Source organism: Channa argus, chromosome 8, assembly GCF_033026475.1.
Source record: "Channa argus isolate prfri chromosome 8, Channa argus male v1.0, whole genome shotgun sequence".
NCBI classification, from domain to species: Eukaryota; Metazoa; Chordata; class Actinopteri; order Anabantiformes; family Channidae; genus Channa; species Channa argus.
In genome coordinates, this window is record NC_090204.1 from 16,402,573 (window position 1) to 16,610,279 (window position 207,707).

A 207,707-nucleotide genomic window follows, 5' to 3' on the forward strand; every position below is an offset into this window, starting at 1 on the left:
TTAATTCTAAGTAATAATGTTATCTACAAGCTCAACTGTCCCTTCCCCTTCATGTGACAGACTTTATTTCATTTTGTTGTGGTAGTGTTTCTCAGATTAACAACTGATTACGATCATTCCAATATTTAACACAATACAAAAGATTTCTATGTGGTAACAATTCTCTGTGATAAACATCACGTCTATCTTCAGCATGAATCATAAATGCTGAACACGGAGTCAGTGTGAGAAGTAGGGGAAAGTTCAGACTCATTCCTGACGACAAAATCCAACAAACACACACATACACGCACACACAAACACACACCCAGACACAAGGCACGTGGTGTACTGATGAGGTACAGATGACGTGCAAATCACTGACACACACACATGCCTTTGATATATTCTACCCACAAAGCATTTCAAGGGAATATTTATCTTATTTTGTTTTTTAGCAGCCAGTGTAATGAATAAGTTGTAGCATTTGTAAGTCTTTTAAATATCCAGCTCCCACTTAATGTTATGTTAGGAACATGTACATTTCTAAACTTTTTTTTAATTAAACCAGGTAAAACCAGAGATCATTTTATCTCTCTTTTCATATTCACTTGGCCAAGAAGCAAGTTAAAAAATCTTTATTAAAAAAAAATTAATCAGTGAATACAGTTGTTAAATACAGTTAAAAGTAGATAAAACTATATCTCAGCAAATTTCAACAAAAAGAAAAAATTTCAACAAAATTGTTTATTTGGTTAATGTTTGATTCTAGTCACTTAGTGACACCCTGTTGTTATGGTGTAAAACAAAATACTAATAATGGCTCAACGTTTTAGAAACTAAAACTGAAAGAAAACATCTGCCTTGAGTGATTTATTGTTCTGATTCATTGCAGAAATTATTTAATGTGTAATAACTCAAAATGAAACCAGATGACCAAAGAGGAACTTTATTTGCATAGCATTTTACAGAGTTACAAAGTACAGTAAGATAAGTAAAACAAACATTGACACACATCTAAAATATTAACCAGGACACCTGATTTCATATGTCTATGTTCCTAATATAGCTTCATGACATTTACAGCTTCAGGTCTTTCATATATTTTTTAACCCTGCCATAGTCTGAGCTCTTGAATCATTTTGACATCATGAGACTGAAATGGGAACACTGGTAGTTCCCGATGACCTGCACGTCTCTATGAACAGGCTGGTGTTCTGCACGTACTCTGTAACATCCTGCACTCAGCTGACACGAGGCAGAGCATTGTGTCTGAAGCTCTTTCCAGAATCAGCTGGATGAGGCAGGTTTCCCTGCTCGCTCTGATGAATCAGAACACGTTGTTCAACTTGGGGATTGTGTTTGGGCATGAAAGCTGGCATGTCTTGATTTCTGAAAGTGGGAATAAATTTGTGAATATAATGCTAAGATCTGCCGAACAGCTCTCACAAGCCTAAAGACATTGGAGAATCTGATTTAAATGTTTGGCTACAGTTAACTTGAGAATTAAATCTACAGACCCACGATGTCTTGTATATGAAACAGGCAGTTTTCTTTTTTAGATTCCCCCCTACAAACTTGAAATTTTCTTGCTTCTGAGGGAGCTCCACTCGCTTCAAATGCCACCTACCTTGGACCACCAAATATAAAGAAATGCCCTCAATGTGTTTCTCTCATATTGTCTTCACAAGAACATAATTCTTCAGCCATTGCTGTTACTGCCAAAGTAATATCTTCACGACGTTGTATTCACATCTTTTCCCCAAAAGCTAATGGGAGTGTAAAGAAATGCTCAATCCCATTAGATATGATGAATACCATACTAAACCTCTGGAAATTTTAAATATGACCATAAATTGTTTGTAGCTTAATTTGCTCCATAAACATATCAAATAAGAAATAAACACTGAAGAAAACGACATCTTTACTCGTTGAATTTGTAATGTTTTTTTCTCTTCATCCTCATCCTGTCATCCTGGTTAGTGCCTGCATAAGAACTGCATTAAATGACCCATAAATGTAAACAGAGGCTGGTTGTGGTAATTTCTTTGCACACAGCATTTCTTAACAAAAACCACGTACAGTATTATCTAAATAGTATTTTCCCGTGAAATATTATAGATTTTCCCATTGTAGTAGTAGTTGAACTACAAAACTCAAATTTAGGGAAAGGTGCAAACAAAACGTCATGTTGTTTTGATTCTGTATGAACTTCTATCATCTGACACTGACTCGCATCAATCAAACATAATGATAATATTCCTTAAACATTGTCATTAAATGCCAAGCTATGTGTTGCTATCTGCAGATTACGGGAATAGGAAGTTTTCATCCCCTGACTCATTTGGAAACAATCCGGCATTGTTTATAAACCTTGAGGGCACTGTAACAGTGTAGATTATACCAACTCAACATGTCTGATCTGCACATGTACAGTACATGAGCTTCCACAGTCTGGAGGGGGTGGATGGTGTTTTTAGGCACCACTGGGTTAGTGTGTGAAAGGTGAGGGTGTTATCACGTGCATGGTGTGTTGCATCAGTCTCCAAGGAGACGGAAATAATCTGCCACTTTGCTTTGCATGCACAGCTGGAGAGCGAGATGACATGCTGGGAAATGGGAAAAGGTGACAGAAACATCCAGAAGTGAAATTATTTTTAACTTATGTCGTGATTTTTTTTTATAACACTGTTTTTTATTTGAGGTGACTGGTAATTACTACACAAAGACGAGCCACTCACCCAAAACCATGGGCATAACTAAAATTTCAAAAATAAAATATGTTTAATTAAAAAAACAGACACAGAACTTGTTATGGCATTTAAAGTAGCTTTTTGGTTTCAACCGTACAGATGTTAAAGCTAATCATCTCACGTGTGTTTGGTTAGATGTTGGCCAGCAGCCTGGATTAGCTTGTTCGTCTTTGCTATAGACCTCCACTGAAACTAATAAAACACATCAGCCAGACACATCTCTCCACTGGGTGACGTATTACTTCGTTATAAATGGGGTTGACATAAATATTGTCCCAACTTAATTACAGTTAATTGTAGAGTAAAACAAGAAATTATTTGCTTTCTGGCAGTAAACTGTATTAGAAGATTGGAATTTTCATTATTAAGTTTGCATCTCTATACATGCACTTTTAATATAACTTACTCCAGAACGTAACTTAATAACAGTTTATAATGAAACATATTTTTTCATTTCTATATAAATGCAAACTTTTTTGCCCACCTATCTTGACAATGTGCAATTAGGCTTAATCAAGAAAATAACGGTGCATAATGCACATTAAAACCACAATTTAGTAGTTTTTGCACAGAATAAAAAAATTTAACACATTACTTACTGACTCAGTTCATAAAGTAAACAAGAAAAAAAAGTGTAGATATTGAAATTTTATCAAATGCATTTTAGCATATTTTAATCACTATATTTTACCTACAATGTTTATTTAAACAGTGGATGTAATGCCCTCCAGTTTTGGCTCAGCTCCTGTGCTTTTTAACATTTAGGGGAGGCTGTTTAGTCCATTTGGCAGAGGAGAGAAGTGTGTGAAAGGTAGCGCTTTAAAGCTTCATACGCTGAAGCCACGGGGGATTCATTAAAAGCAGCTGTTTATACACAATTCAAAGGTTGATACTCCATCCATTCACTTCCATCACACTGACCTTTTACCCATATTCCACACAGCATCTGTATCCTTGTGTTCCCTCTCGCTTTGGGATCTGCTGCCCCTTTTTTTTTTTTTTTTTTTTTTTGCTATGCATTTTTGCAGCGTGCACTTTAACCTAGAAAAAGTTTTTTCTCTTGTGGTATCCACCCTGTGATCAAAGAGAGTAACCAATGTGTAGGCATGTCAGTCAGAGGCCGGTTGTGTGTTGTCTAAGTAAACTACTGTTTTTATGAGTGTTATTGAGCTTTCAGGGCTACTGTAAAGCACTTGGTATGTATAGTTTTAGGTGAACGAATACATTCCAAAATCAGTTTCCCAATGTTTCAAAATGTTCTTCAGTCAAATGATCTTCAGGGTTAAAATATTCAGTTTTATTTATAGGTCCCCATCATTAGTGCTACTGGACTAATTATGATTTCAATAATAGTGTGAAGTTTGAAATGTTCTTGCAGTCTCTACGATATAGTCTATGATTCATGCTTTATCAGGTCGATCTTCACTTGCTGCTCGCTGACCGCTCACATTTCTGTTTATAATATTTTGAATGTAATGTGCCTTTTTTTTTAGGTAAATGGGTAATGGGACTCAACGGCATCCGTCTGTCCATCACTTTGGTCCAGACTGAAATATCTCATCTGCTACTGCAGAGTTTTGACCTTAAACTAGCCCTCACGGTGGGGTTGTGCTTAAAATAATCAAAATGTTTTGACTCCTGAAGGTGGTTGGAAAAGGCAGCTGTCATAGCGCAGATGTGAACCGTGCACATTTTTGGACCATCTTTCCTGGAAAGATGAAAAGTGACAGAAATAGCTGTGTGTTGAATAACAACAAGGCCATTCGATGTCCTTCTCACACCTCACTGATAATGGTGTGAAGTGGGCGTAAGCATTGGATTGTTGATTTTTGTAAACCAAAATGTTCGGATGCAACCCTCTGAGTTCTAATACTGGCTCATTGAACACCCGACCAGCACTTCAGTAGTGGGAGTACACTGACATGTTTAGTCTTAGTCTTTGAGCAGTTGCCAGTGTTCAGCTTAAGCATCTAGATGTTTTGTTTCTGTTCCCCATTCAAATGAACTGTGGGATTTTTTAGACCAGAGGTTTTGTTTGTGTCAAGAAAATTGCTTAATGCACTTTCACATTGTGCCTCCCAGTGTGACATCTCGCCCTTACATCATGTCTCAACATGAATGTGTGGAAGCAGCCAGACTCTGTGATTCTCCTCTAGGTCAGAGGTCTGTGTTGGTGCAAAGGGCTTCAGGTTCACCACCTAAACTCATCCCATTCTTTATGGGACTCTGATATTTGCCCACCACATCAGTAAACACAATAAAAAAATTCACTGAACATGTCTAAAATTAAATGCTTCACCTTTTAAAATCTTATAGCTAGTTAGCACATTACAAAAATGAAACAAAGTGCAACAGATAATCTGTCTAAACACCTTTTAAACTTACAATTTCTCAGTGCCCGTTGCATTGAATATAAATAACTTGCCGACCTCTGATCTATTTCTGAAAATAAAACCCTGGTTGACCTTTTTTTGTTAACCTCTGTTTCAGTGCAGACGTCTGTTTACTCACGTGGGGCTTCTGGGGTTCACTGTACCTTCCATCCCATTACTTAACGCTCTCCTCTGCCATGACCTGTGCTGTGAGAGCGGTCATGTTGCACTCCCACACACTTCACCTTTTACCCAGAAACCAGAGGGAAAGCCCTGGGTGTGTAAAAATCAAGAGAAAATGCTCACACACTCAACACACATGGCTGGATCCTGGATTTTCACTCGGTCATTGCGGTTGTTATTTTTACAGTTGCATGGTTGAGAATGGACGTGATCAGTGGAGATTAATCAGAATTCTAGTGCCTTCTAGAGTTATAGAGTGATTCTCTAAGTCTTATTTTGTTGATTTTGTTGTCAGAGTGTTGTTCATCTTAATATTGCTTTCACATGATACTTTTCATCCCCCTCCAATTTCTACCGGGCTTGGACCGGGACTGCACAGCTGGGGATGGGATGCTGTTGGGGGTTCAGTGTCTTGACCAGAGACACTTCGACATATAGCTGGCGCCGGGGATTGAACCACTGACCCTGTGTGTAATCGCTGAATAAGCATCAGCTCTAAAACTCTCTCTACTGTTTGTTTCCTGTTTCCAAGCAAATCTCAATTCTGTTAATGATTGTAACCATGTGATCCTCCCAAACAGTCTTTACCTAAACCCACCAAACCGGACTATTCTACAACTGTAACCACACACATTTCTGTTGCCATGATGATGCAGGTGTGATTTGCGAGGCAGCTACTGCCACTGTAGGTCAAATTCAACTGGTAGAACAAACAACCTACTATATATACGCGACTATCCCACATTTACATTACCTTGAGTAACCCTGTGCAATCATCTATTTCCATATTCCTCTGTAGGACAAAAAGCAGACACTGCCCGTTTTATATTGAAAACTTAATCAGCGATTTATTTTTAGTGTTTAAAAACTACAGCCACATGGAATAAAACCAACTGTGTGTTGCAGACTGTAGCTTTAATTGTCCTGCAATTTATTATGTGCTGAAACACTTAAAAAATTATTAAATAAAAATAAGTAATTAAGTCTTTTATCAAGAAAATATATCTTTTTTAATTATCATTAACCTGTCATTTAAATGAGTTGCTACAGTGCTACTGTATAAATGTCACCTTTGGCTCTCCCCAGCTCTGCAGTGCTGGTCCAAACCTGGTAAAAATTAGGGAGGGTTGTATCAGGAAGGGCATCCGGCATAAAAACTGTGCCAAATCACATGCAGACAATGATCTGCTGTGGTGACCCTGAACTCATGGGATAAAAAATAAATAAATAAAAGAAAAATTAAAAAAAATTATATATATATATATATATATATACAGTATACACTACAGTAAAGGTTTTTCACATTAGTAAGAAAAACTATCAACAGATTCACAAATTATGAATGTAATAAGTATTTGCATCCATTTTATACCTGTATAAACTTGTATAAGCTCTTTTACCTTGTTTAATGAACAGTACAGATGTGTTTACCATTTACTAATTACGACTTCTTCCTGATTCACTCCTCCTGGCCTTCCCTGAAAGAAAACATGTTTTGCTGCCAGCGTCTCTGGACTTTGATGTGTACTCGAAGCTGACGTACAGGTATCCTCCTACCTCCATCCTGTCAGTGCCACTCACTGTTCAGCAGAGAAATTACTTTAAGTTATTATTCTGATAAAGAACTGCCAGTTTGGGGCCTCCAACTTTGTTTTTGATTGGCCTGTACTGTAAAATCCAATTTATTATTATTATTATTATTTTTGTCCTTTCGGCTTATCCCGTGAGTTCAGGGTCGCCACAGCGGATCATTGTCCGCATGTTGATTTGGCACAGTTTTTATGCCGAATGCCCTTCCTGACGCAACCCTCCCCAATTTCTATCGGGCTTGTAAATCCAATAGTAATCCTAATTTAGATTTTTTATTTAACTTTACTCAGTTATCAACAATATGCACTTCTTACTAATTGTCATCAAGTTAGAGTTAATTGCAGGGTGAAACCCCTTTTCACACATTGTTTTTGAGTGAAGCTAACTTTAAACAATCAAGTACAGTGGCAACAAATGAGACAGTGACACTATTTAACCAGTGGGAGGAAGCAATTCACAAATAGGTGTTTAAGCTGCTGGCTAAAACTTTTAGTATTAGCAAGTATTACCAGAGTCATGAAGGTAAGTATTAATGGGGTCAAAGCATCCTGGTGCAGTTGACCACTGACTATTTTTGTAGTCTTGGAAAATCCTCTGATGACATTTGCTAAGCACAGATGGAGGACGTTATTTTTGAGTGAAATATATTTCCCATTTATGCAGTACAGTGTGAAAATGTTACACTATATTGGTACTGATCTGACCACAATATACTTACAGCTAATTGAAAAAATTAGTTCCTAGATGGAAAGGCTGGGAGGGTGAGGGTCTAAATCACAGTGCAGTTAAATTGACTATAGGAAATTACATGTTAGTTGGCCCAACTTTAAAAGCTTTGTTTGAAATAATAATTCTGAGTACTCAATACTGAGTAGGAGTAAAGTTTGAGTAAATAAGTACAATTTTAAGTACTTTACACTGTTTATTTAGTTGTGTAATCTAAAAAGTGTACTACACGTAACAATTAGTAAGTAGAAAGACAATTCCTATTCTAGTTTACTTGGTTTTTCAAATAATAAATGAATAAAATGTTTGAAAATATAACAAAAAGAATTAAATCAGTCAAACAAGTAAATCAAAAGTATTATAAAAAAGACTAGTTAATTCATTACAAGAACTCATCAGTTTCTTTTCTACAGTTTTTCTACACAAATCATCAATACTTTTTGCCTGGAACATGCAGCTTTAGCCTTGTGATTTAAAAACAGTACCTGTCAGGTGTAATTAAGTAAATTAATCACTGCATCCCCAGCAGTTTGGTTGGATATTAAGGTGTGTCTAATGTAGCCTCGAGCTGATAGAGGCTACTACTAACTGCACAACTCTATTTAAAAGAAACTTTAGAGCATTTATCAGATGTAACAGACAGCCCTCAAGGTGAGACTATGACAGCATTTGCTGTTCTGTATATGGGTACAAAGTTGAGATGGCAAGCCAATGTTGAGCCTGCAGCATGCTCGCAGTGGAAGGAACATCAAAAGTACTCATTATTTGATTCACACAAATACAGCAGAGAAACAGTGGAGCTGTTTTTGTTTGTTATGTGTAAATAAGCATAAGTGTCAAAGTGTGGGGCCAAAAAACTTGTATACTGTATAAATTACGCTGACACAAATGCAATGTCCCGTCGTTGCTCGATACAGGGTCAACAATAGTCACATTGAAGCTTCCCCCAACCCCACACCTCAACCATATCCAAACAGACCCCAGATTATTAAGGAAAAAGGTGAATGTAATGTACGGTAATTGTTTAAATTTGTATGAAAATCCTATACACTACTTGTGAAATAACCAATCACATCAATATAAAACATTAGTAAGTCAGACAGCAGCCAGAAGGTTAATTTCCTGGCTTTGTCCACGTTTCCATTTTAAATAAAAAAAAATCTCAGTCTTGGGAGTAATGACTCACACTGAGAACAACGTTCACATCTGCTGACCTCTTCCTCTGGTGAGGTCAGCAGGGTGTTCAGCCCCCGTGATGCACTGGTAGGATTTAGGTGATTGTTGCATCACAACAACACATTGCACCAATATTTATATATGTTCTGAACATTAGAGAGCAATAGTGTTTATTGAAAGAGTTGAAATTACACAGAATGAACATGAATTTATACAGGCAACTACGGGTTGTGGATGTGCTGATAAACATTTCTAGTTCTAGGGGTGACTATGGCGCAGGAAGATAAAGCGGTTGTCCACGAATCTCACAGTTGTTGGTTCATGTGACCCGGCTCCTCCGGTCACATGTTGAAGCAAGCAACTAAGTTGCTCCAGGTAAGTGTTGGCCAGCTGCATAGCAGCTCCCCCATCCGTGCGTGTGTGTGTGTGTGTGTGATTGTGAGTGTGAATGGGTGAATAAGAAACAGTGTAAAGCGCTTCAGAACATTTAGTTTTAATTAAATAAAACTCAAATCACTGACATCAAATCAGGCTAGTGTAAGCTTTGGTTCAAAACTGTAACTGACTCCAGGAAAATGTTTCTCAGTGAGGAAGCTTTGGGAGGATGAGCGTGTGTTCATGTGTTCATGTGTCTCGGGTCTGATGAAACTTTCTGTGTGACCTTCTATGCTGGAAGTCAGGCTGACCTGGAGGAAAAACAAGCTTTAAGAGTTTTTTTTTTTTGGCTGCCTTCATCTGTATGCTCCATCAGAAACCTCTCTCCCCAGGCAAACTGATTTGATCTGGACTGTCAATGGGAGGAAAACAGCCTCACATAATCTCAGGGTCAGCTCAGGGTCATCAGCCATCTCCCAACAGCAGCAAGACACCAGGAGCAAAAACATTTCACATATTAAAGTGCCACAAGACGTAGAAAGAAACATCTACTCAAGATGCAATACTCTGTAAATGTATTATTATAAAGCAAAATAAAATACCCATAATACTGAGCACTACACATCTGCAATTTACTCTGTGACATAAGGAAGAAAAATATTTTAATTGTTACTTATTAAAGGTTTGGGGGATCAACTGTTCTGTTGTTCAAAATAATCAAAACAAAATCTGAAATTTCCATTGTGCCCGTAAAAAAACATGTAAGCTAAGACTAACTACTTTGTTAAAATGTTTTCAAACAATAAATTGTATTGTTTAAATGGTTTGCTTAGGTTTAGTATGAAGAAATAATACTTAACCCTGTATTTGGTCTGAAAAATAAAAATAAATGGACACATTTGGAGACATATAGTTTTAATTCATGCAAATGTATTTTTATTATTTTTCTGTCATATTTTAGATAAGTGCTCGGAATTGAAATGGAAATTCTATTTTCTTTTAGAAATGCTTGTTTCTAAGTTAAAATTGTAGTGTCTTCTGTTTGTTTCCATTAATAAACACCTGCTTTTAAAATGTCTTTAGATTTACATATTTGCATTATGTATTTGCATTTTAAACCACTCTAACCCTCCTAACCCACCCTAACCTTATTCTAACCTACCTGGAGCCAGCAGAACAGTGTTTAAACATTCAGTACAAAATTAACCCCGATTTTGAGTTAAATTTGTTCTCTTTAGCTCTCTTTGTCTAGAGGGAAATAACTGGTTCCGTTAAATTAACCAGCCAGGCCAACAGCTGTCTGCTATGTGAAAGAAAAACTATTAGAGCAAAGCATAAGGATCAAAACACACTAAGGTCAGGTGTTTATTTTCTGGGTTTGTCTGAAACACCTGCTTCAATTGTTATTGGGACCACAGATGTGGTTCAGTAGGGGCCTAATCCACTTCCTGGTTGATTCCTTGGGCTGCTATCACAAGCCCAACCTTGATATGGTCACATGATTGGATGTGGAGTGTTTTAGGAAAAAAATGGTTTTGTGTTAAAATTACTGAAGTGCCAACATTAACAAATGGTTTGAAATTACACTGAATTTCCGATAATAAAGGATCACATCATAGGGTTTGTGATGCTCACAAGAATGATGTCACTGTGTTTTAGCCCGGTATTTTTGCAAGGATTCTTTATGGGGAAAATGCCTTTTAGCCAGTGTGCATCACATGATGAATGTGGTGGTTTACCTCACTGTCCAGTGCTGATTCTGCCTAATCATAACACATTAGGAGCGTGCGTTGTTTGGCTGACTGGTTGGTGCAGGATGACAAACACTGACAATTGCCGTTTATTGGGCTGATAACATATGAAACAACTCTTTAGGAGTGACTTTTATATTATGTGCTGTTATTGCATCCATTGTTAATGTATAAAGATGAATTTAATGCCACTTCAACAATTTAGGTCCAGCCTGCAGAGAAGTGAAATCATCTGTCATTCTCCAAGCTTTGACCTCTGACCCCACAAATGCGTACACACCTCTGTGGACATTTTTAGGCAATGAAAATGATTCTCAAGGATCTCCACAAAGCCAGTTTCCCAGGCTCACAGAGCAGCAACGTGTTTGGTATTGATAAGTATCTGTTTCTCCAGGGTGGGTCGGTTTGACTGCCGAGAGATATAAACTGATGAACCCATCACTCTTCCTGTCCTGCATCTGTAGCTATATGTGATGTTGACTTAGATTTTTGCTTGCCTTGTAACTCACTTGTAAGTCGCTTTGGATAAAAGCGTCTGCTAAATGACTAAATGTAAATGTAAATGTTTTAACAGTGTCATGTAGATCATTAATTTAATTCATACATCAATGTTCTGTCGTTCCTGCTGGGACACGGTGACCTGCCAACTCCTGCATTGTTCCCTCTGGTCACAGGAGAGCCAAGACTTCCTGTAAAACCGCTGCATACGTAAACACAGTGTCAGTGTGGCTTCCCTTCATGTAAAACAGGACCTGTAACTCACATTTAAAACAAAGATTTGATGTGAAGTCTGAATCACAAACTCATACTTTCCTCTGGAAATGTAGCAGGAATTAGCAACTAAAAAGCTGAGATAAAGTCAGATAAAGATTTTAAGATACAGTATGTCACTTGTGTGGCTTAAAGGTTCTTTTAACCAACCCAGGGGAATTAGAGAGATGCGACTGAACCAATTTTAGCACAAGATTACCAAATTAATAATAATAATAATAATAATAATAATAATAATAATAATAATAATGGACTTCCCATTTAGATTGGGTTTTATTGTGTTACAGGGTGTACTGGTGGTAAACAGAACCAAAAAGTAGTACAACAACAAGAGGAACTCAATGTCAACTTAACTCAACAACATTGCATGGGTTTCCTCAGCATATACCGTAGTGTGGTTATCTTTGGAGTCATGTAAAAAAAAGTTCAAATTAATCTTTCTGAAAGGCATCACTGATTAAAACTCTATATTGAAATGTTTGGACAAGATGGTAAACGTGAATTCAGCTTTTTTATACTGTTATGCTGTTTCCAAGGTCAAGAGGGAAATAGAGAGAGAAAGAAAAAGAAAGAAACATTTGGTTTCATAGCAACAGATAAAAACCAGGTTCTGGACATCATACGCAGTTGTTGTTAGTTATTTTTTCTAGAACAGATTTTGTTAAAACAAATCTGGTTAAACATGTATGTTTACATGCATGATTACACTCATTGATTACAGCTTCTCATGTCACATGTATGAAATTACAACCCAACCTAAAACTTTACAGTGCACATTTATTTCCTGTAACATTTGTGACAATTTTTGTAGTTTTATTAGTTTTGCTGTATTTTACTGTTACATGAATTACTAAAAAGGTAATAATGTGATTTAATAGTGGTTTTTGTCACCCTTTACCAGGTTGCTGTAACCATAAACTTTCTATCCACACTAGTTTTTATTTTATTACTGCTGTACATTTCTAGTTATTTAAACCTTTTGAGTTATGTGTTGTAAAAGGTTGGTCTTAGATTAGGTTTATTATTAGCCCTAATAGTAGTTATTAGTTTTTATACACGACAGCACCCTCAGCTGCTGGATGGCAGATAATGCAGTTTGTGAGGCTTTACTTTTGTACTGTTTTATTTCCATAAGAAGAAATGGGGGCGGTAGTGGCTCAGTTGGTAGAGTGGCCGCCTACCGACATTTGCGTGCGCGCCCCCGCTCTTCCCGACCACATGTCGAAGTGTCCCGGGGCGCAAGACACTGAACCCTCAAGAGTCCATCCCCATCCCGGTAGAACTTGCGGAGGGTTGCGTCAGGAAGGGCATCCGGGGTAAAAGCTGAGTCAAATCAACATGCGGACAAAGGATCCGCGGTGGCGACGCTGAAACTCACAGAAAAAGCTGAAAGCACAAAAAAAAAAAAATCCATAAGAAAAATCTACCTCTGTCATTATGACCCCAGCTGGATCACAAACAGCTGTTGTTAAAGGCCATAAGCTGTTGTTTAGGCCTTAAAGTTTAGGTATAAATAAGTCATTTATTAAATAATATCAGTTTTTAGAAAAGTAAATGATCACCTTTGGCCTGACCTTCATTGTTGTTGTTTTTTAAATAAATAGTTTCTATTGTGCTTTAGTACAATTTTGACTAGCTACGACAATATTTTACACGTCACTCATCTTCATTTATATCACAGTTTTATCTACTATTTATTGAGTATATTCTACTACCACTGAGTGCTTACAACTGAGTATAATTTACTGCAGAATAAGTATGTTCATCTGTCATGTTATTCAATTTACTCAAGTCTTAAAGTAGTAAGTATATATTAAGAACTGTATGGATGCAGCTCACAATTGCTGAAACGACTTCTTATCAATAAATACTTTACAAAACACTATTTTCCTTTTAATACTACATTGATAATAGTGATACAAATATTATTTTGTATTTTATTCACATGTTTACTAGCAAATAAAACTGGCTAATATTCAAACTGTTAGTATTTTTTCATCTTTGCCTAAAAATGTCCAAACTGTAGAATTTGTGGCGAAAAAGATGTAAAGATGTATTAGGGTTTCTTGTCAGTTTGGCGCCATTTGACCAAACCGGTGCACGCCTTCCGGGTTTCCGGCTCTAGATCTCGTTCCTAATTGGAGGATACAGCTGTCCATCATCGAACCCTTGGCGTGACCAACAGCAAACTAAAGAAAGCTGCAAGAGATCAGGACGAAGTTACCGGAACACGACAGGACCGACCTTTAAAATAAAAGTGCATTCGGGCGGGGTCAAAGAAAAGCGTCGCTAATAAAATCTGAAACAATTTTCATTCAGTTTTCCAAAGAAAAAAACCGAGGACCATTGATACTTTACCTCATTGCACTGCTAACTGCATTTCACAGCACGCTGTTAATATTGACATGCACGCACCCCTAATGCATCCCTAAAGTGTTCTCTCCATTTAATTACAGTAATTAAAAAGAGGCACAATACTACTACGATATTAAGAGATGCAATGGGTTTACAACTATACACACATTTATTACGAATAGATGTCAACCACTTGTGTTTGTGGGACTATAATTTCTAAAAAGAAAACAGAAATAGAAAAAAGATATATCTAAGTTGGAGTTTTATTTTGAAAGCCAAAACCGGAAACGCAATGTAAACATTAATTACTTTGGTAATTTAGTCTAACGAGGTAGGTGTTTTGTTTTTTTAAACCTCCTCCCAAAGTTTTCCTACCTTCTCCGAAAGTCATGACAAGTCTCAGTGTGACTGGACGGAGAGAAGCCAGAAGGTAAGAATAAACAGCCCGAGGGACTGATTTACACGCACGATACCGATACGCCTGAATGATCGGATTATTGCCGGTCTGATCGATCAAACGCCGTGGGTTTTAGTTAGGAGCTGGTCCACAGTGTTTTATTAACAACAGCCAATGTTATTGTCTCTGCAGCGCCTGCAAGAAGGATTTGTTGAGCTTTTATAACACTTTCAAAAACCGCGTTTTGACGCACAGAATTTAAATGCTCCTGTTAACGGGCTTTTAGTGTCTTGCTGTCTAGAGTCTTTCGAATTTATCTGACGATGTTTTAAACCTCTGCGATTATTGCCCCTAAAAGAGACTTATAGTTTCTATTCTTTAAAAAAGTTATTAAAGATAATTGTCGTCTTGTCATGTATTTAGGGTTTACTTGATGTAAAATTGACACTGACACAGCTGCATGTTCTATGTGCATTTGTAGGGCTTTTCCCAGTCCAATCTGGCCTAATAAATATTAGTTTTTGTCTGTGAAAAACTAGTCAAAGCTACTAAAAGCTTATTAAGCTGTGATGTGCTGGGTAGGAAAATATTTTGTAATCTATAAAAGATTTTGATTTCCCAGGAGCTTTTGTATCTTAGCTGCTGAACTATTTAGGAGACATACAATAAACCAAATATTGAGCTTCTTAGATTTTGCTCTTCAGTTTTAAATACATCCCACAAAGTCTCAAAAGCAAAATTAGTTCCCGTTTTAAAAAGCATGTTAAAGTTGAGTTGTGCCTTTTTTTTTTTTTTTTTTTTTGGGTTTTTATCCTTTTAAAAGTGCATTTTAATTTATTGAGCTTTTCCTACTGTATCTCTCCTCTTCTGTTTTCTTTTTCCTGTAAAGCAGTTTATGGCTTCTGTTTGCCTCATAAACAAAGCATGTTTGCTCACTATTTATTTAATTATTTGTACAGACCTAGAAAAAGGCTTTTTTTAGATGCTGTTGTGGGTGAGGCTGCTACATGGGACGGAAATCCCCCTGACCTCCTCCATTGTGTGAAGTGTTGAACTCATCCGCACCCCCCTCTAGCTGCTCTCTGTTATTACGCTGTGCATCATCTCAGTCCCCTCACTTTTCCAGTGCAGGGATTTTAATCTGTTGAGGTTCACACGTTGAGTCATTCCCAGCGAGGCGACTCTCAGCAGACGTGTCACTGCAGCTGCTGGTCATGTTTCATCCGATTGATTCTGACCTGAATTTTAAGTACAATTTGGTGATTGTGAAAAAAGTGATTATGTGATGCAAAATGTAAACAATATTTTTGGTTTGGTAAAGGCTGTACGTATCAAAAAGGACCTGTAAAATAAAATAAATAAAAAAAGGGGAAACCCCCTTCAGAAGAAGCAGAAAAATCTGATTAATTTAAGCTCCCCTTCCAAAAGGTGTGAGGATTATGGGAAATGCAGGAAATCACAACTTTACGTTGTGAGACCCCTTGAATACATTTAACATGTATTGATGTATTTAGATTGATGAACTCTGAGGATCTGGTGGCTGCTTGGGGGTTGTGTCACTTTAAAGGGGGCTGCTGATTTAAAAATATCAGCCTTATAACCAGTAATATTATCTGCTGTGTGGGAGGACATTGCAGAACTTGTGGTACAGACTACACCAGTGCAGTGGCCCTAGGAATTACTTTCTTTAGTGGATGATCCTGCAGCTAACAGTTTACTGTACGTCCTGTGCAATGCAGGAAGTAGAGTGTTCTTCACAGTCCTTTTCTAGTTTTAGCTTTAACTGGAGCCATTTAGTAATCCTAATTCAAAAGTTTCAGTTGCTTAATCTTAACCATACTTCAATCATAGTTGTTCCAATCATCGTCTATATGTTATTAGCAATAATGTCTTTGCACCGTGGAGTCTAGCAATTGCACACTTGAGAGTTTATAATCACAGTCAAGCCTTATGTTTTATTTCTTTATTTGTGGCATTTCTGCTAAAGATCTGAAAGCGTTTTGATTTGAATTATGTTTTGCAGGTAATCTTCTGTACAGAACGTGTAGGTACCAAATGTAAAGTGAGCATACTTTCAAAAATCATTCCACAAATACATTCAATTTATCAGATAACATAATTTGAAGTGTGGAAAAGAGAAAACAAAATTAAAGCAGACTAATATTTGTGTGATCACCCTTTGCCTTCAAAACACCAGTTTAAAGGTAAGATACACTACAATTAGCCATCTTTGAGAAACTGCCACAGTTCTCGGGTAGATTTAGGCTATCTCAGGGTCTTTTGTTTGTTTAGGCTCCAGAGATCAGGGCTTTGTAAGCGCCAAACCATCTGTTGCAGGATTCCTTGTTCCTCCTTTTATCAGAAGATTGTTCTGTGGGAATCTGGCTTTGTGTTTGGGATTGTTGTCATGTTACAGAATGAACCTTGGCCCCATCAGACACCTCACTGATGATGGATAAGATTTTTAAACAATCAAAGGCTTTAAATTGTTTACACGTGCAGTTTATGGATGGGAAGTTTAAAAAAAAAATACAGAAAACTATCTTATATCTTAAGATAACTATGTAATCTTGAACCCTAAATATCTCCTGAATTGACAGATACAGGACGTCCTACTGTACAGTGGTGAGAAGAATGAGAGTGATGCAGGTGATGAGTCAACCATTGTGTTAAATCCTCCTTTAAATTTGTATTAAGCTCATAACAACGTTCTGTAGCTCCCTCAGGGGAAATGTCTTTCTGCAACAGGACTCTTGCGTTTAACTTACTGCAGTCCCCTCAAAAATAGATCTAGATGAACAGGTCTGTAAGTTTAGTTAGAAGTGTCAGGAGGTTAGTGTAACACTCTTCTCACTACTGAAATCGATATAAGTGCTGTTTTTTTCCACATATGATCCCTTCGTATTTCATTGTTACCTTGTTTCTGCCTTTAACACTTTGACAACAGCTGATAAATTCAGGGTGGATTTAATTCAGGTCAGTCCTCCTGCTCACGAATCCCGCAGCTTGATAAAATACATGCTGTCATATATTTAGCTCAATAACAAGCGGTTTTAATTTTAGCACCTTGAGGCCACGAGTTACTCGATGCAGTGCAGTGACAGGATCCAGCGGGCAAATCCCAGGCTGGACTCATCAGTGTTCCAGATCCGTTCTGCAGCTCTCTGACTGTGCTGAGCAAACCCGATTAATGAAATGAACCATGCTCTAAGCAGTTAAAGTTTCCTCACTGGATTCTTTTTTGTTTAATTTGGTTTTTTGTAAGTTTCCTCTTATGTCTGTTTGAAGTAGTATTGATTGGAGAGTACTGCTGCTTGTGGTAAATTTTGTCTGAAGACTTTTCTGTCATGTTTACACGCACTTCAGAAAACTGGTTATTTGCATTTGTATGCAGCAGAGGAGTAATGTGACATCTCCTTGAAGTGCAGAAAGACATAAGATGCTGATTCCTGATTTTATATTTTCAAATTCTCTGGTGGTGAGCGTCATAGATTTGGCAGCAAAGTGGAGAAAAGATGAGTACAGTAGGTAGATGGACCATGGAGCTCCTTAAAACGGCCCTAGTGCAACCAGGAAAAATCTACCTGTGGACACCAGGTTTCTCTCATCCCCTTCTCCTAATTAAAGGAACGAGATTTCCCATTTACATGGCACTTAGGACGTAGTCAGTATAAATTGAGGTGTGGGTTTTTCTTGTAAGTTATTTTAAGATTTAAAATTGGTATTTGCTTGTTTATTGTGTGTCCCTGCTAGGGGCTACAGATAGAAATTGATCACTGACTAAATCTATTGCAAGCCATCTGGTCTCATTTTATGATATTAATGTCTTGTTCCCTTAATGTCCCTTTTTACATAAACATTAATGTAAACACATGTTGATTGGGTCTGACCGTTGAAATTGGGGGGGAAAAAACCTATATGTGCGGAGCTGGAGATAGAATAGCTGTTACTAGTAAACACATGATATTGTTAAGACTAATTACAAGCAGCTGAGTGTGGAATACCATTCATATCAGTCTGTGATGGGACTTTCTGTCACCAGCGACGTCTCACACTACCTATCAGTGCTGAGTCTGACAGTGAGTGCAATGCTGTATCAGTGAAGTACTCTTCAGTGTCTAAGTTCAGCTGTAACACTTCCAGATAAAGGTAGAATTGTTTATTGGTTTCAGGAGTGATCTTGAGTCCAACTGTATTTGATCTATTTTTAAAACTGGTTACAGAACAGTTTTTCAAAGATTATCGTATCTCTGTATCTATATAATAATCGTCTGCTCTGAGAAAGTCGCTGTGGTTTGTTTACCATTGAACATTCGTCCCTTTTTTGTGTCTGTGGCAGCAATTGGTTTAAAGTGTTAGGCCCTCGTGGAACCCGAAAGTAGGAGGCTTTTGTTATAATTAGCAAGCACCCAGGCTTTGAAAATGGAAATTGCCACTTTGTGTTTCATGGCAGGTTCTCCGATTGGTTTCCCAAAGTGCTCCTAAGAACACGAGAAGCTAAAAAATAAATTGATTTCCTTTTTTTTTTTTTCCGTTGCTTTGTTTCAAAGGTCACATACAGTTATTTTAAAGCAAATGCTCGAGAACTGGTTTCAAGGTGGACAAAAATATCTTACAATTTATAGCAACAAAGCAGAATATCATCGACAGAAGTTATACACACATTTCATAGTATAACAAAGCAGTTATGAGGGACGTGGTGTTTTTTTTGTTGTCTTTTCTAGATATCTTCAGGAATTAATAGTTTGCTTTTGTTGTTTGTTCATTTTATTCTCAGAATCATTAATTTAAAAACTCATGCTTGCTTTTTGACCCAACTCTCTCCAGATTAAGTTTGAACTCTATTTTGTGGTACAAATTTTTACATCCTTCAACATTTAAAGAATTCTAGTTTAACTTTATCATGTTTAATTAGGTTTTGTGTCCATGTTGCTTATTTTCATCAACTCATTCCTCTTGGCTTCTGAATAAATACAACCCATTGTGATCTTTGTCTTTTGACATAATTTAATTCTTTCCTGTTGTTGATTTATTTTGTTGGATTGCAGCAAAACTAATTCTCATGAAGGAATTAGATGTTCCAGTTTGATCAGGAAAAAGTGTGTTGGTTGTTCGTGACAATCTAATTACTTTATTTTTATTTTTTATAAATGTGAGTATCCTATAAAAGATGATGAGAATCTGGAGACGGTGGATAATTAATGAATTACCCTCTTGTTGTGCAGGTTATCTTCTGATATCTGTAATGAAGAAGGAATAACATTCAAGGGTCATCTCTCTGAATCTATCTACAGTCAAGTTTTGCTTCAGGCTCTGGTCTCTGCATCTCAAACTGTGAGGACACATTCTTTGAGGACGGTGGTGAAACATAATAAGTAGTTTAGTAAAGAATAAAATGTAAAAATCTCTTTAAAAAGACCAAAACCAAAGTGTAGTAGTTGGTTTTTCTCTAGTCAGCCCCCATTTATTCCTACTGAAAAAGGTTACAAATATACACTTTCCCAAACAGCTTGCCATTCTTGGGTTTAGTAACTGTTACTCAAACTGGGCTACATGGTGCATTTTGTGGACTAATTCCTGCTATAGCGTGATACACATTTGTTGCTCCTCAAAGTATTTATGGCAGCGTTTATTTATCCTAACACAGAGATTGGTAACTCATAATCTTGGATTCTCGGTTTTCATCTTTTTGTTGGCTGTGATGACAGTAAGAAAGTACAGAAAATGGCCTCCTTAACCTTTTAAATGTTTCTTCTTACTGTAAATGATGTAACATCACTTTTGTCTTTATCAGAGCCAGTGCCCTCTGAAAGTGAAATGACTGGGAACAAAGAGGGACAGTGATATGAATGACTACCATTGAATCCTACCACTGTGGTCCAGTCAGACGCTGCTATCTGCACTGTCTGAGAAACGCACTAAAAATACCAACGTTAAGTCGAGTGCTGGCAGGGCTTGGGAAAACAGTCACTAATCAAACTGAGTGCACTAACATCAGGGTGGGACCAAAATAACCAAACACTGCTGAGTTTGGCACCGTCTGGTAAAATTGTTTACTCCTCCTGAGACTCTGTCAAGTAAGCGACCATCAATAACAAGTTGTAATCACTGAGCCTAAAAGGGCAACTGAACCGGTCAGAATGGCTGACTAGAGGTTTGGGGACCAAAAGGTTCCAAAATGGCCGCTTCTGTTTTTGGAGACGCAAACCGCAACTGCTTTTGAAAACACTTGCTGTATGCCACAAAACCTTTTTGAATGTAGTTTTCATTTTTAGAGACTTTTGTGCATCACTGAGAAAGCAGAAGTTGGTTTGTGCTTGTATTTGAACGTTATCTGAATCAGTTTCGAGATTTGTCTCCGTTAGTGCCTAGTGTCACTGAGGCTGAAGTGGAATGAGCAAGGTGGACTGTCAGCATAGGTTTTTGTAACTTATCATGATTATTATTTCAAAAAAATTTCCCACAATTTAAAACTTTCAGTAAACATAAGGGTTTTGCATTTCGGTCTACTCTTATCTGCATAGTCACCTTTTTAATTATTTCTTTATTTTTTTTTAATCCTTTAATTAAACATACATGCAGATCTCAAACCAAATCCATCAAAATTAAAACACAACGTACAACTCTTCCACAATGTGCCAGACTTTGTTAAGCAAATGTTTCAGCTCTTTCCATTACAAATGGGAAATATTATCCTATAATGCCTATTCATGTAATTTAACTGTAGTGAGGATGGTTGTCCACAGTAAACAACGCCAAAGGTCCAAAATGTCTGCTCAATGTATCATGGTAATAATTTTGGTCCCAGGGACCAGCCCTATCACAAAGACTGCTTCTGTTCACTGGTTCAAAATGAACCAAACAGTGAGTTGCCTGTGGAACAGCACCCCTGCTCTATGAAGTCACAGAGGAAAATATGGCTCCACTACCATGTTCAATCCCCACTGCAGCTAAAAATTTCTTTTTATGATCATTACATTCCTTTCAATTTTACAGCATTTTCACGTTTCCTTCTTATCTTTTTTTCAATATTGATTTGTACAGTTTTCTATTCATAACTAATTTCCTGTAAAACCTCTTTATAAATGGTTTATAAGCCAATGTTAAGTATAATTTTAAGCTTCAGATTGTGAGAAGTCTTGTTTGCTAATTAATTAATTAATTTATTTATTTTCCGGGGCATCAGAAAATATATGGTCCATTGAAGGACCTACTTAATGAGGCGAAATCTACAGGAGAAACATGAACTATACCATTGGTTATAGCTTTTTGTCCCTTTTTTAAAAGTTGCTTTTTTAGACAGTGGTAAAAAAGACTGAGCAGATGATTAAAAATGGCAAAAACAGATTTACAGATAGTAAACCCTAGAGACAGAATACATTTAATCAGCAGTAAGAGAAATGGGGTGAGAAAAAAAGTCTCCTGTGCAGTTTGGGAAAATCACAAGACTGTCCTGGAGTCCACAATAACATCAGTACAGTCAATTAGGCTTTGTCATGCTTGGCAGACATCAAACTGCATCTCAGTGTGACTTAAGAGTGACTCGAACCTGAGAGTCTAACAGAATCACTATGTTATGGAAAACTGAATTAGAGCCCACAAACATGTATTTTCCACAAGACTTCTCCATGGTGATGAAGGTGTGTTTCTCATTCGCTGCCTTGTCATTACCCCGACTCCCTCCATCAGAAAGATGCTGAACTGGCATAATTTCCACCAGTAAAGGAATTGACATGATAATAGACACACATTTCAGAAAACAGCACAGGCTGACATCTGGTCTTGTTATGAGTTATGAGAATCAAACATCTGGAGTCCCCAGTTGCTACTGTTGTTGAATACCAATGGGTCACATCCTCTTAAACACAGATCTGCAGACCAGATATGTAGGTCAACTCTGAGAAGCTCTTATATTTGCCAAAGGCTGGTTTATTTGTTTGGATAGAAAACACAAACAACTTATCTGATTAGAGGAAATGGAAATGAGAGAAAAGAGGAACTAATTTGTACAGTTGCGATGGAAAAACATAGCTAAACCAAAAATGTTTAGTTTTTCATGTTTGGAGAAACAGGCCTGGAGAGTTTGCCTCACTGGCAAAAACAGGGTGTGTTTGGTCCTAAATGCAACGTGACATCAGAGCTGGAAACTGGCTAATTGGCTAAAACTCGATTTGTGAGCCCTGCTTTGTTTTAGGGAGGGGCAGCCAGCTGTCAGACATGGGACCACTACGGCCTCAGCTGACTGCTGCTGGAATATGAACTGTGTGCAGTTTGAAAAGCTTACAGCTTGCAAACTGATGCCAACATCTTTGTCTCCAGAAAGAAAGTTATGATGTCGCTATTCCAAGAATTCATTCATGTCCAGTCAGGTCTTGTGTGGTTGTCAATGTTTGACTGTTTATTGGATGAAAAACCACAGTGCAGTTTTCCAAAGAAACTGTTACTGTCTTCCTTCACCCTCAAAGAGAAAAACTGCTCTGAAGTACTTCAACAGTTTACTTATTGGCTGTTTTGTCCTTGTTGTGGCTGGATTCTGCTTGTTGTATTTATGCTCCACCCAAAATGGGCTCTTGTTGCTTGGGAGGTTAAGTTGGTGGATCCACAAAACGACTGCAAGGAGTCTTACTAAAATTAGAAATGAAAGATGAATATTAGTAGATAAAGTTTTGACAGATCAGAACTTTTTTGCTGGAATCCTGTGGCATGGAAATAGTCAGGTTTAGCTTTTTGTACTGTACACAGCGATGATCAACACAAGCAAATAAAGGACAGCTGAGAGCAATAATTTAAATGTTGCTCTTTCTGTTGCCTTTGATCAGAAGGAGAAGATGAACCCAGCAGAGCTCAGCCAGAAACAACTCGTGCTACAAATAGCTTTGTGAGAGGCGTGTGGCATAAACAATGCGAAGATCATGCACATGTGCATTTGACTCTTTACTTCAAGGGCTGTAACAAGTGAGGGTCTGAGCCTTTGGAAATCTCTTTCTGAAACATGCTATGGCCACTTTTTTCCACGAGGAAGAAACATGGCAGCCAGTGCAGCAGTGGGACTCACTGATGGTCTGTGGCACCAGTAAAAAAAGCTAAATTAGGCTGAAATTTGATGGACATTAGAAAAAACAACTTTTTTAAAATAATTGAACGATAGAAAATGGCCCTCTATAAAATGACAGCTTTACTAATTTGAAGCTTTTCGGGAAACGACACAGATTTCCTAAGTATTTAACGTGACAGACTGTTTTGAGTCTGAGCATCGAACAGATCCACTGTGGGAGCTGACAGACTTCATCTTAAACCTCACTGAACTGTGGACTTTCTCAGCAACTTTATTGAATTTGACATTTTGGACCAGTCCACAAAAAGCATGGAGTGCAGGGGGGGCTGGAGTGGAGAGAAACAACGAGGCCTCACAAAACATTTCAAAGACAGCATTTCCACCAACGACACATAATGGCTCATTGTGGACGCTGACTGTGCGTGATTGTGCTTGAAGAATCTGGAAGGAAGAGGGAGGGGAGGCAGGACGCATGTGATGTTTGAAGTCAACATGATTGTGATTAAAAAAAAAACATTAGTTTTTATTTAATGATGTGACGTTAGTGTGTGTGATTTATTATGGAGGCAGGAAAAGGCGTAGTGGCAGAATCCTGTATGTAGAGGTTAAAAAGTTAAATACCTGAGGTCACGCCAAAAGTGATAACATGTTAATTAACCTGTAGAGCATCACGTGATGTCGACCTCAGTGTTTTTGTTGAATGCCACAGTGTTTTGAGTGTTTGTTCAGCTCTCAGTCTTTGCTTGTCTTCTCTCTAGTGTTTTCCTGCTGTCTTCAGGAAGCAGCTTTCAGGAAGGCGAGATGGGTTTCCTGGCAGAACCCTCCTCCCCTCACAGTTCCTATTGGGAGACAATGGGAGGTCTAGTACAGGGGCATTGAGGGGAGTGCATGTGTGTGTATGTGGTGATGAGGGGGATTTATTGGGGGGAGTAGTGGGCTTCCCTTCAGGAAACTACAGATTTATTCCGGCAGCAGAGAGGCCCTCCAATGAATGTGTATCTGTGTGGGTGTACTGTTTTGTTTGTGTGGCTATTAGGCCCAAATTTCCTGACCAAGATAAAGACATGAAACACATCTATTCCTCGCCTCTACAAGAGATGAAGTCTTATGAGTAGGTTTTGGGTTTGAGATTAACTGAGGAGAGTTAAAGGATTTGAAAGGGGACAGTTGCGTCCAGTTTGATCTGTGGTTAAAAGTTAGAAAAAGCACTTACATGTCAATGTTACCTTAACGTCCATTTGGGGAGGCTGTGGCTTGGTAGCAACTGCCTAGGAATCCCAGGTTTGGTGATTTTGTCTTGTACCTGGACTAGACCCTACAGCCTCTGTAGACGTGCCATCACTTACAGTATTAGAAGCTGCCCATTAACAATTTCCACATGGGGTTCAATAAAGCTATCAGTTATTTATTTAGTAGCTGATCTGAACTTTTCATCATATCACATGATCAAATGCTTTGTGTTGTTACCAGTGCACCTCAAGGAGAGTCTGTTTTATCATCATCATATTATCAAAAACACGTCATTAGTCAGTTTAGTATATTTCAAATAATCAGAAATTATTCTCTATAAGTGTACATGCTGAATCTGAAAGTTGGTTTTTTTACCATAGGATGGAAAACAGTTAAATCTGTCGTTAAATGCTGACAAAAAACCCAGTAAGACCTTAAAGATTAAAATAGGAATTATGGCAAAAGCATGGAACAGGGAATTAAAACAGTGAAGGTCATCACAAGTATAATGTTCCCTGTGTGTATGTGGGCATGGTATGCATGTAGGCATGGAGGCCTGTGCTTGTGGTTTGTATCTTAGTGTTTCTGAATGGGTTTTTTTTTCTTCCTCATGCAAAGCATTCAGACAGGGAAGATGGCTGTCAGTGAGAGGATGCTGGCTTTCACTCCTTGACAGTCAGTTTGTGCCTCTTTCTTTCTCTCTCTCTCTGGCTTCCCATCACTGGAAACGGGTGGCGTTGGGGATGAGGTCACTGTTTCAAAACATGGCCTCGAGCCTCAAACCAGCACAACATTTCCTCTTTCATGATGCAGCCTGAGTGCAGGATGGCCTGATGTTCCCTTCTTTATTAATAACACATCTGTGAGTCTATGCCAGGACAATTCCTCTATTTGTCTCATGTTTCTGGTGAGCCAGAGAAGGAAAACTGTATCAACTGTGCTTCATTGTACATTTTTTTTTTCTTTTTTAGGAACTGGTTTAGGTCACAAGAGTAATTATCCATCTGTTTTTTTTTTTAAATAGAAATCTGTACATTGCTTTCAAATCTGCCTGCAATATTTCAACAGCTCTAGGTGATGTTTATTCAATTTCTGATGCCAAAGACAACTCTTATTACTGTGTTTTGAATTTAAAGTAAGACACTTTCTTGGTTTGCAGGTCTGCTTTTTTTGCCAGTTATTTCCAAAGCAGCTTGAGTCAGTACACTTAAAGAAGAATAATTGTGATTTATTAGAACTCCGACATTTTTTTGTATTTTTGGCCATCGTAATAACTTTCCTATAGGACTGGAAATCTTTTTAAGAACTCACATCCTAAAACTTTGTTTTAACCAAAGCAACCAGAGGCTAAATTAAGTTTCTGCATGACATTTCCAGTTGTTAAAAGAGCTGCTTATTATTCTACATAAGAAAATCTAACTTTTGGAGATCTTTTTGTATGCTGTGGTGCTGTACACATGCTTGTTATAACCCAAATTAGTTATATATATTAGTTATGTTATAGGTATAGCTATAAGCTATAGCTATTAGTTATTAGTTATATTATTAGTTATGAGTTATATAACTCTAGACAGACTGAAAAGATTCAAGGCTTCAGTAAAAACTCCTATGGTTTCTGTTTGTGATGTAAAGTGGTCAAGCATATTAGAAATTCTACTAGTAACTACTTTTAATGTGAAGGTGCTCCTTTACATTAAAAGCATTCTATTTCTTAAAAATAATTCTCACATTTTGATGCAGCTATGTGAAATGCAATCTGTTGTCACTGAAAATTGCATAGATATGATTGGAGAAAAACACTGGCACAATGTTTTAGCATGTTTTGAAAATTTGGTAGTTTTAATGATTACCAGGAGGAAGTACAGTCAGTACTTAGGAGAAATAACAGACTGTGAGGCTGTGGTGTGATAAAATGCTGTAACTGGAAAATTGCAATCTGCAATGTCACAGCTAGATGCCAGTGATTCTTAAACACTGCACCTTTTAATTTGTTAGATCAGGGAAGAGTGTCTTTGCAAAAAACAAAACAATAACAGAAACACGGGTAGATGGATGATGTCTATATTTAAAAAAACTTCCACATTAGCTGAGCTTTTCTGGAACCCAAATGATCAATATTAATTATTTTATGATTTTACTGTTTGTGTACATGCCTCCTTCCTCCACATGTTGTGATGTTTAATCTGGCTGCATTGTGTATATCTGACCCCCTTTGTATGTTACACACTTCCTGCAGTTGCACCATATTAGATCTTAGTTATTACAGTGATAATTTTTCAATTCAATTTTATTTATATAGCACCAAATCACATAAAACATCTCAATTTACATAGTAATGTCAAGACCCTGCAAAATTTGAAAAAGAACCCAACAAATCTAACTTTAGCAAGCACAAGGCGACATCCGAAAGGCAAACGTCCTTTTATTCCACCTCTTTTTGCAGAGCTCTTTGTTTATTTTACACTTATGTGACAAACCTTTAAGATCGGGTTTGTAGAACTTAAAATTTACTCTGTGGCTGAAAACTGTAATGAGATGAAACTGTAGTTTTGGGTTCAAAAGAAACCCAGATTCTATCCCCGGATGAACAGATGTTTAAAGCTGTTTAGCTGCTCTGTAGAACAATGCCGTCTGTCTGTTCACAATAGGACCCAGTTAATGTTCACTAAATTAAGGTGGAATGCCCACAATGACTGAAACATTGTCTTTGTCTGACTGCAGGGTCATGTGACTGTGTGTGGACTCATGCTTAAGTAAATTAGATTTCTGGATGTTTGTGGAAGTATCTGCACTCAACTGTTACTATTTATGCAGATTCTGCAAGTTTTTACTTGTGTGCTATTGTCATTGTGTGTTGGAGTGTCTATGCACTTATGCATGTGTTTACGAATATTTTTATAATTGCCATTGTCATCACAACCACGGCACACAGTTTGTAGGTTTGTGTTTTTTGCAGGATTATGTGTGAGAGAAAGAGACTTGACAGTGTGGCTTTAAGTTGGTCAGGTGTACTGCAGAGAGCAGGAATGCAGCTTATCACTGCAGTCTGTAATTTACTGTGTCATCAAATCCCAGAGAAAAACAGCAACACTTGGGACAAGTGGAGGGAAGGTGTGTGTGTGTGTGTGTGTGTGTGTGTGGCTTCAGTTTAATAAATGAAGCTCTAAATAAATGTATTTTTAAATGCAGCAGTTCATGCAGTGTGTCTCATGCAGCTTCCATTTTTTTTAAACTGAGAAACCAACTTTAATTTGTTTCTGTAACATGAAGTGATACAATATATAGCACAGTAAAAATACACAGACAGGAAAAAATAGGCAAAAACATCCCGTCTTCTACCCGTAAAGATCCTGTAGTTCAGTTCCATCCACTGTTGAAGTTGACATCTTTGAAACAGGATGGCCTGAGAAAAGAAAGTTAATGTTTGGACAGTAAAGTAAAGGTCATGATTTAATGGTATTAAAATAGTTTCATCAGTGGCATTTGGATTTAGTACCAACATTTTTGTGAGAGAATTGTTTTTTGTTTTCTTTTTTTTTTCTTCCTGTTTTGAGAAAGGCCTGAGTGCAGGGTCTACACAGAAAAAGCCTATCAGCTGCCTTTTTTGGACATTCCATTTTTCCTTGTTTGTTGACATGAGCAGGTAGAGAGCAGACAGGAAACATGGAGTATAACATGCAGCAGAGGCCCCCCAGTCGGACTGGAATCCAGGACGCTATGGTTATGTGGAATCTGTTCTAACCGTTCAGCCATCAGGGGTGTCTGATACACTTCCATTTGAATTAATCCAGCTGTCTACACCACCCACGTCAAGCCTATTTTTATGCCTCACGTCTATTTTCTCAGCCACAAAAGTACTTCTACAGAAAACAGAAATGCACCAAGTAAACACAGTTGAAACTAATGATCTAGCTTCTCCTACAAAAGTACTACTACACCTACACACACATGCACAGATGCTGGACGTAGAATAAATAACCAAATGATGTGTGTTCCTTAAACTTTAAAAAAAAAGTTTTCATGATCAGATAAAAACAAAGAGATATATATATATATATATATATATATATATATATATATATATATATATATATATATATATATATATATATATATATATATATATATATATATATATATATATATATATATATATATATATATATATAGATAGAGAGATAGATAGAGAGATAGATAGAGAGATAGATAGAGAGATAGATAGAGAGATAGATATAGATAGATATAGATAGATAGATAGATAGATAGATAGAGATATAGATATATAGATAGAGAGATAGATAGAGATAGAGATAGATATAGATAGATATAGATATAGATAGATAGATAGATAGATAGATAGATAGATATATATAAAAAACCCACTGGGAATACTTTTTATTTTCTGTTGAAGTAGTAGTAGTTTACTTCTATCCTTATGTTTCTTTAGGCTCATCTCTGTGGTCTTTGTAAACAAAGTACTTCCAATGTGTAACTGAACCTGGTACAGACATGAACACAAGTCTCACGTAAGGTTCCCAAAGATCACATTAAATGCATCTTTACAGCGTGTCTTGGTAAAACTTCATTAGGTGTTACTAATAAAATATAATTGATATAGTGGCCACAGTAAGTTCTAAAACAGTGCTAAAGAGTCAAAATTGTAGATGTGTAGAAAACACATTTCTTCATAAAAACTTTTCTATTTAAAAGGTACATACTTGGTTAGTCGAGCTCTGTTGTAACTATATTCAGAGCTGTGAGTTTATATTGTGTATGATGCCATGGGTCTTCATCCTGTGTCTTCATTTTGAAGAAGAATGAAACAAAATAAAAGAAAATGGAAGGTACAAAGTTTTGATACAGTGTTAAACAGTTTGGCAAAGGTGAGTGTAATCAAAACTAACTGTAGCAAACAATGAGATGTCATTTAGCAAACAACAGACAAGAGCTCAGACAAGGAGCTTAAAGAAACTAAAATCAGGTCTGTTTTGACATCACACAGGCAGGATTAGACATTATGACTAGTAGTGAACCATGTGACTTGTTTATGAATTTTGTTCAGCTTGTCTTTAATCCTAAAAAAAACCCCAATGCAAAAACTCCAACTACTTCCCCTCTGCTTTCTATCAAAGTAAACACAAATGTGAGATCCTTGAAAATCCTCTTAGCATTTGTGTGGCTTGTGTCCGTTTGGTGGAGATGCTGCAGTATCTTGTTTCCTCTGGTTTCACCAGTGAGTAGCAATACTGAGGAGAAACAGATCTGTGTGACATGAAGAGACTGAGCAGAAACCTCATCAGTTACAGAAGATTCTTTTTTTTATCCATTTCCACCACATATTTTAGTGAACCCATTGATCATAAAAGTGCAGAATAGAAATTGTGCTGCCTGTATGTGTGGTGTTCTCTGTCAAAATAAACATCTGCTGCAGTCTGAGCTGGGTTAATGTGTGTATGTTTTCATAGGTTATCAGTAGTCAGTCAGCTCGAAGGACGACCAGCGTGTTGCAACAGCATGTGTTAATGTAGGAATGTGCCTCAGGCTGCTGGAAAACACATCTGTGTGTTACAGGAAGTCTGGGTATGAAATTACATTTATCTGAGTGTTGTGTGTATGCTTTGGGACGATGTGCAGTTACTGTATTTGTTACTAGATGTTTACAGATTTCAAAAACAGTGTAACTGTTACATGGGTCTAGTACTTTTACTTCCACAGAACTGGCTTTATATGGCTCCCTTTGCGAGCAGCGCCTATATTTTTCTTTGTAAACACACATCTGTTATAGTGTAATTTATATTGGTACGGGTGGATGCACGGTGTCACAGTTTATGGCGGTGTTGGGGCTTTTCCATACCCTCTTTAAAGTATGTGTGTGGGTTCCAAAACAAACACCTTTTCCCATAAGCCTGAGGGGTCACAGTTCTGACATGTCAGACACGAGTTACAGAAGCTAGTGGATCAGAGGCTTAACTGGAAGTGAAGTTAAGACTTTTGGCCCTTTTTATAACAGACTTCTTATAGGGGGACAACACACCTTTCTTTGAGAATAATTTATGGTTCTCTTTATTGTTAAATTGGAAACATACCCTGATGTCTACAGAAGATTATTCCAGCATTGTTTAAAAAAAAAAAAAAAGTCAGATCTTTCCAGACTAGATTAAACTAAGATTAAACCTTCGGGAAACCAATTAACACCGACCTTCTAATTGAAAGCACCACCCCAGATTAATACTGTATGGTAAACTTCACACAAAGGCAAATATACAGTAAACTTTATACACACAGCAAGTTGTAGTCAGGGTCAACACAAGCCTCAAGAACAGCTTTAGTGCTTGGTGACAGTCTCCCAACTGTGTCAATCTACTAGAAGCACATTATTTTTCAAATGTGTTGGCTTGTTCAACTTTAACAAACTCTTCAGTGACTGTTAGTCCTGTCATTACTTTTCGCGTAATTTTGTATTTGCAATAGTATAATTTCTCTGTCTCTCCCTTTCTCACAGGGCTGTGTGGAACAGGGAGGAGGAACCAGCCTGAACTCTAGCTACATGAGTCGTTCACTTAGAAGCTGAGAGAGGTAGACTTTCTCTTAAGACACCATTCATCAATTCACAGCCCTTTCTGCCCACACAGTATGTGAACGTGTCTTTGGGCAGGACACTAAATTCATGGTTGCTTCTGGAGGTCACAGGTGTGTGTGTATGTGTGTGTTTAGGAATGAGTAGCAACATTGTAAATTGCTTTGTCTGGTAAGGTAGAAAAGTGCTACATTAAGTGCAGACCATTTACTATTTGTCATAGTACTTATGTACAATGGTGGCAGCCAAAGATGATATGTCACCTTTCTGGCATCTATGACTATAAAACAACACATACAGTAGATAAAACTTCATAATTACATGTGGATCACATAATCTGATTAGATTTAGATGGCTTTGGGCAAATGTCTGCATATTATTAGGCCAGACACTTAAAGATAACAAGTTCAAATTGATAACCAGATGTGCTGGTAAGAATCTTTGCTGGTTTATCATCCACTTAGATTATTCAAGGAAAGTGACTGTTCTCGTTAATATGATAACTCAAGAACAATGACCTACAGATTAGGAAAGTATGTACTGTAGTTACACCACAGAAACACCATATGTGTTAAGTGATATTATTATTACCCTTCAACATGCCCTGCTGCACAAAATTCAATGTTATAATAAAAAAGCTTTTGCTTTTTTAGTTTTTATTTTTTACTTTTAATCTACCAGTACTATAAATGTTGTTTAATTGTGGTTGGGCGACAGGGTTTCTCAGTAATAATGGGCTTTATAATGGATATCCAGGTCCTGCAGAGTTTTCTATTTTATGTTAGAGAGTTTTGCTAAGTCTCAGCTCTTTCGTGCTGTACAGGATGTGTTTTATGTTTCCTGCCTGTTGGGAATGTACAGCACAGAAAGCAAGTTGTTAACAGGAGCAGTGATACAGCTACTGTGGCTAAACTGAAAAAGCCTCAATTTACGCTGAGACATTTTGACCTGATTGTGAAGATCTCTGGCCAAGTTTGGAGTTTTAAAACCTGAGTTGTATTTTGATTATAGACTTTTATAAACCCAACTATAAAAATTTACTACACTTTTGCAGTTGTAAAATGTTAAATTGTTTCCTTAGTTTTTTTCACTTTGTATTTGTTTTTCTTTCTGTCAGTAAACTAACAGTATGAGTTGAGGACAAATTGGATTTTACAATGAAACAGTATGTACAGAAGGTTTAAAGTTGCTGAGAAGAATTCTAGGATTTTTAGTAGAGCTTGGTGGTGTAATACTATTGTTAATGGAGCAGCTGTCTTGTGGTTTCTAACAATATTAAAAACCACAATGGTCTTGGTTATCAACTTTGTCCCGTTTCCATTGACTGCTATCTTCATTGTGTGCCACAGGTTTATACACACACACACATTCACATTCATAACATAAATCTCGACAACTCTCTGTGACATTTAATGACTAGATCCTCTTTATATTTTATAGAAAGAACCCCATACACACACTGAGCTGTTCATGATGTTGAGCTGAATGTCAACATTTCTCGAAAGGGAAAAGCGAACAAGATCCATTTAACAAAACATCTTTATCTCGGAAACAAGGCAGTTCTCCATTAGAATTGAGTCACATGCTGTCACACGTGCCAACAAGCCAAAAGAAAATAAGCCTCTTCACTTCAGGCTTTTCTGCACATTGTAGCAAGTTTATAACGCTTATAAAAAAGCATCTACTATGTCTGCCATTAAAGTTAGAGCATGGAGCCATTTAGGTTGTTTTTGTTGCTTGTTGTGTAAAGCTGTCTGTAATTAGCAAAAATGTGCTGATGAGGAGCATGTGATGTTGATGCTTACAGAAGATTTAAGTCAAAACATGTGGTGCTGCATAACAGTAGACAAATAATTGACTTCCAGCAATGTTTTTTCCCCAAATTGTAACTTTTACCATCCCCTTGTTTTATGTATATTTATGACACAATGCATTTTTCTTTATCCAGGTGTTGATTTAAACCTGTGTGGTTGCTGAAAGCTCCTGGTCCTGAAAAATGACTCAATCGGTGCAAGTTAACCCAAAGCTGCCTGGTAAGAAACTGCATGAAGATGGCATTGTTTTCGTCTTTCCACCTCATCTCCCTGTCTATCTGGGAATAGTGTAGAAAGTTGCTGTAATTGCAACTGTTGCAATAAGTCAAAGAATTTGTTTTAACCTGCCAGCTGTAGGTCTGATAGTATCACAAAAGCTGTTATCTGTCTGAAAAAGGATTTAATGTCTGTCTGTATTTTTACATTGCTTGTACTGGGAACAAAACTATTTAATCATGGCACACTGCATCTATTAGCATGTAGAGAATGTGGGGTTATGTTGCCATCTTGTGTAGGATGCACTGAACCTGGTATGGTGGGTACAGTGAATTGCCTTCTTACCTTTTGTTTTGATACAAAATTGTTAAATTATTCACATTTGATGGAGGTTGAGCAAAGGGAGAACATCACACGAGTACCATTATGTTGGTTCTGCAGCAGTCTTTTTACCACAAGCAGCACTATAAAGAAAAGATTTAAGAATGGATCCCCATTGTGTTTGTGCTTTTGCCTACAAGAATGCACTTACCCACTCAATGATAGTTGGTGCCTGTAATGTCTAATGAAAGCTACAGCAAAGGCACTGACGATCACTGGACGCTGGTTAACATGGATGTAAATAATTGCATTGTCAATATAATATAGCAGGTATTTCCAAAATAGGAAAAAAATTTAACATGTTTATTCCTTTTTAATTTATTCATTCAGGATCCTTTGACTGAGTGGAAACTTTCCACTGGAGCTCTTTGATCATATTCACATAGTTACACACAATCACACCTTAAAGTTGCCCAGTACAGCCGCAGTCTGATCTGCTGGTTACTGAGCAGTTGGGCTTTGCTAAATGCACCACAATTGTGTTGACAAGCACACTTCCTAAATAATTGGCTAACCATTTCACACGTTAGTGTGTGTGCATTCAGAAGAAACGATGCATTCACAAACCTTTCACTGTAAATAAAATTGCTTGTGTCATTTACTAAGCATGGCCTTGTTTGCATGTTTTTTTCCTTCAGATCTGGGTTCTCCATTCATCTATTCCAGTCAGGATGAGGCTGAACCACCTGGCTCCTACTCTGTCCAGACTCCATATGGTTTCCAGCTTGATCTGGACTTTCTCAAATATGTAGAAGAGATCGAAAGTGGGCACAATCTCCGTCGGGCACCTGTGAACTCCCGCCGCTCTGGGAGAGGGGTCAAACTCTCCCAAAGGAGTCCAAGTGTGGGAGGACGTACCAGTGGCTGGACATCTACAGAATCTCTGGCATCCCCAGCGAGTGAAGATGGCAGAGCTCCTCCACTCCCACCACCACGCAATCGCCTTGGGTCTGCACCTTGTGAAGGATTCTCTCTTTCCCCTGTGACCATCCTCACTGCTCCTCCACTGTCTGCTGCAGCTAAAGTGCCACCGCCTCCACCACAGCGCAACCCTAGAGTTGAGCGGACTCTTCTGGAAACGAGCCGGAGGCTACAGCAGGAACAATCTCACCAACACCAGAATGGTGGGCGTTTCCAGCTCGCAGATCCTCCCAAACAGCTCTTATCTTCTGCATCTACTCAGCCTCTACAGGGTAGCTGGACTAAACCCAGCCCTCAGTGCTCTGGCCGCAGCACACCAGCTGCTGGCACTGCAGTCACTCCTGTCCCACCCAGCCAGCTGCAGACTGTTAGAGAACAGATGGCTACAGCCTTGAAGCAGCTGAAGGAGATGGAAGAGAAGGTAAAGGGTGTTCCTGCTCTTGAGAAAGAGGTGGCAAAGCTTCGTGCAGAGAAAGACATGCTCCTGTTAGCACTGCAGGAGAAGAATGTAGCGATGGAGGTAACCAAGCAGAAGCAACAGTCTACAGAGTCTTCCACCCAAACTACAGAGACTCTTCAAACCCAAATGGACCACTTTATCCAAGGTCAACTGACTTCACCAACCTCACCTGGTCAAAAAGTCCTTGCAAAATCCACTGAGCTCAAAAGGCTGACAGAGAAATTTGAGGCTAAAGGGGAGAAAGCCCCAGAAAATTTAAAGCTTGTAGCAAAAGCTCCAGAGAAAGTTTCGGTTGTTGAGAAGAAATCAGTGGCTGTTGGGGACGACATGCCCGTGGACTCTGTTGTATTCTACTACAGCCAGGGTGTAAAAGATGCCTCTGAAGGCACTGAAGTGAATGTTTGTGAGAGAGGTACAGGAACTGAGGCCCGTAATCTCCATGAGGAGGGGGTACAGGCCAAAGTGGTGACAAGAGAAGCTGAAGTTTGGGTCATGGAGTCACTCCTTGGGCTGACCAGCGAGGCACAGCAGGAGATTGACACCTTACAGGACACCATTAAATTCCAGCAGGAGTCCATTGTTGTTCTAGAGGAGCGTCTGAGTATGGCTGACAAAGACCTGGAAGTACTTAGAGCTCAAATTAAGGAGAAACTCTCCAAAGTCACACGTGAGAAGTCGGTACTCGCAAAACCAGACACAGCAAATGCCCAGGTAGAGACATTGAATTCTCTGTTAAAGCATGCTGCTGTTTTGTGCCATCCAGAGGTGAGCGATGCATGTGTAGGTGAGGCTGTAACAGCAGGTCAGATGGAACAGGGCACGCAGACTGATGCTGTAGAAAAAACAGCAGAACCAGTTACTGTTACACTGGTCAGCACTGGGTGTCAATGGGAGAACCTATTTGTGGAAAAGGAACAGAAAGCCACAGTACCAAAGAAAAGACAGTTGATAGTCACTGAATACAAGTTCTCTCCAGAAGAAGAGTTGCTCAGTACAGCTGAGAAAAGGGGAGACCAAGAAGAGAAGACTCCAGCTGGCAACACCAAGACAGGTGAGAACAAACATGCTTAGGACATCATGCCCCCCAAAATACATTTGTGCCCAAATTAAAACAAAAGTAATTGTTTCATTGGTGTGAAAACAAATACATCACTTTTAAGAGCAATCTCTGGAAACATTTTATATTGAAAGTAATAGAGAGTACACACATTCCCCTTCAGCTAGCACTTCATTCAGGTTCTTCATTTTCAAGAAACTTAAAAGAAAGGCACAGGAAAGTCTTGCCTAAAGACAATGTAATGTGGTACTACTTTTTGTCAAAATAAAAAGAACTAATTTACAACCAAAAAGTATACCGTTTGTGGTTTCCAGTGTAGCTATTGAAAATCAAGATAGTTGGAACCTACAAAACATCATTCCCATAAAACTTTGTAACACATTTTTTCATTCAAAAAGGTAAAAATCCCCGCTCCAAAAAAGGTTCATTATTTTATAAGCAGTTGTAGTACAAATAAAAAAAATTTCATGTTTTTCTCTTATGTCTCCTTCATGGCACTAGGTATGCTGAAGTCAATCATGAAGAGGAAGGATGGGAGTAACTCAGGCGAGAATCGCACTGCTGGCAAAAAGAGCCTGCAGTTTGTTGGGATTCTAAATGGAGGGTGGGTAATATGAAACCTAATCTTGACTTTCACTGCTGTCAAAATATCTATCAGTGGGACAAAGATTGTAAACAACAGACTGACCAGTTAATACTTCATTCACAAACAAATTAGAAACAAACACTTTTCCTCACCAATTGCAGTCTTTCCAGTAAAAAAAGGTTGCTTAAAATTTGACATGCACAAACTGTGAATCTGTGCCTCCCAGGTATGAATCTACATCAAGTGAGGAAGATGATGAGGAAGATGGGAGTTCTACTGAAGAAAGTGGAGAAGGCGAGTGCTTGGACAGCACAGAGGAAGATGAGGCAGCTCTGGAGGAAGAAACTTCTGAGGAGGAGAGAAACGTTAACCTGGATGAAAGTGACACTGATGAGGAGACTCTGAGAGCTACAACTTATTCATCTGATGCTGTGAAAGAGAAGTAGGTTGCTCAAGTAGGAGAGACTATTTTGAATAGTTGCTGTAGTGATTAGTGTGTGTGTGTGTGTGCTGAAAAACTTTAACTAACTACATAAACTTTAAAAAGGTATTTTGTTTAACCTCAAATGTACGTTTTTGTCTCAGATTTGAATTGAGCTCAAAAATGCGTGAAGCATGTCTCATTCTGAAGAACCACCTGAACGATGACATCAAAACATTGAAGAGTAAGGAAGTGGTGCGTCCATGCATGTTTTTTTTTTTTTTTTTTAAATCATCTCTAAATTGTGCAAATTTCATATTCCTAAAAACAACAGTTTTGTGAAATTAAATTAGAAGAAACATGTAGGACTGTAGGTTATTGTTTGGGGAAACATCAATGACAAACAATAGGAGCTTCATGTAACAATAATAGGAGCTTCATGTAACAATAATAGGAGCTGGGATTTCGGAAGGGCAGAGGAACTGAATCAGATGGTTAAAAACTTCCCCTAACATTTAAGGGAATGTCAGTATACCAACCTGAGAAATACCGATCGTATTTTAAAAAATGTAACATACACACAGCTTCAAATTAGGTATATGTATAATATTACAATCACTCATGGAGCCAGTGAAGTTTTGTTTTTTTTCTCAGGTATTCACATCGTATATTTAAAATTATATGACCTTACCTTCAGCTCTCCAGCACCCACACTGTCCAACTTGAGTGGTTCCGAATCTCCAGCGCAAAAATGGCTCAACCTTCACGGGTCTCTGACTACCTGATGGCGTTCTCCGAGGTGTCATCAGCGCTGCTGGAGCACGTGGTCAACATGACTGACGGCAATGGCAACACAGCTCTCCACTACAGTGTCTCCCATTCCAACTTCAGTGTAGTTGGGCTACTGCTGGATACAGGTTAGTGATAAAGAATAAACTAACCAACCAAACTGAGTTTAAACCTAACCTCTGGGTTGACAAACCCCAAGAGGGGAAACTTAGACTTTCAGTTTCAGTCGAAAATATCAATTACTTAGATATTACAGATTGTAAACTACAAATACCATGGGGTATTTGTAGTTTATAGTTTATAATTTTTGTCCACCCTCTTTATAGCAATAACACCTGATTAACACCTCTCTGTATAATGCAGTACAGTTAAATAGCACCACAAACTGCATCTTCCAAAATGACCAACAGCTAAATAAATGTCTTAGTCAATGCTTAAAACAGTTTTAATAAGTTACCTCTTATACAAGTCCAGTGATAAGTTAAACTTTCATTTTACTGCATTAGTTTTAGTTAATCCATGTATTTATATACAGGAAACAATGTGCTTTGTATATCTGTGGATTACTGAAATACACAGTAGTAAAAGCATGATATCTGCAGGCATGTGCAATGTCAACAAGCAGAACAAGGCGGGCTACACGGCCATCATGCTGGCTGCTCTCTCTACTGTGAAGGAAGAGGGGGACATGACTGTGGTCAAGAAGCTCTTCAGTCAGGGAAACGTCAACGCCAGGGCCAGCCAGGCAAGTCATTGTGTGTCCATTAGCTTATGGCATATGCTTGTAAATGTAACTTAGTTACATTTACAATCTTTGTTTTGTACAGCATTTTTCCACAAAGAATAAAAATGGCGAAGGTCGTCCCACTTTTTAAAGCAGATGATAAAAACAATCATTGTCATTACTCAGGAATAAATTACTGAGGGAGAGTCATTATGGGTTTTCAATGAACAGATCCAAGAGTATTTGTTGATTTAAAGAAAACATTTTATACTATATTAGTAGTTTTAAATTGTTTAAGCAGTTATTTAGATAACAGAAAAGAATATGTAAAGTTTGATGGCAGTACATCCGAGTGTAAGAAACGTATCACAGACATTGCATTTAGTTTTGTTTGCAGAGGACACAATTTTAGACATATTCAGGACATATTTTAAACTATTTAACTGATAGCCTCGTAAACGAAATGAAAAAGCTGCTTTGAACATAACGATCTGTAACTGAATGTGAGCGAAATAAAGATTTTCGGTCTTATTATAGGTCAGTGAGTGTATTGGTTTATTTTATGTTTTAGTTGCTGTGTGGAAGTATAGGGTAATATTTCCTTGAGTATACATAAGGTGGATACAAACGAACATACTAACATCTTGTTCATAAAATCTGTATTAATAAAACTTGGGGACAATTGAATTTAAGACACTGTTATAATTTTAGATTTCTAATTCTTCTCTACCTTTGCAGGCAGGCCAAACTGCACTGATGCTAGCTGTTAGCCATGGGCGTCAGGAGATGGTGCGGGCACTGCTTGAGTGTGGCGCTGATGTCAATCTGCAAGATGACGAAGGATCCACTGCTCTGATGTGTGCAAGTGAACATGGCCGAGCTGAGATTGTCAAAATGCTTCTGGAACAGCCTGGCTGTGACATATCCATTGTAGATAACGTAGGTTATTTATATTTTAACTGATGCACTTAATGACAGATGTTAATACTCAAGCTAAATGCTGAAAATATATTTACTCATCTGAAATTAATCTAATTCTGTGCTCAGAAAATGGGGAAACTGCTCCTCTTTTTTTGCTTTCTGTAATTCGTAAACTGCATGTGCTTTAAAATGATTTTACAGTCAGGTTTGGATGCTTGAACAGAGGCCATGCAGACAGATAGTTGAGCTTTCACATCTGTGCCAGAATGAGTTCGTCATTCGGTCTGAATTCCTGGTCTCCTGGATTGTGTTTGAGTGCAGCACAGCTGGGTTGGGGGGTGGGAAAATATTTTAAAAAGCCCCCAGCTCCTCTATTCTCACTGTAAAAACAAGACAAAACCATGACTGTAAAACACAGTGGATAAATAGATTAAAAACTGCCACTAAACTATTTTATCAAGTAGAGGTGTAGATATTTTGTCCATTTGAAGCTTATTTCTTTGGTTTGGCAAGTCATATGAATGATTTAACATACGCTGGGATCATTACTTTTTATTAAGGTCAACCTATTGTTATGTGCATCTCTTTTGTTTTTTGTCTTTGTTCTCACCAAATAAGACTTTTTAGTATCATTTAGATCCTATGTTTGGAAGTATTTCCCAGTACCTTAGAGCTAAACTGAGCAAAGAGAAGCGAACATGAGGAACAGATTTATGAAGGCTTCAACAAATGCAGATCAAATGCAATTTTTTATTTTTTTTTTTTAAGGCTTGATGATTCTTGTAATGTTTGTTTACATGTGCAATTATGCGTAACCCTACATGTTTAATGTAATAGCAAGGAAAGATCAGTCAAGATACATGGTAAGGACTGACACAGGCATAGTCTTTGGATTGAGTTTCAGGGCCAATTACCTCACCACCTTCTTTTTGCCCAGCTCCTGACTTTCTGTTTGTCCACTTCTGTCTGCAGGATGGGAGCAATGCACTGTCAATTGCACTGGAAGCATCTCACAACGACACAGCCGTGTTGCTCTATGCCCATATGAACTATGCCAAGTCCCAGACTGCTGTGGTGAGTGAGTTTGACCTCACAATTCTTCCTCTATGTGCCAATAGAGACAAGAATTGAATTCACCTAAAAAGTGACAATCTGGATTTTCTGAATAGATGGTCTAATCTTGATGTGTCACTTGAATAACTGTGCTATTATTCTGTTCATTCTTTAAAATAAACGTAAAAGCGTGCATTAAAAACCAAAACATTCGCATAAATGGCAAAAAGAGTAAAACAATTTTTTCACATAATATTTAAATGCCCATTCAACTAGTACCAACTTTATAATAACTTTCTTCTGATAACAAAATAAAGTGTGAAAGTATGCATCCCCCCTTAATAAACCTAGAAGGTATGCATGTTAATATGTCCAATCAGGTGTCTGATATTTAAAGAAAATACTTTAAATTACAGCCCTTATGTTGTACTTTCGGTGTAACTACAGGTAACAAAGGGGTTTAGATTTATACATTTGATGAAATAAATAGCAATTATGCTTTTTTTTTATTGCTTCAAAGCACGGAAAACAAAATTACTTTAGTATTCTTAACAACTTATTGATAAATAAATATTACATAATAGGTGTGATAGGTTTAAAGTTTCTTCCCCTTTTATCTGTAGTTAGTAGTTACACCGTCAGTACAACAAATAAGGGCTGTAATTTTAAAGTGGAGCTTCTTACCCTGTTATTTGTAGTTACACTGCAGTTATTTGCACTTATCAGGTAATACTGAACAAATACCCCATAACTGCAAATATTTCCATCTTGTTACTCAGTTATTTCTCAAAGTTTGCTTATTGTTATCAAGTAACAACATATGTATCCATAGGTACTGTGGAGGTACACCTTTTGTTATTATTAAGTACATAGTCACTGTACTTACCCTGTAATTTGCAAGTGGGTAGATTGCTAGGGGCGGTCTTGAAGAAAAAAAACATCTGCAATACTCGGATCAAGAAAAAAAGCTTTGAAAAGACCTCAAAATGAAATCTGTAAACCCCCATTAAGCTGGAGAGGGATATAAAAACATTTCAAAGCATTTAGGGTGGGGATAAAAGCGCTTTACCAACTGTGAAAACCATAAACCAGAAATGAAAGAAACGTGGACATACTATGAGTCTTCAAAAAAGTGGAAGACCAAGAAAAACAACTGAAGGAAATGATAGGAAAAGCACACAGAAAGCCGTTGCATGCTCCGCCTCATACAGCAGCAGGCTTGGAGTATGTTAAAAGGCATATGAACAAGATTTGGAACAGTTTTAGAATAAGATTACTTGGTCTGATGAGACCAAAGTTGAAGTATTTGAGGAGAGTAACATCATTCCCACAGTCTGACACGGTGGAGGCTCTCTGCTATGTTAGAGAACATAAAAGGGATTAGAGAACATTTCATAAAGGCGGATGCAAACTCTTGCAATGATACATTTCCATTTTTTTTTACATTTCTTAACACTTCTGTTACTACTGGTGATGAAAGGAGAGTTGTATCAGCCGAATGTGCATTAAATATGTTAGTGGAAAAATTATTTTGCACTCAACTAGAGAACCAAAGCAATACCCACCTAATGGCAAGTGCAGTTTTGTTTCTGATGCTGACTTTCTTGGTGCTATTTTGAGGGGGGAAAAAACAAGTATTGGAGTTAAGAGTTCACTTGTAGTAAGCGCTGCTGCCTCAAAACTAGAAGGTCCCAGGTTTAAATCCATTTGCTGGCTCTGGCCTTTCGGTTTGGAGTTTGCATTTTTTTCCCCATGCTTACGTAGGTTTCCTCCCACAGCTTAAAGACATGAATGGTAGGTTAATTGGTGACAGGCAACCATTCACATGGTTATCTGTGTTGGCCCAGAGACAGACTGGCGACCTGTCCAGGGTGGACCCTGCCTCTTGCCCAAAGACAGCTGGGATGGGCTCCAGCCCCCTGTGACCCTGAATAGGATACGCACCCACAATAATAGATATAGATGGATTGATGGAGTTCACCATGTAGTTGACATGCAATCAATTTTAGAGTCACAAGGTTAAAGATTTGAGACTAGCAGCTTTAAGCCTGCTGAAAGTGCAGGTGACAATCAAACTTACAGTGAACAGTGACTTTTTTAAAATTTATTTTTAATGGGTAGGGTTAGTTCTACTGGAGGTCTAAGCTCTAGTTTGGTTGGGGGAAGCACTGACTAAAAGTGCACTGCTGCCCCCTTTAGGTATTTTCAAATTCCTGTAGGTTGTGATGTGTATTTTAAGCCATGATGTGCCAGTGTGGAAGCCATATTTTAAACCTAACTATTTAAACCTACTATTAAGATTTTTTTCCATTTAAAATGTAAACACAGTACCGTAAAAATCAATCTGCACACTAATGAGAAGCAAAAACTGATGTATTTTGAAATGATGTTTTACCTGTATATAGAAAACTGAACCTAATTTAAGTCCAATAAAGTGTTTGAGTCATCTTAGAAGTTCTGTGCTATTCATCTCTGCATGTTATTTTCCTCCTGTCTATAATGTGGAAATTCTGTTGACAATTTTTGTTAGGGGGGCTCCCCCCCAAATTAATGTAGTTTCCAGTATACCAACAACTGTAATTATTAATGGAAAATGGAACCTATGAGCTTTGTAAAGTTGGGAAATATAATGGAAATATTAAACTGGATTAAATTGTACACTTGTAAATGATGAAGGGGGTACTTGCTCTATTACACTTAAACAAGTGGCCTAACTTTTTTTTTTTTTTTTTTTTAAATAACCTAACCGTGTACCTACATTATGTCTTTTAGGGGAGTCCAAAGGCCCAGCAGCAAAGGCCCACAAGTCCACAAAAGCCTTGGTTAACAGACTGACAATCATGGCTGCTCCCTGAGGCAAAGACCAGGAAAAGTAACTGGATATGAGCTGTAAAAAGCTCCACTGAAAGATTGAAATCTATGTATTTATATATTGCCATATGCCCTGCATTTATAAGTACTGTTAATATGAGAATATTATTTTTCCATAAACCTGAATGGTTATATACTTGACTAATATAAGCTCCTGCCATGTCTAAATTAAGTTTCCAGTGCTTGTTTTTTCTGTGATGGGAGGTGATACCTTACATTAATTATTTGCACTTCACTAATATTTTACTGTTAAAAACAGCACACACCTGTTGTATACGATGCACAAAATGTAAGCCATTTAAGCCCACGTGTCAAGACCCGTCTTTTATACAGTAAATGTAGGAAATTAGCTTTCCACACTGGCACATTTTGGCTACTTTACCTCCAGGCCTAAATCAGAAATGTTGTGCGCAGTGGACTTTAAACACAGATGGTGTGCTGCCCTCTATTCTACCTTTTCTGTCCTGTCTTGGTTAATTGATCTGTGAAACTCTTCAACTTGTGCACTAATTGGTCTGTTGGTCTGTGCATATATATATATATATATATATATACACATATACATACACACACACACACACACACACACACACATATACACACACACACTGTATATTCATGTTCTTAAATAAAATCTACATAAAAATTAATGGAAACTCTTTTTCTGTTTTCTTTTTTCTGTTTCACTAATCCTCCAAGTATTTTCCTTAGGAACCCTTGTTTAGCCTCCATGTCTTCCATGGCATGGTAGGTGGACAATAGTGAAAGTGTGGGTAAAAGGAGTTAAGAAAATGGTCATGATTTCTACAACCCACTACAATTAATTAGATCTAGTAACAACCAACCAGGGTGGAAAAGATTAACTAAATTATTGTGCCAGAAGGCTCCATTAGAGAAAAGTAACAAAACAAAAAACAAAACAGCAATGTTCCAAGAAATCTATACTATTAGTTATTTTAATACAATCAATAAAACAAGTAGAAAACCAGCCTCACAATAAGTGTGATAATATCAATCTATAATAATGTGTCTACAGAGCACTGTTTTTTCTTTATAAGGTAATGGTAATGAACATGATAACGAACATAATCTTGAAAGATCTAAGACTTATGAAGAATATAACTTTGAAAGCCCAGGTACTTTATTGCTCTGTGTGCAATTCTGTTCCATTGTAAAGCATTTTATTCTTGGTCAGTTTTTGTCCCCCACTTTGTACTACAACATATAACCAGCAGAGCGAAAACAGCCCAACTCAATTTTTATAGTATGTGGGGACTTTAACAAAGCAAAACTAAGCCACAAAACGCTTAAATACAGACAGAACAGAAACTGCCTCAACATAGACAATCATACACTGGGTCATTGTCATACTGCATTGAAAGATATTAATATAGCTCTGTTCCAAAAACAGCTTTGGGTCACTCAGATCATTGCATGGTTCATCTCCTGAGCTACAAGAAAAAACTAAAAACAGTGAATAAGCCTGTAGTAAATACTGTAAAGAGACCAGTGAAGCAAGAGCTGCAGGGTCACTTTGTGCACTTTGTTGAAGTTTTTCAAAGCTGCAGCTGAAAATCTAGATGAACTCACTGATATAGTAACATCACTCATCAGTTTTTGTGAATATATATGTGCCAACCAGGACCTATCACACACACAACAAGCCAGGGTTTGCAGCAAAACACAGATACCTTTGCCAGACCAAAGGGAAAGCTTTTATAAAATATGGAGAGACTCCAGAAATTCACTGACTGTGGTGTCCAAAAGGAACGAAACTAAAAACTTGAAAAACATTTATTTGCATGCAAAGATTCCTTGTCAATTTTGAGAACCTTGCAGGCCTTCTCCACCTGCTTAAGAGACATTAATTCATAACAATTTATTAATTAATGTAATTTAAGGATATTACCTTCTGGTTTATGATTATATTTAGTTCTGTGTAATAGTAATCCATATATTTTTAAATGGATTAAATGTCCACTAGTAGTGTCTACATTACCATGGAACATGTACTTGTGCATCTTTAGACAGGGTACCATATTGAGAACAAGATGAAGTTTACGTGTCCTTACAAAGTTTTTCACAATTGTAGACTAGATATCTTCAAGGAAAAAAAAATTACCACTGTTGTGAATAAGTCAAATAATGTTGTCATGAATTCTTCCACTATGTTCATTAGTAGTAACATTCATTATGGTTAATTTAAGTAAAACCAGATAAGAGCATTCCTCTGAAGCACAAGACAGTCAGCTGTATGGGGGTTTGACAAAAGAAAACATAAAAAACAAAACAAACACACTGTCAAACATGGGAATTGTGCTATGTATTAAAATACAGAAACATTAACTGAAGGTGACATGATATCAAACGGGACATTGCCCACCCACGTTCCTGAAAACAATTACAATATGAATTAGGTCATCAAATGCAACTCTGGCAGGCTTTCATATTTACCAGGCCACTAATTGTTACAAACTTCACACACACACCTCCCTCTTTTATTTATTGCATCATTTTGAGAATAATTTGCACTTTGCTGCTCATTTAGTTGTTTGCTGCTTGTTTAGTTCCTTTACTTATTTATATTCCTTTTCTTATTAAATTAAGTAAACTCACAGAAAACGGAAAGTTAGGAATACAGCAGCCATTTATTGTTATTAAACTTTTACTTATATATTAAATATATTGTTTTGTGAACCCTATATTGTATATTTAATCTTATTAAGAGAAAGGCATAGAACTACCTCTTGAATAAATATATTTGTGCTTCGGGTTTCAGAAAGTTGTTTCTAACGCATATATAACCAATGTGAGTCAGAAACCTGGTCCTGTCAGTGTTACAGCACTTGGCCTGCAGCCCTCATGAGTGAGTCTGGTGACTCTCACATTTGGTGAACACCATGTCAGGAACAAATTACAAATGTATACAATATTGGCTAGATTATTTGATTATGGTATCTCCTCCTGGTTTCTGATTGTTCGTAGAATAAAAAAAAAGCTCTTAATTCATTTTTTAAATTCTGTGCCTTTAAAGTGGCCATTTACCAAATAAAGTCAATGTGAGCAAAAAAACACATGCATGAAGAATTTACTTATGCATAATTAGTCATGGAAGCATTGTGACAGTCAGCAAGCTGAATGTAATGTGTGTCTAAACAGTACTAACTTTTAAGAATAATATATTAAGTTATGTCTTTTATGAATGTTAAACACAGCACTCATTCATTTATTCATTATTAAATAAAATAGGTCTCTGCTAGCTTTTAAATGACCCTTATGAGTAAAGTAATTGTGAGATTATGAGGCAGATTTCAAAACACAGAAGTACAGAAAAAATGTAACAGAGACAATGAAACAGATATAATGACACCATACAAAAAAAATCATTAATAAACTTGAGTATGACACAGACAAGCATTCTTCTGAATCACAAGACAGTCAGCAGGATGAAGGCCAGCCTTGTGTTAGACACTCAAATATGATATGTAAACATGAACTCAAACCTCTGGAATCAAAGTTAATATTCTGTACATCCATGTACTAGTCTGACCTCAACACCTAACCATCATATCACTACCTACATTGGAAAATAATGTGCTGTATTAAAGCATTCAAGCAAAAGTTGTATATGAACATAATATCCATTTTTTATCTATTGTAATAATAGTTTGAGTATGTGTTTTTAGACTATATCTGCAAATGATTTATAGATCTCTGTTTTAAAAAAAAAAAAAGTGAGTAGCTATCTTTTAAAGGATAATTACACACTCAAACTTTGCAAGAAGCGTGTCTCACAGCAGATTTTAAAAAATGCAAAAGAGCAACTACGAAAGGTTGTGTAGCCCCAGAGCATGACACTGTCCTGCAGTGGGTCAGGGGACATATGGGAGAACACAGAGCAGATAGGAAGTCTTGTGGAAATAACTGAGCAATTGTGTTATAATTACAAAAGAGCTAAGAGTTCAGCTGACTGAAAATGGACACTACAAATAGCCTTATGTTGGCATATTGTATACAATCATAAAACTGTCAAAGCAGAAACTGTCACAATGGAACCCATGAATTATAAACTCATCACAACACACCCCAAGAAATACAACTTTCCCATATCCCAGCTACTGCCAGCTACTTTGTATCTGTATGTGTGAACACAACATCAGTGACACACATTACAATACATCATTTAAGGCTTATGGTAAAATACTCCAGAGAAGAAAGGATAGAAAGGATAAATGTGCAAATCTTGTAGACACTTATAAAAGAAGGTGCAAGATTTGTGCTTAGTGAAAACCAAACTTGTCACTGTGGATCTTTACAGTGGAGGCACAGTGTATATAACATCAACCATGGCAATATTCCATCACCTAACATATAGTTTAATATATCTCCAATATTATTATTAGATTTTTTATGTTTCCAGCTGTGTACCCATTACCCTACTACTAAATACAACAAATGTAGACTTCTAAAGTGGCTCCAACTGTTTTACAGTGCTGCCTTTCAAAACCTCAAATATGAGCATGGGACTTCTAGGTATTCAAACTTAAATCACAGGATCAGTCAAGTGTTGCAACATGGCATTTCATGCAAAAAACATTAAATCAGTTTGTGTGGTAATTAGATACCTTGTCTGTGCGGAAAGATTAAATCTACTGAAGAACTCAAATGATAAAATTATTCACATGTAATTTTATCCTGCACTGCCGTCTTTAGCCTTCAGTAATGCTGTAGCCCCAAGGCCCATGTCAGGCTTTAAAAACCATGTGATGTTCTGATACCACTCAGCTAACAGCGTACCACTGGGACAGTTACACTGTATTCCATAGTGTCTATTTGCTAAACGCAGAGCTTCAGAGAGGCAGAATGGAGTATCACCATACTTCAGAGATGAAAGGAGTGGTTGCAGAATACCTGAACATGTGCATTGAGTCAGAGCACAATGGCTTGTGCAGAGCTGACAAGAACACTAAGGATGCTGAGGATGCAAACAAGCTATCTCGCATTGTGAAAGCCTATACCACAGTATTGAGTGAGCTCGGAGAAGATGTTGACCGAGAGGGACTTCTACGTACACCACTACGTGCAGCCAAAGCTATGCAGTTCCTCACAAAAGGCTACCAGGAAAAAACTCAAGGTGGGTAAAGTGTTTTCTTTTATCTTATTACTGACAAAAGTAGCACTAGCTTGTTCACTTATAAAACTCTGGCACCACATTATTACTGAAAGTAATTAATAGCCAACTTTTCAGGAAATTATTTGAAAATACTGCATTAAAAAAAATTAAGTAAGGGCTAAATACAAAAAAAACATATTCAATTTTATTTCTGATCTGTCAGCTCTGGCTTAGTTTTGAAGGATTGTTGTCCTTGTCTCATTTCAGACTTATTAAACATTCAAATCATATTTTCCTGAGCATTAACTCCTCACTGTAAAAACTGTTACTGTTATTTAATTAATGTCGTGCGGCACTATAATATATCTAATATGTTTATTTCTCACTCAGATATCTTAAATGATGCAATCTTTGATGAAAACCATGAGGAGATGGTGATTGTCAAGGATATTGAGCTGTTTTCTCTCTGTGAACATCACTTGGTACCCTTCTTTGGCAAGGTAATATAATGAAGTTGTTCTCAAATACGCCTCAGAGCTAAAACTTCTAGAACTGCAGTTTTAAGGCAATTACAGATAGTTGGTTAAAAAAAATAGACCAATACCTTTTTAAATTTCATTATTTAAGAAAGTTGGCCTTATTCCTGAGCAGTACATTTTAGACCTAAAACTAAATTTGTTATGATCTCAGTTTCTGCTGTATCTTATCTGCATCTACTATAATACTGATGCAGTGTATTCATGATAAATTGGGCTGGGTCTATGTGATGTTTGCATGTACTATTGCATTGATTTGTATTACAAACTGTATTCGGTTTATAATCCATACGATGTATTTTTGTTTACTTTTGAATGGAAATACTTTTTTGTTTTATTGTGTCAGGCCCACATAGCATACCTTCCGAACAAGAAAGTGGTTGGTCTCAGCAAACTTGCTAGGTAGGTGAAGATATTACACACACATCACACATAAACAGTGTTGGGTCCACAAATCTGACAACACATGGAAAATTTGCGGTATTCTAAATGTAAACCTGGAAATAATAAATGGAATGGAAAGACACAAATTCATGTAAAATAGATGTAATAAAGATTCTCCTACATCTTAAATCTGTGTGTGTTTGTGGTACTGGCCATGTTAACAAATTCTCTCCTTTTATCACTTACACTGAAGCTCATGTTAAGCCAACACTGCATTTAATCTATTCAGACAGAAGCTTGTTCAAATAAATTATGTAAATCATCTTGTAGTCATTACTTTCCACAGTCACCTGAGTTCAACCACACTGAGCATTTATGGCTCACTTGAAAACTGTAAAAGCCAACTATTCACCAGAAGTGTAATCATGCTGGGATTAGCATGGGTCATCAGGGTTAGCACAGTTTGCCAGCTTGAGTACATAACATCATGTAACTAAAAGGGGGGCATAAAAATACTACATACTAAAATATTCAAAAATTCATGTACATGTTTTAAAGATTCACCTTTTCAATCTAAATCCCTTGTACTAAAATACTTAGTATTCTATTTAAAACAAGCACAACAGAAGTATCTTCTCTTGTGCTCGCAGACTTTTGGATCCCTACAGGCACAACACACACACACACAGACACACAGACACACGATTATTTTATTCATTTCCGTTTTCTTACAGAATTGTTGAGATCTACAGCAGAAGGCTTCAAGGTAAAAACTACTCTTCTCTTATTTCTATGGTTTTATTCTTCTGATTAAACTGTCAGATAATGTGCTTGTAAAAATTCCTGATTCTTCAAGCTTCCACTGTCTTTTCTACTCAGCCAATAGTCCAAAACCACATTTTTTTCAGTTGACTTTGACACAGAATGCTTAAAGTCTTCATATTTGACAGTCTGAAAACTGGCAACTAATCAGCGGAGTACTACACTTATATTCCCCTTTAATAATTTTAATCTCAATTCTTTTTATGCTCCTGTATTACATGATGGTAATGGGGGTGATTTCTCTACAGTTCAAGAGCGTCTAACCAAACAGATTGCCTCAGCCATCTCTGAGGCACTAGAGCCTGCTGGAGTGGCAGTGGTGATTGAGGCTGTGTAAGTATTCAGGATTTTAATCATCCATTTTAGACTAGATTATTGGCATATGTGAGAAGCATGCAGGGTTCATACACACTTTGTCTAGTAAATTTTTAAAACCAGGCAGGATTTTAAGCCAAATTACATGACCACAAACAAATCTTTATCTTAGTCTTTATATGATTATGTCATTAATCATTCAAAGCCGAAAGGAAAACTACAAACATAACTACAGTACAGCATATACTGGGTTAAAAAGATTGAGACTACATTCAAAATCTGATCTGTGAATTTGAGTCATCAGAGTCTTGTTCAATTATATCAACCTTTTCAGCAGAACATTGTTATCAAACTGCACAATGATCATGGAAAACATGACATCAGAAGTAAAGTGTCGGAAGTAATATTGTAGAAATGGTGCCAATTCTAAAAAGATTTTCTTGAGGATTCTTGGTTTACATGAAAATGTCAGATTTTTGATGTGGTCTCAGACGCGTTTACCCCACTGTATAGATATATCAGTCACATTAAATTCACCGGGGTGTTTACTGCTGTGGTGGGCACTGCATGAGCATTCAGGAAAGTACATTGTGTAAGCCATCTGTGTTTTAGTGTTTACTATGGGTGGGCCTAGTTTGAAAATACAGTCGTTTTTAGTAGCTTTAAATCTACGGTATTTTTCAACCATGTTTTGTTTTAAGCCTATGGAGAAAAAAAAAAAAATCTACTACATTGTGAATAGACCACAACACCGAAAAAACAAACAACCAAAGATGACATTTTTTTTGCTTAAAATAACGAATTGCTTTTTTTTTTGTCCATTACTGTGTGACTTTGAAGTCTGGGCATCTTGTTTATTAAAGGCAGTCCACATCGCAGCAGTACTGAAAGTCTCTCTTTAGTTTAGCCAATATAATTTTTACTTGGATGTTTACAAATTCCAAAATTTTTTTGACACCATTAATGTAGGTTCTGTTATGATGACCTTTTGCCTCACCTATGCCGAGCTTAACAGTGAGTGTGCTGTTTCTCAAAATTTTATTTGTACTTGTGTGTACTGAGTGATTATAGTTATGTTTCTGACACCGTTTCTCTGCTGTCTGCCTCCACACTAATTGTTATAATGTGCTAAAGAAACCATAACTGAGCAAGTTCTGGTGGAGTTTATTAGCAGTCTCCAAAAAAAAAAAAGAAAAGTAAGTCATACTGATCAATTTCCATTATCATTTTAAACAATGCCCAGTAATTATTATCAGGACTATTTTTTATTTTATGTAGAAAAAATTAAGAAATTTGTGTAGTTTTAGGAAATTCTCACAATATTAGGTACAACAAGTAAGTACCATCAGTACTGTATGTCCACTCCCATTTTTCCACAAAATCTACAATTTGCCTGGGCAAGAGTAGTCAGGCAGACACTGTACGGGTTTGGCCAAACATTGCTGTTTGACGTGCAGGGCTCACTTGAGTTTGGAATTTTGAGTGATTTAAATAAAAACAAAGAATAAAAACCAAATCATGTTTAAAACTGATATTATCTAAACCAAATAAAACATATTGTTCATAATTTTCTGTTCATATTTTTCCAGGACTTTTCAAGGCCTAAATAACATATTTTTCAAGTTTCATCACTTTTCCAGGGTTTCCATGACCGTACAAACCTGGATCATATGTGTTTTACTAGATCATGGCTACTTTTAAACTGCTACATACAATGGCAAGCAAGAATGCGGAATATGACCATAGGGATAGTTCGGGGATCACATAGATTTATCCAATAACTTAAAAGTTAAATTTTTTAAATAGATAATATGCAAATTATCAACTTGGGTTTCGGGAATGTATGGTAACTTTAAAAACCTTTTGTGTGTTTCAGTCACATGTGCATGGTGATGAGAGGTGTGCAGAAGATGAATGCCAGTACTGTTACAAGTGTCATGCTGGGAAGATTTCATGATGATCACAAGACCAGGAAAGAGTTTCTTGCACTAACAATAAGGAAGTGAGAAACTCAAAGAGTTCAATGGAGGCAATAGCTTCAGTGCACAACACATGTAGCTTTTGATTTCATTTGTCTATCAGCTTTACTGTACTTTCAGAAAATAACTGTTTTTCATGGCATTCCTTTTGACACTTTTTATGTATTTATCATGGTTATGAGGAATGTCTATCAAGCATATAATGAAATGTAATACCTGTACAACATAGTGGTACATTAAAAACTGTTGTTACTTAAAGCAAATCAATACACATTTACAGAGAAAATAAAGAAAGTATCACCTAACTGCTTTCTGGTTTTTTTTTTTTTAAATGACAATGCCTTCCTATTACAGATGGTATTTTAGGATGTCAATGTTGTCATACATTCCTACAGTGACAAACAATCGATCGGATCACACAACACAATGCATAACTTTGCACTACACCTCATGATGTGTACTTTTTTGTAGGAGATATCAATGAGTAATGTAATTTTGTACTGTATCTAATCTACCCATTTATATGTGAGGTGCCTTAGGCAGGGAGCCTGTAATTAGGTTAGTAGTTACCTAAACAAATAAAATTCAATATGCATTTCTAACACATTTATTCTAACAGTGCACCATTTCAAATTTTCATGTAATTAAATTTGATCCCAAAGTCAACACTGTTGCTTTACTTATAGTCCTGTTGTAATATATACTAAAGCCTGAGGATAAAGGTGACAGGATACTTACAAAGGGATTAGTAGATTTTAATCTTATGGAAATCTTGTAAAATTAATGTGAAATAAATAAATAAAACTAAGAACTAACATTGCTTTTTAGGATCGGGTATCATGTTTGATTAGAATCGTGGGTGCATTAAGATTAATGAGTATACCCAAGAACTCAAGTGGGTTGTTAAGATGTTGGTGAACTCCTAAACTGCAATCATGAAATCCATTCTTACATCCTCCATCACAGTCTTGTTTTGCTGCAGCCAGGCCCAAGGACAAGGCCAAGCTGCACTGCATCGTGCACTCTGCTGAGAAGGTAATTGGCTTCAGCCTCCCATCTCTCCAGGAGCTGTACGTCTTCAGCACCCGGAGACAAGCAGTCAGGATCGACCCCTCCCATCACGGACCCAAACTCTTTCAGCCCCTCCGCTCTGGCAAGAGGCTCCAGACCATCAAGACCAGGACCTCACATCACAAGAACAGTTTCCTCCCTACTGCAGTCACCAGTGACCTGAACAGTGCCCAAATACCCTCATCCCAACTCACGGACAGTCACTAACTTTTTAAGTTTAAATTGCTTCTTATTTATTTTTATTTTATTCTATCTTTGTGTACATACTTCATATTTGTTGTGTGTCACACCTTTGCATTTTAACTTTATAATTTAGATGTTTGCACCTGACACCCATAAGTCCTAGTATTGTTAAGTGTTTTTAACTGTGCCCAATTCTGATTCTATAAGAACAATTTTTTTGTAAGTGAACTACAGATTATGTTGTACAGCATAGACATCAATTAGATTCATGTTTTGATTACATTTACACAAGTTTGTTTAAAAAAAAACACAACAAAATTTTGGTTTCAAATTGTCTCAAATTATGATGCAACAGACCTACTTTGTGGAATCAATACATGCAATACAATAAATGTGGTGATGACTCTGACAGCTGTCAGGGAATCTAATATCTTACTATCAAAATTGCTAAATTGAGAGTTTAAAATTTGTCTAAATTACTTTGTTAAATTAGTCACCACAGCTTTCTACCATTACCTGACATCTCCCCAGATTTATGTTAAAAGTCAGACTAAAGACTAAGACAATTAGTAGAAAAACTTGCATGATCAATATCTTACAGACCATATAAGTAAATAAGAAAATTATATATGTATGAGGATTTTCTATAAAATCTAAAAGAAATACAGGGTCTTAGGAGTGTGCAGGGTATTATAGTAGAATAATAGAAATCATGCTTACAAAATATTTATTTTTGTTGCTCACCGGCCACAATTGATTAATATTTAATTAATTAGCTAGCTCTCACCCAAATAACAAAAGCAATATTTCCCAAACTGCATGTTCTACATATTGTCCAGAGAAGAAAAAAATAGTAGTGACAGTGTGTATTTTTTAAATACAGAAATGCAAGCACAAGCTCGCTTTGTTTCCTCCTTTTCTGTCTCTAACTGTACTGGCTGGTCATGGAGGGAAGTAGGGTGGTGGGGGTGCTGTGTCTGCTGTTTTGTTTACGGTGCCATTACTTTTTTTAACCAGTTACTTCCACACCACTTCTTTCATTATGCTGATCTGTGAAGTGGAACGTAACACTGGCAGAGTTGAGAGGTCAGGGGCTCCCGCTGCCTAGATACATAGAGTCTAATATTAGAACATTTCCTTGATTTGTTAGCAGCATCTCTGCTGACTCCTGAGCACATGGTAACAAGCCGGCCAATAGGATTTCAGGAAACCACTAAACCCCTTGCTCTGTATAGCAACAGTGGCATCCATCCCTTATTTATTTATATAGATTTTTTTTCCCACCGACTCATTCTCATGCTTCTGTCCCCCCTGCAGTGCATCCACACTGTGCTCTCAAACTGTGAAAGAGTTACAGTGTGAAGAATGGTTCTGCTCTTTTAGTTTTGCTTTACCTGCATAAGCTCTAAATCTATTAGTTTTTTAAAGAGATTTTTCATACATACATATTATTTTTTTTACATTTTTTTACATTTTTAAACTGTAGGTCAGGTCAGTGGAGTTTTTCATATTTGCATATAAAAGTATAAAAATGGGAATTGCCTTGGAAAAGCCTTGATTTTTATGAAGATATGAGACCTATCAGTGAAGACAAGAAGAAATACCCAGAGGAACCGTGTCATGGTAAAACGTGTCCCTCAGAGGGGATGCACAACAAGCAAGTAGAGGGGATCTTTAAAAGATGGAGGACACAAGTGGAGAGGCGGTCCGGGATAGGAGGAGTGGGGTGGTGGTGGAGGGACATAGGATGGCGTGAGGACCGAGGCCGGTGGTTGGTTTGATCATAGCCACGTGTGCGTCCAGCCACATCTCTTCACTGCTTCATGGATGTAGATAAAACGTTGGCTTCCCCGGTCACCCAGTCCCTTCTATCTTGGCCCAGGTAGGTGCATTATTGTCCCCTACTTTTGAGTTTTCTGACGAAGTATCGTTTTTTTCAGTATATGGCATCTACAGCAGAAGTTGCCATTTTGAAAGTTCCGTGCATGTTCAGTCGGTATATGTCTTCGTCATTACAAGCTTAGGTATAGGGCGATGGAAAGCTTTAGGGCATTTGGAAAATATGGTGTTCTTTAGTCATCCCATTTTTGGGTTGCAACACTGATTGATAAGACTACAATCAAAAATGCGTTAAGAAGACAGTCATCAGCAAAAAAACCCAAACCAAACAATAAAAAAAACAGTGTGCCTATTTGTTGGATGGTAGATTATCGACTTTAATCACTCTACATTGAAAATACGACATTTTCAACCAAGCCCAGTACAATATGTAGATGTAATGAGATTTTGAAATTTTCCTTATAGATCCTTGAAACAAAGACCACAATATTTACTTTTTTTGATGACATCATCATTAAAATACATCCTAGAGTAAATAGCATGTTTAATTGAATTAGAAAACATAAATGAACCTATATGTGCTAACCCAAATGGATGCGTATATAAAGTTTTTTTTTAGTATCCAAGTATTACAATGAGAAAATGGGCTTATGTGATAAATGTCACAGTAACAATGTGATACAAATGAACTTTGTTAGAAATCCTGGTGATTATCCCGCGTCATCTCAAAAGAAACTAGATACCATGTAGCATGGGCCGTGAAGACTTTATGGCTGCAAACCATTGAAAGCGTTTTGATACAGACGCCATTTCTAGTGCTTTGACTAACAATCTTTATTGTTGCATGATTCTGTGGATTTGGACACAAGGAAATGCTTCTTTTATTGGAACAGACCATGTTTCAAATAATGTATGATACCAAGTTTCTATATCTCCTCATTTAAATATCAATCCTGCCAAACAACGTTTGTCCACAATTAGAACAAGAGAAATCACAAATCAGTGAACTTAAATGATACAGTAATTTTTTTTCAAGCTGTAGTTTACAGTTATAGCAATTTTGTCTCTGTTTTATTTCAAATTCACATCGATCAAGTTTACAAAGAACAGACAAAAAAAACAACACTAAAAAAACCACATCTTACCTAAAATATGTTTTAGATGATATGGTACAGTACCTCCGCTCTGCATCTCTTTAATAGGATGTCACATTTTATTGTAAATAATATAGGAGCATAATAAACTGCTAACTAATCCTAAATTTAACTGCAGGCTCCCAACGGTCGTAATGTTAAAAAAAAAAAAAGAAAAAAGATTGACCTAGCGTCCCTGACAAGTCAAATCCCACAAAATACTGTAATCCCTAATGAACATATTATACATTCTCATATAAAATTTTAAATTTCTTATTTTTGTCATTTTACTTTTGTGATTCAACAAGTAAGTTTCAATATATTTTGGAGAAACAATATCCTGAGGTTTCTTTTTAACTGTCAATCTCTCATTAGGAAATCGTTCTTTTTTTATTATAAATGCAGATCTTAAGTTAAGTTAATACACAGAATTCCAGAAGGCACACTAAGTATGTGTCCAAGCTAATTTTTCTGTTTTTAGAGACATACCTAGGGTGCCTTCTGGAATTATGTTATAAATATTACATTACTAAACCCTGCATTAAACAGATGAAAATAAGATTCCTCCTTATACTACATACACTGTAAATCCAGGATCTACTGCCTGGCCGAGAATTACCTTGCTTCACCTGATCTGAAAGTGATTATTACGAGAGGGTGATATTTATAAAGTTTCTTTGTTTAATATATGCAACAATCTGAAACACAAGAATGAAATTTTTAAAAAAGAAAAATAAATAAGACAGAAATATCTGCTACTGGAAAAGTAGCAGATGTAGTTTGTCCTGTTAATGTAAAATATAATAAAAGTCCAGGATTGCGATACTGCTGCTACATGCATTTTAGATTTGCCACATTGCTTAAAAAAAAAAAAAAATTATATACCTGTATATAAAAAATAGATAGCCACAACAGTTATGAAAATGTAATTGCAACATAATGAGAAATTTACAGTATGCAGTTTGCCTAGAGTTCACCATAATTGAATATTTCAATGCATTAGCACTGACAGTAATGGATGATTCAGTTTATGTAAACTTGTTTAACAGGAAGTGCTCTGATTGACAATATCAGATATTTAATTAATGCAGAAAATCAGTCTCACAAATACTGAACATTAATATATTAGGCTGCAAGTCTGGGAAATTAAGAGAGAATAAAGAGGTTAACAGCCTAAAATAGCAACTGTGATATGCACCAGACTGATCAGTGTAATACGTCAGTGTAGAAGATAGTTGTGCAATACCACTTATTTTTTAAGCAATATACTCAAGGTGAAATACGAGGCCCATTTTACTCCAATTCATTTGTGCGGTTTCTTCAAATTTGCTTTTTCTTTTGTAGGTAATGTGACATCAGTTGATGGGATTCCTTGAGAAAGAAATCAAACCATGGTGCTTCAGTCCATAACTCTTCAGTGGATTGCTAGTGACTATTTATATCTAATTAATGTCAAGTCACCTATGAGCACAAAGTTTGTTCAGTAACTAACTGGTGCCTTTTGGTGGATCCCAGATGTAAATCTCTTTTATTAAATATACACAAAAAAACTACTACTAAGTAGGAAAATCCCAAAACATCCGCTGGCAATGTCATCACTCTGCTCTGTGATGTGGGTAAACCAGGGGTTTAGGCTAAGGAACATGCTCTGTCTCCATAACACAGGGCAGCCATGAACTCTGCACAATCACCCTCTTTATCCTCTGCCATGAGTAAAACCGGAAGCTGATAATGTGATCAACAGCACTGTGGTTCCTAGCATCCCACTGCTTCACAACGTTAATATAACTAAGCTGGACTATTGAGTCAGTGTTGTGAAAATGGCAGAAGAGGGTTTTCATCTCAGACCTATAGACAGCATAGACTACACTGGGGACAACATATTCCAGCCAGCTGATTTCCCAACATCATCACTAGCATCTCTCCATCTCAGTGACAAGCCTGCAGTCATCAGTGAGAGCACCAACCATATGGTGGAAAATCCTGAGCACCGTTCCTTATTTCCTGCAATGAGGTCATCACTGTGCAACCAATCACAACGACAGACAGACATATCCATGGATACAAGGCCTGAGCTATCACCAGCAGATCAAGGCAAGTTTGAAGATGCTATATTAAGGTGTTAGTAACAAAACATATTTGTGGACTTAAATATTTCAATACTAACTATAATATGCTGTACCAAATGGTTGTTACTCTTTCACTCTAAGAATAAAAGAAACCAACTAACTTCTTTAAAATAATCTGAATAAACTTAATAAAAGCAAAAGTAATAAAATAATTATCTGATTTTGCTTTTTATTTTATTTTATTTTTTTAATTTAACAAAGTATATTACGTATCAGAAAAAGTTAAAATGGCTCAGACAGTTTGTTTTAGAAAAGACTATAGGAATTGGCTCGGGAACCCCTTACCAATATGGTACTGGTGCAAGCCCAGTGGGTAATTACCAGACGGGATTTTAAAGATGACGATACCTAATTTCGGTACAATTGCTGAGCTGTTAAAGTAACAGGCAACTGAAGCATCACTGCACATTGCGTGCCAACACTAATTCATCAACTTGCTCTACCTATGTGGCTACCTTTAACATGATTACTTGCATGGTTAAAGCAAAACTAAAAGGGTAAAATCACTTAATTAAAAAAGTATCCAATATCTATATAAAAAAACAAAAACAAAAAACAAAACAAAACGAAGTCTGATTGAAAGCCTGTGTAGGGTAACGCTAAGTACGTCAGACTGTGGTGTTGGTGTCCCTGGCCCCGGCGATGAGGTGACAATTGTGAATGACAACAACAGCCTTTCATCTTTTTAGTAATGTAATGCCGACTACAAATATTCAATTCATAAAGTAGGAAATACCAAAAATTGTAAAAGTGGGACCGTGAGATATTTCAGAGTAATGGTAACTAGGAATGTCCCAATAATACTTTCTGCAAACAGGGTTATGTACTAACCTTTTAGTATTTGCTGACAAGTACTAATCTGTTTTTGCTTTTAGTATGACTTGTTAGACAGTGAAGAGTTTTATGAGAACAGGAAATTCTTGTTTGTTTTTTTGCCAAAACAAATACGGCATTAACTGGGGTTTTATAAATGAAACAACTTTTGCTGAAAAGAAGAAAAAATAAAGACAAACGACCAACAAAGCACAGACTTCAAAGGTGAGATTCTAGATTGAGAGGCTGTAGAGTCTACAGAGGAACAAAGAGGTGAAAAATAACTTTGCTGTAGATCTTCCTTGGTTGTTAATTATATCAGTCGCAAATATTAAACATGTTTAAATAATCCTGAGAAACAAGCCTGTTAGTAATAAGATCTTAGAACTTTAGTGGATTAGAGCTTGCATTCTGCTTTACTTTAGTCATCATCCACAGATCTACCCCCGCAGTTAATGTTGTAGCAAATGTGGCATCAGAGAAATTTTATGAGTTAAGAGTACATAAGGGTAGTATTTCTCATTGAGTAATGTACTGTTTTGTGTGTGGTGTCTCCTCTTGAAATTGTTTGTAAATATAAGATTCAGCAGGCAAAAAGGCCATGTGTCAATGAAACTAAGCTAAAGACAAACCAAGGGGAAAAAAATTGTTAATTTGTGTAATTTTAGCTACATTATCTAGATGATAATTTCTTACTTTTAAATGTGAAGCTGTGACAGTTTATGTCTGACACATAACAAGAAAGGAGAGGACTTGTATAAGTGGTAACTTTTTCAGCAAATCTTTCCTACAAGGAAGGTACAGTAAAACAATGCGGGGGCAACGAGGTATTGAACACTTTAAACTCAACACTGGCTTTTGTCTGGCCCCCCGCACCATTTCCCGCAAATCACACATCCTGAACCACGAAACACAGAGTATGTTTGATAAGATTGCAGGTAAACAGCATCATAGTTCAAAGCTGCTTTGCAATTCCTGAGTGGTGAAAAAAGTCTAGGTGAGGGGTTACCGTCAGGATGAAGACTGAGCAGCATCACTGCCTACCTGTGCTCAGAGATCCTGTATATCCTCAAGTTTGGCTTATTTATATAAATTCTTGTCATATGACAGCTATCACTTTATAAAATATATTCAAAAAAATAAACACAAAAAGCAGAGGTCTGACAGTCAAGTAAAAAAATTAAATCATAGTAAAGTTCTAAAAGTAGAATTATAATAGTATAAACACAGTTCCATTCATCCCACTGGACTGAGAATCAACTGTAGTAATATTTATGGGGACTAGTGTATTTTTTGACATGGTATAAAGTTTTGCTAAATTAAGTAGTGACTGACAGAATCAAAACATATGAGACAAGGTGCAAAATATTAGAGTAAATTTGTGAAGTTAAAACTCAGTGTCGCCTTAAACAAATGTTAGAAATTACTAATAAAAGAAAAATTACAAACAGTTGCCATATAAACACGCACACACACACACACACACACACACACACACACACACACACACACACACACACACACAAAAAGATACTAAATAAAAATGAACCTGTAGATCAGTGAAATAACTTTAAATCAACTTGGGTGCTCATCAGCTATTGTAAGATTTAGAAACTTAAATCTTTGCCACGCCACTAATTTTACCAAGGACCTTCTCCAGTAGTCTTTATTTTTACACATGATAACTAGCCTCAGTCTTGACAGATCATCTGGTCACATAACTGTCAAGGGCAGCATGCCTCTGAGTCCTGCACTCTTTACCTTTGTTGATTAGAAATTTATTCCACTTAATGTACTGTCAGTATTACTAGATGTATGTAACTGCACCCTGCATGCACAATTTTATTTTTCTATGAAAATAAAAGAATTAATTAGTCTCTACAGATAAGCAAAAGGTAGCCTACACTGTTGTGATTCCCTCGAGTTATAAGGGGAGGCCTGAAAGAGTATTTCACCAAATTCATAAGCGGCAGTAATTGGTTTTAAGGAGTTAATGAGTTCAAAGGTTTACACAATGTTTACGGGTTTTTTATACCAGGCAAGTTGTGACAGCTTTGCCATTTGTGCGGCCTGGGTTAATGAGTTTACACCCTTTCTAATTTTACAACAGCAAATGTACGATTCCTCTAACATACAACTGTCTGTAACAGCGATTTAATGCAAATCCAGGCATGCTATCACAAGTGCTGAAGGGATGATTTACATCAACTGCTAGCAGCTCATCTCTCACTACACACATGTATTAGTGCATGTGTCCATAGACACATACTGGTAAACAATTCAACAAATGTAACGCTTTCAGGAAATGCCTGACAGACAGGTTCTCCTATTACCCTGCTCACAGGCCACATGCAAATGGACAATAAACACAAACAGACACAGTGGTACATCAGCTTCAGTCCTTCAGGCTGACATGGACATTCTTTGCAGGCAGCTGTTGTTTGTTAGGCAAGGCGAGGCGAGGCAAGGCGAAGCAAGGCGAGGTCAAGTCCTAAGCAGCACTGAGTCTGGCTGAGTGTGCCTGAGTGTTGAGGAGTGCCAGTTCTGGTATTTTAGGCAGTCAGACAGTGTCACCTGTCAGCAAACTAGTCTGAACAGAGTCTCCCACATGGTGCAAGACTAAGCAACACAACGATATCTCCCACTAGAGTCCTTGTCAGTGGGCCAGCAGTGTGTGCTGAACAGCGACAAAATACAGACTGTCCAGAACTGTGATCAGGAGTAACACTGTGTCGTTTTTCGGTTGAAGTTTCAGACTTCCTGGAGCCTAAGATGGGCCAAAATGACAGTGAGGCTCAGTCTCACACTCTGACAGAGTTCCTGCAGGACCCTTCTGCCCCTGTTGCCCATGAAGCCCTAAGAAACAACATCGCCAAGGAAGGAGGTAGTCTGTAATATCCATTTGTTCTGCTTGTTAGAAAATGTAGCAGGTCAAGTACTTTTTATATTTATATAATAATAATACTATTATTATTACTATTATTATTTTGTGACACATTTTTAATCAAAAGGTTTTAATTATCTTTTTCGAAGGACTAAATATATTTAAATTGTTGACAGCCAAAAAAGGATGATAGTTATATAATAAGTAACTAAAAACATGATGAATATTAGGATGGATTATCCTATTATGCTGAATTGGTGCTTGATATTAAAGAATAAATTAGGGACCTCTTTAAAAAAAACAAAAATGCCCACTGTGCAGAATATGTAGGAGACATACATAAATAATTAAATATATATACACAATGATTAAAAAAGACTCAATGACTCTTCTGCAGATTACCATCTGTGGATATTTGTCTTTTTTAGTGTTTCTGTTTTTGTGAATTAATAATTTATTGCTTCCATTCTCAGCACTTCAACCCAAGCATAACATAACCAACGCTATGGCAGTATGTGACTCCAGTGCAGATGACAACCAGCTCTCCGATGTAGAGTGGTACTGGGGAAACATCTCAAGGTATTATTTTACATGGTTTTTATGCTCACCCTGCTAAAATAAAGAACTGAATATTTCCTTCCCTCAAATGTATATAAATAGACATTAATTAATAGCAAATATTAGAATATTTAAAATTAAAATTCTGGTTGGAACTGATTAAAACCTTTTTTGCCTTTGTATATTTTCAAGGGAGGAAGTAAATGAGATGATGAGAAACACTGCTGATGGCACTTTCCTGGTTCGAGATGCTTCCAATAGGAATAAAGGGGAATACACTCTCACACTAAGGTAAGGTACTTTTTTTAAATCTAAATTGTAATTCCTTCCTCAGAATGTGTTGAAAACTGCATATACTATTTACAATGTAGGGATATGGTTGCTGTAAATTAAAAAAAAAAAAGGTAAATTTTGTGGGAATTTTTTTCCTGGTTTCAATGTGTAACTTTATACATTTCCTGGTTTTTCTTCATTTTAGTTGAAGATTTATGATACAAAACGTTGCTGATTGGAGTTTAGCACAGAATCCAGCAGTAAGCAACATAACTTTCTGCACAACTGAAATTTTCAGTTATCCATCTCACATCTGAGGGAACAGAAACACAACAAGTAAATCTAGATTTCTTAAACTTTAAACTTTGCTCGTTTTAAATGTAATACTGTGAATCATTGTCATTGATGGGCATCGTCTCTATGTTGTTCCAGTTTGCAGTCTATAAAATCAGTTATGCATCGTGCGAATTAAAAAAAAATACACCAGCTATGTGGAAGTCAAGTTGCTGTGCAGACCATACAAGAGGACTAAAGGCTGCGGACTCGCTATTTTATAGCTGATATTAATTTGGATTGAAACATGAAACCATGTTAGTTGGATGACATTGTGCAAGTAGGTGTGTGCAAGGCTGCGTTTAGATTTTTGTGACTGAGATTACATGCCCTTAAGTAAACAGCTTACTTACTGTAACCCGGGAAGCAGCTGCATCTACCACTACAGCCTTGTTCTTCTGTTTGTCCACAACTACTATGTTTGGTTGGTTGCCTATTACCAGTCTGTATCTGGAAGTTCCACAGGATCTTAGCTCTGTCAATCTCAAACACCTTTGGAGGCGTGTCCCATTAACTTTGGGACTTCCAGCCCGTAGTCGCCACAGATGTTTTGGTACACTGTGATACACTTTGTTATGGCGTTCAATGTTTGCCCTGCCTGCTAGCATCTTACACCCCACTGTTAAGTGCTGGATTTTCTCAGGGGAACTTTTGCACAGCATGCACCTAAAGTCCTACCTGGTATGGTACCCCCTGGCCTCTTTTGACCTTGTATTTTGTGTGCCGCTAGGGTTAGTGCAGTCTCTTTGCTGTCTCTTAGTTCACTTTTGTCCAGCCACTGGCAAGATTATTCAATAATCTGCCACTTCTTCTATCTGACGGTGGTACATGCCACACAGGGGTTTGCCATCCATAAGGATTCCTGCTCTTCTTTCCCTTGCTCCACTAGTTTCTGCTGCATGAGGTATTAACTTAGCACGTCATCACATGGAGCCATCTTTCTGATGTATTCATGGATCTTGGCTGTTTCAACCTGAATAGTGGCTCTGACGTTTACTAATGCTCTGCCTCCTTCCTCCTGCTTAGTGTACAGTCTCAGGATGCTGGATTTGGGGTAAAACCATGTATTTTAAGAAGCTTCCTTCTCCTCCGTGGTACCTGATGACCGGGAGGGCATAGGTATTAATTTCCTAGACTTTGTTCTTCCCATTCAGACCTTGAAAAATGACAGTGTTACCCCTGACCTCTTAGGACTTTACTCTTTGTTGGTAGTTAGTAGTAGCCGCTTTCCCTGTGGCCTCTTAATAGTTAAATTTGCCTGTGGGATCCACAGGTACTTGTAACTATCATCAACATTTGCCATCTTGCCTTCTGGTAGTACAATCCCCTCAGCTCTGACTACCTTTCCTCTCCTTATTACTACCCAAACCACACTTATCTAGTTCGGATGAAATTTCAATGTCCTGGCTGCATATACGGGTGGTATGGATCAGTGAGTCAATGTCTCATTCACTCTTGGCATACAGCTTGATGGCATCCATGTAGAGGAGGCGTCTGATGGTCGCTCCATTCCGTAACCAATATCTGTAAACACTCTTGGTGATGATCTGGCCGAGGGGGTTCAGGCCTATGCCGAACAGCAGCGGGGACAGAGCATCTCCTTGTTATAAGCCGCACTTGATGTTGACTTGTGCAAAAAAAAAGTTCTGTAGGGTTGTTTTCCACTTCCCCATTTAGTTCTCAGTGAAAGCTCTTAGAGCCCTGAGTTCTCTAATTTTATTACCCTGCCACTGGGAGTATCCTGTTTATTCTCCTGGTTTCGTCATGACTCCTTGTTGCCTTGATCATAGCCTCCAATCTCGGTTTCCATTGAGAATACTGCACCTCATGGATAAATTTGTGGTCTTTCAACCAAGCATATCAAGGATCACAGTTGTTGTGGTGTATATGAGTTTGGGCCACTTTGTGTCCGTTTTAGTAGACAGTTTGGTCAGACAGTGATTTAAAAACAAATCAGCATTGTTCTGCATTTCATTTCACTGCTTACCCTGCCTGTAGTCTTTTGTCATAGCGATTCTGGTTGCAAATATACATGGCAGAAAATCTAGCAAGGGAAATCAGGTTTCTCTAATCCCTTACCCGAAATCAGGTTTTCTATTTACATGGTTGGGAAACCAGGTTTTTCAAGAAAACCAACTGTAACCTGATAACTTAAGTTCAAGTAAAGGTAGTTACAAAAAAGTTATACCAAGTTACAGTAATGTCAGACATCCAGCCAGTGTCAATGCTGAATACTTGCACCTAACCAAACTAAAGAAAAATATGCAGTTTATATACCACACCCAGTAAATTAACAGTATGTTGAGTCCAGCAGGACCAGTGGCATCCCAGTGATGTCAAGTCCACCCCAAACCCCCAACAGTTTCAGATAACTTCTCAAGTTACCAGTCAGGGGTCAAAATTGCAGACCACTTGGAATTTGAATTGCCACAATGTTCAATGTAAGATAACCAGTTTTACAAAATAAGATTTAATCAATGTTATAGTCTATTATATTGTACAATTATTTACATTTTCCAAAAGATAAGACAGGAGGCATAAGATAAAGCTATAAATCAACATATTTCATTTATTTAAACAATTACTGGTGTCAAAGTATCACATCCATCCATTCTTTATTGGAACCGCTTCTCCCATGTGCAGGGATTGCAGGGGTGCTGAATCATATTCCAGCTGTTATCGCATGTAACAGCATGGTACACTTTGCACAGGTCAGCTGTCTATCTCAGGGCTGACACAAAGAGACATATAGTACAGAGACAACCATTCTTACAACAATCCACATTCGGACCTTAGACCATGTCCTTAGATTCAGATCAAAGAACACCAACAACAGAATGAGGAGAGCATCCTCCATACAAAAAGGTCCCTTTGGACTCACCCATATTCACACCAGTGAACTTCTTGCTGTAAGGAGGCAGCGCTACAGTGTTTTCCACTCTGCCACCCCAAAGTATCAGATAGAAAACTGACTTTTTTCCCCAGGTGCTAATCTTAAAGAAAAAGTGAAACATAGTAACTGTGACGCCAAATTCAACTACTATTGAACTAACAGTTCCATGGTTAGTCATTTTCCAATGGTGTCCTCCTAAAGCGAGCACAGTAGAGTACATGTTTCAGTATTCCTTTTAGTATGGCTCTTTACAACAGTTATCCTTTGACCTTTACAGAAAAGATGGTTCGAACAGACTGATAAAGATTTTTCATCATGGTGGGAGGTATGGCTTTTCTGAGCCACTGGCCTTCCCCTCTGTGGTGGACCTAATCCAATATTACCAGAAAAAGTCACTAGCCCAGTACAATGCTAAACTCGACACAAGACTACTCTACCCCATTTCAAGATACCAGCAGGTAGGTGTACATCTCCAGTTGTGACTGTGATGGCTCCATTGCTTTTTGTTAAATGCATAGGAATAATTATCATTTTGATTAATATTTTGTACCAGTATTTGCAAATTGTGTTGTTTTGTAGCACCTTGGTTCTGGAGGAATGTTATCTCGTTTCCACTGTGTACTGTGTACCACTGTGTATAGTAGAAATGACAATAAAAGCCACTTGACTTGACTTGACTATAAACCTTTGTCTGCATCAAAACTAGGTATAGGTACAATGAACAGAAAAGCACTGTTAAGAGTCCAAGAGACTATGTTACTGTGGTTTAGATCAGACAATATACATCATAAGGTGGGTTTCCATTCATCTGGTCATAGGCAAAGAAATTTGGCAATTTGTGAACAAATAAGTAGGATAAGATTCTGAAACAAGATAGCATGTTTTATTAGCTTTGAAAGGTTTACGTGTATTTGTGTGCAATGAAAACAGACATGGCAAATAATTGATGATATATAGGAAACGTGCCCATAACATTCAGACACAGACACACAAACATTCCGACTTAACGGAAAATACAAATAGGAGTAGATGAAAAATTCTGATCCATATGAAGGAATGAGGAGTCTGTTACATTCTATAAATGAACTCATAAAACTAGACACATATTTTCATTATGTTTCTACATTGCCGTTTTTGGTTTAAGGTTTGGTACTAGTGCTGAATATAGGACTGAAATACATTTTATGTTCTTGTTGGTGCAACAGCAGGTTGTGATGGAAGTTGACATTGATGCAGTTGGAGAACAGTTAAGGATTTTTCAGGATCAGTACAAAGAGAAGAGCAAAGAGTATGGCCATCTATTTAAGGAGTTTAACCAAACCTCCCAGGTATAACAGCATCCTTATCATTTAGTCTTAATACCGAGTAACTGTAGTTTTTTTGGGTAACAGCACAGTTTAAGTAAATAATTTAGTTTGACTGCTAAAACACAATACAACTTAAGACTGTGTTGAAGGTGAAACTATTTTTTTCTTTTGTTCCCTAGGACCTACAGAGCAAGAGAACTGCCATTGAGGCTTTCAGTGAAATAATTCGGATCTTTGAGGAGGAGTGTGAAACGCAAGAACGCTATAGCAAGGAATACATTGATATGTTCCTCACATTAGACAACAGCTCAGATGCTGACAAGTATGTTTCCATACACCAACCCCATATGTGGTCACTTTCATGCATCCCATTTTACTTTTTGTGCTGTTTGAGAAATAAATATTATATCCATTGGTTACTAAAATTGTTCTTTATCCTGATCCAGGATTCAAAGCAATTCAGATGAGCTGCAGTCAAAGGTCGAAGAGATCCACAACAGCAAGAAAAAGTTGGAAGAAGAACTAAAGAATAAGGCATTAGCTCACATGGAAGTTGACAAGAAAATAAATAGCCTGAAGCCTGACCTTGTGCGACTCAAGAAGATCAGAGATCAATATCTGCTGTAAGTTTCTGAAGTTGTATCTGATCAAATTTGACAGGGCTCTAGTCGTGATGTTTGGATGTGTGGGTCAGAGCATGTCTAAAATGGCGGGTCTTGTGGGATGTTCCTGGAATGCAGTAGTCAGAACCTACTTATCAAAAGGATGAAGGCACCCAAGGCTCACTGATACACATGCACAGTGAAGAATGGCCCATCTGGTCTGATCCTACAGAAAAACTGCTGTAGCATAAATGCTGAGTACACACAGTGCATTGCAGTTCATTGACCGTTTATCAGTTTTATAACCATATGGGGCCACAAATCCTAGAGCAAATCGGATGTGTACTGATGCATGAAGGAGATGAAACTCATTGGAAAACTTGGACAAAAAAAAATTCTGCCCCAAAAACAAAGTAGTGACATGTTATTTTAGGGGATGGGTAACCTGGCTAAAAGAGAATATCAAAATCTTAACTTAAATAATCATTTCCCATAATGATTAGTTTCCACTTTTGAAATGTACTGTACAGTATAGAAATGATAGAAACACAGTCAGTGGAGTGGGTAATTTGTCTAATCGGCCATAAATTGGGCTATATCAGAGAGATGTCGAAATTGTGTGCAGGAACAAACTCTTTGACATGGTAACTACAAAACATAGACAGCTGTATATTTAGTTTTGAAGATATATTACAAATGTGAGTCAATGTAAGTCAATGAAAATATTACTGGTAAAACTTAGACCTCAACAATTTTAGTTTTTGTTGACTAACAAAAATAGAAGAACTAACTGTGCTGTGTCCATGTTTTAGATGGCTCACCCAGCAAGGCACTAGACAGAGCCAGATTAATGACTGGCTGGGTATCAGGAATGAAGAAGAAGAGTGAGTATGAACTCATAATGTTTCCATTATGACAGAAAAGCACAACTTTTACACATAGATTAACACATATACAGGCTACAGATTTTTTTACAAGCTAACTTTGGCAACAGTGTTATGTGAATTTTTTCCTTTATTATCAATTAGCAGAGGGTAATGAATCAAGGTTAAGTTTCTGGAATGAACTTACCTCCCAAGGCATCAAACAAGGAATGCCTGGTGATTGCTGGAAAATCCCTGTATTTGTATTGAGAAATATGCATTTAAACATATATATTTTATAACTAATCTAAATGCACCACTATCCCATCCTCCTTTAGCCCGTACACCCTGGCCGATGACACACACCAGGATGAGAGGAGCTGGTATGCTGGTGGTATGAGGCGGAAGGAGGCAGAGGAGCTGCTGAGGGGGAAGAGGGATGGGACCTTCCTAATTAGAGACAGCCAGACTCAGAGAGGCTCTTTTGCTTGCTCTGTCGTGTGAGTTTCTTGACACTTGTATATTTGAGGTATTTAACGATTAAAATTAATAACATTTAAAAGTCATATATAAATGCTTGTCTTGCCTGTTGCTAACTTGTGAATCGCCACACAATATGCATTTAATAAATCTTGATGTAATTCAGGAATTTTAATAGGCTGCCTGCTTACTGTGGTGTAGTTTTTTTTATAGCCAACAATAACAACTTCACTAAATAGGCCAGGGGGAGAAAATTAGGGGTGTCTCAATGCCGACAGCAGTCTCAGGTTTTGTTTATCAGTCTTTGTTATACAAAAGTAATTTTACCTCTGTATTCTTTTGTAGACTCTACAGTACATGTTTCCCACACGTCATCCAGGAGCTCACCTCAAATATGTGCTCAGTCTTTTATACTTTTCAGGAAAATTTCATTTATAAAACCCTAGTCACTGCCATATTTGTTTTGGAAAAAACCCACAAGAACTTTCATTTCCATTTTTTGTGAGTTTTTGTATCTAAGAAATTCCAGTATTCAGGTGCGTGCTCCTTCCACACTGTCAGAGACTAAAAATCTGTGACAGTGGTAACAGTGGTACTACTGTGGTAACAGTGTTTAGGTGTCAACTGTCTAGACTTTGAAAGTCTTTTGGTGTGTCCCCACTACTATTTGTGTCGGCAGTGTCCGCCAATGTCCCTTATAAACTTGACTCAGCACTGAATTGACTGTCCAGCAACTCATACTAAAAGCAAAATGAGTATAGACAAGGACTCAAATGTGTTACTTATATGTCAGAAAAAGTGGTATCAGGGAATTCCCTTGAGGTGGCTAGGTGGGAAATTTATTACCACAATTTTCTTCATTTAATTTTTATAACATCAATATTTCCTCTAATTTGTCACCTGAACCAGATGACCTCAGTCAGGTAGAGTACAAATTCGGTCAGCTAATTTTTTACAATTAATCAGAGTGAAATGTGAAAGAGTGAAATAATTAAAAGAATTTCAAACTGATTCACAGCCCCAAATTTAACATTTGGTTAAAAAATATTTCTTTTCATACAGTGTAGATGGGGATGTGAAACACTGCGTGATCTACAGGACATCCACAGGATATGGGTTTGCTGAGCCCTACAACCTGTACTCATCGCTGAGAGAGCTGGTCCTCCACTATCGACACACATCCCTGATCCAACACAACCAACAGCTGAATGTAACCCTGGCCTGGCCCGCTCTCAGCCAGCAGCCCAGCTGAGACACACCAGCACGCCACCCTGATGGCACTTTCCCAAAGATTCTCTGTATTAGCACTGAGGATGCACCAAATGTACCATGCACACTGTTACCAGATTTAACGGTTTGTTTTGTGAAAATACAATATTTTAGTTTCAGTACAAAGATCTAGTTATCCAAATTTAAATAGAACACTGCTATGATGTCATGGCTTACAAAACATTACTGAACAACAGTCACTAAAATGCCCTGCAAAGTTACTTATAACAGACCAAGTCAACATATGCCATGTCGACACATAAACCCTATCATGTGCAGTGCGCAAGTCCTGACAAAATTTGCATTTGTGTCAAGACCAGGTGCATGGTCACTAATGCAATGGAAGCAATTTAGTTTACAAAGAGCACAGTCAAGAGCTTACAGGAACAAAAAAATTTCCGATGGAAAACCTGTTATACTTTGACCAATAATGCGACAATCAAGGCAAAGTTTGCGTAACATGTGTTCCTGTAAGCTCAATCCTTATCAATAGCTAGTGTTAGTAATATTATATAAACTGGTGAATACTGTGAAGTAGATATGACACATATGCATACTAGAATCATTTCAGTTAGTTCTCTACAAACAAATTTTAAATATCAACTCCCAAAACATTGTTTATTACTTACATGTTCAGTATCAACGTGTTCTGATTTAGTCTCTGTTGTTTTTAACCTGATTTCTCTGTGGTTTTCTTAAGAGATAGTGATCATAAAGCTCTGATAAGTGCTGTGCAGCCTGACGTGGAGTCATAATACACTGCAATGGTCTTATGGCATTACAGTTCTAAAGGAAAAGGTTGTAAGGTGCCTTTCAGAGATTCTTTTTTTGCCATCATATTTCTCGTAAAGAAAACATTTTATTAAGGAACTCTGAGGCCACTTTAGTTAGATACATGGATTAAATTAAACAAATATTATAGAAGGTAGAATCTTTTCTGTAAATTATTGCTTTTAAGCACATTGTAATATTCAAAACCTTATATTTAAATCAAAATGTAAAAGTGAAACAGAATAGTCTGCCAGATTGAATTAACATCACATGCAAGAGAGCACATGACATACAGTATATCATGTGCTTAAAATATACATGACAATAATTAATACAAATCCTATCTCAAGCAAGACTCATAATTGTAAGGGTCTTGAAGTCAGCGAATTCTTCAATTCTAGCAATAATCTAAAGGGTACAGCTGGAAACGATAATCTAAAGATAGAGAGGGTAAACATGTACATCAAATAATAAGTATTTAAAAAGGAGCTAGTGTTACTGCAACATACAGTATAACAACCTATAATGTATGATTGCTTAAACTGTTGCAAAATTATTACTATAACCTTTTACAGGCATGCTAGCTAGTTTTTGTGGCTAGTTATTGACTAATAACGTATTATTCCAGCTATGGTGGACCAAATAGAGTATATTACTATAAAATGCGTATTATTAGAATGAATTATTATTATTAGATTTATTCTTGAATAGAATTGTTCTTCAATGAATACTGACATCTAGAAAACAGAACAAACCATTTTTTTTCTCCTTAAGTGTGAGGTATATATTCAAAATGGCAAAATTACACATTTAATGCTTAATGTTTCCATTTGAAATGAAAACCGTTTACATTTCAGGCTATTCAGGTCCCTCCAGCAGGCAATAAGTAACAGGGAATCCTCTGAGTGTGCACTTTATTAATAGAGACAGTAAATCAACTATTTTTTTTTTATAGGAGTAAGTACAGTAATCATTTTATATAGCAATACTTGCCTAGTAATGTTAATAATTTAAGAAGAGCTGATTTTACATTTTGTCAAGGGTTTCATTACAATGTTCAAATTCATGTATTTTTTCTTTTTTTAATAGGTCACTTTGAAAGCACATCTCTCTTACCAGCTGTTGTTCAAACATATGCTCGTTGTGTAAGTACACTTGAAGTTTTGTCCGAATGCTTATTGCCATAAAGGAGGCTGGGAATTTTGTGTCTAACTTCTATTTTGTGGCAGTAAAATACATTTAAATGTTTGACTTTGCATGTCACTATTTAACATTACCTAGGTAAACAATATTGCAATTCAGAAAATTAACATTAAGGCTGGGTACTGTTTTAATACTTATTCTAGTACACTGTAATTTCATCACTAGCTGTAAAATCCAAATTCATTACCTTAGCTTAAACCTTTTATTTGCAGTGTGCAAAAGAGTTTTTGCTTTGTTTTCATCACTGGTACTTGGTACTTTTTATTTAAATTTTTTTTAATTGCACTTCCTCGACATTAATAGTCACTCATACAGTCGGGCACTACTGTGAGATCTTTTTCAAAGTAAAACTAAAATTATTAATGTTGCACATGCTCTGTTGTGCTTGTGAACACACACATATGCAATTGAGTGATGTACAGTTAAAATATGAAGCATAATTGCTATTTAGAGTAAGAACATTAATTTTGTTGAGCTGTTCACGCACTTTTGCAATATACAGTGCTCATAAACAAAGAGGTATTACACTCCTACAGTACGTGTTACAGATGTGCAGTCTATTTAGCATATTGCTGTTTTGTGGACAAAAGACTTATGTTTCCATCAGAGTGTTGCACTTTCATCTTTTATAACCAGAACTTCCTGCCTCACAGGAAGTTTATTAAATTGTTCTGTTTTCCATCTTACAATCATGTGTTAAACAGAAAACATGGATAAATCTAAATTAGTATTATGAAATGTCCATCAATGGCATGTAAAACCAAAATGTAAGCGTCTGTCCTCTGTCATTTACTTTTTACTATTTGCACAATAATTACGTTAATTGTTCAAATAACACATTTATTTAATGTTATGAATACTAGGAACTTTGCTTCTGAGTTAATTTTAATTTTAAAAAAATACAGAAAAGGTATAAAGATTATATTTGCACAAACAGACTATACCACTGCTTTGGGGTTTAGATTTAAAGCATAGTATTTGCACATAAGTATCTCGAGAAGTGGAGATACTATGACTTAACGTCTTTGTAAATATCCACCCTGTTACTAAAGCAGGTGGACGTGTTGTGGTGCTAAATCTGGAGAAGTTGCTGATGAGATTGATATGTTGTAGCACTAAGAAGCACTAAAATAAAGTTTTGAACCCCCCTTAATTAGCTGACCTCTTATTAGTATTTAGCCTTGTTAAAGTCAGACATCTATGATTGATGTGGTCTTTTTCTGTTGCCCCTGTATCATATATACTGTATAAAAACTGTACAAACTGGGTCTGGTTTGGCCTTTGGTTTCAGAGTTTTATAGAAATATATTCTCTATATTTTTTTTCCAACAAAGGCATTCTTTATTACCAATTATCTAGTGTTTTGACAACCATTGCATTATACATTTGCTGTTGTATTTTTAGAATTATACCCAGCTATAGCAGGCACTATTTGTCTAAAAAGCAGGTTGAGGTTTTACTTCAGTCATTGTAAAGAGGTAGCTATTTAACTAATCTATTCTGCTGGTCTGTTGACCTTTCAAGATCATAAATGCCAGAAAAAAGTGACTGCCATTTAGATTTTGATTTTAGACTTCTCTTCTCCTTTGAATTTCTCAGTTTAGTAGCATGTCAACACCAAATCAAGATTTATTGTTACTCCTGAGCAACTTCCTAATGTTTGTAAAAATGTTGTGCTAGATTCCATACTTGTGGCATGGAAAATTAAACCCACCTAAATGGTAGTAAGAACTGCTATAAACTTAGGTGGATGCCTTTATGAAGAATTCTTAAAATTGATTTCTTAATCAAGTTTATTCTCTTGGGTTGATGCTATGGATTTATTTGATAGTGTTGATACCATGTAATGCAGAAATGACTGAATTAGAGAAATGGTGCTAGTTTTAAATAAATTAATATTGTTGGTCAAGGCCTGTGGTGAGGGTCATGACTTTTTTTTAATAATCCTAGGTTAAATTCCTAGTGGGAGGTTGTTTTCCTTATGATTTATTTATTTATTTTTATTTCTCTCTCCCTAGGAATTATATTTACATTGGTGTCAAATTGCAGTAACAATGCAGGAAGTAGTTTGTCATTTAGGTAGAGATGCAAGGTTGAAATTTGAAAGATATGGTGGTGGACTGTCGTGTAGGCCTGACATGTTTGAGCAGTTAAGTGAAGGAACTGGTTGTGTAGGTTGTGGCAGGTATAGATAGTTTTGGTGTGTTTAATGTGTATTTATTAAGTTGGAAAACTTAAAGAAAGTGGAGAAATGGTCTATTATAATAATGTCTATTATGAGTTTGGTTTAGCTATGGGTTAAGAACAAGTAGGGTGGATGGTAACTGACATTTACTGACACACGGCTGTCATGCATAGGTTTTTTTCATCTCCATCCACATTCTTGCATGCTATAACAGTGGAATCTAGCACAAACATTTGTCAAAAAAAGACCACAACATTTTTTGTGTACAACCTATGTTTGTTATCCTTTTCACCCCGAGTTAGATAAGACATTATCAACCTTATTAAATGTGTGAAATCAAAGGATATTGTATATTTATAAATGTTTAGTTTCAGTTTGAGCTGTGGATGTGATTAAATACCTTTCTACTTCTCTCTAAATTCTCCATAGTTCCTGGTAAAATTATGATTCTGTAACTTCATTGTAGCTGTATGGACTTGTTTTTCTGCTTTAACGAAAAACATCTAGCTTCCCTCGGTTTATGGCCGAGGAAATCATTGCAGTAACATTCATTTTCTTGTGTTTTATCAGGCATTAAAATAGCCTGTGTTTGCATTAGAAGTCATATCTGAAGAAATTTGATAGTTCAAAACATTTGTTTGTGTAAAACCTGATTTTCGTACTTCATGTATGGACATTCAAATCCCAAAATAAATTTGAGAATATGGTTTAAGGGGTTTTGTGAATATTATTTCTGTACTTTTTCTTGGGGCAAGGAAGGTGGCATTTGGTTGAAGACCAGAGGCCTGCATTACCAATGTACTGTGTAAAAAAACAAAACAAAATGCTATTTACAATGCATTAGTAGCCTTTATAAGAGACAAGCTTGTAAATTGCAAAAGTCTGAAGAGACTATGTTTTCTACACTATAGCTAGATTTATTACACTTTAAACATTTGCAGCACCTGATGGTTTTAAATATCTACACAATTAGATTAACAGTATTTCAACCTACAGGTCTCACGAATGCAAAAAACGAAGTTGGCCTGAATGTAAAATTGTGGCAGACAAATCCGTGGTGACAATTATCATAATAGCAGAGACTTTGCGCTTGTACAACTGGTGCGACGGAGCCAAAAACACTGTGTGGGGCTGCAGCCCACCGAACCCCACCTCAGACACCGGCTGCTGCACTCGCACAAACAATGGATGAACATTTTATTTAAGAAAGGAAAACGCTCCTGCAGCTCGTTGACTGACCAAACAGAAAAACCTTGCAACATGAACACAAGTCAAAACACAGTCCACCGCAGACAAAACGGAGAAAATGGAATGTTAATGAGTCTTACCCTAGAGGGTCGTTCCACTGGGAAGAAGAATGTTCCTTGAAGAGTCTGGATCTCACCAGTTTTAAGATAAAACCAGCAGGTTCTGGTAGGGAGTAATTTTATCTCCAGCGACAGATGTAAGTTTACTTAGCATGTTCCAGCCATTTAAGTTAGTAAAAAAAAAAGTCCACAACTTTTGATAGGCCATTCATATGTGGCTTGGCTGCCTCATTTTCTTCAGCAGAGTCCAGGCTTGTCCCTGTCTGGAAAAAAAAGAGAGGCGACTGGATTGACCGTAGTCCCTGTCTCGTCCAATGTTTCTCTGTGTGGCGGTGAAGCTAACGTTCCAGTTCCCAAACAAAAGTGCTTTGCGACCGGACTTCAGAGATTATTCCAGACCCGCTGTTTTCGCTGTAAAAATAATATGTCTGGAACATTGTCGTGTATAAACTTAGAGCCCATTGTTGAGTTCTTTAAGGGGTCCTAAAGCTAACTTAGCTAAATACATTAAATGGCTTTCAAGAGTGGATCTAGGTTGTCTTGTTAACCATTCAATATGGATGCATAATGGGTAAAAATGTAACAAGGGGATATATATATATATATATATATATATATATATATATATATATATATATATATATATATATATATATATATATATATATATAAACAGGCTTCATTGGACGTGATCCTCCCAGAAACAGTTCACGTATTTTTCAGAACTTTGAAAATTACTATCTTGACTTGACTTGCAGAGCTGAGGTGCATCCAAAAAGCGAATCCAAAAGAGAATCCAAAAAGCCGGTCTGAAGAATCCAAAATGGCGCCTTAGTTTTAAGCTCTACATACATAAACGTTTTCACTGCTTCTACTGAAAAGATGAAAATTATTTCCAAATTGATCATAGTTTAATAGTTTAATCTTTTTTTTACGTTTTTACTGGATTGTAAAATGTAATTCTCTATCAATTTAACAAATAACAAACAATAATTTCTTCCTGTTGGTGTTCAACAAATGGACACTCATGTGGAAACACATGACAGCAAAGTTCCCGCATAGTATTTAATTTCTCTTCAGTGTGTGTTTGTGCAGTTTATGGTTGAAATACAACTATTAACTCACTGGCCACTTTATTAGGTACACCTGTACAATCTAATTTAATCCAGTGCAGCAACTCTTCCATGAATTTATACTTTCACAATGTTCGAATTTCTCAGTTTCTTAATTGAAACTGTCAGAAAATTGATAATTCTATGATGTGTTTATTGTTGTGGTCACGGGAGTGCATTATATTAGGAGGTGGTCCTAATGCTTTGGCCACCGTATTTCAGTGAACATCACTGGCTTGTCCCTTCAGGGGTCACCATGGAACCATGTTCCCCACCTTGATTTGACATGAGTATTTATGCTGGATGCCCTTTCACAGTCTTCACAGTCCACATTTTTGTCCGGGCTCAGGGCCGGAACCAGGGTGGCCCTTGGTAACTGGTCGGGTCCACGCCTGTCGGAGGGGACTTTTAACTCACTGCCTTTTGCATTCCAACCCAATGCTCTACATCTGAGCCACCAGGGCCCCATATCGTATTTAAAATGATTGAGGGTGGCAAGACACCAGAGCCACCACTTCACTTACTGTGCACATTCACTCCAGTACGACTCCACCGCCCACTATGACCTCAATAAAAAACACTTGGTGAAATTATCACCATCAACTTATGTAAAAGTAATTTGTAGCAGAGCTTACTTATTAAATTGTATTAGATCATGTAGGTGTTCCCAATGAAGTGGCCAGTAAGTGTATATCGGACAATTCATCACTGCTGATAATATTTTCTTAAAAATGGTTAGACACGCATGTGGAACCACTAGAGGGAGGCAATTCATCATAATATCTTGGAGTGAAGATTTATGTGAAGCATTTATCACATTTAGAGGTTCTCAACATTAAAAAAAAAAATGTAATTATATATATACATTTAAGTGTTAGTTTTATTGTATCATCGTGCATCACGCAAAAATTGGAAGACTTCATTCTCTGTGATTAAATTGCTCTAATGAATCCCAAGACAGATTTTATTTGCTCATTTTCTTACCTCCACTGAGCCAGAAACAGTAGTGTCTGAGCAGCCATGAAGGCAGCAGCAGTCAAACACACCTGGTGTTAATCAAATTTGGGGGGTGGCGGGGTCTATCTGCTATCAAACATGAAGCTGTCAGGGCTACTAACTGTTGTTTTAATCAGTCCAGATGATTAAAGTCGGATAAGTTATGGTATATCTCATCCCAAACCATCCTCCATCAGATGGAGGATAGCTATTGTGTGTAAGGTGAGAGACATAAAACACTATTTATTCTGCTTAGAGTAAAATGTATTGCCATTATTTTCATATTATTTTGGTGTTATATTTATTTATTGTTTTGACAGGTAAAAATGATTTTCACATTTTTGACATAACCAGCAAACAACACAATCGCGGTATGTTTGCTGCTGTTAGGCCATTACATGACTCATTCAATTACAATTGCTTAAAATCATATATAGGCCTATAATGGATAATTTGTTGCTCCCAGAACTATTAAGTTTTAATTTGATAAATGATGTGTAGCTCTCCAAAAAAGGTTTTGTTTTTCCTTTTATCTATTTGTATACAATATGATCTGTTGACTTAAAGTATGTACAACTGGTCTTTAGTGGCATCTGAAGTGGAAGCAGTAGAATACATGCCTGTTTGCCACACTATAGATGCATGTCTTAGCTTGCCAGCAACTATGTCTATGAACTTGCATTTGAACATAATTTGGTGTTTTCTGCTAGTATAAAACTGAGAGGATGGTGCAACAGTAGCGGATAAGTGGTAGTTTTAGTTCTGAAAGGGACTAGCTACTTACACAGTGCCTTTTTTCTGTGGCTTAGTTTTTAATTATAAAAATGTAATTTCATTTTTTAGACAGTAAAATGAGTTTTTCTTTTTTTTTTAATAGCTGAATGCTATTAAACAAAACCAGACAGTTCCTCCTGTATCTGTCACTTTGTACAATGAGAGCTTGTGTCCAGCTTCCGGAGTGTTTATCTCCCAGTAGCTCTTTCCCACTTGGATGATGCTGCACAACATCTGGAATGTCTCTCTTGTTCCCTATGGTAATGCAAAGGTAAGCAGATCCATATTCTCTAATAATGCAGAAGCTGTGAACATAGGAATAATGCCTTATGTCATCATAGAGAAAAGAACACTTCTTTTAGGAGCTTCCATCAGAAAATTCTCCCTTGTCAATATGGAGAGACTGAATGCAGAGCAAACATGATTGAGGTTAGTTGTTGCATTGCCTGTAGCGCTGCACTGTCTGTTTTTAATTCATTCAAAAACATAGTGGCTTTAGATAAATTGATGTGTTCTTAGGCCTGTATCATCCATTTGACTGGATAATCAGCGTTTTACATTATCAGCTCCATGGAGTCAGCTGCAAATGTTGTCAACACAGCAGAACCAGTAAGTTTTCACAGAAAAAAACAAATGTACTGTTCTTTTTTTCTCTCTTTTTTTTACCAGGGATCATAGAGTAGTTACATAGATTTTGGTCATAACGCACTAAACTTCCTATTGTCAAAATTTTTGCTAAAAATCTGATAAGGGCTGTAACACATCATTTACCACATAATTTTGAGTGAACATGTTTTCAAAAGTTAAGTTATTCATTCATTCTGGCAAAACTCTACATATCATATCTGGTTTTGTCAAACCAAAACAATGTTTAATGTTCCATTCATTTTACATCCTCCACAGTGACAATCACTTCAAGATTTTTACTATGCTTTGAAAACACTATTCAGAAGGCTCTTGCTGAAATATAAAATGGATGTTATATTGTTGATGTTAACTCTGTTCTGTTGTCTCAGTGTCTCCAGCTCCATGCCCCCTCTGTCTCCTGATTCAGTGTTGACTCCTGTATGAACGGAGGTTACCTGGGTTACCTTCAATGGGGTAAAATATTGTTTGCACTCTGGACTAAAAGCCTATCAAAAGCTCCATCAGGATGTTTATCTTAATGCTTACTGTCTCTTAATGCAATTAAGAATGACCTCTTTTCAGTGAATTTCTTTAAAATAGGTGCTGCTGCTTGCTTGAGCTATCATTAATCGCATATGTATCATCATGAGCTATATTTAGCAAATTTTTTACAGCTGAACCACTGGGGTCAACATTGTCCTTGCAATTCAAAGATCTCTGCAGGATAAAGCTGGGGTGGTCTGGGGCTCTATTCTGTTCTCCAGAAGAATAACCTGAGTTTTCTTCCATATTTTACTACTTGATGATGTGATCTCTATTCCTTCCTCCCTGTTTTATATGTGCCTACAGGGGGTCAAGCCTGCTGCCTGCATTGGAGACCCAGTCAGACTGGACAGGAGCTTCTGATAAAAAACATCAAAATAAATGTTGAAATGTCAAGAAAAAAGCAAGTCATAAAATGCGTCTACCATTATTTTAAGTGACTATTAGACTGGGATCAAATTTGGAATAAATTAAACTTGTCTTACATACAGTGAAAGACAAAACAAAAAAATAAACAGGCACTTTACATTATAAATTTTCATATAATTTATTGGCATTTTCCACTTAAAACACCCTGAAATCCCGAGACTCTTTTGGCTTAAAATAAGAAACAAAAATATAGTTAATTTCTTTGACAAAAACATTGGAGTGGCAGATGTATACATACTTGTAAAGTATACTTGATTTTTAGGCTCCAGAACATAAAATCAAATGTCCTATGTTACAGTACTTTGTCTCAACAGACACATTTTGAAGAATAAATATAGTTTGCACAACACAGACGCTGAGAAAACAAGACAGCATGAACATTAATGGACAATGGTACATTTAACACTGTATGGCTCTAGTGTTCCTGTAAGGACCCACGGTGCTGAATTTAACATGCCAAAAAAAGACCCCAGATCATGAGCTACAAACTACTTGAAACTGACTGAAAACTGCTGGTGCAGCTGCAAATGAGTTGTCAAGTGTTTGAAATTCATCCCACATGATGAAACTGCCACAATGAAGCATACAGTGATTAAACTGTTTGTTTGATGTCGTGTTGAGGCATGTTGTCTGCCACGCTGTACAAATTACCCAGTGCTTCATCTTATTCCATATTAAGTGGAAAAACAAAGCCTATAACTCACAGTGCTGCAGGACAGACAGTAAACAGATGGTGTTTACAACAGACTTGGGTCTCTGCTGTGCTCTGGCTGTCACATGGTGGGAGGCACTGAAGTTTTAGATAAAAACTTATCATTTTATTTTATTATATATGACATATATAAGTTAATTTTAATGACAAGTTGTACAATTTAACTACTTACTGGGGAAATTTTAATGGTTTAACAAATGTGCCATAACATTTCAGACTGTACATAAAGCATTTTTAAACAATACAATATACAAATGTTTAATTACAAATAAAAACAACTCTTCTTGGAGCTTTAAAAATAGGGTGGTTCACTGTTATGTTGATATAACAGGCCACTAAGGGTTCACTTGCTATCACAGCAATCTGCCTGCTAGGATCTGACAATCTGGCCTGCTGATGGCACCAGAGATGAGGTTTGTGGAAAAACTAAAATACAGTGGCTGATGAAGCAAAAAGACGAAGCTGCTGAGGTTTATGTGGCATTTTTATCATGTGACCACTTCTGTTTTTCATTTTTCCTAAATAAAGTGCAAAGCTATGATTATCGTGTCTTTGCTTTCACAACAAATACATTTTAATGTGAATTAAGTATAAACAGACAGACCTGGAAAATTACCGCTGACACAGAAAAAGTCCAGTAGTCCACACAAATACTGGCTACTTTATGTGCTGGTGACTCTCTTTATAATGCTTTGGATGAGCCCAAAAGTATTTTTCTCAAGGTAAAACCAATGCTTTATATACATTCAAAAATCTTTAATCTCAGATTGTGAGTCAAACCATGTTCTTAGGCTCTGCATGTTAAAAACAGCACGAGGGTCCTTTCACACCAGGCTCCAATCTTTCCTGTTACATGTAAGGCTTATATAAAGCTTACTAGCTGAATTAATGAAATACTGTGAAATACTGTTAGACTAGTGTTTTCTACTACTGCCTGACCAGGAAGTGCATCATATCTTGTGTAGTGCTTGCTTACTCCCTGGTTTTTCTACCTCAGTGACAGCAACAAACACTGCCCTAGACTGAACTTGGTACAGACAGAGTCATGAAACTCCTGAAACTACATACATTCTCAAGTCTCAGCTATCTGATTAGGAAAGGGCCGAACATACGGATCCTAAGTTGCACAAAGTCTATTAAATTGTCTGCTTTAAATACATTTAGCATGTATCAATCGTAAAAACTAACACTATAAAGTCAACGACTTTGATACAATCATCAGGTTAAAATAGTGTAAAAATGTACAGCATCGTAGGCTGGCAGGTGTTTGTGTGTTTTCAACACTTATGGCACACCATTATCCCAGTTGAGCACTCACAATCCAATAAGACTGATAACCTGATGGAACAAAATTGGTTTTATATGTTGTTGTTTTTTGTTGTTGTTTTTTTTTTAAAACCACAGGAGATTCATTGTCAGAAACTGTGCTCTCTGCTTTACTGCAGTACCTGTCAGCAGGGTAGAAAAGTAACACCAGTGATTTTACAATAAAGGGATTATCGCTCATTTGGGCCAGAAAAGGAAATGCAGGTTATAATTTAGGGTCACATCTCTAGTTTTAGGCGTGAAGGGTTGTATTTTCTCTCCAGAGGTGCTGCTCTGGGCGTGAGATTACAAAACTGTATCAGTAACTGGTGCAACTAAATCAGAAAAACCTGGGCTTTTACATGTTAAATGTTAGAAGTTCTCTCACAATGTGCCGCATTGATTATGATCTTTTTAAGTTAATCAAAGTGCAATAGTGAATTGCTATAATTACTCATTTAGCATAACCGTTTCAACTAAGGTTTAACACTTTTATTAAAATAGGAATTTTAATAAAATGGTAATTGAAATTGCACTTAAATTTTTAACAACTTAGAAAAATATTCAGTTTCAGTTTGATTTCCACAAATGAATCCATGCTAAAAGCTTCGGAGTTCCAGCTTGTACATTAGATTAGAGTTAACTCCTAGTTAACTGACAGCACCAGACTGTTGTAATCTCAGGATGTAGACCTACATGAGGCAAAGTGTTCTGAATCTTAAACCTCAGATCATCTGACAAATTGTTACAAGAAGAAGAAGGTGCAGCCCTGGCGAGCTAGAAATGATCACAACTGTATTCCATAATTAACAAATTATTGGTCTGCACTATGCTGTTTTCCAGATCTTATTTGTGCCGTAATATTATTTAATTTATATAGTGAAATTTTTTTAACCCTTGACCGAAACCCTGGTGCAAAAGTTCCAGCATTTATAGTGAATTTAACGCTTCTCAAAAAACAAATCCACCAGTAAGTTACCTTTCTGCCCTTCTGTTATCCTTGACATCCTGTACTGTGTTTTGTGTGATCAGTAGGCCTACAGTGGGTGAAGCCCTTTGCATGACTGAATAGAAGAGCTGAACAGCAGAGATGGTAAAGTGCTACTGCGGACCGGAGGCACCCTGATAGAAAATGCTTTTTAAGCACATAAACACAGACGAGACCAGCAAATGTACAACAAAGAACAGTTTGAAAATGAAAACCTACCGTAAAACAATGACACCATTTAACATTATCTTAGGTACAAAAATAAAGCTTGAACTAATTATACAGATGGTGTCTTTTTAACAGGGAGACTGGAGTACAGTCTACTATCTCTGTGGTGCTACAAGCTGGTTTAAATACATATAATCTGATTGCTTCAAATGCCAAATTTTCTATTAAAGGGTTTGGATTAAATGTACAGACACACAAGTTAAAGAACGCCTCCGTTGTCTCTGGCTTGGAGGTAAATCACACAGGAAAGACAATTTAGGGTCGGGGGTCTGGTCAGGGGGACTCACTACATCCGTGCTACATTAGATTTATGTTTCTCTTCATACCCTGAGATTTAGGTCCATCGACTTCCTCACCGCTCACCTACATCTTGTATTTGGTAAAATGATTCATCGCTCATATCATTCTCAAACAAAAGAAATTTCACTCATTCACTCCCAACGAACTTAATAATTTTATATAAACTAAAACTATGGTGCAAAATAAAAGAGAAAAGACCCTGTCAAACCACCATGATCCTCATTCACTGGTCATGTTCAAATGTCACAAACTGTTATTTTGCAGGAAGACATTTCTTTACCTTTTGTTTTTGTTAGAATATCACACCTACTTTTCTTCCCAGGTAAAATGCAGCAGTCTCCATCTGGGACAATCCGGACTGAAGCTACAACAAAGCAGGATGGTACACAAAGGCCTATGAGGCATCCAGAGAGAGGCTAAAACCATTCTTCTTGCTGAATAATAAAATAAAACAGAGGGGGAATGTCCCTCTGTTCTCCAGAGACAGCGTCTCCAGTGTAAAGGGACTGTGGTGATTTTACAGACATTATTGGTAAAGGCCCTGCCTCCGTCTCCCTACACCCAGCACTCCTGTGCCTGTCAGACGGAGCAGGTAATGCTGGTTGTTATGTGCCAAGATGCAGGAAGGCTACTCCGTCACCCTCCTGGCTCAGTTCTCTGTCTCTGTCTGTGCCCTCTCGCCTTGGAGTGACCAGCGTCCTGTGGGGGCTGCACGCAGACATGGTGGCCAAACTTAGGGTTCGAGGTGGGTGGGGTGAGGGGGGGCGGTACCTGCTGCTGCTGTTGGGGTCAGGAGACAGGGATGGTGAGGAGTCCCGGTGCCGCTCGCCACCCGAGTGAGAGTCCTCATCTAGAGGACTCTCGAGGTCAGACTCTCTTTCCTCCTCATCCTCTTCCTCTTCCTCTAGAGTGAGTTCAAACTGGAACTTGTCCCCTCCACCTCCTGAAGGGGCAGCCCCTCCTGCTCCCACAGCTCCTCCTGCTGGTTCAACCTCAACATGGTGCTCCTCAGGGCTGGGGGGCTCGGGGCTGCGAGGGATCATGCTCTGGTACCACTCCCTGTTGTCCTCCAGCGTGTCCAGGATGTCCTGAGCATCAGGGTGCACCAAGTCCGCCCAGGTCTCCCACAGAGGGTGGACAATGTAGTCAATGAACCCCACCTGATCAAAAAAATATATATAATGACTGTACTGAATCTTTCATGACTTTGATGAACACACCTATTTAACACAGAACTGGTGGATTAACAGATGAACCCTTGGATTTAATTATTGGTCGAAGCTCTTTTGGATACCTACAGGATTATGAGGATACCTACATAGTGCTGCATGCCCCCTCTCCCTAATATATCAATACTACCAAAGCAAAAAAATGTATTAAAAATCTGGCATAATTATGAATACAGTGTAAGGGTCCCTGTACAGTCCTTTCCGATCATTTGCTGTATTTCTGTTTCCCTTTCCAGCTGCATGTCTGTTTGTGTTACCTGGCTCTTCTCTATGGAGGCGTTGTGTTTGTCGCACATTGGACTGATCTCCATGCCCTTGTCCCGCTCCCGGTCTCCCTGCGTAAAGAACTCCACCATTATTCGATCTGTCCACTGCCGATACAGCTCCAGTGGTTTGGTTGGGTTGCTCAGGTCAGCACAGTGGACCATGTTCTGCAGAACCTGGAGAAAACACTCTCAGTGAGACTCCAGCGGTGATGTTGCAGTACTTTAAGTACTCTAGTATAGTCTTAGTATTCATGATACAAGATGAGCATCACCCCACACCGAGTTTCTCACATCCATTTATGTGGCACCTTCTGCCTACACCAAATAGAGTCTAGAGCAAGTGGTGCAGGCAGCCAGGTGGCTCACATAACAGGAGCTAGTGAACATTGAAAAAAACAGCACAATACATGAGGCAGAAATACTGTGAGAAGGACAGTTTAGTCTACAACTTTCAACCATTCTTTTATTCTGTTAAGAGGAAAAGGGGCCTGGAGCCTATTACAGCTATCATTGGGTGAGAGGCAGGGTTACACCCACGAGAGGTCACCAGTCTCAGGGCCACACATAGAGACAGATAACTAATTAACAATTTCCAAATAGTTTTTATTTTTAAAAATTATGAAAACACTAAATAAAACAAAAATACACTAAATTAATAAATAAACCATAGTTTAGAACATAAGTGATTTATAGTGGAGGCATAAAAACAGCTTAGTAACAGCAGTTGTCCATTGTTTGTTGCAAATTGATGCTCATCACTTAGAGGATAAATAATAGTGTTTAATTATTAAGGTAATAATAGTTCTATTTTTTTGGTATTAGCTAGTTAAAGGTAATTCTGCCGGAACCAAACAAGGCTGCATTGTACGATACTTAGCTCAGATGCAGTGACCCCTATTCTCCAGCAGACAGCAGCTCTTTCATACAAACACCCTGTTTGGACATGCAAACAGCTATTTGCTGTGTATGAACAAGTCAATGTGGGAACACACTGCTGTAGATGTCTGAGACCTGCTGTGTGTTGCTCAAAACTATTACAGCAGGCCCAGCTCTGAAACAGGATGTACCGTTTAGAAAACTCCCGTCATCGTTGCTAAAATATACATTTAAAATGTTCAGTATTTAAAATGTATATTTGTACACTCATATAGTCTGTGCTGTTCATCATTCTGCATATAATATCTTGTACTGCATTTATTATTGTATGTATCTCCACAGTATCTCACCTGGATGCGATCGGAGTAGTTGTCAAGCAGCAGGACTCCCAGACTGGTCACCTTCTTGGTCTCAACCATTGTCTTCATGTCTGCCAAGAAGTTCATGTGTTTGGACATATCTGTGGCCAGCACCTGATGAAAATTACAACCACATCAACAGAGATAAAAAGCATCAATGCATCCCCAGTCCCCTGTTTCAGTGAGATTATGTCTAAATAAACTCCTCTTTTGTTCTATATAGTCTATATAATGGTTCTGTAGGCATTTAATGGTTGGTCTGCATATGTGTGCATGAAATAAAATATTGTTTGTCATGCTTTCTTCACTGAAATAGTTTGAAATGAGTGACGGTTCATGTTTTAAGTGTTTGGGTGATTAAATTTGACTGTTGTGTTGTGCAGTGCTCCTGTTTTATACCTGTATACTAGCACAGAATCACCGTCCTCACATATTCTATTCTAAATTCTAAACATTTTGGACCCAGAGAAAAACTCAAATGTCCAACAGCATCTCTCCTTTCAAGTTATGATAATAAAATATACCACACAGATACTAGAGAATAAAAACATGGAGTAAAGTTTGTTCTGCATGTTCTTCAACTCAAAATGTGACACTCCCTACTCCGTTATTACTTCAGCTTTTTCTTTGTTGTCTTTTTGATTGGTGCCTTGTAGCTTCCTCTTTTTTTATTGTTCAATTCAGCTGAATGTGAAATAAAATGAAGTGGTAACTGACAATCAGTTAAAAAAAGAAGAAATGCATTACAATATTTCAAAAACAGCTGTATCAGCACCCTGTTACTATAGACACATGATACTGTAACGCATGAGTTGAGAAACAGTACAGATTAAAAGAGGAAATAAATACGTCATGTAGACAGTGAGGCAGTCTCACCATGTCGATCACCATCTTGCGGAGGGAGTCTTTCTGTTTCTTGCTGAGGTTTTGGAAGATGTCACAGTTATCCTCTTGGAGCAGTTTAAAACCCACAGCAAGGTGGTGATTCTCTAGCACCGAGGAATCGTTATACATCAAAGCTAACTCTGAACCTGCAGATGTGAAAGTTGAAACTGTAAAAAACGTCTAACTGGACAACTCAAACTTTATTCTAATTTATGTCCGAAGCAGTGTTCATGGTAGCCCCAGTCTAAATTAGACCCTTGGGCAAATTCACACCCATGACAAGTACAGTCAATGCTCCGCTAACACTGTCAGGGTCCACTTAAATTAAAAAGGCCTACATGATTTATAATAACTAAAGAAACTGAAATATAATTTTTGGTATTTAGTTTTTAAATTCTAATGAAAGCTGAAATTAAATGAAGATGAAAATTCTTTGGTTATTAATAAATCCTGGTGCCAGCAGCTTACTGTTAGAAAAGTATGAAGAAATTTCCCAGGAAATTTTCTTGAAAATGCAGATATCTCGTAAAATGGCAACTAAAACTGTCAAGTATTTTAAAACATTTTACATTGTCTAAGAAAAGTGTTCCCCAATTCTAAATTCATTTAAAAACGTTACAATTAGGGAGGTATTTAAACATGTTGTATACTTCTACAACCTTATGTTTTAATGTGCTTTTGTTTAGACCAGGCCTGTTATAGCAGATGTAGACAGATAGAGGGAGGAACTTACTGGTGTTTATTAGGAACTGGTTGGTGACTCCTGGGTGGTCGACATCATGGATGGCACTGGCGAAGAGAGCAGCCATGATCTCCAGGTCTGTGAACACCGCCTGAACAAAAAGCAAAATTTCAATACATACACTGATATATTATTACAATGAATTGGATCTGAGACTGTTTTAAGTGTTCAGCAGGAACCCAGTACTTTGGGACCCTGGAATAATGTGCAGGTAGGTAGTTATCACCAAAATTAATGTTTACTGTAATTTGCAAAGTAACCAGAAGCTGCAATAATTGGCTTTCTCCGCTCACCTCTAAAGCAGGAGTGGACAGGAGGACGTGTGTGGACTGCACAACGTCAGCTGCATGGATGTTATTGTGATAAGCTACATCAGCATGGTAGTGGTCCTCCAAGGTCATCATGAAAGTGATGAAGGTGTCAATTGGGATCTTAAAGGTTTTCAAAAGGTCTCGCTCCTGGCAGGGTGAGCCGAAACAGGAAGGATTCAGAGTCACTTCGACCTCAAATTAGTTTTTTTAATGTCCTGGACTAAGTTTATTGACTAGCAAGGTCACCGTGAGTTTCTCCTAAATACAACTTGGTTGATTACAGTGTTAAATGCACTGTAGAAGATTTCAAACCTCACAGTCACAGTAACGTTTTTATTGCATTTATCACTATATTTAAAAAACGTATCTGAATGATATTAATACACTTGGTCCCTTTAAAAGCTTTTACAAAATTCTCAAGTCACCAGGTTTCTAGCTGAGTGTTCCTCCTACCTGGAAGACAGAGTGCATGATCACCGTCAGGGGCCGGTTTCCGGAATATTCTGCTACCTTGAAAATATCCATACCCCAACGAGTAATGTCCTCAATCTCCTGGAGAAGTACAGCAGGACATCTGTAAGACACAGTGTTGTGTGCATTTGACTCTGTGAGTGTGTGTGTGTGTGTGTGTGTGTGTGTGTGTGTGTGTGTGTGTGTGTGTGTACCTACCTTGGCCAGCATGCTTTCATGCGGTGTGGTGACTCCAAAGCGAGGGATGCAGGTGGGTGCTAAGCTGGGACTTTGTGTGACCTTTTTCACACCGCTGATCTGTGACATTGGCCTCTTCTTCTTCTCCTTCTCCTTAAGAGGTGGAGACAGGATCTCCACGTCATGTTGTTTCTCTGCAACGTGTACACACAGATATGAATGTGTACTGTAGGACCAATGTGTAGTTGAAGAAATCTCACAATGCTCATGAAAGAAAGAGCGCTTACTTGCACACATTTCTGTCTTCATAAAATTAGAAAAAGGAAACATGAAACATGATTTGTTTGCTCAGACAGTGGGCTTCTTCATAGTTTGTAGCTCCTCTTTCCCTCACTTCATCTCACCTCATTGGAATCTGACTTTGAAGGACTGACTTTCCTACAGTGTCTTATCAACCAGGGGGCTTGTCATCACCCATGAGTGGGTGTCTTCTGCTTGGAGATGTTTTATCACATCGCACTGGAAAACAATTTTCAACATCCTCGCAAAATGCTTTTAATGCTGGCAAACGTCAAGCGTGGCGTGTTTGACATTGTTCCTGAATACTGAATATTTTGAAGTCTTTTACTGAACGTGGGTTTCATCTAGACCCTCTTTAATAAAGCCCCGACTGATGGTTGTCCTTCTAGCAGACTGTCCCATCTCTGCAGAGGACATCTAATGACTCCCAATTAAAAACATTAAATCAGTCTCATAAATAAATTTTTTTGTGTTTTCGCTGTGAGATATTTTAAAAGCACCTTTTAATTCTGTAATTATAGTATAGTGAGAATAGACTGATTAACAAAAATGATAAAAAACATTTTTATCTATTAGAAAATTAATATGCAACACAATGACAAACCTTACTGTTGTATTTTCTAATTTCAGATACTATTGATGGTTCAGGAACATAACAAAAAACTATTGACTCTGACTACTAATGCGCCAACTGCTACTACTAATACCTCGCTATTGAAACTACTGGCTCCTGCCAACACACAATGACAACTTCCATCGTTACATATTTAAGATAATTAAACTGTTATTTTAAAAAAGCAAACAGATTAAGATGGCTAAGAAATTGATGCAGAAGAAAAATAGGTAGCAATATTTGTTGTCTTCTTCCATGGCAACATTACCCATAATGCAACTTGTCTAACTTGACACTGACCAATTCATGGATTTAGGTGCATTATGGTAATGGTGGCAATAGTCACAATGAAAACATCTAAGACAATGTACATAAACTTAGTGTTGTTGTAACAGAGAATGATTCCACTACTAAACCAAACTAACTGCAGTTAAATGCTACCAACATAGTACAACTAAAACAAATAAAGTGTCTATTTCCAGTACTTCAGGAGTAAGTTTAGTGTAGGTAGACGTACATCTTACAGACCTTGCTGCAAAGACAGTATGTCACAAGAAGTGTGTGGCGACAGGAAAACTGATTTCCTCACAGCCCTGACACATTAAGGAGGCCAATATGAATAAAATCACCAGCTGTCAGTGAGGGACTGATTTCACACCAACTAATCAGAGCTGAAATCATTCTATTTGTACATGCTTTGAACTGTGGTAGAAAACCAAGACAAACAGGAGCATCAATGGGTACAATTACTGTTCATACAATTGCAATGTATATAAGTTAACTTTAATGTTAAAGAACAACAAGGTGTATTTACAACAAGTGTGCATTAATTACTGCATGGCAGTGGGCGTAGAATAGCAGCAGCCGAAATCTAAGGTTGATGGGTAGAACCTGTCATCTTGTCAGGAGCTCAGCATTGTTTTGAGCTTGATGACGAAGCACCTCTCATGTTTGAAAAGGCTTCATTGTGTTTGCAGGTTGGAGATGTTTTTAACCAACATAGGAGTGTGTGATCCTTTCAGCCAAATCATGGAAATTGCCAAAAACAAGGTTTCCACTGACAGCATCAGTATAATCCATATGATTTGTTGACACATAGGTGCTGTCCCAGCAGACACGAACGTGTTGAAAATGACTCATCCGTTTTTGCACAAACCAAGGAAATCATGATCCCATTAGACATCACAGATGACCTGTTTTACCTCATGGCCACTTTCCAGCCCCAGCATTTTCCATCCAAGTAGATTTAACAAGCAGCGTAGCAACGGCTGCTCGAACATTAAGCACAAGCGACCATAAGGATGCAGAGCGACCTGAGTGGCAGCATTGCACGAGGCTGTCTGGCCTCTCTCACCTCTCTCACAGTGTCTCCTCTTCCTCACACCCAAAACCATAGTGTTCATTTCCAAACAAAGCTGGGAGTGATGCCGAGGCACTCATATCAAAACAACATCCGACTGACAGCTCCATCCTCGCTGGGCTGGACCTCCATCCTGCCGGCAGGGCTGCTGAAGACTGAGCCTCCTATTGATGCAACGCGCCGTGTGATAATATTGCACCCTGTTGCTACGACAACGCCACACAATGTGTCCGGGAATGCTATCTGTCGCCGCAACTCCTTCTCATTTTATGGAGGGAAAAATCCCCACCTTCAACATCTGTCATTATTAACACAGCCCTCTCCTCCTTCCCTCTCCTTTAGGAACATGTTGTCTTCACCTTTTCATTATCCTTCCCCTTTGAAAACCCTTTCAAATATTTGAAAATCTTCAACCTGTTTTTTAAGCCATCCCTCTCCTTTTCTTCAACATCAACCTCCACCTTGAAAAATATTTTTGTACAAATCTTATACCTCTATTTTTTACTTAAAATTTTATTGCTTTTATTCTTTGAATACTTATTTTCTTCTTTTGTCTTAACTAGAAATATCTTTTTCTCATTCTTGTCTTAATATTAAACCATTCCTTCTATCTGCATTTACTAAACATTAAAACAGTCTAATATCTGAACCAGTGAAGCACAGTGTAATTCTGATCCTTTATAAATGTATTTTTCTTCCACAACCTCACAAACATTATAATAGTAGACCTGTTAGCATTCACACACACTAAATGTCGTTATTCTCAAACATATAATACAGCTGAAAGCAGAACAGTCAGAAAAGCCTGATGTTGCAATTGTGCAGCTGTAAGTATAAAATGTAGATTAAGCAAAACATTTTTTGGTATAATGGCCCTTTTGGACAATTTTCAGCAAACATTGAACATATTTAAATAAACTGCATGTTTGTGAAAATGTATTCATTCAAAGTTCTTAAGATTCCTCTTAATCCATCTTTCCAAACAGATTCCTCTTTGTCCTCCATCAGGCTATTTTAAAAGCTATTAGCATAACATCTGCATTATTAATGAGCCCCTGCTCTGATTGGCTGCAAGTGTGGCCTCCATGTTCATCCCAAGCCTGCGGAAACACGATGACTCTTTTACCGCGGTTGTGGTGGCCGATACAGAACTTGTTGTTTAAAATGCTCATAATGTATAATGTAAATATATAATATTTAAACCACAATTCCATTATCCGGAATTGCTGCTCACTGCACTGCAATGCAAACTCCACTGAAAGAAGTTATGCACGCTCTGCACCACTCTTTACACTCTCATGTTCAACAGGGTTGAAATTGTCCTTGTGTGTCTGATTTCACCTTTGGGTGTGAAGTCACAGTGGGTGAAGTTAGAACACAGCTCACTTTCGAGCCAGAAGATTAAAACATTTAAATAAGTTATAGTAAAAATACCACAGAGATAGAGTTCACCATTTGACATCACAACCGGATTCCACACAAAAGCTTGTTTGCTGTTTTCTTTACTGACATATCAGCTTTTCAAGACATTTTGCTACACACTGCATTGACTGTACAATATATTTATTAGTATTACGTTACAAATCTTGCTATACCTAATTCAATAAATGAACACCACCACAAGCACAACCCCCAAACTTTCCATACAGATGACATCTGTCTGAAACAAAAACTGCACATAATAACTTTTATGCATGACAGCATCAGTTTAAGCTTATGCACAGTTAAACCTTGTTTTTATAGTTTAATATTTAAAACTCACCTAAGAAGGTGTTGGCGATGAACTCGGACACCTGATTCCCTGAACGGCTTGTCTCTGACAGCTGTGTCAGCTCGCGATTCAGCATCCTTTTAAACTGTGTGGACAAAACCAAACAAAGATGTGTTGAGTGCAAGTGGATTGCAGATAAACACACACACATAAACATCACAATTTTACAGATAAACACTGTTACTATTAATTGTGACATTTGTATATAACTGTAGGAACATGAAATCAGAGTTTCCATTGATATAAGAACACATGTCCTATATTAACTGTCCCTTCTTTACTGCCCACCTTCAAATGGTGCCAATCTGTCACTTACAGAGAAAATGTGAGTTTAAAATTTTTTGGGCTCCATGATATCACTAACACCATTCTGTATTTATATGTTGTATATGTTGAATTTCTGACTTTTATTATTAACATGTCTTATTCAGATATAAAAGACTTTTATAAACAAGTTTACATCAACATGAAATAGTCAAAAACAATCAAATCTGAAAATGTAGCACAAATGTATTATATATGTGTATTTCGTTGCAAAAGTTGGCATCCCCCTTGGTGAATTAATTCAAATCTTGATTAATTTAATTTCTGATAAAATAGAAATTGTACTAGCTGAATGTACTTCAAATTGTATGTTGATAAAAAACATACATGACATTTCAAAAATAAGGGTTGGAACTTTTTGCACCAAACTGTTTATTATATACTGTATGAGCAATAAACAGGGGGGCATTATAACAGAGATGAAAAAATTATATATTACAATTTGTTTTATATGCACATCATAAAAAATGGTCTACTTATTTTACAATGTGTGCCATTCTCTTATAAAAAATTTGAATTCAGAAATTTTATAAGGTTTCCCCCTGAGTTTTATCACGGCGGTAGCTTTCACACTGATTATGTAACAGCTCTGGCACGTGGTGGCTAAGAGACGAGGGAGGGGATCTCTGTGAGAAAGTGAGGGATGCTGCAGTGGCTACACACAGACACACACTGACATGAAAGATAATACTGAAGCTATAACCAAAATTGTCTGGTTTACTTCTCCTGTAGCTTCTCTCAATGAGTGCTGACTATCAGGCTTTTCCTCTTATTTTCTTGTCTCCACTTCACACATAAACACACTCTGACAAATAACAGGCATCACATCTCAAATAGAGCCACAGTGCACACACTCTGATTCCCATTAAAAAAATTATAATAGCTGCTCTGTCTTACATCTTTGCTTTTTTTCTTCTGTTGCTTTTCGTCATATATGCATAGACACAGACTCTACATTCAACCCGGCTGTAGACCCAATCCTGAATCAGATCCATGAGGCAGGCTCGCTCAGCACTCTGCTCCCTGCAAATTCTGCACTGTCGACCTATAGATCCAAATGTAAACAAGAAAAAGCCAACAGCGCTCCCTATTGCTCACCTGTCGGCAAAGACAAACCCAGAATACCAACGCAAACATATCAGCTTATGCATGTTGATGTCAGATGTTGCTAAAATCCAAAAGTTCACTGGCTCAGTAACAGGCAGCTGTAATCTGCTCACTCAGTTCTGCTCCACTCTTAGCAGGGACAGCTTGAACATGAAAAAAGTCCGCTTGGAAATAAAAGTTAAAATGTGCTGTTCCAAAGGTGAAAGAAAGGGTAGGTTGGGTATGGCGAGGCTGGGGATGTGGTCTGTCATTGAGGGAAGAGAGGGTGTGACTGCAGTCGTTCATCCAGCTACTGACACACACTGTCAATGGAAAACATATTGTGGGAATGAGAGAGAGATGGAGAGGCTCTGAGGAAACCCCCCGCCCCTCCACCCTACAAGCTGTTTCCCCCTCTTTCTGTCCAATCATATTTACCTTGCTTCAGGGGCTGGGTGGAGGATAGGGATCTGATTGGTGGACTAAGAGATGGAGGGGGTTTGAGCGGAGCAGCTAGACGGTGGAGAGAGGCAGGAAGGAGGGAAATGAGGAGATGCTGATTAACTCTTTCAGTGGAGGGAGACACCATTCATGAACCTGGACATTTAAGCCATCTTCACACTGTAGCTCAGTGGGAAATAAAATTGAATTCTTCTCATAGCTGATATAGATTTGAAGAACTTTTCAGTATCGATCAGCATAACATGGACATGTTCTTTTTTGAAAGCAGAAATGATAATCAGTTATTCTTCTAATGACAAGAAGTCATAACATATTATAATGTAATTTTTTGATACTTTTAGTTACTGTCAGTATAATTGTGTCCTCTTGCTCACACATTAAAGTTTATTGAGTTTATTATTATTGGCGTTAGACTATGTGAGTTTAACCGTGCACAAATCTTTGGGGGGGTTCTTGGACATCCTCCTCTGATTAACCTTATCTTATTAAGATGTCCACTTCTTTGTAAATTTGAACTTTTGAAGTTTTAGGGCATATGCGAGTTCCATTCACCTAGTGGTCTTTCTTATGGGGTCAGTCGAGTCCTCACCTTATTTGATGCCATCTCGCTAACTGAGTGTCTTGTCTGTAGCGTCTCCAGCTGGTCCAAACACCAGTCCAGCTCTTCCAGTGTCTCCACTGCCAGCTTCTGGTAAGGCTCCTCTGAAATGTCATAAAGCCATGCAAACACAAGTCAGTGACACAGATGGATTATCGAACTGTTATGGTTGACAGGCACAGCCTGAGAGTCTGGGTCAGAGCCTCTATAAAGTGACAGGTAATATTTCTTGTTTGAAAGTCATAGAGCTTCTTTGCAAAATGACCACAAAGAGACACACAATGACCAAAACAACAGTAATAAAAAGGGGAAACACACAAAACAACCACATTCAGTAAATGAGAAGTTTGTGAAAAAAGACATAAAAGACAAATGAAGGTCACAACACACAATAATCTATAGGAGAGATGGGGGTCTTTGTAACTGTCTTCGCTCAGAGGACTATTTTCATTACCTCTCCTGTCTTAGCTGCACTTTAAACAACATTTGAGATGCCATTCGCAGTGTACAGACACTATTTGAACAGAATAACAGAGCCAAAACATTAGAATCACCTCTTAATAGAATGCACTCTAGTACTATGATCCCAATAATAACACATAGGAGAATTATCACCTTTCTGATATTTTCAACTTTGTTAAAGTAGAAAGTGGTTAGTCAGTGTTGGACATACATGATTTTAGCTGTCCAATAGCAAACCACCCTGACACACCATGTCTGTGTGATCCTCATCATAAACCTGATTAAAATATATAATCTTAAATAAAAGACTACATTTACAGCCCCTTGGATTAACAACAACAAAAACAACAACAAGAACAAATCTTGACAGTCAAATTATACATTGCTATTTTGCAGCTCTCACAATATTTCCACAGTAATAACACTGTCTCTGGGTGAGACACTGAACCCCCAACAACCCATTCCCATCCCCAGCTGTGCAGTGCCGGTCCAAGCCCGTTAGAAATTGGGGAGGGTTTTGCCGGGAAGGGCATCCTGTGTAAAAACTGTGCCAAACCAACATGCAGACAATGATCCCCTGTGGTGACCCTGAACTCACGGGATAAATAAATAAATAAATAAATAAAAACATAGACAAGATGGATTTGAAATCTTTCAGCAGGTGTAAGCTTTTGACATCACTGAAGACAATGAGCTTCATGTCCCATCATACAAGCATGTTATCACTGACCTGTGAGACATGGTTTACACGTGGATGGTTGGTTTCCACTCGATGGCCGCCTGGCACAGAAGGCACAGAAGAGGTGTTGGTAAAACAACGACAAAAAAAACCAAAAAAACATCCACTCTGTGTTCCTGTTCTTACTTGTTTCCCACACGATCTTGCAGATGTGTCAGAACAGCAACGTTACTTCTCACTGTTCGTAGACTGGCAAGAACCTTAAGAAAGGAAACAAGTGATTGCTGCATATGTATGACTGAGACACATTAACATATTATATATGCTCATCTAACATTTAGGGAAAGGGAAACAGAATTGTCCTGCATCCAAAGGCAAAGTGTGACAAATTTCACAGAAAACCTTTGTTTTGTCGTCGTTGTAGTCGCACAGAATCCGCTGTATCCAAAGTCTGCTACTGTGTGCCAAGAATTTTAATCAAAATTACAATTTCATGTTTGTTCTTCAACAGCGCAATTCTTTTGGTTTTAATTGTTTTAACACCCTAAATGTCATGAAATCTTTTTTAAAACTTAGGAACAAAATGTTTAAAAAAAAGTAAAAATCACAACAACTAATGTTTTTTACATAACAGAATTAATCTTCTCAGGTGAATCCTTCAGGTGTATTAGTTTAATATATCAGGCAAAAGTAATTGTCAACTATAAGTTTAGAAAAAAAAAACATGTACTGTACATAGATTGTGTTAATTGGCCATTGTTGAGCCATGAAGCACAAAGAGAAAATGTGTGTGGGAGGTTTCTGTGAAAAATTAAGCCTTTTTCAAATTGTGAGAACAAGGTGGATTGTCTGGTAAGACCAACGTCTAGAATTAGACTGTATTAGTTTGGATGGAAACACTGTATGTTTGGCAGTAATCTGTGCAGGAAATTAACAAGCATACTTTGCTGAAAGCCAATATTCACTGCCACAGACCAGTACAGTAGGGAACAGTCAGTACCACTCAATGAGACACATTTTTTGGCTCTCTACCATTTTGGGGGGTATTAGAAGTCAATTTCCTCTCAATTTTAGAAATAAATACCTAATATTACCAGAAAGTAATCAACATTATACCAGTGGAGAGACCTTTACAAAACCTATACCACCTTCTGAGATCCTGGGGTGTCCCACCCCAGGATCTACTAATTCCACTACAGACAGCACCAGGGGCTGAAATAATGATTCTATCATCCACCTTGTCTGAGCATTAGTCTTAATTCAGGACTTGTCCTTGATTAACAACTTGACTCCTGCTGTACAGTCTTGCAGTTTCCGCTTGTCACCAAATCGATGCTGATAATAAATAGCTACAAGGTTGTGATTCTGTATTTACAGGCTCCTGGCCTTGCAGAACAAGGAGAACACCACACCATCTTAAAGTACACACTACTAACCTGTGCAAATGGCGTCACTATCATGTCTTCTCCATGCCTGCAGAAAACACAAACATCCAGTGAAAAGGCCAGATGGGGAGGGGAAAGGCAGGTTCAGGAAACACCATGTTATTCCAACATTTCAAAATGCAAACACACGAATATGAAAAACAAATATGGTTGTTGTGATTAGGATATATGTCGTATGTAGAAATGCTTACAGCTGTCTGAGACTCATGGTTTGGTGTCAAACAATGTATCTCAACAGACAGCGAGAAAGGATAGGATATTTGTTTAGTTATACAAATATGTCTTGGAGGCTAAGATGCAGATTACAGTTAAAACTATATGGACAATGCCATAAAAACAGAGCTTCAAATATGTTAAACTGAAGGCCAACAGAATAATGATGGTAAGAGGAAAGGAAGACAATATTAGATAAAGTTCAACACTGGTTTTTGCTATAACTAATCTCACTAAACGTGCATTAACTTAAAATCTTGAATGAAGGTATTCAAATGACAATATTTAGCTCACAGTCTTGTTTTTCTATACCTCATGACTCAGTTTATTTCTGCCATACAAAACCACTGGCAGAAGTCTGCAGCTTGTTACTGGTAAAATTTGTCATTAGCTTTGGTTTGTTGAGGCTAAATGGTAATTTATCACTGAAACGGAAACTTCACATTTGGCGAGAAATATGATCCCAGTGGGATGGTTATGTTGCTCTGTGTCTGCTGGACATACAGTATAACTGATCAACTATTTACTGATAATGGTAAAGTTAGCAACTCACTTGATGCAGATTTAATTCCACTCTTACGAAAAGCCTCCAAGACACACTTTTGTATGAATTAGAACTATGTGCTTGTGAGAAGCAGCGTTCATGCATTGGGTGCTGGGAACGCCAACATTTGGGAAGGTAGAGCTCTCTCAAAGATTCTGTGTCACAACATGCACCTCGTGACCAATCCAACTTCAGGATAAATCCATGCTGCCAGTGAAAAGTGTCAGAGTCACACTCGAATTAGACTGTGCATCTCTGTTCAACAAACACTGTGATGCTGAAAAACTATAGATGCGTTAACCTCTGCTAAAACTGAAAACCTATTGTTTTTCACTATTTGGGAAATCAAGGCCAAAATATCAAAGAGCCACTTCAGTACAATTTATTACTGTGCCCTCTTTATAAAATTATTAAATTAAAATGTGGATCAAACCAGGTCACTATCTGTCAGACACTAAGACAAGCTGGAAAAACGTTGCAGAGGTGATGCTTTTGGAGCTTAGCATCCACTTTATGTTTTTCAGGTTGTGCACAGGAAAAGGTGCGTGGGAGGTGGTAGAGGGTGGGGTTGACTCGTGACATGGCACAGTCCATAGAAAAAGACAGAGAGACCACAGCAGTCTGCACACTTTGTCTCACCGAGGTAGCCAACTGACTTCCCAATGCTTCAATCCCTCCTCCCTTCAAAACAAAGGAGCAACAACTATTGGTGGTCAAGACCCCTTATACACCGTGGCTTCAAACTGCTAGCTGCACAGAGAAATCTTTAGCTAAATAAACAAGCAGAAACTGAATAATTAATTTGAGCTAAGAGTATAGTTGTGTGTAGTTGGACATGTTGACCAAATTTGACTGTTCTGTCATTGATGTGCATTTGGCTTATTAAAAGCTTCTTTATAGCCACATACAAAAAATTACACTAAATTCTAGTGTTTCCCCTGTAACGCTACAGTAGTGGTCAGTACCTATGATCTCATGCTGTAATGTACATATGGATCAAACGATGACAAAGCATCCAAAATCCATTGCTTAAATTCCATTAAACATAATTGGATGCATACTGTACATACTGCTTTATGTGTCTTTTTTATAATGACAGTATAGTGACAGTAATATGATATTTTTACCATAAACCAACTGAAGCCCAAAGCAGAAACTCCACGATGGGAAGTGCAACATAAAATAGAAGCTGGCTGGTTTATTGGTGATAGAATGTTACAGACACTCACAGGTCGCTGGCAGTGGACGAGTTGCGGGACATGGTTTTGGGCGAGAGGTCGAAGTCTGAGTCGGAGCGGTAGAGGAATGACTCACGGCGCTGACTGTGGGGGAAGTTGGCCTGAAGTACCAGACCAGAACCCGGGCTAGTCTGAGAGTCCAGTGGACTGCGACCCACTGACAGGCCATTCTCCACATCAAAACTACAGAAGCAGAGAGAGGGAAGAAACACATGAACATCACTGTTATCATTTATTTCCACCTGCTAATAAACCTGAAATCTGACATTGAGTTTCTTTAAATTTCCAGATTTGTTCTGGTCTGAAAACAGATGACCTTATGATATTATGTGTTTTTCACACCAAGGCTCTATAGTAACACTGATTTAATAATAATAATAATAATAATAATAATAATAATAATAATAATAATAATAATAATAATAATTAATAATAATAATAATAATGATGATGATGATGATGATGATGATGATAATAATAATAATAATAGTAATAATAATAAAATATACATTTCATTGCCATAACTTTTCCCTTTGAAAGGTTGTTAAATAACTTCAAAATAAACTTTTATGTTATCAACCGTAACATATTCAATACTGAATATATACTTGGACTTTTAAGTATGTTTTAAAGCATCCTACTGGATAAGATAATTTACATACACACAGAAACAGAAAATCAGTTTAACAGTACTATAAAGAGTAGCCTATTGTTATGATGCAGTGATATTTTTTTGAAACAAAGCATGCATTTAAATAATAATAATCTGTTAATGTAAAGTAACAAAGCTCCTGCAGCTGCTGAGGATCTGCATATGCCGGCAGAAAAGAGAAAGATACAATAGGTTATAATAAAGCATCCTCACAGTGAAGAAGCAGTGTGTGTGTTGTGTGTGTGTGTTTGTTTGTCTGTCACAAACAGCATACAAATCCCCATGAAGTGGGCAACAACAAATACAAGGCAACCAAATTGATTGAATTCAAATATTCACATGACACAGTTCAGTATGAAAATTCCAAATGAGGAGCGCGAAAGGAAGATTTTACATGTTGAAGGCACAATTTCATTTTGTTGGCCTCTTTTCAGACGGGTGACCTTGTAATGACTCACTTTTTGGAATCAAACACACACCCATGCACCTCTCCCTCCATTATCTCCGTATGACGTCAAACCTGACTTCACGCATGTTACGTCAGTCGAGCTGCTTGCCCATAACCCCCCCCCACATCACTTCCTCTAGCACCCCATCGGATCCAGCACACTGAAAGGCACCCCTGTTACTGAACAAAGAACTTCCCACCATGCATTGAACATTCTGGAGCTTTAGTGTTCAGATAGGATTTCATTTGTCTGATTAAAATTAAAGATATTGCATTTCCAGTAACCTGCTATTTTTCCAACTGTATCTAAGACTACAATAGTTACACTTGGCCTGGTTTATTTTTTGAGTTCATTCCAAACAGGCCAAAGTCTATCTGCAGGCTCTGAATTGCAGGATTTGATAGTACGAACATTACCTTATTAAAATCCCTTTTACCCCAAATTTCTTTTGAACCAAACTTTTTTTCAATAAGATGTGCAAACATCAAAAACAGCTAAAACAAAGAAAGACAAACAAAAAGGGGCAGATAATAACTTTGAGCACGCAGAGAGGATGATATGGCAGAGTTTCTCAACATAACAAGCAGTGTCTCTGTGCTCAAATGTCCAAGTAAAGGTGTGCATTGCTCATGGACACAGCAATAATCCACAACATTAAAACCAGCTGGTGCTTTTAAAGTTGGACAATCAGTTTGGAAATTCCATGATGAGGATGTGTTTAAAAACCAAGAAAAAGCCACACCTTTATTCTAACACCAACAAATATGCTATTCATTAGGTTTTAAATTATTGTTTGGCACTTGAAAGTAGTTTTAAATCATCACCATTTTGTGAAAGTTTGTGAAATAATTATTTTTGTGAGATATTTATAAATATAATTTTGGTGTGTTTTTATCAATTAGATCTATTCTCATCCACCCCAGCCCCCCCCCTTCCCTGGTTATAACAATAGAAAACAGAGCACTATCAGAGCAGGGGAAGGTTGCTTTTGGGCCTATTTTTAGCACGGCCCACCTCCAGCACTCCGACAATAGCAGGACTGATAAATGAAAGACGGGTATTAGGCCACTGATGCTGAATGAAACAGACCCAATTCACAGGGGCAGAGAGGGAGATGGAGAGGAGGAGGAGGAGGGGGTGAACAGGAAGGCTGTATCCAGCACAGTGATGTGGTTCAGCATCTCACACCTGATTGGTGTGATACAGCAGAGAGGGGCAGGGCGGCAGCAGGGCTTACCTCAATGTTGACACCGCCACCGCACCCCCACCAACCCCATTTTTGCTCCCCTGACTCGGTGTAGTCGGCCGTGACGAGGCTCCATCAGAGAAGACCGGTGACGTCAAAAGCTATAAATAGTTCTGCCTGCCAGGAACGAGTGGAACTGGGAGACTTATGACAGAGCTTACGTAGCCACCCCCCCAGGCAGGGTGCAGATGACTCCCCCCTCCCTATATGAATACATATAGGGAGGATATTTTGTATTTATTGGTTAATGGGTTTTAAGTATTTTTGCCCTGCCTCTTTATTTTTATTTGAGCCTTTACTTAGCTTTGAGTGAGCAGGAAGGCTGTTAATACATGTTGCTCAAGGACACTTTGACAGTCTACAGTACACGGCTGCTGCCAAGACTCAACAGGATCAGCCGATCTCTGCTGGTACTGAGCTGTGTCCCTAAAGCAAATCATTGGATTATGTATCAAAGTGATAGCAGTGAGTGTTGTCAGTTGTGAATTTAAATTCTCATATTTCCTGTCAGATGGTGAACAACCTGATACCTCCAAGACACTTCACATTTTTAATAAATCTACCATCTGAGTCGTTTTCACACCCTCACTGATGTATAACTGTACAGCCTCACTTTTATCCGTTTCTCTCAGACTTTCCTCTCACTATCACTTCCAAATACTCTAAAACAAAACCTAGACCAGCACAGGAAAGTAAATTGATCCTCAGAAACATAAACTTGGACTTTTATTCATTTGATTGTAAAGATTAATTAATGGCTTTAGGTAAAAAGAAATATTGCAGTTCAATAACATAAATTATTAGTATTCACGTCACATCATACAGTGGAGGAATACTGACATTTTATGATTTTTATTGAAACATCAACTCAACACATCAAATTTGCAGCCACAATGAACAAAATGAAATGAACTGCATTTGAGTGCTTCTTTCACTGTGATTATAAATGTTTTTAAGATTTCAACAGCATTTTCCATCAGATCATCGCCTTTTTCAACTGTTGCCTGTCAGTAGGGTCATTCCCATTCAAAAGTAGAAGAAACACAAGGCTCCTGACAGGGAGACAGTGCCCACTACCGATGAAAACAACATACTGCAGCACCTGTCACTGTTAAATACAGTAACTGTTCTAATACCATTTGTTTAAAGACATCAAGTTTGCATGGTGTGTAAAATTACCAATCTAAACCACAACAAATGGCCAGACATTTCCTTATGAAGGGAACACACAACCTCTGAAATTCAGCATTTTCATCCTTAGTGTTCTAAAACTCAAGGTATGTTTTGAATGAATAAATTAATCTGTCAAATCAGCTGCAGACTTGTTTTAAATAGTAGCATTTCCTGCATTTTGTGGTCTTTTTGTTTCTGTCATTACTGGTAAAATATACTGGTAGTGCACTGGCAGTAGACACAAGTGAGCAACTTGCTCCTTGTGGGCACATAAAGTTCCTGCTGCAGGAAGGAACAAGAATGTATGCAGTAAAACTAAAAGGTGTTAGAAAGGATTACATTAATAACCTTTTGAAGTCCAAATATAAGATCCCTTCTGGACACAAAGTGCTGTTTAAAAACAACACCATTTGCTGTACATGAGGCACAACAGTTTTTTAAAGCAAATATAATATTTACAGATTTGTTTGAATCCTAAGGGTCCAACATACTTTTTTTAAAGACATATATTCAGTGATGATATCATGGCAGAAACTCTAAAAGAATGTAAAAGTGCAGAGACCAGAATTTTACAACTACTCTTACTACTTATAGCTTCTAAATTATTCTACTACTACTACTACAAGTATTTCTATTAGTACCATCTGTGAAAGTGGTACTACTTGTAATATCACTACCTGTGCAACTGAGTAAGACAGGCATCCTCACTCTAAACAGACAGGCAGGCAGCCGGGCGTCTTGTTCGGCAGTATACATAACAATCTGACCTTGGTCGGTCTCCAGCCTCCAGCATTGTTCTCCATTTCTCTGACGTAAACGACAGCTCCCTTTTCTCTCTTTAACTGTGTTTTACTAAACATCTCTCACGCGTCCCTTAACACCCACATCCGAACCTCGGCTCTTCTTCCCAGGATGTTTACTCTACGCCTCATCGCCATATCAAGGATCCCATAAAAGTGATGATCAACAAAATCTCAATATCAGATATAAAAACCCTAACCCTTTATCATGTCCGTGTTTTTTCAAGTAAAAATACCAAACAATTCCCCAATTACAGCTTCTCAGTTTGAGGATTTGCTCAATTTCTTTTTATGTATTGTGACTGATACTAAAGATCTTTAGATTTTGCAATGCTATTCAGACAGGCTAGATTGCAGAATTTTTATAGCCTAATAGTTATTCAGGTAATAAATAAAATATGATTTGCTATGATTTGAAACCCTAATTAGTTGAAGGTGCTGCCAAGAACCGTTTACACAAATCAACCAATTGTGTTTTATAAGTGCCTTTATTTTGATCTAAAATAGTGCAAACAAACTTGATTAAAATTATATTCAAATCTGCAATATTCTTTTTAAGTTATAGCTAGAATGAGAGTCAAAATCAGACCCCTCTGCTTCAGCCAGTCCTCCCTTTCCCTGCTCTGTTACAATCAGCCAAGCTCACTGCATGCACACTTTGACCAGGTGCTATACTGCATGTAGCTTTATGAGAATAAAATACAACTTCCAGCAGAAATAGCTGAAATGCTCTGGTTGGTTAGAATTGTGAGTCTCATTAAGAAATCTGCCGGTGCTGATCAATGAGTGACAGAAAACTTTAACTGCACCCCTCAACATTAAGTTTTGGAGGATGTTTCCAGTAAAATTACAAAGAAAGTTTTCATTTATGGACAGCATGTTAATCAAAAGATGTTGCTATAAAAATGTTTATCATTAAACCAGTTGATGAATAACATATTGATATGTGGACTGTGGCCATCTTCCTTTAGTCGAGGCCGGCGTGTTTGACATCAAAGTGGATGTTTTGTTATCCTTAAAAAGCCTTTTTCTTAGTTAAAACCTGGGAAGTGCCAAGCACAACTAGTTCGACTTGTTTGCGCACATGCATGTTTGTAATGTACTCGTGGGAACCAGGGCCGAAGGATTTCAGGGACTTTCGTTATGAGAAACACAGAACAAACTTTCAAGGCCAGATTTGATGGCAGATGACACAAGCCCAGGTTCAAAGGTCAACCCACACACATATACGCACATGCTCCCTCCTGTTTTCTTTCCTCATAGCGTGGGAATTGGCTGGAGGGCCTTAAACTTTACGCCAGGAAGGAGGCAAGAGGTGAGGAGGAGAGGAGGATAACAGAATGTGTGAACGTGTGTGCGGCGTGTACATGAGCTGAAAGCTGCATAAAGCAGCTGAAGAGGAACCTTTTTAGAATCACTATCCCTCTGTGTGTGTGTGTGTGTGCTAAAGTGTGTGTGAGAGAGAGAGAAAGTGAAAGAGAGAGTAAGTGTGTGTGGGAGAGGTAAATAAGTTGTTTTTTTCTTTACACCTTAAGTCTATTGTACATTTGACCTGAAAGCACAGAAAAACAACCCCCCCCCACAACCACACTGCCAAAGAGATCTTTCCTTTCACTGTCACCGTGTATGAGTGTGTGTGTTTGTGTGTGTGTTTATGTCTTCATGCCAGCATGCTGTGAGGAGAGGTCAGGCAACAGGGTGGAAGAAGGAAAAAAGCAGGAAAGTTACGTGTGCTTGGAATACTAAGATCAGAAAGATGCCCACAGTAAAGTCCAGAGTTGGTTGTGATAGAATTAATCACAACAGTCTCCTAGTTAAGGAACAAAATGCTTCCAAACTATTTATTTTACAAATGAATGCAAAAGCTTGTACACACTCCATTTGTACTTGATTTTTGAAGCTAAGCAAGAGAATACAACTGCTGCAGCAAACAGACAAAATAAGTAATTTTTTACAGTGTTTGCACCTTTTATTTCTTACTGTCAAAACAACAGAAAACTCTAACTTCTGAATTATTAGCTGCCCAGACTCTGCCATAACTCTGTTTGTGACATGTTTAGGTGACTTATTTACTTTATCTTTATGAACATACTGTACATTACTCATGACTCTCTAGCAAGTCCAGGCAGGTCCTCAAATATTGATTCTGATTTCCAGGGTTCGATGGGAAGGGGGCTGACAATGACACAAAGCTGAGAGGAGCATTGTACTGAAACTCACTCCAGGGTCAGATCATTTAAAGGCAATAAAAGGGCAGAGAGAAAGAAGTATTTCCCTTCTGTCACCACCTCCAAAACTAAAATTGAAAACATCTCAGCTCTTTAATTTCTAAGAAATTTAGGCCTGTTCCTAGTTTCATAACTGATCTGATTTTCAATGCTGTGGAAAAATCGTTATGGGAGGATGGTGACAATTCGAGAGAGAGGCTGCAGAGCCGAATTTGGTGTGAGCTCCAGTAACCATTCACTGAGAAACACTGATCTGACACAGAATCCATGCACAATGATGAAGCAGAGATGCACAAAACCACACATTAAAACAGCATCATATACAAAATCCCTGATTAATGACAACAGCATTACTGGGGTCAGATAAAGTCAGATGCACTGACTGTAACACAGAAGGACTTTACATTCAACTTTAATTAAACTTTATGAATTTTAACAGTCATTTTTCATCAATGATATTGATGAGTTGTCCCAATTTTGTGACTTCTGGGTGAGCTTAGGTCTCTTGGCTGCTGCAACATCTCAAAAATGTACAGAATACTTCCTCACGATTTAGACATAATGAATTTTGAATCTATTGTCCAATACAGTCTTTTATCCGCAAAAGACACTTGAGTGCACAATAAAACAGTATTTGTAAATGAAGCATGTGTGCAAACAAGTGAAATTTCCTCTTCAATACCCACAAACTTTCTGGCGTATGGATATATTAACATACACTAGTCTTTGCATGCTTCGGTTACTGCAGTTTTAAATTGTTCTTTTACATAGTGAAAACATAATCGAGTATGCAAAGATATTGAAATATTTTATTGCTCGCAGCTGCCCGTATCACTTGCACATTTCTTTTTAGAAAACCTTTTTCACTGTTGTTTACAAACTCAACACTCGGTCCAGGAGGACCTGAAGCTGAGAGCCACACCTCTGCGAAGAGCCAGTCGCTCTTTCCAGCCACCAAACCAGCCACCGTGGATCGCCGTCCAAGCACAGCAAACACCCTGCGTCCAACATCAACAACTGATCTCAGAGCAGCTCACGACCCACTAAATATAACCAAGGGGAGGAGAAGGTTGCACCGAGCCAAGCCAGCTGCTGTGTTTATTATTTTTCTGTGTGATCTTTGACCTACAGGCAGAGGAAGGACTCTCGCCTTTGAAAGAAGCACAGCACTGTTTTGATTTCTTTCAGTGAGAAAAAGGAAGTAAAAATGTTTGGGGAGCTAAGAGTTGTGTATAAATACGATTACAATCTGAAGAAAAGTGAGTTGCAACTTCTGTGTGTTTCCTGTTTGTGTGACTACAATGTGCATGCTGCCAAAGCATTTGCCACTATGTCAGGACTTGTATACAGTGTTATACAGTAAGCTGCTCCAATGATCTATCAGATTTTTGTTGCAATAATCAAGCAATTGTTTACTGAATTGTTCGCTGGCTTGAGTGTTTGGAACTGTGGTGCTGCGACAACCATGACAACAACACAAAAAAAATAAATAAATAAAAAAAGCTGCTTTTTTTTATCAAACTGACCCTTTAAATATGAACTGTGATTCAGAGCTGAGGTGGTTAAATTTTTGGAGTTCAGGCCACCTCAAAGGTTGATTTACTCCTCCGGACGGGTATTGATCCTGGACTCCATGTTCAGTGATTAGCTCTCCCTCCGTCCAGCTGGGCAGAAATCCATACAGTGGCTGATCAGCATTAACATCATTAACAACTGGTTAGAGGGGTAACACACTGGGCCAGAACCACCCAGAACCACACACGCACACACAGGCAATGTGTGATTACAGACCCAGCAGTGGAGATCTAGATTTGGCTCCAGCATCGACCTGAAAATCGAACAACCTTACATCACACTGGTGCGCAACTGGACAGGCTGGTTCAGGTCGCACACACACACACACACACACACACACACACACACACACACACACACACACACACACTCAGTCTGCCCAGCAACAGATCATGCTGAGTGTTCCTCTAATCATGTTCATATGGCACTAATTGGCGCCTTTCAGTATACAGTGATTGAGTCCAGCGGTGAGGCAGCAGCATGCCACTTCTTCCTCTAATTATCAAGAGCAGAGGCCCAGGAGCCAATCACATCGCTGATTAGAGGGACACGACAAAACGGATAAAACGAGAAAAAAAAGAGTTTTCACTTTAAATCCTTTAGTGACATTAACACTCTACCTTTAATAATAACAAGAGGAATTAGATTATTATTAAGTATATACTGCATATTTAGGCATCAACAAATACAAATCACTGGAACGGTATTGCGGTATTGGCCCTGATCCTGATCTTACGAAGCAGACTGGCGAACAGGACGTGACAGATCCATATTAACTGTCTTTACATTTACAATTAGTAATTTTCTTTCCTTCTTTCCTTTCCTTCATATAAGTGACTTACAAGTGGGAGATAAAGCAAACGAAAAAAAAAAGTCAAACATTTTTAAAAGTAAACATTTGATGGTCAAAACAAAACAGTAATCCTTAGAGCATCCTTAGATTTTGTTGGACCGTTGCTCAGACCAAACATAACATTCGAAGGCGTCACTTTGCACTGTTGCTATGTTTTAACTTTTCTGACATTCAAATTAACTGAGAATATAATCTGTAGATTATTAAATACAATTATGCTCAAAATAATTGTTTGTTGCAGCTCTACAGTGAGTGGAGGAATCAAAACTTGTTGAAGAGAAAAACGTGGAACAGTGCCTAAATTTAATATATATTAATTATTAACGCATACATTTTGCATAAATAACCTGACACGACAGTGAGGATTCTTACAAAGTTGCATATACACACACAGACACACACACACATACAGAGTTCCCTCCAGCCTTTCCCTACCTGGCATCCCGCTGTGCTGGCGGAGCACCGAAGTCTATGTAGGTGAGGAAGTTCACCTGTGAAAAATGGAGCAGGAGCAGGCTGCATGTGGAAGCCTTAATTCTTCGTTAGTTTGGGTTATGTGAAAGTCCATCAACCACACCAATGTCTAATCCTGCAATGGAACAATGGAGCTTCTTTGTTAAAAGTTCCTCTGAATCCCTGTGCTGATCATCATTCCTGGAGTCATACAAATGTCAGGATAACACTCAGTCCACTATTCTGGCAGTAATATTCAACGCAAGTGCACACACATTCACACAAACACAGTCACACTTGTGTGCTGACGTCAGTTGTGGTTTCATGGCTGTCACTGCCATGCCGATCGACCAGCTCGCAGGCCTGCAATTACTCCAGGCCCAGCGCTCTGCTCACTGCACTTTTGGTTTTTCCCCAAATAAGAGACCCCAGCACAAAGGATGCTACAAAACTACAAACATACAAGCCAAAAAGCAGCTGGCTGCGATTGAGGACACCATAGAGTTTCTGTGGAGGCGTGTTTGTTGTAGAAACTTAGCAAAGTGGCTCCAGAAACTTGGAGCAGAGGCGTCTCTTTGTTCAGCGGGTTGAAGCGTAAACTGGGAATTGATAATGATTTAGGATCAAGTCCAGTAAACAGCCACTATCATGTCAATATTTTCTGTCAGTTGTCACCGGAGGTCAGAAATTTTGATTCCTGTAAAACGTTGTGAAATATTTAATGGCAGTGACTATATTACAACAGCGAGGGATGTCAGCTACATCTAATCTTTGATGCAGACATGTGCATTCCAATTTCACTGTTACATCAGCTGGGAAGAGGTCAAAGTCACTGAGTTCATGTCTCACCATAAAAGGCTGTCTCCTAAAAATAACATTCCTATGAAAGTAAACATGATCACATTTTCGTAGGTAATGTAAGTCGGGCTGTGACATAATCATTGAACCCCCTTAACTAAGATTATTTACAGCATCTTTCAGTATTTTTATTATTTACTAATCAGCAGAGTATATATTTGATAAAAAAGGTCATTTATATTGTCTATAATATTTCTGAAAATAGTAGAAAATGTCTCTTATACTCAAAAATATTCCTCCGATTATTGGCATTTTTGTTGAAAAAGTATTAATTATTAGAATAGTTTAAAAGTTATTATCTTTTGATTAGATCAAATAAATCCCTAATGGTTGACAGATTTGTTTTTCAGAGCGCATGCAGAAAAACACTGTTACAGAAATGTAATTAATAATTTATCCCATAAAAGCATCTAATGCATTGGGTGTCCAGACAATGTCAAACTAAATATAAAATAGATAATGCTCCGCAATGGCTTAATTCTAATTGTTAAATGTTGTGTATCAGTATACATGTAATTTTTTTAAACCAAAATTAAGAAGAATTTTGAAAAAGTATAATTTTCTACCTACTATGTTAGCATAGTAGGTAGAAAATTATACTACTATATGCACTTATATACAGAGAGGTGAAAACTGCAAAAACCTTAGAAAACCTTAATGAACAGCTCTTCCAGATCACTTCACAGTTTACAATCTCCAAATGTCCAAAGGGACATTAATGGCTTTTTATTGTGAAATAGCATCTGCGTAGCATGTCTGTGGCTTAGGTAAAAATTGACGTAGGTTAAATGTTGCCCAACATTTTTACATAGTTTACATAACATAGTTTTTGCTTCAGGGTTTTTCAGTGGATCAGTTTTATACAGGAAGACTGACTAAAAAGCTGCAGATACGTTCATCTTTCCCCACGGGCAAACCTCTGACCACCAACGCACAGTCAGTTTAACAGTTACAGCAGCAAGTTAAGCCAGTAAAAAAACAAAAAAACAAAACACTATTAAATACTATTTCAGATACTTTTTCCAGGTTGACAATGAAATTCAGGGGCAAAAGTTCAACCGCTCACTGCAAAGCCAAGTCATGATTTTCAACAGCTTCAATGAAAAGAAATGAGAACACCAACCTTAATCTGACCTCTTACAATTTACATTAACAAACACAATTTGCCAAAGCTCAGAGACCAACTGCAGTTAAAACATAAAACTGCAGGAGAAAATGGTCAGAGCAGATGAAAACACAAACTGCATCAGTTTCAAAAGAGGTCCTGAGGCTGCACATACATGAGATACTTTAACACCAACACCTCAAACCCGGTCAAATTCTGCTATGGCCTCCAAGAAACATCACATCGAAGGTCTAATTTAATCATATCAATCACTCCAGGATTCTTCAAATGTGCTTAAAAATATCTATTCATGGAGTTAAATAATTTAAAAACCGCATCAGACTGGGAGTAAACAGACCGTGTCCTCCACATGGAAAACATAAAGCATTCTGTTATTGGTGACTTTAGCTCATCCATCATTCATTATGGGTTCTGATCAAGCTGTTCTTTTGCTCTTACAATGCTGTGTAACTTTGGTGACTGCTGAATAAATGCACATGCAAACATCAACATTGTTATTGTTACTACGAGACGCTTCCCTTCTCACTGTGAGTCAGTGTGTGGCGCAGTGATTTCTGCTGGTGGTAGAACATGGTGAGTCAGTCACAGTCCGACATCAGTCTTCATCATCTGCTCTGACAATACGCATCTGCTGACGAAAAGTGTAATAATGTGGAGGACAAGATAAGACAGGTACTGTAGGGACAGCCAATACTCTACGGCTTGGGTAAATGTAATTTTATATGGTAATAACCAGAGAGGCACTATTTTTCTTTTGGGCGATTTCACTAAAATAAAGACCAGGTAAACCAGCATATTTCTGACAACGATGCAACAAATACCATAAAAATCCAATATGGACACAAGACATTATCAGAGCCAAAACAATTAGTTGAGTAATGTTAGCAAAAGGCTAGTTTTGATTATTCGTAAATTAGTTGTCACTAATCAAACCAAAGTAGCATTTTCTGGTTCCATAAATGATTCTTTATGGGTTCATCTGTTAGTTATATTCTTTAATACTAATTTGCTTATAAAACATTTATTAACAAAGGTGAAAAAAGTCCACGGTAATATCATCAAATGGCTTTTTTTCTCTGACCAACAGCTCAAAGATATTCAGTTTACAGTGATGTAAACATGAAAAAAAGAAGCAAATCCATGAACCTTTTCAAAATAAACAGTATCTTATTTCAGCTTTTCCAGTCTGATGAGTTGCTTCTATTCTTATTTTCATCATTGAAAACTGAATACAATGCGTTTGCCTGACCAAAAAACATCTAGTTGGACTCTCACTAATTTGACAATGTTAATTGACAGTAAAACCAAGTGAGAAGACAAGATAGAACGTGGTATTATAGTTGAAATACTGTAATTAAAGCGTTTGTATACACATAAATTCCTTCCTCATCACAGAACCAGAGCAGGACTGAATATCTACACAGATGTACAGAGCCAACACTAACTGTAAAACCTCAAACTTTATGAGGTAAAGTGATGACGATGGAAGAAACATGTTTCCATCTAGGAATGATCTACACAGGGTGCAGGCCTAAAGAGCCTTGGACCATTATAGCGAGCACACTACTTTTCTCCGCTGTTTTCTGTTATTACACGCATGTGGTTGATCCATTAGGCCTATAAATGTCCGACTCAGTGTTCATTACCGATCTCTCTTTGAAGCATTTTTATTGGTGGGTTGACATTATAAAGACACTTTGATCCCCCCCCTCTCCCTGCCAAACAAGTCTGATGCCGTCATGAATTTCTGAAAGGCCGCCTGCAAAATTAGCCCTGTGTGAACCTTAAGGCAACAGTTGCTTTCAGGTGTATTCGTGTGTCCAGGATGAAATGTGTGTGAAATATAAAGAGTTTGCATTCACTTTTTTAAAAGGAGAAAAAATCTGATAATGTGATCATTTTTCATCATGTACAAATTTAATTTAGCCTCTTTACTTTAACTCCTTTTCTTGCAGAAAGTACAAGTACACACTCTAACATTGCCTTTCAAAAATATATATATTTTTTACCACAAGCACTGAGGTATTGAGGGTTACTAACAACACAATGAGTTCATGAAAAAAAATAAAAACAAAGAGAAGAGATTGTTTCTTCACCATATAGAACTACTGTAGTTGTTCCAATCAATAAAAAAATATTTGAACTATTGAATTTTATAGTTGTTTACAGATTCTTAAGAAAGGAGGTAAAACATGTTCAGGTTGCTTTGTGTGTGTATGTGTGCACACAAAAAGTGCTACACTTTATGAAGTAATTTATAAAAGAAAACCCTCAAACTTCAGAAGATACTGAGTCAGATCTTTCTCCTGAACCAAACCAGCCGGTCTGACTCACCATTAACCAGCACTGAAAAACCCAACTCAGTAATTTGTTCAGTCTGAGCTAAACTCAAACGTCTGACTACACGGTTTCCTGTGGGGGGAACATGCCTGTGGATGATATGTTTGAATCGTGGATCAATGGATTCAGTTCTGAAAAGTCAAGTGCGGATATTTTGCTGAGTCATGTTACTTTTGTAGAATCTGACCCTTGACCTTTTCACACCTGGTTAAAAAGATGTTCTTTCTGTTCTTGCTGCTGTCGATCAGTTAAATAATTCTGATTCAGTAAAATATTGCGATGAAACTTTTTTGCTGTAAGGTAAAAACTGACTGGCACTGACAAATGACTAATAGGATGCTGACATTTTAGGTCACTTTACCCTTTGATTTGCACATGCTCACTGCACTGTGAGGTCAGTATGAATGACATCGTGAACACTATGATCCTTATTAGAAGCACCATTACCTTAACGAGCCTATTCAGGCCAGGGTGGAACAAAGCTTACTCTGTAGGATATCACTGGGTTCCCTAGACACTTTATTCAGACTGAAGAAGCCACTTGGATAAGTAGCAAAACGTTTCTAAACAAGAAAGAAAGAAGTCCATTTGACAGGATTCAATCTCTTGCTAACCAATCCTGGATGAATGAGAATCTTCACCGAAGTAATATTACAGAAATATTCCAGCTTTAAAATTACAAAAGAACCCCACTAATCTCTGGAGGTACCGTCACTACAAGAACATGTGCTTCTTTTGAGCAACACCAGTGGTTACATTCTTAATTTGCAAAAGATGAATGTATGATGAATGATGAATGAACGCTAGTGAGTAACCATCAATAAGGGAACGATTTTGTGAATGGGTGGATGCAACACTTAAAAAGCTTAAAATATAATATAAACCTTCTCAAATCAATATTTTTATGAGGTGTATGCTTAATTACTAAACTATTGTAATAGAAACTTTTTTATTCTGTGACCACCCTTCCTATGGAAATATTACCACTGGAGATAGAAACCATTAATTATTAGCCTATAAAAACATCACTGAGCGCCACACACTGTAAAAGTTTGTCATTACTGCATTTTTACAGTTACAGCTGTAAAAATCAATTTTAAAAAAGAAAAGGCAACAGTGTCCCTATAGCTGTGTAAAAAACAACATCTGGATTGAAACCACATCTGGCCTACCGCCTGCGTTTCTGTACGATGTCAATGGGACGGTTCACGGCGCACGGCGACCCGCACACATTCCCGTTCCGCACTTTGAAGTACCGATCCTGGACCGAGGGGGCCAGAAACACACAGTTAGTCGGTAAACTCATGTTTGCGCTGGTTGTTGTCTCCCCTCTGCGTTGTAGTCCGTTCATCTCCGTCTTCCTCCTCCTCCGACCGCGCTCTCCACTCTCTTCACACCGCACCAGGTTTCCAATGACGCGCTGACAGACGGAGGAAAACCCTTGTCGGTGCGTTTCAGCGGCATGACTCCAGTCCGACACGAGGGGAGGGAAGCAAGGGAGGGAGGGAGGGAAGGCGAGTGGGGGGGGAGCGAGTCAAAGCAACGTGGGGTTTGAGGGGTCTTCTGCTGCTGTTTCACGCTGTTTGCAGAACTGAACTTGAGCAGAGCGCGAAGCGGCTGGTTTCAAATCCAGATTGGGGACTTCAGAGCTGAATTCACTGTCTTCTCTCGAGATCCACTCCTCCCTCCCTCAGCCTGTCTCCTCCTTCCAGCACATTTGTACTGAGGGTTTAAAAAAGACATGGGCGTATGTAAAGCGTGTGTGTGTGTGTGTGTATTTGTGTGCATAATGCACCACTTTAGCACCATGCTTGTGAGAACATTTCAGCACAGTTTTTGATGGCCTGGCTTAGAGTTACACGATGATTAGAATACACGATGTCAATGAATCTCCTCTCAAATGTAAAGATGGATGAAAGTTGGTACTTACACTCACTGCCCACTTTATTAGATACACCTGTTCAACTGCTTGTTAATGCAAACATTTGATCAACCAATCACATGGATGGAACTACTGAAGTTCAACCTGCACATCGGGGCAGGGAAGAAACTTACAACTTCACCAATTATCCACTTGCTTTCTATGGATTTAGTTTAGAGAGTTCTGGAGAAGCGGTTGACCACGATTACACAATCCAGAGTGTAAGCAACCAGATGACATAATCGGAAAGGAAAGTTCCTCCAAGTGACGTCACTTGAAGGAAGTAGCTAGAAGTAGAGCAATGATTTTATTTAGGGAAGTCAGAGGGAAGTTTAATGCCATTCATGTACATCTACTACCCAAACCAAAAGAATCAAGTTAAATTTCAGTGAAGAAGCAAAAAAAGCCTGTCTGAGTTACTAAGAAACAGCTGATCTACTGGGATTTTCTTTCTTTCTATCTCTAGGGTTTACAGAGAATGGTCTGAAAATATGAAAAGTTCTTTTGGCAAAAACCGAGGAATGCAGCACAGCATCCCTGAATGCACAACATGTCAAACCATGAAGAAGATGGGCTACAACAGCACGTGTACCTCCTCTCAGCTAAGAACAGAAAACTGAGCCTAAACATTGTACCTGGTGTGATGAGTCTCGATTTCTGCTGTGATAATCACTTGGCAGGGTGAGAATTTGGTGTAACCAACATGAAAGCATATATCCATCCAGCCTCATATCAAGAATTCAGCCTGCTGTCCTGCAGTGTAATGGTGTGGGAATTTAGGACTTAGGATTTTAGGGTCCTTAGTACCAATGAGGCATCATTTAAATACCACAGCCTACCTGAGCATTGTTGCGGACCATAACCACAGGGAAGAATTAAAGCAGTTCTAAAGGCAAAGGGGCTCCACCCTGGTACTAGCAAGGTGTACCTAATAAAGTAGCTAGTGCGTGATTAAAATTTCTATCTTACCTCACAGAACTTGAAAGATCTTTTAAAAATAATTTTAAATCCAACACAAATGGTCAACGTGTTTATTTATTTTATGTATAACATCAGGTGTAACTGCACATTTCCCAGTTCCAGCTCCAGCCTGCAGAAAGTCCAGCCAGGAACTTTGGTCAATCTTACCACAGGGAATGATGGACTTATTGACCGGCTCGCTGCTGTCAACATCACAGACAAATATTTGCCTTTTGAGACACAGGGCAGTCGGCCGAGTCGGACGTGTTGGAAGGCACATGGATGTGGAGTGTGGGACGTCAGATGGATTTGGCTAAAGACCATCCAGAAGTGGTGTCGACATGAAGGCAGAATCACGTTTAACCTAATTCCCTTAACTCTTTGTCAACTTTCACTCTGGTTTTAAGTCTGGTTTTTGATTTATTATGACAAAAAGCTGTATTTTATGCAATGTTCTTTATCCCGCTGAAGTAAAATTTTTATATAATTCTTGAATTTAATTTTGCCCGAATTTGATTTAAATTTGTGATGTAGCAAATGTTACTGTCAACATTTTATACCAGCTATGAGCTCATTTGATTTTATTTTCTGCAAGTGAGGCCAAATGCCAAGACCCTAAAATACACAGACGACTTAGTTGTTCAGAAATATAAAAAAAATTCAAGGCCATCAAACAGATGATACCTCTGCATTTGTGGACACAAAGGAACTCACTTTCCATCTTGCTCTTCCAACTGCTCTGCTTTCTGTTTGACCGTGTTCATTAACACTGACCTCCATCTATACTTCGGTATGACCTGGTCAGACCCCTATTTCCTTTTTGTATCTTCGTGAGGGTAAAGAGCTTCTTCTCTGGGTCACAACCAGAATCCACATGGCTCTTCTTTTGCAGACAATGCCAAGTTTTCCTGAGAAGCTGAGGAGTACGAGAAAAAGCTCCAGACCTCAGAAGCTCCGGCCTTCACCTGACTCCAAACACACCTCCTTAGTGGTAGGTGCACAAGATGATGACTGAACACAGGCGACACTATTAGGGGAGGCTTCCCAAAACAGTCATGGTAAAGCCTTTGATGAGAGTCTTGGTTTTGCTGATTGTTACCGTAAATGCATTTTTTTATTATTTTACCTAAAGAGACTGCTGGAGCTTATTCTAATAGTGTATTTAATATAACCACCAGCACAGCTCTCCAACAATTTATGACCCTAAAAATCATTAGTATGTTTCTGTACTTTGGTGCCAAGCGCAGTGTGCACAGCCCACAGGTAGAGGGGAGAAACAAACATGTCACGGCAAACAGGTTAATTTTGATGAAGCAGTGCAAAGTGAAGTGTTATGCCCTTATGTCTTATCACTTATATCTGTTGTCCACAGCCACTTGTGAAACGTTTGTCCCTTAGTTCATTAAATCTCAGAAATAATCTACAGCTGCACATTTGAGATGTTTTGCACCAGAGCACAAGGGCGCGAACTGTGGCTGCTAACCCCCCGTGTTCACCTCGAATAAATCAGGTGCAAATAGAACTCTAATGGAACAGATGTTGGATCATCCAGACACTATGTTCCAAATTTCTTTGCAGGTTTTTAGTGTATTCTTCACAGGATTATAAACTGCAAATACTGCTACACCACATTAGGCAATGTCCATCATGAGCCTCGTTAAGCATTATGTCCTAGTTGTCCACAATGATAAGGTAACAGAAATTGCTCAGTGGTCATTTTTAATATTATGGGAATAATGACTAAACTTCAGATAAGTCCCTTCAACAGTAATTCCGTCTTTCCTCACGCCTACATGTTACATCGTCCTACTCCTGCCTCCTCCACCACTTGTTCTTTGTGACCCTTTAAAAAATAAACAAGAAACACAACAAAAACCAACACAGCGGTTTTTATTATATATTTATATACTGTATTTTGAGCATAGTCCTCATACTTAAACTGTGGTGCTCTCCTTCCCCCTTGTGCAATGTGCTTGTGAAACATGTTGGACCTCAAATCAAATGCTGGAGGTTTGCTGAGAACGACATGCTTGTGAGGCCGATGTGTAACCAGATCCACCAGCCAAATGACTTCTACAGCCCAGCTGGCTTCTGGCTCTTATGACAACATTACGTCTGGTCATGAGAATAAACTGTGAGAGAGGAGTGTCATGTAAGAGTGTGTGTGTGTGTGTAGACCAAGTTTATGCTGATATCAAGGTGAAATGTCAGATATTCATCAGTCTGCTGATGATACAATATACGTTCACTACTTTTCAACCTTATTTGTGGGGGTTTTTTTTCTACTTTTGAGCTCTGCATCACATAGTCATACACAGGATCAGCATCGATAAACATTCTGTTGCAGCTTCACATTAAACATAAACAGCACAATGAGGCAAAAAGGCTTCAGGCTCAAGGTTTCGAAATCATAACACTGTAAATCTTTTTGAAAACAGGAAGCTCACAGTGAATTTTACATGCTCTTTTCAAATGTGACTACATCTATGTCTGCTGTTATTCTTTAGTGAATATATTTCCTCGTGCTAATGTACTATCACCAACTAAGTCTACAAAATAGTACAAAAAACCTAACAGAAAACATTGTGTGAGATTGTTTCAGAACAAAAAAAGATGAGTTCACCTATACCAATTATTTAGTTTGTGTGTGTGTGTGTGTGTGTGTGTGTGTGTGTGTGTGTTGGCTTTCCCGGGATGAATTTGAAACATAAAGCGGAGAGAGTCTTGCCCCACCTAGTGGAGAAACAATTGAAACCAAACAATTGAACCATACAATGAGAAGGTTTCCTTTCAGAGGGTTGTTACTGCAGATCACTGCAGTGTTTAAATGTCTCACATCAGCCAAGTGCAGGTTGTTGAGTGAAGTCAGTATGAAAGTGTATCATTGTGAACAGCAACACATCACCTCAACTCAACTTTTTTATCCCTAAGGAAATTTGGTCTGCAGTAACACATCACACCCCAACAAACAACAAATAACAAACAACCTTAGAAAACAGAATCAAATCAAACCAAAAAGCCTTTACAATTCACTAGACAAGGCTAGACACGTAGTCAGTACAAAAATCAATAAAACAATAAAAGAGTACAGCATATGTTGGAACAAAGTTCCTATGTGCAGACCATTTGCTACATTAAAAGAAGAAAAAGCCAGAAGGACACAGATCAAAAACTATATGAAATGATTTCTGAACTTTCTTGATAACATTTTATAAATAAATATCCTGACGCTGAGCTGATTCCAAACATCTCACTTTACTGGCCACCCTTGTTTTTATTTGCCCAGAGCGAGACCACGTATCCATCCACAATGCAATAAGTAAGAACAAGTTCAGGTGGCTGATCAAACGAAGTCATAATTAACTTTACACACCTAATAAGGATTTATAGTAAAATGCTACTTCACTTTTTTTGCACATTACTTCTGTGTTAGATTGAAAGAAGAGCTCACTGTCACTTACAGCATCGATTTCAGTGTCATGGCGTCTCAGAGGTCACCTTGTAAAAATAGCATTGTGAACAGAAACAATCACATCAATTCGGACTTGTCTATTTCTGACTTGACCCACTTTTGCAGGCAGAGCCCATAATAACACATGCCTTAAGTCTTTCCATACCCGCACGGAGTGGCTGCAATTTGAACTACAGCATTTTCAGCTACTTTCACATCAGCTTCATCAACCAGCTTTCGGGGTTGCTGCTAAGCTCGTACTCATATTTATTTTCTCATGCAGGAGTTTTTCTCCTGCCCCTCCCACAAAACACACAACACTTAACGAGACTTTGTTATTTCAGAGGGCAGTGTCTGTTCCTTTTGTTATATTTTGGCTTTAGCCTTTATTTGTCCAAGTTAATTCGACCAAGCGTAAACATTTCAAACAACACCAGGATTCACGCGAACTGTGGGAGTATGAGACAGAAATCAGTGATATTCAGCAAAGAGTAAAGTGAGAGAGCTGCTGCTCGAGTCTACTGCTGAGCAAACTGCCCAGCAGAGGTCGCTCTGTGCCCAGACAACGAACTTAGAAGAAACACGGCCAGTACAGTGATACTTCAACAATACTGCAAGAACTGACTTTATAATGTGTTATTTTTAAGATTTAAACACTGAAAAAACAGTGATGGGTGGATTGTGACAGCTGAAACCAGTTATACAAAATAAACCAGCAGACACCCCTTTCTAGTTTTAAGTCCTAAATAAATAAATAGCACAATCTGAACATAAGAAACAAAAGTGACTCAAGCCTTAAAAATCTTTTTTCCACAGCTGGTGAAAGACGGGGCCTAATCTGGAAGCATGACCTCAACGTACCTACAGCAATTCTCTGGTGAAGCAAACAATCAATATGGATTTTGGGATGGGTGGCATGTCTGTGTGCATGTGTGTGTGTGCGTGTGTGTGTGTGTGTGTATAAATGAGAAACAAGAAACACATGTCACATTCACGTGTTATGTGCAGCCAGGCTTAAAGGGGCTGGGGAACTATTCCAGGCCCAGGGGTTTTATTTTTGGGGTCTGTTGTGTTGCTGTTTTCCACTCTTATCTTTCCGGCTCTGTTGGGAATCAGCTGTGGTTGTACTGGGTCAAAACCTCTTACTGGGAGTGCACTGGATGATAAGCTGGGAACAAAATGAGACTGACAAGGCTGCTTCAGTCAAAATTATCTGACAGCTTTCAGCCTGTGTTACACAGTTTTAACCTCTGCATGATGTGTCTATTTTACACCTTTCTGTCATGTGTACACAATAGCATGAGTCATTTTTTGGGGGAAGTCATCCTGACAACTTGCCAAACTATGACATAACAACATCTGCTACATCCCCCCACTGATCTTGACTTTTAAGTTCATTTAACGATCCAACTTCAACAGATGAGTTTATCTATATGTTGCCAGATAAGATTCTTGAAATTCCACACAACATGACATCCTTTCAGTGCAATGTGGCAACCCAAAGCTCTTTACATCATGATAAACAAAAACATTTAAGAGGTACTGAGGTGTCTACAAAGGAGATGGTAGTAGCTGCAGCAGTGAAGCAAACTTCTGTCTTTCATCAAGATCAGTGACATTTCTCTACCACATCTGGTGACTGTTACGTGGTCATTTAGAAACCTACAGCATTTCTAAATGTTTGATGTTACAACCACATCAGTTGCTTAGTTAAAAGCTTTGAATCCAAGTGGAAATTGTATACCTGGTAATTATTCCTTCATATTGGACAAAGAAATGTATGTATACTGTAAAGGGGAATACAAAGGGAGTATTTTGCTAAAAGCAGCAAAACACAAATAATACTCTGTTCATTGTAGTGGGCACATAAAAATGTAACCTTTACATAAAGTATCACTTCTCTGGATTCTGAAGTGTTCAAAACAAAGTGGAAAGAAAGATTTAGGAGCAGAATTTGTGAAATAAATAGCAATTTTTACCATGAACAACACTGTTCGGAAAAAGGTTAGAGCTACTGCTTATAAAAAGTATTCACAAATTGCAATGCTCTGTTGTCAAAGGTGAAACATCCAGGACAGAGCCAGAGGGGAGGCCTGGGGTGGCAGTGGCCACCCCCAAAAATCTGATTTGGCACCACAGGGGCCCTCTGCCAGAGTTACAAGGTGAGAAACTTTCAGCACAAGGACAAGGGACCAAATCTGAGACTGAAATCAATACCATTATAAATAGATAACGTTTTATTATTATGTACATTTAAGGTAGATTCACACATCTTGTCACAATATAAAAATCATGTGTGTAACATGTCCATTTCACAGTCACAGGTGTTACCAAAAGTGTAAATTCTACCTGTTTTCTCAGGATGGTTTCCTGCTGCTTTATCTGCACCATACTGTGGGGTTCCTGCTATGTGTTATGTGCTATGACTGGGAAGTTGTGACATGTGTTTGTGGTCGTGCTGGGACATGGTACAGTAGGCTGAGTAAATCACTGACCGAGGTGCACAGTGGAGAGCTGGGCGGTGCCCACTGAATACAGCCTATTGTAATTCTTACCAAGACCGGGGACAGGAACAGAAATGAACACGCAAGAGAGAACACACACAAACCACAACACACTGGAATGGATGAAAGCACATTTAAATATGCATGCAATGCACAAAAACTGTGATGTGATTATAAACTGACACACAGAAAGTCGCGTGTGACTGTCACCAGTGTAACGTGAGTTCATCGCTCACTGTGACATCAGCAACAATAGGAGGGGTTATTTATCTACTAACACCCTCCCTACACTGAGGAACTGAACAATTCATCAGACAGACTGGCGACACACTCAGAGAAAAATGCATTATTCACTGAGAGAAATACATCTATGAAAATACAAAGTATGCTGGATAAGCTTGTCAACTGCCTGAGCACAAACATCTCCAGATGGTCTACTATTTCATTTCAGAGCTCTGTGTTCAGTCAACATTTGTCTTAGGGTCACTAAGCTAAAAATGTGTCTAGGAGATGAGCAAAAACAGGAAGCCTGTAGAATGAAACTTACCACAAACAAAACTTGCTTCCTCTCAGAAGTCATTGGGTAAAATCCCAACACGCAGAAACAGTGAAGTTCATAAACCATCTCTCCTCGCACACCGGCTTTCTCGCTGAGCCCTAACTACCCTTTCCATAATTCACAGACGTGCATCAGCATCGTCTATAAACTAAATATTATGAAAGTTGTACTGTTGTTAGTGGATTTTTGATGCATTTTCTACCATGAGCTATATATAACGATGAAAAGTTTTCTCGACTTGGACCAAGAAAGCAACTCCTAAAATGGAAAAATTTGCAAATATTTCATTAGGATTGTAGAATCCCTGAATGTTCATTGTGCAGTGTCTAAAATAAGTACTATGAAACTGCGACTGGAGGTCTGTGAGCCATGTGTGCTCAGGAGCTTTTACTGTATGAACACTCCCTCTCATGAATATGAACGCAGAAAGGACGCAGGAGGCATAATTTAGGAACATACCCCAAACACGAGTGTCTCCGACCGTGCCCGAATCCAGTCTGCACTCCTTTCCTTGCCAATCGGATGTCTTTGCTCATTGTCCCTTGAGCTCCTGACGCTCACAAACACTGTAGGCAGTGAAGAAAATAAGTGAATGTGCATCTGAACGACGCCTCTTCAGAAGATTCACCCACTTTTTCAACTCAGCCCGTTGTTTTTTTCTCCATGAAACACTGGCTGGATCTGGACTGGCTCCATGAGGTTTTGGATAAACATAAACATAGGGATATTCCAGGTGAGAGATGAACACAAACCCGGTACAGTCAGATGCAGGATAGATCTCATTAATCCTCAGTGCCTTAGGATGCAGGAAAACCGTGGAGGAATGTTGGTGAGTTCTTCCACTGTCCCAGGCAAGCCTCAACACGGCTAACAGGAGGGTGATTTTCAATTAGTCTCTCCAGAAGTAAGGAGCAGAAAGGAAGCTGCTGTAACTGAAGACTCACTCACACTGGTTTGTTGTTGCTGTAAATACCCAAGCTAATCCCAGACATGACTTGCATAACATTCCTGAGGAAGGTCTTCAGCAGTACGGCTCTAAATTGATCGAAAACCAGAAGATCTGGAGAGAAATCAAAAAACTTTTTTAAAGTTGACTGTACTTCTCTGTCACTCTTTCACTTACTCTGTTTGCAAGAAAGGGGAAGGGTTGAGCTGAGAGCAATGATACAGCCGTGGTAGCGTCAGCGAGGTTTGACCTCTTCCTCCAGCAGTGTGAGAGCTTGCGGAGTCCCATGAGGTTGCTGTGGGAGTGGAGGACAGCCCACCAAGTCCTCAGTAGCTGCATAGGAATCAGTTTTGCACAGGATCTCGTATGTAAACACAAATGTGAAAGAGCTTAACTTGAAAGTGCTGGTATGAAATTACAGGCTGATCCTCTTTTAAACCTCAAATCAGAGACTGCTGACCCTTTCTGACTGCTGTGATATTGAAGATACTACTATATTTAGACAGTTAAAGAGGAGAGTTTTGGTTTGTTCCAACTTGTCAAAGGATCTCGCTTTACTGCAGCGCTGGTGGGTGTTTTTGTGCCTGGCGGAGCAAACTTGGCTCAGCCTTCATTGACACGTGAGATCAACGCGGCATCTGACCCGATACCCTCCTTCTGCAGCCCTGCAGCTACGTAATTACAGGGGGATATTGTTACTGTTGGTGGTGGGCAGTGTGGCAAGTGGCATGTATGACAGTATTAGTGCATAATCTGTTGCACAAAAGTACCAAATAAACAAAACAAACAAAAAAAAAAGATCAGGTTTTAAAACATTTTAGTGTCACATAATGATATAAATGCCCACGATTCTGCACTGCCATGAGAATCATAGCTGTCATTAGGTAAAGTAAGTATCTCAGCCACATATACAGACAGACAACCCTTCATACTCACATTCACCCACAGGCAATATGAGTCACCAGTTAACCTGGCGACATGGAGTACGCAGAGGAACTCCATGGCACGAGGAGGGGGGGTGCTTGCAGACTCGACAAAGAAAGCTCCCTGTTGGCTGCCCTGTCAACTCACAGCTAGGATGAAGCACTAACCAGTCCACCATGGAGCTGCCCTTCATTTTTAAGATTATTCCTAATATTTATGAGTTAATCTTCTCATCTATCAACTGACAAAACGTTGTAAAATAGAATTCCATATCATGCTTTCACAGCTGAAAGATACTGTATTTTGTTTAAATGCGAATTTACATAGGAATTTATGGAGGAAATCTGAACACTCAAGAACTAATATTTCCACTATAAGCAATGCTAACATCTCGAAATGTCTGGCCACAGTCAAGCGTTTAAATATTGTTCCAGCAACTTTCAAACCCCAGATAAAAACCAGAAAAGACGCACCTCGCCTCAAGTAGCAGTGTACTTGGATAAGAAACTCTAATTTGTCATGGGTGTCAAAAAAGTTTACCTAAATAAAAATAAATAAAACATATGAATGTATTGTGTATACTTGTTGCAAGAACTGTGAATTCACATATTCACATATTTTATAGTCACATATTTTCATCACTTTACAAAGTCACATAAACCTTTCTAACTCCGCAGTGAGTTTTCAGAGAAATGAAATTATGTGCGTGCGACATAACTGGCACACATATCTCTCCATCAGAGATACAGGCCATAGTATATGACTACATTTAGCAAGACTATGTGAACCAACACCCAGGTCTAGATCAAATCAACCACATGAGTGACTCTTCAAAAACAATGCCCCCAAAATATAACTGTAATTGCTTCTTTCTGAAGTCGTTATTGTTCAACGCTGCTTCCTTGTCACAGCGGACGGGACAGGACAGTGGCAGCAGTGAGGTCAGACACTGAGCTTCCAGTTGCTAACACTTAAAATTATAAGTATTTCAGCTTCAGTTAGAGGGACACTCGTTGCATGGCAACAGTCAAAGCCACCACAACCACTTCCCCAAACAATATGTAAATGCTGCCAACTTAAAACAGGGCAGACAAAGAGCATGATAAATTATCTTAAATTAATGCAATATTATTAATATTTGGGAAGTAATAAAGGAACAAAAAAATTAGCATTATTTAATATTGTCAATATAACACTTTAATATGATTGATTTCTGCGATTAAATTAGTGTCATTTAAAGCCTTACAGGGAGCTGAACTTCTAAAGGGAACATTCTTTATACTTTTTATCTTTAAACTACTTGAGAATTTTTATTGTTTCCATTTAAACATCTAATCTGAAATGCATTTCAGATTAAATCCTAATATTTTAGCATTTATATGCAACATATTTCAAAATCGGTTTGTAACACCTATGTAGTTGTTAACAGATATATGTGATGAAATACTCATCATAAACTTTAACTCCTCCTGTTGTCACCAATAAGCTCAAACTGACCAAATATAGTAAAGCACAGTTGTACAGTATACTGTACGTACAGTATACATGGGAAAAGTTACTACTGTAGAGAAATTCTGCCTATTGAAAAAACAATTACATTATAATGTGCATTAAAAAAGGCTCAATGGGTTAAATTTGCCTCTTTTGGGTCTACCAGATTGAACCCAGGGACCACATAATAAAAGAGTTCCTGCTTTCAGTCTCTACTATCATCTCCTTCTGCCTCTCCCCTGTTGTCCGTCACTTATAGGAAAACATGTCCATGGAGTTAGAAAACAAACAACTACAAAGCATTTGTAGCTCTACAGTTTGTGCAAACAAAAATACTATAAATTTATAAGTGAAACAGTCCTTCTGTCCCAATTTTCTCTTTAAAATCTTGTTTTGTCAATCTTTTTTAATACCCCTTTTAGTTTTATCTTTATATGCAGAGCGCTGATGCACAAGAGCACAAACTTTTATCACTGGACCAACCAGTAAAAGTAAAGGCCTGTTAGGTTTAAAAGAGAGAGAGAGAGAGAGAGAGAGAGACAGAGAGAATGAACATTGAGACAAACACTGCATCCTGACAGTATCCTCATGTGAGTGTGATGTGAAACGAGTCTTCAGTCTGTTGTGGTTTTTAACTCAACTGACATTTTTGTGGGAACATCTGAGACGTGATGGGATGGGAGTCTGCGCCTGAGGCCAGAGCAGCTGACAACATGGAGAAGTTTAGACATCATTAGACATCAGTGAAATGTAACGATGAATGATGTAAATGCACACATCGTGTTTACAAGCTGCTTCCTCGATCCGGCCAACAGCCAGACACGCAAACAATTACATAGCGAGGGAGAGATGGGAGGGAAGAGGGCACCTGGGCACCATTTTTACCTGAGGAAGGATGTTTTAACACTGAAATAAACTAGCAGGAAGCAGAATGATGTGCAGGAGATTGCATTTTTTGTTTTTTTTTAACATAAATTCACCGTCAACAAAATAGCAATTCCTGTGTATTTGTAGTGTAAAATTTGTTGTTTTTTATTTTGACTGTGATAACTAACATTTGACACCTACAAACAGATGCCCCATTATTTAACAAAAACCTGCAGATGGCATAGTTTCTTAAGCTTTCCGCTGCCCAGTGAACGATAACAGCATTTCCTCCGGTTGTCACTCACCAGAATGATTCCCAGAGGTAAAATAATTGCGTGATTTTACTCTCTGACACACCTGGTGAAATCTGGTGACTTTAATTACTTACTTCTTTAAACTTGCTGCGAGTTATATTGGCAAGGGAGCTTTTCACATCAGGGTTTAATAAGAAGTGTGTTGGTTGAACGGGCTTGAGAATTAACTGGATTAATGAAGAGTAATGAGCAGAAATAAATGGTGCATATGCTAGAGTTTATGCATGTAAGCAAAGTCATTCAAACAGAAATGCCACAGTTCATAATTGATAAGATCAATATTCCCCTAGGTTTTTAATTAGGGTCACTTGGTTATAGTCATGCTAACCTTAAAACCACAGGAAGAAATGCAACACCAATGTGCAAACAGCCTGCAGAAATGTGAAAGAGATGTCTTCAGACTTATGGTGACTGCATGTTAATATTACTTAACTATTTAGCACAATGTTGTTAAGACCGCTGTGGGAAACACTCTTAGTTCTATAGTGTTTCTAAAACGAAGCAGATGTCTGCAGGACTTCCTCAGATAATGACGACTTTTACAGTTGCTTGTACACATCAGTCAACACTAAAGATAGTTTTTACTGTGTTTGCTGACAAAATGAAAAAATAATGGCTTTTGACAGCAGGATGGTTTAATAGTTTCTCAGAGTTTCCTCAAATGACCTGCAGGTCATGGTTGTGTACATGGAAAATCTACTCCCTACGTCACTATTTGCCAGCGCTGCTTTTTTCACGCACTCAGTTTCTATTTTAGAAACGAAGAAAATGACTTAAGAAACTCATTGTGATAGCTAGACCTACCTGTCACTTCTGAAAGACTGATGATCTCAGTCCGTCACAATACTTGACAAAACCTGAGCAAATTGAATCAGTCTGATCTGTTCTGACGTAAAAAAAAAAAGACAGACGCTCTCTGTTTTCAGTCATGTGGAACTGAGTAAATAAATGATGTTGTAGCGTGAATCGCCCCCTCCTCGTGTTTACTGCGGTGAGCTTTCTGTTTAGCAGCCAATCTGTTGCTATAGGGTCCTTTCTCCTCACTATTTAACCTGTGACAGCCCTGCTGAATGCAGCACTGAACACCTTAGGCACAGAACAAGAGCCCCTCTTTCATTGCAAGAACAATGGATTCTATTAAGAAGACACTGGTCCTGACATCAACAAAATAATGATTTCCCACAGTTACCTTCTCATCAGACAATGGGGCTTTTTTTTTTAAACAAACCCATGACACACATTCTGATGATGTGAAGACACAGCATGTGTGCTGAGACATGCGGCGCTACCTATCAGCCCTAAATCAAATGATGTTATTCAAGTTCAGCAGGTTCAGTGTTTCGATGACCTCTGAATCTAACAATATTCAAAGTGATCTCGTCCATGTAAGGCAAGTTTCCTGTACAGAACCCTGTAAGTGTCTGTGCCAAAGCCTTTGAGTTATTTACACTACCTGGGCGTGTGTGCCAAGGTGAAGCGCCTCTGGGCGAAGCTCCGGTTCATCAGTAGCTTGCGGACCAGTAGAGGAGAGTGGCGGGGGGAGTTTCGAGGAGAGTCACAGGGCGACATCCTGGGGGATCCACAGGGTGAGCCAGAAGTTGACTTTGGTTTCAGCTTCATGGGCTGAGTGCTGCAGTGTGGGAAGGAACCAGTCTCCCCGGAGCTTTCCCAGAGGGCCTCACTCATACTGCCTAGCAAGGGTTTAGCAAAATCTTTACAGGGGTCTCTTGTGCAGCCCTCTCACTTCTGACAGATAGTCCAGGTCATCCATCTCAAAGCAGCAGCATTCTTCAAGAGAATTCAAAAAATAACTCTTAAGTCTGTCTTGTAATGATGGATTTCATACTCAGAGACACTCGTGGGGGGTCTCCACAGTCTTCAGATCCACTCTCACTCTACAGCCTGACACTCTTTATTACTCTTCTCACTAGTGCTTCTCTGCAAGCACTGTTGATGGACACAGACACGAGTGCAGCCCTCCCCTCAGCTGTAAGCTCTGTTTACATAGCACTGGGCCCTGCCTAAATATGGCCAGGCCTGAATGATAGCGTTGTAAGCTTGTACCACGGGTGAACTAGCTTTGTGCACTCCCTTCATGCAGGCAACGGCCAACCACCCCAGTTTACTTCTGTTTGCTTCCCCAGTCCATCAGTGCACAAACATTAACCAGGGATTACAGCTCTTCCTGTGGAGACACATACCAGAGCTGTGCAGTGTCAAGAGGCTGCCGCCTGGATAGATTGTCATTAAGCTCGTCAGTGTGGCCCCCGCTCTGTCTAAAAACAGAGCCCGCTTGAGATAAAAGATAACAGGAATCCTGGAAATGTCACTTAGTACTTTTACTTGTATCTCCAGTGCACAGTGCTTTCCCAGCGGAGCCGAGGGGTGATGGAAAAACAGGGATCAAGCAGAGTTTCATCTCTGACCCACAGACAACCAGTGACCCTACCCTCCTCCACACAAAACAAAACCTCATGAATCCGGCCAAAATACACAAACTCAAGTCCTTAATGTGCTCGTATCTAAACATTTCCCTTCACAAGTAGTAGGAGTAACAGTTCAGTTAACTCAGCTCAGATACAGTTTACAGTCCAGTCCCCATCTATTGCTTTCAAACATCAAAGGGGGCAGGTTCAACTTCAGGGATTGTTTGTCCTGATGTCTGTGTCTGCTGTCACCGACACACTTATGGTGACAGCAGACACACGTCTGACCCTTACACTGGAATATTTAACTGTAATTGTGAACTGAGAACACATTAATTTCTAAGAGCTGGCTAAATCTGCACATCCTAATCTCAGTTGTACAACCCACACATCAGGAAACACACGGAAAATGGAAATCGAAAGGCAAATTGCACGCTGAATATAAAATAGGTTTAACTGCTTCATTCAGTATTTAAACAGTTTCAATTGTTTAATCAAAGATCCTCATTCTGTTCGCAGCTTCCCTCCCTGTCTTTGAAATTGGAAAGTGTTCAGTTCTCTGCTGCTTCTGTGCTGCAATTATCATAGATCACTTGTCAATGAACAGTGTGACTACAATGTCTTTGAGCTCCGATTTTATGTTGATAAGGTCTGTGGGTTTTCCTCTTCCTTTTGTCTGTTCAGTCATATCAGCATGAGAACTGAAACATCAAGTGCTCATAACAGAAAATGTAAAAGCTCCTGTCACCGCCCTATACGTTAAATTACTGTCATTTTCTGTAAGATCTCATCTTAGCATCATCATCTTAACAGCAAAATCAGAAAATTATTCCAATACAATGTCACAATGTCTCTTTCAGCCTGCTGGCTGCATCTATTTTAATAAGGCAGAGGTAGTGGTGAGACAAAAGGACTCTTGAGCCAAAGTACAGTTTTACCTCAGGAGAGGCAACGAGCTCCCCCACAAAAACACAGCTGTTGTGCAAAGAGCTGACAATTGTGACCAGCAGGTGGTGCTCACGCACAAACGCAGATACACCCTGAAGAAGAAAATACCTACAGTACATGATAGAAACTCAGGATTAAAAGATGTCCCATCATCCTCTCTCCGTCAGCTCTTTAGTTGTCTGGTTTTTATCCAAGGCACGACACAGCATCATGAGTGTATCTCTGGTATTGTAGTCCCCAGTGTGTTTTGAACCTCTAACCCTGGAAACAGTCCACATTGTCTTCCAAAGTAGTCTATCAATTTGCCTGTGACTGAATGGGGGGTTGGCTGAGTGGGAAAATAAATTAAAAAATAAAAAATAAACTGGACTCTGTGGGCCCTCGCCAATCAAATTCTTGCCATAATGAGTCAATGAGAAGAAAAGACAAGAAGCTGAATCCAATGTTGTTTCTTAAAGTGACTAATGCTGGGATCTGTGGAAGTATTTATTCATCTGAGTCACATACCCTCCCTCCTCCCACACACACACACATTTTAAAACAGACAGAACTTGCATTAGATACCTGTAAAGAGTTGTGAGTACATTGCTTCACTGCATCACGCTGCCTCTCACGCATTCAACAACATTCTAACTACAAAAACACAAGAATAACTGACACATTTCTCTCTCTCTTCCTAAGCAGCAGCTGCAATTAAAAGCCTCTCCTTAAGGGCTGTGGTGTAAATAAGATGGTGTTTACTTCTCAAGTGTGGTTGGTTGCAGCTTTTAAGTTTCGCTAGTGTACTGCCCTTCGTGAACTTTGTGGCGGTGCAGTGGACGAGGTGAGAAACACTTCTGCTGCTTTCACGGGAAATTTGGCTATAAATGCATCTAAAAGAAGGGAACAGTGTATATATAGATTATAGATTAAACTTCATCTGATACAGACATGACAACAAAAAATATTGGAGCTGCAACAACAACTTCATTTCATTTGGGTGAGATCAGCAGTAAACCGGGTGTGATTATCAAGGAGATAAACCATAACAGAGCATAATTAAATGTTTGTTAAGTGTAAAGTTCTGTTTTAACAGTTACAGTCAACTCTATGTTTCTATCACTTTTTGTATAGATGGCAGAAAGGGGCCTGGTGGCAGCACACAGGAAACAAAGGGACAGAGAGGGTTTAACATGCAACACGCTGTCAGGATTAAACCAGTGGCTTTAAAGGCAACACGCTCCTAACACATCAACACTTGTGCATGTACAGTAAGCTTTCACACCAGGACTGTCTGAGTGCTTTAGTAAACACCACTGTCCTATTCTCCAGCACCAACACACAACAACTCTCTCCAGAAAAACAGTGATTACATCACATTTGTTTCCTGGATCGACAAAATCCTGCTAATGTCCAGTAAGCCCTGTGTGCTACGGGCATCGGTCAAATTACACAGCCAGTTCTGCAGTTTAGCCAAATCACGTTATTCTGCTGTGCTACAATCAGTGCTCTAATTATTTGAAATTTAACCTGGCTTTCATAGTGCATCCAATCAGATTAGAGCTGTAACGCTTGAACGTGGAGACACATCTATTGAATGTTTCCAGAGAGATTTTAGGTGTGCTGTTGTTGTTTTCAGGGAAAAAATGTTCTCACATAAGCAGCAGACAAATTACATGATGACATACTGTATTACCACTGAGTTTTTCACTTTGTACTGATCCCATGCTCAGCTGTGTCGCTGAGACTAAATACAGTGTGTAGGCAGTCTTATGACTGATGACAGTTCATCAAGGTGACTGACAAGTGGTGCAGTGGGAAGTGTACACGCTAGAAGGGAAGATTGCTCTATCTAGGAGAAAGAGAAACGCACACTGTAACAGAATACTAACATGACTTCAGAATCATGCAACTGCTCACACAAAGAAATGTGTCTTTTCAGTCTAATCATCAGTCTGTTCACAGTGAAGATGTCTGTCTGTATTGCCTGCTCATGTTTCCTTTGGGGAAGAGCTTTACCTGTCTAGTGTGAAGCATTTCTCTACTCTGATTCTTTAAAAGAAATGTCCACTTAAGGCTGATATATAAAGGTAAAAATATACATATTGTAATAAGCAATAAGCTCTCTTCAAAATGCTCCATAAACAGCTGCAACACCCAACATAAAGTTTAATTAACATTCACTTTCTGTAACTACAGCCGACAATTAGCCCATTATTGTTATGAGCTCCAACATATTGAATCAAATATGATGAAAATACCAATAAAATAAGAACACATAATGCATAATCTTTGGATGGTTCCCCAAATTTCATTATAAGGGATCAAAGCATCAGCAGTTACAACACAATGAGCATGTCACCAAAAACAATTACAGCTACCACCAGAGTCCTCGCTAATTTATCCATTAAAAATAAATATTCATCAAAAAAAAGAAAGAAGCTCAGCAGGAAACCCTGCAGAGGTTTCTACTCTAAGAGACAGAAAGTCAACCCATCAGATGCAGGTTGCAGTATTGCTCTTGAAGCTGTTGCATGGCAGGCTCTCTCACCATGATACGAATACCAGCAGCAGAAAGAAAAACACTAACATTCAGAATATTTCAAATGAAAATAAGTTTAAATTTATGTGGGAAATAAAGGTACCTCAGTAAAAACATTATTATGTTTTTACTACATTATAGGCATTAAAAACTGCACTTTATGTTCACAAAAAACAACATATCTGTGGCATTCAGCCCCAGACTCAAATCATCCCTGCTGAAAATACAGATTTCTGAAAAAGGACAAACATTAACTGAACACTTTGATTTAAAAATAAATTTGCTAAAACAAATCATTTATGTTAATCAAATGGGACTAATAATGATTTATTTAAACTAGCTCCTGTTTACTGCAATAAAATGTCTTGTGGGGGGTGAAGCACAATCATTTTTACAGTTTGGTTTGTTGGTTCGTTTTTAAGAAGACAAATAATTTGACTTGTAATTATTGCACTATTTCATTAATGTTCTAAGTATTAAAGGTTAAACTTTTTTGATACTAATTTTTGATTTTTAAAATCACAAGCCTGTTAAATGAAATAAAAAGGTAAAAGGGGGAAAACCAGATACGATTATGGGACAGAGGGAAGAGATACAGAGAGCTGAGCCGTGCTAAGCTTGTCCAGATGGAGTCATCAAGTCTCAGCCAGCTCCTGGGGGAAGAGGAGCCAGGAACATGAAGAGGCTCATTCTGGACAACTTCCTCTGGAAAAGGCCAAGAGCTAGGATCAAAGCCAGCATCCTATGTTGCCGAGACTCCCTGCAGGTCTCCAACACATCCCTGCTGATCAAACAACTAAAGATCACATCCACCCGTGTGTGTCTACATCTATGTTGCTGTTGCACCTTTGTTATAGCTGGTTGTAAAGCAGCAGCTAAGCCAGGTTTTGGCCTCCACCTGATCGTGTCTGTGACGGAAATACCATTAAATGAATGCCTTTGATTTCAGCTGTGTTATTTTTAGATTCGTGCTACGTTTCTTAGGCATACAGATTGTGCTGAACTATGCTATTAAAGATGCGTCATTCATTAATTTAGGACATTTACTGCTTGAGGTTGATGTTTATTCAAAAATTACTCATTTTTGATATTCAGTGTTGACTGGTATCTACAATGCTAAAGATAATAAATTCCACCAAATGGTTTGTATCAGTAAAGCGCTGACATAAACAAAACCCTTGATAGCTTCTCAAATAAGGTTGATTGTACTCTAATGTTCTGGGGTAAAATACAAACCTGTATAATAATGTTTCATATTAAGGAACAGTTCATGACAACACAGGCCATATACAGACAAGAGAGGCAGTGTCACACTGTTCGGCTGATCTATCAATGCAAAAAGCATTTAACGTTCTCCTTGTTAATGCAACATGCAGGAAACTATCGAGCCCTGCTGAACAGATAATGACACCAGACCAAAAAATGCCTTAAACACACATTCACACATTAGTACAATTAGGGGCAACTGTGGCGCAGGAAGGTAGAGCGGTTTTCCACCAATCTTACAGTTGTTGGTTCAATCCCTGGCTCCGGTCACATGTCGAAGTGTCCTTGAGCACCCATCAGTGTATGAGGGTGAATAAGAAGCAGTGTAAAGCGCTTTGAGTGCCAATACATAGAAAAGCGCTCTATAGGTGCAGACCATTTACCATTCTACAATAACAAATCTGGAGTTAACACCTTGGTCATTGAAGCGAGTCGGACGCACACTGAATGATCGTAAACACGTCTCTTCTATAGGATCAGGTCAGGTGTGTGCAAACTAATTTCATGAATGTATGTGTCAGTTATCGTTCCCTCAACTTTAAAAAGGTGACAGCCATACAACCTAATGCAATGTTACTTCCTAACCAAATAGAAGCTTCCTTTTAGCAGTGTTTGCATTTAAACATTTGCAGTATTTTGTGATGCATCCACCATTTATTGTACTTAGGTTGGCCACAACATGTACCTACTGTGAGATATAATATTTCACAGATTTTCCCTGTAAAGGCCATGGTTTAAGCAGATGTGTATGCAACAAGATCTAATTTTTTCCAACACAGTATACACGCCCAAGTAAGATAATAAAAAATTGTGGCATTTGTCAGTTACCCTGTGCTTAGAATTTTCTCTTAGATACAAACGAAACTCGTGTGTGGTCTGGACCTGTTGTATGAGACATGGCCAGACAGACGACCTTCTTTCACAGCGGTAAAACAGACCACATAAAAAACTAATCTGACAATCAGTCAGATATGCTGGGAAGGTACCTCCACTGTCTCTGTCTGTGTTTTTTTTTGCCTGGTTGACTGCTCTGACCACATTACTTAAAGTGCATGTAAATCCACTCCTCAACTGTGTTACCGGATCTGACAGAGCAACCTCATTACCTAAAGGTACAACATGTAACTTTTTAAAAATAATTTCCCAATACTTTTGTGGAAGTCGACAGGTGCTTTCAAAGGCTCCTTTAACCATACTTATTGAACAACTTAAAACTTATAAAACTTATAAACGGCAGCAGTGCAGAGATATGTTTTTGATTAAGGGACGCCCTTCTGACCAATCAGAGAATTTTGGAGCATTTTATTTATTGTGATTCCATAATTATGACTACTTAAAGTGCTAAGCAGAGCAATGCGGAGCATAGCAGAGCATGGAGAAGAAGGGCTGCGTTGAGCAAAATGGACTGATTGTTAAGTTATATTCTAGCAGTAGCTTAAGTTGAATGCAGCCTTAAGCGCATGCAAATGCAATTAATATGTCTCACTCTTCTACTGGTTGTCCTGAGCTTAACCTATGCGTAAGGTGACTCTGATGATGAATCCTGAGTCCAGACTGTCAGCTAGAAAAAGACTCAACCTTCACATTCATGATCACACAGCATTAGATCCGTCTATCTGTCAGGGTCTGCTGCATCTCCTAGGCAACTGGAAGCTCCTCAATGGCAAACAGTATGTTGTTATTCAAACAGGACGTCTGCTAAAGCTCTACCACTGCTTGGTGACCATGCACGCACACACCAAGCCACACAATAGTTTAAGTGTAAATGATTTGAAAATGATTATCCAGGTGAAAAAAAAAACAATGTCCAAATGGAAACGAAAGTGATAAAAGAAAGCTTTTCAGATGTTGTTTCTTGTGGACTTAATTGTTAATGTTATTATCATGTGATTCAATATATTATTAACTGTAAATACTGACAATACTTCAAAAAAAGGTTGTACGACTTTGTCAGATTAAATGCGCAGTACAGTAAGATGATTCCGTCCATGGTTTGCAGTAAAAACGAAGTAATCTAAACTCAGTAAACAAGTATTTTTACTCAATGTGTGTCTTTCTCCTGACAAACAGCAGAAAGCATCCATGTGGCACTTAATTTGCTCTGCAAACAGTGAGTTGTTGTTGTAAGTAATTTGCACTGCTATAATCACAGCACAGCTAATAGAACCAAGGGCCAAATGTCAACAGTCACTGAGGCTCAGACAATGTGATATGAAACACAACAAAGACAGAGGTGGAGAGACGTGATCTAATTCTCACCGTCTAATTATGTCCCTCTCTTTTTGACAGCAGCTGGAAGTTTTGAGTAATTGTTCCTGGCATACTATCTTTTCGGAGTAATCTAGTATTTTAAAGTGTAAACAGTAAAACTGGTTTTCTAAGCAACAGTTTTTCCTTTTACCACTAATGGGGTGGGACACTGTCCTCCTTACGCTTTATACAAATTAACTAAAGACTAAGAAATTTCATTATGTTCAGTCTATAATTTGAAATAGTGCAACATACTTCTGTTCTTGTCAATCACAGAGGGATCTCTGTCAGCCTGCCTTGTTAAAGACGTGTTATAAAAGTTATAATGTCCAAGTGAAAATTCAGAATAGTATCACAATAAGATGACACCCGTATTAACACTCCCTGTCCTAATGGTCTGTCAGCCTCTCATCAGTTCTGCTCTACAATGATAGTGTTAAGAGTTTTTATGTAAATGTGTTGCCTTAGGAAGTGAATCGGTTTGTGTCTTTCATCTTATCCACGTCACACCAAACCTACAGTATCTCATCATAAAGCACAAATTCACACTGCTGTACCTCTGTTTTTCAGAGCATCCAATACATCTATCTAATGTATCTGTGAATCACAAAGGAAAGATCGACTTCCCACTACCAGCATCTCCAAAGCGTTTAGTCAGCTTTACAGTGCCACTTAGCTGAGCAGCAACTCAGGAGTCCACAAAAACACATCACCTGGTGAGAGAAAAACGGGCAGGGCTCCAAAACAAGAAAGATGGCCCGTACTGAAAAGCTCTCCATCGATAATGTTCACAGCGCTTTGATTAGCTCACCCCTCGGCTTGGCACAGGGACAGATTCAGCAGCACAGCAGGCAGATTTTAATTTTTCTGTGACGAGTTTTGACATTTTCTGTTGCCTACTGAGGGATTTCAAAAGAGAAATCCTAAGTAATCTCCATTAGAGAGAACATGAGACAATATTCTTCCTCTGGTAAAAGATCCCAAGACTGAAAAAGGGACAAAATAATTGAAAACACTTCATTGCTTTGTGTCCCTTTGTGCCATTTAAGTGTATTTATAAATTTACATTTAATCATCTGGCTTTTTCAACATGTAGTCATGTTGAGTTGCTTTGTCTTTTCACTTGCTTCAGATGTTATGTGACGTTATTTAGGTTGGAAGACTTGTTGGCTCCACATGTGAGTAGGCTCAGTAGGTCATTATTGTGTAATTGTACTTTGTGTGCTGCAAAATGTTTTTTGTTTTAGACAAAAAAAAAGAGGTTAAAGATCGTAGTTTTGGGAAATTAACTTGTTTATTGTTTTACTAGAAAAGCAAAGGGGCCCTATAAGGACTGTGTTCTTCTTAGATTAATGGTAACTCTTCCCACAGGATTAGTATAAAATGAAGGCACGTGCTATATTTGGGGCCACTTGAATAAGTGGCCCCAAATAACTCTGCCCCTATAGAACCTTAAACTGACAGACAGATTTCTTGGAGGCAGTGCAAATAATTTTGAGTATAAAACAGTTTTTTATTGTGGCTATTAATGTTTTTTTGTGAAACAATCAGGAATATATATGTATTGTAGACCAAAACATATAAACATATAGAGCACAGCTTGAATGTTACCCATAAAATATTGTGTTTTGTAGCAGGCCTAGATCTTAGGTATTATTTCTGCCAGCTTGAATTCAGAAGTTTGGATGCTTTATTAGCATAGGGGCCACAGTGGGAATTTATTAAGGAACTGCATATGTTTTCACTTCTGGAGTGGCGACAAGTTCCAGCACTCATCTGTGAAGAAAGTAGCACCAGAAAGTGTTACTAAAGCCGAGCAGTGTTTGTTCACACATGTTCAATCTGCTTCATTTACACTACATGCTGCATTAAGAACAGACCGACAGGCGGTCAACTTTCAAGTGTTCTGGGAAAGTTTTCAAGGGATTGCATCATCTAACAAATGTACAGTAAACAGATTGAAAACTGTCATGCAAAATATTTCTGAAAATTACTTGTTCAATCCTTATATGAGCACAGAAAACAGAAGCTGGGTTTGGTCCAGATCATGGTTACATGGAAAAAGCTGGGAAAACATACATGGGGCCCAAATATGTATCGACGGAGCTGCCAAATACTGTAGAATGAGTTGCTGAAGCAGCATCCTCTGAGTGCTCTGCGTTAGTATTTTGACTGTCTAATGTCATATTTAAAGCTTTCTATCGCTTACATTTTGTCAAACATTATATGTGTATTATGAGTGCCAACACTCTCTTTAATAAGCAGTATTAGTCATGGCAAACAAATGGCAGTAAAGGTTAAGCTTCTATTCACAAGATGCCACAGAGAGGAAGAGCGAATCCAAAACAAAGGGGAACTCATAGTTGAGCAAACCCTTTGACAGACCTAAGGGGTGGTGCTTTATTGACAATATTTCATCCAGAAGGTCACACTTTTGTTTATGGACAGTGGGTGAGTCTATGAGGCTTTCGCCAAAAGGTCAAAACATTAGGGGGTTCTTAGGCTTTTGGGAGAACAATTTTTATTCCATTGGCAATTTCCCTCCCTTGAAAGTAGAGTAATACCATGACATTTGGAAGCTGGAGGTGCTGTTTTTCTTCACATGACATCAGCAACATTACCAGGAAAAGGTTTCTACATTAGTCTTATTTGTTAATTGGCAAAAAGTAGCATAATGGTATTTTTCACACTGAAAACATTACAGATGCATTGGACACAACCTTCTTCATTATTTTCTAAATATCAGAGAGTATTTAGTTGGAATGTTAAACTTATATTTAGGATTACTGTAACTATCGAGTTATTGTGAAAGTGAAAGCATCTACTAATATTACCGAGTTTAAACAAGGAAACAAAGTTCATTATATTATATGGTTTTGTGTGGAACGTGATGGGTGGATTCTCTGATGCTACGTATTCTTCAAACGAATGAAGCAATATGGAAAGTGAGTTGCGGGGAGGTGGTTAGTGTGTGCAGCGGGTGTTACACTTCAGACCTGATCTGGACATCAGAGTCCTGTGTGGTTTGGATTCAGGAAACAAAACCACTTTGAGCACAATAAAACATGTGTCATTTTTTTCTCTGGTCAACTGACCACAGTCTTACACCACCTTAACCGACTACTGTGGGAGCCTAAACATAACCCGAAAAACTTATAAAATATGTTGTTTAGGATTATTATATTGATATGTCTACATATTTGTGACTTATGTTCAATGTCAAGATATCACTATTATGTTAAAAGAAAGCATAACATGTAATGCCTTTGTATTCAAACGTTATAGAAATATAATTTTAGGGAGTCACAAGAGTCGATATCCATACAAATGACTTTATTTTAAAGCCTGTAATTTCTGTAAGTATAATTAATGTTATTTATACAGCAAATAGCACGTGCCTTTATATTTAAACCAAAATAAATGTATTGTGTACATCATGACATGGAATGCCTGTAATGAACATGACATGTATAATATACCCACAGGTTGAATCACTAAGTCTCTTAGGAAAGACATCAGGGATGATGGTTGGATTAACAAGGCAGACAACGAGATTGAGTCCAGTGGGAAACAACTTTCTGTTGTTGGTATTGTGAGCATGAGGAGGTTGCGTAGGTGTTGTCATGTAATATATGTGACATAAAAAAACATTATGGCCTGTCTCTGACATTTTCCAGAACTTAATCACCTTATTTGGTGGCTAAGCCTCATCAACACGTCTTTGAGTATAAACCCAACCAAACTGCTGTTTGCACAGTTGTTATCCTGGTTTGTGTGTGTGTGTGTGTGTGTGTGTGTGTGTGTGTGTGTGTGTGTGTGTGTGTGTGTGTGTGTGTGTGTGTGTGTGTGTGTGTGTGTGTGTGTCGTATACGAGAGCAGAGACAAACATTACATATCGGTGTTTAGGTTGAAGGACTCGCTTTCACAATTATAATAATTTCACTTTTTTTCTTAATACCTTCATTATAATGTATAACTACTTAAAAACACCAAATTTAGTTTATAATTAGTTACTGATTGCATAAACCTCTCTTGGATATATTCTAGTCGTTTACCGCTAGAGCTCAGCTAATGTTTAGGAAATCATGAGGTGCATGAGGAAAAACACCGTGTTACCAGTTTCCCTTCTCAGAGGGAAGATATGCTTTTTCAGTACGATTTAGAGTTTAAGTAAAAATAAATAAAAAAATAAAATTTAATCTAATTTAATTAAAGCATAGACAATGATTCTTGTTATCTAATCAATTACTGTGATATGCTGGTGAATAATCCTAATCTGTCTAAATAACCAAGCATAGTGAACTCACAGTTACGCAAGTTATGTCCAGATCATAAGCTGGGTACCAGCTGTGTCTGTCTGTGATCATTTAAATTATAAATGTAAAGGAGCATTGTCCCAGCTGGTTTCCAGCAAATCTAATTCCACAACATCGTTATTTTTTATATTAACAAGAAGCAAACAACAGACATAATTGAATTAAATTACCTATGATATTTCTATGAGCTTTATTTTACTGAAGAACTATTGCACTGGAGGAAACATATTAATCTGCGCATTCAGTCCTCACAATACCATTTAAAACCCCTGAACCTGTTTCCACTCATGCATTTATACTACTGTAAGAGAACAGGTCATATCAGGTAAATGTTGATTATTCTGAAAATGAAAAAGTCCCGTTATTCAGCAAGGTAACTTGGACCAGAATGAATGGAGATCTTTCCTTCTTGAATAGTAAAACTCAAATGACATCCCTGCTGAATTTATATGGAAGGGTTGAGCTAAAAATAAAGAAAAAACATCCAACCAAGAAAACACACACATAAACTCTGCACCCCCTCTACAAACACCCCCCCGTGGAGATTATCATCCAACCCTTGTAAATCCCTGTCAGCAATGGGTCTTGCATTGAAAAACAATTTATTAATGAAAAAGTTTGTTGATTAAATTGAAAGAAATAATTTTTGACAGCAAACATGGGTTTTTATGGGGGAACTGTAACTGTGATCAGATGACATCCATCCATTATCTGTCACTGCTTATCCTATACTAGGGTCGTGAGGGGAGCTGGAACATATGCCATATAATTAAACAACAATTTCTTTACTTCAGAAAAAATTTCAATGAGACATAAAAATGATTATGGATATTTGTAGGACCTGATGACAAGGCCACTGATGCAAATAACAACTATTCAAACCAGTGATCTATAAAAATTATACAGCTGATGCCCAATTTGATATTTAACATTTCTACTCACTTCTTGGCAAAACGAAGTCCTAACAATGAGCATGAGCTTCTACACACCACCTGCCACAGTTTGCTCATCATGTGATTGGTATTCATCCATATAGTCAACACATTGCAGACGTTTTGGCACTCCAGTTTAGCAGGTTTCAATGACTTTGCCTCTCCTAACACGTTGCATGCTGGCATTGCCAAACTGAATGCTTTCAGTTTTTTTTGAGGCTTTGTGTCAGGAGTTCACTGAAATAGAAACTTCAGGAGTTAAGATTTGTGCTCTGTTTGTTCGTGGCTCAGTTCTTTGTGTGGCCTCGATCTAATGAGCACAAGGGTCTTAGAGTATTGGAGTGTGTGTGTGTGTGTGTGTGTGTGTGTGTCATCTGAAAAGTGTATATACAGTAAGAGAAACAAAAAGTGACAGACTTCACTCAGTAGGTGTAAAACTGAAAAATCCCATATGACACAAAAAATCCACTACCTAAAGGTCAGAAACTGAAAATGTCTACACCCAGTATTCACATTGAATTATTATTTCAAAGCATCTGTGAAACTGTGAGCTTAGAGGAAATTGGAGACTGAGCATCAACAATGTCTGAAACACTTTGAACATTATCAACTGTATCACATTTTCTCTGCTGATGAATGCACAGGAAACTGATAATATTAGGTTAAATAAACTGTGTTAAATAAGCTAAATATGAAAAACATACATTTTATCATACTGTACTGCAGCACAAGCTAAGGAAGCGTAGCATGACTAAGCTTTAAAATGAGGGACTAAACAGCATCAGGAGACTAAATACAGGCACCACCAGTCTTGCCATCTATGCTGTTACATTGAATTGCCTGACATTGACTATTCAGACATTGAGTCAGCTGGGCACAACAGGCCTAAACCAGCCAAAATAGCAGCACAAAAACACACTCAGCAAACTTGAGCACAAGCATACTAAACAAAAAGAAGGTTACAAATATTAAGTTATCTGGAAAATATGGACATTTCTTGCGTGTAGTGACGAGCTATTTCTTCCTTGTAGTGACAAGCAAGAGTGAAGTGGAGGATGAAACAGTTCAGTCGTCTTTGACTCCAACCTTCTCCAATAAGCAAATTAGGAAACAGGTGGAAGTGATTTATTTGGACTTTTGTCCTTATCAGATTGTACTGTATGTGATGTTTGTACTACAAATTAATACAATGTTTAGTTAATAAAATATGAATCTGCAGTTCTCTTAAGTTTCATAGTCTCTCTCTCTCTATGTCGTTGTATATGAGATTTCCCAGTGGCCTCCATATGTCAGAGCAGAATTTAATTAGATTTGTTCAACAGGATCTCAGCCAGGGGACATCGCTCAGGTTTAGGCTGTTTAGGTGGGTGTATTGGACAATACAAAATTTGCCTGATACAGCTTTAATTCTGTTAGGAATAAATGAAAACACAAATTATTACTTTAATGAAATTAGAATCCCTTGAGGCAAAGGGGCGTCCGCTTGATTGCTGTTTGTCCAAAGCAAAGAACCACTGTGATGTGAGTATAACACACGCTTAAGGTGTATAATGTGTAATGTAGAAGTTAGCTGTGCTATATTAAGCATTTTTAAACTAATTAATTATACACACACACATATATATGTGTGTGTGTGTCTTGCTGACAATTAAACTAACTGTATCCCAGTTATGTATAACTATACACACACACACAATTAAACTAATGTGTGTGTTCCTGACAATTAAACTAATGTATCCCAGTTAATGTGGCAATGATATAATGATCATTTATATGATGTAACACGAGTAGTTTTATAATTGCAACTAGGAGACGACTGTTTGCAGTGATGCCCACCCAAAAAGGCCAAGCCTTCCTGCTTAAACAGGAAGATGAATGTGATTCTCTGCTGGTGTCTGAGTAATCAGCAGTGAGATCCCCACTCCCTCAAGACAAAAGATCTGCTTCGACGTGATGAATCCGAGTCATTACGCCAACCGCTTCCTATTTGCTCCTCAAATGGATCTGTTGTCTTTGCTTCTCATATTACCAGTCAAAGTAAAGCAATTACAGATATTACGGATTTATTGTTTCTGCATTAGGTGGCAAGGAGGGGGACATGGATATGACCAAGCTGTAGCCCTCAAGCTATAGGCCGGTGAAGTGACAAGTACATGTATTCACAGTATGTAGTCACAGTGTTTAAATAAATCACTGCTGTTTCTGTCAGTGTGGACATTATGGTGGAATTTTGTTTTTGTGCTATTCTTCTTTATAGTCCCTCCTCTGTTTGAGGACAGCGACTAAGAAATGTGCCGTCAATAAATAAAACCAACAAACAAAAAATAAAAGCTTAACATAAAAGTTGTGGTTGTATCTCCTACACTCTGCCAAGAATAAATTATCTGTCTGAACATAGTTTAAAGACTTAAAACATCAACACGGATTTTGTAGGATTTTGTGCCACAAGATGCTATGAAGTTGTTTTGCTGCTTGTAAGAACATCAAAGTTAGTCCCCTCTTACACATCAGCATCCACACTGCCTGGTTGATAGTGTTGTAGGTATGCACTAAGGGGGTCTGGTTAGAGATCTACAGCTGCAGATCATGTGTCTGCATGTCAATGTGTCTAATGACCAACTGAGATTAAGCTTCATTCAAGTGGTGCACCGTGCACCATAGTGATTGCAGGAGAGAAAAAAAAAAGTCAAATGTAAAGTGCAAATGTAACATGTATTGTTACTTGTGACTGAGCCTCATGTGTTTAGCAGCATGAGTGGTGAGACTGGGGCACATGTTTTAAAAAGGGTGGCACCTTTGAAAAAGTTTGAAAGGTTTTAAACTCAAATTTAAAAACCTTTTTTGGAAATAATGAACAATATATTAATGGGCTGTGTTGTGGTTATTAGGTGTTAGGTGTTTATTTAGTGTTCATAATGGGAATTATTCATTATGCCACAGATTTGGTCAGTTTTTGTGCTGAAAGTTCAAAGGCAAGTATCCTCTATAGTACCACCTTGTTACTCTGACAGGGCACCCAGGATGGACAGTCAGATTTTGTGGGCGGGCCCCTTGAGCCCAATTCCTGCAATCCTGATCAAGTCTAACTCTCCCTGGGTCTGTTTAGGATTTAGACTACCAGTCTAAAAGTTCTTTGTTTCACATTGTGTCAGGTTCAGTTCAGTTCAGTTCTGCTGTCAGTGATAATCTTAAAGCATAAAATACTGTTGCTTGTTTGAATGTCAGGGATATTAAAAAAAAGTTAGCTAAAGTTAACTTAAATGCATGAACACATACACTGTAAGTATTGATTAGGCACAATAACAATTTACACTGAAAGATGAAGTAGTCCATGAAGTGTGGAGCGGCAGCTAGATCAGATATAGAGGCCTGACAATTCTAATTCTAATTCTAAATTCAGATCAGTTCATGATCACCTTTAAAAGTTCTAAATTTTAAAAATATATATTTGAATTTTATCCCGAAATTTTATTAGCAGTGATTAGTTTATGAGTGTTTAGTTTTTTGTTTTTTTTTTCATTTGGCAGGATAAAACATTAGAAGGTCAAAGTATAAATTGCCTTCTACCTTATCACTTAAAGCAACAACGATATTGGACTCTTGCTTCAGCCTCTGACTAGAGCGAAATCACTGCAAGGGCAGAGATACAAAGCTCCTTTCTATTCTCCGAGTAACGTTCAGTAATTGATCGAAGTTTATTGAGACAAACTGCATTCATCTCTCTGATAAGCTATACGTGGACTCAGTCATTAGTCACGATACAAATGCATAGACAACAAGTGCGTTACTCATCTGCTGTAGTGCTTAATCATCAAGTGATTACTGTATTGCTGCCAGATGGATCAGGAACCCTGATTGCTTGCTACTCAGAAATATATGGTAAGCTTCCCCAGACCCACACAGCTGCAGATATCAAGAAAAGCAACCTTTAATTTTTTTTGCACCAAATAATGAGCTCAGATGAGACGAGAGGCTTTTCCCTTCCCCCCTTCAAGCCTCCAGGTGTCCATTACACGAGCAGAAAGTAATTTCCATTTCTTACAAAAACTTGCCTATGGACTCACTAATGTGTCAACTGCAGGCCAGATTTAAATAGTCAAATTATACTTGTTAATCCTCTACAATCTTTAGTGTTTAGATTTGGAGGCAGTGGGTGCCAAAGTGAAGTTCAAACCTGTGTTTGAAGAATATTATCAAGGGCAAAGACAAAGATATTCGTAATATGGGAATATTCTTTAGTTAGGAAGTGAGTCTAAAAACACTGAACACTGAAATGCCTGCTTTTGTCATTCAGATTACAGTTCTATTTCTGCCTTGTGAATCGAATGCCTTTGGAAAAATAACAAAAGGGTTACTTCACATCCCAGATAGCAACAGTTGACTGTAATATTTTTAATTTCCTGTTTATTTGGTATTCATAATTAATTATCACAAGCTGCCTGGGAAGTGTTCCACTGTGGGCTGTAAGTACAGTAGTTATTTTTTCCTACACTATTTACATCACACGTTCCACTTTTAATACCTGCTCCATGCAGTTTATGCCAAGGTTACGCTTCAATAGACAAAGACAACAGACGTTGTTCAATCAGGTGACAGAAAGACACTAAGTAAGAACGCTCTATTTTCAAACTCCTTTTATAAAAGATGCTGCAACCATTGTCACAGGGCACACGATATGCATTTTCATCGCGAAGACCACGCTTGTCAGGTCAAACTATACTGCATTATTATCTGAGCACACACTCACGCTGTCTCTTCAAAGGGGGGAAAAATGACCTAAAATGGCACAATTTTGGTTGTGTGCTACAAAAAGGAAAGTAAGTGGCCCTGTGAACTGAGAATCAAGAACGAATACTTAAAAAAACTATGTTCCCTAAAGCCCTTAGTGTTGCATATTCACTTGACATACAATTAAGTATAAGAGGATATGCATTTGCCCAGCATTTTAATTAACCAAATAACATACAGTACTTTGTATGTTATTTGTATGCCTCATTTTGTGTGAATATTAAAAGCCTTGAGTGAATGTAAGTGTACAGGATTTGCGGATGAATAATGAGCCATATTTCAGCTGAAAAGAAATTATATGTTTTTATGATTTATAGCAAAGCTGCACCCATGCTAAGCTCTAAAAGTGTTATTTGTAGTTTTCTGTAGAGAGGAAGGCAATGACAAATTAGTAATATGTAAGCATAACAGCGCATCAGAGGCCCATTTCACATCGCATCCTGAGTAAAATCAACAAACAACTTCATCAAGCAGGCAGCAACTCGTGTTTCCAAGGACCTTCCAACCCGTTTCTGCCACTGGCAACTGGTCTGCCTGGAAAATGAGTAAACACTGTCAATTCTGCATGAGTCTCACTGCCAGCCGAAGGCAAACGCTCAGAGAGCAAGAAGGCCGCAGTCATTTTTCAAATGGATGCACCTTTATATCACAGATGTGTTTTTTTGAACAAACAGTGTTGTTATGCTTGCCAGGCTGAAAGTTCTACTGCATAAAATAAAATAAAGTACTATAATGTTCTATGCAGGACATTCACCACATTTCATGATCATGATGCAAATTAAACCATTAGTGTTTCTGCACTCGGCAGTGACCCCTGCCCCGAGTAGACAAACGCACTGAATCAGAGTTTACATTAAAAGGATTTGTTAATAGAAATAGTAGGAACTGTGCTTTTACTTTCCTAAATGACAAACTTCATCCATTCATCCAGTGAATCGTACAGCACCTCCACCAGCTGCCTGGTGGCCTCACTGTGCAAAATTACTCCAATGCGCTGTTCACCAATAAACAGATACACTCTAGCTGAATTTAATGTTTGTGTACAGATTAAACAAGCAAGAAGCAGTAAGCTAATTGGTCAAGCTATAGAGAGGCTGGTAGGCACATTTCATATTTTTCAATATTAGAGCTCCGGGGCAGTTGTTTTCCATAGCTTCTCTGTTTATTCTACACCATGCTAATTGCCTCCTGGCTCCAGCTCCACACTTAGCTCACAGACATGAGACTGATATCTACTTTCGCATCTAATTCTGGGAAAGAAAGCAAATAAGCATATTATCCTACATTACCTTTTGTTTAAAAACCATCTTGTAAAAGAGTAAAACAGATGCTTTTTTTTAAGCTCGGTAGACGCACAGTCATAACTCATGTAGTTATAGGGCAAATTCACCAATTTTCAACTTGCTCTCTATGGCTTTAGTTTAGGGTGTAATTGTACATTAATGCTTTTACGCTTCCCTCTGATGTCCCTATATCAAAATAGTTATCTGCTTCTAGCTAAAAAACTCATCATTAGAACTTCATATGATGTGATCTGGGGGAATTCTGGAAAAGCAGGTTGAGTATGATCACAAACTTCATAGTGTGAGCAACAAAATGAACGTAATCCTAACTAAAGGTTCCTTTAGACATACTAAGTGATGTCATCTAGACATCTAGTTTTGTCATCTAGTTTTTTAACTAGAAGTAGAGATATTTTAATATAGGGAACTCAAAGAGAAGTTTAATGGCATTTTATGTACATGTACTACCCAAAGTATAAACAAACAAAGCAAGTTTAAAATCACTAAAATCATCCTTTAAAAAAAAATATACCAGTGTTTAGAGTATTGAGGAAAGCTCAATTGCAAAATAATAGGTAGCAAAGCAATGACAAGCAAGCAGCAGGAGGAGGGATTTAGTGCAGATAAAAGCCTACGAATATACTGATTTACAGGAATTTAAAGATTTTCTTAGGTTTGGAATTTTGTTGTTATTTTCTGTTAAAATAACAGCCGGGTCTAAAGAAAAGGGGACCTGGACAATAAGTGTTTCTTTAGTCCAAGCCTTGACAAATGTCCGTTCAGTGGAGCTACAGTAAAACATGCTTTTTGTAGTTTTGTTTATAGCAACAACAAAATGCTGAAAGAACACAGATTTAGTGATTACACACAAGAACCAAATCAGTTACATCAAATTACTGTCAGATGTCAGCAAACAAACAACCCAGTGGTTTTCAGTGACGTCATCTGATTTCCATTTTGATTGCAGTGCTCTGTCGTCACTAATTGGACAGACGAGAAACAAAGTCTCTGCTGTGCTCTGTTCTCGAGGGGAAAAATTACATTTATTCCACATCACGAGTCTGTCTGAAGGAACTTAATGGCCCTGTTACATTGTCCTGACGACATGTAATAAGCAGCACAGCTCGAACTCTTTGGGCATTTAATGCAACAGGATCTTTTAAGTAAATCATATTTGTAACGTAATTTCAGTGTGAAGATTAGAATCTTTTTCGGCGTCTTTCAGTGCAGCAGTCCTGAGATCTGGGCCCTGTGATTCAGGGTACGGCCAGTTTTCATTATACCCATAGGTGATAAATGGCAGAACTGTGTGTTCAGCCTTTTTAGTACAAAATCCCCCTTTTTGGTTATTTTCCTTTCACTGCATCTCAGGAAGGGAGCACAAAGAGGGACTTTTATACTAAAAAGACTTTTATTCAGAAACACATTGAAGACATTTTTCCACAATTTTGTCCCACATCACTTCCACTGACAGAGCTTTAGAAAAGAATCCATTCAAAGCCAGCATAAACAGGAGGAATAATGACAGCAAGAACAACTTGTTTTAGTGTTTACATGGGCACCTGCGTTGTTTTAAGGAGAAATGTAAAAACTGTGAACCTACAGTATCCTTGAAACTCACTTACTACCCAGCAGGAGGCCATTTCCAACAAACCAATAACATGTTAGAGATTTTGTAGCTGGTCTTCGATGTATCATTTGTCTGAAAGCGGCCTCCAGTGTCCTTCTGACTAATTGTTAATGGCTAACTGCCCTGATCACAACAAACTCGGTGTCTCCCCGGACCACCGTGATTGTCTTTGGCTGACAGGGTGGAGGAGAGATGCAGAGTGCTCCATGTGTTCTCTCTCAGCTTTCAATAAACTGCAATTATAATAAATCAATGTCCCAGCCAACTGACGTGCTTGACTCTCGTTCAGGCCTCTCAATGGACTACCTGATGGCTTAGGCTCACTGCAGAAAACACTATTGACCATAAAATCATTGATCAAGTAAGGATAGGCTGTGATAATTGTAACATTACTGGCTTTACTGAAGAAAAAAAATGTACATTCCAAGCAGCCAGGGTGGGGAAGCCACACACCTATACTGCAATGCAGTCTTTGCTGGACTCATTTCTGAGTCAGGCATTTGCTTAGACAAACAAAAAGGGTGAAAATAAGCATCTCCTAAAGTTCTGTGTGAATTAAAACTGAAATAAACCAAAAGTCCTGGGTCAAAAAGAACTACAGTGACTAACCTTGTACAGAAGCTTGTTAGAATTTGTTTTGATTTTGTGAGGTGTGAGTCATAGCACAAAGAACCACTTGAATTTTGATTTTGATTGAAGTGGAAAAACAGTACTGAAACTCCTAAACCCAGAAAATATAGCACAAATAGCACAGGTGTAATTTTTCATCATACTGACAAAGACGTAATTTCAAAGCCATGCGGGCCTGCTTCCTTACACAGTATTGACGTACTGACTGTCCAGCCACTTGGAATTCATGTACACACTGCAGCCCTAATAGCGTAAGACCATCCTGTAGTCAAAAGGCCTTCCATTGATTCCCTTTAAGAGCTGATATACCTAGATCAACAGTAATGTGTTGTTTAAGTGTCCTTGAGTGAGGAAGGATCCTCCACTTGTTAATTCATTGTAATTCAGCCTGGAGAGCAGCATTAAGCCCATCTTCAGCAACAATTTACTTTGTAGTGTGCATCTGCCCTGTTAGCCTTGCCAGTGCATACTGTGACATTTATGAAGCTGACAGCAAGCCCAGGTTCGTGTTGTTAACATGCAGAAGTAGATGCAGATAAAGTGCAAATTAGCATCAAGAGAATTTAAACTGTGAGGAGCTGAATGGAGCTTTGACATTATTGTCAAAGTGAAGATGTGTTTGCTGCTTTTTCATCAGCAGAAAAAACCTGCTGTAGCTTGGAAACTTATAGCTTTTGCAATTTTATATATTTATATATTTTTTTTATTTGATAAAACAGCATAGTGGTGAAGTGGTAAGTGCTGCTGCTTCACAGCTAGAAGGTCCCCGTTCGAATCCCCTGCCGGCTGTGACCTTTCTGTGTGGAGTTTGCAGGTTCCCAACTTGCTTGAATGGGTTTCCTCCAGGTTTTCTCCCACAGTCCAAAGAGATGCATGTTTAGGTTAATTAGTGACTCTAAATTGCCCATAGGTGTGAATGTGAGCATGATTGGCTGTTTGTCTGCGTTTGGCTCTCTGTGCTGGCCCTGAAGTAGACTGTACCCTGCCACTCACAACAACGACAGCTGGAACAGGCTGCAGCCTCCCGCAACCCTGAACAGGATAAGTGGTTAAAGATGATGGATAGAAAACTGTGTGCAATCAAACACTATACCATTTGCACTACTGCTTTAATAAATACAATTTGCAATTAAAACTTGCATCCTGTGTTTGCTCAGGTTGCCTTCGTTTCCAGTTTGGATTTGCCAATTTTTTCATTGCAAAGCTAAACACAAATCACTGGACTCAGGCTGGCTGTAGCTCCGGGGTGGGTTGTGTTGAGCATGTTTATTTACTGTAACGTGCTTTGCTATGGCTGGACACAACCATGTCAGGAATAATTTTTTACATGTCTTTAATTTTCTTTACTTATGTTGCATAAGGCAATAAACACACAGTATATGGAAAAGCTGATTATCACAGTCTCGGTTTACTATGCTTTCTGTTGCTGAACTGCATATTTACATAAAGCTGAGCTTTCTTCCTCATCGGGTTGCACTAAGCAACTAAAACAGGTGTATCGACAATGAATGGCAGCTGTTGATGACCAAGGGATCCGTCGTCAGAAGTGCAAATACACTGAAAAGATTTATTCTACATCACAAAACAAATTTCACTTTTGACAACCCGAAAGCAGTAAATGTTTAATGTGAGGAACAAATAAAGAGAATATTTTGATGTTACATGATCTTAGATTTCTATCAATCTGATAAAAGCCATAAATGTACGAAAGCAAAAGCAGGAATTCAACTTCTTTCTAAAGCAAGAAGTGGCTGTACTCTCTGGCGTGTAGCAGCAGTTCTAGTAGTTTTATTTTAGAAACTAGACTAAAGATGAAACTAAAGATGCTATGATAGAAAACAGACATGGTTTCCTTTTCATTCAGGTTGTATATCAGGTCTTATATAAAATTCCAACCCACCTGTATTGAGGCTTATTTGTATTTAAGAGTGATCTGATTCATCGGTAATGAGACACAATCACAGGCTTTCTGGGACAAAATGGAGCGATGTATCAAGCAGTGCCAGTGGTGTTGTCATTGGTGGATATATACAGTAGCTGGCTGACTCACTGCTCTTACTCCTACCTACAGCTCAACCTGTTTGCACATCTACCGTCATCACTCCACGTTGGGCAACCGACGCAGACGGCATTTACACTGCGAATCCTAGTTAATGTTGGCGAATACATTTCCTTCACCCAAATTGCAAGTGACAGGGTAAAGGAAAGCCTTGTTTTGGCAGCCGAGGTAATATGACATCGTTCTTAGTTGCCCATTCAACTCTCAGATCATGCATTTGTATTGATATTCTCACACACACACAAACAGCAGGATTTCTCTTTTGAGGCATTTACATTCTTCTCTTTTACTATGGATTTTATTATTTGTATTCATGAAGTCTGACGCATGTCAGATCGATGCAGGAATTTTGAAAACGTCCCCTCTTCTTTGCTTTGAATTTTTATGGAATCTTAACTGTGACCCATAACAAATATCTTTCTCATCATCATAGCTTCCATTTTTTATCTTTATTCCCACTTTGTAATTCCAGTCTCAACAGAAAAAACTCAATCCTGAACTTTTACCTCATCTCTGTGAATAAAGTGGGATTATACTGTGCTCGTATTTCAGACCTTAACCACCACTTTGTTCAGATCTGATCTTTTTTTCTAGAATGGAAATGGTCCAATTTCCACATTGGTGTGAAATAGTCTTTGCCTTGAAGGGATCAATACGCAGAAAGTTAAAGCAGAAAAAAAGCTTTGCACATTTAGTTGGAGAAAAAAACAACTGATGTCAGGTGGCTGATGTCAACATATAGATGTCACTGTATCTGCAGCCACTTCTGACCTTTTTCTTTTTTTTTTCTTTTTTTTTAACAGAGAAAAAGTGTGCAGAAGGGCCAGAACAAAATTTTAAACTGATTCTGTCTGAAACAGAAATCATTAGACCTCTGAGGTTAATTGCTGATACTGCAGGTTTTCATTATACTTTTTGTTCTATCAAAAATATATAACTTAATGCATAGGAAACCCAAGAATTTCACACATAAAACTCTCAGACTAACTTAAAAATGCAGGCTGGATAATAAGATAGAAATAGACTTCGACACTTGGACAATCTGCTTAAAATGTGTAAATAAAACCAATTTGCCAGGATCTGCCAAACCAGTTGCAGAGGAGGATGGTAAACACACGCTGGACAATTAAATCCACTTGTAGAAGCTATTTAAATGTACAAAGAAGGAAATACTTGCAGATTCAACAAGGAAGCTCAGACAGGTTTGACAGAACAAAACTGTCAGCATACTGGGAACAAGCTGGAGGTGGTGTCTGCTTTCAGTTTTAAAGAAGGTGTAAATATCAAGTGGAATTGAAAAGTGTCACCATAAACCCCTCAACATGAAGTGTAAACACAGTACAGACCCATCTAAAGTGCATGACACACAAACCAAATACTGCAGAAAACCACTGATGTTCACCGTGCTGCACAGGTGTCAATGCCAAATCCTCCTCTCCTCATAACAATCTCCAGTATAACTGAAAATATATCTCAAAAGAAAACAAGTTTTTAGTGATTATCTTTCCAGAGTTCTCTCAGGGGACAGAAACAGCACTTCAGCTTGTGTGAGAAACGCTCTGAGGTGAGACGGGCCCCGGCGCTGCTTGTTGACAGCGAATGGTGTCTGGGGAGCCGAGCTGAACTGACAGTGGTTTTCATGCCTGTTCAGCTCTGACGACGAGGCTTTTACTGTCTTTTCCTAACAATGCTTTCTGATTCTTTTCTTTTGGGAAACACACAGACACTGTACAAATGCAGAAGGTCAGTTTAACACCAACATTTTGTACTATAGGTTAAATGATAAACACAACACAACAAGGCAGTTTGGAGCAGTGTAAGCTTAGTGTTAAGGTGGACAGAGTTGATACTATATGACCTAAAGCTCTAAACACAAATGTAGATAATTTCACATAAAGTTGTTTTTCAATAGATCCACATGGATAAATTGCTTCCGTCCAATATATGTTAACATGATAACGTCTGTATTCCATTGCTTTTCCCATTTCTCGTCTTCACTTTGTTTCTCAGTCACCAAGTGTTGAAAGCAGGTTGTTCTAGCAAACTAACCGTTGTAAAATAACATAAAAAAATTAAATAAAGCCATCAGTGTCTTCCCTGGCAGTGATCAGCATGAGTGTGAGTGAGGAATGACACACGGAACGTGAAGGAGCCAGAGCCTTCATAAGCCTGGCTGATTGGGCTTTCACTGTTAGCTAAAGCATTGCTCACATCTCCTCCATCATCGCTTGGAGTGCAAGGAACGCAGCACGAGGCCCAGCCTGAAGAAAAGGTAGGCAGCCTCTGCAGGAGACACCCACTTGTAGTCATAGCTTTTCTTTCATGGGTTTTTAAATCCAAAACACCACTGCCATGATTAAAATTACGACCTTCCTTTATTTTTACTACACGTCGAGACCCTGGTTAATTACAACAATCAATAAAATTAATTACTGTGCAATAGCTTGTCTCGCGAACTTGCAATAACAGGTTATGGCATGAAATACTGCAAGTCGATATTTTCAACAATGGCATGCAGGGTTCGCAGTTGCTTAGACCCACTTAGTTACACTGAGCTGTGTAACAGGTCAGTAAACGGCATGGGAATAAAACATGAACCTGGTCTCTGCTGAAGCCTCCTGCCACACAGAAATGTCCCACAGGATGCAGGTTATTGGGTGTAATTTATGCACAATTTCCTCTACAGCCATAAACCATCATCTTAGTGCTTTTCAGTGTCCGCTGAGGGCTAATTTGAGTGTGAGCAAACTGAGTGGGATGACAGGCTCCAAGACGTCCCTGGAAATCAATGGTCCTTCAAACTCTCTTTAAATATGCAATTTCAAGCACATGTCTATAGTGTTTAAGACCCAGAGGTCAAATGCATTTACAATTATAAACAATAAGGCTACAGTTTAGTAGTGGGTCCAATATTTGAGCTGTGAGAAATGTAATGAATTCTTTTATACAATATATTCAGTTTATTTATGTCAACGTATTTGATTGGACTTTGAAGCTGAAGCAACATCTAAGGGGAACGATGTGAGCGCAAGATTCAACTGTGAAAGAGCAATTCACACCTTTTAAATGTATGCAAAGAAAAACAGATTTCACACCAGATGTGTGCCATCTAACATCTTAGTTTAGTTTTTTTTTTTATAATTTTACCCCCTGTGTTACATTCACACTTAGAGAAAAACTCTTATGGTCATAATTTGTCATAAATCCCTGGACAGCTTTCAGATTTTCTAGCATGTGTAAATGTAAAAAAAAAAAAGGAAACTGGGCTGACATTTAATTGTTCAGCATCTACATATAATGACATTTAGGGGAGCACTGAATGACTCACTTGCTATGGCCTGTCTCTGTATCAACAGTTAGTGCATCACTAACACGGGTTATCTGTTGAGATCAGAGCATTTTGAGGCTTTGGTGTCAAGCTGCAAAGAGGAAGGGAGGACTTCTTGTTTTATTATTACAAGAAGCAAATATCTTTTAACTGTGAATAACATCAATATTAATTATTGTTCATTTTGTTTCCTAGAACATACTACTACCTCAGCAGGACACGTGTAGATAGATATTGTATAGATATGATGCTGAATTATTGCTCCGGGTACTATTATGTTATTATGCCGCTGTACTTTAATAAAACGTGTGCTTTTAAGGCCTGGCTAAATTGTCACATTAATTAATCTCCCTTTCATACTCATAGACAGTTATTTTCACTGCATTACGCATTTTGACCGTGTACCGTCCTGTCAGCTTCCACTGCTCCGCGGTAAGTTTCGCGGTCTTCTCTTTAACATCTGGAGCAGCTGGTTCGGGCTGCAAATTACGCCGATTTAACTTGTGTTCGGGTTTAAACACCTCGGAGGGTAGCAAAGTTACCGTTTCAGCGAAGAGGGCCAGGACATGCGCGGCTTCTTCAGCCCGGGGCGCAGCTTCTCCAGGGTCCGGTTGCGGCACAGGTAGCGTTCGGTGTCCGAGTTGAAGCGCTGTTTGATCCGTATGTGAGTCCGCGGCTGCCGCCACAGATGTTTGGGCGGCTTGGCGAGCCCAGCTCCCTCTCTGCTCAGCGTGGTGCACTCCATCTTCTACTGTAGCACTTTTCTTGTTTTTCTTAAAGCCAGTTTTGAAGTGAAGCAGTACAAACGGGCTGTGTGTGAGTGCGTTTGAGAGTGTGTGTGAGCAGGGATAGTTAGCGGACACACAGAGACATGGTGGTGCTGCTGTCCACCAAACGGAGTGCTGAAACCAGTCTCTGCCTCCCAGTCAGCACCACCTCTCTCTCTCTCTCTCTCTCTCTCTCTCTCTCTCTCTCTCTCTCTCCTCCCCCTCTTCACTCTTTCTGCCCCGTACGTCTGTGTTATCTTTCCTTTATTGCCTCCTCTATCTCACATCACGCTCTCCATCTGCATCGTTCACTGTTCTGCCCTCCATCAGTTTTTAGCAAATTACATATTTTATTAATGCACATATTATTTAACGGCTATAACAGTTTTTCAAAACTGTTTTTTCTCTCCTTTCTGCTCATCCCATGAGTTCAGGGTCGCCACAGCGGATCATTGTCCGCATGTTGATTTGGCAGTTGTTTTCTTTAAGCCGGATGCCCTTCCTGACGCAACCCTCCGCAATTTCTACCGGGCTTGGACCGGCACCGCACAGCTGGGGATGGGGATGGGAATGGGCTGAACGAAGTTCATTGTCTCGCCCAGCGACACTTCGACATATAACCCTGTGGTCCGTGGACGACTGCCTTACCAACTGAGTTACTACTCGTTTAAGCCAGACACTGTGCTGCATGTTTACTTCCTCTGAACCAAAAAGAAGGAAGTTAAAAACATCAGCACTCTAAATGTCTAATGGAGATTTTGCCCGAAGCAATGTGAGATACTCGTATTTGAATTCGTTTTTCTATAGTAAATCAGTATCATAGATGCTGTCCAGCATGCCCAGAGAATGCAAGAGCAAGTTTGAATCTTCAATCCAAGTCACCAATGCTGGGATGTGCATCACAACGTTATGCCACCGATCGGGAGCGGATAATGGAAACCATTTTAACATGGTATGCATTGATGGGCACTAATGTTTTGCACATGCACTGTGCATCTGACTTGTCTCACCATTATTTTTATTAGATATTTAAGCTGGACCTACCAACATGATATTGACATCACATACACGTCTCTCCTGCAGTGCATGTGTGCTGGGTCACTTTACATTATGACAGCATTTCATCATCATCAGTTCAAGGTCTAGTCTTGTTTGTTTTTTTATTGATTCAAGTTATATTTAATGGATAGTCCACATTTCCTTTTTATTTTATAGATTTAGCTGCATGCATGGATGGATTAGTAAAGTGGTCTCCAGGAGCGGGCCGAGGAGCCCACAGAGTGGCTCCTGGTGTGTATTAAAGAGGGCCTCTAAAATTGGTTCCACAAAGAGTCCCAACAAGAAAAATAGATGCAAAATAAGAGTAAAAAGTGATGCGATATAGCCACAAAGAATGCAAAACAACAAAAACACCAAGAAAAACACAAACAGTGTAACACTGGATGCAAAATAAGTGCAGAGAGCTACTAAATGACCATAAAGACTCTTTTATTCAGTTTTACAATAATCTCTCCACGGCTGCTTTTTGCTTGACAAGAAAGCAACACAGGCTACTTCAAATTATTGAATGTCACCAAACCCACTTGAGTTTATCAGCCTGGAGAAATAATATGTCTGACATCATTAGCTAACAAGCTGTTTATCCAGAAAGGGTTTTCACTCAGAAAGAAATATCCTTATTATGTTACTGTGTTCACCCCTCCATCATTAAAGTCCGGGCTGCAGACACGAACAATAGTAAATTTTAAGGAAGTACATGGTCAACCTTCATGTCCAGAGAGAAGGAATCGATGCAGTAATGTAGACTCCAAAAGGAGAGACACACACAAACATAAACACACCTATGACCTTTCCCTGACAGGCTTCTTCTTGTCACTGTAATTGCCAGACATTTTTTAAATGGAAAAAGGCTTTCATTATCACCTGAATCCACAAACCACATTCCACCCTTCTCCAGTGTGTGTCTGAGTGCAGAAATTCTGCTTTCACTGTCACTCAGAAAGTCTGAGGCACAGAAATCCTGCTGTTTCACCTGGACTGAATGAAATGCACAAGAAAGAGACTCAGAGCTAATGAGCTGATGCTACTCTGCCTGCTGACCTTAGCAAGAAAGAAAGAAAGAAAGAAAGAAAGAAAGCAAGAAAGATTAAACATGAAAATAAACTACTAAAATGTCAAAAACAACACAAAACAAAACAAAGTGTCCTAAAATTGTGCCCTTTTTGGCCCCAGGCCCCAAAATGTAACAATCTTTTTCACCCTAAACAGTCAAAAACACTGAATTATAACTGCATTTTGCATGAGCAAATAAAAAGAATCAGGAAAACATAAAACAGGAGGAAGTGAAATCAGCAAAGGTAGCACACAATGGCACTCAATGACTGCACAGTCACGCGAGGCACTATGTAACAGAGCCACCAGAATGATAGGAAGTGAAGACAAATGTGTTTGAGTGTCACTGACCGGTGCTCATCGTGACTGGCCAGCGCTCGTCTGTACAACACTTCCAGCCGGTCCAGCGGCACGCCGTGTACTGCAGACATCCTTCGGCCGTCGTATGCATGATCCTGACAGGAGTGTCTCCTCCACAGAGGAGGCAGCACCACGGAGCCGGAGAAACGCCGCCGCACCGCATGTTGGACTACCGGAAGAGAGTCCCTACGACCATGATTCTGAGAAGAGAGACAGGAGGGCAAACATCAAAACGTCAGTGTCACCAACGAATGAGACAGATAAATGTGTCCATGTAGCGCTGCAGCCTTAAATGTACACTATAAGTTAGGACACAACTTCACTGTAACTCTGCAAAGTAGCTCATTATGCTTCTATTCTATTCAAGCAACAAACTCAACCTAAAAATATTCAGGTTATTGGTCATTTTGGAATCTGCAGCCTTTATTTTTATTTGAAATTATACCACAGATTTTACACAATACTAACATAAAATTTAAAAGCAGTGCAACTGATAAGCATCTCCATCTTGACTGATGATTACTACATTTTACCACATCATAAACGTGTTTATACAGCTGAAAAATGTACCCATAAATGACACAGTTCAATCTATTTTATGAATCAAGTATAAAATAACACAAAATACTCAAAGCCCCATCAATAAAAAATAGGAGATGAGACTTTAATGACTCACAAAAATTAGGAAATGTCATCTAATCAGTAACAATTACAATATGTTTGCAAGACATTACAGCTAATGGATGAATATACATATAATGGGAAAATTGAATTCAATTTTCTGGCTAAACAACTAAAGTGATGAAATTATTTTGTTGCCTCAATTAGAAAATGTTCAACAAATAACTTGGATCAATAATAAATCAACATGTATTAGTCCGGGGACATGTGGCATCTGGCCGATTAGCCCTGCGGGTGCTGCAGTCGTGGCACTAACACTTTTCACATCCGACACTAAGTAAGTGGTTTGTTTGTCTGTTTCCCACATCACTTAATCACCGTGTTCCTCCTGCAAATGCATTTACTTCATTGATGTAGTGTAATGGATGGCAGCAATGTAAGATGACTGTCTGGTTGAGAAAATACAGTGTGGCAATCAACATTAAAGCAGCCAAGAAAAAACAAAAAGCCACGCTCAATGTGGCCAAGGCCATGTAATTTGTGCATTAGCAGAGTTGACAGAGTCAGATGGCTTAGTGAATCTTAGTGATCTTTTATCCTAGAGGTGCAACAGCAACTTTCACTTCTCTGATTGGTGCCGTCAAGACCAAACGTGACCAATAGGCCTGTAAAGTCCCAGACCTCAGGCTACAGTTCATCTCACACAATCTTTATCTCCCCTGCTGTTGCATACCCCCCTGTCCAAATGAAGTTCATATGTATTGATTTGAAGAAAATTTAATTGCAGCAAAATATACAGAAAACATAGAGGTAATAATATTCTTAGGTTTATATCCAACCTATGAATAAATTGTTAACTCATAACGTATTCCTTTGACTACAGGGTTATTAAACTGTTGTATAACATACATAATAATTTACATTTAACCAAATCATGATCTTACACTTTGTTGCCAAAACCTAATCACAGCAAATAAACGAAGAAGTTGATGACTATGGTAAGTGAAAACTGGGGATGAAGGTTGTGTGATGAGGGTGAAGGCTCCAGAAGAAATGGACGACGAGCTGCTACGCACAAAAGTGTAAACAGGGATAAATGTGTGTATGCACATTTTTCCGCAAACGTTGAGATTTGTAGTAGAAATGGGAGAGTGGGAAAGATAAGTCCTCTGATGAAGTGTGCAATGATACCAACATATGCTGTAGTTTTGGGGTTTTTTTTGTATGAATAGTTTGTGCTTCATATAGACAATATTTTTTTGTGGCTTTACTTAGTTGCTTCCTGTAAACACTGCACTATTTAAAAAAAAAAATACAGACGTGAAAAACTGAATTTAGGGTTAAATAATTTCTGAGAGAGTTTGGGTTAGTGTAACTGGACTACAACATCTGTGGATGCAGATGTTGTTGTAGTCTCACACTGTAATCCCTCCCATTGCAACAGAAATTGAAATATAAATTAAAACAAATTTGACAAAAACATAGTTCCAACACTCAAACAGCATCTGCATTAGCATCACCACTTCAAACGCAATAGTTTTATTAATGAGACCACATGCAACTTAATTTGTTCCTTACTTTTATTTTACACCAGCTGCTTCAAGGATTAAGTTTTTCACAGGAGAATTTCATAGAAATTCTGTCTCACTTTGAGCAGTGTTGGTGTTGCACGCTGTGCTCACACTCATTCAGAATTCGCTTACTCTTCAGAGTATCAGTACTTTTACATGGACCCAAGAAACCAGGTTACTCAGAGAAATCAGGTTGTGCAATCCCACACACCTGCAACCAGTCAGTGATCATATTTCTCCACTATGCTAACCTGATTTTGGAGGCACTACTTCCTGAGTGTGTACATAGTGTGTGTGAGTACAGAGAAAGCTGCAGTGTGTGAGAAGACAGACTTTGTAGTGAGATCACACTGTTTTTCCTCACAAGAATGTGCTGGAATTTAGCTAATAGTCTGTTCAGCAGAGGCAATTTACTTATTTAGATTCTAGAGGTGACTTTGTGTTAATTTCAGTGTAATTTTTCATGTAGACTGCAAAGTTGCATCATACCACACTGCATTTTGAAAAACCACATTTCTAAAGAAAGTCATCTGTAGTAAACACATACTCACCTAGATGAGGAAACTAATTTACCTTTCAGGGTGACTTCGTGCAGTCCATTTAAACTTGTTACTGCGGCACAGCCAGATCTTTAATTTTGTTTTATTGCCACTGACTGAAGATTTGTGTCAGAACAACACACTGCAGCCAGTAATAGCATCACTATTGAACCACAGCTAGTTTTCTGTGGGTTATGAGCTCATTGCTGTTTCTCAACCAAGCGCGCGCACACATACGCACACACACACACACAAACCTGATATTTCTGCTTCAAAGTCGCCATTTTATAGGTATGACATTTCCTCCTGCCTGCAGCACAGTATATCTTTGATTAGAGCAGCCCACTTCTGGTTTGCTTCAACATATACATATATATATTTTTTTTTAATAGTTTTTTGGGTTTTTTTTTTAGCTGTCACATTTTTTTCCAAGCCAATCAGCAACAGAGAGGAAGCAGCTGGCTGTGTTATCACCTGGCTGATCTCCCACCATGCCACACACAGAAAGTGAGAATGAGATGGAGGCTGTAAGGCTAGTGTGTGATTAGACGAGATGGGGGTTTCTCAGCAGGCCTGTGCCTCTAAAAACCAGCGAGCTGGCAGTCACATGTGTCTCCACTAATCAAGAGTACTTTTCAGTATGAATGCTTATGACTCACACTTTCTCCTAAAGTGCTTGTCATCTTTTTAGCACAGCAGGACAGGAAGCAGTGGGACTCAAACCCCAAACCTCAAGTGCATCAGTGGTCGAGTCGCTGAATAATGGCTCATTGCAGCCTGGATCACTGCAGATGAAAATGTAACATAACAATGACACTGACACAACAGACAGTTATTACTCCCACCAGCCTGTTGCATGACTTATTTCTGGTGTGCTTTTTTCATCATAAAGGGTGTAAAAATAGTATCAGTGCTATGACTGATGTCTCTCTGTATGTGTGAAATGAAGTTCCTTTCATACGTGGCAATAAAGGGGGGGTTTGGGTGAGCAGTACCACCCCCTGAATCCTTATTGGGGTGAGTGACAGGGTGTGTGAGAGTAGACCTGCTGTCAGAGCGACTGAAAGTAAACTTTTGGTTAATTTGTGGATGTGGTAAAATACAATACACTAGGGAATGTACTGATGTTCGGTCTAAATAAAGAGAGGTCGGTGGATGTTTTTAATCAACCAGTGTTTGTTGGTCGTCGTACCTGTGTGTTCTTCACCGAGCTGCAGGAAAAGTTGCTGCTCGTGCTTCAGTGAATGAGTGAGTCCTTTCTGTGGCAAAGTGTGAAATCTGCTGCGAGGAAGAACGGATCTGTCCTTATGTAATTCAACAGCAAAGAAAAAGTAAACGCAGCTGTTGAAAACGACATAGCTATCATTTTCTTTCACAGCGAGGTGCCGCAGAGAGAACTGTCCAGACATGGAAATACACTCTCACCCATAAAAAAGCTGCAGTTGGGAATGACAGGATGGAGCAGCATGGCGGAGACACATACAGGCAGCAGGAGGGTGGAGGAGAGCTACAGTATGTAGCTTAGCAGGGTGGAACAAAGGAGGAGGATCAGGAGTAGGCTAAATAGGAGGATGTATTGGAGACAGATAGGTGACAGGTGGAGCAGCCAGTGCTGCTAATGTAGAGGAGCAGGGTGGAGCAGTGCTGAGGAGGTGAGGGCAGAAGTGTTGAGAAAAGTTTGTCCGATTGTTGTTTTTAGCTTCTCATTCCCCATGAGAAAATGTTACATTGTGATTCTACTTAAATGGAGCTTTATTTAACTACAGCAGAGGTCCATATAAACAGGATTTGAATCACACTTTAAGGGATATGTCCTCAAGATTATCACCTTCATTTACTGAATTATTCTATCAGTTTTATATGTAGTAATCACTGTAAGTCCTACAGATGGTTAATCACAGTGTAGCCCTGCACACATATTGCAACACATTATATATTTAAAACCAAGAGCTAAATTGCATTTTCTGCCTGAGCAGAGACAGTTTGATTGTTAGTGTATCATACTCTGTGCTGTTGGCATAATGATCAAAGTGAAACAATCCAACAGAACGGCTGCAATCTGTTGCCACAAAATCAGATCAATTATGTTTATTTGCCACTTCTTTAGCAAATCAATTAGAAAAGTTTGATAAATTTTTTTAGTTTGGGTTTTGGATTTGAGAAATGGTTTATTCTAATGCTTCTACCTCTTGGTCTCTGTAACTGCCGTCAACTGGAGTCTTATTTTCCAAAATTATTCATATAATTTGGCTCTAGAAACCTTCCATTGATCATCAATATTTTCTCCCAGATAAACAAGCAAAATACATTTTTAAGGCGGCATTAGGACAGACTTGTATGAAGTGTCCAGCTTGTATGAAAAATTGAGGCCTTTCTTATTCATCTGAATGGGGAAGTGGGAACAGGGGGCTCCATCAATTGAAAGCCCTGTGAAGAGTAAAAACTAAACTATTTTAGTTTAGACAACAAAATAATTTCATCACTTTTACTAACACAAAAATATTTCATGCAGCACATGGCTACACTGGTCCTTCACAAAAACGCAAATGGATTTACTTTGTAACATGAACGCTGTATTCCTGCACTTTACCCTGAGTTTGTCACAACAAACAAAGCTCTTTTAGAATCTTTGAAAAACTTCCTATAACGTCAGAACAGTTTGTTCCTGACGGCTGTTGGCCTCATCAGCGATGTCTAGTCCCCCACTGATACACACTCTGGCCCAGAGTCCACGACTACTGTGCCACATTAATTCAACCTTTGCAGTGCTGCTGCCTTTTTACAAGCCTCTGCACATACCTGTGTACTGTCTATATTTACGACCTTCGACTTCTTTTCTCAGTTTTAGATATTATTACTACTTTTTCCTTTTTGCACAGACCGAGCAAGACAAAAGCTTTGTTTATGAAAATCTACTAAAAAATCTAATCCTGTCTGTTAACATGGCCAACCACTGTGTTTAGTTTTAGAATCTAATGTGGTCTTTAAACACACACTCTATCCCTACAACTTCCAAGGTGTCTCATCAGTACGTGGCACATCACGCCGCCACACAGAGCGAATGTGTGGAATAGGTAATGCAGCCCTTAGTGCTCAGAATACCAAATGTCATGGCTTTGTACCTCATCAGATGAGTAAACTGTCTTTAAGATGTGTCTGTTACTGATGACATTATGACTACATCATACTGTAGTCTCAAATAACTGCAAAAGAAGGGTCGAGATTTATTTATAGGAGTTTAGGGAGGGTGTTGTCTGACCACTGTCCAACACACATCCAAAGTTTATAACTGCAGGTATCCCACAATCCACTGGGCTCCCACATGCCCTAAGCAGCATGCAAATACTGTACACTGTATTCTCAAAACACACACACACAAACACACACAGGATGTAACTGTTAACAGCAGGATGATGTAATTGGAGATAAGAACATTTCATCAGAACACGCCGATCAATCAAAGCTACTGCACTTTTCCTACTAGAGCACAATGAATAATAATTCATCCTAATGGTGAGTTGAGTGGAGCTTGTGAAATCTTCCCACGGTGTGTATGTGATGCGTGGTACAAGTGAGAGTCTAAAAATCAGACAGCCAAAAGAAGCCTGCTCCGCTGAAGCAAAGCTGGAAACATTCACCTGTGTGAATAATGACATGACATGGGGTGCAAATACCATGATTAGCATCACTCCACAAATAGCGCCAGTTACCAATCAACCCTTCTAGCTCCCCCTTCTAACATCGCTCTGTAGGTGTGTGCCATGATTACATCTGCAGCAAGACAGAAGCTGAATGCTTTCACAAAAATTTACAAAGAACACTCAAAAAGTTAGCTTGTATAGCAGCCAGGGGGTAATTTTATGGCAATTCAACATACAAAAAAAGAAGTCAGAAAACAGTTTGAACCGTAAATGTATAGTAAAAGATATTTAAGATAATAATAATAATAATAATAATGATAAGACTAATTTGCCTATGAAAATGCAATTACATCCTACTATCACATCTAGGTCGTCACTCTGAGTTAAGACCTAATTAGATACCACTGTAAAATGCTTTCAACAAGCCATAGCTGTCATTCATTTTGATTGCAGTATGCTGTGCAAACTGCAAACACAGCTCTAAGGCAAAGGTAAACCTTTCATGGCTATAAAGTAATGCTATAGTGCAAGCCTACCTGCAGAGTTACAGCTGGGGGCCGTTAATATGATGTACAGCTTAAGTGTGTGTGTGTGTGTGTGTGTGTGCGTTGGTGCACGTAACTATGAGTACAATTTACCTGTTTACATACCGACATTATGAAGGCAGTTTGTGTGTGACCGTACCTATTAGGACAGGGCTGCTGTCCTAACAAGTCGAGCAGTGCAGAAATGTTTATAAGTATGATATGAGTCATTTCCCGCTTTTTCTCCAAATGTCCTAATAGTGCCATTCACCGGATGTTTTCGTGTGTGTCAGTGTGTGCTCGTTGTGTATCATGCGGCTCCTATCGGTGAGTCGATGCTATTGCCGCTCTTTACACATTTTTGGCGTATTATACACAAAATTGGCGCCACTCATTGGTGGACAATCCTGCTCAGCGATTGGCTGCATTAGATGTCATCAATGTCAGAGAGCTCGAATCGGCTGCTGTGATTGGTCCGAGACCGACGACGATGGGCATGCGCAATGAGCCGTATTGAGGGACTTTCAACAGGTAAAGGGAGTGATCGATTTACGTACATGCGCTTTATTTTACGTGGAGGTGAAGTACATCGTTAAACTCGTGTTGAAGGTAAGTTTATTTGAAATATACTTTCTTTAGCTCATTTTGTTTACAGTCGGACACTTTTTAAGCTAGTTGGCTGTTAATCAGCAACAGCACTTCAGGTTAAGACTAATGAGAGAAAGTTAAGCAATTAAAGGGCTTCGTTCGGAAGTGGCTGCATGTGCGCTTCGACTATTTTGGGAGTAGAGCTGCGTTCCTAAAACCACCGTTCTGGAAGCAGTCGGCTACTTTTTAAGTTTGAATGTTTTATTACGTTTTACTCGGTGCACGGTTTAACTTTGCGTAACCAACACACGTTGAATATTAGGAGTAACGACGAAGCTCCGTTCGTTTGGTAAAATGCGACTGCGTCTGAAAAAAAAATTCAGCGAGGCACGTTTCTCACATTTTTGGTGTATGGGCATTCTATAGTAATCCTCAGTGGTCTCTAAATCAATCAGATATGTCCCTAAACTATAACACGTGTATACGCACAGGTACTGTATCTTTCTGAAAGTGGCCTTTAAATTCGGTTCCAGCTGTAGGCTTACCGCACGGAACTCAAAGAAAAACATTAAGCACGACCGAGTTGCTATTACAGACGATGAATTCGACTTATCAATAATGTATCTAAAGTTTCTTTGAAGGCCAGTATTTGAGAATCTGCCAAATATGTAGACTTAGAGGGAAAAAAAAAAGTAATTCAGGTGCACTCTAGCAGTACATCACCTGTCCCTACAACTTACTCAAAGCCAACTCATGTTATATACTATGAAGGTGAACTTTGGACAGGAGCAACAAAAGTTAAGGTATATGCTGCACATGCACATTTGCAGAGTGTGTGTGTGTATATATATATATATATATATATATCAAAGCTTAATCATAAGTAGGCATTTCCCTGCGGTAGTTTCTTTGGATTTAGTGAAAATATGCTGTGTGCATACTGAGATGTGATTGCCAGGATGAAATTACCTATATTCGTATATGAGATTTTAGTCATTTAACCGTTATGTTCTCTGGAAATCTTTTTAGTCAACATGGAGAGAAGGAAGAGAAAGAAGCCCGAACAGGATGCAATAGAACACATTCTGTCAGGCAAAGACAAAGCTTTCATTGAGCAACGAAATATAAATGCATTTAAAGGTAAGTTGTGCATCACATTTACAAATCTTCCCACATGTCATTAAAATATAGAAACTTAAATAAATATGGGATTAGAAATGCAAGGAGATGTAACAAAATAATGTTAATGAACAAAATTAAGCAAACTACTCAATTTTAATGTACAGGTTACAGAGAATAATGTAACAGGAATCATACAGTGTAACATAGTGGTGAATATCTATGCTCTGTTGGGTTGAGATCCGGTGACTAACTTGGCCATTGAAGAATATTTAATTTCTTTGCCTTCAAAAAGCCTTGACTTGCTTTCAAAATATGTGGATCATTATCAATCTGCACTGTGAACAGTTTTCGAAGCATTTGGGTGAATGTGTTCAAATACCTCTGAATCCCTGAAATTGGAAGTTCTCTTCTTCAAATGGCTATAATTCCTAAATGGTAGATGCCAGAATTTTGGGAAAAGTCTAAATAAGCTAAAAGTGTCCAAGTCACTTTGTCCATATGCTTCTGGGCCTAACGGTAATTTTTCAGCATGAAAAATATAATATATTCCACTCTACAGCAAATGTTGAAGTGCTGAAACCATTGCACTGATTCACTACTTCTGTACACAATACACTAATGATCCTTCCTTCTACTGCAACAACCGTAGGGCTACTACAAATTCAGTTGCATGTATGGTATTAATGCACCATGGTTAGTAGACCTCATTACATTCAAGATTTTTACAAGATTGTTATCTTTGAAAGAATAAGTAAGGAGTGGATTAATTAATTAAAGAAACATTTGGACTTGGACATGTTTGTATTTACTTTATTCCTGCCCTTTTTTAGGGAGAGGTGTGTTTGCAGTGGAACATATTGAAGCATCAACCTTTGTTGTGGAATACCGTGGCTTTCTTTGTAGAAGTAAAGATGTTAATGACACCCAAGGGAAGTACTTGTTCGACTTCAAGTGGAATGGAACGTCTTATTGGTAAATTTGCTACTTTTTGAGAAGAATTTGAGCAAAGAAGTTGAGTTTTACATGTTATTCTGATAACACATGAAGTAGCAATGACATTTTCCATATAAACTTTACGTGCCTAATAAAATGAAGATAAAGATGATAAATAAAATGAGAAATATGATATATAGTATAACCCAAATTCCAAAACATATGTTTAAAGGTAAATTAAATCAACATGTCAAATGTTGAAACTGGGACATTCTACCATTTAATGGAAAATATTAGTTAAAATTTGGCTTCAAAACATCTAAAAAGATAGAGGGTGATGTTTTCCATTATTTAGCATCCCATCCTCTTTTAACTACTGTCTCCGAAATGAGGAGACCATTTGCTGGAGTTTTAGGAGAGGAATGTTGACCTATTTTTGTCTTCTGCATGATTCTTGCTGCTAAAAAGTCCTGGGCCTTTGTTGCTGGATTTTTTTGTTTGATGATGCACCAAATGTTTTCTTTTAGTGAAAGGTCTGGACTGCAGGCAGGCCAGTTCAGCACCCACATATTTTTTCCCGTGAAGCCATGCTGTTGGGATGGATGCATGATGTGGTTTAGCATTTTCTTGGTGAAATATGCAAGGCCTTCCCTGAAAGAGGCATTGTTTGGATGGGATAAATGTTGCTCTAAAACCTCTGTACTTTTCAGTATGGATGGTGTCTTTCCAGATGTATAAGCTGCCCATGCTATAGGCACTAATGCACGCCCAAACCAACAGAGATGCAGGCTTTTGAACAGTTTTAACCGCTGATAACAAGGTGGATGCTCCCTCTCCTCTTTAGTCCGCAGAACAGGGCATCTTTGGTTTCCTAATCCAATTTCAAATTTGGATTCATCTGACAAAGCAGGTTTCCATTTTGCCTCAGACCATTTTAAATGAGCTTTGGCCCAGAGAACATGGCTGTGGTTTTTGGATTGTGTTCCCCTACAGCCTCTTCTTTGCATGATACAGCTTCAACTTGCATATGTGGATTACACGGCGAACCATGTTCACAGACAGTAATTTATGTAAGTTGTCATGAGCCCCTGCAGTGAAGTCCAGCTCAGAATCATGCTTATTTTTTTTTTATGCAGTGCCGGCTGAGGGGCCGAAGATCACATAGATACAGTTTTGACCTCCGGCCTTGTCCCTTGCTCACAGTGATTGGTGAACCTCTACCCATCCCTACATTTTAGCAGCTCTGCCTCTGAAATTTTCCTTTTAATCACAGTCATGCTGCTGACATGTTGCAAATTATCTAGATTAGTTGTCAAATGCTCCTGCATTTGTTTTTCATTTGCAGCAATTACTTTTCCAGCCTTTTATTGCCCCTCTTCCAAATTTGAGATATGTTGTTGTTCAAAATGAGCCAGTAATTTCCACGAAAGGATAAAATGTCTCAGTTTTGAAATCTGACATTTTGTTTAGATTTTGTTGTGCATAAAGTATGGGTTTATTAAATTTGCAAATCATTGTTTCTGCTTTAATTTATCTTTCACACATTCTCAATTTCTCAACAATTTTTTTTGGAATTGGGGTTGTAATGGTTAGTAAAGAGAGAGTTTGACTCAGTAGCTCAAAATGCAAAATTTTGCATACCCACAAAGTTGCTAACAAGCTCATCTTTGTTTAAACCCACAAAAATGTTTGTACTGTAAATTTATTGCTTATATGTTTTGCAGCATGGATGCTTCAAAAGAGGATGGAACGCTAGGACGATTAGTAAACGACGAGCACAGAAATCCCAACTGCAGAGTGAAGACAATTGTTGTGGAAGGAAAGCCACATCTTTGCCTGTTTAGTGTTAGACAAATTTTACCAAATGAGGAGATAACCTACAACTACGGGGATTCTCCATGGCCTTGGCGCTCAATGGTATGTATTTGTTCTTTTAAAACAATGTTTTTGTTGACTAAAACAGAAGCTAAATTGTATTGTGATGTACATTTATTTTTTAAACGTTTGGCAATGCAAATAATTTATCATGCTATAAAAATATTTGTGTGTGCAATGTCCTACAGCTCAGGGAAGGAGAAAGTGAGTAAGGACATTTTTCTTGACACTGAATTGGGGTTTTGTGTTGAAATGTCAAAGATCTTCCAAGTTTTTATACCAGGACTGTTGTCTTCACGAGGGTGTTGTGGTGTCTGAATGCCATGACAACAGAAACTGGTGGAGGGATTAGAGTCCATGATAACGAAATGTATTTAGTCACAGGATCCTTTTGTAAGGGCGAGAGGTAAAACCCTTAATAGATAATGTCAGAATGTGTTTGAAAATCTTGATTACACATCGAGTGGGGGATGGGCATGACGTGAAGCTTAAATGCAAGGACATTTTGCCACTGGGAGGACCATCGAATGTTCACACCATTAATGCAGATTTCAATTCGTCTGTCCTATTTCAGATGCCTTGTGATGAAAATTCCAAGCCCGATACCAAGCAGCCAGATTCAGCTTTGGCTGAAAATCAAACTGTAAGTTACATTAATTAGTGCATGAGATGTGTAATGGTTGACTGTATGTGGGGAAATTTGGAAAAACCTGCTTTTATTCATGCTTTTCATGGCATGATGATTCATGTCTGCTGTGCACACGTTAGTAGTGAAAGTCGCAGAAGATGCTGAATCATCAATAGTTCTTGGATAGACTACATATTGTTGCGGTTTCTATTTAGGAGATATCATGCCTCAAAGTGTTGCCTCTTTCACACATTTACAGGACTTGTGTGATGAGACTTTAGTGGTTGTGCCAGAATGCAGTGCAGCTTCCTCCTCGTCAGATAAAGACAAGGTAAGTGAGAAAGTATTCTTTGTGGACACTGAATTGGGGTTTTGTGTTGATACGTCAAAGATCATCCTAGTTTCTGTACCAAGACTGTTGTCTTCACGAGGGTGTTGTGGTGTCTGAATGCCATAACAACAGAAACTGGTGGAGGGATTAGAGTCCACGATAACGAAATGTATTTAGTCACAGGATCCTTTTGTAAGGGCGAGAGGTAAAACCCTTAATAGATAATGTCAGAATGTGTTTGAAAATCTTGATTACACATCGAGTGGGGGATGGGCATGACGTGAAGCTTAAATACAAGGACATTTTGCCACTGGGAGGACCATCGAATGTTCACACCATTAATGCAGATTTCAATTCATCTGTCCTATTTCAGATGCCTTGTGATGAAAATTCCAAGCCCGATACCAAGCAGCCAGATTCAGCTTTGGCTGAAAATCAAACTGTAAGTTACATTAATTAGTGCAAGAGATGTGTAATGGTTTACTTCTTCTTTTCCTTTGGGCTGTTCCCTTTCAGGGGTCTCCGCAGTGAATCATGTGTCTCCATCTAACCCTGTCCTCTGCATCCTCTTCTCTCACAGCAACTAACTTCATGTCCTCTCTCACTACATCCATAAACCTCCTCTTTGGTCTTCCTCTAGACCTCCTGCCTGGCAACTCTAACTTCAGCATCCTTCTACCAATATATTTACTGTCTCTCCTCTGAACATGTCCAAACCGCCTCAATCTGGCCTCTCTTATTTTATCTTCAACACATCTAACATGAGCTGTCCCTCTGATGTCCTCATTCCTGATCCTGTCCATCCTCGTCCCTCCCAAAGTGAACCTCAACATCTTAAGCTCTGCTTCCTCCAGCTGTTCCTCCGGTCTTTTCTTCAGTGACACTTCTTCTAAGCCGAACAACATCTCTGGTCTCACCACCGTCTTGAACACCTTTCCTTTCATTCTTGCTGATGCTCTTTTATCAATAACACACCTGACACTTTCCTCCACCCGTTCCAACCTGCCTGCACTCGCCTCTTCACCTCTTTTCCACACTCTCCATTGCTCTGAACCGTTGACCCTACTTACTTAAAGTCCTGCACCTTCTTCACCTCTGCTCCCTGTAACCTCACCGTTCCACCTGGCTCCCTCTCATTGGCACAAATGTATTCTGTCTTGCTGCGGCTAAGCTTCATTCCTCTGTTTTCCAGAGCAGACCTCCACCTCTCGAGATTTTCCTCCACCTGCTCCCTGCTCTCACTACAAATCACGTCATCCGCAAACATCTTGTTAAACAAACTAGTCAGAAACTCTACTGCCACCTCTCCTAGACACTTCCATACCTCCACAGGTTTGTCATCAGGACCAACTGCCTTTCCACTCTTCATCCTCATTAACGTCGTCCTCACTTCACTCCAACTAAACTTTGCTACTTCCTCCTCCACACCAGTCACCTCTTCTACTCTTCGTTCTCTTAAATTTTCCTCATTCATCAATTCTTCAAAGTTCTCCTTCCATCTTCCCATAACACTCCTGGCACCTGTCAATACATTTCCATCCTTATCTTTGATCACCCTAACCTGCTGCACATCCTTCCCATCTGTATCTCTCTGTCTGGCCAACCTGTACAAATCCACTTCTCCCTCTTTAGTGTCCAACCTAGCATACAAGTCCTCATATGCTCTTTGTTTGGCATTTGCCACCTCTACCTTCACCTTACGCCGCATCTCCATGTACTCCTGTCTACTTTCTTCAGCCCTCTGTGTCCCACTTCTTCTTAGCTAACCTCTTTCTCTGAATACACTCCTGAACTTCCTTGTTCCACCACCAAGATTTTCCTAGTTTCTGTACCAAGACTGTTGTCTTCATGAGGGTGTTGTGGTGTCTGAATGCCATGACAACAGAAACTGGTGGAGGGATTAGAGTCCATGATAACGAAATGTATTTAGTCACAGGATCCTTTTGTAAGGGCGAGAGGTAAAACCCTTAATAGATAATGTCAGAATGTGTTTGAAAATCTTGATTACACATCGAGTGGGGGATGGGCATGACGTGAAGCTTAAATGCAAGGACATTTTGCCACTGGGAGGACCATCGAATGTTCACACCATTAATGCAGATTTCAATTCGTCTGTCCTATTTCAGATGCCTTGTGATGAAAATTCCAAGCCCGATACCAAGCAGCCAGATTCAGCTTTGGATGAAAATCAAACTGTAAGTTATATTAATTAGTGCATGAGATGTGTAATGGTTGACTGTATGTGGGGAAATTTGGAAAAACCTGCTTTTATTCATGCTTTTCATGGCATGATGATTCATGTCTGCTGTTAGTAGTGAAAGTCGCAGAAGATGCTGAATCATCAATAGTTCTTGGATAGACTACATATTGTTGCGGTTTCTATTTAGTAGATATCATGCCTCAAAGTGTTGCCTCTTTCACACATTTACAGGACTTGTGTGATGAGACTTTAGTGGTTGTGCCAGAATGCAGTGCAGCTTCCTCCTCGTCAGATAAAGACAAGGTAAGTGAGAAAGTATTCTTTGTGGACACTGAATTGGGGTTTTGTGTTGAAACGTCAAAGATCATCCTAGTTTCTGTACCAAGACTGTTGTCTTCACGAGGGTGTTGTGGTGTCTGAATGCCATAACAGAAACTGGTGGAGGGATTAGAGTCCATGATAACGAAATGTATTTAGTCACAGGATCCTTTTGTAAGGGCGAGAGGTAAAACCCTTAATAGATAATGTCAGAATGTGTTTGAAAATCTTGATTACACATCAAGTGGGGGATGGGCATGACGTGAAGCTTAAATGCAAGGACATTTTGCCACTATGACCTTCAAATATTTACACCATTATAAGAGTTGTTTGTTGTATTGAGTTTAAGTGTGGATAGGGCACGGACTTGATATGCACAGTTTAATGATAGCAAATCGCATCACCTTCTATTAGACTGGTCATAAAAATTTCGAAATTTTATCTATTTTTCGCGAGGGAAAAATGTTTTATTTTATTTTTATTATCAATAAGTCCCAATCCAAGACTGAAAGCTCAATATAAACTTTATTTCAGTCAGAGGGAAAAGCATTCCTTTTAACCAATTTTGGAGCATATGCAGAAATATGTTGCTCTTTTTTTGAAAAATGTAGAAACCTACAATTTTATGATAATTAGTTGCATACTTGATGTGATGTAACTATGCTAGTGGCAAATTGTGGAGATCCAGAACTGTTTTTTAAAATATGAGGATTAATGATGGCTATAGTCAGTGATTTTTACATCCTAGTTCTACTATAAGAAAGCAGCAATTTCTTGTCTACGTGGCTCAGAGCTTTGTTCAACCATTATGGCTTTAAGTGAAATAAGATGTGAGTAGGGGTGCATATTTGATGCATACTATAGAGTTTGTCAGCTGGAAAAGTGTTTAGGATTTTGTGTAACACCTTTTATTGCCTACTCATTTCCTTACTGATCAAAAATAGAGAAAAAACAATGAGCTGGTATTATCTGTAGATATGCAGTAATAGACAGCTGAGATCCAGAGGTGCTCCTTGCTAGCAGGCAAGGCAGGCAACTCTTTGGGGGCCCCAGGCCAGTCGGGGCCCCCGAGGTTGACAAAAGTTAAATTATGTACAGCACTGGCTGTGTGCAGAATTTACAATGAAATTACCAGTCACAGACCTTCCAAAGAGCGCCCCAGTTGTGCATGATTCAGTGTAAACAAATGGGTTTAATGAAATAATTAAAACCAGCTAACAAAAATCAAGAGGCATTATCAATTTAAATTTAATAATCATAATAAATAATAATAATAATAAAAATAAAGTGTTAGGTAACAGCTGCCAATATATTTGTAATTGTTGTGAAGAGAGAGTTGAGTAACAGAACTTTGTATCACATTGGTTTTTTTTTTTTTTTGTTTGTTTACTGTGACGTTTAACATTAGTTAACTAAGTTAGCAGAGCAGCCTAATGTGTCCAGCTTTGCTGAAGTCAGATTTAGGATACCAGAATTTACCTTGTTAGCTTAGCTGGTTATAGCTAACTTGGACAATACTTTTTTTTTAGTAAATTGATGGAAGCTGTATCTGAACTAAGCTAACTGTGAAGCTATGAAAGGAAAGAATGGTATGAAATTTAGATGCAAAGAAATATAGACAAGTGTACTATAAATAATACGTTGTATAAATCTAAATTATGCTATGTGTGGTTTTAAAAAGTGGTTTTATGACAAATACATTTTTGCCTAGGGGCCCAAAAAGTCTAGGATTGCCATTGCTGAGACCTGGTTCTTATGAGCTGCAACCTTATCCACACTGGTTTCTGGTTATCTGTACGTTGCATTGAGATCACATAATGTATTCTGTTCAGTAAAAGTGAGTGTTGGACCGAAGGTAAAGTAGTATTTTATTACCTTGATGTGTTTATAGGGCAACATCACCAATTTTCAACTTGCTCTCCATATCTTTAGTTTAGGGTGTAAATGTACAATAACATTACCCAGAGAAGGTTTACGTCATTAGGAGTTGAGATAATATCATCTGGAGGGGCTCTGGAAAAGCAGGTTGATCACGATCACAACCTCCATAGTGTGGACGAGATGACATAATCTGAACTGAAGTTTGAAGTTAAAAACCATAATTGTATATTTACACCCTTAACTAAAGCCATAGGGACCAAGTTGAAAATTGGTATTATAAGTATTAATTCCTATCCACTAACTTTAATACAGTTGTTTTTGCTGCAATGTATAATTGAGTGCACAAGTTTGCATCTGAAATGATCTGAAAAGATTTTTTTCCCCATGAACAGAATATTTAATCCATTCAGCTGGTACAGATGTTCCAATATTATGTTGTTAAAATATACTAGTACTTTTGTCATTTAACAGTAAGGGCTTTGAAATTGACAGAATTCATTACTTTTAAATGAAGGGAGTTTTGTACAAGCTAAATGGGCATTAAATTATATACTTTTGCTTTTGTTTTGTTTGCTTTAGTATTTATTTTGCTTAGTTTTTGTCTTCTAGTGATGTCAACATTAGGGATGCAAACTTTTACGCTCAATTGAAAAATATGAAATATTGAGTAAAAACAAAAATTATATTTTTCCATGTGCAGTGCCGCCATGTCGTTTACAGTGCTGTTATCTCCAGCTTGGATTCTTGTGGAGATTGCAGAGGACCTTTGGCTAGCATAAAATGGCTTGGGTTAAAATGCAAATGTGAGTATACTGTACTGGATGTGCTTGTACTTTTCATTAATGTAGGTGTTTTATTGGTTTGTGACCCTCTTCCAAAAAAAGATGTTTTTAATTATTTTTATTTTTTTTTCTTTTCAAGTCATTATTTCTTAAACATGTTTAATACCTTCAGCAGTTTTCTTAAGTGTGTGGTGTTTTAGTGTACTGAGCTGATGACAAAAATAAATTCTTATTTTCAGTATGTTCAAGGTCATGGCACAAAAGCTGCTTTATAAAGAGACAAGAGTTACTGGTATGTTTAATTTTTTTTACGCACTTTTGAGGGTTGTTGTGTGAAGGTATTGTACTGTAAACACTGTACAGTATTTCTGATTGTGCAAAACATTTTTTTTTTAAGCTGGACGAAAGAAACGACTCTGAAGAGTCAGAACCTCATATTGAAGAATCCTCAGATGAACAGTACATGCCGGACTCTACTCAAAGTAGCGATGACGGTAGCGATTATAGCCTTAACATCAGTCCTCACAAATCACCACGCAAGATAACACCAGTTGTTTCAGGGACTTCTAAGAAAACAAAGAACAGTTTGTCACAATCCACTTACTGTTCTTTTAATGAACAGGACATGCTTAGTGACAAAACAAGCTCAGGTCAACCTCTCCTATGTGACTCTGCACCCTTTGAGAATGACACCACCAAGAACAAAAATGAGATGCTTCACAGTTCTCAAAAAATACAAACAGAGATTTCTGATGAAAGAGGGACAAGTGAAATTGTGCCAAAACCCAAAGACGCCTCTTCCACCCAGAAAAACTATTGCTATGTGTGCAAAAAACCCCAGTCTAAAATTTCTCGTCATCTTAAAAACCATGAAGGGACTGAGCCAGATATTGCAGCTGCATTCTTGCTCCCTAAACACTCCCAGGAGAGAAAAAGGTTGTTAGAGAAGCTTCGAAACAAAGGTAACTATCAGCATAACCAAGAGGTTATGGACAATCGGAGTGGACCACTAAAACTCAAACGACGACCAAGAAAATTTGACATTGAGATTAGCACCAAAGCGTATGTGCATTGTGCATATTGTAAAGGAATGTTTATTCGCAAAGAGTTGTGGCGTCACACAAAAAGATGCCCTTCAAAGACTGCATCAGACTCTGAAGCAACTGGTAAGGCCAAAGTCTTGGTTATGGCTGATATTGCTGAGACAACATTCTCCCAAACCCTGTCTCCTGGATTGTGGAAGATCTTAGCAAACATGAAGGAAGATGATATTTCATCTTCAGTTCGAAATGACTTCCTCATACTGCAAATGGGTCAATGTCTTTACAACAAGCACGGAAGTGATCCAACAAAAGCTGAGTACATCAGACAGAAGCTTCGCGAAGTAGGCAGACTTTTGCTAACCTTGAGAAGAAAATTCTCCATTTATAATTTGGAAGAAGCATTGAAGCCAAACTTGTTTTTTAAAGTCATTGAGGCTGTGAAAGATGTCGCTGGTTATGATGAAGAGAGCCACACATACAAGACACCAAGTCTTGCACTGAAATTAGGACATTCACTTCATAAGATTGGTGACATTATTCTCAGCAGGGCCATTGCAGCAGAGGATGATGGCATGATAAAAGCAGCAGAGCGATTCAAAAGGCTGTGCTCAAGTGAATGGACACAACTTGTTTCCCATTCTGCTCTTTCTACCTTGAGCAAATCTAAGTTCAACAAACCATCCACCATACCATTCACAAAAGATGTGCAGCTTCTAAACAAATGCCTGGAGAAAAAATTGCATGATGCTTTTGAAAGCCTGAAAATTTCGGAGTCTTCCCAAATATATGCCGATCTTGCTAAAGTTACACTGACACAAATAATAGTCTTCAACAGACGTCGTGCAGGAGAGGTCTCAAAAATGACCCTTGAGTGTTTCAAGAAAAGAGACCAGACTGAGCTCCATCCCGACATAGCCGTTGGCCTGTCACCATTTGAGCAAAAAATGTCCAAGCTTTACAGCAGAGTGGAAATCATGGGCAAGAGAGGGAGAAAAGTTGCTGTTTTGTTAAACTGTGAACACCTCAACTCATTAACTCTACTGGTGGACAAGAGAGATGCATGTGGAGTTGATAAGGACAACCCCTTTCTATTTGCCAGGCCAAAATGTGGACCCACTAGCTATTACAGGGGGCAAGACTGCATCAGGGTTTTTGCAAGTCAGTGTGGTGCACAGAACCCTGAATATCTCAGGTCTACACATCTCCGGAAACATGTTGCAACTTTGTCCCAGATTCTGAACCTAAAAGATAATGAACTGGATCAACTCGCAAACTTCTTGGGCCACGACATACGGGTCCACAGAAGCTATTATCGGTTGCCAGAAGCAACAATAGAGATTGCAAAAATCTCAAAGCTGTTAATGGCTATGGAGAAAGGAACTCTTGCAAGATTCCAAGGAAAAGGTCTGGATGACATAGATTTTGAAGGTATGTGTACTAGTTTATAAATAAACTGATAATGGCACTTCATAAAGTATTTTGCATGAACAATATAAATCCAACAATATTTGAGCAGTGAAAGTAGTGTAAAGATAAGATAAGTGATAAAGGGTCATTTGGCCACATTTGCAATAATAAAAACAGCTTTTAGACACCCATTTAGGGCCTGAATGAATCATAGTATGCTGAACAGCAAATTTACAGATGTGGCAAAATTATTGGTACCCTTTCAATAAAAGAGAACAACCCACAATGGCCACTGAGATAATTTGGAACTGAAAAAAGTGTATCAGAATTTACTGAAAATTAACTAATGAAAATCAGACATTGTTTAGAATTGTGGTCTAAATAGCCAACTATTGAAACTAGCCTGGACAAAAATGATAGTACCCTTAACTTAATTTCTCCAGATGTGTCAGGTGTGAAGGGTGCCTTTTCTCAGACTGCATGTTTTAGCTTTCCGCAGGTGTTCAATCAGATATAGATCAGGGATTGTAGAAGGCCACTTCACAATACTCCAATGTCCTTATCCATTCTTTGGTGTTTTAGCTGCATGTTATGTGTCTGCATATCTGTACACTCAGAGTATATTTATGAAAAAAAATTGTAAAAAGGATGGCTACTTAAACACACTTCAATTAATGGTAGATAAGAGATTGAATCTATTTTGTGTTTGGTATTCATTGCACATATATATGTCCAATATTTTATTTTTATTTTTTTATATATAGCTGAATTGGATTTAGAACTTGACAACATAAGTGAAGATGAAGAGTCAGATTCTGCCGTTGAACAAAGGGGTATGTATTCAATGTTGTTGTTGTTGCACAGCTACATCTTAACACATTGTTAACATCTAATGTTTAGTTAAAATGTAAATCATTCGACACAGCGTGTAATATATCAAAAGTAACCCTTCCCATTTGGGGGTTATCACTAAGCTTTTTGATTAAGTCTCTACATATCAGGAAGTTGAGTAAGGGCAACTAGACTTTTCCTTGTTAGGTCAAAACATTTCATTTTGTACATTCATCAGTGTGAAAGACTGACTAAAGCTACTTTGCATGAGAAGTGAAACGTTTTGATTGAACAAAGTCCAGTTGCCATGACTCAATTTCCAGATAACTTCATCTGCATGACTGAGAATCTTCACTGATGTAAATCTTCTCACACCTGGATTTAAACGCTTTTGTGCTCGATCCTGTGAAGCTCCATCAGATTGGATGGAAAGTGTTTTCATTTTTATTGCATTGGTTTCATCAGATAGTGCTTTGGTTTTTGCCCAAAGTCTTTTTTTTTTTCTTATTTAATTTTGCTGCATCAGGCCACAGACTCATTGTTCTCATGTTTCCAGAGGCTTTTAAATGCTGATTGGCTGACTCCAAGGTCACGGTCATTGTTGGATTAGTCAGTTTAGTTAGACAGACAGCTTTAGAAAAAGTCCTGGTAGTTTCAGACATCTTACTATTTGCAATTACTGAACTGCTATGCTCCTGGGAACATTCAATGCTTTAGAAATTGTTTTGTACCCTTGTGTCCTGATAGTTTCACAACAAAATACTATAGTTGAGTTTCTTGGACTTTATGGTTTGGTTTTTGTCCTGATATGCACTGTGAAATGTGGGACCTTTTTATATGTACATTTTCTATCTGTCTTAACTATGGCCAGTCAGTTAAATTTCCTACAGGTTTTTAAGAAAACCTTTGCTGAAATACCTTTATTTGTTTTTTTTTAGTCAATTTGCTGGGGGTTATTTTTGTTTTTTTTATTCTAATTCAACTTTAATGTTGTCATGTTCATGTTACTGGCTTGTGAAAGATGGTATTTTGCTTTCTATGAAAATATTTACTTTTAATTTTATTTCTCCATAGAACAACAGACAACTTCTAAGACAACTATGCCCCATGATAAGACCGTGAGGTCTACAGGTCTGTGTCCTATGTTACTCTTGGCATGAAATAATCTTTCTTCTTGAGATTTCATAAGGTCAAACTATTTGGATTGAGTTAAAATGGATTTTGTTTTAATTCTTGCATATGAGTCTACACATAGTTTGATTTGGTTTTTTTTCTCTCTCTATAGGACAAAAAACAATACCCCATGATGAGACCGTTAGCATCAGAGGTGTGTGTTTGATGAGGTGTAAGACCATGCAATAACACAATATTTTTTTGTGTGTATTAAAGTGATCATTTTGGACCTCGTGTTCGTAATTTTATGCACTCTCCCTTATGTATATACATAGGGTGCCTCAATTAATGCTGTCTTGCCAAAGATCACTAACAAATGCTGACATGTCTTCGTGACATCTCTGTCATAACTAAGTTACCAATAGTTAAGATTATATGTATTTACATATGTATCTTTAACTGATTTTTCACATTGCCACACCATTTGGATTTTAGTTTTCTTTTTCTGTCAGGAAAAATAGAGAAGCACCAGGTTGTTGCTGAGAGCTAAGACAGTCCAGCTTTTGTTTGTTTTAAACAAATATTTAACTATACTGTATTAATGTTCTTGTTACTCTTGTTTTAATTTTTAAATCATTGTTTTATTTATTGTTTTCTATAGAACAAAGAACAGCGCCACTTGATGAGACCGTGAGCTCCACAGGTGTGTATGACAAACTTTCTCCTACATACTTTGTTAGGATTTCTCATGGTTAAATTGTGTATATGTTTGTTTTAAAAAATTTTTAAATCAAGACTAAAATCAGACAGTTATTTTTAAAAACATTGTAAAAGCCATTTTTGCAGTTATTACAGCTTTGAATCTTTTTTGGCTTGGTCACTTCACACTTCTCACAACTAGATTAAATGGGACACCATCAAGGGGCTTATTTTTATTCATATAATTTATATTTTTTCCATAGGAAAAACAACAATGCCTCCTGATACCACGGTCAGTGCCAAAGGTATGTGTGCCTGTGTATAATATGTGTATGTTAAAAACAATCTTCAGTGGCAGTTTATGGCAGATTATGTAAACATATCTAAGATTTCACATGGTCAAACTTTGGATTCTAGACTTCAAATTGATTTTAAGTATGTCTTTTATCCTTCAGGAAAAAGAACGAAACCCCATAATGATGTTGAGAGCTCTGCAGGTATTTAAGAAATTGACAGATATGTTATTCAGTTTTTAAAGGGACTTTATCCAGTAAGGTGTCAATTCAGATTTAAGATTCAAAAACAGATAAATGATAGGATACATTTTAAGAATTTATTTCTTGTCAGTAATCCATTGTAAATGTTATTCAAGGCATGGGATAAAATTTCTCATATGCTATCTGTTAAGACATACCACGGCCAAACTTTTTCAGTTGTAGAGTTGAAATTAGATTTTAACTGTTCTTTTTCCCTCTCAGGAAAAAGAAAAAAGCTCAAGGATGATGCAAAGAGCTCTGGAGGTAAGTAGATAAACATTTTTTTTAAAACATTATTCAATATTAATGTAGTCATGTTCATGCAGGTCCGTAACATTTTTAAAATGGTCTTAAATCATTTTTGTGAAATCCTAATTGTCAAACATTTAAAATTGCCTTATTGTGGTTTTAGTATCATGTTTATTTCATGCATTTTTCCCCAACATTTAAATTTTACAAGTCATCAATCACTATTTAAGGAAGAAATTCGACACTTTTGCTTTATGAAAAGACCACTTGCAACTAATTCAAGCCAAATTTTTACTACATTTGGAATATAAAAACTCAGTTTTAGCAAGCTAGTTAAGAAATTATTATATTGGTCATTTTATGTGCCAAAGTTAAGTGTTGTTTTTCAGAGACCCCCGGAAGGAGAGTTGTCAAGAGACCATGGAGCTCAGCAGAAGTCAGTGCCGTCATGAAGCATTTCAAAACGCACATTTCGAAAGGACATCTTGCAACCAAAGCTGAGTGTGAACAGTGCAGGCTTGCTGAGGACCCAGTATTAAGGGAAAGAACTGTACAAAATATCAGAGATTTTGTTAGGAACCGAGGTTTGACATTCAAAAAAATGCCTTGAAAGTTTATTGTAAGGATTGGTGGCCTTTTGTTTAGTTTAAAATGGAGGTTCTCAAGTCTTGTTCATCTGAGTACAAGTTTCCTGAAAAGGCAATGGCCTTTGTTAAAATAAAGCATACCAGAAAATGAACATTGTTTAGCTGGTCCTTTCTTATTGGTTGGTAAGACTTAATCGCTATAGAGTCACTCATCCAGAATTTAAATGACTATAGAGCTCCATGGAATAAATTTGCTTCTGATTATTGGTATCTTTCAAGGACGGTACATGTTCAACTATAAGAAAAGGACAAAACAAAATTTCAAGTTGCAAGTCTGCTTCCCTTGAGGTTCATGTTGGGTTTCAAGGGTCTACCTGAAGTTTTTATTCTTTAAAGGTAATGAGTGTTATGGTATGTATACAGTGTGTCCAGTTATGCCAGGTTTGTTCTCATAACTACGGATTGGTTCTAATTCTTTGTCTGTGTGTGTGTGTGTGTGTGTATGTATATTGTCCAGACAATTTAGGTTTGTCCTCATAACTAGGGATGTGTTCAGAGTTTTCTAGGTGTATGAGCAGTGTCCATTTAAAGCATGTATGCCCTTATAACTAGGGGCTAGTTCTAATTCTTTGTGCGTGTGTATAGTGTTCAGGTAATGCAGGTTTGTCCTCATAGCTAGGGATGTGTTCTGATTCTGTATGTGTATGTGTAGCTGTATAGGAAATGTCTATTTAAAGCACATATGTCCTTATAATCAAGGGTTCGTTCTGATTCTGTGTGTGTGTGTAAAAGTTGTGTCAAGTTAAGTCAGGTTTGTCCTCTTAACCCCTGATTAATTCCGGAAACTCCCCCTTCCCGCCCACTTCCCTCCCCCGTCCTCACACTCCAGTACAGAATCAGGTTTTTATATCTTATAAATGGTTAGTCAGAATTGAATCTTGAGTAGACAGCTTTGCTCCTAAAGTTAAGATGAGCAATCAGATGTTAAGTTTGTGTCTCTAAAACAAAGGGAAAGGTGGGTCCCCATAGTCCTGTTGTGTACTGGTTTCGGAAAACTGTCCTAATAAACCACCCGTGTGTGTGTGTGTGTGTGTGTGTGTGTGTGTGTGTGTGTGTGTGTGTGTGTGTGTGTGTGTGTGTGTGTGTGTGTGTGTGTGTGTGTGTGTGTGTGTGTGTGTAGGAAAGCCACAAACCTTATTAACCTCAAGCCAAGACATTGACGGTGGTTAATTGTTGCAGCAAAACAGCAACTGAAACACAGGAAATAAAACAATAAAGAAGATGGTTTTAAAATGGCCTTTGTCACTTTTTGTAAATGAAGACATTACTGCAAGTTTAGTGACTGTTAGAAGAGGTTCAGCTTAAAGGTGAAAGAATAAGACAATAATGTTCAGCACTTGTAATTCCCAATAAACATGAGGAATAACAGAAAAAGAAAAAGATGTTACACAAAGAAGAATATGAAACTATAATTGGCCTAAATATTGAACCAAGACATTCATCTATAACTATGACTCATCCACACCACCTGGTATTACCATGTGCTGAGTGATGGCGGATGGATGCATGAGCCTGCCAGAGGAACCACAAAGGGTAAAAAAAACTTTTTTATCCAACCAGAAAAGTTGATGACAACTTTGATCAACTGATTTGCTTATTTTCAAGTCACGCACGCTGAGCGCTCAGCCCACACAGGCTCATTTTTATTACATAAAAATGTAATACAATAAACAGAAATTACGACAGCGGGGCCAAAATGTGGCACCTCGCCTTAAAAGCCATCTCAAATTGACAGACATGGAGATATATTAACGCTGTATTTAAAAATCACAAAATGGTAAATAGAGTCCACTCATATATGATGCTTTTAACCTGAATACAAAATGCCCTTAAACTATTATCGGGTTTCCTTTTCAAAGAGTTGGTGTTTGAGGAACATGCACGGAGTTTAAATATTGGTTTATACTAAAACTGAGGCAGCAGAATGTGAGAAATCCAGAGTTTTTGTAAAAACAATGGACCCTACACTTCACCTAATAGTGCATTTCATTAATAAATCTCCCTGCATCCCTATTAATAACTATTGTCATTTATCAACATTTTACAACAATATTAAAATCTCTTGTAAATTCTAGCAAAATAAACCTGTTAGCTGTATTTTAACATATTTTTAAGAGACATAAAAGCTTAAATAAGAAAACAAACATCATAGAATAAAATGTGAAAATCCTTGAAAATCTCTTGAACATCCCAGGAATCAAAAACAACTATTTACCTCAGACTCTAAACGTGCCAAAAACAATTGTTCACAAAACATAACTGCAGGAAGAAAAGTCCATTTACAATAATTCAAACCACACACCTTGGCTTTGTAATGCAGTACATGCTTCCTGATACAAAAAATATAAAACTATATCCGAGATAACACCCTTCAAAATATATTACAACTTATCTCCATAGTTCTGTTCTGTCTACGTGTTCATTACATTATTACACTCTGCAAATCTGACTTTGTTTCGGTCACTTACATCCACTAGCTCAAGGCAACAGGAAATGAGTAGCTGAACCAGAAATGTGGGTATGACAAGTCGGTTTTATCAGTTTGATCTGTTGTAATTGCTATTGTCAGTCAACAGGACTCAAGAAAGGTCACAGATGATTAAACACCCTTTAGGGAATTCAAACCACCAAATGTTTTTCCACAAACATAATAAAACAACAGGGAAACTTTCATAGCAACTTTATTCAGATTTAGCATCTGATAATGTCAGCTGTGCCATGTTTTCAGTGGAAAATTATTTTTAATAATTTATTTTTCATACTTTTTTTGAAGTGTTTCCATGTTTTAACTATGATTATCATGTGAATACCAATCACTACCTATGCATTTCCATAACTTTTTAAATTTTAGGATGGACCATTGCTCTCCGTCCCTGTTCTTCTACATCTGCTGCTATAGCAACTGTGACATTTTTCTCCTTGTCCTACTATCTGCTTCTCTGCCACTTTTAAGGTCTGCAAAAAATACAACTCCGTGTTGTTCATCCATCATCCATCCATTATCCTGTTAAGGGTCACAGGGTCCTGGAGGCATTGCCAGCTGTCATTGGGCAAAAGGTGGATGCACTGTAGACAGGTCACCACTCTATCTGTCTAAGGCCACACATAGAGACAGACAACAATTCAAGCTCACACCTGTGTGTAATTTGGAGTCACTAATGAACCTCACCACTTTGAACTGTGGGAGGAAACTGGAGCTGCTGCGTGTCAGGCTGCCTGCTTTTTTCATGGGGTTCAAAGTAACTGGTCGCTTGGCTACTCAATGTTTCTCTGGAAGCTGTGTGTTGATTCAATGGTTGTTCAAACATGGCTCAGAGACTGGGAGCTCGCTTAGATCGTGTGCTAGAAGTGAAGAAGCTAACAAAGCAAAAATCCATCATCAGTGATATCAAAGCTGCCAAAAAATGCCACGCACAGGAAAACTACAAAACACTGATGAGCACAGGCCTCATCAGGGGGTGTGACTGGAAATTAACTTGCACAGTGAGAAAACATCCTTTTTGACTGCACGGCAAGTCAAGAATGCTTTTCAGGATGCAGGCATGTTTTTTTTTTTCAATGAGCAGGAGAAAATTTTAACAGTCATTAAATCTGATTGAGCTCCTTCTTTTTGTACAACCAAGTGAACAGAGCTGGAGCTGGAGGTCTGAAAAACATCACCGGGGAAAAGACATTCTTAGGCAACTACTGCTATGTGTTTTTGTTAGTTTTGTTCCTCTCATTTTTCATTGTTTGTTATATACATGTACTTTTTGCACCAACTGATCAAGACAATTGCTTGTATGTGAAATTGTGTTTCTGATGACATGATTCACTGAGGTATATGGATCCTGCCAATCTTTTGAAACTGAGCCAGCAACCTTCACCAAACTTAGGCAACTACTCCCACCCTCCTTCAGCAGATATACTGAAATAAAAACGGCCCAAACGTGCATTTTTTTAAGTCAGAAATCTGAGAAAAAACAAAGTGGCACATTAAAACAGTAGCCACGTTTTTATAAACTTGACCTGCAGAAGAAACTGACTTTATCTGTGCCAGTGATAATTTACAGCTAAATATGGGATTAATTAATGGTCATATTGGTGTCATAAATATCCACAACTATGTGTAATGATTGTTATGAAGGGTGGCTGCTCTGGTCTTGTATTAATGTGCTCAGTGTGTTTCTTCCCTGCGAGTCGACGTGTGACACAGACAACAGGTTTATTTTAGGACTGAACAAAAAGAATTCTTCTGCATCTGCACACAATTCATTGTATTATTATTTCGGATTTATAAAAGAGATCCATACATAGTGCATGTGTAACGATGAATCTGGTGAGAACATGTATAGTAAATGTTTATGCCTTGAACTCCAGTATTAAAACAAAAGCCTGATCATGTTACATGTCTTGAGTGACTTTACTTCTTACTGCTAAACTCTGCAGTCCCCAGGTATATTATCAGGCCTATCAGTCATACTATCGCCAGAATGGCATCTTTATTTGTTCCTTACACCTTTAGCAGTTTTGTAAATCATACATGCTGCTCAACACTTTCCTGCTGCTTCATGGAAAAGCAGCCTGTGCTGCTCAGCAGACCCAACTGTAAACAGGACCTGCTGTTCACATGCTTGAGGCAGATCCACTCGAGGTCCTTCATATTCCAAATGTGAAATTATGCAATAGACATTGTTTGTTTAGAGGCACAATCATATAAATGAACAGGACGGTACAGAGCTAGTATGTGACAAATAAACTAAATCCAGGTCACAGCAGCCTATTAACTGATCTGAACAGGAAATTGGGTTTACAATATTTTATCGTTATTTAAATGAAAGTATATCTGAGATCTAAAATATATCAAAGGTATTAATTTAAATGTTTAGTGGAACTAAGCAGGATACAGGTGGCAATCCAGGAAATGTATGTAAGTATTTCTTATTTTACCGCAAAAGAAAAAAATGTCAAATTCTTTGAGTTAAATAATACACATTATTAGCATTTACCCTTAACTTGTGTTTTGATGCACAAAGAAGTATTTTGTATGGCTCTTTTTTAACAGAAGACATTTTGACATTTTGCCACACTAAAAAAAGCACAAGCACATGCTTCAGTTTCAGGGTCCTGCTATTGTGCATGCTGGCTCACTGTGACACTGTCATCAGTCATACTTAAATAGATCTGAGTCATTTTTCATGTTATTGGTAAAAGATCTTCTATAGAGCTGTGAAGCTGCATGGACAGCTGGTTCTGGAAAAGCTTTTGTCCACTTTGTATTGCCTTCGAAACATTTTCTCTCCTTAATGCTACTTAAAGTCACAGAGAAAGGGAAGTTGGTGTGTTGAATAGTTCGGTAAGGGATTTAAAAGGGTTCAAATCCTTAAATCTGATCCTTTAAAAGTGGACATCGTTTAGCAAATACAGCTACAATAAGATTCACAAGATGACTGTGCCTACACACACACACACCTCACCTTTTTATGTGCATTTACAATTTGTCCATTAGAAACCAGAGAGGAAATGAGGACATTTTAAAAAGGTGCTCAGAAAAATATCACAATAAATTCTATACCTGGCTGAACTAAACATTTTCTGTATCAATAAAAGCAAAATAAAACAAACTTGCAGGAGAAGCAGTCGTAGCGATATGATCAGTGATATCAACACGATGAAATATAGCAACAGACCAGAAAAGCTCTGAGGGGAGCTGTGAGGGGAGCTGCATTTATTATCATAAATGCTGCATTTTGATGATGTTTGTGCATGTTGATGTTCACAATTTGAGCCTTTACTCTTTTATTTACATCATCTTGTTTCACCCTATTCTCCTGCAACCAGTGGAGAATTACATTATCATGTTTCATGAGTTTCATCCTCAAAAATAAAACAAACAAAAAAAGAAAAAAAAAAAGAGAGAGAAGCTCCAACTCTGCGTCGCTCTAAGAAAAATCAATGGGACTTTTATTTTAAATAAGCTGCAGCTAACAGAGCTCTTCCCACGTTCTGAGTGACAATTCAAAATGTAGAAAAAGTTGTGTTCCCTATCTGCATATTGCAGCCCTGACAGAAGTATCTACACTCAGCTTTCTATGTGTAACTACACCATTTGAATCTCTGATATCTAGTAAAAAGTGAAATATAGTAAAAGAACAAAATAGTTCTTTTTCCTTCAAGCATAAAAATTCTGAACTGAAAACCCTGTGCCCTTCCACTCCACCGCAGTTTGTTAGACCTTTGTTCTGTCAGAGTGCTTCCCATTTTTAAGATGGTTTCTAACTGTGTCAGCCTCGGTGCAGCTGCAATACTTGAAAATTTTGGTCAGTTTCTCTTCAACGGAATCTGTCAGTCCTCAAAATAATGACAGCCCTTTTCTGCCTGCATTTTCGGTGTCGTGAGCTGACACTTAGTCCTGGGAATGATAAGTCCTCCCAATTATCTTATTTATTACAGAGAGCATTCTGACTTGCCACATGTGCCAACTGATAAGTTTAATACTGGCTGCTTTCCATTCAGTTGTACCATGACCCTGGCTCCTAAAAGGAATGAGGCCATCCTTAATGCTATTAGTTTCATGTATGCATGTTCTGCAATGATAATTTACAAAGTCTGCTGTAAGGAAGGTCTAATTAAGAGCCCAATTAACCAGCTCTCATATCCTAATGAGGGTCTAATTAGTGCTTCATTAAAGGCAGGTACATTAGGAAGGTCAACTACTGCTTTATGATGTCTTTATGATGTCACACAGAGAAATTATTTTAAAATGCTTTTGAATGAACAATTTTTGAACAAGAATAACTTATAGAGTATGAGCATATTGTGCAGCAATAAGTCAAACATTCACAGTGCATGCAGTGCACAGTCTGTAATGATCAACTATCTTGGCAGCGGTATCCTTGACTTTAATTCTATAATCATTCACCATAAAGTGAACACCCAAGACGTCTTGTGATGCCGTCCCTGCTGTGACGCACATCACAAAGGCTTGTTAAGACTTCTACTGATAAGGTTGACATAGAGCAACAATGAAGGACGGTTACTGCAGAACATACGGGATTGACATCCACGTACACATACTAACTACACTGTCATTTTTATTGATGGGTCTTACCCCAAAGTTTAACTTATTTTTCATATATTTCAATATCTTTTATTTTGCTGTTGCTACTTCTGTAAATTACTTACATTAGGCCATGTTTCACTACATACATGCATGTAAATGATATGAAAAAGATGTTTTTGATTTTAGTTTAAATAGTGTTCTTTAGTGAAAAGTTAATAAAAGCAGAACAAAAACTCTCTTTACAGAGGAGCTAAATGCACATGTTGCTTTTCAGATCACATCACAACGACTAGGTTGAGGTTTCTTGCAATGATTTCAGAGGACGAGATAAGACAAATACCATTTTCTGTCAAATTACTAGTGAGTCATGCAGACTGACAAAGCAGACTAGGCACTGTCTTTGCAAATGTTTGCAGATCAAACAGTTTCAGATGGCAATGGATAAGAGCACAAGGACCCAGGCTAGTGCTGGAGAAGACCGCCATCTACTGGACAGAAACAGGCCACGGGCACGCCTTCTTTCTTTTCAGACTGCTGACACTGAAGGATACCAAATCTTTCCCACATCACAGAATCTGGTGTGATACTTTCACCCAGTGGAGGCTGAGGTTTCAATGTGTAATTATAACTATACACATGAAGAGTAGCACTGCCGGTGCAGTTAGGTTACCAATACAGAAAGCTTACAACTCCCAATGATGGGTGTATAGATATCATCACTGCTCTGTCAAAAAATCATCAAAACACGAAAAGTAAAGCTGACATCATCACACGACTATTAGGATATTACGGTGTTAAATAAAAAAATCACACATAAAAAATAATTTAAACTAACAGTATCAATCCAAGTGTAAATATTTTATGTCTTACCAAATCTTATAGTCAAGTGGTATTAATATAGTTCATTTATACACTTTCACTAGTCCAGGTGAAATATTTTGAATTAAAATTAAGAAACTTTCATCTGTTATTGGTCTGAATTTACACGCCACCTTGCAAAATTTATTAACCAAACACCTTTAACAAGGCACTAAACAAGAATGTGAGAAAGGTAATGGCACAATAAAAAAAATAAGCCTGATTAAATTAAGTGTTTAAAACAGACTAAAAAAGTCCCTACTAGGTGTGGTGTGCTATTTGAAAGTACTGCTTTACTGCTTTTTCCCTTATGCCATCTAATTCTGAATATGTGTGTAAGAGCAAAACAGACTCAGATAGAAACTAAGATAAAGCAAACAAAAGAAATGATAGACTCAGTGAGAAAAGCTAATCTTTCCATCTTCCCTTTAATACACAGGAAGGAAAGGAAAAGGAGGAAAGAAAGGGATTTGACCACGTCAAACTGTGGAGGGACCGTCTCTGGTCATCTCTTTGGTGGTTATAAAGACAGAATGAAGGAAGCAGATATGGAGGAAGGAAGGAGATAAAGAGAGAAGGAGGGGCACATAAATATTTTGAGGAAACCCATTCCACGTTGGTTTGATCCTGAAGCTAAATTATTCTAACACACACTTTGCTGCTTACATAACATTAAACATAATACACAGCTGTGAGTGGAAAATACTGCCAGTGATACTACTGAATACGCACTGCCCTGATCTTATGATAAACACTATAGAAGATCCTATACAAATATTACAAAAGGGCGAGCCCATGTGGGAGTTTCACTGTGGTACATAAATACAATGATGAACTTCCATAGAAAAACGTCATATTTTTACAGTAATATCATGGACGAAAATAAAGAAAATAAGAAAAAAAGAAACACAACATTAATTCGAATGCTTGTATTACTGGCATTAGCCTATATATAACATCAAGATAATGTCAATATAAAATCACTGTGTCAGTGTTGCTTTTAAGTAAAAGTCTCCCAGAGTGAAAAAGAAGATTTTTCTGAATGGGTCTGTTTCCCTGAAAAACTATCTGGCATTTGAGGTTTTTTACTTACTTTTTTTTACGGAAAACATGCACACACTGACATCAGCTGACCCACTGAGCCTCTCTTCTTCCATCATGTCACTTTTGAAGTCTCGAGAGGGAATTTTAACACTAATTTTCACTCACCTCATTCGACAGAATTGCGGCCGTCTTCTCGCACGGACTGTTTTCTTCCAGGACAATGAGGCTGAAGGTGTGTGTCAGGTAATGCTGCTGCACTTATCGCTGTTTTCCATTTTTATTGCTTTCAGTTATAGTACTTAGTTAGACTTCAAACTCTGCAACATGCAGCGCTGGGTGCCCGGCAGTCAGCGTGACGTCGGCCGGATCACATGACAGGAAGTGGCACTCTGGGACGTAAACAACTTTACTACACAAAACACGAGGTCTGCTGCTGAAGTAGCTGCCAGTTTATTGCTAACAGAGTTGAAAATGACATGACACACACCTAATCTGTTTGTTTATTTGCTTATCTATCATTTATTTAGGTCACACGGTCTTATCTTTAATAGCCTACTCATGCTTTTTTATTTCATTAAATGTTTTTCCCTCTTACTCATCTTTCTTGACCTTTTGTCTCATTATTGTCTAAGCCTGCCCAGTCTTCATATCTGTAAAGAGATAAAGTGTGATACACATATATAATAATGATGTAAACCTGCTCAAGTTAAGGCTGAGACTTTGCACTTTACACATAATACATAACGTGTATAATTTCAATAATAATTTAGATGTCACTATAATTATAATTCCTGCATTTCTTGTTTAACTTTTAAGTTTTTTATTTTCTAACCTTTAGCAGAACTGGGCCCTTAAAATAGGATAAAACTATGTATCAAACAACGTCTGCCGATATTTTATAAAATACCCGTGCAGTCTAAATGCTTAATATCTACTTTTCACCATATTGAGACATATTTAGAAGTAAAGGTCTACTCATACTTACAGATGTTATTTAGATTAGTTTCAGATTTACAGGCCACTGCATCAGACCTCTACCTGCCCCTCTTTTGTTTCACTGACAAAGTGTCTACTCATAGATGAATAGTGTTTATTGCAGATATCAAGACAACACTCATCCAGACACACATTAATCTTGAATACAGTCATCTAAGTGTCTCTGCCCTTTTTTGGTAATCCTCACCGTCAAACCCAGCAGACTTTATCTCTGGAGTTTGAGTCATCTATCTCAGGAAACTTGAGATCTTACAACAGAGCAGGTTTCAGGGGAGTTGCACAGCGTAACGTCCATATGAGTCAGGGATCATAACAATCAGAATATAAGACATGATGGTGTGTTTTTGACAATATTCATTTTATTTCCGTGTTAACACCACTTTACATCTGCCTATAGAGTAACTGTGTAATGAACGCAGTAGAGGGTGGGTTATATGAAGACCAGCTAGATGTTAAAAAAAAAACATACATTTACCGCAATCCCTGAAGATGTTGTAAATATACTTTGATGAAATGGCATCAGAGATATTGGATTTTAACAAAATTTATTTTTTTAACGATGAGAGTGGATTTGCCACAAAAATATGATTTGGTAGAGGATGTGACAACATTATCTGAAGACATTATTGTGTGTCAACAGTTTGTCATTTTCCTGCAGGTTGAGTTAAGGTTTATTTTTTGTTACATAAAGCAGAAATAAATGACGTAGATTAACAGAAGGGTCAAAAGAGCAGGACTGTTTGATATTGCAAGGTCAAGAAGTTTACGGCACTCATTTGTAATATATATATATATTTTTTTTTTTTTTTTTTTTTTTTTTTTTACTCTGATCTGCATGGTTAGTTGACACACAGTGTTTATTATGTGTGTCAAACTGTAACCTATTTTCCATTTTGCAGCTTCTACCAAAATGTTACTCAACCAATTAATTTATTTCAGCATCTAAAAAGTGTTTGTAGGACTATATTTAACTACAATGTGCACTTGAGGCCAGGGAATATATTACTTAAAAATCATATATAGTAATAATGAATGCTATACAGATTATAATTCACATACATGTGTACATTGTAATTAGAGTTATGTTTATCCACCATTTTTCTACATTTGCATTCTCAGACAACTTTAATCTTATGTAAACTTTCAACACTGAAAATAACTTCCTGTGCACTCATAATGACACAAATCGACAAGTGTGCATATCCTGGAATCTTTTTGAAACTGCACTTCTAAGGACACATTTTTCATGCAATAATAAATTGTAAGCACATAAAACACTGCACTTACATTTGATTTAGTTTTTAATAAAGCTTGAGAGCCTAAGGAAAAGGATTACAAGAGGGAGAAATGATCCACAGTCACCGACTAAAGTGCTTTGCAAAGAGAAAAGAACCTGAGAAAAAACCTTAAAACATGTTTTTTTTCTTGTGTGCCTAAAGTTGGAGTCGCTGCTGGTGTGGATGACATTTTTGTGTTTTGTTGTTTTGATTGTTGTTGTTTTGTACAGAGACTCTGGTATCTGATGAAGTCTCCTCTGTTATTTTGAGTACTGAGCAAATGGAGACGCCTCATTCACGTTGCCCTAGAGATATGAAGAAAAACAGCACAGGGGTGAAAACAAACAAACAAACAAACAAACAATTCATAATAATAAATAAATAAAGAGTTTGATTTGATTGACATTATTTCTACATTTGATATTATAGTACTATGTGGAGTCTATCCCTATATTCCTATGTATCATCTATAGCAGGTCCAAATCATTTAATTACATTTTTTGTACATTCTTTGCAGTGTTGCATAAATGTTAGGTATACTTCATTAAGTCTTTATTGGAGAGGTTGAAAGAATCAAGTGCTAAGTAAAATAAGGGGGAATCACACTGATATTTTGTTATATGACCTTGTAAGAATGTGAGAACAAAAGCATAAATGACCAATCGATGCCAGCCATTGCATCTGTGGGTGTTATATAATATTGTTGACTAAACTTTGATTTTCCAAGAACTCTGAATCAACTTGGGTTGTGTCCAATCATGAGCATGATTTGCTGCCCTTACATTTGTCCTTGTGTGAGATGTTATTGTGTTTAAATATTAAACACAATATTAAATTAAATGTGTTGTATTCACACCTCAGGGCAGCTGTTAGGAAACCAAGGGACTGACACGAGCTTCTGTCACCACTAAAGTATGAACATGTGTATTATTCTGTTTGGAGGTCCCACAGACAGGAGTTTGACGACAGACACATTTAAAGAACTCAGTTGTCTATAAAATACAATATACAATCCTGTTACTAATTAAACCTGTTAGTTATCTGCTTCTCTTCACCTGCTCTTTTAGCATAATCAAGAGTTTTTGTGGTGGTACATCACAAATATTTTTTAGAAACATAATGTCCTGAATGGCAGGCTGGTTATATTTCAGTGTTTTGCTTAGAGAGAGAGAGAGAAATCACATTTTTAAAACAGTGGAGTTGATTTCACCAGCTGTCCTTTCCGGAGAAAAATAGATAGGGCCAGGTCATTATATGCTCAGCACGTACTATCCTGTTATCCTGCACTATACTTTTTCATTCACTGACAATCCAGTCAGGCTTCCTGTTTGTGTGAAACACGCAGCAGCAAAACACTGTCTACTGAGGGGAAAAGGAAGAAATGACACATGACACACTTGCCAGTGCTTGTAAACTGTCAGGGGTTCACAGTTCAATTCCTGTAAAGCAAGGTATTGTGGTGGCCAGAGTCACGCCTTGTTCATGTTGTAATAATTATTGCCAAGTGTTGCCCTCTGCTGGTGGTTTGCTTTATGCATCCTTTATCTAGAATAATTGGCTGCCTCGACAGCACACGCAGACATAGCCCCAGATAGACAAATTACACATAATTGGGCTACATATTCACATTTTGGGCCCAGCTCTGGACCACACAGGAAGTTTTGCTGGTTGAGTATTGGCCTGATTATTACACTAGATGGAAAATTAAGAGGTGACCAAAGATAGAAATATTCTCCCTCTAGGAAACGTGAATCAAACTTTGGTCTATAGCAGTCCATCTTTTTCAATAATTCCACTCTGGGCCAGTCAGCTGACCATGAGGAAAGGCTTTTTCTGTCCCATCCAAAGAGACAAAGACTATCATGTGTATACAATTAGTTAAAGACATAATTTAAAGTGGCTAAAAGTCAGTTTGACCCCCCCTCCCCATTTGAAGATCATTTTAAAATGGGTGATGTTTTGTCCATTACCATTGGCACATCATCAAGTCTCTCAAAGTTGGACGTCGGTGACTGGACACATTTCACAATGAAAACCACCAGCACGAGCAAAAGTATGATGCAGAAGATGCAGAGGATTGTCACAAGTCCAGGGTTTGCTGCCAAATCATCTGTTCCCCACTTGTGAGGTAAATCTAAACACAATAAACACAATAGACAAACACAATAAAAAATAAAAAATCTTTGAATTCCTGCATTTATCTGCCTTTAAAAAACAAAAAACAAAAAACAAAAAACAATCGATGAAAACACATAGGTCTAATTTTGTCAGCAGATGACCTATTATAGTCAACAAATTGACATTCTGTTGCTATAGTAACCAAGAGAGTTGTTGTTACGTCCACTATTTTTTCAGTACTATTAAGAAGCAAATATTGACAGATATCCCTCATCTACTCTCCAGATGGACGATATTTTTAGGAACTTTTTTTTACTACTGTATAATATAGTTTTTTATTTACAGTAGCTACTGTATGTTCAAGGTATATTTCATTTTATTGTTACTGTTATTTGTTATGATATGACTCTGGGAATTGAGAAACAAGTCATGTTTTTGTCGATCTCTATTTGTATTTATTCTTATTTATTTATTTTTTCAATACATTCACTTTACCAGCAATTGGCTCTGCCCACAGAGGGCCAGCTCAGCTCAAATCTAAATAGATTTGAACATTAGGCGCATCCCTGCTCTGTCCAGGCCAAAGCAGACGTCCAAACATCACAAATCACTACACAAACTAGTTGTGAGATGCAGGCAGCTCAACGTGTGTTTGTGCGATAGTCTGAACATGTCATGCCTTATAATGTTTAAGATAAATACTGCTGTATTCTGTTGTAATATTTTTCCTCGTACTTGTTTCATGTTGAACTGTCCATCAAATTGCAAATGTTAATCTGGTAACACTGAATACTTGCTGGAATAGTCTTTTTATTTATTAAATACATTTTTGGAATATTGTTAGTGTCTTACTCCTCTTTCTGTCTGTTTCTACTGATGTAGACACCAAGACTGATTTTTTTAAATTGTTTTTCACAGTTTCATGGTAGTTTCCAGGTAAACTGGTGTCTTCAGGTTTCTTTACTGAAAGTAGCTTGTGACATAAATGAAGAAACAGTGCTTTCTTTCTTCCATCTATTTTTTAAAAGTTATGAGAAGCATCTTTTCAGTATAAAAGTAATTTTCAGCCAGTTGTTTTATCACTAAAATTAGATTTAACCAAACCATGGTTTTGCAATGGCCTATTTTTACAGAAAACCCAAACTGCAGCAGTGTTGGAAACAACTAGTAAGCCACATCTGATGATGCACAGTTTATAGCAGTAATAGCTGCAGCATTGGAAATAGGTGTCTGACCTGATTTGGTTGTGTTTATGATGGTTTCAGTGACATTTGGGAATCCTGACACAGGCGGTAGTGTCACTCCGTGGGAAACTGTCTCGTTGAGCGTCTGGTTTTTAGTTGCAGTCTCAGGAGGGTGGCTAGGGAGTGTTTCCTCTGTGCTGTTGGGCGTTTGTGGTGACGTCGAAGGCAGAGGTGATGACGTTGCATTTTCGGATGAGACTGGAATTGTAGTCTGGGGTATTGTAGTTTGATGCTGTGTTGTGTTGGAGGAGGTTGACACAATAGTTGAATTGACCTCAAGTTTTGTGGTCACATCCAAACTAGTGAGTTGTGAAGAAGTTGTAGCTGGAGAATTTGTGGTTGTCTCTAAAAAAACAACAAAAACTGTGTGATGATGCACAGCATGTTTCACCTAACGATTGTTGGCTTATTAAGCCAAATAACAAAGCTGATATTTTAAACTAAAAGCTGAAATGGGGAATCGTGGCTTTGGATGCACCTCCACTGTACCTTCAGAGCTACGGGCAGGTGAAGTTGCCCCCTGCTGATCTCTAACCATGTCAGTCATAAACATAGTTTGGCGTGACAATATTCATTTTCAGGAGTATGAACATACATGAGGTTTTTCTCGGCTTTTGATTGCCCAATCGGTCACTGAATAGCACAGCTGCTCTGAATGTCTTCACAGAACGTGTAATAATACTGTAAATATGTACATATTAATGTATGGTTCAATTTGGATAGAGTGAGAATTCCTGTTCACAGCTTCAGCAGATGCAATATTTTATTATCCTGGTGGTTAGAAAAGTCTAATCAGCAAGAAAATCCTGATGCATTATTATAGGTTATAATAAGACTATTGATCGACCATAATTTATGTTGACCTCAAGGCTCTTCTTATGTGGTCGAGCCACAGTTCAAGCAAGCTTTAAAGCAGAATTAACAGTGTGCAATGTAATGATTGACAAATAGTTGGTAGTCATTTGGCATTGTGTAACTGTGTGTGTGTGTGTGTGTGTGTGTGTGTGTGCACTACAAGAAGAGTAGATATAGCTAAGGATCACTTTTGCTGATCAAATATTTGCTCTAGTTTCCACCCAGATGTAACGTTCCCATTTACTTTAACTTCCTCTTATGGTTACTGAAATATAGATTTCACTTTAAAAAGGCTGTATCATACAGAATGTAAATGTAAAATCTTTGTCTTGTGTTTTACAACAACACATATATTATAAATATATTGTTTGAATGTAAAGGCATTTGTTTTACTACAAAGCTTTAATTGTGACTTCCGATACTAGTAGACACTTCCGTTTCAGGTGTAAAAAAGATACTAAATACAATATTTCCTTTATATTGAAGAAAAAAAAACAAGCTTAGAATAACCTGCTGAACTCGTCTCACTGCAGGCAGTTTCCTGTTTGCATAACTTTGCATCTTCATACAACTTCAACATACCTTCAGGCAAATTCTCTCACACATCCGTTTAATGTGTTTAACAGGTCATAACTATGTGAAAAGTGGACTTACCTGTAAATACTGTCACTGCAAACAGGGACACTAGTAGAAAGAGGTGCATTGCCGCAAGCATGTTGAGAGAGGAAAAGACTGGCGCTCATATCAGCATCAACATTGACGCATAGGCACACGCGCACACACATCCTTGATAGCAGGATGTGTTGAATGCATAAGGAGGAGTGCTCTAGAGGCTGGGCAGGCATAAATCCAACACTTTAAAGGCTGGACAACCAGCAATTCAACAATATAAGCAACCAATATTTGCTTTTAGCTCTGTTATTTTCACACATGAAGCTCACAGATTTTATTTCTATGCTTATTTCAACATATTACACTGACATTTATTTATTAACTCTTCTGCTTTCTGTGTCAGGATGTCTTAACCTGTTATGGTATGAATGAAAGCCTCACTTACGCAGTAATACATACGTACTGCACTACAAATAAGGCTTTTTCCTGCTGCAGATAATGTGAAGTTTTACTTTTGGTGCAGCCGAAATACAGTATATTGTACTTATATATATATTGCATTGCAGTAATATATTACTGCAATGCAAATGTTTTCTTCAATTTTTACAGATTCTTTTGTCCTTTATTATTAGCTTTTTTAGCTCTTTTTATTGCCTTTATCATTATGTTATTATCAAATCAAACTTTTCACATTTTTCATAGTTCTAAAACCACAATAAAACATACAGTTCACCAGAACTCACAATTCTAAAGACCTCGATGTTTTTCTTTACAAATGTCGGTATGACAACTACACACTTTAGTGGAAACAACTGTCAGATATAATTTATAATTTCTTATGATCACAGTAAGAGCACCAAATGTTGATGTAAACAAAATTAAATAGAGTGCTTCCCATATTTCTATTCTTATGTTGTCACCTTTTATGCATTTTTTTCCATCACATAAAATGATTTATCACCTGACCTGCTAGAACCTAAAGGATTTCATTTATAAATTAGATCCTGAAGACATACAGTTCATTGGGTTGAATTACAGCCATTAGTGTAAAACCACTGTACAGTTTAGAAAAAACTAAATATCTCACCCTCAATTAATCAGGAATAATGGACAAGTGAGTGTTTGAGGATTCTGCGTGATGTAAAATACAGAAGCTATGTTATATAACCATGATGTCATTAGAGAGTCACATCCATGCATCATTGTATAGGTACCTCAAATGGAAAAACTGAAGACCATGTAGGAATGATTTGGCATATTTTTGCAGTCTACATATTAAGGCACAATTTATCACATAGGAAACACAGACTTTCATAGCAGAGTTTAAAAAGTTTACGTAGGTTGACGTTAAAAACCAAAGCAGCTCTTTTAGTCATGATTGTTCCATGGCAAAGCAGAGATTTAAAAAAATAAAATAAAATCTAATAAGTGCACCCAAAAGTTTGGATGCAACACCACTGTAAAAAATATTTGCTTACAAGTTTTGAAAATTACTTCTTGGCATTTCCAGCTTCCTACTACAACCACTCAAAAACTCAGCAGCTGTGGCAGTTAAAGAGCTTGTCATCCCTGAATCCCATTGGAGAGCACATCATTCGGACATAAATCAGACAAGTTTAAAACCGGTGACATGAAGGTTAAAGTGCTCCAGCACGTTGAGAGTTCTGACAGAACTCTATATCTTTAAGAAGGAAGCTGTTTGTTACATGTAAAACAAAAAATTCAGATAAAAACAGGAAAATGTTCTTTTGCTTCTGATGAACAACATCACAGCTGAGCATCAACTCTATCACTATGTCTTCTCCTCCAGGGGTTTGGATGGTGGTAACACTTCCTGCTGGACATCCACAGCACTGCTTTCTGACACAGCGTCAGCATGTGGGTTGTCATTCTGTCAACACAACAAATACACAATATTTTAACAGAACCAGTTCAATACACTATTTTAACTAATTTGTAATTGGGAAATCGACTGAACTCATGAAGAAGACTTTTGTCTACTGTACATTGTATATTGTTCTTTCATATTCAGGGATATTTTTTAATATTTTGCCTTCACTGAGCAACATCAGAAAATAAATAGCTTGAGACTGAGACAACAGGTTACAATACGAAACTTAAAATACAGTGTAAAAGTAGTGGTTGTTATTGTGAAACACCGCTGCAAAGAAATCGTGTGGCCACTTTTAGTGCTTGATATGCTCTATGTGGTAAATGCACAATAAAACTCCTGTTAGCTTGATTTTAATTTGGGTCCCATGTGCACAACACACATTATTGTTAAACAGTCATTAAACAATAGAACACTATTCACATGTTTCCTTCAGTAAAACAAGAGAAAACTAGCAGGATGTGCCTTTGGTTTTATGAGTGGCTGACTTACTCTGTGTTTGAGATAGGAGAGGTAGGTGTCCCACCCTAAGGTGACAAAGTTGATGTATAGAACACGGAATTTGGGTGACAGGAAATAGAAGTTGATCATCTGAGCAGGAGGCCAAACACACCAGTCCATCTACCAGGAACAACACAGATTAGAAACAAAACAACATGTCCACAGTCGCTAGATATGGACCAGAATCATGTAGCGTGTTTTTCCCCCGTTCTTTTATCTTTTAACAGAGATGTATTAGATTCACACTGTGAAAATAAAAGACAGTTTACTAGCTACCTAACACTTTGGGTATAAAGGTGCCAAGTGAAACAAAACATCCTAGGGTGGAAGTAGATCAGGACCTGTGTAGAATTCCACTCCTCGGACTCCATGTCTTAATTAACGTTGTGTATTAAAGGCACAAGAGACTGCTAAAATATTTTCAAATTCACTAGAACACACTAATCACCAGCACAATAATTCACTGTGGACAGTTTTTACAGATTAACTTACTATACTATTTTTCTTTAATGCAACTCTGGACTGACTATATACAGAACAGTTGCTCTGTGGCAGCAATGTTGCTGGTTCAAATCCATCTAGGCTATCTGTGTGCATCCTTCAGTTTCTCTCCGCTGTTTGTGTTTAAACACATTGAGTCTTGTGGTTAAACACATTGAGTCTTGTGGTTTTGATAGTTTATATAAAGATGAGCCAATTGTATAGCAACACATGTGGTAATGGTTAAAGTTCACCTAAACCTGGAAATGCAGGCCTTGGGGTGGTGCACACGGAAAAGTCCCTAAGATCTGTAGGGTTCATCCTCACATTATCACAAAAAGTCTACATAAATGTTAAGATACTTCAGTCTGGATGCAAGTGAGGGGCCCACAGACATTGCTATCCCTAATGTGATGCTGCTAGCGTGCCTGAAAAGGCTTAAAATGGCAGCCACTCAGGATTTCAGTGTTGGGAATGTTATGCAGATATATCCTTTAGAATAAAGACTGATCAGTCATATATAGACTTTCAGATAGCCCCTTGTTTTGATATGCAGAATGCTTGAATGCTTGTTTTGATATGCAGAATACTAGACATAGATAGGTCAGGTACAGGAGAGTATAGTGTTACGTAATGGATGAAAGTGTAAATGCAAAGGTTCTTGTTTTGTCTTCTGTTTGATGTGGTTTGGTTGTCCTTTTATGATGGATTTACAAATGCAAATGAAGATGAGAGGAAAAAAAAGAAGAATTTGTGATATGATGAGTGACCAATAATGTTTGTTAATTTGCCCTGATACTCTTCTCCAAAGCTGCAGGCATGTTTGTATTTTTGACATTGTACTTGCCTTATACAATTCCCAGAATTTGCTTTTAAACTCCTTCCAGCCTTCAGACAAAGTGTGTCCCTCCATGAGATCCATACCTGCAATAAACAGAGTTGTCTGTCAGATGTGCATCTGGTATACCAACTTGAGATAAGGATGGAGGTTAAAGGTTGTTGAACTATTAAGATCACATCAGACAGAAAACCAATGTCACATCTAAACAGTTTATTGCCAACCTTTGAACTCAATCTACTTATGATATTGATATATGCCAAATTTTGTCTTATCTCACAACATCTAAAAAGAACAACCTTTGAGTCTGCACGGTCTGTGTGTTGTTTGGTTATAGACAAATTATAAATTATATTGTGATAAAACAATATGGACAAACACTGAGCAGTGTATGTGTGCACAACTTGAAGACAGCGCCAAATAAATTCTTCTAACCTAAAAAATACCACATTCCAAGAACTGGTGAACCGATCAGTTGGTCCGCCAAAACCTTCTTTCCGATTGTGTTTAAAGCTTTGCCTGCATACACTCTGTCCAGCCAGAAGTACCAGTAGTGAAGCAATGGACCCAAAGAGCAGCCTGCCACAAACATGCGCCCTTTACGGAGAAGAAACAAGGGATCAAAAAAATTAGGGTGAGCAAGTTTGGAATTTGCCATTTTCTATCCATCACAGATTCAGTCACAAAAACATTGCAATAATTTGGCTGACGCTTTTGCTCAAACTGACTTACAGTAAGATCACTAAGCTGTTGTCAGAACTGTCTATTAGGGCAACAAGAGGTTAAAACATCCTTGGAGCTCTACTAAATATCAACCATGATGAGAGTCATTTCCTCAGTTGAGATAGTTGATGAATTGCTGACCCAAAATTGTATGAGGTACATTTTGGCCAATTATGACTTACTGTATTTTTCTACAATGAGACTCTTGAGTTACTCTCTCTTTCTCTCTCACCTGTCCTCTTCCATTCTCGCACTCTGTCTGGCTCCCTGCGGATCTCCCTGGTCTGCTGCAGGACGTCTGCCAGCGCCAGCATACCTCCTCCACTCAGAGTGTTGGTGAGAAGCAGATACCTGCCCTGGAAAAGTGGCCGCCAGAAGAATCGTATTCGAACCAGGAACTCTTTACCTGCCCGGGGAAGCATGATGTTTGCACCGCAGAGACAGTACAGTCATCTGAGGAAGAAAAACAGCTCTCTTTCTCTTTCTGCACAAAATTCTTTTTTTTTTTTAAAGACTCAAAGGATTAGTATCTGCAAATAAATGATCAACTGCACATTTTCTATTATTTCTTTCAGTTTTTTAATCATTCTACTTGTGTTTCTCCTCTCCTCTGAATTGTTTGATGGGAGGAGTGAGCTGCTCACGAGCACACACAAAGTGGAGCAAAAAAAAAAAACACTATACTTTACTTTAACTTACCACAATGCTTATGAACCAAACGTGTGACAGAATCTGCCAGAAACTGAAACAGTGCAAGTAATTTTTTATTCTGTGGTACCTCTCAAATAAGCCAAACTGTGACATCGTTGCTGCTTTGCCCACAGTCAGCTTTCTTATGTTCTTTTTTCAGCCCTAACCATTTACAGTGTAACGTTTATAGTCTTATTGTGTTTGGTAAACATAAAAAAGCTGAAAACAAATTTTAAGTTTTATGTTGAATTTAATGATTGGGGTCTGGTGAAAATCCATGCCAAATCTACGTGTGGAAAATGTTCCGCTGTGGTGACCCCTAAAAATGAAGACCAGCCAGTTGGTCCTCTCTATCTCTAGACCAACTCTTGTGTGTTTATGTTTGGGGAAAAAAAAGCACTTAAGAAGCAAACTGAAACCTAGAAATTCAAACATTTCCACTAGGTATTAAGAAACAATCACTCTGATCACATCATTCAATAACTCAAAGTTATTATTTTACTGTCGCATACTGCACAAAAACATCTACATTTAATAAAAAAAATTCTGAACAAAGCTTTTGAGGATGTCATATGCTAACATGCCAGATTGTTTACGTTGCTTTCGACCAAAGATTTTGGTTGTGAAACTTCAGAAGTATCCTCCTTCAGGGCATTTTGCTCGGTTTGCATTGAAAAGCCAGTATGACTTTAAGTGATGCAGGATGACAGCCCGCATGCTTTCTTTGACTTTTACAAAGACAGCAAACAGCTTTCATCACTTTCAGTTATAGAAAAAGTTCATTAACTCTTTTTCATATGACTAATTTTTCTTTGTTTTGCAAGTAGTTAAGGCATTTAAAGACAGCCAACAAATTATTTGAGACATTATATAATGTGCAGACATTTTTCCATTAAATGTTTGGTCATTTTAAAAGTAAGAAATTCGTTCTATTTACCAAAGTCGAAGCTGATCCGATGTATTGCTAAACATAAATGAGATTTATTTTGCACCTTTGCTTGAAAATGCGATCAACGGACAATCACCGGTCGTTGCTGATTGTTTCTCTCGCTACTCATTAATCGACTACTTAGCTAAACTATAATTAAACTCTAGCCTTATGTTACCGTACAACAACTTTCCACGTGATGAGGTCATTAATATTCATGAGTCCGGCCGTGATTGAATAAATAAACGAGTAACGAGTAAAAACTGTTTTTACTCGTATATAATAGTTCAAAGCTCGTGCAGACAGATTAACTCATTTGACCGGTTGCTAATTATCCCTTAGCTAACGTAGCGGTCATGTCTGGCTAATAAGTTAAAAAATGAACCACGATTTGTAGCTAAACCGCCTCGACACAAAACTGGGTAAAACTGTTCGATTGTCGCTTTCAGGAAAACACAACACAAGCGCTGATATTCACCTTTGTGCACAAAATTATAGGTTCAATCTTACTGAGTTAAACACGCAACACTGATGACACTGGGGTGCGAGCCGGTGTCGAGTCCGTATCCGAGTCAAAATGTGTTTCCTCTCCCTTTCACCTGAGCCTAACTCTGCTGTGAAGCCCTTACTAATAGTTACCTGGACCCCAACCCTAAAGTCTAATCTAACCTAATCTATTCTACATCTAATATAACATTAACTTTACCCTAAATCCCGACACACTTCTTCACCGACCACGTATCAGTATTAATACATGTTGGAGCGCCTCCCTCTGGTTTGGAGGAACACTCGTCCAAAACACGGCATGAAGAACTAAAGGTTGCCAGGTTATGAAAAATCCTCTCCTACCACGACACTTAATACGTTTTACCTCTTGGGACTATTTGACCATCGGGAAAAGGATTTCTTCTGAACCAAATCAATTTGTTAATTAGTTATGGCAATTCCAGATGTATTAGACTGTAGACTTTATGAGTTATTAACACTAAACATTAATTTTTTTATCCTTTTGGCTTATCCCGTGAGTTCAGGGTCGCCACAGCGGATCATT

At 38.0% G+C, this 207,707-nt stretch overlaps 7 protein-coding genes and 1 pseudogene across 25 annotated transcripts; 5 read left to right on the top strand and 3 right to left on the bottom strand.

Moving 5' to 3' along the window:
• The first annotated feature begins 14,380 nt into the window (after positions 1-14,380).
• kank3 (KN motif and ankyrin repeat domains 3) lies at positions 14,381-43,808 on the top strand. 2 transcript variants are annotated; one of them, XM_067513498.1, is made up of 12 exons: positions 14,381-14,461; positions 31,216-31,289; positions 33,239-33,323; positions 34,340-36,133; positions 36,641-36,743; positions 36,952-37,167; positions 37,311-37,401; positions 37,844-38,063; positions 38,538-38,684; positions 39,402-39,598; positions 40,553-40,654; positions 43,406-43,808. In XM_067513498.1, exons 3-12 carry the CDS (start codon positions 33,287-33,289, stop codon positions 43,466-43,468), a joined length of 2,970 nt encoding a protein of 989 aa, XP_067369599.1. In that variant the 5' UTR covers positions 14,381-14,461; positions 31,216-31,289; positions 33,239-33,286; the 3' UTR covers positions 43,469-43,808. The 2 variants fall into 2 exon arrangements, with proteins under 2 accessions (XP_067369599.1, XP_067369600.1); XM_067513499.1 differs by having other exon boundaries at positions 14,384-14,461; positions 31,216-31,403.
• Positions 43,809-48,258: 4,450 nt separating this feature from the next.
• On the top strand, positions 48,259-53,276 carry LOC137132283 (GTP cyclohydrolase 1 2-like). The gene is made up of 6 exons (XM_067514609.1): positions 48,259-48,638; positions 49,008-49,117; positions 49,500-49,555; positions 50,272-50,303; positions 50,608-50,692; positions 52,551-53,276. Exons 1-6 carry the CDS (start codon positions 48,368-48,370, stop codon positions 52,678-52,680), a joined length of 684 nt encoding a protein of 227 aa, XP_067370710.1. The 5' UTR covers positions 48,259-48,367; the 3' UTR covers positions 52,681-53,276.
• Positions 53,277-55,229: 1,953 nt separating this feature from the next.
• LOC137132111 (phosphatidylinositol 3-kinase regulatory subunit gamma-like) lies at positions 55,230-76,149 on the top strand. 5 transcript variants are annotated; one of them, XR_010915070.1, is made up of 13 exons: positions 55,232-55,789; positions 58,224-58,973; positions 62,571-62,705; positions 63,179-63,284; positions 63,456-63,554; positions 67,040-67,220; positions 67,968-68,090; positions 68,249-68,391; positions 68,516-68,692; positions 69,484-69,555; positions 69,873-70,034; positions 71,077-71,368; positions 73,144-76,149. XR_010915070.1 is itself a non-coding variant. In XM_067514224.1 (12 exons), the coding sequence occupies exons 2-12, from the start codon at positions 58,700-58,702 to the stop codon at positions 71,137-71,139; spliced, it is 1,530 nt and encodes a 509-aa protein (XP_067370325.1). In that variant the 5' UTR covers positions 55,230-55,789; positions 58,224-58,699; the 3' UTR covers positions 71,140-76,149. The 5 variants fall into 5 exon arrangements, 4 of the variants coding, with proteins under 4 accessions (XP_067370325.1, XP_067370323.1, XP_067370324.1 ...); XM_067514224.1 differs by having other exon boundaries at positions 55,230-55,789; positions 71,082-76,149; XM_067514222.1 differs by having other exon boundaries at positions 55,231-55,789; positions 67,971-68,090; positions 71,077-76,149.
• Positions 76,150-78,531: 2,382 nt separating this feature from the next.
• Positions 78,532-81,206, top strand: LOC137131869 (gamma-interferon-inducible lysosomal thiol reductase-like; annotated as a pseudogene).
• Positions 81,207-81,329: 123 nt separating this feature from the next.
• LOC137132172 (3',5'-cyclic-AMP phosphodiesterase 4C-like) lies at positions 81,330-193,848 on the bottom strand. Of its 8 annotated transcripts, XM_067514374.1 has the most exons (18): positions 193,669-193,848; positions 185,693-185,749; positions 160,472-160,680; positions 101,166-101,357; positions 100,576-100,617; positions 99,171-99,207; positions 97,921-97,994; positions 97,786-97,835; positions 96,585-96,697; positions 94,115-94,208; positions 90,101-90,273; positions 89,885-89,983; positions 89,414-89,578; positions 89,112-89,211; positions 88,370-88,524; positions 87,485-87,607; positions 86,250-86,432; positions 81,330-85,923 (listed from the first exon to the last, which is right to left on the bottom strand). In XM_067514374.1, the coding sequence occupies exons 2-18, from the start codon at positions 185,714-185,716 to the stop codon at positions 85,369-85,371; spliced, it is 2,388 nt and encodes a 795-aa protein (XP_067370475.1). In that variant the 5' UTR covers positions 185,717-185,749; positions 193,669-193,848; the 3' UTR covers positions 81,330-85,368. The 8 variants fall into 8 exon arrangements, with proteins under 8 accessions (XP_067370475.1, XP_067370482.1, XP_067370478.1 ...); XM_067514381.1 differs by lacking the exon at positions 185,693-185,749 and having other exon boundaries at positions 193,669-193,847; XM_067514377.1 differs by lacking the exon at positions 100,576-100,617 and having other exon boundaries at positions 193,669-193,847.
• Positions 167,446-185,683, top strand: LOC137132171 (uncharacterized). 5 transcript variants are annotated; one of them, XM_067514372.1, is made up of 20 exons: positions 167,446-167,985; positions 168,994-169,104; positions 169,917-170,058; positions 171,744-171,936; positions 172,469-172,537; positions 172,782-172,853; positions 173,227-173,295; positions 174,980-175,048; positions 175,285-175,356; positions 177,953-178,055; positions 178,274-178,326; positions 178,432-180,505; positions 181,249-181,317; positions 182,390-182,446; positions 182,601-182,642; positions 183,090-183,131; positions 183,391-183,419; positions 183,583-183,624; positions 183,886-183,927; positions 184,302-184,501. In XM_067514372.1, the coding sequence occupies exons 2-20, from the start codon at positions 168,999-169,001 to the stop codon at positions 184,362-184,364; spliced, it is 3,408 nt and encodes a 1,135-aa protein (XP_067370473.1). In that variant the 5' UTR covers positions 167,446-167,985; positions 168,994-168,998; the 3' UTR covers positions 184,365-184,501. The 5 variants fall into 5 exon arrangements, with proteins under 5 accessions (XP_067370473.1, XP_067370472.1, XP_067370470.1 ...); XM_067514371.1 differs by adding an exon at positions 169,736-169,779 and having other exon boundaries at positions 167,447-169,104; positions 183,391-183,432; positions 184,302-185,683; XM_067514369.1 differs by having other exon boundaries at positions 167,447-167,985; positions 183,391-183,432; positions 184,302-185,683.
• Positions 193,849-195,293: 1,445 nt separating the features above from the next.
• Positions 195,294-207,407, bottom strand: mpv17l2 (MPV17 mitochondrial inner membrane protein like 2). 3 transcript variants are annotated; one of them, XM_067514384.1, is made up of 9 exons: positions 207,135-207,407; positions 205,271-205,491; positions 204,751-204,912; positions 204,325-204,401; positions 202,989-203,117; positions 200,648-202,496; positions 199,130-199,483; positions 197,747-197,910; positions 195,294-196,081 (listed from the first exon to the last, which is right to left on the bottom strand). In XM_067514384.1, the coding sequence occupies exons 2-6, from the start codon at positions 205,458-205,460 to the stop codon at positions 202,398-202,400; spliced, it is 657 nt and encodes a 218-aa protein (XP_067370485.1). In that variant the 5' UTR covers positions 205,461-205,491; positions 207,135-207,407; the 3' UTR covers positions 195,294-196,081; positions 197,747-197,910; positions 199,130-199,483; positions 200,648-202,397. The 3 variants fall into 3 exon arrangements, with proteins under 3 accessions (XP_067370485.1, XP_067370484.1, XP_067370486.1); XM_067514383.1 differs by having other exon boundaries at positions 207,167-207,406; XM_067514385.1 differs by lacking the exon at positions 207,135-207,407 and adding an exon at positions 206,666-207,120.
• Positions 196,037-199,676, bottom strand: LOC137131870 (protein CIST1-like). Its single transcript, XM_067513692.1, has 4 exons — positions 199,628-199,676; positions 199,130-199,483; positions 197,747-197,910; positions 196,037-196,081 (listed from the first exon to the last, which is right to left on the bottom strand). The coding sequence occupies exons 1-4, from the start codon at positions 199,674-199,676 to the stop codon at positions 196,037-196,039; spliced, it is 612 nt and encodes a 203-aa protein (XP_067369793.1).
• Positions 207,408-207,707: the final 300 nt, after the last annotated feature.

What these genes read in the sequence shown, in the direction of transcription:
- kank3 (XM_067513498.1), top strand. Translation starts at nt 33,287, where the DNA reads ATGACTCAATCGGTGCAAGTTAACCCAAAGCTGCCTG. An exon ending in AGCTGGCAACACCAAGACAG is followed by an intron (nt 36,134 to 36,640) that starts GTGAGAACAAAC and finishes TCATGGCACTAG; the next exon opens with GTATGCTGAAGTCAATCATG. An exon ending in CATTGAAGAGTAAGGAAGTG is followed by an intron (nt 37,402 to 37,843) that starts GTGCGTCCATGC and finishes CCTTACCTTCAG; the next exon opens with CTCTCCAGCACCCACACTGT.
- LOC137132283 (XM_067514609.1), top strand. Translation starts at nt 48,368, where the DNA reads ATGGAGTATCACCATACTTCAGAGATGAAAGGAGTGGTTGCAGAATAC. An exon ending in GGTCTCAGCAAACTTGCTAG is followed by an intron (nt 49,556 to 50,271) that starts GTAGGTGAAGAT and finishes GTTTTCTTACAG; the next exon opens with AATTGTTGAGATCTACAGCA. An exon ending in GCAGTGGTGATTGAGGCTGT is followed by an intron (nt 50,693 to 52,550) that starts GTAAGTATTCAG and finishes TGTGTGTTTCAG; the next exon opens with TCACATGTGCATGGTGATGA.
- LOC137132111 (XM_067514220.1), top strand. Translation starts at nt 58,700, where the DNA reads ATGGCAGAAGAGGGTTTTCATCTCAGACCTATAGACAGCATAGACTAC. An exon ending in CAACATCGCCAAGGAAGGAG is followed by an intron (nt 62,706 to 63,178) that starts GTAGTCTGTAAT and finishes TTCCATTCTCAG; the next exon opens with CACTTCAACCCAAGCATAAC. An exon ending in AGTTTAACCAAACCTCCCAG is followed by an intron (nt 68,091 to 68,248) that starts GTATAACAGCAT and finishes TTTGTTCCCTAG; the next exon opens with GACCTACAGAGCAAGAGAAC.
- LOC137132171 (XM_067514370.1), top strand. Translation starts at nt 168,999, where the DNA reads ATGGAGAGAAGGAAGAGAAAGAAGCCCGAACAGGATGCAATAGAACAC. An exon ending in GGATGACATAGATTTTGAAG is followed by an intron (nt 180,506 to 181,248) that starts GTATGTGTACTA and finishes TTTTATATATAG; the next exon opens with CTGAATTGGATTTAGAACTT. An exon ending in TTCTGCCGTTGAACAAAGGG is followed by an intron (nt 181,318 to 182,389) that starts GTATGTATTCAA and finishes ATTTCTCCATAG; the next exon opens with AACAACAGACAACTTCTAAG.
- LOC137132172 (XM_067514374.1), bottom strand. Translation starts at nt 185,716, where the DNA reads ATGTCTTGGCTTGAGGTTAATAAG. An exon ending in GAAGTCAGTTGGCTACCTCG is followed by an intron (nt 99,208 to 100,575) that starts GTGAGACAAAGT and finishes TGTTTTCTGCAG; the next exon opens with GCATGGAGAAGACATGATAG. An exon ending in GTGTAAACCATGTCTCACAG is followed by an intron (nt 96,698 to 97,785) that starts GTCAGTGATAAC and finishes ATGACATTTCAG; the next exon opens with AGGAGCCTTACCAGAAGCTG.
- LOC137131870 (XM_067513692.1), bottom strand. Translation starts at nt 199,676, where the DNA reads ATGGTTAGAGATCAGCAGGGGGCAACTTCACCTGCCCGTAGCTCTGAA. An exon ending in CATAAACACAACCAAATCAG is followed by an intron (nt 197,911 to 199,129) that starts GTCAGACACCTA and finishes TATTGTGTTTAG; the next exon opens with ATTTACCTCACAAGTGGGGA. An exon ending in GACTTGATGATGTGCCAATG is followed by an intron (nt 196,082 to 197,746) that starts GTAATGGACAAA and finishes TCATATCTCTAG; the next exon opens with GGCAACGTGAATGAGGCGTC.
- mpv17l2 (XM_067514384.1), bottom strand. Translation starts at nt 205,460, where the DNA reads ATGCTTCCCCGGGCAGGTAAAGAGTTCCTGGTTCGAATACGATTCTTC. An exon ending in TGGAATGTGGTATTTTTTAG is followed by an intron (nt 204,402 to 204,750) that starts GTTAGAAGAATT and finishes TGTTTATTGCAG; the next exon opens with GTATGGATCTCATGGAGGGA. An exon ending in AATTCTGGGAATTGTATAAG is followed by an intron (nt 203,118 to 204,324) that starts GCAAGTACAATG and finishes TGTTCCTGGTAG; the next exon opens with ATGGACTGGTGTGTTTGGCC.